Here is a 276,597-nt window from a genome sequence, read left to right as displayed (position 1 = left end):
CCCACTCGTGTTTTCTCACTGCCTCTTCTGTCCTTTTCCCGCAGAAAGTCTGTTAAGGAGAAGGAAATGGAATAGCTGCACAAGACCTTCTCATTGGTAGCAACAGGAGCCCTCTGTTTGGAAGCAGCCGCTGTCAGGATTTCAGTTAAGGTACCTAGTCAGGATCTCCCTAAACACGCGGTCGGCCCCCCTTGCTTCACACGGTGGAGTCGTTCTTTCTTGACCGGAAATCAAGAAGGCAAAATGACAAGCTTTCCTCAAGCGTTCCAGGGCGTGCTTGTCGGCACGACCAGGTTTTAAACGTGTGTTAGCAGTTGTGCCCCTATAAGCGGGGGGGCAGTCGTGACTCTTTGGGTTTCCTTAGAGCCGCCTTCCTCTACCTAGTTGCCCTCCAGATGTGCTGGACTGCAACTCTCATCATGTTGGCCAGCTGGGAATGATGGGAGCTGCAGTCTAACAAATCCGGAGGGCCCTCGGTTGGGGAAGGTTGATTTTAAGCCAGAATTCCAGCAGAATTAAGCCAGATCTTAGCCATGCAACACATAAGTAAATAAACATGAGAGAGGGTTGATGAGGATGTACGGAGTGCCTTATGCTAACTGCTAAATAACCACAATTAGCCCACACATATCTGGGTTTGTGGGGAGGGAGCTTTTACCTCTGGCAACTTGAATTTAAGAGCTTCCAGAGGGGCACCCACCATGTGCACCATGGCAGCAAAAACAACAGTGTCTTGTGGCACCTTATAACGAGTAACACATTTATTATGCCTTAACCTGTCGCGGACGCCGTCCGTGTCATCAGGTGCATGAAGCATTAACCTGAAGTGGAACTTGAGAATTAAACATTGGTGTTTGTGGGAAGGCTCCAGCGATAAATAAAAAGGGTCATAATAAAATAAAATACATGCGACGGCTCCTCTCCTCTGTAGAATAGCAATAAGTAAATGTAATGCAGTGGGAGGATATGCCATTTTTTATTTGGCATGGGGCACCTGAGCAGGTGCGGATGAACTTTTCACCGATTCATTGGAGGTGAATATTTCAAAGAGCAGCTGGAGCCCTGCGTCAGCCTTCGAACCTCCCCCCTCCTTTCCCAATCAGTCTCTCTCTCACACACACACGCGTTACGTAGAGCATCGTTAATCATATGCAAGGTTCAGTGGAAACGTTCGCTGCCACCGTGCGCAATGTAACTGCAGCAGCTGGCTGCTTTTGCATCTCCTCCTGATGCTCTCTCACGACGTGCGGAACCTGAGCAGCCGCCCAGGCAGGGCCCTGCCCTACGACATGTCGGTGCCCAGTGTGAAAGAGCTGCACGGCCAAAGGCAACCCGCTAATTAATGCAGTTGCTCACAGTCTGACAGAAGTTCTCCAGCACAAGCTCAGTTGAAATGCACGTGTGTTTGCAGTGCCATTCATTTCAACGAGGATGGGATAGATGTCTGGGTGGGAGGAAGTCTGGGTGGGCCATGCCCCAATGGTTGAGTTTTGACCTTCTCTCACTTAGCTGCCTTTAGTGACGTCCAAAATCTGCTGCTCGAGCCACTCGCATCTCTCGTGGCACGATCGCCTCTGGCCTCAAGAGATGCCAGGATTTGACTCAGGGTTACGGTGAGGGTTCAATAGGAATCAGGGCTGGCCTCCACCACCTGTTTCCAACACCAGGGCTCAAACAGCCTTGGGCGATGTGCAGACGAGCATGTGCAAAGTGTTTTCTGAACAACCTGTCAGGTTCCACAAATCTAGAATTTAACAGGGTTTTAGAGAGGCTCTTTTGAGAAGTTACGGAGCAGTTGTAGTGGAGGGCCAATTCAGTTTGAGCTAAAGACACGAAAGCCTAAGAGGACAGAGACAGAAAAAATTGGGCCAGGGAAACTAGTCCCCTCCCCCACAATATTTCCAACAGAAAAATTCACTAATTAAACACACATTCGTATCAAATATTTCCTCTTTTGGATAGAGCGCAATTCTCAAGACAAGGTTTTATTCACTCCAAATGTGTAGTATGAAGGTTTTTATATAAGACACGATCCCTCACTGTTGGCTTCCCATTGAAGCATCTGGTAGACCAATGTGGGAACAGAGTGCTGGATTACTCAGGCCGTGGATCTGATTCCGCAGAGTTCCTCTTACTTTGTTATGCCACTGTGACAAGCACAGGAGCTGAAGCCAGTTCAGAAGTTGGCAGCTCTGGTGCTGAACTGGGCGCTTTACTGATCCCGCTGAAAAGCGAGGCTCAAGACGCTTCTGGGGGCATGGACTCCCTCACCCCCCCCCCAAGTCCTGATCTCCTCCTGTCTGTGATGTGGAGGGAGCTAGAGTGAAATGAAACGGAAGGACATATATCATCCTTGCTGGCCTGTGCAGAGAGTGTTAATGATTGTCCTGGTGTTGTTAGGGGTGGGGCGGAGAGGGAGGCCTGAACAAAAGGAAGAACGTGGTTACTGTGTAACCAGACAGCATGTGTGAATGTGGGCCAAAGACACCCAGCACAAGAAAAGTCTTGGTTACAGGTGCCACGTTCTGCTATCTTTTCAGCCATAAAGGCTAGAAACTTTATTCAAACACAAAAAACTCTCAAAGAGCTAAATTTTGCATCCCAATACACAACTGCATAGTGACGGAATACACAAAGCCCCACATCTATACGTTGCTGAAATGGAAAGTAGACGCAGAGAGGTTCCTCAGAGCCAGCTCTTCTCCCGTTTGCCAAACTCTCTTTGTAGACTAGCCACAGCCTGACACCGTGATGGTCTTAGATGCCAGGGCAAAAGAGTTGTAGCACAGGGATTGTGCGAATGCTTTGGCACAGCACGCAAAAGTGGCGAGATCTTCTCTGCGTCGTGCCAAAGCGGCCACACATGGTTGCTAAATTTGGCCCAGTGTGGCTTCCACCGCTTAGCCAAATCTCAGCTGGTCATCTCAGCCCTTCTCTGGGAAAGAAGGTCTTAACTCTGAAGTTTGAGCAGGGACCAGCTGGGATTTTAGGATTATTCTGTTTCTGTTGCTTTTATTATTATTATTATTGGAATGGGGAAAGGTCCTAAGCCAAAACAGTTTCCTGGCTATGAATTAATTAACTTCACCAAGACAAGCTCAGCAGAAGGGTTTGTGCCAAGTGCTCTGGTAGACGGCACACATGAAGAGAAGATTGAGGGGAGACACGATAGCACTCTTCAAATCCTTAAAAGGTTGTCACACAGAGGAGGGCCAGGATCTCTTCTCGATCCTCCCAGAGTGCAGGACACGGAATAACGGGCTCCAGTGACAGGAAGCCAGATTCCCGCTGGACATCAGGAAAAACTTCCTGACTGTTAGAGCAGTTGTTGTTGTTTATTCGTTCAGTCGTTTCCGACTCTTCGTGACTTCATGGACCAGCCCACGCCAGAGCTTTCTGTCGGCTGTCGCAACCCCCAGCTTCCCCAAGGTCAAGTCTGTCACCTCCAGAATATCATCCATCCATCTTGCCCTTGGTCAGCCCCTCTTCCTTTTGCCTTCCACTTTCCCTAGCATCAGCCTCTTCTCCAGGGTATCAGTGACCTAGGGAGGTTGTGGGCTCTCCCACACTAGAGGCATTCAAGAGGCAGCTGGACAACCATCTGTCAGGGATGCTTTAGGGTGGATTCCTGCATTGAGCAGGGGGTTGGACTTGATGGTCTTGTGGGCCCCTTCCAACTCTGCTATTCTATGATTTTATGATTCTATGCCAGAAGCTGGTTCATGAGAAGTGCTGGGCTTTTGCAGAAAGGCTCCTGAGACGGGGGCCGGGAGAGAGCTGGAATGGGGCAGAGGAGCTCTGCCCCTCCCTGACGTGCTCTTCCCCTCCCGAAGCACATTGGCTTCTCCTTTCCCTATTACCGGCCCAAATGAGATTAAGTCAGTCTGGACTACGCTGCCCACCTGCTTTCCAACAGACTGGCCCATGAGCCAGCGGCTGGCACATGTTCCCTGGAAGGAGAGCTTCCAGCCCCACAGATGTTCATCCCCTGCCCCTCCCGGCAGCCCGGCCCTTCGGAAGCTCTCTCCCCAATCACTCGATTCTCCCCACTCGCACAGGCAGGGTGCAATTCCAGTCCTGGAAAGGAGTTTGAATGTCAGGGCTCGGTCCTGGAAGAGAAAGGGAGCTCTTCACATGCTCACAGGATGCCTTCCACCGAGGAAGCGCAGCCAGTCAGAAAGAGGAGGATCGAGACGCGGCGCTACAATGCAAGAGTTGAATTCTGGCATCGCTTTTCGAGTGTTAAAGCAGGAGAAGCCGAAATTCTCCCCTCTGTGGAAGAGACTCAGTCTAGTGCTTGAATGGCATTAAAAACCCTGACTTTTTGCCCTGGTATTTCCATTTCAGCTGCTTCCCTCTCCTCTTCCTCTTCCTCTTCCTCCTCCTCCTCTTCTTCCTCTTCCTCCTCCTCCTCCCTTGCCCTTCTCATCTGTCTTTTATTGTGTTTGAACAGTTCTTATTACCACTTTTACTACTGTCTGGGTTCAAATCCCTGTTCAGCCGTGCTATTCAGTGGGTGGGCCTTCGGCAGCTCACGGCCTCTCTCTCTCTCTCTTTCTCTCGTGGCCCTTTTTTGGGATTGTACAATACAACCGTCCCCCCGCTCCCTCTGCTCCTTGCAGGAAGGGGGAAGTACAAAGAAAGGGGATCAATTTGTACTATCCGAAGAACATAAGTAAACATTAAAATCACAAAAACACGCTTCCTTTCATGGAATCTCCAGGCGCTGATCTTTGGACATACCAAGATGCAGCTTAGCCGCTCCGGTAGCTCCAGCAGAAAGCCCTCCTCCGTTCCCAGCCGCGTCCCAACTGGGACGATGGTCCCTGTGGACTTCGATCAGCAGCCCGGCACCGGCCTCATCTCTCCTCCCGTATCCAGCTGCGGACAGCAAACAAAGAGTCTTGCGACTCCTCGGGACTAATAGATTTATTACGGCCGACACTTTGGTTGGCTAGAGGCCACTTCATCAGATGCGTTGGAGTTGTCCTTCGTTAGCAAATATATATACATAACATGTGAGGGCAATGGGGGTGGAGAGTGAAATGCAAAAACTCTGTGACAGTTCTAGCTGTAGCTAAATTGAATGCAAGATAAGCACGGCCCTAAGTGAGCACTAGGCTGATCTTGTGTACACAATGTAGCTTTACATAGAATGGTCACAAACTCCTTTTGCCTTTCGCTTCACTGTGTATACTTCTTTCCCCGTATTTCTGTGTGTGTAAATGCATTTTACACACACACCTGCCATAATAATTGTGTCAGGCTGCTTCCATATGGTGGGCTCCTAGCACTACTGGTCAAAATCCATTGTGCAACTATTCCGCCTTTTTTCCCTGAACAGATTCTTTTGTGGAAAGAAAAAAGATGGGGAAAAGATGGGAGTGTTGGAAATGAAAGAGAGTTTTGTCTGGACCCCTGACAATATTCCATAAATGGATCAGGGCAATTGCACGATGAAAGCCTCATCTGGAAGTACCCCTAACCTTCAAGGTGCCATAAAAGAATCATAGAATCATAGAATAGCAGAGTTGGAAAGGGCCTACAAGGCCATCAAGTCCAACCCCCTGCTCAGTGCAGGAATCCACCCTAAAGCATCTCCGACAGATGGTTGTCCAGCTGCCTCTTGAAGGCCTCTAGTGTGGGAGAGCCCACGACCTCCCTAGGTAACTGGTTCCATTGTCGTACTGCTCTAACACTCTTTGGGAGGTTTTTGCTGCAACCGATGAGCGTGGCCACCCCCTTTCGTAGAGAGCACAGAGGTAGTAGCGGGTCACTGAGTATATGGCTGGTGTGTCACAAAGACTGAGTACCTGATGGGTTCTCTCCTTTCCTCCTTCCTATTCCCTCGGGTGCTCTGGCTCCCAGTAACAGCCTGTGCTCAGATCCCAATTTGATTATCCCGCCACACACCTATTTATATCCCAGAAACGCACATGCTGGCTTGGACATGGGCTGCACAAACCAGCTGTTGTATGGACAGAGAGATTGGGTTACAGGAACCCAAAACTTTCCATTGGACTCCGGGCAGCACAGACCCCCTTTGCTTTTAATAGTAGCACAATAGGCAGCAATTCAATAGGTAAAAACGTGTTGAAGCTCTTCTGGTTGGTTTTCTGCCTGTGTAGTAGCTCTTAAGGGTCCTGCCAGTGGGGAAAAAATGATGGCCTCAATTTCAAAATTAGGTGCAAAGATGGTAAGGACATAAATTCTCTCAAATTAGGGCAGCAATTGCCAACCCTAGTTGGTCTCATAGGTAGATTATTAAACTAAAAGGTTTTAGTTGGTCTATTAGTGCCGATAAACTTTTGAGAGGCGGAACTGTGAGTTAAGGGCGCGCTTTGAGTTGCTGCATTAAACAGAAAATATCTCAAACAGCAGAGAACAGTGAGGTTTTGGAAATAGGCAGATGGATTTAAAGAGTATCGATTGATCCCGATCTCCCTCCCAAGGCAGGGTATGTCTGCTTGGGCCGTTGCTGGAAGCCTCACAAATCCCCAGCTCACCCGCCAGCTCCGTGTGTCAGGGGTTTTCGTCTCCTGGGCGTGTTTGGGTGCGTCTGGCAATTCTAAGGTCTGAGTAAATAACCACGTCTAGGCTTTGATGCAAGCCTGGACTTGAGAAGTGACCGAGCTGCCGGGGCCTCTCTGTGGAGTGCAAGAGGGAAAACCCAACACGGCCTTCCTGTAACCCGGGCCAGCTGCTTTTCAACGTGTAACCACCGTGAAATAATTAGAAAGGAAGGGGTGGCTCTGAGCATGTGCAGAGTGCCAGCCAACCTCAAACCCCCAACAAAAGCGCACTGGTGGGATTTGCAGGATGAGCTTTTAGGATAGAAGGAACTAATTCCAGAGGGGCAGCCATGGAAGTCCGCGGCGGTTAAAATGAAAAGGAGTCTCACGGCATCTGTGCCGTGTTTCAGGCGCTGCGGCTGAAACATCAGCATCTCTTTGGGCAGAAAGGAACCACTGAATGTGCTTTCTGACTCCCCAAAGGCAGAGCTGGAAAGTGACCTCTCTTTCAGAAGAGCCGTCCGGTATATCACACGCCTGGAGTGCCTTTTATTTACTACATTCTGACCTTTAGCTCCCCCCTCATCCAACCGCCAAGGCCGTAGACAACCTGACTGCTTTTATGGATTGCAGAGAGGCTTGCAAGCTTCAGTTGGCTTAAATGTGTTGATTAATTGGTTGGCTAATCTTAATGGTTTGCTTGGCAGATTAATCAACAAATCTGTTTAACATGGCGAGGCGGCCAGTCAGTGGTTTAGGCTGCAGTGTAGCGGGCAGCCTTGCTCATTTTTCTGGGAGCAATTTTGGTTCTCATCAGAATGAAGAAGACGATAACAAAGACCGCCCTCCCTTCTCCTCGGTGGCAACGTTAGAGTGTAACTTGCCCCATGCTTTACTTCCTCAATTATATAACAAGCAGATATGAGCGTTTAAGACGAATCAATTGAAACACTATTAAAGGGATTTTTGTTTTGTTGAACATGTGTCAGCTAATTAATTGATCACTTAAATAAATTAAGGCATAGGGATTCCGACATCCTGCCTGCATAAACTTACTCAAAATCTTTTCGAGGTTCCGGCTAATGCAAAAAGGGGAACTGAGGCTGGACTGGCATATTTCCCAGACCCTGACTAAATCCAAACTCAAGGGCAGGTTCTGGGAAAGCACACAGACGTATGCAGTGATGGTTTATGCTGAATCAGGCCCTGTAGCCCAGGGTTGCCCTGCTTAGGCTGGAAGCAGCTCTCCAGGGACTCAGGCAGAGACAGGCTTTTCCCAGCCCTGCAGCCAAGATCCTCTTGCAGGAGATGCTAAAGACTGAACCGGGGGATTCCTCTGCGCAAAGCAGGTCCTCCACTGACTGAGCTACGCCCCCCCCCCCCCCGTTATGGTCCTGGGTCTCCTAGTTTGGGGACAGCCACGGTGTTCCTGGAACTCTCCATCCTGGGGACTTGTTGCAGCAGCACGTGTGCCTCTGGAAAGGTCGCCCACGTGCCCATGCAGCTGTGGATTGGACACTTTGTTCTTTTCATAGGGAAAGCTGTGGTGCAACTTCCTGTGTCCCCACCAAAAACGCGTTTCTTGACTGTGCGAAGCATTCGTCCGGCCCAAACCTGCCGCATGCAAACATTTGCTTTAAATGCTCCCTTGTCTTCATTGAAGTCCAGTTCCTGGTCCAGGGCCCCACTTGACCTTTGGCATGCGGTATCCTTTCCTTCTCCGCTTTTCAAGCTAGTATGGGCCCCACTTCATAATCTCTGCCCCTGCTCTGCCCCCACATCCTTTCTCCTCCTCTGGATCACAAACCTGAACAGATTCTGGTCAGTGCTTACTCGCTGCACCTATTTCTCATCTCTGTGCTCTTCCTGCTTCAACGTCTCTACCAAGGCTGACTTGTATGGCTATTTCAGCCTTGATAGACAGATGGGAATTTTGTGGCAAGCATCATTGACTCCGCAGCTCTCAGGAATACAGAAGCTGCCTTCTTACCACATCACAGTCTGTGTCCATCTGTCCTAGCACTGCCTGTTCTGACTGGCAGCAGATCCAGAGTCTCAGGCAGAGAGAGAGTCTGTCTCTCCCATCACTTGCTACCCAAGATCCATTCATCTGGAAGTGCCGGGGGTAAAACCTGGGACCTTCTGCATGCAAACGATGTACTCTACTCCTTTGGCCTCTCCCCAGGTCTCCGCTTTGCTGCTGCCACTGCCACCTCTGGCCATATTTCTGCAGCTCCTGAACCCAAGACGGGCCACCGTTTTGGATCCTAGTTGTGGTTACTCAGTAGCCCCACAAGATACCTAATTTGCCTCTTCCAAGGCCTCGTGTGGGGGGCTGGGGATGTGTGCCAGCCTGAGGTGGCCCACTGCCATCAGATCTCCTCCCCAAGTGTCAAGCCTGCATGGAAGCCAGAACCAGCCTCAGGGGATTAATCTGAACCAGGACTCCAGCTGCAGAGTTTTTTTCCCGAGTGCTAGAGGTCAGACCGGAAAATACGTGGGGAGAGAGACCCCAACGTCAGGAAGCGCTGGGCTTCCAAGTCGGAGGATGCGGCTTTCCAGACAGATTCGTGGGGCGGCACCTCTCTTTGTAGAAATGAACTTCACGAGGCTGAAAAAGTTGCTGCTTCTGAAACGCGGAGCCACAGCCGGCGTCTGCTCCAGTAGCATCCCAGGCAGAGACGTCAGCCGCAGCATCTTGTCTGGGAACTGCCACCCAGACGCCAAAAGCCAGCTGGGCAGCCACATGCAGGCCAGCACCCACACAGACCTGGAGGCACCCGGGTATCACCGCACATCTTCCAGGACTGGGAGTTGATTCCCGCTTCACATTCAGGGCCACCCATTCCTGCCAAGGGGAAATTTAAAAACGGAAACGCATTTTCCCGTCAAAGCTCTCTTGCCTTTGCACAAGGCTGGTGTGATGAGCCTGGCCGCTGCTGCTCCACCATAAGCTCCTAAGTCTGCCGAGCTACTTACCTAAAAGGTCAGATCGTAGTGGTGAAGGGGAGAGGGGCTGGACTAGAACAGCCTTCCCTGGCCTGGTGCCTTCCAGATGTGTTGTAGCATAGTTGTAGCCCAACACATCTGGAGGGCAGCAGGCTGGGGAAGGCCAGCGTGTAGCACTTTTAAGAGCTCTTTCCTCTTCTAGAAGTATCATAGAATCATAGAATCATAGAATAGCAGAGTTGGAAGGGGCCTACAAGGCCATCGAGCCCAACACCCTGCTCAATGCAGGAATCCACCCTAAAGCATCCCTGACAGATGGTTGTCCAGCTGCCTCTTGAAGGCCTCTAGTGTGGGAGAGCCCACAACCTCCCTAGGGAACTGGTTCCATTGTCGTACTGCTCTAACAGTCAGGAAGTTTTTCCTGATGTCCAGCTGGAATCTGGCTTCCTTTAACTTGAGCCCGTTACTCCATGTCCTACACTCTGGGAGGATCGAGAAGAGATCCTGGCCCTCCTCTGTGCGACAACCTTTTAAGTATTTGAAGAGTGCTATTGGAGGGGAGACATGATAGCACCACAGCGTCTTTTAAAGCGGGAACAACTCCCATCCCCATCTTACAGAGGCATTTGCTATTTCTGATACCCACACAGTCAATCCAGCCCTAGTAGATTTCACAAGCTGCAACACCACAGGATCTCAGCCCTCTGAGCAGCTTCTCCACATGCTCAGGTTATAACCGGATCAGGACCAGATGGAGCCTTGGCTGCATCCATCTTTGATTCTGTCTAAACTGTGGCATCAATTTCGGAACAGCTACGAGCGATTTTGCCCACAAAATGTAGTGCCAATTAATCGCAGTGGGCCTTCGGAAGTTCAAGAAGTTGACTGATTGAACCTGCATTAAGCAGGTCTCTTAACCGCCGAATGAAGCGGGTTTGGCTGACATACAGACACAAAGGTGGCAGAGAAATACACTTCTTTCACTGCCAGCAGCACCACAGAACAGGGTCTCTGACCTGCGTCCAGTCATGTTCTGTTTGAGTCTTCTGCCGTCTGCACTCTAAATGTTGCTCTTGCCAATTCATCATTCTCAGCCCCTTGGAATACCAAGGAGCTGAGATAACTCGACAGCTTGGTCGAGGATGTGGGAGCAATCACATCCACAGCCCAAGTAATTTCCCGATTCCTGGCGTTGACTAGGGCCTTGGCAGAACTGCCGGTCAAAACTTTGGGGAGATCCCCCCGACATCTGGAAAGCATCTGGATCCATAAATCTCTGGGGACAAACCATCAAAACTGGCCCTCCATTCCCGCAAGAGTTTGAAGCAGACTGCAGTCTAAACCTGATTAAACGGAGCAGTTGGTGTATGACAGCTCCCCCACTCACACATCACCTTCCCCTACTCCAGTATGGAAAACTAGGTCCAGCGTATGTCCCACCACATGTGTTGGGCCAGATATAATTTCAGACTTGCCCACAGTGTTCATGAAATCCTGAGCTGCTCCAGTCAAGGCAGCCTCAGTGTGAACGCTGAAGCCCCCAAGACCCCAAAACCTTGCGTCCTCAGCACCACCTCCAAAACCTCCTCTACCAGCTCAGACAGGGAAACGGTTAGGCTGCAGGGTGAACAATACACAAACAGAAACCCAACCCATCACCAAGTGCAGCCAGTGGTCAGGTAGGGCATCTGACCTGAGAGATGGAGTCCTTTTGGATTGCAGTGCTAAAGCTTTCATCAGTGCTGCATTGATCCAGCGTATAATTGGGAGAGGCTGGCACACTAGCCATGTGGACTTCTACGAAGTTCCATCTTACCTCCTGTTTGGTTGAGTGTTCACATGAAAGCCACTGGGAGATTGTCAAGAGATCTGAGATGAAGGAACATTACTATACTGATGACACCCAGCCCCATTTCTCTTTTTCAACACATCCCATTAAGGCAGGAGCCTGGGAGCAGTGATGGGGTTGATGAACTGAAGAAATAAGATGGAGGTGCAAGTGGTGGGAAGTCCAATCAGCTTGAGGATTGGTGGCTTGCCATTCTGGATGGGGTCATACTCCCTTTTGTAGGTCCAAGTGCACAGTTTGGGGATAATCTTGGACCCGGCATTGCTCTGGGATTGCGGGTGGCTATTGTGGCCAAGATTGCTTTTTGTCAGCTTGAGTTGGAAAGTCAGCTTTGTCTGTTTTTGAATGATAACCAGTGGATGATAACTCAATAGCCAATGACCTGGCTATTGAGATATCTTCTTTAGTAACCTCCAGCCTAGACTATTGTAGCATGCTGCATGTGGGGACTGCCTTTGAAGGCTTCCGTTAGCACAAAATGCAGCTGCCCACTAGGCGTCTATTACACCTGTGCTAAAACAACTAGAGTGGCTCCCATCTCATTCCAAAGAGCATCGAAGTGCTGTTCTCCACCTTCAAGGGTGGACAGCTGAGCAGTCTGAGAAAGGTTATCTAAAGGAACACCTTCTCCCTTCTCAGCTTCCCTTTACACCAGGATCTCATGTTCTGCGCCAAGCTAAGAACATCAGAAGAGCCCTGAGGCTGGATCAGACCAAGGGTCCATCTAGTCCAGCACTCTGTTCACACAGGGGCCAACTAGCTGTCAGGGATGCTTTAGGGTGGATTCCTGCATTGAGTGGGGGGTTGGACTCGATGGCCTTGTAGGCCCCTTCCAACTCTACTGTTCTATGAACCAGGGAATCACAAGTAGGATAAGATGCAACAGCCCCCTCTCACCCATGTTCCCCAGCATACTGCCTTTGATACTGGAGGTAGCACATAGCCATGAGGACTAGTAGCCATTGATAGCCACCTCCTCCAGGAATTTATCCAATCCCCTTTTAAAACCTTCCAAATTGGTGGCCATCACTGCAACTTGTGGTAGTGAATCCCATAGTTTAACTATGCACTGGTCTAGCAAGTTACATCATGTTAGACCAGTCGGGATGAGCCGCAGGGCCTTCTTGGGGGTCGTCACCCTTCCTGTGAAGCTCTCCCTTGTGGAGCCAGCCAGGCTAAAACCCTCCACCTCTTCCAGAAATTAGTGGAAGTGTTTCTGTTCCCGCAAGGGGTGGGAAAGGGGCTGGATGGTTGTTTTAACCAAGGCTGGTAATTCATCTTGTGGTCGTTGTTGCCAGGTGCTCCCTGGTTCTAAAATTTTATTTCTACTGATTTCATTATAGTTTTAAACTCTGTTATTTGTTTTTTATCGTTACAATTTTATTAGCCATGCAAGGGCTGATAAAAATTGTAATCATAAATACATTTGGGAGGGTTTTGGAGAAGCTGATGGGGGCATACATCATTATTTGCATGCTAGAAATGTGGTCCTCCAAAAGAGCTGGAAAGGAACTCCCCTTTAAAGCTGGGCTATGTTGGGGTTTTGTGGAATACTGCAGTGGAAGAATTTTCCATTCCCCCCAGTAGATGCAGATGCTTCTATTTGGGAAATTGCCTGTAATGTGCCTGAACTCTTTGGCCCCAAACACCCACAGTTGTCTGTCTGTTCTTTTCCACAAGTGTCAGGGGCCGTGGTTCAGGAAGGAATGGTAACCCCTCCTGAACAGTCACGGCCCTGTCGGCACAGTAAGGAGGTTTTGGGTGCCATTAAGGGTGGCAGAGGTGGGTGCATCTGCCCCCTCCTGGGCACAACCCACCAGGAAGTTCTTGTGCATGAGTCCAATGAAATGGAGCGTGGAGGTAGCGCGCACCCCCAAGAGCCAAGGATGCTGGACCCATTGGCTGGCTGTCGGCTAAACCCATTGACCAGACTGCCTTTGTGGTCCAGATCTGACCTCAGTGGGTGAGAGAGCAGAAGGTCAAGGACATCAGACCAGAAGGGTGGACAATGCAACTTCTGCCATATATCTAAACCATCCTTCTGCAACTACAACTCCCATAATCCCCATGCTGGTTGCAGGTGGTGGGCGTTGCAGTCGAATATATCTGGAGGGCGCTGCGTTGGGGGAGGCATATCTGAACTTACTGCTCCTATACAAGTTCTTAGCCAGAGGGACGGATGTTCATTCTGCAGGGTGGGGTAGTCCAGGGCCGTTTTTTAGTCCCCTGCTTGGGAGCAGAAACACGTGAATCATTGCTGACTTTTATGCTTTCGAAAGGGAAGCTGCCGCCGTTGCTTCTTTCGGCTAGTAGCTCCTGGTGCAACCTGAGATTTCTTTTGTACCTGCCACGGTCTTAACCTAATTTAAGACTCTCCACTCCATCTTACAAACTGCAAGCTGAGGGGATTTTTTAAAACTCTGTCTTCAAACAGCTTCCCCCACCTCCCAACGCCAGCTTCTCTTTTGGCTTAATGTGCTGCCTGAAGAAGAGTTCTACCGAACTCAAAAGCTTGCTCACTACTTTGTGAGGTTTATGTTGGTCCTAATTAAAAAGTATTAACGTTACGGTTACTTTTGGATTTTCTTTTCTACTGGGCCAGCAGGGCTAAACCTGAATCCCCCCCCCCCCCGGGTGGTTTCTCAGTGGTGCAGGGGGCTTAATCTGAGCCAGTTCTCAATTCCAGAATCTCTTCTCATGCTCCAACCTGAAACACTGGGTCACCTCTGAACAGCCTTCCCCAAACCCAGTCCCTGCCAGATGTTTTGGAGTTCCGATCCCATCAGCCCAAGTCAGCATGGCCAGTGGTCAGGAATGCCAGCAGTTGTTGCCTGGAGCATCTGAAGGGCCCCATGTGGGGGAAGGCGCCCCATTAGGCAAGCAGCCAGCCCAGCCCCACACATCCTACTAGGGCCAAGGGCCAAAATATACAAGCACCCCAACGGCTGGGTCGGGCTGTACTATCAATTTATCGGCGTCAACCCTGACACAGATGGGAAAAGATTAAAGTTGCCAAGTTAAAAGACTTTTTTTAAAAAAAGGCGATGCTGCGTGGGTCTAGATCCTGTGTCTGTTGACCATTAAGAGAGGCGCAACAGATTGAAAGGAAACACCCATCGTGTTCTGCCTTGAGAACAGCAGAGACCCGGGTTCAAGTCCTCACTCAGCCAGGAAACCATCTGGATACCTTGGGCCAATTGCCACCTTTCGGCCCCACCTACCTCACAGGGCTGTTGTGAGGATAAACATGTAAGCCACGCAGAGCCATGTAAGCCACGCAGAGCCAGCTCAGCATGCAGAAGGGATCGGCTGTGGTGAGTTTTTAAGAGGGTTCCCGAGGCTTAGGGCCAATCTCAGGCCATGGCGACCCAGTGGTGCAGGAAAGGCACTCTGCACATGTTCAGAGGATCCACTTTACTAAGCCAGCAGACAAGCCGCCTAGCATGATGGGCCGGCGCTGGCCAAAGAGGGGCGCCGCCCCCTCCCCCCCCAACCCGGTCACCAGTTCCTGCCCCCGAGACGCGCACCTTGCCCGGCTTAGAAGACCCCCCCCCCCTGCCGCCCCGCCATTCCGTGACCCCCCGCAGGCGCTGCTCACTGTTGGGGCTGGCCGGGAGGGTCGCCGTCGCCGCCGCGGCTGCTGCTGAGGTCGGGGGGCTTCCCGCTGCCGGCGTCTGCGCTGCTGCTGTTGCCGCCGCCGCTGGCGCCGAGGGGTCGCGCTGGTGCCGCTCACGCCGACCCTGCCGGGGCATCCTGCCCGGCTCCCATCGGGGTCGCGCAGTCCGGGCTCCTCCGTGGCGGCAGGTGGCTTCTGGGCGGCGGCGGCGGCGGCGGCGGCGGAGGAGGAGGAGGAGGAGGAGGAAGGCAGCTTGCCTTGGGCGAGCGGGGAGGGGGCAGGAGGGGCAGCGCGCTCCGTCCGTCCGTCCGTCCGTCCGTCGGTCGGTCCCTGGCCCGGCACCGCTTTCACCGAGCTGCCCAAGGACTTTCTCGCGGGCGGGCGGGCGGTGCGGCGCCTTCCCTGGAGCCAGCCTCCCTGGGCGGGGGAGTGGCCTTAACCCAGTCGGTGCCAGTTGCCAGGAGGGCTCGCGGGGGGGCTGAAGCCCGCCCTCAGTGTCCGGGGGGGGGCGTAGCAAGGCCGCTCCCTCTCCTGTGGAGAGCCGGTAACCTGTGGGGCGGGAGAGAGGGGTGTGGACCCCCAAAAGGAACTCCAGTCGCGCGCGCTCCAGTTGGGATGAGGCGCCCTGGTTGCCAGCAGGCGAAGGAAACGAAAACTCCTTGAGGACTAGCCACATGCTTGGGCGCTGGGTTGAGCCCCAGTTCCGCTGGTGAGCAAGCTACTGCACTTCGCCCCCATCAGGATAAACTTAAATGCAGTATTGGCGGGGTGGGGGTGGGGGTGGGGGTGGGGCTCAGAGCGTTGGTCCATCTAGGGACTGGAGCATCTCCCCTATGACTGTTAGAGCAGTACGGCAATGGAACCAGTGACCAGGGGAGGTGGTGGGCTCTCCCACACTGGAGGCCTTCAAGAGGCAGCTGGATGGCCATCTGTCAGGAATGTTTTAAGGGGGATTCCTGCACTGAGCAGGGGGTTGGATTCGATGGCCTCGTAGGCCCCTTCCAACGCTACTATTCTGATTCTATGGTTACAACAGCTGGGATTGTTTGGCTTGTGGGGAAAAGAAGCTAAGGGGGAGTCATGATAGAGGTGTACAGAATTATGACTGATATGGAGGAAGTGGATAGGGAAACATTTTTCTCCCTCCCTCCATCATACTAGAACTCACTGGGGTCATTATCCCATGAAGCTCACTGGCGGGAGATCCAGGGCAGATCAAAGGAAGGACTTCTTCACACAGTGCAGCGTTAAACTCTGGAACTCACTACCCCAGGTGCAGTGATGGGCAACAATTTGGAAGGCTTCAAAAGGGGCTTGGATGAATCTCTGGAGGCAAAGGCTATCAGTGGCTACTAGCCCTGATGGCTAAGTGCTGCCTCCAGTATCAGACGCAGTAAGCCTATGTACACCAGTTGCTGGGGAGCATGGGTGGGAGGGTGCTGTTGCACCGTGTCCTGCTTTGCTGTTCCCTGGCCAACGGCCGCTTGGCCCCTGTGTGAACAGAGTGCTGGACTAGATGGGCCCTTGGTCTGATCCCACAGGGCTCTTCCGACGTTCTTATGATGGGCAGCAACGGGTCCCACTCCAGGGTTTCAGGCACGATTCTCTCCTAGCCCTACCTGGAGATGCCAGGGATTGAACTGGAGACCTTCAAAAGCAGGGACTCTACTGCTGCGTTATGATCCCTCTCCAAGACGGTTGCAGCGCCGCTGCCTTAGACCCTTGGTCCACCTGCATTGTCTGCACTGACCCTCCAAGGTTTCAGGCTGGAGTCTTTCTTTCCCATCCCTAGCAGGAGATGCTGCCAGGCACTGAACTGGGGCCTTCTAGCAGGCAAAGTGGGGACTTCGCCACTGGACTCCGCCACATGAATTTGGCCGCAGGGCGTGTGGGTAACCCTTTCAGAGCCGCCTGACCCCTTCTTCCCCCTCCTTTACTTCTGCTAGCACCAACCTCATGAATTTGGAAATGGGGTCACTTAAACACATATATACATACACCCCAAACAGCATTAACATCCTCAGTGTGGGTCCCTGGCCTCAGTATCATTCAATTCCCCCACCCCACCCCATGCATTATTAACCCAATGAGTTATTATTATTATTATTTATTTATTTATTTATATTGCACCATCAATGTACATGGTGCTGTTCCAACCAACCTGCTTAGGGCAGGGAGGGGGGACATCAGGAAAATGAACCTACCTCTTCATTTTGCTATGGTGTGGTGCTATATAACCCCTCAACCCCATAATCCTAAGCATGGGGCACGATCCCCCAGGAAGTTCTCCTGCACAGGCCCGCTTAAACTGAGCACAGGAGCCGTTCAAGAGCATTGCAAAGGGGTATAACCTGTTGGATTTCTGGCTGCTGTGCAGGCTGTGAAACACACACAGAGAAAGGTGGTCACTCCTTCCTCCCGTTTCCTTAATAGCCTGAACAGGAATACATTTGCTGATTTCAGTGCAGGTGGTCCTGGGCCAGAAGCCACTGGAATGGTCACAGGACGTGCCTTTCCTTGGGCTCGTGAAATCTATAAATGAAACTTCTGCAACAATAAAGAATTGTTCTCAGCTGGAAATGATGAGGAGACCAGCAAAAGGATGCCCTTTCTTGGGAACAAGGAGCCCCTTCCAGCGGTCCCATCCAGTCCATGTCTGAGTCTCCAGTCCAGAGTGGGGAAGGAAGGCTGCCTTAGACAGACATTCCCATCACTTGAAGGCAGCTGCTTCTCAGTGGCACCAGACACCACTTGGTCACTCAACACATGACAGCTCTCAGCCACACATGGGAACACGCTCCCGCCAAAGAGCATGGCGGCTCAACTGGTAGCAGAAGACTGGGAAATGCAGCCTGCCACGACTCATTTCACACCTGCAAAAGCCATCGCCTGATGCTGCAACCACCAAGGGATGGGCGTGCCGTGAAATCAAGGGGCGGCAGGCTCAGCAGTCTTCACATTGGTGTAGATTCAGCCTTGGCCTGCCCGGTCACCCCGTCCGACTCCCAGCAGTGGGCAGGAAGAGGCCGGCTTCCTTCACAATGGTGTTCCTGCCCCGCCAAGCTGTCTCTCCCTGGGGAACGGCGGGGGCTGGGCGGCGAGAGGCCGGAGCCTCGCTGCTTGCCAGAAGTCTTCCCCGTTGTCATCCTCACCCATTTCCCCAAATGAGGCCGCGTCCATTTCCAACTCCCTCCCCCCATTCCTGCTTTGCTCAGCTTCCCGTCCGTTGGTCATCCTTCTCCATCCTGAGGCCGCCCTTTTCCCACCGTCAGCCAGCTGAATCATTGTGGCTGCTGGGGCATTTGAGCCCGCCCTCTCACCCTTTTGTGGAGTCTCCCACGAGGGAGGCCGGCAGAGCTGCTCAGAGAGCTACAAGCAAACCCTCTCGCCCTGGTGGGCAACCCTCGTGTGGAAAAGGCCACAGCTAGGCCCACCTGCTTGGTTGCCACAGTCATGGCAGAAGGAGCCCGGGAGGGCCAGAGTGGCCAAAGCCTTCTCGCTGTGGCCCTTCCTTTTGCATGTTGGGCTCGACCAGCAGTGTGGGACGGCTGAGGGAGTTGAGATTCTAATCCTGTTTGGGTGCTGTGGCTTCTGCACCTTAATGTTTTAATAGCATGGTGGCATAGAACCCTTACCTGTGCTATTTAAAGATGCTGTAATGATTCACCCCTAAGCCCTTGCGAGTTAGTGGAATAAAAAGTCAAATAAATAGACCGACATGAGAAAACAAGCACGCAACGTCTCCCCTTGCTTGTCTCCATGGCTTGAAACATGGTTATACGTTTGTATTCCACTCTTTCTTCAAGGAGCTGAAGGTGGCGCACGTAGTTCTCCCCCGCGCCCTGCGTTTTTTCTTCACAACAACCCTATGAAGTAGATTAGGCTGAGAGGTAAAGACTGCCCCAAACACATAACATGAGTTTCATAGCTGAGTGGGAATTTGAACCCAACTCTTCCTAGTCCTAGTCTGATAGTGTGATGAGCCCCTTTACACCGATGTAGCTCGACAGCGCCACCTAGAGTATCTGGGACTTCACACTCCTGCAGTGAAGCCTGAAAAAGGCCATGTTTCTACATAAACTTTCCCATAATGCTGCAGCTAGTTAGAACCAGCCAGCCCTTTTGACATGTAAGTTCAGAGTCATTAGAGAGGTCAACCTAGCCTCTAAATAATTTTACAATCGGCTTCATAAACTACTGGCATCAGAAATGGGGCTTATAGCACCATTGGACGTAACAACCGCCAGTCTCAGCTAAGTCGGCCGCTTTTACTGGTCTCTGATTCCCATAAATACGAGATTTCCTCCGCGGTCTTTCCCCCCACCCAGGTAACACTTAATCAAGAGCCCCCACATGATGTTTATTTATTATTTATTTATTGCATTTTTTACCACCCAATAGCTGAAGCTCTCTGGGCGGTTCACAAAAATTAAAACCATTCAAAGTATAAAAAAAACCAGTATAAAAACTTGATATAAAATACAATATAAAAGCACAACCAGGATAAAAATCTCATTTTCTGTTCTCTGCAAGGAACACCAGGGGAAGGGCATGAGTTTAGCCTGCACCCCGACAGTGTCTCTGAATGTGCCTCTTCACTTTGGTTCTCATTCATGTCTATGGGGGAAAGCAAAGTGCTGCCCTTGGAGATGCAAGACATTTTGATGCTTAAGGCAGAAGAGCAAATGGTACCTTTCCCGCGCCGCCCCCCAACCCCCACCCTAAGTTAATGAATATAGTACCCAAGGCTGGCCACGTTATTTTGGCACGTAAGGTGGAAAATCCCACAAATGCCCCTCCCTGCTTTTTGGCAGCAAATAACAATTTGCCACCCTTTCATGACATCAGTTGTCCGATGCAGACGCCGCACTCTGTCTAATGGTCGGGCCAGCTGTAAACGTCCGTGTGCTTCTGTGTGCGTGTTCAGTTATACTGGGTTGTTGTCCTTGTGCCCTCACTTAGGGCGTTTATGTTGGCCCCGTGCCTCAACTGCCACAATAAAGGGGGTTTGGCTCGTTGGAGCCTAGAAGAAAACACACCAAGGACCATCGCAAGCTTGTCTTGCTTACTTCTGAGTAGACATGTGGAGGCTTTTAGACTCTAAAAGCATGCCAGGCATCAACGTTGTTAAAGCTAACCAGATCTGGGTTTGGTCAGAGCCTGAATGGGAGACCATACAAGAGCCCTGGCCAAGCACACCTCCTTGAGCTGCATTGAACAAGGCAGGATGTGAATGTAATCAGTAATAAATACAAAACCAATGTGAAAGAATAGTAAAGAACCCTGCCTTTGGGCATGTGCAGAGTGCCTTCCTCCAGCCCTTGAGCAATTGCAGCTTGCATCCCACCCTAACTAGGGCCAGAGACTGGGCTTCCAGTCAGGGGACGGGCATTGCTGTGGCGGGTGCTGGCAGCTCAGGGCAGGGAGGCCTGGTTGCTCACAAGGAGCCTCGATGAGCTCAGCCTGGACTTAGGGACTTGTGCCCGTCTCATTCTGCAGCTTCTTCAGGAGAGAAATAACATGCCAACACAGCCACAAGGGCATGAGCCAACTGGGCTTAAGGAAGCTGCACTCAGCAATTACTTATTAATAAGTAAGTGGGGAACAGGAAAAAAAAGAGGAGCAGGCAGGGAGGGCGGGCAGAGTCGAAAGCTTCTTAAGATCAAATTTGGCATCTGGCACAAAACCTTCAATTGGTCCAGAAGAAGAAAACTGGAGACTCCAGGGAAGGGAGAGGCAGGGGCGATGATGTCTCCTAGCAGAACAAGGCCCCAGGGTCAGCCCAAGGCACTCTAACTTCTGGGGGTGGGGGGTGGGTAAGGGTTAGTCGTGGAGTGCTGAAAACCAGTAGCTTAGAAGGAGGAAAACCTCACATACGGCTGAGATAATGAGAAGAGCTGAGGGAGATGAGAACTGAAGTGGTCTAAGAAATACCTTGTGGGATCAGACCAAAGACCCAGCTAGCCCTCTATTCTGTTTCCAACAGAGGTCAAACAGGGAAGTTCCCAAGAAGGGATGGAAGTGATTGTCTTCTGCTTTTGTTCCCGATGTCTGGTCCTCAAAAGATCTACTCTGAACACCAGACGGTCCAATTTTAGCGATTACGCCTTGTACTTAGCCTGACCATTGGTCCATCTCGCTTGGTGTTGCCTACGAGCTCTCCAAGATCTTAGACAGAGGGAAATCCTTCCCATTCCTGCTCCTGCAAATCCTCTTAACTGGAAATGCCAGCAGAGATGGGCCCTGGGGCGTTACGTACGGAAAGTAGGTGCTCTTTCGCTGAGCTTCGGCCCCAGTAAAATCATCTAGTATAACTCTTTTTAAAAGCCGTATAAAGTAGAGGCTTGTGGGGATGAATTTTCTAGATGGCACTTCCTTTTTCTGGGCCTCATTCTGCTGCCAACCAAGTCAAAGGGGTGGGAAGGTACGGAGGCAGCAGGAGTGGCTGGATCCTGCCCTAACAGGGAGAGGTGCGAAGACCGTTGAGTTTCAGATACAGGGTCACAATGAGCCGCCAACTCTTCGGCTTCAGGTTTCTAGGAATAAAGCCGCCGCCATCCCCAACGTTGTTTGGGATGGTTCTCGAACCCCTGATTCACGCAGAGAGCCCAGGCTGCCTTCTCTGTGCTTTGGGGTTTCTGCAGGAGCTTCAGAAGGTTTCGTTTATTTCTCGCAGTGCACTGTTGTTTGTGGAGGGGGGGGGGGGGTTTGCTGCAAGACCAAAAAGCAGCAGCAACAACCTTGATCGATGTTTCAACGCCTCACAAAGGGGAACAAAGCCCCAGAGACATGCCTGTGTGCCAGTCCTGAGGCCAGGCCGTAGTTACATAAGGGTGCTGAGCCCAGGAAACCAAAATGCAAAAGGGAGGTGGAGGGAGGGGTGGGAGAATCCCAGACAGACAGATACGCTATTGTCCCAATACAAGCGAGTTCATGCCAAGCCAGGGATTTTTGGCAAGAGAACAGGTCTTGCCGACAGACGGCAAGGTGCCCCCTTCTCCCCCCTGCCCCCCCCCAGTGTGGGTGCCACAAAGATGTCTCCAGCTGAATCTGAAGGAGCCCCCAGTCAAAGCAAGCCAGTTGGAAGAGCACATTTAAAGCAAGACTCAAGGCCTGGCAGGTCCATCTCGAACCCCTGCAGCCTTTGCCCAGAGAAATTCATGTAATGATACTTGGGTTGGTTTGCCCTTCTAGCCCATCCTGTTTCAAAGGGCTGTAAGAGATGAGATTATCTAAAGTCCAAGAGACTAAAATCCACATGAACATGAATAAAGGCACCCATCACAATGCTGAAATCATCATTCCTGGCCTGGCTTAACTGCAGTCACGGAAAGCCAACCCCACGTATGCAAAGACCTTGTAGAACTTCTGTGCAACGCTCAGGTTCAGACTCTGTTCCCTCTCTGTTGGAAGGGGGCGGCAGGAATGCAGCGGTGCAGTCCCTGCGATGTCTCTCTGGCTATCTGGATGCAATATATTTAGGAGGCTCTCTCTGTGAAGCTTACAGAGCATGGCAGGACCTCAAGTGAATACTACAAACGAGAAGGATCTTGGAATTGTTGTAGATCGCAAGCTGAATATGAGCCAACAATGCGATATGGCTGCAAGAAAGGCAAATGCTATTTTGGGCTGCATTAATAGAAGTATAGCTTCCAAATCGCGTGAGGTCCTGGTTCCTCTCTATTCGGCCCTGGTTAGGCCTCATCTAGAGTATTGCGTCCAGTTCTGGGCTCCACAATTCAAGAAGGACGCAGACAAGCTGGAGCGTGTTCAGAGGAGGGCAACCAGGATGATCAGGGGTCTGGAAACAAAGCCCTATGAAGAGAGACTGAAAGAACTGGGCATGTTGAGCCTGGAGAAGAGAAGATGGAGGGGAGACATGATAGCACTCTTCAAATACTTAAAAGGTTGTCACACAGAGGAAGGCCAGGATCTCTTCTCGATCCTCCCAGAGTGCAGGACACGGAATAATGGGCTCAAGTTACAGGAAGCCAGATTCCAGCTGGACATCAGGAAAAACTTCCTGACTGTTAGAGCAGTACGACAATGGAACCAGTTGCCTAGGGAGGTTGTGGGCTCTCCCACCCTAGAGGCCTTCAAAGAGGCAGCTGGACAAGCATCTGTCAGGGATGCTTTAGGGTGGATTCCTGCATTGAACAGGGGGTTGGACTTGATGGCCTTGTAGGCCCCTTCCGACTGCTGTTCTATGATTCTATGAAGGCAGCGATCCGTCCTGCAGCTGGGGCCCAAGTACTTCAGGGACTGATGGGTCAAGACCAGGACCGCGGGTGTCATGTGCTCAGCCATGCTCCATCCTCGTTTGCACTCAAATATTTATGGAAGGCTTTTCCCCAGATGTTTTCATGCTTTACATTTTTCTTTGCTGATGCTGACTGAAGGGCTGCTATACTGGGGCCATTTAGAACTTTATTCCCATCCCTTGAAATATTCTTGCCAGTTGTGTGTCATCTCCATCCACACACAAGGATTATCCTGCCTTTCTTTCCACAAACACAGAGCAGCATGCCTCGTTCCTCCCCCTCCCCCCACCCCACATTTTATGCCCCCAAGGATACGACTGTGGGGAAAGCGATTGACTAAAGGCTGCCCAAGAAGCTTGATGGCCAACTTGGCCACTATTGCTCCCAAACACATTTGAACAACCTGCGTCTCCTCTCACCCCGTGTCTTCATCATGAGAAGGAGCCAGCCTAGAATCATAGAGTTGCAAGGGGCCTATAAGGCCATCGAGTCCAACCCCCTGCTCAATGCAGGAATCCACCCTAGGCTGACCTCCTTTCCAAGCAGTCTATGAAAAGGCTGGCAAGAGCATCTATGAGCATACACAGAGATCAACCTAGACTAGCAAATGGTTGAAGCAGGCAGAAGGACCTGGCTTTCCATGCACACGTGCCTGCAAGCATCTCCTTTGCCAACCCAGAAGCCTCCAGTCAAGCTGGTGCAGACTGTGGAGCATTCTGTATGAAAGCAGCATGAGACCCAGGCTGAGGCTACACTGAGCCAGGCCTGCCTCACGCCATGTGGCTCCCAAGCCTCCAGATTAGGTTTGATGGAATAGAAAGCCGAGTCCACAGCCGCTGCTCCCCTTCTCACTGCTAAGACAGGAGAGGGATGAAATGAAATGCCTCTCCTTTCCTCTTGGGAATGTAGGCTCTTGCACAAACGTTCACACGGAGGATTAAAAGCGCCAGTCAGTTTGGTGTCAGGGAGCGGGCTGAAGCCTGGGACCAGGGTGTAATTGCCCTAGTGATGTGAAGAGTGGGAGGAGAACGTGTGTGTGTGTGTGTGTGTGTGTGTGTGTGAGAGAGAGAGAGAGAGAGAGAGAGAGAGAGAGAGAGAGAGAAGGGGCTGTACTAATAGGAGAAAGCATCCAGGAAAATCTCTCAGGTGCATACCTGTATTCTACAGGCAGCCAGGTTTCTGGAACTGGATGTTCTGTATCCAACAGGGAGCAAAGCCTCACCTGATGTTCTCAGTGTCCAGAGGGAGGTCAACAGAGGTGGAGGTTCTCCCTAAGCGAGGCCCATTCTGGCTAAACCCAGCCCAACCCATTGAGGGCTTCAAAAGTCTGCTAGTCCTTTTTGCTTCACTCTTTTCTCTGCTCAGAACTGCAAGGAAACATAGAGACCTCTGGGTGAAAAAGGGATCTTGCTGAAGGCTTTTGAGCAGGCAAAAGACCAGGGCCAAAGAGTTACACACCCTCTCTCCACCCGTTCTTCCTTCCTCTGCTGGGACTTGGAAGGCTGCTTTGGGGGCAAGACTGCAGACAGGAAAGAACCACAAGCACCTCATAATGGCCCACTTGGGTCTCTGGAGCCAGTCCTCCCAGGCGGCGGCCACAACTAGACATTCGGCATTTAACTCGAGCTTCCACCCTGTCCGTTTCACGGGAGCCCCAGGTAAGCAGGCACTGCAGTTCTCTAAACAAGAGTCTGTCATCAAAAACAAAATGATGCCTAAATTAAAAATTCTGTTGAGATTCAGGCTTGTGAAATGCTTAAAAAGCCTCACTGATCATTTTTAAGGCTGAAATGTCAACGTGCCTGTTTCAAAACCCCTCCACGCTCTCCAGTATCTGTAATTGGGAATGTTGCTTATTTTGAACCGAGACGATTCGTGCAAAGTTGGGCAAACGAGTTCAAGGGCAACTTGCTTGAGAAAATAGCCGTCTTTAAACTTGCTTCAGCACCTGTAATAACCCTGAGAGCAAGATCCTCTCCACAATTCTGCTGCTGATGGAAAATAACCATATAAAAGAAAATAACCATATAAAAAGAAAGAAAATCTCGAGGTCTTGTGTCTTTAGTCTGAAAGTCAAGAGGTGTGTGTGTGTACATCAGAGGCAGTGGTGTGTGTGCGGGGAGGTCTTCTACAGAAAGTTTATCTTTCCTCGTCCCTCCCATTGCAATTCTTGCGCACTGTTTATCTCTGGTTCCACTCCTGCCATGACAGTAAGAACCATTCTTTTATCTAGATACAAGGTCCCACAACACTCTTGGTCATTTTCTCTAGGCAGTGAGCTTCACACCTTCCCAACAGAGTTTCTCCTTTTAAAGAACACTCATACAGTGGACACAGTTGAGTGAACCGGTGGCAGCACCAGCTTTAATTGCCTGACCTTTGCCAGCAAGCCTCCCCCCCTCCCATTTTAAAGGTCCAACACTCAAGAGAGCAAAACCAAATATCCAGGCAGCTACTATGTGATTTCTGCCATGCTAATGCTTGAAGGGTTGAATCTCAGCTTGAAGGGAGAAGGGAAGATAAAGTGGAGGCTAGGAGTTAGGAAACCAGCTCTATTTCTCTGTAACATCTGAATTGGGAGAGTCTGTGCACGTTCTGAACCCGTGCCTGGGTACAGTTATGGCTTGGATGAGGGCCAATAAACTGAGGCTGAATCCTGATAAGACAGAGACCTTATGGGTTGGTGGATCCCAGGTCCAGGAATTAGGGTGTTTGCCTGTTCTGGATGAGGTTGTACTCCCTCTAAAGGAGCAGGTCCATAGTTTGGGGGTGCTCCTGGACCCATCTTTCTCACTGGAGACCCAGGTGGCCTTGGTGGCCCGGAGTGCCCATTATCAATTTTGATTGGTACGCCAGCTATGCCCATTCCTGGATAGGGAGAGCCTAGCCACGGTCATTCATGCACTGCTAACCTCATAATTAGACTACTGTAATGCGCTTTATGCGGGGCTGCCCATGTGTGTGGTTCGAAGCTGCAGCTAGTGCAGAACGCAGCAGCAAAGGTGCTCACAGGAACACCTCGCTCTGCCCAAGGACCTCCACTTCCCTTACTCGGCTTCGTCCTTTTTCTTCTGCTGCCCCTTACGCCTGGAACGCTCTTCCAGAACACTTGAGAACTACCAACTCAATCACAGCTTTTAAAACTCAGCTAAAAACTTTTCTTTTCCCTATAGCTTTTAAACATTGAGTTTGTTCTGACTCTATACTGTTAGCCTCACCCTACCCGGTGCCTGTTTACCCTTCCCTGTGCCTGTTTGCATTCTCTTTCCCTCCTTATTGTTTACTACAACTTTATTAGATTGTAAGCCTATGCGGCAGGGTCTTGCTATTGACTGTGTAATCTGTACAGCACCATGTACATTGATGGTGCTATATAAATAAATAATAATAATAACATAAAACCAGTGTTAGAAGAACTGCACTGGCTGCCTGTTAGCTACCGAGCCACATACAAAGTTATGCTATTATCTTACAAAGCCCCAAACACCTTGGGACCAGGATGCCTAGCAGACCGCCTCCCCTTATATACACCCAGGCGATATTTATGATCCTCAGAGGAGGCCCTGCTCATCATCCCGACACAGAAAGAGTGGCGCCATGAAGAACCTTGATGGCGGGGCCTTCTCTGTAGCAGCACCCCCCTCCGGAAAACCCTCCCTTGTGTGGTTTGGGAGGCGGAAAATGTAATAACTTTTAAACGCCTCCTAAAAACTTATCTTTTTAAACAAGCCTTCCCTGGGCTGTAATTTATTCTGGTTTTATGTGATTTTAAAGTTTTAATCTGGATTTTATGGTTTTAGTTGTAAACTGCCCAGAGAGCTTATGTAATAAATAAATAAATAAATAAATAAATAAATAAATAAATACCGTGTGACTCAAGTAACTGGCTGTGGTTGCTTCCACACTAGAGCCCATTAGTGCTGCAAAATCATTGCTTTTTTGCAAATAAAAATGGAATGAAAATGGTGGCTCCACGCAGACCCTTAACACAGCACGATATGATGCAGTATTGCTCATCCGCATTTACTCAGAACAACTCGCGTTCAACACATGTCCCTTCCAACTTTAAATTAGTAGTGTTCACATTATAGCTTCTGCTCCTTTTATTGCTTCCTATTCAGCACGGCAGCAGCATAAAGTAATTTCCTATTACGTAGACAGTTCGTGTTGATTTTTTAAAATTCATTTTTAAAATTGCAGAATAGCTTTGTTTCTCCTTCTAGTATTTATTTAAGGAGGCCTGGGAACAGCTGTCCATATCATCTGAGAATTGGATGAGAGAATGGCAAATTTTCTAATTGTAAATATGCCATTTCAGATCTGAAAGCAATGTTTGAATCTTGAGCATAAAACTTTACATCAAAATTTAAGAACTTTAGACTTATGTGAATCTCTGGATTGTCTTGTTTCTGGCAAACCTCAACTCTGAAAGCTGTCAATTGCCAAACACTAAATTAATTTGCGTTAATTATCAAACACAGTAAGGGCACAATCCTATGCATGATTACATAGAATGAAGTCCTACAACTTCAAACATTCCCTAGTCAGCATGGGAGTTACAGGACTTTCTTCTGTCTAAATATGCATAGGATGAGACCCTAAATGCCTACATGCCACCGTTATTATCTATCAAACTGTAAAGTAGCAAATACCAAAGCTAAAAATATTAGAAGTAACAACCCACATATTAAAATATCTGGCAAATACTCAGTGTATTACATAGAATGTTTGGGAGCAAATTAATGTCTAGATTACACATTTGGAAGAACTTTCCAACTAGAACCGTGGCAGAATTTTCTTTGCGAAAGCAGTGGAATTCTCATCCCAGGAGCCTTTTAAGACCAGGCAGCAGAAAAATTCTGGTTGGGTTGATTTAGGTCTACTTGGAAGGCAGAACCAAATGAAGGGACAGTTCCCAAGGGCAGGCGGCATTTTGCATCCCCACATTCTTTAGCTAGAATTCCTGTGTCTGGTTGGTCTCCTCTTCTACGCTCCTGTGAAAAAGTGCTACATATCAGGAAATGTCACCTGACTGTTTTGTTACATAAACCCAGAGCTCCTCCTTCTGCCTTCGGTTGCTTAAATCTTCTGTCTTGTGAGGAAGCATCAGAAGTGGAGAAAATAATCTAGCAACGGCTGCAGACAAAGGAAGAACTGGCAAGGCTCCATTTTCCCTCCTGGGACTCATTAGCCGGCTGCACAGGGCGTATGTATATTTGTGTTTCTATTAAGGGCTTGAAATTTGTAGAAATCCAAAATATTCTGGCCCCGTCCCAGTCACTCAAGGGCTCCGCACTGGGACTTCTGTTGCCCTTAGCGAGAGGTCACACGCCAGAAGTCTCATCAGCTGGGAGAGTTGTTCAGTGTTTAGCCAGGTGGGGCTGTACTGGACAGGGGGTTTTGGAGCACACAAATGCTCTCAAACATGCCCCAGGAGTCAAGGAATCCACACTCAGCAAGAAAGGAAGCAGCATCCTACGACTCAAAATCATGCCGTCCGACCATTTTCGCCTCATTTATCGTGCCCCTGCTAGCCAGTGGGAGCTGCAGACCATGGCCAGAGTCCTGCATGGGTGTTAGCATCTCTCTTCACCCACAACTAGTGTGTTAAAACCCAAGTAAACTTTGACTGTAAGCTCCTTGGGGCAGGGGCCTGTCGCTTCTGGGTCTGTTTCTTTGCTTCCATCGCTCTGCGAAGTACAACGTTCAGTCAGCAGGGCTTATAAATGAACGGTGGCGTGCTCCTTCTCACCTGGCCTCATAAAAGGCAGCTGCTTGTTTGAACTCACCCTGCGAGATTTGTTTAAGGTTCAGGAGTTGCCCCTGACAATGGCATTTAAACACAAGAGGAGGTGCACATATCGTTAGGGCCTCTTTTATTGGGTCGTATTCTCTTATTAAACAACTTTCTATGCTCCATCCTGTTTTCTTTGGGAAATACAGCAGTCGTGCTTTGGCCCCCTCCCATTCCACCGCCCCTGCCCCCCACCCCCGGGACCTGAAGTTGCCAACTGCCAGAAAACACCAGTTCCAGAATGCCCCCTCTGCTCCCCAAACCATCAGTATGTCCAGTGCAAAATACCGCCAACCTGGGCTGGAATGTGACTTTGTTGAGACTCAAAGGCAGAAGACATACACCCCCGGCTTCCCCCACCCGACCCCAAGAAGTCCTCTAGTTTTCTCCTTCCATGCAAACAAGATTTCTCTGACCCTCAGCCGTGAAGTGGCAGCCATGTTGACTCGTGCCCGCCCCCTGCATACACCCCGGCGGTGCGGGCTCATCGTTACGTCAAAAGGAGCACATGGCAGCGTGGAACTGAACTCTGCCCTCTCCCCCAGTTTACCTCCATCTCTCCTAGCCTGGCTTATCTGTCTCATTATCTCTGCTCCCGCTCTCATGTCATACTAGAACTTGGCATCATCCAATTAAGTTGAATGGCAGGAGAGTCAGGACAGGCAAGAATCTCCAGCGATTCATGGGATTCTCTGCCACAAGATCAGGCAGCCTTGTCCAGCTTGGTGCCCTCCAGCGTGTTGGGTGGCCACTCCCAGCCCTCCCAGCCAGCATGTCCCCCAGGCTGGGGAAGGCAGGGCTCTGCCAGTGGCTGCTGGTTCAGGCGGCTTTCGACAAACGGAGGCTCCCATGTCAGTGGGGCCGGTGAATCTGCTCTGGCTTCCAGTCCAAACTCAAAAGGAGCTCTCCAAGGTGCTGAACCCTCTTCCCCGCAAAACAGCACCCTCACAAAACCCCTCTTTGCAAGGGCTTTGCTAGGGGTTGGGGGGAAACGAAACGAAACCGAGCATCACAATAGTCAAATCAGGTCTGAAACCAGTTTACATTCGTAGTGCAAACATGCTTGAAGGCATCTTGGGAGAAGAGAGAAAATTTTGGGAGAGAAGGGTCTCCGGTTATGATTGCTTAGTGTAAGGGGAGAAATGGGTCCTTTCCTCTTCTCCTCCATGCCCCCCCGCCTCCTCCCCCCTCCCTGGCCATCTGCCTCTTCTCACCCACTCCTCAACGCCATCACATTCTCAGCCTGTGCAACCTTCAGCCTTTAAATATAGATATATAGAGATAGATCTGGATATATATTATCATTATTCATATAGAGATTTCTGTAAAATATAGCTCCCCCTTATCCTTGTAACCTTCCGCCTTCCGTGTCCACCTCTCAGCAACCAGCCCCCTTCTCCCTTCGCCCAAACTGGGAGGGACGCGCCGCCGCCGCCGCCGCCGCTCCCCTCTCAAAAAGTGTTTAATAGGATCCAATCCCGCCCCGCCCCGCCCCCTCGCCCCCCTTTGCACCACTCGCTCCCTCCCTCCCCCTTGGGGGGGTCACTGCCCCTTTGCTATCCCCCGCCCCACTCCTAGACGAGGCGCCACTGGAGGATGCTGGTGTCAGTCCCACCAGTGGAGAGCAGCAAGCTGTCGTCATGGAGGAAGGCAATGTTGGTGACGTGGCTGCTGTGGCCGTTGTAGGTGTGGCTGGGGGCCTGCAGCGGGGTCGGGGGGGGGGAGGAAAGAAAGAGAAATGAGGAGGAAGCTCAAGTGCTGGTCTCCATGAGAGCAAGAGAGGCACATGGAGGAAGAAAACACGCGCATAAAGGCCGAACGCTCCGAGTTGCGGATGGGACGAGGTGTTTCCAAGTCCCAGCAAGACCAAAGGCCCCCGTGACAAAAGACTACGCAGATGATCGTAGCATCAGCTTTTGTGGACTACTGTCCACTTCAGTGCTCTAGTCCACGAAAGCTTCAGCTACAAAATGAACTTTAAGGCGCCACAGGAGGCTTTGCTGGTTTTGCCGCAACAGACCGTCCCCTGGAAGCCGTTTCCTAGTTCCCGGACACTCGCAGAAAGATTTTTAGGCGCCTGGGTGATGCAGCGCAGGGAGCTCCTCCAGGCCTCCCTCCTCACCCACGTTCAGCATCAGGCAGGTCAGAGGGACAAGCGAGACCCTCTGTACGGAAACCTGGATGACCCAACGGAGCAGGCAGCCGCTGCGAGCTGCAGGAAGAGACGCAGCGGCCACAGGACGAGGGGCTGGAGAAGAGAGGCTGGGAGAGCCGGTGGGCAAATCTCAGAGGGTCTCACTGGCCCGCAGGTGACTTAGAAAGGGACGTGGGGAGGAGGTAACTGGGACGGACAGGAGGGGAAAGCCCACTGGGACGGGACAGCTCCTGCTTCCAGGGGCAGGTGAACCCCTCTGGGGAGGGAGGCAGCACGAGGCCGTAGGGGACGGAGGTGGTCAAGGCTCACCCGTGGCTGGCAGCAAGGGTAGGAGAACAAGTGCACTTTGCCAAAGTCGTCGGCAGACGCCAGGAGTTTCCCATCGTGGGAGCGGCAGACGGCGTTGATGTCAGTGCCATCCGCACCTTCCGGCCAGATCCCTACAGGGAAGGGAAAAGAGGTGCAGGAGGCTCAGCGGCGGAACGAAGCTGAAATCCCCACCCTTTGCGAACCCGCAACGCTGAACAAAACCTCTCTGCTATGTGGGGTCCCTGCTCCAGCAGGCGTTTTTTTTAAACAGAGTGTCTCAGAATAACAGCAGATGCAGGGTTTTGATCACCCTTTCAAGCCATGCTTCTGGGTGAGGTGGGCCCGTTTTTAAAAGCCACCGGGGACGTTTGCCAGTCTGTAATAACCCTTTGCTGCTCTCCTACCAAAGCTGGGGTTCCCGACTCCGTCAGCCTTTCAAGAAGCCGTTCCTGCCTGCCCTGTGCTGCCCTCTTCTGGCCCAGGGCTGTACAGCCTTCGCGGTTCTCTGGCTGGGAAAAGCCTCACAGCCAATCTTCCACACTCACCAAAGACCCCGAAGCCCAGCACGCAGGTGGCAGTGGCCCAGTCCATGTTGCGCACAGCCTCAGCGCTGGTGATTTGCCGGCAGGTGGATGGGTCCCCTGTGGGAAGAGGAAGAGAAACAGAAAGGAGCGTGTTAGGGCACAACCTGCCCCCAGAGCCTGGGCTTTAGGCTGAGCCAATGTTGGCGAGAAGGATCATGTCCCACGTAGGGGGGAACCAGAGCTTGGGGCTGGCCTGGATCCATGCGGTCTTACCCCAGGTGTGGGGCCTAAAGAGACAATCCAACAGTGCCTTTGCAGGGGGCAAGATGTGGTGTGCAGGGTAAATGCAGCGTCTGCAGCCGTGCCGTTGCTGGGCTACCGCTGAGCACCTCTCAAGTGTGGGCTGAGTAGCAGTAAGGTGACGCGCAGCCTGGGTCGAGTAGATCCATTGGGCAACTGCTTGCCAGGGCTATTTGCCCAGAAACGTTGACCTTGCCACACTAAGGGTGCAATCCTATGCATGTTCTGACAGGGGGGGGGGAACGCTACCACTCCCATGGGGGAATGCTGTGAGGTGTAGGACTTGGTCCCTGTTTAAACATGCATAGGGCCGTACCCTAAGAAGCTCTGAGATTCTGTAGGGCAGCCCCTCACTTGGTTTGGAGACTTGAGGCAGGAAGGGCAGGTAACAAAGTACCTCTTTACATAATCAAGGGTGTCAGACGTTCTCGCCTGAAGGTTGTCATCGTAGGATGACTTTTCCTTCGTTCTGCAAACAGTAAAAAAAGAAGAAGTATAATCCAGCCACGGCTTAAAATGACAGTCTGTACGCCAGGAAGAAAGAAGACCGAGTCAAAGCCTCCACTACCACCAGCTGCTGGATCTCTCTCTTTCAACCAAGTTCAGTCTTTGATTCATTTTTGGAGTACATGTGAACAGAAAACTCGAAATGACCTTGGAGGTCCTTATCCATTGATAGTCTGTGGGGACAGACTCTAAGAAGGGAGGGGTGCTTTCTCCACACACCCCTTCCTAGAACCATCACTGGACAAGGCAGTGCTAACTCATCAGGTGAGGCTGTGGATGTGCTGAACCGGGGCCTGGCTGCGACTATGGACTGGATGAGGGCTAATAAACTGAAACTCAATCCAGACAAGGCTGACATGCTGCTGGTGGGTGGTTCTTCTGACTGGATTGGGAATGGGGGTTCAACCGGTTCTGGATGGGGTTGCACTCCCTCTGAAGGAGCAGATCAGTAGCTTGGGGGTTCTCCTACAACCATCTTTGTCCCTTGAGGCTCAAGTGGCCTCGGTGGCATGGAGTGCTTTCTACCAACTCTGGTTGGTGGCCCAGCTATGCCCCTATCTGGACAGGGATAACCTAGCTTCAGTTGTCCATACTCTGGTAACCTCCAAATTAGATTACTACAATGCCCTCTATGTGGGGCAGCCTTTGAAGACGGTTTGGAAGCTGCAGCTTGTGCAAAATGCAGCGGCCAGATTGATAACTGGAACAAGGAGGTTTGAGCATATAACACCGATTCTGGCCCGCTTGCATTGGCTGCCTATACGTTTCCGAGCCCAATTCAAGGTGCTGGTTTTAACCTATAAAGCCCTACATGGCTTGGGACCGCAATACCTGATGGAACGCCTCTCCCGACGTGAACCTACCCGTACACTGCGCTCAACATCTAAGGTCCTCCTCCAAGTGCCTACTCCGAGGGAAGCTCAGAGGATGGCAACAAGGGAGAGGGCCTTCTCGGTGGTGGCCCCCCGACTGTGGAATGATCTCCCCGATGAGGCTCGCCTGGCACCAACACTGCTATCTTTCAGGCGCCAGGTCAAGACTTTTCTCTTCTCCCAGGCATTTAACAGCATTTAACAACGCTAAGTTTGTTTTCTAATGGACTCCAGAACTGTTGTTTCAAATGGATACTGTTGTTTTTATATTGTTGTGTTTATGTTTCTGATGATTCTTAAATTTTGTATACTTTTTAAATGTTTACTGTTTTGTAAACTGCCCAAAGAGCTTCGGCTATGGGGCAGTATATAAATGTAATAAATAAATATAAATAAATAAATAAATAAACAAACCCCATTTCCCTTGAATTCAGAGTCTTCTACTCACAGTAGAGGATTTCATAATCACCAGAATTGGTGACCAAACAACTGCTGTCAAAGGCCCAGTCCAGGTGGGTGATGAAACTGGAGTGACCCTGGAACAAAGAGGGAATCGAACTGTTATTTTGGAAAACCTTTGCAAAGGGAATCTCACCCATTCCATGCACATTTTTCCTTCAAGGAGAAAGACACTGGAACTCCCAAACACTGTAAATGACATCATCTGCCATGGAAATCCACCCCCCACTAAGCCCAGATGAGGCAGCAGTTACTCAGTACTGACGAAAACGCCCTATGCACTGTCAGAGACACACAGTTTTTCTCAGTTTCCAAGGCCATCAAATGAAACCCTGGAAATTAATGTATTTATGAATAGATGGGAGTTAGAGCTGACAAGGGATGGAGTGAAGGCACCACATGTTCCTGAAAAGAACGATATAAACGCCTTCTTCAGGCCATCCCTATCGGGGCAGGGGGGGTGGAGGTATGGTGGACGTAGCAGCTCCCGCTTGCTGACCACCTGGGGTCTTCTGCAAGGACACCCACCACTTCACTGCCTTTTGGGGAAATGAGGGAGGGGGAATTTGCCTGAAACAGAAGATGCCCCATTGTATGGGACAGTCATGAATGTTGATGTAGCTGAACAACAGACACAACTACTCCAACGGTTGTCCTCTTCTCCGGGACCCCTCCTCAAGGTTCCACCCAGAAAGACCCTCTGGAAAGAACACACGCCCCGCTCCGGCTGCACCTCCACTCACTGAGCACTTCCCGACACGCCCGTACTTTCTGCCGCCTTCGGAAACCAGGTAGACGTAGACAAAGTTATCATGGGAGCCCAAGGCCAGGTATTTGCCATCTGCAAAGCAAAATAAGCTGAGTCAGGAGGCCGTGATGGGAGACGAAACAGGGATCATGGAAGGAAATGCTCAGGTGCAGCAGCTGCTGCTCAGAATTTCACAAGAGGCTTTTGCTCTTCGGTATTCTCTTGCCCCAAGGAAGTGGAGCTGGTGGGCTGGTTAAGAATGGAAGGGACACATAAACAGTGGAAGCCGTTTAAAGGGAGCCTGCTTTCCTTTTCCAAACCAAAAGTAATTTTAACAAAGCAAAATCCAACAATACATTACAACAACTACATACAAGGAGCCTATTAACAGGGACTGGCCGGCGAGACCATATCACGGCAGTCCTTCTACAACTTCATTGGCTGCTAGTCCAGGGCCAGGCCTGATTCAAAGTGCTGGTACTAACATTCAAAGCCCTAAACGGCATGGGGCCAGGTTAATTGAAGGAACGTCTCCTCCCTTATGTGCCTGCCCAGACCTTAAGATCATCCACAGGGGGCCTTCTCCACGAGCCCCTGCCAAAGGAAGTGAGGCAGGTAGGCTACCAGGAGGAGGGCCTTCTCCGCTGTGGCACCCCAGCTGTGGAACGAACTCCCCAGAGACGTCCGCCTGGCGCCTACACTGTACTCCTTTCGTCGCCAGCTGAAGTCCTTTTTATTTTCTCAGCATTTTAACACTTAATTTAACTTAAATTTAAACTTTGCTGTTTTAATTCCATATTTTAACCTATATCAATTTTTGCTGTGTGGTTTTAATCCTGGTTGTGCTTTTTATATTGTATTTTGTATTCATGTTTTTAAATTGTTGGTTGTTTTTATGCTTTTCACGGTTTTAATTTTTGTGAACCGCCCAGAGAGCTTTGGCTATTGGGCGGTATAAAAATGTAATTAATAAATAAATAAAAATAAATAAATACAAAAAACAAAAAGGTCACAGCAGGGATCCTACCAAGAATTTTCAGCCCCACCCCATAGCCATCCATTCTCCCCATTCTGAACTCTGTGCCCCACACTTTCCTACCTGGGGAAAAGCTGACGACAGAAATGGGCTCCCCTCCATCCGTGTGGATGGTCACCAGATCCCGGGTCTCAGTGTCCAGCACCAGCCACCTGGTTGGAAACAGAGCAGGGAGGAAACACTTTACAGAAAGCCAGAGCAACCCAGGGGAGCAGAGAAACCTGGAGTGGGACACAGACAGGGAAGGGCAAGGCAGGGAACAAGACGGCCACTCAGCCCAATCAGTCTTTCCCAATTCCAATATCTGGCTCGTGGGATGGGAGGCTGTCCTGAAAAAGAGGAAGCTTGTGCCATGTGTGTGGGGTGGGTGGGTGATAGATAACATGCAGCAGAGGATTTTTGAGGTGGGGAAATTCCCCTGAAGAAAAATCTGCCGATCTTTTGGATGGATGGTGAGAAAAGGAAATTTATGAATATATTTCATGGAAATGCGAAGGTCAGATCTGGGGTCGGGGTGGGGGCTGACGGGGAACTGGGCCAAAATAAAGGTCTTCCCCCTTCCAAGGTTCCTTAGCCAGGTGGATTATTCATTGCCCACCCCCAGGAGATTGGCTTTGGGGAGCCGGGGGGGGGGGATTCTGCTCTGCCACAGCATCTCCACCAGGGGGCTCCAGAGACCGTTCTCCTCCCTCCGCTGTGGATGGACCATCACTTCTGTAGTGCTCAGGATGCGCCATTACCTGCCGGTTACGGTGCCCACCACCAGCACCGAGCCGCTGGGGTGGAAGCCGGCTGAGCGAGCAGCATCCTGCAGGAGAGAGGGAAACCCATGCAGGAAATGTAGTGCAACCATAAGGAGATCAGAAGAGCCCTGATGCTGGATCAGACCAAGGGTCCACCTAGTCCAGCTCCCTGTTCACACAGGGGCCAACCAGCTGTCGGCCAGGGACCCACAAGCAGGGCCGGAGTGTAACAGCACCCTCTCACCCGTGCTCCCCAGCAACTGGTGTGCATAGGAAATCTGCCTCCGATACTGGACCTAGCATACAGCCACCATACAAAGCTTGCTACCCCGTGGAACAGCTAGCCCAGCCCCCAGATCTATCCAGAAGCCCCCTTGCTCACCTCAATTCCCTTGCTCCACAGGGGCTGGTGAGTGGCCACACTCCAGAGGTGAACTTGCTTGTCTTGCCCACAGGTCAAGAACTGCTCCAAGGTAGGGTGGGTGGCCAGGCCCCAGAGTTCTTCTGTGTGTCCCTAGCCGAAGGGAGGGAGAGAGGTGTCTTGTGGAGCCGCTCAGGTTTCTCGCTGGGCACAGTGGCATGAATGGCGTGCCATTCGATTTCCATCTTCCCATCATAGAATACAGACTTAAATAAAAACCACTGTTTCTTCAAGTAGCTCCTTAGAATTCCCATTACCTGCACCAGCAGGGAAAAGCCAGTAGCCAAGGATCCGTGAAGCACCGAGTTACGGGTCGTGCCCACAAAGAGGGAGTCACCCTTCCCTTCAGCAACGGTACGCACCGGCCCAAAGCCCTCAGGCACCTACAGGGAGAGACAGGGAGAGAAGCAGCACTCTCAGGCTTTCTCCTATCCTTCATCCTTTACCTGGAGGTTAACAGACGATGCCATCAGACACCCCTTGTGAATCTCCCAAAGTATCTGGCCGGCTACTGGCAGAATGCTGAAATAGTAGAGGAACACTCTAGTCTGATACAGCAAAGCGCTTATTCTTTCTATATTGTCCTTCAGGAGCTGTGATTAGAACCCAGATGAACCGCCTTGCAGGTTTAGCGCATCTTTTGCTCTGCACAATTTACAGCCAGGCCAAAAAAGAACAGGAAACGCTGTCACTTTAGGACTCCTCCTTCAGTACCTCGTTCTCCTGCAACTTCTGGTAATCCCGTCCCCAGAGAACGACTCTCCGGTCTCTGCCACCTCCCGTGACGATGGTCCCGTTCCGCAACACGCACAAACCAAAAATGCCACCTTCGTGGGCTCCCGGCACAGCATGGCAAATCCGGTTCCCCCCTGCCAGGCAAAATATCCCGCTGTTAAACAGAATGGACAGCCCTGGTGTCTAGGATGCTTTGCCCGTCGCTAAACCATGGCTCAATGATAGAGCACCTGTTTTGGATGCAGAAGGTCCCAGGTTCCATCCCAGCATCCCCAGGTAGGGATGGAAAAAAACCCTGCCAGAAATCCTCGAGAAACAGAGATGCTTTCAATCAGTGTAGGGAACATTGGGCTAGATATACCAATGGTCTGACTTAACATACGGCAACTTCCAATGTTCTAAAGAATTTATCTCTCATCCATTATGGAGCTGCAGCATTCGCTTGCAATCTCTTACTTACTTGGGAGTAAGTCCTTTTGAATTCAGTAGGGCTTACTTCCAAGTAAACATGGACAGGCATGCACAAGCAGTTCTCCAATATTCATTTATTTAAAATATTTATACACACCACCCTTCATTACTAGGCCCCCAGAGTGTCATTCAGAAGTATCTCAGCTAGAGAGGCCGAGCGTATCGTAAAGTCTGTTCTGCCTGCATTTCGTGGATTGCCGGGTCGTTCCGTCATTCGCTCACAAATCCCCCCTAATCGCGTTGATTTCTCTAAAAATGTCATGCACATTTTCATGCTTTAGCCTACAGGGGAAATGCACAGTTTTGGCCATTTTTATGTATTTTTATTTTACATATTTTTCCATGACTAAATTTGCATAAAATTTCGGAACGTCTGTTCACAAGTCTTGCAACTTGGGAAAAGCTGGTCTGCGTGGAATCCGTCGGTCAGAGTCATAGAAATCTGGACACGTTTGGTTCCATTGTGGATTTTTCCAACCTCGCTAATCTCAGCCCAATGACATCCCTCGTTACCCACCCTCAGAACTGACCTTTCCCCCAGATGTAGAGGTTCCCCCCAGAGTCACCAGTCACCGTGTCTCCGTTCTCTGTGAAAGCGATGCACAGGACATACTTCGGCTTCTCGTGTTTCTGCGGAGAGATGGGAGTGGAAGGGAACAGAGCAGCCTCAAAGCAGAGAGTAAACAAAAGACACCCCATCTCAAGGACAATTTAGAGCGCTCCCTTCCGCCCACTTGCAAAGAGAGCTGGAGAACAAGAAACTGGCATCTTAGTCCAGGTATAAAATCTCACCGCACAAGAAAGGATTGAGAGTCATCCCTTTTAGCAAACAGAGCAGAACTGGTTCTCCTGGCCTGTGGATGCACACAATAGTTGGTACAACAGGTTTGGCAGGGAGAGGGCTGTCCCCATTCACCCCACTGAGCACATGACCTGAGACCCCTGTTTTCACCATAATGGCTGTGTCCAAGTGGACCAGAAAACAGTTCTATTTAGCTACACATAATAGTCACATATTACTGAAGTAGCGTATGTGAAACGGATTTTTGAAGCTCTAAAATCCTCTGTAAATGCTAAGTATCAGTAGGTGTATTTGGGCTGGTGCACATGGCACAACAGCCTATTGTGGGTTAATTTATCCTCGCATAACCCTAAAACAGACCATGGATTATACAAGAGTTGTTTAACCCTCAAATAACCCCTGCTGGCTGGGTTCGCATGACACGACCCCAGTCAGGGTTGCATATTCATAATGGCAGCTGGCATGCACTGCAGCTCCTCAAGAGTAAATTAACCCATGATGGGGTGTCGTGTTGTGCAAGCCAGGTCATTTAGTCCAGCTGCAAGATGCTTTTTGATCTTTATCTTTCTGGTTCTTGTGCCAGTTCTACTACCACCATTTTAATTCATCTGGGGACAGGGACTGAGTGAGAGAGCAAAAGACCACTAGAGTCCACATGGATAGTGTGTGTGTGTGTGGCTAGTCCCTGCACTTCCCAGGGCCCTTCACTGCTCTTGGATCTATAACTCACATGTTACTAGTACATAAAAGGGTCTACATAAGATTTCTGGGCACAAACCCACCAGGAAGTTCTCCTGTGCACCATCTGTTGAAACGAATGGAAGGTGCACAAGGGCAATTGCTGTTTCCAACATCTCCAGGGGAGGGAAATGAGCCCGCTAGCCAACCAATCCATGGCCCACCCATAATCCTCGGCTGCTTGTCTCTCAGTTTCACCCTCTTCTGTAGATCCCGCTCTCACCTCAAAAATGCCCTGTCTCTTGCTGAGGCTGCCTCCCTCCAGCGTCCAGAAATGGATGTGGGATTTTCCGCAGGTAATGAGTAGCGTCGGCTCTGTGGGGTGGAAGGTGGCAGCCAGCACAGACTCGTTGGAGCACTTGAAGAGGAAAGAGAGTGTCAGGCTGTGGGTGCAGCAGCAACACTTGCAAGCCAGAGGTGGAGATACGTCACAGATGGTGGGAAGGAACAAGGCGGCCACACAGTTACCTTCACATCAGCAAGCTTCTGCTCCTTTTGCCAATCCCACACGGACAGGACGTGGTCATTGGAGTCATCCACAGCACACAGGAGTCCGCCCCCATTCTAGGGAGAGAAAAGCAGTTTGGATATAGGCAGGGGAGCAGGTGTTTATTTATTTATTTATTTAAGGATTTTTATGCCGCCATTCAGCCAAAAAAGGCTCTCACGGCGGCTTACAAAAGTATTTCTTGACAGTCCCTGCCCACAGGCTTACAATCTAAAAGACATGACACAAAAGGAAAGGGGATTGGGAGGGAGGAGGAGGAGGGGGAAAAGGAAAGCAAATTCAGGCACTACAATCTTAGTTGGAAAGTTCAGGTGTTTGGGAGGGCAGGGCGAGCAGGACGCATCAAGTTTGCCACGAAAGGTCCGGCAAATGATTCACGGAAATCTCATGCCAGCCCCCTCTTCTACTTACTCACAGACTAGTAGGGTTGGAAGGGGCCTATAAGGCCAGCGAGTCCACTCCCCTGCTCAATGCAGGAATCCACCCTTCTTAAAATCAAAGTGTTGAGAAAGATTTAACTATGTAAAAGTCTAAGCATGTTTATGAATTACTTGACTGCAAAATTCACATCTCTTGACTAGAGGATTTGGATCTTCGTGGGAGGAGAAGGAGAATGTGTCTTGGCAGAACATGAAGGGATCCGGATGTAGCGCTCTGCTACTCTTTGAATTTGCAGCCTGCCTTCTGTCCACCCCCTTCCCAAATTCTCTTAAAATTAATCTCCTCTTCCATACAGATGGCCCTTTCCTTTCTCTGGGATATCTAATCTAAACAAACCAACCAGTGGGGATTTCCTCACGCTGGCCTTGCGTTGCAGAGCCTGCACAGCTGAAATCTTCCTAAACAAGACCAGCCCAGATTCTGGACTCGGCCACAGTTTGTAGGGTGAGCTCCAGATGTCCCCTGATAACAACTCATATTTTGCAGCAAAAGGAAAGGGAATCAGAGATGCAAGAGGGAGAGGGTCTTGCTTACAGACTTGGAGAATCCCACACAAGTCACGGCTCGGTCAAAGGGCCCTGGTCCCAGGACGTGAAGTGTGTTCAGGCTCACAGAATCCCAGACCCGTACATGGGGAGGCAGCGGCTGTGAAAAGACACAGAAAACCCGGTTCAGGATAAACCAAAAGAAGCTCTTGCTTCTTCACATGATGCGTCATCAGCTTGTGAAATCTGCTGCCACTGGATGTGGCCCTGGCCACGAACTTAGTGTACTTAGAAAAGAAAAGAGGAATAGACAAATTTGTGAAAGAGGAAGCAAAGTCTATCGACTGAATATTTGCCATGGCAACTAAATGGAACCTCCATATCCAAGAGGTAATATAGTGACTGGGTGATAAACAATAGAAGCTCAGTTCCTTCATGCCCTGCCTGTGAGCATTTCCAAGAATTTGGCTGGCCACTGTTGGGAAAAGAATGCCTGGCTAGATGGAGCCTGATTTAGGATGGCATTTCCTATTTATTTAAACGTGCATCTTGCCTTTCTGCAACTAGGGCATCCAGGGCAATAGTGACATATAGATACCATACAAAAGGTAATGTCAACGTATGCTCATATTCTGATGCTCCAAACAATGTTTGCTTCAAGCTCCTGGAACCCCTTATTCCCCAATCCTCCCTCACTGTTCTCTCCACCTCCCCGTTTTATTTCTGGAGCTTCCGCCTCTGGCCCTGAATTTGGTGCAAGTGCCACGCCCCTCACCTTGCCATCTTTGGAAGTCCCGGCCACCTGTCCAGTTGCTATGGTTACCATGTCAGGATGCACAGCCAGGCTAAGTGAGACAGGAAAGGGCATGGGTCACATACAGAGTGCTGGGTGTCCCAAAAGACCAGCCGCCCACTCCAGCTTTATCTCGTATTTGCATCCATCACTTTTTGTTTGCAAAGTGCCATTAATACTCCATTTGCTGATAGAACAAGATACTATTGTTCCCATTTTACAGTTAAATGACTCAGGCTAAGAGCACAACTTGAACCAGGCCACAACAGAGTCAGGCCTTGGGATCAAATCTCAGCTCCCATTTCCATTCCGCCACACCACACTAAATCCTCCCAAGAGATACAACTTCTTGGGCTCAGCATAATTTTCGGTGCACCTTCACCCATATGAACCCCAGTGTCTGTAATGGTCTATAAGGGAGCCACAGCTCTGCACCCCATCTATTCAGGAAGCTGGCTCAACAGAGGAGAAGGGTTATAGGCAGCCTTCCCATGGGATACGCATATTTGCTGGAATTCCCTCCCTTACGAAGCCTACCCTTCTCCCGTTGTGTAGCTCAAAATGGCTACTTGTGGTTCACAGGAGGTCTCCCCTCCAAGCACAGACCAGAGCCAGACCTGCTTAGCTTCAGCAACATGGCTGCTTCATGTGCCTTCAGACCACGCTCTGGGACCAGTTCCAATTAAAACCCCTCTTTTAAGTCAGCATTCAAAGCTGAAGCCCTTACACTCCGCTTTTGACATCTGCACCAGTTTATTGTTTTCATGTAATGTCATGTTCAAGTCTGAGTTTGTTCCACATCTCCTTGGGCAGAGTTTTGTGGAAAGAAGTAAGACAGAAAAATATATAGTATAATCAGAAATCAACATTTCAATATAGTTCAACAGCTGCTGCAGCACAAAGTCCCTTGGAGAGGGGGGCTGTCCTTTCAAGGCCAAATAGTCCAATCCAACGTTAAGTTAGAGAGAGAAATCTCTTCACATATCAGAGAACGGGGCACAAGTCCATCCACTCCCCCAGATGTGGATGGCGCTGTCCAGTGGTGACTCCGATGTCAATAGGGCCACCTGATTGGTTCTGGTTGAAACACTCCGGGTTCCGATCAGAACCAGTCAGAACTCCAGAGGAGCTCTCCTAGGTGCTCTGCGTTGGTTCTGACTGAAACCCGGAGCGGATTCACTGCCTTACTGACATCGGAGCCACCAGCCCCCACTGGCTCCGTCTGCAAATTGGCCTTGAACCTTTCCCCTCCCCCTCCCCCTCCTCTGCCCTTTGCTGTTGGAGAGGCAGCAATTCACACACACACCATTACTCACCACTTGATGTCATCGTTGTGGCCGAGGTAATGGCGCTGCCGCTGTTCCTCCACGTTGTAGAGGACAGCCACCGCAGCCACGAAATACACAATTTCCCCCGTGGGCAGCAGGAAAAGGTTCGCCCGGCAGTCACGTCCCCGATACCCATAGCTGGAGCAGATGCCAGTAAGTCAAGGAGAAAAAGTGAATTCGGAGGTCGGGGCTGCCAGCTCTCAGAACCCAGGGGCCCACCCTCACCCGCATCCTCCCCATTCACACAGGGGAGGGGGCTTTGGGCAGGATACACCCAGTCCAACTTCAGCTTCTTATGGGGCAGATCCAGCTTCGCATCCAGGCTGTAGGTGGCAACGACGGCATCAGGGACAAACATGGGGATGGGGCGCCCCCGCAGGTACATCTTCACGTAACCATCCTCTGCCGGCGGATCGGGGAGGCGGGGAGAGAAGGGGAGACAGGCAAGTCAAAAAGGCATGATGCTCTCCCATAACCAAGCCTGCAGGACCTCCGGCTGACCAGCATCCCAGAAGAAGCCCACTGCCGCCACTCCACGGAAGCCCCGTCACGTCCCTACTGGAGCAATCCTTTTAGGAGGAAGAGCTAGCGCTCAGGCCACATAGAGGAGAAGCAGGAGGAGCCTGGGACTCGGGGGGGGGGCGGCCGTGGGTCCAGCCCCTCAAGAGGAGAGGAATGCCACTTCTGAGATAGAGGCTGGGTGATCATCTGGCTCCCAACAGAGGGAGCATCTCAAGAGGCAGGCCAGGTCCATCAGTAGAAAAAGTGCCTGGTTGCAGAGGAGGGCTCCTCATGAGTAAAGGGCCCTCCTAATGAGGCTCTGAGATGCTGCTGCTGAGTCCTGGGCGGGTCTCTGGAAGCCCTAGAGCAGAAGTCCCCGTGCTAGGGAGGGAGGACTGCTGGAACAATGTCTGTACATCAGCTCTGATCATCTTGCCTTTGACTCCCTGAGACCAGACCCTGGATTGCCTTGTGATCAAGTTTGGACTCTTCCTTGCCTGGTACAGTATTCTTGATTGAATTTTGCCCACCTTGGCTTTGGATTGGCTGTTGACTTCACGTCTGTACTCATCTTTTGCCTGGAGTTGTGCTCTTTCTGTAACCCAGCTGGTTTAGACCCTGGGTGGCCTCTGTGTTGGGACCTTCTCCAGCCTTGACTTCCCCCATAAGCAGGCCTTCTCCTGCCTTTCTTCTAAACCCAGAAGATGTGTTCTCTCCTGCTGCTCATCCCTATCTCTGTTTGCCCGTTACACAAGACTTGTGAACAACCTGGTCACCCGTGGCAAGCAAGACTCTGCTCCAGGTGAGGTGGCCAAACAGAGAAACATTGCAAAAGGGCCCTTGCACACTCTCTAGCACTGATGGAGGCATTTCTCTTTAACTGGTCTCCCCCACTGCTTCAAAAACTCTTGGCTGTATTAGAAGAACACACAGCTTTCAAGCCCCTTTGTACAAACTCTCTCACCCAATACATCTACCGCCCTTGGCTTGCTGTACTCTCGGGTTATGACCGGTGCCCATCCTTGAACTAATTTTCTGCATTTTGTTCCCGACCATAAAAAGCAAATTGCAGCAGCTTTCACTCACCAGCACTGAAGGTGGATTCCTTAGGTTTGCTGTGAGGGAAAGACAGAAAAACTGTTACGATGAAAGAAGACGAAGAAGAGAGAGATGTTCCCTCTCACATCTGTACAAATGAAGAATCTGTTGCTCTCTGGGGCTGTCTTCCTGCCATACAAAATCTCCCAGTGGGAGGGAAGAGTTCTCAGTTTAAAGATAAACAGACTTTCAGCTGAAGGCATTCCCATCGCCCATTGCAGTCAATTCTCTTTTCCTCTTGCCTTTTTGCTGCCACTCCATCATAGAATCATGGAATAGCAGAGTTGGAAGGGGCCTACAAGGCCATCGAGTCCAACCCCCTGCTCAATCATGCCTTTCCTGCCAACAAATTGCAACCCCTCCTGTCCTCGGGACCTGAACATGGTTCATCCCCTATCCCCTGCCCAATTTCTATTCCCTTCACAGCAGCTACACTGATTTTAAACAATCTATGACTGTTTGAAATGACAGACAGAATGCTGGCTGACCCTTCTGTGACGTCAAAGCAAGTCAGCCAATGGCAGGAGAGGCACCAGCCAGTTTGCAGTCCGTCATAGACGGTTCACTCAGTGTGACGACAGTGTGAGCAGCCACACAAGCATTGCCAAAGGCATGCGAGAAGAACAGGTCTCCAAGCAGTGCTACTCAGGGGACTGCAAATGCAGGGAGGGGAGACTGGGAACCTAGAGTCCCAAAAGGCGGAGCGGGTGCATTACTTGCAGTAAGGTGCATAATCAACTCCCAGACCCTATTGCTTTAAGCCTCAAACAACCCTGCGCATTTAGTACATCACAATTTTCACCGATATTAGGGTTTCAGGTACCAGAATGCTTTGATAAGGCGAGACACAACAGGAGTCCAATGAACAGACATGCAAGAGAAGGCGAGAGCGTGGAACTGCCTTGCTCGATCAGGCCCAAAGGTCCACTGAGGTCAGCACGCTCACCTGTAGGGTAGGGCTGTCCGAATGCCCCTGGGAAGGGCTGAGCATAGCAGGATGAGCCCAGTCCAGTGGCAGGATGCAGCCCTTGCACCAACTTTCCCTATCCCGGCGCCCTCCAAATGTGCTGAATCACAACTCCCACCGTTCTCTGGGGACGATGGGAGTTGGAGTCCAACACATCTGGAAGGCACCAGGTTGGGGAAGGCGGGCTTCCATGTGTGAGATCCCCAGCTCTCATTCCCCAGCATTTTCACCCGAGAGATTCCCAGGTGGATGAACATTTTGGTATTTGTTTTTCAGGTAAAGCTCAATTTAAACATTGTTTAAAAGTATTTAACAACAAGCAATCCTCCCCCTCTACATGGCCTTGCTCAGCAGCCCAAGAGTTAACTCTCCCAGAGAAGGGCGGGGCACCTCCCTGCCCATCTGCTGTGGCTTTTTATCTCCCTCCATCAAAAGGCACAGTTGGCAGCGCCCTCCCTCCCTGCCTCCCTCCCTCCCTGCACGCCCAGGGGACTCCCGCCTCGCCCGCCCTGTTTGTGCAAAGCCTTCCTCTGTCTTCTTCTCTCCGGGGATCCTGTTCAGGGCCGGTGCCAGACTATTTTGCACCCTAGGCAGGTGAGCTGCTTTCACCCACCCACCCCACCCCCACCCCAGTGTACCTGGGCATGGGGTGCCATCTCGCCCGCCCAGCTGAACCGAAGCCAGGACGCTGGGGTGGGCGGGTGGGCGTGGCTTCGCTTCTGCTGGGTGGGCGCCCAGCTGAACCGAAGCCAGGACGCTGGGGCAGGCGGGCGGCTTCGGAACAGCATGCCCAGAAGCTGCCCTCTCAGAGCCACTGTGGGAGAGCGGCTTCCTGGTGCGGCGTTCGGCGCCCCCCTTACCTTGGCGCTCTAGGCGGCCGCCTGAGTGGCCTCTATGGTAGCACCGGCCCTGATCCTGTTGTGGCTTTGGGGATCCTGTTGTGGCTTTGCATCAGCCAAGGCAACAGGGCCTCCTCTTACCCACCACCCACCACCCACCGTCCTTAGCCCTTGCCCCCACTCCCCCGTGCACCAACTCACCAGGAAACAGGCCTTGGGGCACCCAGGCCAGACGGCCTCACACGAGGCCGTCTTGAACTCCTGCCCTAAACCATCGATGCCACTGTGCCAGCGCCTTCCCGGGAGTGTGGCGCAGTGGGCAGAGCACTGAGCTTGGGAGAGAAGAAGCCCGAGGTTCAAACCCACCCACCCCAGTTCCGCCATGAAACAGAACCGGTGCCCTTGGGCCAGCACTCCGTCTCGCTCGCTGCCCTAGGAAGTTGCTCTCAAGAATGGCATGTGTGGGAAGGGGTGGGACGATAAGTCTCCTGCCTGTAGCGCCCGGGGCGAAGCCCCTGGAGGTGGGAAGCCCCAGCTACTCCCCTCCCGATCGCAAGAGGGCTGGCAAGTCGCTACTTTTCAGCGGCCCAGAGTCTGTCTCCTGAAGCTCCCCCCCCTCCCCGTCGCTCTGCCTCTGGCCAGGTGGGCCCTGGCTCCCCATCTTCGGCTTGCAGCCACCGACTTGCAGGCAACACGCAGCGCTTCTCCTCGAGGTCATTGTTTTTTAGCTTTCCTCTGGCGTTCTGCCTGGCGCCCCTCCTGCAGCTCTGCTACACACACACCCCCCCGCCCTGTTCATATCCAAATACAGCAGCCAGATCTGAGGCCAAGCCTGGATAGAGGGACAGCGCCAGCTGAGGAGAGAGGGGGGGTACCAAAGGCGTTGCTTCCCCCCCCCCCCGCCCGCCCCTCCAAATGACAGGCTCTGGGGCTGAATGCAGTGCCTGTTGTAGACGCTCAGTGCTAAAAGGGCACTCTGCACATGCTCTGAGCAGCTCTTCTCCAGCATGCCTCAGCTGAACCCTGGCATTGCAGACAGGTGCCGGGCTAGATCATGCCAGGGAGGGGAGGGGAGAGGAGGGGGCAGCGATCCACCCACCACGTTACCTGGGGCTGCTGCTCCCCGCAGCCTTCTTCATGGTGGACGCTCTGATCTGCGTCTGCCTTCGCTCTCGGGAGGCGGATCTCTTTATTCAGGGAAGGCGCGCGCCGGGCTCGGTTCCCAGCAGCGATGGGGCGGATTCCTGCGTGGGGGGTGGGGGTGGGGGCGATTTCTGCCTCGCCCTCCGCTAACTGGAAATGCCGCACTTTTGCAAAGAGCGCCCCGTGGGGCGGCCCGCTGGAGCGATGGGGCCGGAGCGGGAAACTTCCCAACTCTTGCCAGCCAGGCCCTTCCTGGCTCTCGGCTACCCGCCCCCCCCGGACTGGGCCCGGCTCTTAACCCTCTCCTTGCTGGAGAGCGGCGCCCGCTTCTTCGGGGAGGGCGGCAGCGCCTGGGAAAAAAGCGGGCGGTTTTCCCACGCAGGGCTCACGCGAAACCGCCGCTCTTGACCGCGGGGCCAGCGAGCCTAGGGCTGCTCTGCTCCACGGGATGGGCTTCCGCGGAGAAAACTTGAGAGTTCCCTGCGAGGGACACCCAAGATGCGTGATGGCCGTGTACGTCGGAATCTCGCCGCTTGTGCGCGCGTGGATAGGTGGCGCGGTCCCGGCTCTGCGGTGGCACCTGCGCCTTTAAGAGCGGCAAAAAAGGGAAAACGCCACCCGGTGCGGCGGGAACGGAAAAAAGTTGCGCGCCTCGAGCAGGAGATATCCGGTTAGGAGAGTGCGCCGTCGCTTCCTCCCTCTCTCCTCTCGCTTTGAAATTCGATCTCCCAGCTCGCTGCCTTTCTCCTGGCTAGTTTCGCTTCCGGTTTGTGCTAGTTTTGGTGATTTAAAGTAGGTTTTCCTTGAGCTTAAACAAGACACGCTTTGCAACACCTCAGTTGCTCTGCAAAGTAGATTAAATGGGCCTTGCAAAACCTGAGCTGCTAGAGCAAAGAAGCATTCATAGCAAACTTTTCAGCTGCTTTACTATTTACAATGAGCTTTGCTAAACCTGAGTTGCAAGACCCTCGCTCGTTTTTCCAGCATTCTGTTATTTAAAGTGTAAAAAAAATTGTTCAGCCTTCATGGATGATAGCATGGAGTTTACAGCGGAGAGGTGGGCGGGGGGAGGGGAGAGCTGAATCTGCAAGCCTGGCTGGAGCCTCTGGAACAGCGTTTCCACACGTACCCTTCGCGTTTCCCACTGCAGGAGCTGCTTGAGGAAGTGGTGCGGCTCCTCTGGTCCTTGAAACTCTCGCGCTTGAGCGAGGCTGGGCGTTCCGGAGAGGGACAGCTACGCCCGCTGTGGGAGAGAGATCCTCAGCAATATGGCCAAAAAAGGGCAAAGGGGCAAGAGGAGGAGGAGGAGGAGAAGCCAGCCGGGAAAGTGGGCAATGCGGAAAAAAGCATGTGTGCAGGAAGCAAAAGCATAAGCGAGCAAGAAGTGAGTTTGCTGCATGAAAAGCTAAGCACATTTGTAAGACAGCTTCTCTGCAAGATGGCTTTTTGAAAGTCCTGTGCAACTTGAGGCGTTCCATCAAAGAAGATCTCCTTGCAAGACCTGGGGTGCTAGATCCAAAGAAAGAGCTCCCAGCAACCCCTATTCAGAGGCAGTGGGCAAAAGCAGAAAAAGAATTTCTAAGTGGCAGTGAAGGAGGCTGTATTGACCACAAAGGCACATTGCAGGCATTTCTGCTCTTCCTTCACTTTGTGAATTGGCACAGGAGAGAGTTAATCTTCCGCTCTTCTGATTTTGTAGGAAAACAATGTTTCTGGTTTCCTGCCAAATTGCCTGCTTGGCTTGCCATCTCCTGCACATACCCTGCCCCAGTACTAGGCGTTAAGATCCTCCCTGCCTCCCCTCTGAAATCTTGGCCCTGGAGTGGACCAGAAGGCCGTGCAACCGAAGACCTACTCTTAAGGCTAGATTCTTCACACGTCACTTACTCCCAGGTTCAGCGGCGTAATCCCCAGTGGAGTGCAACACACCCAGGTCCCTGCTGAGCAGTCAGTCCAACTGACTCAAGCAAGTAAGCCAAAGCACATGCTCCATGGAAAGGCAATGCACTTCCCACACACTTTGCCCATTGAACTGGAAGCCAATTCCTCCCTTTACAACTCAAGTAGCACCTTCAATCAGATGTCAGCGTGGGCAGCCCTAGTTTGCCAAGTGTCTCGAAGGGGTATTTGACTGAGCTGCACACCCCACAATATCCTATCTCTAGTTGCGACTGTCCTGCGGCGAGGGAGGAAATTCCCCACCTATGTCAAGAACTTCCTTCTTTTCCCATTATTTAACAGACAGTATGTTCCAAGACTAGATCCCAGACCACCCCTGTTCTGTCGCCAGCCGAGAGAGTTTAGCATCACAGCAAGAAGCGGCGTGTGTGTGTGTTCAGCATGGAAAGCAGAGGGTGGGGGTACAGGGTGCCACAGTTCTTGGGGAGGCACAGAACCTCCGTCTGTAAAACGGGCGGTAACCATAGGATGTAAAGAATAAAAAGCTTTTTTAAAAAAGCATTAGATAAATTCATTAAAATAACTCATTGTTATAATAGCTTGGAATAGAACTTCCATGTTCAGAGGTAATTTACCCCTTAGTAGCAGATGCCAATGAGAAACAAGAGGAGTGGGCTTTTAAGGCCTTCCTGCCCTACTTGGGAGCTGGACCACCATTGGGAACAGGATGCTCAACCAGAAGCGTCTTCAGTCTGATTCAGTTCATGCTGGTAGTCATTCATGGGATGGTTGTCATGCAAACAGATTGTACTTTAATTTTTGCTATTGTTTTACTATTGTTTACACAAATACCTTTTTTTTGGGGGGGGGGGTCTTTATCTTAATAAATTCAGATACTTAGAACTGAATGATTTCCCCCCTACCGCAAACATCTTTCAAGGAAAAATGAAAATACAAGAGTTTAGAAATCAATATCGAATAAAAGGATTCAGGCAGCAATGTTCGTTTGCAAATGACTGTGTTTATCGCAAAGTCCCCCCTGAGAACCAGTCTGCAGAGAGAGAAAGAGGGACAGGGAAATGTATCAAGCTGTTTCTAAGTTACAGCTGGTTTTGACAAGAAGCCAAACTTGAATTATGGAAAAGTTTCTAGTTTTACGATCTGTGTCTTTTGTGGCTTTGGAATTCCTCAGATTTCTTCTAATCTCTCCTGGACTGGTAAATCTCTGCAAACTGGAAAAAAGCTGGAATTTTCTCTATTCCTGCTCATCTCTATGGGAAAGCAAATTCTCCCTAATTTGAATTCACTTGCAAAAATACCGGTTTATCATTTTTTCTTTTCTTTTAGCAATATTCCCAATGGCAGATGCTATAGGATTAAGAAAGTTTAAGACTATCAGGGGTAAAATATTGACTTTGGGAAATTGAAGTTTAACCATATTGCCTTAAAATTATCAAAAAGACATAAGGCCTGATCCTATGCATATTAACTCGAGGGGGAAAAGGTCTTAATGTGGTTAATGGAGCTTATTTTTAGGTAAGCGTGCATAGGAATTTTTACCTACCTTCCCACCACAATTTATCTCCTATTTTTTTTACCCAATCCAACCCTTAAGGTGACCTATCATGCATCATACATCAAACTAAAGTGAATTTAAAACACAGCAGCCAATATAAAATCTTTTAGAATTATTTCCTCTTTTCTCACCCCAGTTCTCTCAGTCCAAATTAAATAATGGTGTTGACAGAGATTTGATTATAAAAGCAGCAGCACTGGGAGAGCGAAATATATGAGACTCTCGTGCAAACCTCTCTTATGAGCAGACACATCACCTTTTCCCAGGAAGCAGTTCTCTCTTGGGGGACGACGGGGAAGTGGAGTAGCCTCTCCGCTGTGGGATGATCCCGTTACTCAAGGTGGGTCTGGAGGGCAGCCCCCGCAGCAGCTGGTAAACTGCAATAGAGATAGGACATTCGTTTCTTGTAAAAAGGAGAGAAGAAGAAAAAAGGGAAAGTATGACCTGGCCACAGTTATCGATGCTCTGGAAATACTTCGGTTAAATTACTCTAATGTGCTGTACATGCTTTAGGGTGGATCCCTGCATTGAGCAGGGGGTTGGACTCGATGGCCTTAGAGGCCCCTTCCAACTCTACTATTCTATGATTCTATGCGGCTGCCCTCGAAGCGTATTTGGGAGCTTCTAGAACAGCCTTCCTCAACCTGGGGCGCTCCAGATGTGTTGGACTGCATCTCCCAGAATGCCCCAGCCAGCTGGCTGGGGCATTCTGGGAGTTGTAGTCCAACACATCTGGAGCGCCCCAGGTTGAGGAAGGCTGTTCTAGAATATCATTGCAAGGCTATTAAATGGAATAAAACTGACCGCTAATGAACATCTTTCAGTACTTGTGAGAAATATTCAGTTCTTCACTGCCTACCAGTTCATAGTTCAAAGTTAAAGCCCTAAATAGTTTTGAACGTGGGTACAAAGATCAACGTCACAGGTCAACATCACCTACTGAGATGAGGTGGATGGCTAACTGGGAAAGGGCCTTGGTGGTGGTGGTGGTCAGTTGTGGTGACCAGTTGTGGAATCCTCTTCTCTTACCAGTTAGCCTGTTGCCAACTTTGATCTCTTAGGTGCCAGGATATTGTAGGGCTGGAAAAGGTACAAGTTGTAGTGATGGCCAAAATGACCAAGTAGCTGGACCAACTCCCTATGAGGAAAGGTTACAAGATCTGGAACAGTTTAGCTACCACAAGTTGTAGTGATGGAACCAATTCAGATGGTTTTAATGGGGGATTAGAGAAATGCATGGAGGATACTGGTCCTGATGGCTCTATGCTACCTTCCAGTATCAATAAGCAATATACTGGGAAGTTTGCACTGCTTGTGGGTTGCCTGTGGTTGGCCATGGTGTGAACAGAATGCTGGACTAGATGGACCCTCAGTCTGATCCAGCAGGGCTCTTCTTAAAACGTTGATGTTTTAGTTGGTCTTAAAAGTATTACCCTGGCCTGACTTGTGGATTATTTTACCTAAGGTGCACATCTTTAAAAACAAACAAACAAACAGCGGAGTTGGGGTGGGTGGGAGACAACCCAGTCACGCTCCCCGTTATCTCGGCAACTGGCTCCAAAGCGTAAAACAATTCAGTCCAGCCACCACCGGCCCCATCTTGATGGGTTGGCAACCCTCAGCTCTTCTGAGGTTGTCGAGCTGTTGAAAGCGGAGTTCTGCCTGGCCTTCCGAGAAAGAGGCAGGCCTGGCAGAGAGCCAGTCCGCAGGCAGAGCCACTCAGGCTGGGCCCGGCAGCCTCTGAGGTAATCTGAGGAGAATTTTGAGGGCAGGACTTGGCAGGCAGAGTGCTGAGGCAAAGTCTGCAGCATGAGGTGATAGCTGAGAGATGGAGGGAAGTGCCTCAGGTGGCACCCCTCAGTTTGCAAGTTTCTGCATTTTCCTTTCCCTCCCTCCTCCTCACGTCCGTCCATCCATCCATCCATCCATCCGAGCTGGGGCATTCTGGGAGTTGTAGTCCAACACATCTGGAGCGCCCCAGGTTGAGAAAGGCTGCCCTAACCCATCTCCACGGTGAGCCTGGCCTGTTGTGTAAATGAGTTCTCTACAGGCTTCTTATCAGCCGATGGCAGCTGGAAGGCCAAGAGGGAAAGAATGACTCCAGCACCATTTCAGTCCAGGCAGATTCGACACTCTTAACCCAGCAGCCTCCCATCGACTTACTGCCCTCGAAGGACAAAACACGGACAGCATCTCTGGGCTGATTGTGTCCCAGTACAGCTGCAAGCGTCTAGCAGCATCACCGAACTCTTAAATCAGGAGCTGGTCAGCAGGCCACTGATCTCTAAAGATCATTACAGCCACTTATTATTTGACTACAGAAATGTTAATTTTAGCAAAGGGAAGCAATAACTGAAATTTATTCACGTACAAGGACCCAACCCAGCTGTCATAAATGCCCTACTTCTTGAGGACAGGGCTTCTGAAAGAGACGGCTGGGTGGGTTGCAACCCTAACTTGATTGAAATGTCTGGCTGGAGAGATCACATTACGCCAGTCCTTTTACAACTTCATTGGCTGCCAGTCCAGGTCCGGCCCGATTCAAAGTGCTGGTATTGACATTTAAAGCCCTAAATGGTTTGGGGCCAGGTTATTTGAAGGAACGCCTCCTCCCATATGTGCCTGCCCGGACCTTAAGATCATCTCCAGGGGCCCTTGTCCATGAGCCCCTGCCAAAGGAAGTGAGGCAGGTGGTTACTAGGAGTAGGGCCTTCTCAGCTGTGGCACCCCAGCTGTGGAATGAGCTCCCCAGAAAGGTTTGCCTGGCGCCTACACTGTACTCTTTTCATCGCCAGCTGAAGACCTTTTTATTCTCTCAGTATTTTAACACTTAATTTTAACTTAAATTTAATTTTTACTGTTCTAACTCTGTATTTTAATCTTATGTCAATTTTGCTGCGTGGTTTTATCCTGGTTGTGCTTTTTATACTGTATTTTGTATTTGTGTTTTTAACCTGTTGGTTGTTTTATTATGGTTTTAATTCTTGTGAACTGCCCAGAGAGCTTTGGCTATTGGGCGGTATAAAAATGCACTAAATAAATAAATAAATAAATAAAGGTTAAAAGGAGTGTAATACCGGAAGACACCAACATCTGTTCTGAAGTTGGCGGCTGGTAGTCAGGACAGGGCCTTCATGGTTGTGGTACCCGGACCCTGGAACTCTCTCCCCCAGGAGAACCTTCAAGCTCCTCCCCTGTCAACGTTGGGAAATGGCCGGAGGGGGGGCTCTTTGTCATTATTTGCTGTAATGCCCACTGTAAGGGCACCCAGGGATTGGTGGTGGTGGGAGAAAATGTGTACGCTTTTAGCTGACAAGAACAAATATCTTATGTACTTCGTTTCATTATTTGCAATAGCTACTTTTAAAAAATAGCCAGAACGGTCTATAATTGTTTATATGTAAGTAATGCATACTGTTTGATTCCCTGTTGTGGATTTGTTTATTTCCTTTTTTCTCTTCTGTTTTGCAGTGACCTTTGGTTTTAAGCAAAGATTGAACTGAGATGAACTTTGAGAAAGAAAGGGAAGACGCAAAGAGATTGCGTCTTTCTTTTTTTGCTGATGCTGGACGATTTCTCTTTCTCTTACTCCTGTGGCTGCTCGCTTTTTATTTTGTTTTATTTGTACGTGTGGGTGTTTAATTTTGTATTTCATCATTGTCATATGCCCCTTCCTGGGCCAAAAAGCAGCGAAAAACATTTTATAGAAACAAATACACAAACCACATGGGGAGGTTTTTTTCTCGGATGTGGTGAGGCAGTGGGAGGGGGACCCGCAGGTTGGGAGTCCGGATACAGGGCCCTCCAATGTGCCTTCTCCACCGCCCTGATACCTTTGCTGGGTCCCCTCTTCTGCAGGCTGAGTCCATTCTCCTCACAGGTGCTCAGGCGTCGAAGGACATCCGCCAGGGCGGCCTTCAGCACCTGGATCTCATCTTCTTGCAGCTGCAGACGCTGCTCCAGGTAGGAGATACGATCGTCTACCTCCATCCCGCTGATGCCTGACAAGTTATCATCTGGGGAGGGAAGGTTAAATGGATGGGGGTTGGGGGAGAAGAACAGGTGAGCCAGTTTCCAGGATGAGAGCTATCCAAAGCCAGGATACTATACACATTTATACCTCATTATTTACCATAGCAACCCAGCAAGGTAAGTCAGGTTATAAAACAGAGATTCTTATTCATTCAAAGCTACCAAATAGGTTTCATAAATATTTTAACTCAGATTTCTCACACCGAAACCTGGTACTTGGTCCATTGTGCCACACTGGGTCTCCAATAGCTGGTATCTCACCTTTTTTTTTTTTTTTGTAAATGTAAATTAGTTTCTAGCCTTCACAGTATTTGAAAAATGAATATGGAAAAACTGAATATTGGAAAGAGTCCAATATTAAGGCAGAAATTAAGATTATTTCCCAGCAGGCTTCTTAAAAGAGAAAGCACCAATTAACTCATATTAGTAGGTCATGTGAGTATGTGTTGCATATACAACTAGTACAGACCTATCTGTGCTGGGCTTAAACTGTCATTCACCTAGGGCTGAACTCATCCCAAATTCTGGAGACAGTACGAAGAGTTGCTGTTTACCCATAATAATTTGTTTGCAACTTTGAGTGCCATATGGCACAGAGGCTGTCTAGAAATGTTCATTATTTATCCATTTTATCCTTCGTTTAAGATATTTATATTCTATTTTTATAAAATATTTTCAAGGCACCTTACAAGTAGAGTAAAACAACATTTTTTTTGTTTACTTGCTTGTTTATTAAGCACCATCAGGAAAAACTTCCTAGCTGTTAGAACAGTACGACAATGGAACCAGTTACCTATGGAGGCTGTGGGCTCTCCCACACTAGAGGCCTTCAAGAGGCAGCTGGACAACCATCTGTCAGAGATGCTTTAGGGTGGATTCCTGCATTGAGCAAGGGGTTGGACTCAATGGCCTTAGAGGCCCCTTCCAACTCTATGATTCTATGATTCTATGATTCTAAGGATGCAGGCAAGCTGGAGTGTGTTCACAGGAGGGCAACCAGGATGATCAGGGGTCTGGAAACAAAGCCCTATGAAGAGAGACTGAAAGAACTGGGCATGTTTAGCCTGGAGAAGAGAAGAACCCATGATCTGGGGAGGTTGTGGGTTCTCCCACACTAGAGGCCTTCAAGAGGCATCTGGACAGCCATCTGTCAGGGATGCTTTAGGGTGGATTCCTGCCCTGAGCAGGGGGTTGGACTCAATGGCCTTGTAGGCCCCTTCGAACTCTACTATTCTATGATTCTGTGATCAGTGTGCATGGTGCTTTATAGAGTATAACAGGATACTTCCTTCCCCCAAAAGCTTACAATTTGAAATTCAGCAGGGGAAACAATAGGGGAAGCCAAGGGAAGCCAAGTCAGGGCTCAGCAAGAAAGGAGTATGCAATTGTTTCCGTTATACACGCTGGGGCTTAGATACAGCAGGGGATGGAGACCAGGTGGCTAGGCCAAAGGCTTTATGGCCTCGATATCAACTTCAATATCCGTATCAAAATCAATATACTGATGATATTAATATCAGCGCATTTGAACTATATCACCACCAACATGTGTATCTGTAATAATAATAAAAAGAATATCTGTCTGCCTGTCCATCAATTCCATAGCACCAAAGTGTGCAAGCTAGACACCTAAAAAGTGACAGGCACACTAAAGGGAATCTAGGGAGTAAGGACCTCAGGTATATTTTGTTTTTAAAATGCATTAATTAGTGTTAATTCATTCAAATGTATCCATGAGGTTGAAGCCTGCAGTAACTCCTCCAGCAAGCAGGTCTTCATCCAGACAAACTGGGCACCCTGGTGTAACTTTGTGTAAATGCTTCACTCTATCAAACTAAGGGCTATTCCCACCCAGGCAAAGCCGGGTCCATTTGCTAGCAAGTAAAACTAAATAAATAAATCTGACTATGTCAAATCTGAACCTCTACTCACTTTAATTCGGTGTTTTGTAGTGTTAATACTCCACTGGTGATGGAAGGGAAAGGACCATATTAATCTTGATACTCAAGTAAGCTACTGGCAATGGTGGATTTCTTTTCCTAGAATCCTAGAATCATAGAATAGCAGAGTTAAAAGGGGCCTACAAGGCCATTGAGTCCAACCCCTTGCTCAATGCAGGAATCCACCCTAAAGCATCCCTGACAGATGCTTGTCCAGCTGCCTCTTGAAGGCCTCTAGTGTGGGAGAGCCCACAACCTCCCTAGGTCACTGGTTCCATTGTCGTACTGCTCTAACCGTCAGGAAGTTTTTCCTGATGTCCAGCCGGAATCTGGCTTCCTGTCACTTGAGCCCGTTATTCTGTGTCCTGCACTTTGGGAGGATCGAGAAGAGATCCTGGCCCTCCTCTGTGTGACCACCTTCTAAGTATTTGAAGTATTTTGTTTGTTTGTTTTTAAATCGAGGGTGAAGACCTGCCTGTTTTGCATATGTGTAGGCAGCAAGGACTGTACTAGTTTCAGACCCTTGTTGCACATCCCTTCCTTATTTGCAGCTTGCATTTATATAAAATGAGCCCTGTCCTGTCAATTGATGTTCATAGCTTCCATAATTTCTTGTGGGCCTTTCAGACCGGACATCTATTATTATCATTATCATCATCATCATCATCATCATCATCATTATTATTATTATTATTATTATTATTATTATTATTATTATTATTATTATTTCCTTTTGGGGAGCTCCTGAATACTATTTATCGTAGAAGTAGCCCTCGATAAAGCTCAGTCTTTTGCAGACACTGCCCCCTGGTGGCAAACAGATGCTTCCAGCTGCTTTTAGTGCAGTTGATTCTGCACAGGTGGCCTTCTGTCCCTGCCACACCTGTCTCTCAAATTAGGCCATCAGATGATGCCAACCACGTTTCTGGAAAGGGAGCAGGATGCTATAGGATGTCTTTGGGGTAGGAGCATATACCAAAAGTAAAACCCTTGCGGTTAGTGACAATTAATGTGGAATGTGTGTTCTATAATCAAAATCATTAATACAGGTTAGAAAGTTCACTTGAACTATGCATTGAAAAGACATGGGGAATCCCACACGTTTTCATTACACTTTAGCCTCCTTGATGCCACATGCAAGATACTGAACCTGAAATAACTGAAATCCTGTTCTTGTGATGATTTACGTGTATTAACCCTGTTCACTCATAAACATGTTGGAATAGCTGAGAAAATAACACGGCCCTTTCTCCACTCGTTATTCATCCTGACTGTGGATCCTGCAAGACGGTTAGAGGGTGCAATCCTTATCCTAGCCTCACATAGCGAGCATAGTGGGGCTTACTCCCAAGTAAACACACGTGGAGTAACCTAAGCAGCCTCAAGAATGCTACCGTAATACCAAAGGAGGGCCAAATGATATTATGGGTTCACTAATGCGCCGTATTATGAGATTGCATGTTAATCTGGGATCACGAAAGCTAAACTATGCTCCATTATAGAGGGCCCCTTTATTCTACATGCACTATGCTCCCTAAGAAGACCGGCTCTGAATTGTACAGTTGGAAGGGATCTTAGAGGTCATCTAGTCCAACCCTATTCTCAATGTAGGATCCACAAATGCAATGCAGGGTGCAACCATAGTGTCCCTGAGAGATGAGTGTTAAATGCTTCCACCACTGCTCGAAACAGACTGTTCCTTGAATAGCCTTTTGCACCTTCTCAGGAGAAGCATAGGCATCCTGTCCTGTGACAACTTCCTTTCTGACAGAATGAGAAGGAGGATCTGGGGCCTGCTGGTCATAGCGTTTGGGTAGTTCTGTGCAGATAAGCATTTTCCCCAGGTTAACTTTTAGATACTGAGATATTGGAATAGGTGGGAGCTGCATTCTCTGACCTGAAAGCTTGGCAAATCCATCATTATAGGTGTGTAAGGACTCTGGGAAGGCACTCTGCACATACTCAGGGGCATGTTTGCTCCTTTATCACAATTCCAAGTAGCAGAGCTGGTACTGAAAATAAATTCCTTTGCTGAGAACTGGTCTCCAATTAAGCACTTCTCTCTCTCTCCCTCCTGTGCTAAGTAAGCAGGGGGTTGGACTCAATGGCCTTGTAGGCCCCTTCCAACTCTATTATTCTATGATTCTATAAGCAGGGTACAGAGATGTTTGCCTCAAGGGTTGAGATTTTAATGACCAGGCTAACATCCCCCCCTACCTCACTCCCACCCTGCACAGGACATGGGGCAAAAGCCTGGAGGTTAGTGGTTGCTGGCTATCCACAGTATGTTTGGGAGAGGGCTCTGTGCAAATATATTTGGTTTTTCCCTACCTAGCAGTGGGCACGCATCGTTCTAGCCCTTGGCGCGCTTCCTAGTAGCACTGAAACAGCTCCACCCCGCCACCCCACCGGGCTTTCCTTAGCAATAACCACATCCTCTTTCATACCTTGCAGGATGGAGGCATCTCTGAGGCATCGCAGCGCCTGGCATGCGCGTTTGCACGCACACACATGCACGGCTGCAGATTTCCCCCGTATTCCTAGAATCCCCAAAGCTCCCTCTGGAGGGGGCTGCAGCTGCATGCAGAACCGGGCTGGATGCAGGCAAAGCGGGGCGCGGCCGAGCGAGCCAGGGGACCGGCAGCCACCCACCTGTCATGCTGGGGTTTGCCCTGCGCCAGGTGCCGCGCCGCCGCCGCCGCCCCTGCCTGCCCCTTTCCCGACCTTCGCCGCAGTATCTCGGGCCTCTCGCTGCCTTCTGCAATCGTGTTGCTTCGCTCGTCCCTCCCTCCTCCCTCTTTGCAGCATCCCTGAGCCACGGTCCAATCACAAGCAACGGGCGCTGCAGCCAGGCAGAGTACCAGGTCGGAGAGGGTAGACGGATGAGCGGACAGCCTGCCCATCTTTACCCGGCTGACGTCGTCCCTGTGACCTTGGGTGGAAGGGTGCTGGTCACTGAGGAGTGGCCTGAGGGGGGCTGAGCCTAAACCCCCTTGGCTTCTGGAACACGGGAGCACAAGAGACAGGATGGGGAGGGGAGGGGAGGGGAGGGGCGCTGCCATTGGGAAGGTGTGCAAAACCAGGCTGGCATCAAGGAGAGAACACGCCCGGGAAATGCAGAGTATTGGACCGTGGACCTGGATCCAAATGCCTGCCCAGCCAGGAAGCTCTCTGGATAACCTTGAGCCAGTGACAGTCTCCCAGCCTGACCTACCCTACAGGGTTGTGAGGATAATATTATATTGCAATAACCCTCACACTTACGGAGGAAGAATGGATTACAAATGTGATGATAAAACCCGAGCCTGGGCTCAGCCCCACAACCTGCTTGGGAATGCTACAGCTCAGCTCGTCAAGATCAAGTGACAGGCTTCATTTTAAACACAGCAACCAGTGCATCTGCACATACACAGAATGCAAGCTGTAATGTAAGCCGGGGCTCAGCCTCATAACCTGTTGAATGCCAGGGCAAAGTGTTAGTCACAAAGAGCGTCCCGAGCATGTGTGGTCTCTGCTCGACCCCTGAAAATCTTGCTATCCTTCTTCAGTAGATGTGGAGCCTTTAGCCATGGCAGCTGTGGACTCGCGATCTTTCAGGTCCCTTCATGCAGGAGGACCCATGCAGGACCGGTTGACATGGGTTAGTTATTCCTTAACTCACACTTTAATCACCTTTCTTTACCCACCATCAAAATGGATAAATAAATAGTAGCAAGAGGTTGCATTCTGCCTTTCCCCAATCTTTCAGTGCAGATGTATGACAGATGGATTCCGTTCGAAATGAGTGATGGTGGGAACGGAACTGAAGATGGTCCGTTGTTCCAGGTTCATTAATCTAAGCTTCAACGGCACAATCCTCGGGGCGAACCCCCACTCCGTTATGAATTTCCCAAATTGCCTCTAGCTGGCAAGCATCAGTGGGCGGACGGTGCCAGGTGCAGCACGATCCGTTGGTCTGACGAAAATCTGGGTGTGGGCTCTGGCATAGCAGTAGGGCGGGTGGGAGGGCAGTAGGGCTGGCTCCGATCCATACTGGGGGGGCTTTGCCACCGCAGCCCTCTGCCCACGTGCCCTCTCTGGCACATCCCCTCCCCCTTTATGTGCCCTCTGGTTTGGCCGGTCGCGCCTGTGAATCCTGCCCAAATGCCATTTTCGTGCCACACACCTTTGCCACGGGAAGTACCACGACACTCCCTGCCCACCCGACCACCCGAGTTCTTGCAGAACTGCCCAGGAGCGCCTCCCTTGCTCTGGGCGCGCAAGCCCTGAACACGGAATTGCAGCATCTTGCGAAGTCGGGAACGGCTTGCCACCATATTGCACATGGGTGGAATCCTGCCAGCTGGACGGGGGCTGGGGCGGGGGCTGGTGTCGGTGTCCCTCCCGAGGGAACCCCGGTGGCGGCCCCCCGGGGTCCAGCGGAGAGCAGGCGAACGGGGGACAGCTGCTGCTGCTGCTGCAGGGACGTGCTAACTCACCATTGCAGAACTGCAGGAGCAAGGAGGTGTCGTACACGATCCCACAGCTGGGCATCCTTTCGGCCATGCCCACCCCCCAAACCCCTGCACCCCCGCCCCACGCAATTGCCAGCTTCCCACCCACCCCGTCCCCCCACCTCCCTCCCTCCTGCCTTCCCTTCTTCGCTCACACCTCCGCTACCTCTGCCTCTTTACTCATCTCTCCCTCCCACTTGGTCCCCTGCCTGCCTGCCTCCTGTTACCATAGTAACCTACCTCTTTCCTGCATCTTCTTAACTGGGAACCCCCGTGGTTCTGCCAAATGCCCCCTCACTGGGCTCGCCTGTCTTCAGCCCCCCCCCGTTGAGCCAACCAATTGACCCCCCCAATACACACATTCAGCCCTACCTTCAGCTCTTAGACCCCACCCACAACCCCCGCCCCACCCATACAGCCCCTCCTTGCTACACCTCCCTTTTCTCCCTGACTCTCGCCCCTCGGTACCCCCATACTAAGCTCCCCATGCTGAAAGCTGTGAAATGCCCCCCCCATGCAATTTCATTTTGCAGTTCCAGTGAGCTGTTCCGTTTCTTCCAATCCACATTTACCTCTCTTAGCCACAGCATGGTTCAGTGTGGATCTGACCCCTGCGCTCCACCTGCTGACTACCTTTTGCATTCCCACAGAATCATAGAATCACAGAATAGCAGAGTTGGAAGGGTCCTACAAGGCCATCTAGTCCAACCCCCTGCTCAATGCAGGAATCCACCCTAAAGCATCCCTGACAGATGCTTGTCCAGCTGCCTCTTGAAGGCCTGTAGTGTGGGAGAGCCCACAACCTCCCTAGGTAACTGAACTCTTCTAAACCCATCCTAAACCCTTCTTTCCCATCTCTACATTATATCACTCAACCCACCTCAATCATAAACAGTTGTTGAGGATTTTTGAACCCCCCCGCTGAGAATTATTTGCACAGATTCAAAGCTGCAAAGTCCAGTTCCTCCCCCCCTCCAACCTTTGGCTTTGCCACTGTATACCCCCACCCTGTCCCCCGCAAGATTTCTTTCACTGCTACTTCCAAAACATAACTTTTCTGAATGCTACCGTACCCCAGACTTACATCCTTGCAACATGCAAATTTATCCCAATCCCAAAACAACCACTTTCCTGCATGTGATGACTTTGCTTAGCTTGGAATCTGCATCCTGAGACAGGCCTAAAGCTAAGGCCAGGAATGTGAGAGGTAATCTTAGGCCGTAGCTAGACCTAAGGTTTATCCCAGGATTGTCCTGGGGTCAAACCTGTTCATCTAAGTGCCACACGGGGCATCCAGCGCTCGGGCAGGGACGAACCCGGGATGATCCTGGGATAAACCTTAGGTCTAGCTACGGCCTTAGAGTTTTTTGGAGCATGTGCAAAGTACTTTCCACTGAGTGATCACCAGCGTGAGGTATTGTGGAAGGATTCTTTGCTCTGTGTGCTTGGCCTCGAGGTGCGCTAGAGTCATTACACCGGTCTGTTCTGCTTAATTAACCTCAAGATTTATACATTTCCCCACAATATCAGACTCATCAGCTGCTACCGAAGCCCTTCCTGCTTCCTGAAGTTTAAAACTAAACTAAAAGAATTCTCCCTTCAGTTCATAACTTTTGAACTCACTTTTTTTCTTAAATAGCCTTTTCTTTCCCATTAGTGTGAATAGATATATATCCACCATTGTATGTTTGTTTATTATAATATGAATTATTACTCCACCTTTCTAATGCATATGTATTACTCAAATCAACTTAGAATAATTAAAATCAAAATAGTAAAATACAGTAATAATAATAATAAAAAATATAGCTGCAGGCATAGCAGATAAAATGGTGTCTTCTATAAAAACACTTCAACGTGGCAAATTAAAAGCCTGTCAATGCAAAAGAATCTTAGCCGTTGATGGAAAGCAGTCAGGGAGGAGGCAACCTCATGGCAAAGGATTGTTCCCCAATACTGGTGCAGCCACTGACAAAAACCTGCCCCTTGTCCCAGCCATCTGTACAATCAATGGGATATACGGCAATCAGGAGGGCAACCCGGATGATCAGGGGTCTGGAAACAAAGCCCTGTGAGGGGAGACTGAGAGAACTGGGCATGTTTAGCCTGGAGAAGAGAAGATTGAGGGGAGACATGATAGCACTCTTCAAATACTTAAAAGGTTCACACACACAGAGGAGGGCCAGGATCTCTTCTCAATCCTGTGCAGGACACGGAGTCATGTGTTCAAGTGACAGGAAGCCAGATTTCGGCTGGACATCAGGAAAAACTTCCTGACTGTTAGAGCAGTGCGACAATGGAATCAGTTACCTAGGGAGGTTGTGGCCTCTCCCACACAAGAGGCCTTCAAGAGGCAGCTGGACAACCATCTGTCGGGGATGCTTTAAGGTGGATTCCTGCATTGAGCAGGGGGTTGGACTAGATGGCCTTGTAGGCCCCTTCCAACTCTGCTATTCTATGATTCTATGGCTTTCCACTGTTTGATCTTAATGAGCAGGAGCACATATAGCTTCTCTCTCTAGTCATCACATATATGCATACAGATACATCCAGGGAGTCACTCCATGCACCTGACGAAGTGGGCTCTAGCTTACAAAGCATATATACCCCAATAAATGTGTTAGTCTTTCAGGTGCCACAGGCTTCTTTGTTGTTTCTGAACATGGAGGCGCTATTCCTAGCTGCTGTGGCTCATTTGTGGACTGCTCCTCCATGAATCTGTCTAATCCCCTTAAAAGCCACTTAAGCAAATTGCCATCACAACCTCCCTGCGGCAATGAATTCCGTAACTTTACTATGCTTTGGGTGTGGAAAGACTTCATTTGGGAGTTCAGCTTTCATGTCCATCGGTCTCTTGTGACATCTAGTGGCAAAAGAAGGGAGCATAACTCCACTCCACTTTGTCTAGTTTAAATAAGCCCTTCCTGTTTGCTTTATCTATAAAAGATAACCCTTTTGTTCATTTTGTGAACCGCCCAGAGAGCTTCGGCTATTGGGCGGTATAAAAATGTAATAAATAAATAAATAAATAAATAAATAAATTCTCATTCTCTCTCTCTCTCTCTCTCTCTCTCTCTCTCTCTCTCTCTCTCTCTCTCTCACACACACACACACACACACACACACACACTTAAATTGCGTTCTCACCACTATCTCTTTTCTTCACCTATCTGTGTTCAAGTGCTTTCTTCGTTTCTGTTAAAAAGGAGAAAAATCTGCACTGCAAGAAGAACTCGCCTGCTAAAACAAACCAGGCTGTCCAGCAAGACCCCCAGCTTCTTGGTGAGGTCGTCATGACCAGCAACTCAGCCTTTGCTAGGGTTCAGCTAAAATGCACAAGTCAATCAAAGCTGGAATCAGCTAATGCTGTGACCGAGGCATGGGGATACATTTTTGTAAACTGCCCAGAGAGCTTTGGCTATTGGGTGGTATAAAAATGCAATGGATAAATAAATAAATAAATAAATAAATAAATAAATAAATAAATAAATAAATAAAAGAGGCAAGAGGCAATGAAAAGCAGGCAGCTGGCTCCTGCAGCATCAAGACATAGCACGAGTGGTGTGAAATGGAGGGCCCACACTTTCCTCACACCTTTCCCAGGCAGGATCTACACTACTGCTTATAATGGTTTATAATGGTTATGACAACTGTTCAGGCCCAGGACACATTGCATATACTGTTTTCATAACGTTTTAAAAGTGTTATATCCTGCTTGGTGTAGCTCGGGCCCCAGACCTTCGGGGCAAGTGTGATCCCTGTGCTTTTCAACAAATACATCTGGGGTGGGTGAGCAACAAATGATGGCCCTGCAACGGTAACCTCCTGTTTGCATTTTTGCAATGCATTATATGTGGGGCTGCTTTTGAAAACAATCCGGAAACTTCAGTTATATGGGATCATATAATGCCAGAACCTCCCCAAATGTATTGCACGTTTCCAGCAGTCTCTCCTCCACAGGGAACGTGCTTTCTGTACAGGCTGTCCAAAACCCCTCACATCTTAGGGGATGGTTTATTAGACGTGTGCCTTGAACTTAGGGTTCACGCGTTGTCCAGGAATCATGTTTATGGGCCATCCTACTTCAGGAAGTGAGAATGGAGCTGACTGAGAGGGAGAGACATCATAAGCTTTTAATGGGCTGAATACTAGAGGAGTACAGATGAAAATATCTCTTCCCTATGAGGCATTTCTTCCGCTCTTATAGCGTTCCAGCACCCAGCGATGGCAAGGGAGCCAGAGCTGAGGGACTGGTGTGGCAATCCTTCCTGCTCGCTTTGAATGGGACCTCGGCGTTCAGTAGTCCAACAGCCACGCGGCTTGTGGAAGCCTCCTGAACCAGGGCCCTCAGTTTCTGCCTGGCCACCTTCAGGGTCACGCACTTGAGCACCCTCCGCACAATGGTCCCCTGACCCGTGAGGTTCTCTGGGTACTGAGTCCAGGCAGCTTCCCCAGGCTCCCAGTGGTAAATCGAGTCATGCGTCCTGGAGGTACAGACACCTCCCATCACGTAAACTTTCCCCTGAAAGCAAGTGGCGCCGGCAAAGGCGAGAGGCAGGGGCAGCGGCGGGATCGTGACCTCCTTGCTCACAATGCCGGCCTCATGCATGAAAAAACATTTAGCGGTGCAAGGCAGAAGCTGGCTAAACCGCCTGTTTGGGTATGGGTGGGTGATCTTTTTGGAAAAGAATCCCCCGATGACACAGATCCCAGTCTCCATGGCGACAGCAGCTGCACCGTGAAGACTGAACTCCAGAGGCACCTGTGTCCAGGTATCCAAGTGGATGTCATAGACAAGGATGCCCTGGTAGACCACCTCCTCGGAGTCAGCGTCCCCTCCTATTAGATAGAGCTTGTTCTTGTATGGGGCAGAGGCGGAGAACCGCAGAATCATGGGCAGGCTGGCGATGGGTGCCCACGCCTGCTGGGCCACGTCAAAGCTCTCTGCGGAGGCCAGGGGGCCGGCATCATTCCAGCCACTCAGGGCAAACAGCTTCCGCTTACAGGTTAAGAACATGTGCACAGACCGGGGTGTTGACATGGCGGGGAGCTGGATCCAGCAGTCGGCGAGAGAGTTGTACTCGTGCAGCGCGCAGGAGTAGGAGCCATCCGGGTGTTTTCCTCCCGAGATGTACAGCCTGTGTTCTAGGACCGAACAGCCAGGGAGCGCCACCAGTTCTAAAGGCGGCAGCTTTGTCCTCGATCCCGAAGCTGGGTTCAGGCACTCCATATAGCAATCCATGTCTTCGCTGACGGAGAGGATGTCCCTCAAGCGGGGCACTTTGATGCATATGATCCTTTCCTGATACATGCCCTGCCGCAGTCCCCCACTCGCTTGCAGCCTCCCAGCCCCATCGAGGTCTTCCCATTGCAACTCGACTTGCTGGTCAAGTGTCACTACATCAGCCTGGACTTTGGCAATTTCCTTATGGGTCAGGAGCGGGAAGCGGATGTGTTGTAGCAGCGCCTTGAGCACTGCAAGGCGTTCGGCGGGGGCGGCTGTCACCCAACGCTGCACGGCCAGGAAGACATCCAGTTCGGAGGTCACGGCTAGATGGTCAGAGGAGATGATGCCGACAAAAGCACTGAGGTCGAGGTGTGGGAAATCTTTGTGTTCCAGGAGGGGTTCGAAGTGGAGGCCCAGGTAACGTAATGTGCCGCGCATCAGGGTGGAGTTGTTGTGATCACGAGCCAGCATGTAGAGGCGAAGGCAATTTTCCATGGAGATCTTCTCTGTGAGATATCTGCCAGGGGCAATGGAAAGAAAGAACGTCACTGGAAGGATTGTGGGTGGAACTTGACGGCGAAGCCATGATTGTCCTGGCCCTTTTTGCGGAAGCTGGGGAGAACCTCAGAGGAGCCAGAGGAGCCTTGAACTACCTGCTGATGAGTGCCAGTGCCGGCATGAGCTGGAGCCGGCTGGCTGCTGTGAAGAGATCTTCAGCCGTCTCTGAACTGAGGGACAGCTCCCCCGAGTAGAGGTAGGTCAGCAGGTTCTGGAGAATGGAGGGATCCATGTCTTTCAGGAGGACTTCCCCATCTATGGACTCCTTGAAGCCACTCGTGAACACGGCCTGGAAGTAAGGGCTGATGGAGGCTAGCAGTGCCCTGTGAGAAGAATGGGGGACATCAGAGCGGGGCAACCAATCTTCTCCAGCCTCCGTTCCCACACCTGCAAAACGGGAGGAACCATCGGCCCAGGCATGGCCTACACTGTCATGGAGGCACTGCCCTTTCTAACAAGGAAGGATTTATTTGGCTCCCTTTGCTAAAAGTGGAAGCTAGTGTGGTGTAGTGATTAGAGTGTTGGACTGGGGAGACCTGGGTTCAAGTCTCCACTCAGCCATGATGCTCACTGGGTGACTTTGGGCTGATCGCTGACATCTCTGCCTAACCTACTTCACTGTGTTGTCATGAGGATAAACGAGAGGAGAATTTCATCCACCTTGGATGAAGTAACCTTGGAGGAAAAGGTGGCATTTAAAAATAACAAGTAAATTAATACCCTGCCTGGCTTGGGAGACTTGATAGCACTCTTCAAATACTTAAAAGGTTGTCACACAGAGGAGGGCCAGGATCTCTTCTCGATCCTCCCAGAGTGCAGGACACGGAATAACGGGCTCAAGTTAAAGGAATCCAGATTCCGGCTGGACATCAGGAAAAACTTCCTGACTGTTAGAGCAGTGCGACGGTGGAATCAGTTGCCTAGGGAGATTGTGGGCTCTCCCACACTAGAGGCCTTCAAGAGGCAGCTGGACAACCATCTGTCAGGGATGCTTTAGGGTGGATTCCTGCATTGAGCAGGGGGTTGGACTCGATGGCCTTGTGGGCCCCTTCCAACTCTGCTATTCTATGATTTTATGATTCTATGAACAGGGACCCACCTGTTGCATGGAAACCTCTTTCCACCGGCTATCAAGGTAGCATTGCAAAGTTCCTCGGAGCAATGCAGCTGTTTCAAACCTGAAAAAAAATGGATGCCTTCTAGGTCATTCTAAGTGGTCATATCAGGGCAAGGGCTGTTCTGTATAGAGGTAGGTTTATATACATTTCCAGAAGACCAATTGCTAGAAAGCCCTTATTCCAAGAGAATTCAGGCTTCGTCCAGCATCAAGTATGGCTCCAAGGTGCCCTCTGCTAAATCACCACTAAGAGAGAGGAGGTGGTCACTCAGCATAATTCGGGGCAGATCAGGAAAAAACAGAAGTGCCAGACATCTTGGTCTCATCCCAAGCCTGGAGGGTGTGAAGCTGCAGGAGCCCCAAACGCAGCAGGGCAGAGGATCAACCGCAAGGCGAAGGCAGAAGGCCAGGTTCTCAGGATTTCTACCTGGCCTGGTCAATCTGGAGGGTTCAATACTGCCTGCCAATCTCAAGGGCCAATCTGCAGAGCTTTATGCCCTTCTGCACCAGAAGAGGACAAGGAATAAAGTTACAGGAAGCCAGATTCCAGCTGGACATCAGGAAAAACTTCCTGACTGTTAGAGCACTACGACAATGGAATCAGTGACCTAGGGAGGTGGTGGGCTCTCCCACACTGGAGGCCTTCAAGAGGCAGCTGGACAACCATCTGTCAGGGATGCTTTAGGGTGGATTCCTGCATTGAGCAGGGGGTTGGACTCGATGGCCTTGTAGGCCCCTTCCAACTCTGCTGTTCTATGATTCTATGATTCTAAGATTCTATTCTGGGCACAGACCATCAAGGTGCTGGTTCAAGCTCCATATTTCCTGACAGCAGCAGTATCACAGTGGGGGAAACCCAGGGTGTCCCCGAAGAGAGCCCGTGGACATTGTTGCTTTAATGGGCCATTTCCTAAAGCCAAGATCAGCGGCAAACTCACCCTGACTGAAACAAGATTTCAGGGACACGGACATCTCTGGCTCGTCGTCCTTCCCACTGAGCTCTGCAATGCCTGGTGGATCCATGGCACCACTGCCTGGAGCATCAAGTCCCAAGGGCTATCACTCTCTCTAGGCCACCTGGCTTGCTTTCAGCCAACCCAAAGGGCACTACGAGCCACCCACCTGTCCCCTCAAGGTACCTCTAAAAGTCAGTTGCAGCAAAGGCACCAGTGTCTCCAGAGCAGCCGCCACCACCACAATGGTTGCCATGACACTTTGGGCTTCCTCCCATTCACAGAGTATTTGGAATTCAGTGGATTGGTTTGGCTTCAGTTGTCTTCTGGTCTCCAAGCCTGAGAAGGCCAAAGTTGTTAGGGAGCTGTGTTCACCTCGCTCCACCCTAAAAAGTGGGGGTAATTCATAGAATCATAGAATAGCAGAGTTGGGAGGGGCCTACAAGGCCATCGAGTCCAACCCCCTGTTCAGTGCAGGAATCCACCCTAAAGCATCCCTGACAGATGGTTGTCCAGCTGCCTCTTGAAGGCCTCTAGGGTGGGAGAGCCCACAAGCTCCCTAGGTCACTGGTTCCATTGTTGTACTGCTCTAACAGTCAGGAAGTTTTTCCTGATGTCCAGCTGGAATCTGGCATCCTTTAACTTGAGCCCGTTATTCCGTGTCCTGCACTCTGGGAGGATCGAGAAGAGATCCTGGCCCTCCTCTGGGTGACAACCTTTTAAGTATTTGAAGAGTGTTATCAAGTCTCCCCTCCATCTTCTCTTCTCCAGGCTAAACATGCCCAGTTCTTTCAGTCTCTCTTCATAGGGCTTTGTTTCCAGACCCCTGATCATCCTGGTTACCTTCCTCTGAACACGCTCAACTTGTCTGCGTCCTTCTTCTTCTTATTTTTTTATTTATATAGCACCATCATTGTACATGGTTCTTGAATTGTGGAGCCCAGAACTGGATGCCCAGAACTAGATGAGGCCTAACCAGGGCCGAATAGAGAGGAACCAGTACCACACGTGATTTGGAAGCTATACTTCTATTGATGCAGCCCTAAATAGCATTTGCCTTTCTTGCAGCCCTATCGCACTGTCGGCTCATATTCAGCTTGTGATCTACAACCATTCCAAGATCCTTCTCGTTTGTAGTATTGCTGAGCCAAGTATCCCCCATCTTGTAACTGTGCATTTGGTTTCTATTTCCTAAATGTAGAACTTGGCATTTATCCCTATTAAATTTCATTCTGTCGTTTTCAGCCCAGCACTCCAGCCTATCAAGATCACTTTGAAGTTTGTTTGTTTCATTCCCTGACTTTTGAAATGCGGAGCTTCGGTGGAAAAGCCCCGTGATGGCTTTGAGGTGGCTGCTGTTTCGTGTAATTGACGCAGCACCACAGCAGCACCGTCTCGGGGCTTCCAGGACATATAGGCAGCCCCCTGGTCTTGCATTGAAAGTAGTATTGCCAGCCTGAGATCAATTGATGGAAGGTTTTAGTAACATAATTGGCATATGTCTCATGAAAGATGAGTTGTTTGCATAGTTTAAGGTTGGCTTTGGGGGAGAGCAGAGACTTGTGCCTTTATCAGCTATGTGACAGACAGAAATTCAACAGGTTAATTTTTTTGGTATCAAAACAAATATGTGAAAAGCTTTATCTGTTGATATTCTGTCAGACATCTTATTTACCTTCTTAATAAAACTCAGTTTCTGGAAGAGCTTGTTTCTGCTGCTCTCTCCTGAGTACCTTGCATGTTTAGCCTGGAGAAGAGAAGACTGAGGGGAGACATGAAAGAACTCTTCAAGTACTTGAACCGAGGGCTGGATCACTTCTCTATCATCCCAGAGTGCAGGACATGGAATAACGGGCTCAAGTTAAAGGAAGCCAGATTCCAGCTGGACATCAGGAAAAACTTCCTGACTGTTAGAGCGGTACGACAATGGAACCCATGACCTAGGGAGGTGGTGGGCTCTCCCACACTAGAGGCATTTAAGATGTAGCTGGACAGCCATCTGACGGGGATGCTTTAAGGTGGATCCCTGCATTGAGCAGGGGGTTGGACGATGGCCTTATAGGCTGCTTCCAACTCTACTGTTCTATGATTTTCAACTACACAGACTACCTTTCTCCTGGAGTGGTAATAGGTCATCCTCTGGCATGATAGGTTAGAATGGGGAAAAGGTTCCTGCGATGTTCCAGAAGGTTTTATTCCCTAAGCACCAAGAAGTAGTTTGCAAACGTGAATAGAGATGCACGTGCTAAGCAAATCTGAGTTTTTGTTTTGTTATCCAGGCTTTCATTTCAGAATCTACTGTAACCCACAGTGCTATTCTACATAAAACACAAAACTGGATGCGTTGTTTAGTGACACAATTGAGCGGTTTGGCTATAGGGCCTGCAAGGCAAAGGGTGCTTTCTCTGTGCCTTGTATTACGCAGAACCCTTGTTTGTATTTCCCACTCTGTCATGGTGCCCTGCTGCTCCGCAGTAGCCCTTTTCAGCATTTGCTGACTCGTTGAAAGATGTTCCTGATGCCAAAATCCCATGATAAATCAGTCCCCTTTCACAAATGTACTTAACCTTGTCCCATGTGTCCAATTCTAAACCATTTTCTGGGTTTTCTGCATTGTTTCCTCCAACATCATGTTAGGAGCAGCTCCATAGAACAGTTCTCAGCTATGCTTTACAACAAAAATGGCCTAAGTGAAACATTTTGTAAGTATTATAGAATCATAGAATTGTGGAGTTGGAAGGGCGCACAAGGGTCATCTAGTCCAACCCTCTGCAGTGTGCAGGAAAACCAATTCAACTATCCATGAGAGGTGGCTGACCAGCCCCTTCCTAAAAACCTCCAGAGATGGAGAACCCACAACCTCCATAGGTAGACTGTTCTACAGAACTTACCAACAGGAACTTTGTCCTTATATTTAACTGAAATCTAGGTAGCTGTATCTTACGATCAGTTTTAAGTTGCTGCATTTTTCTCAGTGTATACATACCATAGATAATTAATGTTCTCATGTTCTGTGTGTGTGTGTGTGTGGGGGGGGAAACTTCTGTGTTTTAACTGTTAGTGTTTGCCAAGCTCAGGTCTGTGTTTTGTCAGAGTACAGTGCATAATCAACCATATACGTCCCACAGCAAAGATTTTGGTATTAACCAGATTCATTGCAGATACATCTTTATACATGTGAGTTTGCATGCATGTCTGAGCAAGGATATTTGGGAACAACTTTGTTCCATGACTTCTATGACCCTAGTTTTCCCACTTTAAGTAATGGAATTGATGGTAAAGAAATTTGACGTTTCTTTATTTTTTAGCAAAGCAGGAGTGTTTAGAAAGTTGCCAGTATTTCCCCCCTCACACCTCAGAGTCACAAATGGCATCTTCTTCTCACTTTGTCAATATTAGGTCCAAGACAGCATCGACGTTCCTCATCTGGAGCAGCTTATCCCTGGGAGCTGGCAGTGCTGAGAACTGCGGAGATTGCAGAGGGGCCTATTAGAGTTTTACCAGGACTGTGGAGTTCGTGATCCGAGCTCCGTAATGCCCTATCCAGTACGGCTCGTCTCGTCCTTCATGCCTGAAACGTACATAGCGAACTCCAGGGCCATAACGTTTGAAACTGTGAGTGATCTGCAGAGGCAAAGAGAAATATTGAGGACAGACTGAACCACAGTTTGGACTTGCCGAAGGGTGCAATCCTATGCATGTTTAGATAGAGAAAAAAAAGTTTTGCAACTCCCAGCATTCCCCAGCCAGCAACGCTGGGAATGCTGGGAGTTGCAGGAGTTTTCTCCTGTCTGAACATGCATAGGATTGCACCCTAATTCTTCTAAAACAATCACAAGATGGAGAGAGCAGTGAGATTGGGAAAGAACAGAGAAAGCATTCAGAATGAGTCAGTTTTAAGGGGCGTTTGCTCCTTCCCCAAATTATAACTATAATAATTTAGTAAAGTAACTTTAAAATAATCTTGCCTGGCTTAGTTGTTTACTGTTCCACAAAACCAGGGTACTTAATCTACTCTCCCAGTCCAGGTCCGGGCCCGATTCAAAGTGCTGGTATTAACATTTAAAGCCCTAAATGGCTTGGGGCCAGGCTATCTGAAGGAACGCCTCCTCCCATATGTACCTGCCTGGACCCTAAGGTCATCCTCAGGGGTCCTTCTCCGGGAGCCCCTGCCAAAGGAAGTGAGGCAGGTGGCTACCAGGAGGAGGGCCTTCTCTGCTGTGGCACCCTGGCTGTGGAATGAGCTCCCTAAGGAGGTTCGCTTGGCACTTACATTATATGCTTTTAGATGCCAGGTGAAGACCTTTTTATTCTTCCAGCATTTTAACAGTCTATAAATAAATTTTAACTTGGTGTTTTAAATTTGTAATTTTGCATCGCTGCTGATTTTATCTGGCTGAGCTTTTATATTGTATTTTGTACTATGGTTTTATACTGTTGTTTTATACTTTGAATGTTTTTAATTTTTGTGAACCACCCAGAGAGCTCCGGCTATTGGGCAGTATAGAAATGTAATAAATAAATAAATAAATAAATAAATAAAATGCACACACACACCAAGCCTAGTTTTGGATTATTACAATTTATATGTATTTTATTTCATTCTATTTAATTTTATAGTTGCACAAACATTGCTTCGAATTATTTGCATAAATCATGGATGTATGTTATATGTGTGCATGCATGCGCACACACGTGCACACGCACACACGTACTTCTTCCCACTCCCATCTTTTGAAGGCTATACCAGTATAACTGTACTTCTCTCTGTCTATTGACCGTAATTTTTATTATTATTTATTGTTATTATTATTAATTGAGATAAAAGAATTAAAAACCTACCAAGCACATTGAATCTCAACAGTCAACAAGAGTAAAATAGGCTTTGGGAGCTGCTGTGGAAAGTAGTACCTTTTGATACTTGCCGTCATTCCACTGTGGGATGGGAGCCGGGCTGGCCTTGAACTCAGCAAGCACTGTACGTTGGTCCTGTGCCAAGAGGGAGACATGGATTTTGTAGGCACAGCCACTGTCTTTCCGGGAGCCCCACCTGCGGAGGAAGGAGGGGATGTTGGGGTGCAGCTGAGGCAGCAAACTCAAGGATTTTAGTGTGTGTAAATAAACCTGCTTTTGTCCTTAAAGTGTGTGAGTGTGGTTTTACTCTTCAAAGGGCTGGCTCTTCCTGGTCATGGACAGGGCTCAGGAGGCGGCTGCCTGGGAATCTAGACCAGTGGTTCCCAAACTTTTTAAGGTCACCGCCCCCTTGGTTCCACAAACTCATGTCCAGTGCCCCCTACCCTACTCTATAAAAATCATTATTCAGAATAGCGGTTTTCAACGACCCACGAAGGAAGATAATAACAATAAAATTCAAAACAGTAACAATTAATTGAATATTTATTCAAAATCCGAAGCACCCGCCGCAGGCTTGCTGAGGGAGGGAGGGAAAAGAGAGCGAATGCTTCTATTTTGCAGCCGGCATGACGGGGCACACCAAGCAGGGTATGTCACTTCATTAGCATTCTGGTGCTTTTGAAACATTTCAATTCACCGTTAAAAGGACTCTTCTTAAACGGTATTAATACATGAGTGGATTCTTCCCTTATATAGCTTGGGACCAAACTACCTTCTCCCATAAAAATGTCCCTGGATTTTAAGACCTTCTGGAGAGGCGCTTCTTGGAAAAGACCACCTGGAGCGCCCCCCTGCCTCCCCTTTGCCTCTTAGCGCCCCCCTATGCAATCCCACCGACCTCCAAGAGGGCAGTACCACCCACTTTGGGAACGACTGATCTAGACGTTTGGTCCAGGAGCCCACCTTGCAGGACAGTTGGGTGGACCCCAGCTTCCTCCACAGCTAGCACTGTCCCGAAGGCACTGGAGCACCTAATGCTACTGAACCTGGAACACCTGCAGGGTGCTAAGAGCTGTAGAGGGCCTGGCAGCAGCATACTGGCTACTCTTTGAAGGCAAGGGCGAACGCACCTTGGTGTGAGATTTCTCCACCTTGCTGTTAAATCCACAAAGGTCCTAGCCCCAAATATTTCATAGAATCATAGAATAGCAGAGTTGGAAGGGGCCTACAAGGCCATCGAGTCCAACCCCTTGCTCAATGCAGGAATCCACCCTAAAGCATCCCTGACAGGTGGTTGTCCAGCTGCCTCTTGAAGGCCTCTAGTGTGGGAGAGCCCACAACCTCCCTAGGGAACTGGTTCCATTGTTGTACTGCTCTAACCGTCAGGAAGTTTTTCCTGATGACCAGCCGGAATCTGGCTTCCTGTAACTTGAGCCCATTATTTCATGTCCTGCACTCTGGGAGGATCGAGAAGAGATCCTGGCTGTCCTCTGTGTGACAACCTTTCAAGGACTTGAAGAGTGCTATCATGTCTCCCCATAGCAGCATCCTTGTTTCACAATGCAGGAATCCACCTTAAAGCATCCCTGACAGATGGTTGTCCAGCTGCCTCTTGAAGGCCTCTAGTGTGGGAGAGCCATTATGTAGATTGACACTAGTCCTCACCAGTCGGAGATCAAAATTTCGGGTTGGCAGGTGTCCAGGAGCTTCTCCCACAAGCCTTCCTTCAGCAAATCTACCAGCTGAGATTTTACACACCACCTTGTGGAGGGAGGGGAAAAAACACGTTAGAGCTACTGTACTATGCTATAGCGTGCTGGCTGCAGTGGACCGAAAGTGTCTTCATGCCAACTAAAGAATTATGCAGTTATAATATTCAAGGTACTGTACACAGCAACAAACTTCCCGCCCTGGGGAATGATGCCAAAGTCAAAACAACATGATGGAACGAAGAATTTAAACAGCAAGCAATAATGGCATTACGGAGAAGAGAAACTACGGTTAGACCTCCGGTGTTCAGCTGCAATTCAAAAAGATGCTGTAAGCCAGAATTTCCCATGGCTTCCCAAGCATCAGGGAAATGGAGGTGGCAAAGAGCCATCTAGGAAAATCTTCCAAACTGACTCACTCATACGAAGAGACGAAGCAAGTCTGGGCCTCTGCACCTTCCACGTGGTCCTTGTTCTCTTCCACGCACCACCCGCTCCCTCCATGTCGGACGTCCCAGTGTTGGTACTGCTCTGCGGACCCAACACAGAAAGTCAGGCCATCGAGTAGGTAGCAGTTTGAGCTTCAAGGTGCTAGTTGACTTAAATCCAAGTATTTCAGCTTAGTAAATAGGATACTCACAGCAACACGCGTTTTAGTTTTTGTTTGTTCAAAGAGAGGCCAGTCGCAAAGACTTTCTTTACAGCAGGGGTGGGCCACTTGTAGCCCTCCAGGGGTAGATCTACACTACTGCTTTAAAGTGCTTTAAAGCGCTTTATAACAGTTTTGACAACTGTTGGGGCCCAGGACACACTGCATATACAGGTTTCAAAACATTTTCAAAGTGCTTTAAAGCTCTTTAAAAGCAATAATGTAGATCCCCCCCAGATGTTTTGGCCGATAACTTCTATCCGCCCTAGACAGAATAGCCAGCAGAGTGGGGAGTTGTAGACCAAAACGCCTGGAGAGCCACAACTTATGGATGTCAGCTATACAGGCTTCGTCCCCTTTTCCTTTCAAACCCAGGATGAACTTTTAACCAAAGGGATTTTTTTCAGGGCAGAATTTGGCTCTGGAAAGTGTTGTGGAATAATACAATGCCTCTGAGAATATGCAGAGTACCATTCCTCATTCCCACTGCTGCACATCTGGGATCAGAGACCAAGCATTTCCAGATCATGGTTTTGTACTTTTGCTTTTTGAGTGCTGCTACCTCTTGGTGTAGAAATATGCTCCCCACCATCTCCCCTCGTCGGTTCGGTCCTTCCCTGCTGCCTCACCTTTCCCACAGGGGTTCTTGATGAGGTTCCTTCCAAAGGGCTGTGGCAGGCTCACCCACCTCATTTCTGGTCTCACCACAATCAAGTGCCTAAAAAAGTGAAATACATTTTTAGCTAAAATATTCTAGGTGTTGTTGTTTTCAACCACTGAACCCCATCCTCACCCTCTGGAAATTAAACTCCTCAATCCACTTTCCAGCTCTGGTCCTTGGAGTAAATGGGAGTCTGGATTACCTCAGCCCTGTAAATTCAAACCCTGGTCCTCTCATGGCTGAGAAGCCAAAGGGATGCAGTAGCAGCGATTGCGTGGCAGGATTTAGTCTCCTCAACCCCGTGGTTGTGCGACTCAGAACACACACACACACACACACACACACACCCTCTTAATCTTTAAAGGAAGGGGGGGGGGTTGTGTAAGTTCTATAAGAGGAACCATAGTGCCACCCAGCTGCAGCAAGAATAACCAAGCGTCTGGTGGCACCTGGGAGACTAGCCCAGTGATAGCAACGCATGAGCCTCTGCCATCAGATGTGGGAAGGTGTGGAAGAAACCTTGCAAACAAAGTTGCAGGAACATACTAAACCATAGGACTCCAAATGGCCATTGAAACGCATTGGTTCATTCCGAATGGCCATAGGAAATCATTGGAGGTGTTTGGGGATCATCTACAAGGGACATACTAAACCGAAGGACACCAAATGGCCATTGCTCGTTACTGGGCACTCACGGGTTTTTGTGGGTCCCTCTCACGATGACATCTGCCTCCTCCTGCACGCCTCCCGCACTTTCTAGCCTTCTTCATGCCACCAAAAAAACCCCCAGTAAGTCTGACTTATTTTTAAAGATGGAAGTTGCCGCTATCTCCTGCTGTGTGCAGGAGAAGCAGCGGGCTCAAAACAGCCCACGGAATGGGCCATGTGTTTGTTATTTACTTCCTCTTTTGAAAGAGGAAGTAAGGAGGGACAAACATGCGTGTGATGACGCTCTAAAACAACAGCTCCCACCTCCAGCAGCTAGTATTCAGAGGTACTTGCTTGTGAACATGGAGGTTCCATTTAGTTCTCATGGCCAAGCAATAAGCACCCAGCAACAGTGCTCGCTTGCAAAGATGGTCTCCTCAGGAGAAAGCAAAGTCCTCGAGTAGGGCTCTGGCAAGAGAGCTCTGTTAGGGAAAAACTCCCCCAACTAGAAGGAAGGGAACAGGAAAGCAGACAGGTCCAGATGCAGTGACTATCTTTTTATTAACTACACGTGTAGGAGGAACCTCACCCTCAACGGATCAAAAGCAAGATTCTCTACCCATCATCCACAACCAACATCTTTTATAACATTCCAGGCCCCTCCGGAATGAGCTCATGCTCCTCCCTCCTCCCATCCCTTATTGATTGCAGAGTTATACATTTTCCATAAACAAAACTATTTCCAACAGCTAGCAACACATAATATTTTGACAACTATGACTTATTCGTGTGACTTACTGTAACAGATAAGCCCCCCATGCAAGGGCAGGCAAAGCTAACAAGCACAAGTGAGCCAGGGTGTCTGAGTAAAAGACAGCTTGGACCCAGGATCCAAGCCTCAGAAGCGGGGGTGTCGTAAGTTGCCACATCTGACCAGGCAGATTAGGCCTTTGCTTGTGTTCTTGAGAAGTACAGGGCAACCTTGGGCAACTTGCTGACTGCGTTTCTGATGACTCTTGGAAAGGGGAAGAGGGAGGAATGAGCATGGAGTGCTTGGTGTACATTTCCCCCCAGAAAGGGGGTCTTTGGTGGGAGTCTTTTGGCCCACCCTAACAGCTCTAATAGGCAGCAGCTGAGTCTGGGTGTGGCTCAGCAGCCTTTATTAGGAAAAGCCCAGCAGTCAGCATGTGCGAGCTGCTGGAAAGGACCTCTCCCCAACTTCTCCTGGTTTCTTCGCCCATCTTGAACCCCTGTGCTATGAACTTGGACTCCTGCTTGACCCTGCTATTGGATTGTGTATGTATTGGGCTGCCTAACTTTGTTTGACCACTTCTGCTTTGCTTGACTCTATGGTGCTGTTCAGACGATACCTTAAACCACAGGTTTAAGCACTGTGGTTAAAGCCATGGTTTAACAAGTCTTCTGAACAGGGCCATTATCTTGGCTTGCTTGCCTGTGTCTTGACCCTGTGCCTGTTATCTGGATCCCTCCTGCATTTGCCAGAGCTTCTGAAACTTGTCTTCTGGAACATTGGCCTGGGTTATTACTCGTCCCTTCCATTAGCCCTATAACTAAGACTGCTACCAACACAGGACTGCTAAAATCAAATGTTAAAGAGAGACATACTGTGTGTCTTTGGCCTGGTTCAGACAAAACGCTAAACCATGCCGCTTAACCACAGAATGGTTAACCATTTTGTGGTTGAGCGGCATGGTTTAGTGTGTTGTCTGAACCAGGCCTCTGCGTGTTCTCTCTGCAACCCCCCACCCCAAATAAAATCTGGGCTCCAGCAGGATCAGGAGAAAATTGCAATGCCCCAGGACCTTCCTGGCTAAAAAGGATTCAGTAGCACCTTTTCAAGAGTGCTTCCTAAAACAATTCCCATCTGCCCCTGCTTATTTTAGGGTGTCTAAACCCCCATTTTTTTCAAGCAAAAATAATGCAGCAACCAGCAAACTGTTCTTTTGGTAAACATGGGGGTGTATCTTGTGTTACCTTAAAAACAGAGCTGCAGCACAATCCCAAGTATGTCTACTTAGAAGTAAGCCCCACTATGATCAGTAGGACTTACACCTTTCTAGTCTTGGGCCTGTCTACAAGGCTTTCTAAACAAAAGAAGGTTATTAATGCACAAACATATAACCCTCTCACTGCCTCCTTAGCAGAGGCAGGGCGTTGCATGGGTGAGCATTCTGTCTGCAAACTGGGTGCATTTTCACCTGTGCTGCTGAGAAGCCAAAGTATTAATGTTGGTCATGGGTGCACTTTGGTTTAGCACCTTGCTGTTTGGTGCTGGCATTTAAAAAGAAAATTTTCATAGGTAACAATATTTGGCTTTACACAGGCAGCCTTCCCAGGATTCTGGGCTTCCAATTCTTTGTCTGCTCTCTTGTGACTGTAATCTGATATCACTTGCTGGTTTAGAGAGAGAACAGTGTTAATGTTAAAACTTACTTCAGGTCTCAGGTAGACACCTCCTGGAGTTGGAGGCTCTACTTTTGAAATCCATTTAATTCCATTTAGTTCTCATGACCAAACAATAAGTACCCGACAACAGTGCTCGCTTGCAAAGATGGTCTCCTCAGGAGAAAGCAAGTCCTCTTTGCCAGAGAGTTCTAAAAGGCAGCACCTGAGTCTGGGTGGGGCTCAGCAGCCTTTGTGAGGAAAAGCCAGCAGTCAGTGTTTGCTAGCTGCTGGAAACGACCTCTCCCCAACTTCTCCTGGTGTCTTCACCCTGCCTTGGCCATCTTGAACCCCTGAGCTATGAACTTGGGCTCCTGCTTGACCTTGCTACTGGATTGTGTATGTATTGGGCTGCATAACTCTGTTTGACCACTTCTCCTTTGCCTGACTTTAGGGCCCTGTTCAGAAGATACCTTAAACCACAGGTTTAAGGTGTCTTCTGGACAGGGCCATTAGACTGCTACCAACGCAGGACACCTAAAATCAAATGTTAGAGAGAGAGCTGCTGGGTGTCTCTGGCATGGTTCAGACAACACGCTAAACCATGCTGCTTAACCACAAACAGCATGGTTTAACGTGTTGTGTGAACCAGGCCTCTGCGTGTTCTCTGCTCACCCACCCACTCTGCCCAAATCTGTGCTCCAGCAGGATCAGGGGGAAATTGCAATGCCCCAGGTCCGCCCTGGCAAAAAGGATGCAGTAGCACCTTTTCCAGAGTGCTTCCTAAAACAATTATTTTAGGGTGTCTAAACCCCCATTTTTTTCAAGAAAAAATGATGCAGCAACCAGCAAACTGTTCTTTTGGTAAACATGGGGGGTGTATCTTGTGTCACCTTAAAAACAGAGCTGCAGCACAATCCTAAGGTTCATTTTGTATGTATTGGGCTGCCTCTGTTTGACCACTTCTGCTTTGCCTGGCTCTAGGGCCCTGTTCAGAAGACACCTTAAACCACAGGTTTAAGGTGTCTTCTGGACAGGGCCATTATCTTGACCTGGTTGCCTGTGCCTTGACCCTGTGGCTGTTACCTCGACCCCTCCTGCATTTGCTGGAACTTCTGAAACTTGTCTGCTGGAACATTGGCCTGGCTTATTATTTCCCATCTGCCCCTGCTTATTTTAGGGTGTCTAAACCCTAAAATAAGCTGCTGGAAACGACCTCTCCCCAACTTCTCCTGGTTTCTTCACCCTGCCTTGGCCATCTTGAACCCCTGAGCTATGAACTTGGGCTCCTGCTTGACCTTGCTACTGGATTGTGTATGTATTGGGCTGCATAACTCTGTTTGACCACTTCTCCTTTGCCTGACTCTAGGGCCCTGTTCAGAAGACACCTTAAACCACAGGTTTAAGGTGTCTTCTGGACAGGGCCATTAGACTGCTACCAACGCAGGACACCTAAAATCAAATGTTAGAGAGAGAGCTGCTGGGTGTCTCTGGCATGGTTCAGACAACACGCTAAACCATGCTGCTTAACCACAAACAGCATGGTTTAGCGTGTTGTCTGAACCAGGCCTCTGCGTGTTCTCTGCTCACCCACCCACTCTGCCCAAATCTGTGCTCCAGCAGGATCAGGGGGAAATTGCAATGCCCCAGGTCCGCCCTGGTAAAAAGGATGCAGTAGCACCTTTTCCAGAGTGCTTCCTAAAACAATTATTTTAGGGTGTCTAAACCCCCATTTTTTTCAAGAAAAAATGATGCAGCAGCCAGCAAACTGTTCTTTTGGTAAACATGGGGGGTGTATCTTGTGTCACCTTAAAAAGAGAGCTGCAGCACAATCCTAAGGTTCATTTTGTATGTATTGGGGTGCCTCTGTTTGACCACTTCTGCTTTGCCTGGCTCTAGGGCCCTGTTTAAACCACAGGTTTAAGGTGTCTTCTGGACAGGGCCATTATCTTGACCTGGTTGCCTGTGCCTTGACCCTGTGGCTGTTATCTCGACCCCTCCTGCATTTGCTGGAACTTCTGAAACTTGTCTGCTGGAACATTGGCCTGGCTTATTATTTCTCCTTGCCATCAGCCCTATAACTAAAACTGCTACCAACGCAGGACACTGAAAATCAAATGTTAGAGAGGTGCTGTGTGTCTCTCTGGCTTGGGTCAGACAACACACTAAACCATGCTGCTTAACCACAAAATGGTTAAGGGAATTCCCTTACCCATTTTGTGGTTAAGCAGCATGGTTTAGCGTGTTGTCTGAACCAGGCCTCTCTGTGTTCTCTCCTCAAACCCCCCCCCCCCCAAATCTGGGCTCCAGCAGGATCAGGAGAAAATTGCAATGCCCCAGGCCCTTCCTGGCTAAAAAGGATTCAGTAGCACCTTTTCCAGAGTGCTTCCTAAAACAATTCCCATCTGCCCCTGCTTATTTTAGGGTGTCTAAACCCCCATTTTTTTCAAGCAAAAATAATGCAGTAACCAGCAAACTGTTCTTTTGGTAAACATGGGGGTGTATCTTGTGTTACCTTAAAAACAGAGCTGCAGCACAATCCCAAGTATGTCTACTCAGAAGTAAGCCCCACTATGATCAGTAGGACTTACACCTTTCTAGTCTTGGGCCTGTCTACAAGGCTTTCTAAACAAAAGAAGGTTATTAATGCACAAACATATAACCCTCTCACTGCCTCCTTAGCAGAGGCAGGGCGTTGCATGGGTGAGCATTCTGTCTGCAAACTGGGTGCATTTTCACCTGTGCTGCTGAGAAGCCAAAGCATTAATGTTGGTCATGGGTGCACTTTGGTTTAGCACCTTGCTGTTTGGTGCTGGCATTTAAAAAGAAAAGTTCATAGGTAACAATATTTGGCTTCACACAGGCAGCCTTCCCAGGATTCTGGGCTTCCAATTCTTTGTCTGCTCTCTTGTGACTGTAATCTGATATCACTTGCTGGTTTAGAGAGAACAGTATTAATATTGAAACTTAACTCAGGTAGACACCTCCTGGAGTTGGAGGCTCTACTTTTGAAATCCATTTAATTCCATTTAGTTCTCATGACCAAACAATAAGTACCCAGCAACAGTGCTCGCTTGCAAAGATGGTCTCCTCAGGAGAAAGCAAGTCCTCTTTGCCAGAGAGTTCTAAGAGGCAGCACCTGAGTCTGGGTGGGGCTCAGCAGCCTTTGTGAGGAAAAGCCAGCAGTCAGTGTCTGCTAGCTGCTGGAAACGACCTCTCCCCAACTTCTCCTGGTGTCTTCACCCTGCCTTGGCCATCTTGAACCCCTGAGCTATGAACTTGGGCTCCTGCTTGACCTTGCTACTGGATTGTGTATGTATTGGGCTGCATAACTCTGTTTGACCACTTCTCCTTTGCCTGACTCTAGGGCCCTGTTCAGAAGACACCTTAAACCACAGGTTTAAGGTGTCTTCTGGACAGGGCAATTATCTTGACTTGGTTGCCTGTGCCTTCACCCTGTGGCTGTTATCTCGACCCCCTTCTGCATTTGCCTGAACTTCTGAAACTTGTCTGCTGGAACATTGGCCTGGCTTATTATTTCTCCTTGCCATCAGCCCTATAACTAAAACTGCTACCAACGCAGGACACTGAAAATCAAACGTTAGAGCGGTGCTGTGTGTCTCTCTGGCTTGGGTCAGACAACACACTAAACCATGCTGCTTAACCACAAAATGGTTAAGGGAATTCCCTTACCCATTTTGTGGTTAAGCAGCGTGGTTTAGCGTGTTGTCTGAACCAGGCCTCTCTGTGTTCTCTCCTCAACACCCCCCCCCCCCCCCAAATCTGGGCTCCAGCAGGATCAGGAGAAAATTGCAATGCCCCAGGTCCTTCCTGGCTAAAAAGGATTCAGTAGCACCTTTTCCAGAGTGCTTCCTTAAACAATTCCCATCTGCCCCTGCTTATTTTAGGGTGTCTAAACCCCCATTTTTTCATGCAAAAATGATGCAGTAACCAGCAAACTGTTCTTTTGGTAAACGTGTGATGTGTCTGTATCTTGTGTCACCTTAAAAACAGAGCTGCAGCACAATCCCAAGTATGTCTACTCAGAAGTAGGCCCCACTAAGATCACTAGGACATATACCTTTCTAGTCTTGGGTCTGTCTACAAGGCTTTCTAAACAAAGGAAGGTTATTCATGCACAAACACATAATCCTCTCGTTGCCTCCTTAGCAGAGGCAGGGCATTGCATGGGTGAGCATTCTGTCTGCAAACTGGGTTCATTTTCACCTGCGCTGTTGAGAAGCCAAAGCATTAATGTTGGTCATGGGTGCACTTTGGTTTAGCACCTTGCTGTTTGGTGCTGGCATTTAAAAATAAAAGTTCAGTTGTAGCAATATTTGGCTTCACACAGGCGCCAGCCCAGGATTCTGGGCTTCCAATTCTTTGTCTGCTCTCCTGTGACTGTAATCTGATATCACTTGCTGGTTTAGAGAGAGAACAGTGTTAATGTTGAAACTTAATTCAGGTCTCAGGTAAACACTTCTTGCAGTTGGAGGCTCTACTTTTGTAGTCCTTCCTCTATCAAAAGGCAGTTGGTTAGGAAGCAAGAGCTGGTTAACAAACAGAAACTGGTGTGATGGAGCTTTTAGAGCAAGCACACATGTAGGGCAAAGAGGGGAGGGAGCCTCAAAAAGCAAACACTTTCCCCTTTGCTGCTGAAGCCCTTTCTTGTAGACTGCAACTAGTGTGTGTTTCAGGTGTGAAACACACTAAGACCAACTAGTGTGTGGTCTTAGTGGCCTGGTTCAGACAACACTCTAAACCATGCTACTTAACCCCAAAACGGTTAATGGAATGCATTAAGGTCAATGCATTCCCTTAACCATTTTGGGGTTAAGCAGCATGGTTTAGCGTGTTGTCTGAACCAGGCCAGTGAAGGGGAAGGAAAGTGTGTGTGTGTGGCCCAACTAGAAGAGGCAGGACACCCATCAATGGCACTTTGCTCTGGCAAGCAAGAAGCCTAGTGGTTTCAGCAGGAGCCTTTCCTCTGGGAAAGGAGACTCCATGGTTTCAGCAGCAGTGATGCACCTGGCCCTGGGGGCAGGGGGGCGGGTAAGGCACACTGTCTTGTTTTAATTGGATTTTACTGTTTTAAAATTTTGTATAGGTTTTAACATAATGTTTTAATTTGTTTTAAGATTGTATATTTATTCTATTTTATGTGTATGGTTTTATCTGTACACCACCCTGAGCTCCTTGTGTTATGTGGTGGGATGTAAATACTTTAATAAAGAAAATGCGTCTGGGAAGAAGGGGAGTCTGGACTCTCCAAAACCTGGGGGTACTTGTACATTTCATAGAAGTGCAGTGCCATGGGTCCTAAGCCCTGGAAAAGATGCTACTTGATATGGGAGAAAGACTGGGCCACCTTTCCATCCCATCTAACCAAAGGGAAAAATAGCTGTAGGTGCCAGAAACCTCATTTTAACAAAAGATGACCTTGCATGCTCATGGCTGCCTTAAAAGACAGGTGTGCAGACTGACCAGGTGTGTTACTAATGATCACTCTGGCTCTGCAGCATTCATATTCTGCTCAAATTTAAAATAAAACACACTTTTGCCTTTGGGGAATACATTTGTAAGAGGTCTGTTAGGGACTGAATTGCTTGGTCCAGTCTTCACTGATTCCTCTCAGCCCTGTTCCCTGGGCTTTTCTCCCAAGGGGGGACGGAGAGGCCTTGGCTTTTGGGCTGCCTCCAAATGGAGCCGCTACTTCTCACTGGCAAAAGAGCTGCTTTGGAACAAGAGAGTTCCTTAAGCCCTGAAATAAGAGTAGGGTGACCCTATGAAAAGGAGGACTGGGCTCCTGTATCTTTAACAGTTGTATTAAAAAGGGAGTTTCAGCAGGTGTCATTTGTATATATGGAGAACCTGGTGAGATTTCCTCTTCATCACACCAGTTAAAGCTGCAGGAGCCCTAACCACTTTTAAATCTGGTCACTCTAGTATAGCTCCTGCAGATTTAACTGTGGTGATGAAGAGGGAATTTCACCAGGTTCTCCATATATACAAAGGACACCTGCTGAAACTCCCTTTTCTATGCAACTGTTAAAGATGCAGGAGCCCTGCCCTCCTTTTCATATGGGCACCCTAAATAAGAGGCGTTTGCCATGAATAAGAAACCCCAGTGCTGAGAAGAGCGGAAAAAAACCCCTCAGAAGGAACAACTCCTCTCAGAGCAGTTTGTAAATAAATCAGAATGCAATTAATAACAGCTGGCTTCAGTCTCACAATTGCTGGGAGCCAGAGGAAGGCAAGGTGGACCTGGGTGAGGGTTTAGGGAATATGGCCTGAGGTAAAAAAAGAAAGGAAAAAATATTTATTAAGCGGCTTGTAGGGTGGATTTGATTTAAATCATGATTTAAATCACTAAGAAAGACTTTGAGGTGACCCCCCCCCAAAAAAGTGCACTCTTCCTTGCTAAATTTTACACAACTCAGAGTTACCAAAGACTCATTCTTGCTGGTATAAGCTTAATATTTACAACCAGATGAAGGTTTCATTTTTAGAATAGCAACTTTTCAGATTAGTTTTACAGTTATATATAAAAATAGTATCTAATAGTTTCTAATAGTATCATATTTGGTGATACTATTAGAAACTCATCATAGATAGATAATTATGAAATTATTGTGAGGTAAACTCTCTCCAGTTTAATAGGTTAATCATTCATATTTGGACCACTTTTCTGCTGTACTTTATTGGAAGGAGAAAAATAATCTTACAGAAACCTCTGGAAGAGCATGACATTGTGAATGGATTCATGGAATTCATTTACCAAAAAATTAAAAATGCCTCATGCTACGTAGTTAAAAACTAATCCTTATTTCATGATGAATAACCTTTGGACTATAATGTATCTTAAATAGAAAACTATCTTTAGATAGATTTTTCCTCAAAAAACATATCAGAAGCATCAAATTTAAATTTAAAAAATCCATTTTTTTGAGATTTGTTTTTTAAATCATGGGTTTTTAATCAGTGATTTAATCAGTGATTTTAAAAAAATCACTGTTGCTGCTTGTAGTCCTTCAGAGTTGCCCCCAAGCAATCTTGAAAATCCTAAAGTAAATATTAGGGTCCCCTCAGGTCTGGAGTTCTTGCTGTCTCCTGCACCCCACACTTTCAGTCCTTAATCTCTCTCAGGGACACCCCCCCACACACCCCAAAAACTTCCATGTCCCCTTTTAAGACAAATCACCCAGTCAAAATCACGCACTCCAGAGTAAAGTTTTTTTTTAAAAAAAACTTTTGGTGGTTTTAAATTTTGTATATTTGTTTTTAATGTTCATTGTTTATAACTTTTGTAAACCGCCCAGAGAGCTTTGGCTATGGGGCAGTATATAAATGTAATAAAATAATAAATAAAGTTAACAGAAAAGGAGCACAAGTCCTGGTTTCCCCCAATCTAGAGCTTTCAGCTACAGAAGGGGCCCAATCCTCCCCCTTTCCCAAACACAGAGGTAAAGGGGTTTAAGGACTGGGGCATTGCTTCAGTAGGAAAAGCACCTAGTTTGTGTGAGAAAAATCAACTTTGGAAGAACCAGTTCCACACTATATATATTATATATTAATGGCACTTTGTAGCATTACAGACTACACAAAGGCTCAAGGCTGAAAATTTCTACTCAGGAACAAAAGCCTGCTCATGAGGAGAAGGAACCAGTCCTTTTAAAGTTTCTTTTCCCCTTCTTTTTTTAATAGCTGCTTTCAGTGCTGCAAAGCATCGAATGGGCGGAGACTGAAGGGGTCTACTCAAGAGAAGGAAGGACCAGCTGTGAATGCCAACAAGCCAGACTCCGTTCAGCTGCAGCAACAGAGCCAGCTTGCGCATAATCTCTCCGTCTCCTCCAGGACCTCAGTTAGGTGGAGAGTTTGCGCAGGGGAGAGACTCAAACGAAGAACCAGCCCTGCTGTGCCAACAGCACAAAGGCCTAACTGGCCATGTGGGGCCAGAGCCACACCTGGAAGTGGCTCATTTAAAAAAACCATCCCTGCATAGTGAGCAGAGCTGCCTCGTGGGGGCACAACCAGGCATAGCCGCCTCGTGGGGGCATAGCCACCTCGTGGGGGCATAGCTGGGCATAGCTGCCTCGTGGGGGCATAGCTGGGCATAGCTGCCTCGTAGGGGCATAGCTGGGCATAGCCGCCTCGTAGGGGCATAGCCGCCTCGTGGGGGCATAGCCGCCTTGTAGGGGCATAGCCAGGCATAGCCGCCTCGTAGGAGCATAGCCGCCTCATAGGGGCATAGCTGGGCATAGCCGCCTCGTAGGGGCATAGCCGCTTCGTGGGGCATAGCCGGGCATAGCTGCCTCTTGGGGGCATAGCCGGGCATAGCCGCCTCGTAGGGGCATAGCCGCCTCGTGGGGGCATAGCCGGGCATAGCCGCCTTGTGGGGGGGCACAGCTGCCACGTTGCCACAAGGGAGCACAGCCGAGCACAGCCGCCACGAGGGGCACAGCTGAGCACAGCCACCATGAGGGGGCACAGTCGCCGCGAGGGGGCATAGCCGGGCACAGCCACCACATGGCATAGCGCCTTCTTGCTTGGCCTGCCTGCTTACCGGGACTGTTTCAACCTGCAGCTGGCCACTAAGGGTTTGCTGTTGGGCACTCTGTGGTGGCTGGATTGGCCCAGAGCCTCACCTAGAAGTGGCTCATAAAAGAGCTAGCCCTGCCGTGTCCTTCCTTCCTGGGAGCAGCACAAAGGCCCAACTGGCAGCGTGAGACACCCAGCCCTCTGCCTCAGCTGCATTTTACCTGCTAGCAAGAGTGCCTTCTCGCTTGGCCTGCCTGCTGACCTGGACGGCTTCAATCTGCAGCTTGGCTGGTAAGGGTTTGCCTCTGGGGACTGTGTGGTGGGGGGATTGGGCCGGAGCCTCACCTGGAAGAGGCTCATTTAAAAAAACACCACCAGCTCTGCCACTTGGGGGCAAGCCTCAACACACGAGCGACATTTACGATCATCAGAGGGGGGCCCTGCTTCTTGTTCCAAGAAGAACAAACTGTCATCATGAAGATCTTCGACGGCAGGGCCTTCTCTGTAGCAGCACCCACCCTCTGGAAAAACCCTCCCTCATGCAGTTTGGGAGGCGGAAAACGTAACTTCCTTCAAACGCCTCCTGAAGACATACCTGTTTAGACAAGCTTTCTCTGGACTATAACTTGCATTGGTTTTATATGACATTTTTAAATCGTTATTCTTGATTTTGTGTGTTATGATTTGAGCTGCCCAGAGAGCCTTGGCTGTCGCGCATTATACATATATAATAAAGGAATAAAATAGGGTTCTGCTCTCTTGGCTAGTCTGCTGTGGTTATGGCCGGGGTGGTGAGAGAGTTACTTGGCCAGTGGCTTTGCTCTCCTTCTCCTCCTGGTTGTGCTGAACAGCAAATGAGCCAACAGACCCTATTGAAATGCAGCTTCTGTTTGAGGGACATCTGAAAACTAAAGGTGTCTCTTTGGATATTGCAATTAGTAAGTTTTAGTTTGCATTAGTCTTAAGTGTTTTATTTGTTCTTGTGTATAATTGTACGTTTTCACTTCTCTTCTCAGCTTGTCTGTCTGCTTGATCTACTTGCATCAAAGAAAGCTAAGTGCCTGGGATTTCATTTTATAATGTTTCTTGTGTTTTGCATTGTTGTGGGTTGCATTTTATTTTCTGATGCATTTGGGGTTGGAATTGTGGGTTGCATTTTATTTTCTGATGCATTTGGGGTTGGAATTGTTGTGGGTTGCATTTTACTTTCTGATGCATTTGGGGTTGGAATTGTGGGTTGCATTTTATTTTCTGATACATTTGGGATTGGAATTGTTGTGGGTTGCATTTTATTTTCTGATGCATTTGGGGTTGGAATTGTGGGTTGCATTTTATTTTCTGATACATTTGGGGTTGGAATTGTGGGTTGCATTTCATTTTCTGATGCATTTGGGGTTGGAATTGTTGTGGGTTGCATTTTATTTTGTAATGAATTTTGTGGTTTGAATGGTTATTATTGTGAGAGTTGGGTTGTGTAACTTTTTTTTAGCGTTTATCACACAATCCTATGTGTGTTTAATCAGAAGTAAACCTCAATGACCCTGTTCAGGAGGTGCCTTAAACTACGGTGGTTCAGGCTTTTTTGTTAACAAAAAAGTCTGAACCACTGTGGTTTAAGGAGCCTTCTGAACAGGGCCAATAGGGTCTTCAACTGTGAAATGGGAGGGCACCAGGTTGGGAAAGGGTGGTTTAGAGGAAGAATGATTGGTACTGATAGGGTTAAACTTGAACCCCTTACCAAGATTCCTTCCTGGCTTCTTAAATGTGCTTTCACATTTTATATTGTATTTTATTTGATGATGCGTTCTGCGGTTTGAATTGTTGTGTATTTCATTTTATTTAATGATGCATTTTGTGGTTTGAATTGTTGTGTTTTGCCCACAAAGCTCAATTGTAAGATTTGGTTAGTGCCATTTTTAGGATTTATCACACAATCCTACGTGTGTTTAATTGGAAGTAAATCCCAATGTGTTTAACTGTGAAATGGAAGGGCACCAGGGCAAGGGTGGTTTAGAGCAGCGATGGTGTGGTTGGGATTGCTTCCTAGCTTCCTCACTTGCAGACTTCGAGGACCAGGCCCGCTCCCATCACGTCTGACAAGGTAAGACATTGTGGGTTCTTTTACTTCTTTACTAGCAATTGTTTCATTACTTAGTCATGTTTTACTAGGTTGTGTGGGGTGGCACAGTTTTTGGGATTGCTTCAGGCAGCAAAACACCTTGGGCCAGACCTGGACTTAGGACTGTGTTAGACACATCCCTTTATGGGATGTCTCAGGTTAGCCATGGTGCCCTTCCAAGGACCCTCCTTCACGGAGAACGTTATGGTCTAAGTGCTGGAACTTAGCGGACTTCTTTGCCTCTTCACGAGGACCGCTGACTTGGGACTGTGTTACACACAGGCAGTGTTCCCTTCATGGGAATGTCTCAGGTTAAGTGACGATGCCCTAGCAGGCATGGCCAGCATTCATGCATTTTGTGGTTTTAATTGTTGTGAATTGCCCAAAGTGCTTCACTGCAAAGAGTTGGTTTGTGCCCTTTTTTAGGGTTTATCACACAATCCTATGTGTGTTTAATTAGAAGTAAATCCCAATGTGTTTAACTGTGAAATGGGAGGGCACCAGGTTGGGGAAGGGTGGTTTAGAGGAGCAATGGCTGCCAGTGATACGGTTAAACTCCCCTTACCAAGATTCCTTCCTGGCTTCCTAATTACAATACAAAATGTAAAAGCACATTTTATTTCATAAAGCATTTTGTGGTTTTTATTGCATTTTTTGTTATGGATTTTGTGGTTTTAACTGTGTATTGCGTGTTATTTGAACATGCATTTTGGAGGTTCAATTGTTGTGTGATTTTGTTGTGAGTTCCTCAAAGGGCGTCATTGGCAGAGACAGGGCTGGACACCGCAAGATTGGTTCCTAATTGCAATATAAAATGTAAACTCAAGATTCCTTCCTTGCTTCCTAATTGCAATATAATATGTAAAAGCGCATTTTATTACACATTTTGTGGTTTTAATTGTTGTGTGTTGTGTTTTATTATGCATTTTGGTGGTTTAATTGTTTATTGTTTTGATTTTACTATGCAATTTGAGGGGTTAATTGTTGTGTATTGTGTTTGATTTTACTATGCAATTTGGGGATTTAATTGTTATGTATTGTGTTTGATTTTACTATGCAAATTGGGGGTTAATTGTTGTGTGTTGCAATTTATTGTGTTTTATTTCATTTCTTAAATTTTTATACTGTCCCATAGCCAGGGCTCTCTGGGAAGTTCACAAAAAAATAATTCCAGGCTCATAGAATCATAGAATAGTAGAGTTGGAAGGGGCCTATAAGGCCATCGAGTCCAACCCCCTGCTCAATGCAGGAAACCATATAGTAGTAGTAGTAGTAATAATAATAATAATAATAATAATAATTTTATTTCTTAACCGCCTCTCCCTCTGGATCGAGGCGGGGAACAACATAGAACAATACAGATAGTGGGATAATTGTAAACAGTGAGGTCAAAATAAAATTAACTGCAAAAAGCTGCAACTGCATTATCAGTAAACAAGGTAAATGATAACACCATGGCCCTGACACCAGGATACAATCAGACAGCTGTTGTTAATTGGCTTAATTGGCAGAGGTGTCGATGTATTCGACATAATTATGCATGGGGGGTTAATTGTTGTGAATTTCCCAAAGAGCCTGGTTGTAAGAGTTTGTGCCCACAGGCTTTTTGCAAGGTAAGTGTTCATAGGAATGACGCATCTCATCAGGATCATTAACATCAGTTGAAGACTTCTGACAAGGTGAGTGCAAGACTGTACATGTGTTAGAGTAGAATTATAAAAACTCAGCTTAGCTTAGTCCTATGTACATCGTTTCTCAGACACTGTTAGTTCTGTTGCTTCTTTACTAGCAATTGTTTAAATATCTAGTCATGTTTTATTGGGTTGTGTGGGGTGGCACAGTTTTTGGGATTGCTTCAGGCAGCAAAATACCTTGGGCCAGACCTGGACTTAGGACTGTGTTATACACAGGTAGTGTCCCCTTTATGGGGATGTGTCAGGTTAGCAATGGTCACTTGCAAGCAAGGCTGGCCCTCCATGGAGAACGTTATGTGCTAAGTGCAAGGATTAGCAGACTGTTTGCCTCCCCTTCATGGGTTGGCTGACTAGGTGCTGTGTTACACACAGGCAGTGTCCCCTTTATGTGGACGTCACAGGTTAGCAATGGTCACTTGCAAGCAAGGCTGGCCCTCCATGGAGAACATTATGCGCTAAGTGCAAGGATTAGCAGACTGTTTGCCTCCTCTTCATGGGTTGGCTGACTAGGTGCTGTGTTACACACAGGCAGTGTCCCTTTTATGGGGACGTCACAGGTTAGCAATGGTCTTCGTGGATTATGGAGGTTTTAATTGTTGTGTATTGCATTTACTGTACACATTTAACGTTAGTCATTAGGCAGATTTAAAATATAAATTAATGAGAGGATATTAAATCAAAAGAAATGTTTTTATTATAAATTTTATTTTATTTTTCTAATGAGATATTAATGTAACAATCTAATAAAGGCATCTGAAACCTGAGTTGGTGTATTTATTTTGTCCGTGTGCATTTATTTTGCTTGTGTGTATGTAATAAAAGCATTCTGTTGCAAAAGTGTAATTTTTCTTTTGTCACATTACTCTAAAAAGTTTATTAAGTTTCTCTGAAAGTGCCATTTTTCATGCTATAATGTATCGTCTTATGTTGAAATGTTTTGCATCCTTCCAAAATTTGTTTATGTGCATTTGGCTATCTGCATTTTATTTTACAAAGTATTTTGTGGTTTTAATTGTTGTGAACTGCCCAAAGAAATTAGTTGTAAGAGTTGGTTTGTGTCATTTTTTTTAGGGTTTATCGCAAGGTCCTATTTGTGTTTATTCAGAGGTAAATCCCAATGCATTTAACTGTGGAATGAGAGGACTCCAGATTGGTGAAGTTTGGTTTAGAGTTTGAGTGGTTGTCAGTGATAGGGTTACACACCCCTTACCAGGACTGCGCTTTTACATTTTATATTGCAAAACATTTTGTGGTTTTAATTCTTGTGTATTGCATTTTATTTTGCAATGTGTTTTGAGGGTTTTAATTGTTGTGAATTGCCCGAAGAGCATTGTTGTAAGAGTTAGTTTGTGTCATTTTTAAGGGTTTATTGCAAAGTCGACAGAAGTAAATCGCAATGTGTTTAACTGTGAAATGGTGGGTGAGGGGCCAGCTTGGTTAAAGGTGTTTTAGAGGAACTGTTGGCAGTGATTGGGTTAAATACACCTTACCAAGTTTCCTACTTGCACGTTTTCATTGTTGTGTATTGAATTTTATTATTTTATTATAAAACTTAAATATCACCATAATACAGAAATCTTAAAAGCAAGGAATAAGTAATAAATTGCTATATATATTTAAAAGTAAGAGTCCGACACTATAAATACCCAGTAGGAATTTAACATTAATTATTAGGCAGGTTTAAAATAAGATAAATAAATGGGAGGATAGGTATCAAATAGAAAGGTAGACTGTTTTTTATTATTATGTACTTTAATTTTTCTCTCCTTAGAAACTATTGAAACCATAACCTAATAAAAGCATCTGAAACCTGTGTTGGTACTTTTATTTTGTTTGTGTGAATATAATAAAACATAATAAAACACCGGCATTCTGTTGCAAAAGCGTCTCCTTCCTTTGCTTTCTTAATAGTCTAAAATGTTGAGTATGTTTCTCTGTAAGTGCTATTTCCCATACTGTATTGTACCGTCGTCTTAGGTTTAAACCCTTTTGCATCCTTCCAACAGTTGGGAAATGCTATTTCCCATACTGTATTGTACCGTCGTCCTTAGTTTAAACCTTTGCACCCTTCCAACAATTGGCTATCTGCATTTTATTTCAAAATGCATTTTGTGCCTTTAATTGTTGTCAGTAGACCAAAGAGCTTGATTGTAAAGAGTTTGTGCCCAATTTGTGATAAATCCTAACAGTGTTCAGTTCCCAATCAGGCTTTCTGCAGGTTAAGTATGAAATGGAATGACACATCCCATTACTTCTGTCAAGGTAAGTGTATAATTTGTACATGTGTGAGAGCAGAATTATTAAAAAAACCTCAGTCCTATGTATATCTTTGCTCAGAGACATTGTTAGTTCTCTTGCTGCTTTACTGGTAATTGTTTCATGACCTAGTCATGTTTTATTGGGTTGTGTGGGGTGGCACAGTTTTTGGGATTGCTTCAGGCAGCAAAACACCTTGGGCCAGACCTGGATTTAGAACTGGGTTAGACACAGCCTGCTTCCCCTACATGGGATATCTCAGGTTAGCAATCCTGACTTGCAAGCATGGCTGACCCTCATCCATGGAGGAAGTTATGGTTGAAGTTCTGAGACATAGAGGCCTCAGAACTTGGTTGTAAGAGTTTGTTTGTGCCAACTTTGTGATAAATTTTAACAGTGTTCAGTTCCCAATCAGGCTTTCTGCAAGGTAATTGTGCATAGGAATGACACATCCCAACAGTATCGTTAGCGTCAGTTGAAGACTTTGAGGACCAGGCCCACTCCCATGTCTTCTGACAAGGTAAGTATATAATGTGGAGATGTGTGAGAGCAGAATCATAAAAACTCAACTTTCCAGAGTCATTGTTTTGTTGCTTCTTTACTCACAATAGTTATATTGCCTAGTCATGTTTTATTGGGTTGTGCAATTTTTTGTATTGCTTCAGGCAGCAAAATACCTTGGGCCAGACCTGGACTTAGAACTGTGTTACACACAGCCTGTATCCCCTACACGGGGATATCCCAGGTCAGTGAAGGTGCCCTAGAAAGCAGAGCAAGCCCATGTGTTTTGAGGGTTTTAGTTGAATATTGCGTTTTATTTCATGGCTCACTGTGAGGAATACTAAGAGTGGTATTTTTGCGTGAAACTACATGTGAGCACAGTTGTGATCTTGATCACGCTTGATTCCTGTACTGAGGATGTGCTCAGGGACACCCTATTCCTAAATTCTTAGTGTATCTCCAGGATTCCTATTGGAAATCCCACGAGCCCTTAAAGGACTGGATTTCCTGATAATGCACAACCCTAGGCAAGAAGCGTACATCTAACGAGAGGATGTATGGCTGGTTCCAGGTGTTCAGAAATTCCTGTTTGAGAGAAGGGTGGGTCACTCTTGGGTCGACCTGTGCCAGGAGAAGGACAGAGGACTTGCAACCCTGTGGACTCCCTTGGACCTCTCATGCTATCCTTCTGGGAAGGCTGTCTTGAGTTGGGATGTGAAGTCATTATTGTGATGGTCCCGCTCCTGCCAAGAATTTTGAAGGTGCTGGTAGGAGATGATGGATCTGTCCTATGGCAGTCTTACTACGGAGTGTCTCAGGGCTTTATTTGACCCCCAAGCTTTTCAACATCTACAGGAAACCACCGGGAGACGTTTACCAGGGGTGCGGGCTGAGGCATCACGAATGGCACCTAGCTTCGCCTCTCCTTCTCAGCTAACAGAGGTGGGGCAGTTGGAGCCCTGAACCAGCGCACGGGCAGGAGAATGGACTGGATGAGGGCCAATAAACTGAGATTCAATCTAGTCAAAACAGACATACTGTTTGCGGGTGGTTTATCATTCCGGCTTAGTGACATTGACCCTGTTCTGTTGGGGGGTTTCAGACTTCCTAATCGGTGACGTGTGTAGTTTGGGGATGGTCATGGATCCATCGTTGCCCTTAGAGGCACAGGCTCCCTCAGTGGCTCAGAGTAGCTTTCCATTAGTTTAGGCCAGGGAGGAGCAGCTCCAGTTGTTTTGGCCTAAAACTCCCATGAACCCCTGCCATTGGCTATGCTGGCTGGAGCTGATGGGGATTGTAGTCCAAAACAACTGAGGTCACCTTTTTTTAATTTCCATTTGTATTTTGGTTGTGTTTTACTTTATTTTAGTTCATTTTTTTCTTTTTATTTACTGCACCCAATCCCAAAGTTCTTCAAGCATTTAAAATAATAAGAAATTAAAACAGAATAAAACTAGCCAAGATTCAAACAACAGAAATAAATATACTAAACTAAAACCAGCAGGAGTGAAAATCACTAAAATCACTATGTGTCTAATAATATTTAAAATAACTAAAAAGAAGTAAAAACATCCCTTTAACAGGAGGTGCTCTGAGCCCCCGAGGGAGCCTGTGCCTCTGTGGACGATGACGGATCCATCATCGTCCCCAACCTGCAGACCTCACCCTTTAGGAAGTCTGAAACCCCCTTCCAGAACAGGGTGACTGTCACTTAACCGGATAGATGAACCACCCACAAACAGTATTTCTGTCTTGTCTCGATTGAATCTCAGTTTATTGGGCCCTCATCCAGCCCACTCCTCTGCCCATGCGCTGGTTCAGAGCTTCAACTGCCTCACCTCTGTTTAGCTGAGAAGGAGAGGTGGAGCTACGTGTCATTGGTGATGCCCCCGCCTGCACCCCTGGTTAATGTCTCCCAGCGGATTTCATGTAGATGTTGGGGAGCATGGGGGTCAACTACAGCCCTGAGGCACCCTGTAGCAAGGCCACCATAGGACAGACCCATTATCCCCTTGCCAACATCTTCTCTAAGGGGCATTCTAGGCAGGAGCGGAACGGTTGCAATATGTGACTTCACATCCCAACCCAGGACAGCCTTCCCAGAAGGATAGCCTAAGAGGTCCAAGGGACTCCACAGGGTTGCAGGTCCTTCTCCTGGCAAAGGATACAAGCAGGCTTGCACGTCCCTCACCTGGCTCAGGTCGACCTAATCATTTCATGACCTAGTCATGTTTTATTGGGTTGTGTGGGGTGGCACAGTTTTTGGGATTGCTTCAGGCAGCAAAACACCTTGGGCCAGACCTGGATTTAGAACTGGGTTAGACACAGCCTGCTTCCCCTACATGGGATATCTCAGGTTAGCAATCCTGACTTGCAAGCATGGCTGACCCTCATCCATGGAGGAAGTTATGGTTGAAGTTCTGAGACATAGAGGCCTCAGAACTTGGTTGTAAGAGTTTGTTTGTGCCAACTTTGTGATAAATTTTAACAGTGTTCAGTTCCCAATCAGGCTTTCTGCAAGGTAATTGTGCATAGGAATGACACATCCCAACAGTATCGTTAGCGTCAGTTGAAGACTTTGAGGACCAGGCCCACTCCCATGTCTTCTGACAAGGCAAGTATATAATGTGGAGATGTGTGAGAGCAGAATCATAAAAACTCAACTTTCCAGAGACATTGTTTTGTTGCTTCTTTACTCACAATAGTTATATTGCCTAGTCACGTTTTATTGGGTTGTGCAATTTTTTGTATTGCTTCAGGCAGCAAAATACCTTGGGCCAGACCTGGACTTAGAACTGTGTTACACACAGCCTGTATCCCCTACACGGGGATATCCCAGGTCAGTGAAGGTGCCCTAGAAAGCAGAGCAAGCCCATGTGTTTTGAGGGTTTTAGTTGAGTATTGCGTTTTATTTCATGGCTCACTGTGAGGAATACTAAGAGTGGTATTCTTGCGTGAAACTACATGTGAGCACAGTTGTGATCTTGATCACGCTTGATTCCTGTACTGAGGATGTGCTCAGGGACACCCTATTCCTAAATTCTTAGTGTATCTCCAGGATTCCTATTGGAAATCCCACGAGCCCTTAAAGGACTGGATTTCCTGATAATGCACAACCCTAGGCAAGAAGCGTACATCTAACGAGAGGATGTATGGCTGGTTCCAGGTGTTCAGAAATTCCTGTTTGAGAGAAGGGTGGGTCACTCTTGGGTCGACCTGTGCCAGGAGAAGGACAGAGGACTTGCAACCCTGTGGACTCCCTTGGACCTCTCATGCTATCCTTCTGGGAAGGCTGTCTTGAGTTGGGATGTGAAGTCATTATTGTGATGGTCCCGCTCCTGCCAAGAATTTTGAAGGTGCTGGTAGGAGATGATGGATCTGTCCTATGGCAGTCTTACTACGGAGTGTCTCAGGGCTTTATTTGACCCCCAAGCTTTTCAACATCTACAGGAAACCACCGGGAGACGTTTACCAGGGGTGCGGGCTGAGGCATCACGAATGGCACCTAGCTTCGCCTCTCCTTCTCAGCTAACAGAGGTGGGGCAGTTGGAGCCCTGAACCAGCGCACGGGCAGGAGAATGGACTGGATGAGGGCCAATAAACTGAGATTCAATCTAGTCAAGACAGACATACTGTTTGCGGGTGGTTTATCATTCTGGCTTAGTGACATTGACCCTGTTCTGTTGGGGGGTTTCAGACTTCCTAATCGGTGACGTGTGTAGTTTGGGGATGGTCATGGATCCATCGTTGCCCTTAGAGGCACAGGCTCCCTCAGTGGCTCAGAGTAGCTTTCCATTAGTTTAGGCCAGGGAGGAGCAGCTCCAGTTGTTTTGGCCTAAAACTCCCATGAACCCCTGCCATTGGCTATGCTGGCTGGAGCTGATGGGGATTGTAGTCCAAAACAACTGAGGTCACCTTTTTTTAATTTCCATTTGTATTTTGGTTGTGTTTTACTTTATTTTAGTTCATTTTTTTCTTTTTATTTACTGCACCCAATCCCAAAGTTCTTCAAGCATTTAAAATAATAAGAAATTAAAACAGAATAAAACTAGCCAAGATTCAAACAACAGAAATAAATATACTAAACTAAAACCAGCAGGAGTGAAAATCACTAAAATCACTATGTGTCTAATAATATTTAAAATAACTAAAAAGAAGTAAAAACATCCCTTTAACAGGAGGTGCTCTGAGCCCCCGAGGGAGCCTGTGCCTCTGTGGACGATGACGGATCCATCATCGTCCCCAACCTGCAGACCTCACCCTTTAGGAAGTCTGAAACCCCCTTCCAGAACAGGGTGACTGTCACTTAACCGGATAGATGAACCACCCACAAACAGTATTTCTGTCTTGTCTCGATTGAATCTCAGTTTATTGGGCCCTCATCCAGCCCACTCCTCTGCCCATGCGCTGGTTCAGAGCTTCAACTGCCTCACCTCTGTTTAGCTGAGAAGGAGAGGTGGAGCTACGTGTCATTGGTGATGCCCCCGCCTGCACCCCTGGTTAATGTCTCCCAGCGGATTTCATGTAGATGTTGGGGAGCATGGGGGTCAACTACAGCCCTGAGGCACCCTGTAGCAAGGCCACCATAGGACAGACCCATTATCCCCTTGCCAACATCTTCTCTAAGGGGCATTCTAGGCAGGAGCGGAACGGTTGCAATATGTGACTTCACATCCCAACCCAGGACAGCCTTCCCAGAAGGATAGCCTAAGAGGTCCAAGGGACTCCACAGGGTTGCAGGTCCTTCTCCTGGCAAAGGACACAAGCAGGCTTGCACGTCCCTCACCTGGCTCAGGTCGACCTAATCATTTCATGACCTAGTCATGTTTTATTGGGTTGTGTGGGGTGGCACAGTTTTTGGGATTGCTTCAGGCAGCAAAACACCTTGGGCCAGACCTGGATTTAGAACTGGGTTAGACACAGCCTGCTTCCCCTACATGGGATATCTCAGGTTAGCAATCCTGACTTGCAAGCATGGCTGACCCTCATCCATGGAGGAAGTTATGGTTGAAGTTCTGAGACATAGAGGCCTCAGAACTTGGTTGTAAGAGTTTGTTTGTGCCAACTTTGTGATAAATTTTAACAGTGTTCAGTTCCCAATCAGGCTTTCTGCAAGGTAATTGTGCATAGGAATGACACATCCCAACAGTATCGTTAGCGTCAGTTGAAGACTTTGAGGACCAGGCCCACTCCCATGTCTTCTGACAAGGCAAGTATATAATGTGGAGATGTGTGAGAGCAGAATCATAAAAACTCAACTTTCCAGAGTCATTGTTTTGTTGCTTCTTTACTCACAATAGTTATATTGCCTAGTCACGTTTTATTGGGTTGTGCAATTTTTTGTATTGCTTCAGGCAGCAAAATACCTTGGGCCAGACCTGGACTTAGAACTGTGTTACACACAGCCTGTATCCCCTACACGGGGATATCCCAGGTCAGTGAAGGTGCCCTAGAAAGCAGAGCAAGCCCATGTGTTTTGAGGGTTTTAGTTGAGTATTGCGTTTTATTTCATGGCTCACTGTGAGGAATACTAAGAGTGGTATTCTTGCGTGAAACTACATGTGAGCACAGTTGTGATCTTGATCACGCTTGATTCCTGTACTGAGGATGTGCTCAGGGACACCCTATTCCTAAATTCTTAGTGTATCTCCAGGATTCCTATTGGAAATCCCACGAGCCCTTAAAGGACTGGATTTCCTGATAATGCACAACCCTAGGCAAGAAGCGTACATCTAACGAGAGGATGTATGGCTGGTTCCAGGTGTTCAGAAATTCCTGTTTGAGAGAAGGGTGGGTCACTCTTGGGTCGACCTGTGCCAGGAGAAGGACAGAGGACTTGCAACCCTGTGGACTCCCTTGGACCTCTCATGCTATCCTTCTGGGAAGGCTGTCTTGAGTTGGGATGTGAAGTCATTATTGTGATGGTCCCGCTCCTGCCAAGAATTTTGAAGGTGCTGGTAGGAGATGATGGATCTGTCCTATGGCAGTCTTACTACGGAGTGTCTCAGGGCTTTATTTGACCCCCAAGCTTTTCAACATCTACAGGAAACCACCGGGAGACGTTTACCAGGGGTGCGGGCTGAGGCATCACGAATGGCACCTAGCTTCGCCTCTCCTTCTCAGCTAACAGAGGTGGGGCAGTTGGAGCCCTGAACCAGCACACGGGCAGAAGAATGGACTGGATGAGGGCCAATAAACTGAGATTCAATCTAGTCAAGACAGACATACTGTTTGCGGGTGGTTTATCATTCCGGCTTAGTGACATTGACCCTGTTCTGTTGGGGGGTTTCAGACTTCCTAATCGGTGACGTGTGTAGTTTGGGGATGGTCATGGATCCATCGTTGCCCTTAGAGGCACAGGCTCCCTCAGTGGCTCAGAGTAGCTTTCCATTAGCTTAGGCCAGGGAGGAGCAGCTCCAGTTGTTTTGGCCTAAAACTCCCATGAACCCCTGCCATTGGCTATGCTGGCTGGAGCTGATGGGGATTGTAGTCCAAAACAACTGAGGTCACCATTTTTTTAATTTCCATTTGTATTTTGGTTGTGTTTTACTTTATTTTAGTTCATTTTTTTCTTTTTATTTACTGCACCCAATCCCAAAGTTCTTCAAGCATTTAAAATAATAAGAAATTAAAACAGAATAAAACTAGCCAAGATTCAAACAACAGAAATAAATATACTAAACTAAAACCAGCAGGAGTGAAAATCACTAAAATCACTATGTGTCTAATAATATTTAAAATAACTAAAAAGAAGTAAAAACATCCCTTTAACAGGAGGTGCTCTGAGCCCCCGAGGGAGCCTGTGCCTCTGTGGACGATGACGGATCCATCATCGTCCCCAACCTGCAGACCTCACCCTTTAGGAAGTCTGAAACCCCCTTCCAGAACAGGGTGACTGTCACTTAACCGGATAGATGAACCACCCACAAACAGTATTTCTGTCTTGTCTCGATTGAATCTCAGTTTATTGGGCCCTCATCCAGCCCACTCCTCTGCCCATGCGCTGGTTCAGAGCTTCAACTGCCTCACCTCTGTTTAGCTGAGAAGGAGAGGTGGAGCTACGTGTCATTGGTGATGCCCCCGCCTGCACCCCTGGTTAATGTCTCCCAGCGGATTTCATGTAGATGTTGGGGAGCATGGGGGTCAACTACAGCCCTGAGGCACCCTGTAGCAAGGCCACCATAGGACAGACCCATTATCCCCTTGCCAACATCTTCTCTAAGGGGCATTCTAGGCAGGAGCGGAACGGTTGCAATATGTGACTTCACATCCCAACCCAGGACAGCCTTCCCAGAAGGATAGCCTAAGAGGTCCAAGGGACTCCACAGGGTTGCAGGTCCTTCTCCTGGCAAAGGACACAAGCAGGCTTGCACGTCCCTCACCTGGCTCAGGTCGACCTAATCATTTCATGACCTAGTCATGTTTTATTGGGTTGTGTGGGGTGGCACAGTTTTTGGGATTGCTTCAGGCAGCAAAACACCTTGGGCCAGACCTGGATTTAGAACTGGGTTAGACACAGCCTGCATCCCCTTTATGGGATGTCTCAGATTAGCCATGGTGCCCTTCCAAGCATGGGCATTCCCTCCTTTATGGAGAACATTATGGTCTAAATGCTGTAACTTAGTGGACTTCTTTGCCTCCTCTTCACGAGGACCACTGACTTGGGACTGTGTTACACACAGCCAGGATTCCCTTCATGGGAATGTCTCAGGTTAGTGAAGATGCCCTAGGAAGCATGGCAGCTCCTTCATGGAGAATGCTACGCTTGAAGTTCAGGGATTTAGCAGTCTGGCCTACCTCTTCACGGGGATGACCGACTTAACTGACAGGCACATTCCAAATAACATGTATTTCAATAGTTCTCTCAGAAAAGAGACATTTACACTGAGATTGTTTACTTGGCGGTATAAAAAGGCTGCTCTGGGAATTCCCTCTCCTGTTGGGGTTCAGCCCACCGCTGTGCTAACTCTCTTTTGCTGTGGGAAATAATTCTGTTACTAGTGTCTCACTGGTCTCTTTGTGTTTTGGATATCCACAATACCTGGGGGGCCTTGTCTGGGATTTGACAGCGCTCATCAGAACCACACCGGCAGAAGCTCTCTGGGGACTGCCATTCCAGCGCTCATCCAAGGTAAGAGACCTTTTGAAATACCTATTGGTTTAGCCTCCTGTTTCAGGTGACACCATGGGTCTGGATCACACTGGACTCCCAACCCAAGACTTCTGTGAGACCCAGCAAAACAGACTTAGAAAAGTGGGCCTGGTCCATTGGAGGTGAGGTTTGACATGGCTGGGCCCAGCACAAAAGACAGGTCAGTAAAACAGGTGCCTGAGGAAGCAAGTGAGCAGAGCTGCTGTTGACACCCATAGTGTCATAACAAAAGGTTTGGGCCAGGACCTGCAAATTTGAGAATGATTAAAATGTTCAGATTCTGTTTAAGATAGCTAGGAAGAAGTTGAATGATTTGTGGCTTAGTTTGCAAAGAGACAGGTAGAAGAAGCGCTTAAATCTAGCACATAGCAAAAGGTGTTGTGGAGCCTAGAGACAAGAACTGAGAAAGAAAGGGGAGGGAGTTTTCTCCTGCCAAAGAAAGAAAGGTTTTTTTTAGGCTGTTGTATATTTAAGCTTCCTGCATTATTATTTTTAAGGCATCACTAGCATTGAATTGTAGAAGGAGTAGAAATGTCAGACTCTGAAGAGTTAAACTGCATTTAGAGTTCAAGCGATTAAGAAAGAATCTCATTTTTTAAAAAGCCCACAAAGCAATAACAATGCAGAATCCATGTTAGATTCAAGGGCAGAGGCAATGGATGAGAACATGGTGTGAGCAAAAAGCAAAATCACCCTAGAATATGCCACTATTGTGGTCAAATTGGTCACTAGAAAATGAGTGTCTTAATAAGCCTGGCCAGCTTATGCAGACACCTCATAAAGCTAGCTGATCTACACTAAAGTTTCAAGATTTTCTTACAGCTACACTGTCTGCTAAAAAAATTACAACTGTTGTAGGCATGTTTCTTAACTAACTGCCTCACTATCCAGACCAACATGCTTTGGTTTAAGTCCTTCCTCTTTAAGCAGAAAGCTATTCTGTAAATAAAGATTTACTCACCACATGAAGCATTTCTTGATGCCCTAAATACGTTGTGACCTTGCTGCAAAGCATGGTGTGTGTGTTCTCCGGATTCCTCTTCATGAAATCCAAACTTCCAGCCTGATCACCTGGGGGTCTTGGAATTTGATGAAATCCCTTTTTTGCAATTAAGAAAAGGGAGTATCAAGGATATCAGGGCACACCATGTTTCCAGGGAAGGGCAAGCTCATACCTTCTGTGTGGTCTGATCTATATGCAGTTGATAATGCAGAATTACTCTAGTTGGCAATCTTTATGATGTGTGGCCGGCCTCTGGCACTTATGAACAAGAGATTAGTCCTTATGGAACCCTCATGGGTAAACAAGTGACTCTCCCTCTACTAAAATTCAGGCCACCAAACTCCAGCTAACAGATGATCAAGTATTAAGACTATGGCCGTGCATAAATGAGTTAGTTTAAGGTTCTCATTCACAGATTAAAGACACCCAGACGAGCCCTGCCACGACCACCGGCCAAAGTCTGCGTCTGCATCAAGGTTCTTCAGTGGACAAGAGGACCCTGGTGCCCAAGTGGAAAGGTCCCTACCAGATCTTCCCAGATCCACACATAACGCTGCAAGAGGGCCGTTGACCCAGACTTCGCCAGCTAAGTGTAGACAGCAACCAAGGCGGCGCTCTCAAGGACAACGCAGGCGATTTCTCCCCATAGTGGCCAACAACAGGTGTTGACTGCTTCTCCCAAGACCCAGCGGATTATGCCCCTCTACAAATATTTAAGGGCCATAATAATGCCCAGCCACTCACCAGAAACCAAAATAGACTTTGCAACTGAGAATCTAGTGCCTGAATTTGCTTCCCTCCCCCTTTCCCCCCTCCAACCTCCCCTCCTCCACCCCCTTTCCTTTTGTGTCATGTGTTTTAGATTGTAAGCCTGTGGGCAGGGATGTTTTTTAGATTGTAAGCCTGTGGGCAGGGACTGTCTTAAGATATATTTTTGTAAGCTGCCTCGAGAGCCTTTTTGGCTAAATAGCAGGATAAAAGTGCTTAAATAAATAAATAAATAAATAAAGGATGGACTATAATCCATCCCAGTATGAAACCCCTCTATGCTACCAGTTCAATGGCTCATATCAAAATGCCACACATATTCAATGACAAGAACCCACAGGAGATTACCCAAACAGCAAAAGTTATTGTGGATTACTTGTTTGGCACTAATTAGGGGAAAGTTTTAAGAGGTAGAACACAGCACAAGATTCTGGGCTTCCAGAACTTTGTCTACTCTCCTTTGACCTTAATGTGATCTCATTTGCTGGTTTAAAGATAAAGCAATGTAAATTTTTAAACTTCATTCAAGTTTCAGGTAGACACTTCCAAAAGATTATTAGCAAACACAAAGACCTCTTTATTAGTAGCACTGTTGGTTCTTTCTCCTTTACTGTCGTGTTTCAAAAGCAGTTACACACTGATAATGGTATAATAAGTAAACCCAATGTAGCAAAATGCCATAAAGATTACAACCAAATAATAGAGAGATCTCTCTTTTCTGTTATATGGTATTCCAGATGGTGCAGAGCATATTCCTCTACCAGTATGTTTTTCCAAAGGTGAGAAATGGTTAATCTATCCAGCATTAAATGTCCACAGACTCCATTGGCTATGTGGACCATGGGCATATAAGATCCTGCCACAGAACTATTGCCTAGTCTCAGTTCACATACCAGTTTAACAGCAGACATAGAATCATAGAATAGCAGAGTTGGAAGGGGCCTACAAGGCCATCGAGTCCAACCCCCTGCTCAATGCAGGAATCCACCCTAAAGTATTTGCAACCAAAAGGTCAAAAGGGCTGTTAATAATTCTTTGGAAACGGGATACACTAGATCCCATCAATTCATGAGGATCTTGCTTCCAGTAAACCTCTGACACAGCAGAGGCCAATCAAAACTGCCACAATTGATGCCATTTCTGCCCTTTAAGCCGAAACATAAGAGATTTCGCAAGTCACACTACAAAACTGCATGACCCTTGATGTCTTATTATTATTTATTTATATAGCGCCATCGATGTACATGGTGCAGTACAAAGAAGAATCTGTGCCGTGATTAATACTTCTTGCTGCACAAACATAAGCTAGAACTATGGAATAGAAACTGATTAGATAATGTATTTTAGCTAGTTTCCATGGAAAAAAAGACACACACACTGAGGTTGTTTACTCAGCAATGCAAAAAGCCTGCCATAGCTATTCCCTGGGCCTCTCCTCTCGGGGTTCAGCACACATAGGTGCTCATTTTGCAGCCGAAAATAAAGCTGTTGCTAGTGACTCACTGGTCTCTTTGTCAGTTTCTTGGAAAGCCACAACAATATGTATTATTGTGAAGCTGGTAACAAGTGTGAAGTGGAAAGAGGGACATACTAAACTGAAGGACACTGAATGGCCATTGAAATGCATTGGTTTATTCCGAATGGCCATAGGATATCATTGGAGGAGTTCAGGGATCATCTACAAATCAAAATACCTAAAGGAGTTAAACGTTTAGTTTTCATAGAAAACCATGCAAAATCAAAATATAAACTAACAGTGGTTTTACGGAACAACTACTATGAGCCCCCAACACTGTGATTATAGGGATCATCCCCAAATTCAAGAAGAAATCAGAATGCAATAAAAAGAGAGTAATAAGAGTTTTATACACTGCTTTATAAGCACAGTTCTAAAACACCCAAATATGAGAAAGGAATTTTGTCGCAACATGCCAAAAGTTATTTAAATGTTTCTATATGCCCCGCCACAGCGCCCACAACTTACAACAGGCCGGTTTCAAAATGGCCATAGGAAAACATTGGGCTGTCAGGCAGCCCCAGAAAAAGGGGAGCCCCAAAATTCTTGTGGAGGTTTGTAATAAGGCCTTAAGCATCCTAAGAGTTTTTGCTGGAGGCATGCTCCATTGGAATTGTCCGCACTTTGCGCATGGCCACATTAGGTTCCTTCAGAATGGCCATAGGAAGCACTGGGCTGTGGAAATAGTTTAAGACCCTCTAATAGACATAGAGATAAATACATCCAGTTTGCTGGCTGGGAAAAGAAGGGAATCTTACCAGTTGAGAGGCTTTGTGGACGAGGGTCGAGTTATTGATGATAGCAAGCTCAAGGATAAGTTAAATGGAATTAAACTCTCTTGGTTTCAAATGTAGCAAGTAAAAACTTTCTTAAAACACATGGCCAGGGAGTAGACCTCCGCCCCCTCACTCCCTTTGAATAACTATGCCTAAATCCTAAGGGAAAAGATAAGGGACTGACTTCAGAAATATTTGATCTGTTAGAAAAGGTTGGCAATTCCTCCCTGGCATTGAAGAACATGTGAGAATCCGGCCTACATATCCAGATAGAGGATGAAAAGTGGAGAAAAATCTGTACAAATCCCCCACTTAGAACCATATTGTTCACACACCGTGAATTCTTTGTCTGGGTTGCCCTGCAGCCTCTTTGGTCCATATTTTAAAGTTTCTAGTTCCTGAAGACAGAACTTTCATAGAATCATAGAACAGCAGAGTTGGAAGGGGCCTACAAAGCCATTGAGTCCAAACCCCTGCTCAATGCAGGAATACCCTAAAGCATCCCTGATAGGTGGTTGTCCAGCTGCCTTTTGAATGCCTCTAGTGTGGGAGAGCCCACAACCTCCCTAGGTCACTGATTCCATTGTCGTACTGCTCTAACAGTCAGGATGTTTTTCCTGATGTCCAGCTGGAATCTGGCTTCCTTTAACTTGAGTCTGTTATTCCGTGTCCTGCACTCTGAGAGGATTGAGAAGAGATCATGGCCCTCCTCTGTGTGACAACCTTTTAAGTATTTGAAGAGTGCTCTCGTGTCTCTCCTCAATCTTCTCTTCTCCAGGCTAAACCTGCCCAGTTCTTTCAGTCTCTCTTCATAGGGCTTTGTTTCCAGACCCCTGATCATCCTGGTTGCTCTCCTCTGAACACGCTCCAGCTTGTCTACATCCTTCTTGAATTGTGGAGCCCAGAACTGGACGCAATACTCTAGATGAGGCCTAACCAGGGCCGAATAGAGAGGAACCAGTACCTCACATGATTTGGAAGCTATACTTCTATTAATGCAGCCCAAAATAGCATTGGCCTTTCTTGCAGCCATATCACACTGTCGGCTCCTATTCAGCTTGTGATCTACAACAATTCCAAGATCCTTCTCGTTTGTAGTATTGCTGAGCCAAGTATCCCCCATCTTGTAACTCTGCATTTGGTTTCTATTTCCTAGATGTAGAACTTGGCATTTATCCCTATTAAATTTCATTCTGTTGTTTTCAGCCCAGCGCTCCAGCCTATCAAGATCACTTTGAAGTTTGTTTCTGTCTTCCAGGGTATTAGCTATCCCACCCAATTTGGTGTCATCTGCAAATTTGAGCAGCGTTCCCTGCACCTCCTCGTCCAAATCATTAATAAAAATGTTGAAGAGCCCTGGGCCCAGGACTGAGCCCTGCGGTAGCCCACTCGTTGCTTCGGTACCCCCCACTCAGTACTCCGCACTCGGTAACGTCAACACGACTTTTTGCACTGTTTAAGGGCGCACTCCTAAGAATGTTTAGAGGGGGGGAAGGCCTACAACTCCCAGCATGCCCTAGATACCAAGGCTGGCTGGAGCATGCTGGGAGTTGTAGGCCGTTGTTTCTCTTTGTAAACCGTCGTAGGATTTCGCCCTTCGAGCTGCCGAACGGGGCCCTTCGTGGCTGTCTTGGCACCGTTAAGGCTGCCGTCCTGGACGCCCTGGCTTGCGAGTAAGTGCCATCCTCGGACCCAAAGAGACTTCTGGGCGGCCGTGTCTCGAGATCGCGCTGTCAAGACGCCTTTTTTTCCGTCCACACCCGAGAGCGCGCTAAAACAAGGCAACAGCATCAATCCCCAAACGGGCGAGAGTTCGAAGAAGCCAACCAACAGCTCGCCCTTTTTCCTTTGCCGATTTCTCGAGGAACGGGGAAGGTTCCGACGCCCGGCGAGGCCGGGGATGGAGGCGAGAGGCCGGGAGGAAGGGCGGCCGGCGGGCGGGCGAGGGGGCTTCTCCTCCTGGAACCACCGCCGCCGCCCCCCACCCGGCTCCCCCCGCCACTCTTCTGCCAGGGACCCTCGGGCTCCGCCGCGTCCCTGCTTTGCGGTGCCGCCCACGCTCTCCATCTCCCTCCGGGGACCGGCAGCCCGCGCAGGGGGAAAGGCGTTCCCGCAGTCGGCTCTCCCTTCACTTTCAGTTCCTAAGTGGCGCACAGAAAGGGGCTGTTGGCGCACAGAAAGCGGCGCCGGCGGCGCCCCGAAACCTCTCCGGGAGGCGCGAGAAGGCGCAATGAAGGGGGACCCTCAGCAGGCGGGCCAAAGTCCCGGGCCCCCCATGACCCACACTTAGCCGCGCCCTGAAAAGGGGCGGGGGGTTAGAGACCACCCCTTCCCTTAATTACAGGAGAGGCCTGGAGCAGGTAAAATCGATTCTGATTGGCTGGGGGCGGGTATAGGTAGGTGGAAAGGAGCGCCGGAGTGACAGTCCCCGTGAGGGCTGGGGGAGGGTCTGCGTTGGGGTGGGTGGCGTTTGGGTAGGGCCAGGCGAAAGTGCGCAGCTAAAGCCTGATCTGCCCGCCCCCCCCCCGCCCCCCGTGGCCATCAAGCTGGGTGCCTCAGTGGCCAATGAGTTCGGCGACTAGACCTGGCCACTGGAATGCTTACTGCCAGAGTCTGAAACCCTGTTCCTCGTCCACCACCATTCAGTCCTTAATTCTCTCTCCCCAATCTTAGGCACCCCCAACCCCCACCCACCATTCAAGACAGAGGAGAATGGGTTCCACCCCCCACACACACTGAAGCCTTCATCTGAAGCAAGTCTGGATAAAATCAAGGTGGAAAAGTCAGTTACAGTTTAGGTAGGTAGCAAACATTCCATTTCAACCTAAGGAGACATCTGGGCCAGATCTACACATCGTTGTGAAGGCGCTTCAGTGCGCTTTTTTAAAGTACGTACCTAAATGAGGTGCCTCTTTCTTTACTGCCTCATGCGCCTTTTCTTTCGTTTTGTTCCGTCGGAGCGGTTCACACTTCTGTCCCTTCCGTCCCAAGTGGGCGTTTCTTAGAGGCTGGCTTTGGTGGATGCTTGTGACGTTCTCCCTTGCTCCCCCCCCTTTTTTAAAAAAAAATTCCTCAAATTCCAGAATTTCCTGTTTGGGTCGTTGTGGAGAAGATGGAGTCCATGGATAGCCAAACGGAATTAGTCAGCACCAAGGAAAGTGAATTGCAAGGTGGACCGTGTGGGCTCTGCTCACTGTCCTGACTAAGCCATTTAGACAACTTGTTCAAGCCAAGTTTAGAGATGTTGACCTCAGCAACAAATGTTGACTCTCTGTTGCAAGTCAGAGGTCTGTTACCGAATGACCTTTTAATAGATCTGTTGTAATATGTTTGACTCAAGCTATGTCTGGGTAGAGGAACACCACTCCTTGCTTTACAAGGAAAAGAAAATCTGGAGAATTTCAGTTCTTTTTATAGAGCCCAAGCATGTAAATAGAGGAACAAAAACTGATTCAGCAATAAAAACACCCACAGTATTCTTGAGAAGTACGCTACATTCATCAGAACACCATATGGAATGAAAAGCTTTTCCCTTTCGCTTTCCTTTTCACACTTTCTCCCTTTCTACTTCCAAATTTGGGGATAATCTGTTTCAAAGCAACTATTTTCAGGGTCTGTGTCTGACTTTGCAAAGTGGTGAGTAATGATAGAATGCTACCATAGAGCATAGGCAGAGTGCATCTCCTACTACTACTGAGTGAGCACAATTAGCCCCTACATATCTGTGATTAGGGGATATGTTTCCCCCCCCCCCAGGATAAAGGGTATGAATCCCAGTTGGATGTGTTGAGTGCTGGCACTTCTCAATTTAGATATTTGGGGACGCTACCCTACTAGGACTCTCACCTTGCCCAGAAGGATTCTTGATTAGGGTCCTCCCAAAGTGCTGAAGGGTGCTCAGCTAGCAATTTCAAGCCCCCCCCCCCTGCTTGGATGGGCCCTTCTCCCACTGAAAGCTTCCAGACAGTGGGGTTGTCAAATAGGTCTATCCACTCGCAACACACCAAGTGGCAATGAGTCATGAGGGTATGGGCTGGCACCCAGCTCAGGATCAGCACCAGCAGCTCATCTGGCAACAGGTGTAATAAATCCACCAGCACTGGAGTGCCTCTCTGCCTGGGAGATCTGCTCTTGTTCTCCTGCTCTTCATTTCTTCCATTTCTCCCTGTGATTGAGAGTCTAATTGCTTGTTTGAAAATATTACGTAATGGAGCTCTGATATTGCTCAATACCTCTCACAGAAAGGTGTTTTTAAGTTGACCCCTTAAGACAGCCTTCCTCAACCTGGGGCGCTCCAGATGTATTGGACTGCATCTCCCAGAATGCCCCAGCCAGCTGGCTGGGGCATTCTGGGAGTTGCAGTCCAACACATCTGGAGTGCCCCAGGTTGAGGAAGGCTGCCTTAAGAGGACACCCCTCCATGTGAAACTCAGACAGTACAGCAAAAGACACACCCGCACATGCCCAATGTACATCAGGTTGCAGGAAGGGCCTGTTCCCCTGCGTTTGCAGCTCTTCGCCTCCCTCACCTGCATTTATTTATTTATTACATTTATATACCGTCCCATAGCCGGAGCTCTCTGGGCGGTTTACAAAAGTTTAAACAGTGAACATTAAAAAGTATACAAATTTAAAACCATCAAAAATATAAAAAACAACAGTGAAAAACAGTATCCATTTTAAACAACGACAGTTCTGGGGTCCATTAAAAAAAAACTTAGCATATGCTGTTAAATGCCTGGGGGAAAAGTTTTGACCTGTGGCACCAGGCAAGCCTCGTCGGGGAGATCATTCCATAATTGGGGGGCCACCACTGAAAAGGCCCTCTCCCTTGTTGCCATCCTCCAAGCTTCCCTTGGAGTAGGCACTCGGAGTAGGCACTTAGATGTTGATCGCAGTGTACGGGTAGGTTCATGTCGGGAGAGGTGTTGGTCCATGTAGGTTAACCTTTATAGGTTAAAACCAGCACCTTGAATTGAGCTCAGAAATGTATAGGCAGCCAATGCAAGCGGGCCAGAATTGGTGTTTATTTATTTATTTATTTATTACATTTCTGTACCGCCAATAGTTGGAGCTCTCTGGGCGGTTCACAAAAATTAAAAACATTCAAAGTATAAAACAACAGTATAAAACCATAATGTAAAATACAATATAAAAGCTCAACTAGATAAAAACAGTAGCAATGCAAAATTACAAATTTAAAACACCAAGTTAAATTTTTTTACAGACTGTTAAAATGCTGGGAGAATAAAAAGGTCTTCACCTGGTGTCTAAAGGCATATAATGTAGGTTCCAAGTTATATGTTCGAACCTTCCAGTTCCAGTTATCAATCTGGCCACTGCATTTTGCACAAGCTGCAGCTTCCGAACCGTCTTCAAAGGCTGCCCCACATAGAGGGCATTGCAGTAATCTAATTGGTGCAGTAATCAGCACCATGTACATTGATGGTGCTATATAAATAATAATAATAATAATAATAATAATAATAATAATAATAATAATAATAATAATAATTTGGAGACTGCCAGAGCATGGACGACTGAAGCTAGGTTATCCCTGTCCAGATAGGGGCATAGCTGGGCCACCAAACGGAGTTGGTAGAAGGCGCTCTGTGCCACCAAGGCCACCTGGGCCTCAAGTGACAGAGATGGTTCTAGGAGAACCCCCAAACTATGAACCTGCTCCTTCAGGGGGTGTGCAACCCCATCCAGAACAGGTTGAACACCCACCATCTGGCCAGAAGATGGGAATCGCAACACTGGACTACACTGGAGAGTGGGGCTAAAAATACCAAACAGCTGATTTTACCCCATCTGGTGCAGGAAACATTTTGCAAGGCAAATAAAACAGAAAAGGTTTTTTGGTGGGTGGCGGCGGCCAAGTGTCCTCTTTCGCAGAGGCCTGTCCTCTGTTTGAAGGCTTGCCCTGCCTATATCTGGCGGAGACCCTGAAGTTGCCCATCCTCATTTGGCAACAGCGCCGCCAACAGAACAGGTCGGCGGTGTTCCGCCTGCCGTCGAGACCGCCTGCCTTCACGGTGAGATGAAGCGGTCTTTCCTTTTCCAGGTAGGACCACTGTCTCTAAAAGTGCACCTAGGCATTTAAACCTGCCGGTGCAAATGTGATGTAAATAGCTGTCCGTTTTTGAGAGGCGCAAGGGGCCGCCCTCGCCGGCTCCCCTTTTATTGCGGGGCTGGATGGGGGGTGGGGGGAGACGCGCTGCAACGAGGCCGTCCGGGGTGGGGGCGCCCCTTCTTCTGCGCCCCGCAAAGGCGAGAGGAGGGATGGCCAGGAAATCCGGCCTCCCGCTGTCTTTGCTACAGCTGGCGAGGGCGTTTCTCCCGGCTAGGTCCTCCTCCTCCCCGGCTGCTTATTGATCTCGCAAGTCCTGGCGCCTCCTGCCTGCGCGGTGCTGCTGCTCGCGCGGCTTCCCTCTCGCATCTGGGTCCGCAGCCCTCCCTGCTGCCTCCTGGGCCGCGGCAGAGGCCACAGGTGGGCAGGAAGAGCCCCCGAGCAAGGTCAGTGCGTGGTCGCTGGGGGCTCGCGGCCAGCCGGGCGCCCCCTAACCCCGGGAGCCTCCAGTCTGACTGCGGGTGGACACTGGGGCGCACCCTGCACATGTTTGGGGGCGTCTCGTCTTGATCATTCTGACTCCCACCGTGGAACTCGGGCAATCCAAAGAGACGGGGTGGGGAAAAGGAGGGAGAGATGAGCCGGCGCGTCTGCACAGGGGCATTCCCCAACCTGGTGCCCTCCAGGTGTGTGGGAATACAGCCCACCTGAGCCTCCGGGGCAGCTACGCTCCAGACCGTCTCCCTAATCCCGGCCGTGTGAGAAGCTGTGCTGTTTTGCCGTGCAAACCCAGGAGCAAACAAGAGGATATTGAAATGGAGGTTGTTTATTATTTGTTTGGTGCCAACAGTGACTTTTCTCCAGTGGAGGCTGGTGGCTCTAACGTCAGTGGGGCAGTGAATCCTCTCAGTCAGCATTCTTTAGGGGCTTCACGCCTTGGATAGCTTCTTTAGAGTTCTGACTGAACCCTGGAGAGGATTCACTGCCCCACTGACGTTAGAACCACCAGCCTCCACTGGATTTTACGGCATCTCATAGGGACAGTGTCCTAGTTGTGCCGGTGGATGATCCACAGTGGACAAAGCTTATTTTGGGACGGATGCCCCCAGTTCCATGTTCATCTCTTTGCATATTGGCAGCTATTGGCAGGGGACAGCACATTCGAGAGTGACTTGCACCAAAAGGCAACATTGGTCTAGATTTAAGGCTAGAGTATCTCATAAGGGAAGTTCTCCTGGTAGTCTGGGTATAATGTTTAGGGCGGCCAAATTTTGGGGTGTGTGTAACCCTGCCCACCAGTTCCTAATTGCTTAGCATTGCGTGGGAGCATCCCACATTAATGTGCATTTCACCTTGCACTTTTGACCAGAATGCTGGTACGTATGGAAGAGGGCACTCTCTTCAGGAGAACATAGGCGTGCGCACAGGGTGTGCCAGATGTGCCCAGGCACACCCTAATTTTCTGGGGCCACCTCCGTTTTCCCACACACCCCACTGCTTGAATTGAGGCTTTTAAGGAGGACGGGAAACTGCGGCCACCATTAGCATCCCCAGGGGAACTTTGCACTTTCCAGAGGCCCCGGAAAGCATGCTTTCCTGCCCCCCACTGCTCCAATTGGGGCCTGGGAGGGGGGGGGTGAGAGAAAATGTGTTTTCCCCTCCTCAGCTCCAATTGCAGCCTCTAAGATGACACTCCAGTGAAATGAGCTGTTCACGCCTATGCAGGAGAAGTACAGTGTGGGGTACCCCAACACTGCGATGCAACCACAGGATTCTTACAGAGGGGGTCTCCATCCCAAGGAGTTCATGATAAAACATTCAGCAACAGAGGGAGAAGAGAGAGGGGGGAGGGGGGTAACAAAGCAGGAAGTCATTCTGTGATCATGAAAAACAGGAAGCAGGTCACCTCTCAGGGATCATCTGGCTGATAAGCATTTTACAGCAGCCTCCACCTAGACCAGTGTTTACCAAGTGGTTGATAGCTGAGGAGGCACATTTCTCACCCCCTGAACTAGGGTGACCCTATGGAAAGGAGGACAGCGCTCCTGTATCTTTAACAGTTGCATAGAAAAGGGAATTTCAGCAGGCGTCTTTTGTATATATGGAGAACCTGGTGAAATTCCCTCTTCATCACCACAGTTAAAGGTGCAGGAGCTATACTAGAATGACAAGTTTTAAAAGAGGGCAAGGCTCCTGCAGCTCTAACTGTTGTGATGAAGAGGGAATTTCACCAGGTTCCCCATATATACAAATGACACCTGCTGAAATTTCCTTTTCAATACAACTGTTAAAAATGCAGGAGCCCTGTCCTCCTTTTCATGTGGTGACCCTACCTGAACTGCATTTGGAAGCACCCTTAATTCCCCCACCCCCACCAGAGCTTTCACAATCATGGCAGAGGAAATAACCCACTATGGCTTATTTTCCCCGCCATCCGGATTTGCATAATTACAGGCGCCAGTGTGGCTTGTGTCATGTGGTTCTCAAGTCCAGGAATTGGATAAGCGACCTGTTCTGGATGGGGTTGCACTCCCTCTGAAGGAGCAGGTGCGTGGCTTGGGAATATTCCTAGATCCATCCTTGTCACTGGAGGTCCAGGTGGACTCCGTGGCACAGAGTACTTGGGGTCAGCTTTGGCTGATCCGCCAGCTACGGCCTTTCCTGGACAGGGACAACCTAGCCACAGTAGTGCACACGCTGGTAACTTTCAGATTAGACTACTGCAATGCACTCTACCTGGGGCTGCCCTTGAAGACGACTCGGAAGCTGCAGCTAGTGCAAAATGCAGCAGCTAGACTGCTGACCGGTCATACCAGCACTTCAAATCAACATATTGTTGTTCCCTGCCTTTATTGTTGTTCCCCGCCTCAATCCAAACGGAGAGGCGGGTAAGAACTATTTTTTTTCTTTATTATTAGTAGTATTATTAGTATTATTAGTATTAGGGCTAGTAGCTATTGATAGCATTCTCCTCCAGGAATTTATCAACCCCCTTTTAAAACTATCCAAATTGCTGGCCATCATTGCATCTTGTGGTAGGGAATTCCATAATTTAACTATGCACTGTGGTTCTGGCAAGTACAAGTTTGAGCCGGCTACCAAGGGATCCCTGCAGAGGCAGCTTGGTAAGATTAATACCAGTACTGAAGTGCCAACTTTAGCACTGAAAGAGCAATTTGGGGATGGAGCACTAATTTGAACAGGAGCTGGGGTTAGGTGCAGGCAGCATCAGGGGTATTTGCTAAGCGAACTCCTGCAGAAAACCGATTGGTGTGGATGTGCGCCTGAGAAAGCTGCACTTTGTCCTCTGGTTCTCGCTGTGGAGCAGGGCTGGGCAGTCACAACCCAAAACTCCCTGTTCTCCTGCCTTCCGCAGCCCCAGATTCTGGAGTCCAAAGCATTACGACACCAGCACCCGAGACTTAGCAAACGGAGTTGTGGCGTGACCTTACCTGGGATTCCAGCTTGTCCTCTGCACCAGGTCTGAGTTCGTTCCTGAAGGCTTTCGGCAGTGTTGCTGAAGAGGTGGAGACCTCGGAAGGACCCAGAGTAGGATGTGGAAGTTGGTTTGCTTCTTCTGTCTGTGGCTCCCTCAGCTGCGATGTGAAGGATCCAGCTCCACCCAACCGGAGCAGGTGCACCTCTCTTATCCAGGTGAGTTTTATTACCCATGGGTCCCCTTGGGTTTCAGTCTCTGTACAAGTGTGGTCATACTTTATGCCAACTTTGAAATCAGTGCACTGGCTGCTAATTAGTTTCCGGGAGAAGCATAAAGTGTTGGTTATTACCTTTAAAGCCCTACATGGTTTGGGTCCAGGTTACCTGCAGGATCGCTTTCTCCCATACAGTCTGCCTCACTCACTCAGGTCCTCTGGGAAGGGTTTACTCCAGTCATCCACAACTAGGCTGGCAACTGTTACCCAGAGGACCTTTTCTTCTGCCGCCCCCCGACTCTGGAACGGCCTGCCGGAGGAGATTCGTCAGCTTAAAGCTCCCTCTGAGTTTAAGACAGCCGTAAAGACTCGTCTCTTCCGGCAGGCCTACCCAGATGAATTTTAAACCTAAGAATTTTAAGATGCTGTGATTGTTATTTTAATATCGTATTGGTTTTATACGCTCCTCTTTCAACTAATTTTATGTATTACATTGTATTTAGTGTTGTTCCCCGCCTCAATCCAGAGGGAGAGGCGGGAGATCAAACAATCAATCAATCAATCAATCAATCATTATGATGATGATGCCCTAAATTGGGTGCAGAACCTCAGACACATGGGCCCAATCCAGCTCACATGGGGGCCCAATCTGTCCTCCCACGCCCACGCCCAGGGATTTGTGGATTTCTGGCTTTTGTGCCTATTCTCCCCCCATTCTAAAAGGCTGAAATGCTTCTCTTAAGGCTGCATTGCTGACAGAAAGAGCGTTAAGCTAAAGCAGCCTTCCTCAACCTGTGGTGCTCCAGATGTGTTGGACTACAACTCCCAGAATGCCCCAGCCAGCAGAGGCATGGCTCTGGCTGGGGCATGAGCAGTTTCAGAGCTGGCTGGGGCATTCTGGGAGATGCAGTCCAGCACATCTGGAGCGCCCCAGGTTGAGGAAGGCTGAGCTAAAGCAAGCTCTGGTATTTTTGGTATTTTGGCCCCTCCTGCCTTTAGCCCCGCCCAGCACCACCTCAATGCAGCCCTTGAGAGCTTTTCAAAGCCTGAATTCAGCCCTTTGGGCTGAAAGAGGTTCAACAACCTGCATTAGACCATCATCCTTTATTAAAGAGAGATTGCATCGTCCAACAGGTGCAAAGCAAACACTTTCCCTGAATAAGGCGCAGCCTAAGATCCGTGGGTGGGCCAGGGAGGTGCCACGGTAGCGATCCCCTGAGTGGGTGTTTTGTGGTGGTGCCCACATGAGTCTCTCAAATTCCCAGATGTGTCCGTGGGTTCAAATGGGATGGGGACCCTGGTATCGCTTTGCCCTGGCGGGACCAGGGGGAGCACACCTCTGCCGGATGACGTGCTTTGCTTGCAGAAGGTCCTGGGCTCAATCTTAGACCAGAGCTGGGAATGATCCCTGCAGACCAGCCTTGCCCATCTTCCCCATACTAGCTGGGGGATGCTGGGAGTTGTCATCCAACACATCTGGTTGTTGCTAAGTTGAGCAAGGCTGCTGTAGTCGGTCCCTAGAGGGCCTACATGCTATGGGGCTGAGTGGGCTGCTGGCTGGGCTCTGCATAAGTGCACACATCCTGTGATCGAACTCAGCTGCTGGTGCTTCCACAGGAGAACCCACCTCCATGATGGTCACCTGGACGACCTTTGAGCCAGCCGAGTCCATTGTAATCTTTGGCCTGGATCCGGGAGAGGCCTTCACGCACTTGGCCAGAGGAAATGCCTCACGGTTTGTGGATGGTGGGAAGTCACACCGCACCATGTTCATCCACCGCGTCGCCCTGCAGGGCCTTGTGCCAGGACAGCGCTACGGTAAGCGGCAGCCCTTTCTAGCGCGTCTTCAGGGAACGCTGCAGAAGCCACCTGAGGTGTCCATGCACTATGTCCACATTGGCTGAGCTACCTAATTCCTTCGCAAAGGACTGCAGGGTCTGCTCCTAGACAGAGACACACCGGAGGCGGGGATTCTGTCTGCCCGGTGTGTTTCTGTTAGAGATGGCCTTACTGTAAGCCAGTGTGGGGCAGTGGAGAGAGTGTCGGGCTTAGATCAGGGAGACCTGCGTTCCAGCCTTGGCCCACTCATGAAACCCCCTGGATGACCTAGGGCCGGTCACTATTTCTCAGCCTGCCCCACCTCACAGGGTGGTTGTGAGGATACCATTGTGGAGGTAGGAGAAAAAGGACTCCTTTGGCAGAAGGTGAGTCAAAAGCCACATTCACGGACTCCCACGGAAGCCTTCTGAGCAGATCTCCCCTCTTTCTCGGCAGCCTATCGCTGTGGGAGCAACCAAGGCTGGAGCACCTCCTACAGCTTCTGGGCTGTGCTGAACGGCGCCGACTGGAGCCCACGCTTGGCCGTGTTTGGGGACATGGGCCTGCAGAACCCCCAGGCCTTGCCTCGACTGCAGCGCGAGACCGAGATGGGCTTGTATGACGTGGTGCTGCACGTAGGTATGGTCAGAGGGCGTCTTCTCCTACCTGGGCTTTTATCCCAAGGGGATGTGTGCAAGACAGCCCTCTCTCAGACACCCCTTCTGCGTTGGAAGGAGAGGGCGAACGTTGGCACTTCTTCAAAACCCAGCCCTCCCAGCCCCTGCAAATGGCCCCTGCTCTGTCTGATTCTGATCTTGTTTCTCTCCACAGGGGATTTTGCTTACGACTTGGACACGGTAAGAGGTTTGTGGGCTGCCCACGTTTGGGATCTCAAACTACTGCATTTAAGCAGCTCTCTTTCCAGAGGTGTCGGACTGCAAGCGCCAGATCCTCACTTCACTTGATTACCCTTTAAGTCAGCCCTCCCCAGCATGGTGCCCTCCAGATGTGTTGGGCTACAACTCCTGGAATCCCCCATCCATATGCCAAGATTTCATTGTTAGAAGTTCTGCAGTTTTCCGACTTCTAGCCATGTCTCTTCGGGCTGCCAGGGTGCCCATTTTAGAACAGCTGCACTGGTTACCACTATGTTTCTGGGCACGATTCTGGTCTCTGGCGCCACCCACGCTCTGCTCTGGCTCTGCCCACCCTCACTGGTAGCCCCAGATTGGCTTCCCCCCCTGGTGAGTCAACCACCGCCTGTCACGGGGTGAAGGTTCCCCGTCCCTCCTATGCACGGAAGCTGCTCTTCTCTTCCCAAGCCTTCTGTTCTGTGTCTTGCAGTCTGATGCCCTTGTTGGAGATGCTTTCATGAGGAAAATTGAGCCGATGGCTGCCTCGGTGCCATACATGACTTGCCCTGGGAATCACGAAGAGAAATAGTGAGTAGCGATGGGCTGGCTGGCAATAAAGACCAGCAAGAGTTCCAACGGCCCCTATGCTCTGGTTCTGTGTCAATCATCGTGCTTTCAGGCCGCATGGATGGCGGCGGAGCCAGGTAAGCCAAACTCCCCCCCGCCCCCTTACCTGTGTCCGTTGCGGTCCATCACGGGCTTCAATTGAGGCCCCGGCTTCAAGCCAGGATGCTGGGGGGGGGGGGGCGCCCAGCTGAAGTGAAGCCAGGGCGCTGGAGGGGGGGGCTTCGGAACGGCACACCCGGAAGCCACCCTCTCAGAGCCGCTGTGGGACAGCGGCTTCCAGGTGCGGCATTCAGTGCTCCCCTTACCTTGGCGCTCTAGGCAGCCGCCTGAGTGGCCTCTATGGTAGCACCGGCCCTGTCTGAGCGTGGGGAAAGGGCCTTTCTCTTGCCGTTGAGCAGCCTCTGTCAAATCCACAGACAGAGGTAGTGAGGGACGTTGCCCTGAGCCTGAACTCCATCCTGCCTTACCTATTTATCCAAATTAAGACTGAGACGTTCCTTTGTCCACTCCACCCCCCCTCCCTAGTCCCTCCTTAACCTTCTCTCTTGTTCTCTCTTTTAGCAACTTCTCCAACTACCGCTCTCGCTTCAGCATGCCTGGCAACACGGAGAGCCTCTGGTACAGGTGAGCCATAAGGAGGAGGGGATGGCAGAGGAAACAGGAGGAAGGAACCTTCCTTTTTCAGCTGCCTTCTTAGTCGCTCATTCGTGGTTGATCAGCAAAAGGCTTTACAGTTGGCATGCAAAAACAGTCCTAATAATGCCTCCATCTATGCCAGCCTTCCTCAACTTGGGGCTCTCCAAATGTTTTGGACTTCAACTCCCATTAGCCCCAGCCAGCATGGCCAGTGGTCAGGAATGCTGGGAGTTGTAGTCCAACATACCTAGAGGTCACCAGGTTGGGAAGGCTGATATATGCTGATTTGTTTTAAGAACATCAGAAGAGCCCTGATGCTGGATCAGACCAAGGGTCCATCTAGTCCAGCCCTCTGTTCACACAGTGGCCAGTCAGATGTTGACCAGGGACCCATAAGCAGGACACGGTGCAACAGCACCCCCCCACCCATGTTCCCCAGCCATTAGTGTATATAGGTATACTGCCTCTGATGCTAGAGGTAGCATGTAGCCATCGGTAGCTGTTGGTAGTCTTATTACTGATATATTTGATAGGGCTGTGCGCCGCTCTGTTTCGGGTCATAGAAGTGACATCGGAGGGGCCTGATTCACGAGTCGGGGGGGGGTTAGCGAAGCATAATGAAGCGGAGCACCCACAAGAGGAGTGCTCCGCTTGTAGTAGAGCGATCCGCCCGCCATTTTGGAACTTTCCCCCCATAGGTTTGCATTGCGCAAAATAAGCACGTATAACTTTTTTGTTTTTCAAGCTACATCCTTGAAACTTACCGTGCTTAAAGAGTGATCATTTGTGGTCATTTGTGTCGATTTTCAGAATTCTTCATCGTGCAGTTTGCTTGCTATTAATTTTTATAGAATGGTTAAAAGCGGGAGGGGTAATGGTTTTTTTGAAGTGATGAGAGGCATATTCAACTCCCAATCGTGATGAGAAGTGATCACCTCATGTGAAGCATCCTCCAATCCCAATGTTGGAGGGAGTTCTAAGGCAGACCCACCAAGAGACACTTCTCCGTTCTCTCTCTTTGTGGGTTTGGACTTCATGGAATTGCTGGTCATTTCCAGGCTATGCTGGGCTTCTGGTTGGTGTAAATTGGGTGGTATAAATTGGACTTCAAGGTCTCTCCCCAAGATGATTGACTGTTGTTTGTTTTTACCATAGCTGGGGGACAAATCCTGCAGGCTGCACTGAGGGAGATGAGCCATGGAAACAGGGTCATTCTTGCTGAAAGGCTTAATGCCCTGCTCCTCTTCCCTCCCCATCCCCTTTTCCTTGTGTGTCGTGACTTTTCACGTCATAAGGCCATGAGCAGGGGCTGCCTTGTTCTACTGCTTGCATGTAAGCTGCTCTGGGGTCCTTTGTGGCTGAGGAGCAGGATAGAAATACTTTAAAGGGATTTTTAAAAGTCTTGCATGGAGGGAGCCTGGACTGCTGCTTCCATCCAAGATGGAAACGCCCAGAAGAGCGTCCTTGGCTTCTTACACAGAGGCCTCAGTTTTGCAGCTCGCAGCTCTTCCCTGGGGCCGCTGACCTCCCCCTTTCCCTTCCAGCTGGGACATTGGCCCTGCTCACATCATCTCCTTCTCCACTGAGGTGTATTTCTACCTGGAATACGGCTGGCGGCTGGTGGCAGAGCAGTTCCAGTGGTTGGAGAAGGACCTGCAGGTGAGCAGCGGGGCGGGCATATTGGGTGGGCAGCAGGACAGCCGGTGGATGGAAGGGGAGGCTGGTGACTCCGATGCCAGTGGGGCGGTGAATCCACTCCGGGTTTCAGTCAGAACCAGTGATCCGCACCCAAGGTGCGGATCACTGGTTCTGACTGAAACCCGGAGTGGATTCACCGCCCCACTGGCATCAGAGCCACCAGCCTTCACTGGGCTCGCCCACTCACTGCTCACTTCCCCTTTGTGGCAGGAGGCGAGCCGGCCTGAAAGGCGCAAGGAGCGCCCCTGGATCATAACCATGGGGCACCGGCCCATGTACTGCTCCAACAATGACCAAGATGACTGCACCACCCACGAGAGCATTGTGAGTGAGAGGGAGGAGCCAAGAACAGCCAGATCCTGACCGCCTGGACCAAGAGGCAGAGCAAATCGTGTCCATGAGCGTTCTACGCAGCTAATACGCTTTTACTCAGACGTCGGAAAGGGGCAAGCAGCTGTACAAGCAATCCCTTCTGGCTGCTGAGATTGCACTGGGCATTGGCCCACATACTTGGGAGCCTATCATCGCAGCCATGAGGGCTAGAAACCTTTTCTTGGGAAACTATAGTAAGGGAGGCAGTGGTGGTGAAAACGTGAACAAAAGGAACCCAAAAGGCACCAACGTAGAAACAAAATAAACCCAATGAATTAAATCTTCATTCCAAAAATTATACACACTTGTTTTCACTAGAATAACTATTTACAATCCAAGTCTACAACAATCAACTATCACATCAGTGTAGCATTTCATTACATATTAATAGCATTCAATAGTACTTAACAATCATTTCAAACCAAATTTAAACAATCATTGCAGAAAATCCGACCCATAGACATCAAACACTTTAATCTAATCACAACAGTATATTAAGACCAAATTTAGTCAACAAGGTTCATGTTATTCCTTCTTCAAAAACGTCAGTCTGAGTACTCTGTAAAAAATAACAATTCCAAAGTAAACACATTTGATTAGAGTTACTCCACAGTAACAACTCTCATTTACTTCTTATTCTTTTGGCTGGTTCACAAGATAAGAACACCACGAATTGCGTTATTCAGACAACTTACCGCCAACAGGCAGTGGAAAGCTCACGCAATCTCTCTTTATTAAGTTTTTCAAGGAGACACCATCTTCCGGTATTATATCTACACAGTATACAAAAAGCTAAAATGGAATGTTAAAGAAGTATAATGTTGTGCAATGGCACAGACCTTTGCCTGTTTAGGAAAAATATAGCTAATTAGCTTTTTGTATACTGTGTTGGGTTCCTGAAATTCTTGGGAACCGGAGTTCTGTGCCCAATCCCATGTCCTGTGCCGCTGCAGAACTGAGGCAGACCGGCAGCCTTGAGCGAGTCATAGGGGAAAGGGAGTGTCCAGGAATTGGCACGCATTGATTTGTTGTCTCTCCCCCACCCCTCCGTCTCCTCCCCCAACCCAGGTACGCCGAGGGCTTGAACCGCACCAGTATGGCTTGGAGGACTTGTTCTACAAGTATGGTAGGTTTTAAGCCTCTGCTTTTCCAACGGGCTTCCTGCCAGCACCCCCATTCTGCCTTGTCAGATTAGGTGAGGGAACACAGCCAAGCAAATAAATATCCACCCGCTAGAACAGCCTTCCTCAACCTGGGGCGCTCCAGATGTGTTGGACTGCATCTCCCAGAATGCCCCAGTCCAACACATCTGGAGCGCCCCAGGTTGAGGAAGGCTGCGCTAGAACCTCAACAGTGAACCTCTGTGGCTGAGATCGCACACACAATGTCCCGGGTTTGGTCCCGGGGATTTCCATTGAAGAGTAACAGAGGTGGGAAAGATGGACAAGAAAGTCCTTTTGACAAAGCTAGCCTGTGAGACTCACTGCTACAAGGTAAGCCTCTCCAAAGGCTTGGTTACTAGCGGTAAGAGCTTTGGGGCGCAATCCTATGCGTGTTTAGACAGAAGAAAAGCCCTGCAATTCCCGGTATGGTGGGCTGGGAATTTTTGTATATTTTTGTATAAATTTTGAATATTTTTTAATGTTTACTGTTTTTAACTTTTGTAAACCGCCCAGAGAGCTTTGGCTATGGGGTGGTATATAAATATAATAAATAAATAAATAAATAAATATTCATAGCATTGCGCCCTTAAGCTACGATATGTTGGTATGTTTCAGTATCTTGGCCCCACCCACTTTTGACTTTGGCCCCGCCCACCACTGGGATCCCACCCCCCGCAAGCTTCTCTGAGTTCGGCCCTCGGGCTGAAAAAGCGTTTGCACCTGCTGCCCTAAGAGAGTGCCTGCTAGCCTCATAGAATCATAGAATAGTAGAGTTGGAAGGGGCCTAAAAGGCCATCGAGTCCAACCCTCAGCAGCTGTTCCCTGCCCAGGCAGGTCCTCTCTCCTTGGGGAAAGGGGGCTTTGGCAGCCACCAGCCTCATTGCACCTCCTTCTCTTCTGTTCTGCCAGGAGTTGATCTGGAGCTATGGGCCCACGAGCACTCCTACGAGAGGCTCTGGCCGATCTACGACTACCAGGTGATTCCAGACCCAGGAACGGGCCAGAGCCCTGGTCAGGAGGGCGCCTGGAACCTTCATGCTGCTCACCCGTGGTGCTGTTTACCTTCTGGTCTGGAAAATGGGGAGGGGGTGTTTGGGGGAGTCCTGTCTCCATCCAGCAAGATCTCCCTGGTAGGGGAGAGATCTGGAGCCTTCACCGTGTTGGAATCCCAAAGCAAATGAGAGTGAGGAAGTGGCCGTGATCCATGTGATAACTTTTTATTTGTTTGTTATATTTCTATACCGACCAATATCTAAAGTTCTCCGGGCGACGTACGAAAATAAAAACCCCACCGAAAAGGCCCTGCCCTTTTTAGCTTAAGGCTAGAGGCTCTTCCACTCTGAGAAATTATCTGTCCCCACGCAACTAGTCAGAAATGGGTGGGTGTTTTCTGGGGGTGAGCTAGCCGCCATTTGACCATTGCTGGATTCCTGCAGTTCATGATCTCAGGTGACATTCTTTCTCTCTCTCTTTCTCTCTCTCCTTCTCTCCCTCCCTCTTGCAGGTTTACAATGGCAGCACCGAGGCCCCGTATACCAACCCTGGCGCCCCTGTGCATATTATCACCGGATCTGCCGTATGTGACAGGTTTGGGAAGGGGGGAGGCTTAATTTTTGAGTTAAGGCACATTTTCTGAAACCTGTGAATTAATAATACTAAGTCTCGGATCTTATACAGAGTCCCTTCCATCGGAAACTGCCTTAGCTCAGTATTACCTTCGCTGGCTGGTAGCAGCCCCCCAGGATCACCGGTTTCACAGCACCGATTCCTTTGGGACTGAGCCTGGACCTTCCGCATGGAAAACGTGCGCTGAGCCTCTGATCAGTGATCCCCCCACCCCAATTTGGCCTTCCCCAATCTTGTGTCCTCGAGATGTGCTAGACTATAGCTCAGCTCCTGTTATCCCTGCTGGCTGGGGCTGATGGGAGTTGTAGTCCAACATACCTGGAGGCTACCACGTTATTATCACAGCCAGATTCCACACACTTGGGATTAGCCAATTGTCTCTCTAGGCCCGAGAGTACTGCTGGGGTCTCTCCTTCCCTATGTATTGTTTTCAGAAACAAAAGAGTGGAGAGACACAAGGATGGGAGAAGAGTTGGCAGCTTGAAGGCAGCTTGTGCAGCAGGGCCACCCTTGCATTTGAACCTCTTCCTTCCCCCACCCCTTTCCAGGGTTGTCAAGAACGGCTGGACCCCTTTGTCCCAGAGCCGCGTGAATGGAGTGCTGTGAGGATTGAGGATTATGGTTTCACCCGTATGCAGATCTTCAACAGGACCCACATCTGGCTGGAACAAGTCTCGGATGACCAGGTAGGTGCTGCTGGCTCTGCAAATGGGAACCTGAGCGCAGGGATCTCCAGTGCAAGCCAGTCCGCCTTCTGTCGCCTTCAGGGCTGCAGCAGGCCCACCACTGCCAGCCTGGGGCCCAAGTTCATGCAGCGTTCACACCTCTTTTCTTAACCCAGGCTGAGAAGAAGCTTCTGGGTTTCTGACTGCAGTTCCTGTCCAGGCGATGTTTAAAATGCATGAACTGCAGACGTGTCCCCTCCTTGCGTTGTCTGCAACACCCTGCGTCTGATACGGCTGGCCAAACCTAGCTTGCTGGCTTTTCTGGGAGTGTCCCTTCATCCGAAACCTCTGTGTTTGCCTTTCAGGATGGGAAAGTGGTGGATGGGATTTGGCTGATCAAAGAACGGCATGGCCCTGAAGCATGGCACTAATCCTGCCGTGCTGGAAGATCCTTGGTGGTGACATCTCAGTCCCCTCCCTGGTCCGGATGGCTGCTGAAGTTTTCTGATATCCAGCAGCCGCTGACGGAGGAAGAAGCGGAAGTCACAACACCGGCCCCGCTTGCTGCTCATTGCAGGAGGACACTGCCATCTCCGCTTCCTGCCCTGGGACAGGATAGCGGATGCACCAAGAATCCTCATCAGTCTCTTATCCAACCTTTTCCTTGGAAATTTCCAGGTTAGGAGGCCACCCATCCGAGAGATATTTCTTCCCTGGCCTGGCAAAGGGGTTGGCCAGGAGCGAAATCGCAGCCAGTCCGATTGCTCTTTGATAAATGTGCACCGTGCAAAGTACAGCAAACGTCCCTCTTGTCCAGGGGTTGGACCGGCCTTGCCTATGCCGGGAACTGAATGTGAATTCTGCCCTTCAGTGCAGGCTTATAAACAGCCACTCTCCTGGTTTCATGGGGAAGTGTGAAATTCATCCAGGCTTACTAGGAAAGGAAGCCTTGCAGAAACGGAAGGCTCTTCACTTTGCTTTCATGGTGTGAAAGAATAACGTAGGTATACGTGGGCAAATGGGCCAGCTAGGAAGAAAAACATTGTGATCAGTAACTTTTGTGGATGTATTTTGCAAGGCTGCTTCGAAGTGGGTCATAAGAGCCCTTCTGGATTAGACCACACGTCCATCTAGTGCTGGGGAAGGCAACGGCAAACCACCCCGCTATAAGGCCTGCCAAGAAAACGTCAGCGAAAGCTGGCGTCCCTCCAAGAGTTGGTAATGACTCAGTGCTTGCACGAGAGGTTCCTTTCCTTTCCTTCCACCTAGTCCAACATCCGGCCTCCCACAACGGCCCAATAAATGGCTCTAGGAAGCCCACCAACAGCCCTCTCTCACTGTTGCCCCTGAGCAGCTGCTATTTAGAGGCACGTTGCCTCTCAATCTGGCCACTCCAAATGGCTGTCATAACTAGTAACCATTGACAGCATTATCTTCCATGACTTTGTCTATTCTTTTAAAGCCATCGTGTAACAAGAAAATTCCATAATTTCTGCAATGCAGAATATGATTTGGGCTGTGTGGTTTTTTAAAAAAAGTTTCTACATTGCTTTAGAGGATTAAATTGTAAGTTGCCTTGGGGATCCCTCTGGGCTGAAAGGCGACTAAGAAATATTTTAATATATCAGTCCATAAATCTGTTTGATTCCACAATGTAGTCTCTTGCCTCCTAACTGCTCACAGTACTACTTAAATTGAGGCAAATATTTGATCCAGATCTCTAATATGACCACTACTGAATGCAAACTGAAACGCAGAGCCTTCTCAGTGTGCAAATTTCAGGTGAAATTAAAACTATTCAATGGTAAACTGTGAACGTTATGCAGTTCCTGGCTTTTGAAAGACTAAGAGCAGTGAGAATTACTGGCCTAGGCAAGATTGTGTGCTCCTGTGTTTTGCTGTAGCATTGAATGGAGTGTTTTGCTGTGGCATTAAACAGAGACAACTGAAACATGTCAAAGGCAAGCCGTTACTTGAAGAAAAGTTTTAAATATTGCAGGGACGACGACGACGACTGGAACGGAGTATATTTTTTAATTCAAAATCCTTCATCAGTTGTTTGTATGAATGTCTGTTCAAGTCGTCAGATACTGAACTTTGAACAGGTGTGTGTATAAAGGGAAATGTTTAAATGCCATCAATGCGCTGATGACACGCAGCTCTATCTCCCTGTGACAACTGAATCAGGTGAGGCTGTGCAGGTCCTGGACCAGTGCCTAGACTCAGTAATGGGCTGGATGAGGGCCAATAAACTGAGACTGAATCCTGGCAAGATGGAAGCCCTGTGGGGGAGTGGTTCCCGAGTCCGGGAGACAGGCTCATTGCCTGTTCTGGATGGGGTTGCTCTGCCTCTGAAAGAACAGGTTTGTAGTTTGGGGGTACTCTTAGACCCATTTCTGTCGTTGGAGGCTCAAGTAGCCTGCCACTGCTTGGAGTGCCTTTTACCAGCTTCGGTTGGTTCGCCAACTACGGCCTCTCCTGGACAGGGACAGCTTGGTCACGGTGGTACAGGCATTGGTAACCTCAAGATTAGATTACTGCAAGGCACTCTATGTGGGGCTGCCCTTGAAGCTGCTCCGGAAGCTGGAGCTAGTGCAAAACGCTGCAGCTCGGCTGTTGTCTGGAGCTGCCCCTTTCCAGCATGTAACTCCTCTACTGAGGGAACTGCACTGGCTGCCTATTCGCTACCGGGCCAGGTTTAAGGTTCTTGTACTTGTGTACAAAGCCCTAAACAACTTGGGACCAGGATACCTGAGAGAGCGCCTTCTCCCCTACCAACCTGCCCGGTCACTGAGGTCATCCGAGGGTCTGCTCCTGGTGGTTCCACATAGATCCATCCTCCAATTGGAATCCACAAGGGGAAGAGCCTTCAGCATGGTGGGCCCCCTCCTGCGGAACTCCCTGCCTCTGGAAGTCAGGCAGGCTCCAGCCTTGTACTCTTTTCGGCGCCTCCTGAAAACATCTTTATTCCAAGAAGCCTTTCTTTAACATGCAGCCTTGGATTACTGTTTTTGCTTCTTTTAAATTTTGTTTTAACTGTTTTATTCTGTTTTTATTTTCATTTTATCTTGTGCACTGCTCCAAAAATTTTCAATGGGGAGCGGTATATAAATATTCTAAATAAATAAATAATAAATAAATAAACATTACCCTTGGAGAGTGAAAGACACACCCTGCGCCATCTCCACGAGGAGGCGCCCTTGCTCTCTACAATGGCTCGCCTCTATCCGTCACAAACTTCTGGTATCTGAACCAGATTCCCCCCCCCCCTTTTCTTTTCTGAATTATTCCGGGAGACTCACGGGTTTCTTTCAAGTGAAAAGTTGCTTTGTATTTATTGCATGATGAAAGCGTTGGATAACTGGCAGCGTTCACTTACCGCCTCTTACTTTGAAGCCTCTGCCCTGCTAGCCGACTTCACCTGTGCCCCAGCCCAGGAAGTGTCAAATGATGGTGTGTGTGTGTTTTTTTTAACCAGGGATAATTACTAAAATGAATGCACGTAATTGCAGTGATGTTCAGAAACAATTAGAATTATTAATTATGCCATCATTAATCTCAACGAGGAGTGCTGTGTGGCACCTTAACCCTGCCTCTACCCAGGGCTGGTGCTACCACAGAGGCCACTCAGGCGGCCGCCTAGAGCGCCAAGCTAAGAGGGGCACCTGGCACAGCGCAGCACTCACGCACGTTGGCTGTGAGCCAGCCCAGCCTGAGGATTCAGCTGGGCCTGGGCGGGTGAGATGGCACCCCGTGCCTGCCCAGCTGAAGCGAAGCCAGGGACGCTGGGGTGGGGGTGGGGTGGCTCCATGTTTGGACTTCCGGAACACGCCCGGAAGAGAGAGAGAGAGAGAATGTATGGGTGAATGGGGTGCAGGGGGTCTTTGAGTGAATGCATGTGTTCATGCGTGTGTTTGTTTGGAGTGAGTGATGCTGAGTGTGTGTGTGCGCAGGTGCGCGAGTTGGGGGGGATGATTTGGAGGTGATATTCCTATTAAATAATGCATTTTACACCCATAGGCATTCCTTTCCAATTTGTTTGCTATAATTGGCATGACGTATTTCTTGCACTTTAAAATAAATTTAGCAGTTTCAAGTTTTGTGCTTCTTGTTTTTTCCTGGAAGCATCTGTTCTTAAAAATCAAAGTTGGCATTTTGGGGGGAGTGCGGTGGGTGGGGTTTGAAAGTAGCTCACCTTGCCTAGGGTGCAAAATAGTCTGGCACCTCCACCCCACCCCGAAACACCCGGAAAATGGCACGAAGGCGTATGGAGCACTTCGGTTGGTCCCAAGAAGGTTTTGCCCCATGGTCGGTTTCTGCCTTCTGGCACGTCCGCAACACCTCTGTGTTTTGCTTTTGCAACAGGCTGAGACTGGCCAAGTCACTGAACAGCATTTATTGCTAATAGTTCTTGCAATATAATACCAGCTGCGCCTTATAACTAAACCACTTAAGCATGCAAAATAACCAAAATAATGTAAATAAATTATTAATTGCCTTCCAGTAATTTATTACTAAAATAATTATGCGCCGTTGAGCAAAAGCTTCATTAGGACTCACCCAAAATTCCGCCCAAATGTGCAACCCTGATTTTTAACCCTTCCTTTCCCCCCTAATTAGTTTTGCTGCAGCAGCAGCAGCAGCAGAGTCGGCACGAGGGCGCGTCCCCTTTAAAAGAACGACCTCTCCCCACCCCTCCCCATCAATCATCCTCATTAGCCAATAGCCGCACGTGCTCCAGCTCCTCGGCTCGCTCGACGAATGGGCGATGGCTCCTCAGGCGTATCGTCCGGATTTCTCCAATCAGGAGCGAGGCGTCCTTCTTCCGGTCCCCTGAGCTACCCTCTGGGCGGGGGTGGAGGACTCTGTTGCTAGGGCGACCGGGAGCGGGGCTGTCCCCGGATGTTGCTTGGCTTCGCCTTGGCTGGCTCCCAAGATGGCGGCGGCGTGAGCGGGATCCTGCGAGGGAGCCGGAAGGTGGCTGTGAGGGAAGGCGAGGAAGAGCGCGAGCGGGAAGGCAGGTGGGTGACGGGGTGGGGTGGGGGCGTCACTCTGGGGGCTATGGCTGGGCGGGGGGGGGCTCTCGGGGGGAAACTCACGTGGGGGGGTCTTATGGGGTTCAGAAGCAGTTAAATGGGGTGCGGTTGGGGGCAGCCTGGGGGTGTATATGGGGAGGGGTCCCGTGGTTCCTGGCGGCAAGGAGAGGGGGGCGTCGTCTGCCAGGACTCTGTGTGCTGAGAGGAAGGAATAAAAAGCAGGGGGCTGCGGTTGGGAGGGGGGTATCCTGAGGGGTGCACCAGTGTGAATGTTTTTTTGGGGGTGAAGGTTATTGGGGAGGGAGCTGCTGGGGGGGCCATGGGGGCAGAGGAGAGGAGATGGGGTCACTATGGTGGGCTGGGGGGGAGGGTCTGTGGTGGGGACTCAGCATTTCATTTGCATGAGTACTTGTAGACTGCTTTCCCACCCCATAGGCCCTTAAAGCGGCTTATTTATTTATTACATTTCTGTACCGCCCAATAGCCGGAGCTCTCTGGGCAGTTCACAAAAATTAAAACCAAAGTGTAAAACAACAGTATCAAACCGTAATATAAAATACAATGTAAAAGCTCAAAGTTGAGAGTGTTTTTTAAGCATGCCTTTATGAAATGGTAAAATAAAATGGACATATCAGCAAAACCAGTCTGTCACACACATGTAGTGGTGGAAATACCAGAGAGAGCCAGGATGCAAACAGGTCAGAAAATAAAATCGGCTTAATCTCTCGACGAAAGGGGATAACGTCGGCACCGCTACCATTGCCAAGTGCCCCCCTGATGGGCTGTGCCATAGACCTTAAGAGGAGAGGTTTATATGGGACAAGGTGGCTCTTCATTTTCTTTCATTTCAAATCCAAAGAAGTACTCTAAACATGATTTTCAACTACTGCTTCCCATAGGATGTTGCCTTTCAAGGTGGGTGATGTTGGTTACCAGAGGACATATGCAGGTAACTGTGTGGAGGACTGCTTGGGGTGACACGAGGAGATCTGGGGGAGGACAATTCACAATTGCTCTCTTCCGTTGTTTTCTAAACACTCCAGAACTTGGGGTGGTCTTTGGGGCTCAGGTATGTTGGTGGGTTTGAAGCCTGCTTGCTTCGGTTACTTGATCTTGTTGCCTGCTTGCTCAAAACATGGGTCTAAGCATGCTACCTCTCTTAGTTTTGGAGACAACTTTTCTGGAACACACATGCTTGGGGTAATCCAGCCCCAGTTGGTGTGGTAGAAAACTCTTCCTAATTTGACTTAGGCTGTATTCCACTGGCGAACAGTCTGATGGAGACTGTTTCTGCTAGCATGTTAACCAAAATGCAAAGGAATTAAGCATGGGTAACATTCAGATCATTTAGTCTGAGGAGAGGACTGCTCTCATGAGGTATTCAGGGAGCAAGAGAGAGAAGTCAAAGCTTTCCCAGAAAATAAAAGCTTTTATTGAAAACAGTAACTCACTGGTTAATTATGAGGGAAGGACAAGCAGGTCTTGTAGGGTCAGTTGGTGCATAGAGCTTCAACTTGGAGGAAAAAGGTGTGGAGAAGAAGGATAGTTGCAGTGGGACTGAGAAAAAGGCAGGAAAATGGAGTAAGAGAGGGGGAGAAAAGAGATTATTATCTATCCTTCAATTTAGGGATAGTCTGGACGCAGAGAGCATGTGATGATCCCAGGGTGCAAAGTGGATATCAGCCAAGAATTCACAAGGGAGTGGAGGGGAGACGAAGCATAACATGATCATTAAGGGTGCTGCTGCTGCTGGTATATCCAGGCAGTTACAGGCTTGGGTGTTGAAGACCTTTAAATCAAGGGGGTGGTTCTAAGGGTGCTTTCCAGGAACAAACAAAAGATTAAGAAGCATGTGACAGGTGAGTGGTTTCTCCTTGGATTTTTCTTTTACAATGCCTTTTTTCCTTTTGGGCTCTAAGTAGCTAATCCAATAGGTGTGCTCTGAGATTTGATTAGATTGGAACCGGGTATGATGTTTACACATTTAGGGTGGGGAGTCCTATGCCTGCTGAACAGAGGGTGGGAATGGAAAACTAAGGTTTTGCCCTTTGTGAATAGTCCTGTCCTACCTCAATTCTCCAGCCAAAATGGAAGCTTTTGGAGTAAAGGTGCTGGGGAAACACTAAAAATGGTACAGGAATGTGTTTCCTTAGCACCCCCCCCCCAAAAAAAAGCCTTTGAGGTGTGAGCAGGTGTGGAGAGCCAGTTATGGAGCAGTGCAGCCTTGAAGCATCAGAGATTAGGAGTTTAGAGGGTGATGGAATAGGCAGAGTGTTGTGTGTGGTAGCTTAATATGTTCCAGATTCTTGCTCTAACCTATAAACAACATATGCTACATGCCTACAGAAATCCACATTTATTGAACCAAAAATAATGTACAACAATGTTTTTCCACTGCAAATTGTAAAATATTCTTCTCTTGCCTGGCAGGATGGTCTTCCACCTGGTTTTGCCTTTGACTTCACTTGAAGGCAAACATACATTAGCACAAGACTCCCCCCCCCCCCCCCACACACACCCTGGAGCGTTCCCTTGTTGTCGTCTTGTAGTGAAAATAAGGAAGAACTATCCACCTCTGCCTGGTGGAGAAATTAGTAGCTTGCTTATTTATTTATTACATTTTTATACCGCCCAATAGCCGAAGCTCTCTGGGCGGTTCACAAAAATTAAAACCACAATAAAACACCCAACAGGTTAAAAAACAATTACGAAATACAGTATAAAAAGCGCAACCAGGATAAAACCACACAGCAAAGTTGATATAAAATTAAAATACAGAGTTAAAACAGTAAAATTTAAATTTAAGTTAAAATTAAGTGTTAAAATACTGAGTGAATAAAAAGGTCTTCAGCTGGCGACGAAAGCAGTACAGTGTAGGCGCCAGGCGGACCTCTCTGGGGAGCTCGTTCCACTACCAGGGTGCCACAGCGGAGAAAGCTTAGACGACAAGCTGCTGTTTGCTTTAACTGTTACAATAAACTGCCTTGAGCATTTTAATAGAAAGACAGGGTATACATGCTTAAAACAAATAAGGGTATAATCTATGCATATTTAAACAGAAAAATGTCCTACGGCCCTCAGCATGCCCCAGCCATGCTGTAGGGCATGCCCCAGCCATTGCCTTTTACTGTAAGCGCATAGGATTGTGCCCTAAAAAGCATCTGGGTTGAGCTCAAGGGTGAATCCTTAAATCATACAATATGAAACGGTGAGCAACGGAGCTTTGCCTTCAGTTAGGAAGCAGAGAGGTTTCCACATGGCAGCATTTTTTGGTTGGTACAGTCAGGTGAAATTTAATTTTCTACACTTTGACTCTTGAGGGTGAGGCCACAAGCCCCTGTGTAGAAGCAGATGTGGACTGGTTTTGAGAGGCAGAGAAGTGACCACATGCTATTTAGAAAACTGTCCAGCACTGGAAATCTTGAATCCTGAATGCAAATATCTGCAACTGTCTAAAAATCTTATTAGCTACTTTCCCAAGTTCAGTCAAGTCACAACTAGCCGGAGTGGGGTTTGGAGAGCAAATAACTTTGAGGCTGAAGGAAATGAGATTGCATGTGGGCGACTTTACAATCGTGGCTTTGATTGTGGTATTAGAATGCAGTTTATCGCAAGATGAAATGGATCCATATTCAAAATACTACTCTGCGCTCTTTTCATTTGATGGGGCAGACTCAGATGGCATTTCTGCAACAGCCTAGGCTGTGAACTCTTGGGATGGAGAATAGGAGTGTACAAACTGGTCTCCTGCACGCACACACACACACACACACGGTGTTTGGTAACTGCATCCCATTGAACAGATGTCTCCGATAGGAGATTTCTAAATTTCCTTCAATTAACTAAAGTGGAAATGCCTCTAATTGCTGAGAAGTGAAATGCAAGTGTAAATTAAAAGTGAGAAGAGGCTAGGCCTCTATCCACCCAGAGATATTTCTGCTTATAAAAGAGAGAGAAACCCACCAGTCGCCTCCAGAGATGTGCTTGAGAAGTATCGCCTTTCTCTAAAAGCCTATTGATTAGTAGGCATGCTTTGGGGCTTTTCTCTCGACAGAGTCACTTCTGCTGATTGATGCATCTCATTCAAGTGGACAGAACCCTGGCTTGTAATTCACTTCGGAAGGGTGATTAATACCTCTGATGTGACAATCAAGACCTTCCTGCAACATACAAAGTTGGTGTGTGGTGTTGTGGTAGTTATAGTTGCTAGCTACCAGACTTAGAGATGGATTACTGGCTGAACAGCAAGGCAGATACTTTTCAAAATGTTCAGTCTGAATGTTCCATAATTGTGGGGCAGCCACTGAGAAATACTGCCTATGTGCCCCTGTTTGTCCAGGATTCAAACACAGATGGCTAATTCAGGAGGGCCCTCTTCTAAGAACTTAAGAGCCGTGTGTGATCAGACCAAGGGTTCATCTAGTTCAGCACTCTGTTCACACAGTGGCCAACCACCTGTCAACCAGGACATCCATTAGCAGGCCATGAGTGCAACAGCACCCTCCTGACCATGTTCCTGGCCTGACTGAGCTAGATGGACTGGAGGTATTTTCTTACCATGTCTCATCCTGAGCTGAATATGTACCATCATTTTCTAAGGAGGGCCCTGATAATATCCTCAGAGAAGCAATACTTGTTCACAACTTGCATTTGGCACCAGACATGTTTAAGCATTCCTTAGCCAGCCCTCAGTGGAAATTTGCTTTTGGATTTTCCTCATCCTTGCTCAACACTAGCTGTTGCATTAGCTGCAGCCATGTATGGTTGCATGTGTCATTTAGTTGGTGATGGAGACACTCTATTTCTGCTAAATGCACCCAGTAAAGATACGTCTTGTGTTCAGGTACCTATTGGATGCATTTCTATTGGCTACTTTACCACTCGTGAGTCAAATTATCCCAGGAGTTAACTTGAGGGAGCAACTCCTGTGATGCAGATAAGGAATTCCAGGATGTCTCAATCATACACTCTTGCTGACTAGTGACAGATGACCATAAAGTCACAGTTCCTTCATGAAACTGAATTCTGTCCACCATAGAAACTGATCCTGATTATTTTATGGTATATATGAGAGAGATGACTCAAACATCTAGTTTATATAGGTCTGTAATAGAAACAAGTCTGGTCTTGCCAGGAGTTTATTGTCTTTCAACTCTTTTCAACCTCTGTTTTAACCCTTGAACGTGTCAACAAACGCAGAGGTTGAATGCAGAGTTTTGTATCCCAGGATAACTAATCATATAAGCAGGTTCAAAAGCCCTCTGAAAATGTTTGACAAAAATGACAATCATCCAGTGGCTAAAAGCAAATCTCTAGCTCTTAGCTGCTTCTGACAAGACAATGCCTTTGTGTATCATTACCAGCTTGGAATCACTTCAAAGGAGGAGAGGATCCCCTTGCAAGAAAGCAACCAAAAGGAAAAGCCAAGGAAGCAGAAGATTAAACAGCAGCTAAACTTGGCAAGACTCAGAAGAGATGTGGCACAGTTACAAATTTGTACTTGTTGCGTTCATTATAGAGGGATCAACTTATTCAGCACTGAAATATCTGCTATTGGAGTTGGTTCTCTGCAAACAACGAGGGCTAGAAACTTGGTCCCTTTTTAAAAAGGGGCGGGGGGAAACTAGAATTCTTGGACTCTAATGAGATGTGGGCAAAAAGCACTGGGAGTGAGCTGCAGTGCAAGTTAGCCAAACCACAGGCTAAAAGGGTAGCTGCAAATTGCCGCTTGCTGCAAACCTCCAGGTGGGGCCAGTGGGGAAGGAGAAATGTGAATGACCCTGGCAATGGGAAATAATGCTTTCAATATGAAGAAGCAAACAAGGTCTGAAAGCTAGCCAAGAAGTAGCTTTCTCTTGCCAGTGAAAACATTAACTAATCCCAGCAACGTTTTAAGGAAAATGCTCAACTTCTGGTAACGGAACAAGCCTGCAGGATGAATAAATATATTGTTCTTTGCATCTTGCAACTCTGGCTGAGGATAAAAAGGCTTGTAAAAATATGAACGAGTCCGGAAGTGTCATGTTTTAGTCAAGGAAGTGGTCTGTTTGTAGGCCATGAGAGAAGTGGAGCCTGGCTGTGTACGAGATGGTCTGTCTAGTATTGCCCAAAGTTCTGGCTCTCGGCTAAAAGAAATAATTTTCTCCTCTAGGTACACACACTCTCACGCATTTAGCCATAAAGATTAGAACCCCTCCTTAAAACTGCTAGTTGGGCTTCACTGCTTATTCTTTTTCATGAATAGAAACAAAAGAAGTGCCTATTCTAGATCAAAACCAGGTTCCATGCTATCCAGCAATCCATCTCCAGTAGTTGCCTCCTAGAAACTTACAAGCAGGATAGGAAGATGAAGAAGATGGTCTTTTCTCTGCTTATGTGTTCCTCAAACAGGGTATACTTAAGGTTTATTGCTTCTGCATGTGGGGGTTCCATTTAACTCATGGAGAATGGAGCACTTCTACTAGGGAAAATTGTAAAATCAGAAGCCAGGCCACCCAATGAAGCTGAACGGTTGGAGATTCAGGGCAGCTAAAAAGAAGCACCTCACACATCCACTGAGAATTTTCTACCACAAGATGTGGTGATATCCATCAATTTGAAACAACTTTAAAAGGGGATTAGACATGGTCACTTTATATTAATTCCAGTATGTAGAAGCTGTGTGCTGGGGAACAAAAGCAGGAGGGATCATTGTATTCATGCCTTGCTTGTGGGCTTCCCACTGGGGCATCAGGTTTGCTGTTGTGGGAACAGAAAGCTGGACTAGAAAGGCCTTGGTGCAGTTCTTATGTTCTTATTGCTGTTGAAAGACCTCTGCTTCATGAATTCGCCTAATTTTCTTGGTAAAAGCTATCTACACGTGAGGTAATTTCCACCCGTTTTGTTACTGAATTTTACGTGTGAAATATGCACTGTAAAATTGTATTTGTTACTCTGTTTATTTATATAGTACTATCCGTATGCGTGGTGCTTCAGAAAGTTCCAGAGAACAGGTCCCGGCCACGAGATGCGTATAAAATTCCTATGGGGAACAGTAGAAAGGGAGAGGAGTAAACGCGGAGTAAACAGGGAAGTAGTAAGGGCTTGTTTCAGTTGCATTCTGCGCTCAGGCTTAGTTACAAAACTGTGTTACAGCAAGACATGGGGACCAGTTGTTTTTTACCAACCGCTTCATCGAAAACTTGGGTTTTGAGGAGGGATTTGCAAGGGAGGTGGCATGTTGAAGGAGGTGTCCCCTGAGTTTCAGTATTACGAGAGGAAAATGCATCTCCACACTGTTCATGACCTTGCATTTTCCTATATTGACATTTATATTTATATATATACATACTTAAAAGCCCCCTTCGTAGGTCTTGCGCCCTCCCTGCGGTAAGTCACCTGTCATATGATCTGTACTTTTCACTTTTCTGTGGCATGAACATGTCTTAACTTTGTGCCCTGCAATGTGATGTTGCTTGAAAAGGGCCGTTGAGTAGCATCTTTTAACTGCCTGTGATCCTAAACTTTTTCCTGACTTTTCTGCTCATGGTATTTGTTTTTAAAGGTAACTTTTCCACTCATTTTATTCTGCCACCCAGCTGTGATTTGAGATACGCTGGGCTTTGTTTCCACTGTATGAAAGATGATGTTTTTGCTCACATTCATCAGCACTCCCAGGAGGAAGCTGAACTTTTTACAGAAATAGGCCAAATTTGTTGGCATTCTGGATGAACAAATATTGCTTCAGGGATTTTAAAGAGGGAATAATATATGCTTTATCTGGCGAGGAATTGCATGGAGCTGAGTATGGAGCCTTTGGGGCCTGTAACCCAGGACTGCCTCTTCTGATGGGTAGTGGCTCTCTGGGGTCTTGGGCTGGGGTCTGCCTTGTCACCTGCTGTCTGATCCTTTAACTACAAATGCTGCAGATTCAGTGTTCATGCAAAGCGTGAGCTATAGTCTTGTCTAAATCGATGGAAGTAATGGAGGTATAAGTAGAGAAGGGAGTTCAGTTCATTGACATCAAAACAGCTGTGTTTCAAATGATGAAAGTTGAGGAGGAAGCAGGATGCAAAATAGATGTAAAGAGAATCTTTTTATTTTTCAAGGCTTCCTGTAGATACCTGGCTCCTTGATTTTGCTCTTTTAAATTATGATTTGAGTGGGAAGAAGAGAGACAGGAGTAGGAGGAGGTATTTTTACATCTGTGTTGGATGCCTTATTTTTCTGTGGAGCCTTATGTTCGAATTTTGAGTGCCTGAAGAACATATGGAATTGTCTCTCTTTGAATGTCTATGCTTGAGAAAAAGAAAATGTTCCATCTGTTCAGCATACAGTTTTACGTATTTCCATGTAGTATAAATTCTGGTTAGGCAGGGAGGAAGCCTTTTGCCTGCATCCTTCACTGTATCCAAAATCCCATGGAAGTATGTTTTGCTGTGAAGTGCTTGAATTAGACACTATCATCATCTTTTTTTTTAAAGGATATCTGGGATGCAGAAGGTCTCCGGTTCCGTCCCTAGCCTCTCCAGGTAGGGTTGGAGAGCCATTGCCAGTCAGGCTAGGTGGACAAATGGTCTGACTCTGTATAAAGCAGCTTTGTATGTTCCTAGAAACAAGGGATACATTTTTAGCTCTGGTTCTTTTGCATTGTGTTGATCTTGAATGCCACTTCTTTGGTGCCCCCTACCCCAGCAACTTGCTGAAGCAAATATCCTGATATTTGGAAACACAATTTGAGGGGAGAAACCACAAGGCAGATGGGGGGGATCCGTTGCCTTACACTGCAGGAGAAAAATGGAGCATTGTCGCAATTATAAGATGGCAAAGTGAAAACTGATTAAAAATGGAGGTAGTCCAAGAATCCATGGTTATGCATTTTAAAACTGCATTTTAGTATACAGTAAGGCAATAAAATAGCATAAAATAACACTAAAAATTAATAAAACATTAAAACCTGAAACAATTCTAAAAGCCAAAGCCAAATAAGTAGAGCAGCAGCACTTAAGAACATTGCAGAGTCAATCAGAAGGACTGTCTTTAAAAACAGAGAAGTTCTTATCAGTTGTTGAAATGACAAGAAGGCCCGTTCTCCTGAGGAAGCAGGTACCGCTCTCGCCTGCCCCCCTCATCTGTCCAAAGGACAGAATGCAGAGTCTCTACCCAAAGAGGGGATGCAGAGCTTCTTATTACAGTCTCTGAGAATGGGGAGGGGCATTTGGCACCCAGATGGTATCCGTCCTAGAGTTCTTAACTCAGGCATGAAAAATTGCTGATCTTTTAACACAACTGTGCAACATCTCCCTAAGTTCAGCGTCTGTGCCACAGGACTGGAGAATGGCCAATGTAACATCAAATCTCCTTGCCAGTGCATTCTCTCCTCCCCTCCCCACCTCACCCTCACCCCCTGGCATGAAATGGGCACCTCTGGAATGTTAATGGCCAGTCCATTTCTACCGTGAATGCCTTCTTGTTGCTGCTGTGCTAGACATATCCTGGATACCCTGCCTCTCGCCCTTGAGTTCAACTGCACCTGCATCTCTTAATAAAAGCTGACTTCTCCTGTAAGGCTTGGGGAGACATGGAGGAATTTGTAAAGTAGAGACAGGCAGCTGGCTTTTTTTTTTAAAATCATTCTGTACAGCCCAAGTGCAGCTGATAATTCAAAGCAGTTTTCTCAGCCAGTGTGAGGGTTCCCTAAGGATTTGCGACTTGCTTTTTCCAAGGTTTAAGCAATTGTTAAGATGGAAGTGTGCTGTGTTAACTGTGCTCCCCCCGCCGTTTCTCCTGCCCCCTTTCTCTCCAAGCTTAATGGAAGCACATTCATTCAAGAGAGCGAGATGCTTTCTGAGCGCTTTGCTGATTTGGCTAATCCCAGATAGCTAATTCTCTTGTATGGGCCCAGTGAGGCAGGTTGCTGTGTAAACCCCAAACACAGCTCAGCAGCAGTGTCATACACTGATACTGGGGGAAGAAAAATCTTGGTGTTTCTTTGCTTTCCTCAAAGGAAGAAAATTGCTGTAGCTTTCTGTCAGCTCCTGCTGCCTTTGGGCAGTTTTAATGGTGCACTTCACAACTAGGCTTGCCGCATAAGTCAGAGGTGGGGGGTGGGGGAATCTCCAGTTCTCAGGGCCCCAAATGTATGATGCTGATGCATGGAATTTTTTTCTTTGAAAGCTGTGGGCTGCTCCTTGAAATGGCGGTTCTAGAAGCTAATCACTTGTGCAAGTGGCACTTGAAAAGAATCTGCTGCAGTAAGAACTCTTGGCTCCTAGCAAATTGGATCCAAGCGCATGCTACTGAATGATGTAAAGCTCAGTCCTATCTCTCTGCTTGTGTGACAGGTCTGTTGAAAGCCCTTCCTTGATCTGGGCTGTGTTTCCAGCATACTTTACCACACTTCTTGCCTTGCGGCCCTGTGACACTCGTGGCCTTTTCAGGCCAGCTCAGAAGGACCAAACGGTTTGGGAAAGTCACTCTTCTGCGTGGTGTTGCATACCTACAGGCACATGATGGAATGTGCGCTTTGCTTCATCATACTGATGGAGACAGACAGGGCGATGGGTGTAATCTGTCAGCCTGCTAAATGGATTATTTGAGTCAGGCAGAGAATGAGAAAAGCAGGGGCCCAGTTGCTGGAGCAAGATGCTTCTCACAGATGTGAGCCTTACTGATTCGGCCCAGAGCAAGCACCATCTACGCCAGTAAGCTGACTGCCAGTGTATTTTGTAGCTTTTCCAAACCAGGAGGACTGTGAATGATCCTAATAGTCTGTCCTATTTGTACTGCCTCTGCTTAATCCAGATAACTAGGGAGCCTGCAGAAATTCCAGAAAGTGCTTTGCTCTCAGCTTCATTTAATCTTTTGTTGGGGTGCATTCCTGGGCATTTTCTGTGCTTTGGATGGGTCAGTCATCACCTATCCTCCACGGCTCCTTTTTTCTTTGTTTATATTGTGGTCTTGAAAATCAATTAGGGGTTGGAATGCTGGGGATGCCTTTGGACTCCATGAGCTGCACTCTGGGGAGTTCTTGGCTAACATGGCAAGCGAGCAGTGAATGGCTTTAAGGTTGAGAGAAGGCAGCAGGGAACTTAAAAGAGTATTTAGAGTGAAAATGACAAGGCAGTTGGCAGGAATGATTTTAATGGGCAAGAATTAGGTTTAAATGATTCCCATTATAAATGGCTAGCATCATAGTTCGTATTTCTAGAGCAGGGAGATGGAGTGATGTGCCATGGAAAGAAAACACAGTAATTTATAAAACAAATCTTGGATAAGCCAGCACACAGCAAAAAAAAAAAAGAATCTGCACATCAACAACATCCAGGCGTTTCAGGCATGAGAGCGCATCTCTGTGTCTAATTAATGCCTTCTGGGTGTTGGTTAAGGCTGGAAGACCTGCTGTTGGCTGGGGAAGGGTGAGAAGGTACTCCGAGCATTAGGCTGGATCTTGTAATTGCATCTTTGCACCTGTGCGTTATAGAAGAAATTGGGGGAGAGCAGACACTTCCCAGGTTCTCTAGCGGGGAAGTGTCATCTGTACTCAGCCCGGTGCCAAAGCACCTGAGATGAGCAGCAGACACGAATGAGGGAAGCCAAGGGCCGTTTAACAGCAAGAGCTTCCCCTTCTGTGAGAGACTAAAACTTGCTTGAGTATTTTTAAGTAATGGGCATGTTTCTTGCTAATGAAAATTAGCAGCAGTGTGATGGGTTCTGCCCAACTTTCGTTCTCCCCGTCACACATGTGTGTTTAGAAGAGAAAATATCCTGTAATTTTGGTAACGATGTGAAAGGACTAATTAAGGGTCTTGCTCAGTCAGCTTGCGGTTTAATTGCCACCAAATAGTAATCACTTGGCGGAGTGCTGCTGCCGTCACAGGCCTGTTCTGTGCCTGAGAGGTTTGTGCAGAGCATGGAGTAAAAGGACATTCCTTTTAAGGGACCACGTCATGACTGGGCTTCTGCAGAGGTGGGGGTGGAGCAATGAAGGATCTGCTGAGGGCCCTTGAGTAATTTTAAGCAGACATAGATTTATGATTATTCCTTTAATGCTTACATCTTGCCTTTCCTTTGGGGACTTCAAGGTGGTAGCAGTGGGATTCTCAGGTAGTCTCCTGTCTAGGCATTGACCAGATCTGCTTAGCCTCAACAAGGTTGCTCTGCTTGGTCCGTTCAGGCCACCATTCATAGGAAAAGAAGCGAAACTGTGTGTGTGTGGAAGGGGGGGAATTGGTGTTGATGACAATAAATGGGCCAGTGGTCTGACTCCGTATTAGGTAGCTTCCTACGTTCCCCTTTTCCCATCTGGCTTATCTAACCTGACACTGAGCACTGCTACAATGTGTGAGGATGCTCACAAGAGCTCCACAGTTGAACCTTGTCTCCCGACTGTTGTGTGGCCTCAGGAAGGTTTCTTTGACATTCCTACCATAAGGCAATGTGAGATGAGTGGTGAATTTTAGGCAGTGTTAAGGGCATCAGAGTAGGGAAAATGGGCTTGACCCTATTCAGCGTAATCTATCGTGCAGTCTCTGTTGAAAAGAACACTGGATTGTATCCCATATTTTAGATAATAAAATGGAGTTGCCACTTGAATATTTTGCTCCAGTGCAGAAAATGCCTTAGGCTGGCCCTGATGGCTGTGCAACTGTTTTAAGAGCTGATCCCCAACGTACATGTCGGCTGTTTTCATGCTCCTTAGGTGGGATAGCTGGAGATGCCTGTGTTGGATCTCTCTGCATTCCTTGCATGCCTGCCTTCCTCATTCTCCCTCCTGCGTCCCTCTTCCCTTTGAAGATCTTTCAGGCGCTGACCGCAGCTAAATTGGCCAGGCCTGCTTGCATCTCCCAGGATGTCTCAGTGCAGAGGCTAGTTGCTCTGTGTGCGTGTGCACATGTGTTTTGAAAGATCACTTGTCTTCCCTCATTTGGTGATGCCTGTATGTACATTTCTGCCTCCTAGGTATGTTAATTGTTAGGGAGAAATGAAATCACAAGGTACTTGCCCTGTAAGTGGTAAGTGTGTGTGTGTTCATAACCAGACAAACAACGGCCAAAAGTCCTCTTTGGAAAAGAGATACTCTGTGCTCTAACTTCGCTGAGTTCTTTGGTGTCCACACAGCAAAAAATTGTGTGGCAGAATATTTTAGCAGCCCTTGTATCAGTGTCTGGTAGTGGCTGACTTTCCCAAATGTGACTAATGAGGAGTAACTCCCTTGGCATTACATGTGAGGGATTCCAGAGGCCCCTCTGCATATCTGTCTGGTTAAAGAGGAAAGTGCTTCAACCAGCAGCTGATAAGGGAGGAGACCTATTAGGAATGCTGCTGAGGCCAGTGTGTTTTAATGGCCAGAGAGGAGCTGGGTTTGGACAAAGGAGACCCAAGTGCAGTCCTGAAACTCTTAAATCCGGCTTGTAAACACCTATCAGTCTCAGCCAGCATGGCTAGTGTTCAGGAAGAATGGGAATCGTAATCCAAAATGTCCAGAAAATACCACATTGCAGAAGTGAACAGTTGAGTGGCTGGAAGTGTGAGCCAGGACAACCTATGTTTGAATCGCAGGTTCAGCCGTAAACTCATAAGGCGGCTTTAGGCTAGCTACTCTCTCAGCTGTTATGTGTCCCATACCTCCACTCTGAAATACAGTGCTGCTACTACTGGCCTGTCTCAGTAGGGAAGTCTGAGAATAAACATAAAGTGCTAGAGAATGCTCGAAGTGATGCATAAAAATATAAATAAGAATGCCATTTGAACAGTAAAAAGTCATATAGAAATTATGGCTAACTGCTCCAAGAAATTGTATGGGGAAGCGAAATGTTAGGTCTCTTATGGGGAATCGGTTTACTCTTTATGTATTCTAAATCCTAAGCATGAACTCAGATGAGACATAAAGCTGAAATTTACAGTTGCTGTGTTTGATACCTTATTTAGTCCTCTACCAAAGTGGCTTGGCTTTACTCTTCGTGCAGTTGCTTATTTTTTCTGAGAGACAAGAGCTTCTTCTGACCTTTGGGATCCTGCAGCAGCCTTTCCAGAGCTGGTTTTGTGCATCAAATTAGATTGAAGATGGATTGGTTCATACATGAAATGGGGAGCTTTGTAGAAAGCTTAAGCCTGTGAATTCTGCCTGCCATACATATTCACTGAAGTTTGTATCTAGGATAAGAATGGAGATGCAGAAATTGCAACTCTACCCAGGGTATACTTCTGATCCATTCTTTCCCTCCCGAATGTGAAATGACGTTTGCCAACAGTTGTGTGGGTGAGGGGAGCCAAGATAACCTGTTTAAACTTTTTTCATGGGGCTGGGGGCCTGTCAAGAGGTGATTCTTCATTAAATGAGCAATTTTGGATCCTTTGGTGTCAAGTATATCTTTGTGGTATCGAATAGGAAGTTGCTTGAGGAATGTGAGCAAGGGCCAGGTCTGTGAAGCCTCACCATCTGCTTATGAATGTCACAGGGAAGTCTTTATCTCTTTATTTTCACTCTGCATGTGGCTGCTTTCCCATTGCAAATTTTTCAGTTTGTCTGATTAAAAACAGAGATGCACAATGTGTGGGCTGTATAACACAGTGGACACGTGGGGAAAATAGGGAAAGTGTAATGAAATCATTCTCTAAAATGAACAACGAAAGAACTTTTGTCAAGGCTTTTAGGGAATGACGAAGTATTTAGAAGGTTGTGGAGTAATGCTCACTTCAGCCCCCTTGTTGCCTTCAGAAGCGGAGTTGGAATTCCTTATGGCTCTTTCAGACAGGAGAGCAGCCGTCCTGAACCTGGTGCCCTCCAGCTGTCATGTTGCTTGGGGTGATGGGACTTGTAGTCCCATACATCTGGAGGGCACCTGGTTGAGGAAGGCTGCTCTGGATGCAGTCAACCGAACCCTTTCACATGATTGTCAGTTATGCAGAAAGCAGCCATATGTCTGTGTGGTGGAGTGGAAGTGGAGCCATTAGAATTACGCTCCAGTGTGCATCATTCGTATCCATCATAGTTCACTTCTGGGTTTGCTAGCCATGGTCGACTGTAACTCATTTGGTTAAAAGTATCAAATAATAGGTTATGGGGGTAACATAAATGGCCAGAATGATATTTTGGAGCATCACCTGAACTCTCCTGACAGGCCTAGGATGTATCTGGTGGGTCACTGTTCCCTTTTTTGTATTTGGCTCTTTAGGAGGATTGGGAATTAATTATGTAGTGTTGCTATAACAAATGCTGTCGATCTGTTTCACAGGGAATTCTGAGATCCTTCAAGGAAAAGACTTGCAGACGGCTGGTGTTTTAAATGGTTAATGTCAAATCTCCTGTATTCTTATCTGAGATACAGTGCGGTGCCAGACACATCTTTGCTGAAAGCGATGGGGAACAGCTGACTCAATGGGAGTTGATGGATATGAATTGTGATTGCCCAGTATGCTCGGTGTGGTTTGTGAAAACCACACTTGGTTTGGATGTATTTTCTGTACTCCACAATATTTTCATGTTTGGGGTCGAACGTGCTCGATGGGAGTCCACCTTGACAAACCACTGTGTCTGTTGGAATTGCTTTAAGTGGGTTTATCTGCTCCAGCAGTGAGAGAGCAGGCTAGCTTAACTCCAAGAGCCATTGTATGGCAAAGCAAGTAAGGAAACAGCTGGAGAGAGTAAATTAAGCTTAGGAGGCTTGCAAACAACCTGCAGGGTAAAAGTGCATTTTCTGAACTCTTTCTCTTCCGCTGCGCAGTGATCTCCTTCTGTGTCCTGAAATGCTTTCATTGCATGATCAACTCTACAGGGCTACGTTTCTTTGTTGATCTACTGTTTCTAAATATCTCATTCTGAGTAATGCATCTGGAGACTGCAGCTGAAAATGCAAAGGTCACCATTTTACCTTAATTGTTCAAGGAGGTAGGCTTCTATTACGATTTCTAATAGCAGAAACCCAGGCTTGGTATCTCCCAGAGAGCAGAATCTTCTCCTGGAGGCTGAGAGGGGGAAGAAATAACCCACAATCTACTATGTGTTGTCCAGTAAAAGGATAGATTTTTTTTAAAGGACACAATTAGTGCTAGCAGTACTGTCTGCTGCCAGACTGCATTAAAATCATCATTACAGCAAATTCCTCTTGGAGGCCAGTGGGAGATGAAGATTGATTATACATAAATGAAAAGGGATTTTGGTTTCATTTGTGATTGCTTTATTACTTAAACCTTTTGTTGCCTTTAGGGTTTTTGTTCAGGTTGGCACAATGTTGTAGAGGTGAGTAGTCTCCATATTTATCTTGGAGGCTGACCTTGGCTTGTTCTTGAACGGAGCCTGTTTTAAATAAAAAGGCTGGCTTCTTGACAGTGGTAGTGCTTTGGGTCTGAAGTACTTTCCTTGTGCTGTTTCAAGGGCTGTCTGGAAGAAATGGCTAGTGCTGTCCTTTCAGTGACAGATAAACCTATCGATTGGCGTCCACAGTGTAGCCCACTGCTACATCTTTTTGTTAGTTTCCTGTATGGGTGCTTCCATTTTAATTAGATTGGTTTTAGTTAGCATGGGTGTTAACATTACACATACCTTTGTGTACATCACCTTGAGCACTTCTATAAGTCAGAAAAGCAACTCAAGTGCTATAAATAGATGATGGAATGCACAAGGACAAAAACCTATGTAAAATGCAATAATTACCTTCCTCAGTCTGGTGTGGGACACACCAGAACTGTGAAAAGTTTGTGCCGTGTACTCAGATGAGCCTAAAGGTCATGGTTCTTAGTCCCCTCTGCTGTTGCTAAAGGTACCTGAACCTTGTTCTGCGATTCTTATGTGGTAGGGAATTGCACACTTTGAGAAGAGAGCTGGCAAGGTCCGTGGATGCTTTCCACATATTAGAATTAAATTAGGGCTGTGCAGGAACCCCCCGATTCACCTTTCAGGCTGGTTCTGAGCCCCCAAAGCAGCCCTGATTCTCCTCGGGGGTGCTTTGGGAGTTGCCCACCTCACCCCGGTGCCGAAGCGAGATTTGGGCCCTCTGAGGCGACTCAGAGTTTTCTAGGTGCTGGCTACGCAGTTGGTACCCAGAGACTGTCCCTGGGTGCTAGCTGCATAGCTGGCACCCAGAAAAGCCTCCCTTTCCCCACTCTCCCCGCTTACCTGCTGCCGCATGTGAGAATAACCAGGCCGCGCATGATTTTAAGATATCGCGGGGGCTCTGAGTGATTAGTACCTCTATGGCCACTGTAGTTTGTGGCCATAGAGGTACTAATCACTCAGAGCCCCCGCAATATCTTAAAATCATGCGCGGCCTGGTAATTCTCACATGCAGCGGCGGCAACAATGACAGCAGGTAAGGCCTGCCCAGTGCTGCTCCGAAGCGGCCCGAGGTGCGGTTGAGCTTCGGAGCCGATTGGCTTCGGGGCACCTCAGGCTGAGTCAGAACCGCCTCGGAACTGAGGCGAGGCAGGAGGAATGAGTGCGCCTCAGCTCAGATTTGGGACCTCAGCTAGAGGCAGTGTACAGCCTTAAATTAAATGGCTGCCGATTGATCTGTGGCAAGAATATAAACCCCATGTTAAGAATACACATTCAGTTTTCTCTTCCCTGTTCCATCCTAATTGTGTGTGGCACAAATGGCATGAAGGAAAATTAAAGGCACTTCTTCATGTCTCTTATGAGAGCAGGCTGTGCAACACAGTTCTTTGTCCCCATGACTGCCTATTTGGGGAAGTGCTGGAAGTGACTCTCTGAGTTTGCGAAGTGAATTGGATCTTGCTCTAAAGAGGCGAGGATTCAAATTCCAGGAGAAAGAACCAGAAAATGTGTGTGCAGAACCTAAGTGATTCAGTCCTGGTAAGTGAGCTGAGAGTCACCTTGGCCAGGAAGAGGGCTGAGAAATATGCCAGTTTCATCCCCCTGCTGTGATGATGATTGAAAGTTGAGTCATTGTGTGGTAATTCAGAAGCCTGAATCTGAAGGATCTGATTTCCTGCCGAACTCCCTAGAAAATTTCAGCTGACAAAGTCTGTTTTTAGTGTGACTGGAGAACAACGGTTTAGCGGACCTGTTTGTGGCTGGATATTTCATCCTCCTTGAAATGCTGTCTCTTGCTGGCTGCTCAGTGAAAAAGGGCAAGGCTAGTGGATAAGAAAAGAGCCTTTGTCAGACTCTGCAGGTGAGTTGGTCAGTATTGGTTCTTTAATGACAGTTGTCCTGCAGAAATCTAAGGGTAAAACTAGGCTCGATGCTTGGATACCTGTGGCTGGATGTCTTCATCTCTATGTGTGCATGTGCAAAGCAGCTGTGGGTGGAGCCTGAAGTGGGTTGGGAGAGCAGTACTGGGGGGAAGGGTATTCCTGATGTAACTTGATTTATTTAATAAATGTGTACCCCACCCTTCAATGTAAAAACATTTCCAGGGCGGCTTACGTAAATCATAGAAAACAGCAAGATAAAAGTAGCAATTGAAAGAGCCCTACCATAGGTTATTATTAGAAGCCCGGGGTGGGGGTGGGGGGGAGTATTTGCCTGGCACCAGAAAGTCACATTTGGTGCCAAGCAAGCTTTGCTGGGGAGAGATCATTCCGTAAATGTGCCACTACAATTGGGAAATTGCATCCCTTCCCACGCACTGCTACTTGCCCTACAGTGAAGCATCATGCAGACATTTCCTGTAGACATTATGAACCTTGTCTGCTTTGGCTCTTAGCTGTATAGAGTCTGTAGGAACATATAAGTTTAAATCCACACATACACCTCTTTCTCAGCTCACATCGTGCAATTTGTGAGGTTGGTTGTTGCTTTTGAAAGCTCTGGGGACCTCAGCATGTTTGAGTTTCTTCCTTTTGTAACAACAGTAAGCCACAAATGAGATATGTTCTCGTGCACACAGCTGGTTTGCTCCCACTTGCTCCTCTTGCTAGTGTGAATGGCTAAACTATTCAGAGAATGAAAGTTTATTTTGATGTCTAAATCCAGGATCCTGATTTGCTGCTCTCAAACAAGCCAAGAACAAATCGTGAAAGCCAAGAACAAATCGTGTTTTTATGATCCTGGCTTTTTAGAAATGCTATAAGCTTCTTGGGGAAGACGTAGGTCTTGAAAGGTTGTTAAGAAGCAAAGGGTGCAACAAACCAGGAGCTTGTAAGTGTTATTTTATGGTTAGTTGAGCCGCTTGTGCTATTGGGAAGGGCCAAGGGGGAGCAATTAGGCTGTGTGCGGCAGCCTGCAGCTTCTTCCAGTCTTGCCCCTTGTGAGAGGTTAGAGCTGCGTAAGTAAGAAGCAGAGCTTTTGCCCCGATGGCAGCATTCTTTGGAAGTGCCTTTTAGAGGAGAGGAGCAGTTCACCTCCGGCTGCTTTCCATAACAGCTGCAACACTTTATTCCACCACCATCTGGATAACGTGGTAGTTCTCTGAGCTGTGTTTGTATTATTGATTTGGGATTTTATTTTACTGTGGTGTCTGTTATATATTGTCTCATGCTTGAGATGTTACATTAAATACAGCAAATAACATTGAGTCATACTGAGGCACACTCACATGCAGACCTAACCCTGACTCAGTAATATAATGAGAAAATGCTCCTGCTTCACTAACCTGCTCACTTCCTTGCAAAGCAAGATTATCGACCTGAAGTTTCTTTTCCCATGGTGATTCAGAACCCAGGTATGGAAGTGGATCATGTATTTGATTTTATTTTTTGCCAGAGCTCCATTTTTGCCCAATTTTCTTCCTGAGTGTTGGATAGCTATGCTTCCCTTACCTGAAGACATTGTGCTCAGCTATTGAAGCTCTCTGGAGAGGATTGAACCAATGTGACGTAGTTGTAGGTAGCATGTCGGACCTGGACAAAGGAGACTGTGGTTATGAAAATGGGTGGTTTGCTTAAGTCCCTCTTGCCTGTGTGTTTTCCTTGGGGCAATTAAAAATTAGCTGCGGAACTCCGTGCCCACACTTAAACAGCTATGAAATCCTGTTAGCTGTTAATTGGCTGTTTCCCTGAACGGCTTGTCCTTGCAGATGCTTTTGAGGTGGTGCATTTCCTCTCGGTGCAATAGGCAGCCAGGAACTGGGATCTCTTGGACGTTCCTTGGCTCAGACTCTTGTCTTCCAGCTGGAGAATTGTTCTGCCCAACCTCTCTGGTTCAGGTGAGAATTGGAACGAATAAAATTCCCAGAGTTCCTCTGAGAAGCCACAGTAGTTAAACTCTTTTAAAACTCATCCAGTGTTGTAGGTATTCGCTTGGACTGTAAGTCTCTGGTTCAAATTGCCTCGGCGAGGGCTCAATAGATTGACGTAGCAGTCCCCAACCCACAGTATGGGAATACTGGCCTACAGGGTTGTAATTGTAAGGATTGCTGAGTGAATGGATGTGGAACACTCCAAAAGCACTATAAAAATGCAAAGTACTGTAGCACTGCAAATTTTTAACATAGCTGTCAACATCATCATTCCTATGTGGAACCAGTGACCTAGGGAGGTTGTGGGCTCTCCCACACTAGAGGCCTTCAAGAGGCAGCTGGACAACCATCTGTCAGGGATGCTTTAGGGTGGATTCCTGCATTGAGCAGAGGGTTGGATTTGATGGCCTTGTAGGCCCCTTCCAACTCTGTGATTCTATGATTCTATGTTGGCACTGGCTTCTTGCAGTATTCTGGACATAAATCAAGGTGATGATATTAACCTTAAACACCCTAAGAGCCTTCTGGCATGCTTGATTTGTGGATGAGCAAGAGTGTTTCTTCAGGTAATGCTTCTTAAGAAAGGTGTGTGTGTGTGTGTGTGTGTAGATACATTTTGGTTTGATGTTTCCGAGTAATCTATTCTGACCCCATTGTGGGGAGTTTGGGTAAAGCAAGCTGGATATCCAAAGAAACGTGCTAACGGGCATTGCTATCTAAGCAGCTTGTGGGCTTTGCCATCTGGATCGCATGAGGTCTTGTGTTTGGCAATTAATAGATGGCATGCTTTCCTTACAGCATTTTGCGGTGTGTGTAGAGTGCGAAACGTTTGAGTACTCTGCTTTGTGGATCTGGGAAGTCCCAAGATCAGCGTCGCCCGCATCTTCAGTGTTTCAGGACCCTCCGCTACCCCTCTACACGCTCCCACTTTTTTCCCTTTTGATGTGTGCAGCCACCAGATGCAGCCCTTGATTGGCTGGTTTGGTTTCAAATGTTGCTGCCTCATTGGCTGCAGGCTGAAATCTTCCTGGGCTATCCTGGCTCTGGTTTCCTCTTGCTTCAGGTCTTCTTTCCATTAACCCCTTTCTCTCCTGCATGATCACGTATTTGACACGCCTACAGGCTAGAACACAACCAAAATCCAGTAGACACAAGAGCTGCCAGTGGAAACAATAGCAGGGAAATCTCATGAGCCTCAAGTCATTAAAGTGTGTTGTGGGATGGGGGTGTGCTTGTGGAAACCCTTAACATTTAATCCCAACACATTTCAAAGCACAGGCAAGGGCTTAGAGCAGTGGTTCTCAACCTGGGGCACTCCAGATGTGTTGGACTGCATCTCCCAGAATGCCCCAGCCAGCACTGGCTGGGGCATTCTGGGAGTTGTAGTCCAACACATCTGGAGCGCCCCAGGTTGAGAAAGGCTGGCTTAGAGGAATTTATGCCTCTTATAACTCTGGATAAATAGTTTGTACCATTAAACCTCATTTGTTTCGTGTAGTTAATAAGTGTCTGTAAAATTATAATATTCTGATGCTAGGTCCCAGTAGGCTGAGATTCTTGGCTCCTGTCCTTCATAACCTGGTGCAGAGACTCCAGCATGATCATGAACAGATTGCAGCAAACTTCCTTATATTCCTTTAAAGCAAGAGACAGTTTTACCCTTGTATGTGTGATATATCTCTTCAGACCCAAAGGCATGGGCAAGGTAGTACTACAAATGTGACTCTTTCCTAAAGATAACATCTCTACATACAGGTAGAACCCATTGCCTTGAACATTATGCATGCCCCAAGTGTTGAGTAATTTAAAAAGTTACTCTAGCAATCAAATTTCTGGTTTTATATTTCATAATAAAAATGTCTAAGTTCTTGTACAGCAGATGCATTCTTCAGTCTCGATTGTCGTATTATTACACATACTGAATGGCCTAAAGCTATAAAGATGTGATAGGTTCCTAATATCTGTTAGAAGAAGTGACAGGTTTAAAATTGGAAACTTTTGCTTGAAGGATAGGATTTCCCCTTTCTTAAAAATATTTATTGGTGTCCTTGCTTTCTTGGATATCTAACAACTTCACGCCAACTCCCTTCCTTGCCTTTGACATATTTAAATCCTGTTTCTAGTGTTGGAAACTGCCAAGTGAAACAGTGAAGTGAGCTGACATAAGAGTTCAAAGTCCCAGTTCTGTTGGATTTGTATTGCTGTCTGTTTGAACTAACATAAGCAATGGAGCTGATATGGGTGGTGGGGGTGGTGGGGTGGGTGGGAGAATATTGGCAATGCCCATGCTGGCTGGGAATAATGAGGACTGCAGTGAACACAATTGGAGGGCACCAGGTTGGGGAAGGACCGGCTAGACAGAGGGACCCTTTGTGCCCTGGGAAGAGGTTCCAATTTCTCACTGCAGATAATGGCTGGAGGAAAAAGGAAATGACTCTAGACAGAAACTCTGGGTCTTGGGCAATATGGAAAAGGTGTACAAAGATCAAATGACTCTGTGTGTGTGTGTGTGTGTGAGAGAGAGAGAGAGAGAGAGAGAGAGAGAGAGAGAGTGATCGGCCAGGTCATGGATATTCTGCCCCTGTAATATAGGGATGAGCATAGTGAGGAAAGCAGGTGATAAGAAAATGTGATTTCATTGTTTGCTGGGTCTCCTACCTTGTTTGGTGCTGGGCATTGTGTGTGAATGTGTGTGTCTAGTGGATGCCATTTGGCATTTCAACCCTTAGTGCAGGTTAGAACCTCTCATCCCTGTCTCTCCCACTCAGAGTGTGTGGGTCAGCCCCCTCCAGCCCCCTTTCCCCGCTCTTTCACAGGGCTCTAGCTGAGCCAAACCTCACCAGGATCCAGCAATGGCGGGTGTATGAGCATGTGTAGAGTGCTTTTTCCCTATCCTCCCTTCCCCAGTAACCAGCCCGCACACACCTAAGGTTAGAAGGCTTCCGGAGCAAAGGATGCATATTGTATAAATATTGAGGGGAATGGAAATGGGCCCATAATTCATCTTGGGAACTTGCTTTTGAATGTGTGTCACTTAGTTCAAAGTTACAAAATGTGAAGGACTGGACAAAGAATGTAGCCTGCCTCCTCCTCCTCCTCCTCTTTGTGTGTGTGTGTGTGTGTGTGTGTGCTTCACTTTGCCACTGGTGGCACTGTTGCTGCCTTCGCTCCTGCTGCCCAGTGCAGAGACCGCTAGTGGGAGAGGGCGGTGCTTCTGGGTTTGCAACGTCAGGAAACTTGTGTAGTAGCTGAGGGAATGCGAGCGAAGGAGTGTGTGTGTCTGTGCGTGTCCCTGCTAGGATCAAGTGTCTCTTACTGGGGCAAGGCAGCAACTGACACCCTCGCTTCTCCTGAGCGGAGAAGAAAATCCAGTCTCCTCTTCCGGAGTGTGTGCGTGTGGGGAGACTCTCCCATACGTTCGCCTCTCCACCCCACCCTCCTTTGCCCTGTGATCTGTTCCTCTCCAGCACCCTGTAACTGACTTTGCAGGAAGTACAGCCATGCTAGAGGTAAGTCAATTTGCTCGCCAGTTGCTCCTTTGCCTGCTTCCCTCTCCGCCGTGGAGTTTCATGGGTATGGCGCTTTCAGGAAGGGTGGATTCTCTGTCCTTGCCGTGGAAGGAGGAGGAGGAGGCCAAGCTCTCTTCGTTTCTTTCCCACCACCCATTGCATTGAAGCAGGTCACTCAATCTTAATACTTCTCAAGTTGAAAAGACACAGCGTGGCTTGATTTGTGAATAAAAAGAACAGGTTTGTTGCCGGATGGTTGCGGGGTTGGTTAGCTTTCTGGGTACGTTTAATTTCAACCTAATTTTATTTTGTGTAGAAATCTTTTTACCTAAACTTTCTGGAGAAACGCTTTCTAGAACAGAAATCTGTGTTATGTTTCCTTTCATTATTTTAAATGGCTTAGCACTAACTATAAGCAGAGTTGCCCATTTACTTCTAAAAATGGGAGGGGGCACAACAGCAGCTGACTGCTGAAATGTAATTATGGCTTTCTTGGTCAAGTTGTCTTCGGTGGATGTCTGCACCGCCCAGTTGATTAAGGCCTGTGAGGATTTGGGGCGGGTGGGTGGAAGTTTATGGGTTTGGAAATAGGTGAGAGCTGCAAAAACTTGGAAAGGTGTTCCTGTACTTCTAAGTCTACGTTTGTGTGACAGGGCTTGAAGATCAAAGGCCCATAGTTAATATAAACCTCTAGGTGCCTCCTTGTATGTGACACAGGCACACCCATTTACCCAAACTTCCATACGTTGTTCAGTGTTATATTACTAAGTTGTGAGAAGTTTTTTGGAAGGGCCTGTAGAGGGGGAAATAAAGGAGCAGGAGAGGAAATGGTTTTGGTGCAAGACGTATTGTGGGGAGGGGACATGAATCACTGGAATGTGGGAATGGACCGGAAATCATACCCCTGATGCTGAGTGCAGGACGCAGCGTTTACCAAGACAGACATGCATGCAGGTGTCGTAGTTCCCCCAAGCCATCATTTTGTGATTAGTTTCAGAGTTTTCTGCTTCCTTGAGGACTAGCATCATAATGACATGTATTATTTATTTTATTTATTTATTGCAGTTTATACCGCCCAACAGCCGAAGCTCCCTGGGCAGTTCACAAAAATTAAAACCATTCAAAGTATAAATCAAATGGTATAAAAACATGATATAAAATACAATATAAAAGCACAACCAGGATAAAATCAGCAGCAGTGCAGAAATACAAATTTAAAATAAAATCTAAAACAGCAAAGTTAAAATTAAATTTATAAACTGTTAAAATGCTGAAAAAATAAAAAGGTCACCTGGCAACTGAAAGAAAATAGTGTAGGTACCAGGCAAACCTCTTTAGGGAGCTCAGACCTTGTAAAGGAGGTCTGTTAATTTATAGCAGAAAGAAGACTAGAAGTTTTATGGTGGAGCTTCAGAAACTTACTGATTGAATGTGGCACAACTTCTGCAGGTTTCTGTTTATAGTTACATTTAAAACATTTATGCCCCTTCTATAGTTTGAAGCAGCTTACCAAAAAAATTGCAGATAAATCTCTCAGCAGCATAAAATATCCTGCCAAATTAATTATCTCTAAAGACGATGTTTTGGGTAATCTTATTGAAAGCTGAGATCTTTCAGATCTTTAGGTTTGGCCTACGTGTCTGAGGAGAAGAGGGGTGAGAAGGTGGCCAGGAGTAGGGGTGGGGAAAAAAGCTGAAACGTGCACAAGTAGTTTTTTAGGTTATTTGAAAATAAGAGCCTAGAAACCTTTATTTGAAAATAATGTTGAAAACATACTGAAAATAATTGATCAGAGTCTTTAAGCCCATTTTCTCATTTGCTTTACTTTACCATGGCCAGTCTAGGAATGTACTGCAACTTCTTTTGTTCTATACTGATACCTGAAATAAGAATTCTGTGCAACTTTGAAGTTCACACTCTGCACTTTGAATATAAGTTGTTGTTTTTAAAAGCAATCTCATAGTTTGCTCTGTTTCTTAACAGAAATGAAAGGCAGAGCACCTAATTAGGTGGGTAGAGAGCAGTGCACAGCCTGCAGTAGCCCTGGTTGTTTATATAAACTGTCATCCGTATGCATATTGCTTTGCAGAGTGTAAGAGGACAGGTCCCTGCCCCAAGGAGCTTGCAATCTTGGGGAGATAAATGTAAGCAGGGGCAAAAGGGGAAAGTGTATGCATTTATTTCCGCTACATGTACGCAGGCTTAATTACAGTTGGGGTATTGAGTGCTCCATGAAAAAGATTAGTTTTGAGGAGGATTAGGAGGTACAGGTATTCTGTGAGGAAGTTCCAGGCATATGGGGGACCAACAGAGTAGTAAACGTTTCAGCGCCTGCAGGTGGTGGAGCTGGAAGAGTAGAGGTCAGAGGCAGAAATGTATTAGGATATAAGAGTGGAGAGATAAAAGTGAGGGGCAGGATCAAGATCACAGAAGGCTTTGTTGGTAAAGATGGAGGAGTTCGTAGCAGTGGGTCCATCCATCGGTGTTAGCAGACTTCTGGGCTGAAGAGAGAGCGTGAACGGGATGGGATATGAAATGCCAACCAACGTTTTGCAAAAACAAACATAGGGAACCCTGTTTCCAGGTAATTGCGTTCCACGCTAGGAGAGGCTTCCACGGCTCACAGCACAATAATGGCTTTGCAGATTTCTAGAGCCCAGAATAATTGTTGTGTGCAGCTATTTATATTTAATTTGCAATTTTTGTTCCCTGCCTACCAAGAGCTAAAGCCTCCTGTTGCCTCCCCACCCCGCACGCACTTTGCCTGCAGCACAATGGCGTGTAAATGCCACTGCACTCGAATAGGTCCAAAGAGGCAACTGAGTGGCCTTAATGGCTAAGTGGTGCCATGGCCAGAAAGCCCTTTGGGGTAATATTGAAGGCAAAACTGGGCACCGATTGGCTTACTGGGGAATGATTTTTCCTAGGTGCTAGCTGAGGTGCAGTTCACACATATGGTCAAGGTGTCGGGCTTCTCTACATGTGGGGACGTAAGGTGGGGGAAGGAAGGTGCAGTACTGAGGAGGATTAATCAAGTTAATGAGGCCAGAACCTCTGTAAGCTTATCCTACAACAGAACAAGCCATTCTTGCAACAGAGTAATGTCAGTCATTGCTATTCTGAAAGAAGAGGGGCAAGCAGCGAGGCAGACAAATTAAAACAAAAAGGGTCACCGAAGAACTCCAAAAGGAACTCTTCCCCAAACTGGGGGAGTGGGCATTAAAATGTCAAATTCAATTCAGTGTAAACAAGTGTAAAATGATGCATGTTGGGCCAAAAAGTCCTGACTTCACCTGTATACTCTGATGGGGGTCTGAATTCTGTGGCTGATCATGAAAGAGCTCTGGGGATTATGGGGGGTAGCTTGATGAAAAAACATTTATCCAGGGTGTGGCTCCTGTGAAGAAGTCAGATTCCATATTGGGGATCGTTCGGAAAGGGATCTAAAATAAAACTGCCAATATCACAATGCCTTTATACAAATCTGTGTTGCGTCGGCACTCGGAATACTATGTACAGTTCTTGTCACTGAACCTCCAAAAGGATGTTGCGGAGCTGGAGAACGTGCAGAAAAGGGCAACCTGGAAGTGCTGGAGCAACTCCCTTATGAGGAGAGGAGTGTTTGTCGCTTCATTTCTTAGAAAAAGGGTGAGTTAAAGGGGGACATGATAGAGGTGTATAACATTTTGCATGGTGTAGAGAAAGTGGACAGGGAGTCATTTTTCTCCCTCCCACCCTCGTATTTATTCGTTTTATTTATTTACATTTATATACCGTCCCATAGCTGAAGCGCTCTGGGCGGTTTACAAAAGTTAAAAACAATGAACGTTAAAAACAGATATACAAAAGTTTAAAACCATCAAAAGCATAAAAAACAATATCGATTTAAAAACAGTATCATAGAACTAGAACCCAGTAGGGTCATTCAGTGAAGATCATAGAATCATAGAAACTTAGAATAGCAGAGTTGGAAGGGGCCTACAAGGCCATCGAGTCCAACCCCCTGCTCAATGCAGGAATCCACCCTAAAGCATCCCTGACAAATGGTTGTCCAGCTGCCTCTTGAAGGCCTCTAGGGTGGGAGAGGCCACAACCTCCCTAGGTCACTGATTCCATTTTCTACTGCTCTAACAGTCAGGATGTTTTTCCTGATGTTCAGCTGGAATCTGGCTTCCTTTAACTTGAGCCCGTTATTCCGTGTCCTGCACTCTGGGAGGATCGAGAAGAGATCCTGGCCCTCCTCTGTGTGACAACCTTTTAAGTCTTTGAAGAATGCTCTCATGTCTCCCCTCAGTCTTCTCTTCTCCAGGCTAAACATGCCCAGTTCTTTCAGTCTCTCTTCATAGGGCTTTGTTTCCAGATCCCTGATCATCCTGGTTGCCCTCCTCTGAACACGCTCCAGCTTGTCTGCGTCCTTCTTGAATTGTGGAGCCCAGAACTGGACGCAATACTCTAGATGAGGCCTTACCAGGGCCGAATAGAGAGGAACCAGTATCTCACGTGATTTGGAAGCTATACTTCTATTAATGCAGCCCAAAATAGCATTTGCCTTTCTTGCCGTCATATCGCACTGTTGGCTCATATTCAGCTTGCGATCGACAACAATTCCAAGATCCTTCTCGTTTGTAGTATTGCTGAGCCAAGTATCCCCCATCTTGTAACTGTGCATTTGGTTTCTATTTCCTAGATGTAGAACTTGGCATTTATCCCTGTTCAATTTCATCCTGTTGTTTTCAGCCCAGCACTCCAGCCTATCAAGATCACTTTGAAGTTTGTTTCTGTCTTCCAGGGTATTAGCTCTCCCACCCAATTTTGTGTCATCTGCAAAGATGAGTGTTGGGGAGATTCAGGACAGACAAAGGGAATAACGAGGGGTCCCAACTTAGATGGCTTTAAAAGGGGATAAGACACATTTATGGAGGAGAAAGCTATCAATGACGACTGGGGAACGTTACGGGGAGGGTGGCTTGTGCTTGTGGGCTTCCCATTGGGGCGACTGTTTGGCCCCTGCAGCATCGGAATACTGGACTGGGAAGGCCTTTGATCCTATCCAGCATGGCTTTTCTTAAGTTACGTTCCTATGAAAGGTTGAACGAAGTAGATTGTGCTCTTCGGGTTGCTATACTTCAGCCAGCGCTCCTAACATTGTACTTGGGTATCAATTGAAAAAGAGTTGTGTGCGAACAGGAAAGGTGCGGGCATCAAGTAGTGGGACTGTGTACATAAGCCAAAGCTGAGCAACGCTTAGTTTGTGGTCTTATACTGCTTCATCCAGGGTATTGGATTGCCCTGTATTTGTCATGGCATGGCTGCTGTGGGGTTGCATGTTCTGCCTACGTGCATAGAATTATCATGATTAGTAGCCATTGATGGCCTTCTCCTGTTGCCTTTGATTTTACAGTGGAAAGAACAGTCCAACAGCTGACTCCTGTCCTACCACCCTTGCGTGTGGTGGTATTTGCACCTGTTCAATGGTTACTAGCCCCAAGTTTGCATTTTAGCATCCACAGCATGCTTGTGCAGCTGGCCTTGTGTCCAGATGGGTCTTCATGCATATCAAACCTGTGAACGGTACTTATCCAGGCACGTGGTCTTGGATTGCAGAGTCATTCACAACCACATGTCATGAATACAATTTTGCTTAAGATGCTGTGGGCCGGGGAGCTAGACTGGTGGAGCCATGCAGTCCTCCTGCAGTGCCCAGGTTGAGTGAGCTGTAGTGGACCCGTTGTTGATGGTCTGCAGAACGCCAGTCGCCTCCAAAATGCTTCCCATAGCTGGCCAGCAAGGCCATTAGCAGAAATGCCTAAGGTCCCAGGCTCAGTCTCCAGATAAGACTGGGGAGGACCCCTGTCTGATCCCTGGAAAGCCACTTCCAGCCAATGTAGACGGTACTGAGCTGACTTGGTAAAAGGCAACTTTCTATTCCATTTTTAAATGGATACTGTTGTTTTTATACTGTTTTTATGTTTTTTTAATTTTTGTATACTTTTAATGTTTACTATTTTTAATTGTTGTAAACCGCCCAGAGAGCTTCGGCTGTGGGGCGGTATATAAATGTAATTAAATAAATAAATAAAATAAGATCTTGTGATAGGGTCATTTTCAGGGGGCTGCATGTTTCCACAACATTATGCTTTTTCTGAAAAAATTACTCTTAAACAAATGGCAGAGATACTTTCATGTAACAACTGGGTTAAGTTTATTTAATTTACCCGTACTAATAGTCAGTGTTCCAACTTTTTTTTTAAAGCTGCACAACCAAACCAGTTTATATCTGATCCTGAAGAAACAGGTTTTGTTAGTCTGCTGTTTCTCTCTCTCTCTCTTTCTCTCTCTCTCTCTCTTTTATTTTAAGGTGGTGGCTATACTTCCAGCCAGTGGCAAGATCTTAACTGCTGGGTGTATGCTGGTGGAAGTGGGCGTGCTCTGCTCCTCTGTTTATCCACGGCTGTGGAAAAAGTGTTGGTTTATGGCTGACTAATTAAACAAGGCAGGGAGATAAATGGCATTTGACCTAGGTTAAGGCTGTTGGTTATGCTAGTGAGCCTTGTGGGTTGGCCCTTGAGCAGTTTAACCTTCTCCCCTCCTTCAGCTAACACGTGGGGGCCCCTTTGCTGAGATGGCAGTGAAAATGTATTGGCTCTAGCTTAAAACAAGCATCTTGAAATCTGATGACAGTTCTTAGATGCTTAAAATCTCTTGGGGCTGGACTGTGCGTATCCCGTTAAAGCTGCTGATCCATGAAGTAACAGTAGTGGATTACTGCTGAAGTTATTCAGGGAGTAAACATACTTCCGTGCAGTTTGCAGGGCCTCTTTGGTTGGTGGGGATTAAACTGCTGCAATTGATTTGAGGCTGCAGAACGGCCTCCCCAGTGATGTCTGCCCTTTCTGGGGTGTGTGCGTGTGTGTAAAATCCAACTTTTCTGAAGGGGAGATTTTTGTTTGACCATTTAATGAAGTCTCGTCATCCTGATTGTGTTGGGCTGTATTTTGGAGTCTTTGTTATTTTGGCAATATTTCTTTATTACACACAGAGAACACTGCTTTACAACATGTCAAAAATAACTGCTTTCCAGCATAAAGTAACAAATTTATTTATTACATTTCTATATTTATTTATATCACCCAATAGCCGGAGCTCTCTTGGCGGTTCACAAATGTAATGTAAACTGCCCCAAGCCTGGGTGAGGTAAAGTAAAAATATTTTAAATAAACATACCACTGTTGAGAAGAATAGTATGACCACCCTATCCCATATTCGCTAGGCATTGATTGAGTAACGGAGGATGCTATGTTTTCAGTCAGTGGTCTTCTAAGCAGCTTTTTCCAGAAAAGTAGAGTGTGCCAGCAAGGCCTTTCTCCACACACAGTTTGGCAATTTGGGACGGGGGAGCAGCTGATGTTACTGAATGGGGTGGATTTGGTTCTGGAACCTAAATTTCTACAAGCCAGCATTAATTGTCTAGCATTGAGCCCTGTTCAGAGCTATGACAAGCAAACCACATTGGGTTTCCTCACACACCTCATGGATCCCCGGTCATTCCTTCGCTGCGGGTGCAGCGGGAGAGTGCATGGCACTCAGCTTCTAGGAGCATGTTGGCTTTATGCTATAGGGTCGGTCAAAAGCGATGTGTAGATGCATCCCAAGGATCATAGTGGTGAAACTTTCTTGCCCGATTCTGGTGGGGGGAAGAAATACATAATAGACTTGTCTTTGTCTTTTTCCTCATTTTACGTATTTATCCTGGAGCAGGAGTTTTCTTCTCAATACAATTCTCCCTTTGTTTAGCTAGTGTGTGTGATGGATTCCATACAAATAGTGTGAAATTGCTGATGGACTCTAAAGGGGCAGCAGTTCTTCCTGGTTTTTTAATGACCTAAGGGGCTCCAAGCAAGCTTTGTCCATGGCCATTAAGGCAGGTCAACAAGGGGCCATTACAGCTAGTATCGGTGAGCCAAGTAGGTGGTGGTAACATTATCTTTACTGGGTGTGTATTTGTGGTGGGTCAGGCTGGGCAAGGTATGTGTGAACAGGTTTAAGAGCAGCTCTTCTGGCAGGGCAGGGCTGGCTAGGTCTCTTTGAAGACCGCTGTCTCTCTTCCCCAGCCATACATGAGCAGATAACACTGCTCTAATTGGACATTGCTTATATTTTAGTGTGTGCAAATACACCCTCCAAGTACTTGTTGCTGTCCATTTGCCAGCAGCAATAAGTTGACTAGCAAGAGTAATGAACGGTGCCACTAATACGTTCCTGTTAATTCTTCTTTGATCATGGACATCTGTGACTTGGCTAAGTCATGGCTCATGTAATAGATTTTAATTGTGAGGTGCTAAGAGAAACCTGTTCTCTAGGTGTGAGGAATAGAAACGTTAGAAATAAGCCACAGTGAAGATTTGGCTATTTGCTGAGCTATGTCCAGCTTGTATGGTTATTGTTCCCATACAAGACGGACTGGGTGGAGGGAGTCTTCTCCCTCCACCCAGTCCCAAATCTATGGTGCTTGGACCTTTGGGAAATGTACTTTTCTGAGTATGTCCTTGGCTTGGATTGTGTATATAGTCCCACATCCAACTCAGTGCAGAAGGTCCCGGGTTCAGCAATCTCCAACTGAAAGGCATCCAGATACCATGGCTGGGGAAGGTTCCCCTCTTCTTGAGATCTTGGAGACCTGCAGCCATTCAGCAGCATAGGTAGTTCTGGGCTAGATGGAGCAATGGTATGTTTCCATAGAAAGCAGCTTCGTATGAGGTCCGAATTATAAAGTGGGAGTATATTTGCACTTACCTTTCTTTCCTCTTCAGTTATTAGCATATTATCCCACTCTATACTGTGGTAACTGCTACAAGGGAAGCTGCTTCCACTTAATCCGCAGCTGTAATTATTCCCTGTCTACATCTGTCTTCCTTCTTGCACTTCATACTGGGTGTAGCTGCACACAGGGAATAAGGGAAACCCAGAATTTAAGAAAAATGTAAGAAAGAAAGGACAAGAGCTCTCGCTCCCTCCTGAGTCCTAAAATATGGGTGCTGTTGAGGATTGCCAGTAGGAAACCTCGAAGAGAAGGAGACCTGGTGTGTGGTTTTTGTGGGTAAAAGATTAAGCCATGAATTGGGAAGTCCCTGCTTTGGGTCTTTCCTCGTTGTGAGCTCACTACCTGGCCTTAGGCAACTCATCACTTCTTAGTCTCCAATCTGTAATATGGGGTAATTCCCACATACTTTATGGATTATATTGTAAGAATTAGAAGACAACCTCTATTGAAAGGCTTTGAACAATGGAAAGCAATATCATAGTGACTATACAAACAAGGGGCAATTTCTTGGCAGTGATGTCTGCGGGGGAAAAGGTCTGTTGTGTTCGTCAGAGTAAAGATCGTATGGAATTGTGAAGTGGGGAGGGACAAGAACTGACATGTGGTAGCCCAAGCACGTTCTCAGCGTCTCCTGAAGAAGTAACTAAATTGGTCACACCATGCTCTGGAGGGGTGCAGAGGTGTGTAGGGGAAGCTAATGAACATACAGTTTTCTTTTTTAATGATGCAAAATTGAAATTGGCTCTTGGGTTGAAGCTTAGTCCTGGGTCTGGAAAAATGAAGGCCATTAAGGTAAATGCGTTCTTCCAAGTGTGAGCTGCAGGATTTTGAGCGTCCTGTGGTCTGGGTGCAATTGCTGGGAGGGCCTGCCAGGATTTGTGCTCCACTGCAGACACTATGAAGAAACTTCCAACCAGCCAATGGGCTGACATGAAGGGAGGGATCAGTAGTCATTTAATTGAACAGAGGCTGGGCCAAAAAGTCATAAACGGAGCTTAAGCTCCCAGACACTCTCTTTTGGATGCTGCAGCCTTTGGAAGTCGGCAAGACCAGGCCAAGATGAAGTCTCACGAAGAGGAATGGGCTTGTAAGTCTGAGTATAGCTTTCCTTAGCACCAGTATTGCCTTTCTGCTGAGTTTGTCCAGATCTATGTGTGTCTGTTGAAACTTCACTCTAACTCACTTTGCAGTTTCTTGTTTAGCTATGCTCCCTTAATCGTTTCCATCAGGGGAACAGGTGGGGAACTTTCATTCTTCTCTGCTGAATTTTGCTGTGTGTGCCCTTAGCTCAGAAATGATGTCTCAGAGTTATAATAACCAGTGTGGTCTGGAGGCTGTCAGCCCTTTCCTGTCTAGTGAAGATCTGTTGTGTCAAATGCTTGTGTGTTCTTCTTTGTGATCTCCGTGTGATCGCATGAAGATCACGCATGGAACACTTGAGTTCCAAGTCTGCACAGTTCAGCACTGGCACGTTCTAGAGCCTCAGTTGAGGTGGTGCTCCTGCATGCCAGTTCTGAACTAGCATGTCTCCTGTTTTATGTGTGTGTGATCTGGATGGAGAGACATGGCTTTTGAGCTCTGTCTAGCAAGCTCTTCATGATTCTGGTGGGTTAAAGGTGTGGAAAAAGCTGGATACCACAGAGGAGGAGGAGGAGAAGAGCTCTGAGAAATGCAAGCTCATCCCTTGGGGATCAAGTTGGGGCTGTCTTCAAAGCGGCTTTTGCAAGCCTTGTTCTCCTTCTGTTTCATGGCAGTTCCTGCTCTAATGTGTCTGCAAATGGCAGAGACACATTAGACGGCGGCAGGCCACAAGTGGGAGGAGGATGTGGTTACTTACTCCACTGGAAGGCTTTTCTCCCATATGCTCGCCTTAATTTAGAAATCCAGGAAACAAAATGACCATAGCGCACAAAAAAGGCATCTTTAATTACGCTTTGCCTGCTCTATTTTTCCCCCCAGGACGTCTGTGAGAGAAGAAATGGTTGTTCTGTGCGCCTTCTTGAGAATTTGGCGGGGAGGGGGCGGAAGTGAATTATAGAGGTGGCTGCCTTAGGTAGCAAATTTGGGCTGGGGCTGGGGATTAATTTGCTTTATGCTTTTTCAAAAGCCAGAGAGATGTCCTGAGCAGGACTCCTAGTTAGGAAAGAGAGGCTTAAGTGTAGCTCCTCCCCCCCCACCCCAGTGGCTAGTGGAAACAGATGAAACTATGCAAAGTAATCTTAAATTGCCAATTGGCTTAATTTGTATAATGTCTTCCGGGCGCAGAACCTGGCTTTGCTATTGGTGGAGATCTGTGAATTTTCAAGAGTGCATTTGCTCTTGATTGGCAGCTGGTTTTGCCAGCCACCCACCCTCCTGAAAAGTAGAGTGTGCCGGCAAGGCCATTGCCATCACTTTCACCACACACACCGTCCGGCAATTGGGGACGGGGGAGCAGCTGATGATACTGAACAGGGCGGATTTTTGGAACCTCCCGTGGTCACTCTGGCAGGAAATTTCTGCAAGCCAGCATTAATTGTCTAACATTGGGCCCTGTTCAGAGAGCCCTTCTGTGCCAGCATCAACACGCTAGGTGAACCAGACACCTGGGTCTTTCGCACTCTCCTCCTAAAATTGGCCTGTGGAAGCAGAAAGGGTGTGCCTGTCTAGCAGCCCATTTGTCTCATGGCCAAAACCCAAACAAACGGTCCGCCTCCTGGAATTTGTCACTGTGTGTTAATGGGGATTGTGCACTGTGACTGGCTGTTTCCTTAATATTGCCAATGACAGGATATTGGCAATTGAGCATACTTGTGTCCTGCGTTGTGGGTAGCAAGATGAGGGCGTTGGTTCTATAGAACAAGAGGCACAGAGTACATGAAATTATCTCCTATAGAGCTAGCTTATAAAACGTTGCAAGCTTTTAATTCCAAGAGGAGGTGGTTCAGCTGTGAAGGAAGCAGGAGGCACCACCTCTTGGCTTTGAAAATTTGCCGATGGACATGAACATAGATGGTACAGTGAAAACTTCACCTATTCTGCATCTCAGTTGAGGAGGTGCTCTGGGACAGCAAATCAGTGTTGCACGCAGTGTGTTTGTGTTTAAGTTTAACCTATTGGTTTTACTGCAGTGCTTAATTTGTGGCTAATTCCCTGAACATTCTCAGTAGTTCCTTCTCTCTAACCAGATTCCAAGAGGGCACATCTAACCCAGGGATAGGCAGCCTTTGTTGGCACATCTAGATTTTTGAGGAAGTATCGAGGCACCAACACAAAATTGTCTGCCTTTGATGTGCTTGACAATGTGATACAGAAAAAAACAAAGGACACCAAAGTCGTTACAGAGAAGAATCATAGAATCATAGACTAGTAGAGTTGGAAGGGGGCTATAAGGCCATCGAGTCCAACCCCCCGCTTGATGCAAGAATCCACCCTAAAGCATCCCTGACAGAGGGTTGTCCAGCTGCCTCTTGAAGGCCTCTAGTGTGGGAGAGGCCACAACCTCCCTAGGTAACTGATTCCATTGTCATACTGCTCTAACAGTCAGGAAGTTTTTCCTGATGTCCAGCCGGAATCTGGCTTCCTGTAACTTGAGCCCGTTATTCCGTGTCCTGCACTCTGGGAGGATCGAGAAGAGATCCTGGCCCCCTTCTATGTGACAACTTTTCAAGTCTTTGAAGAGTGCTATCACGTCTCCCCTCAATCTTCTCTTCTCTAGGCTAAACGTGCCCAGTTCTTTCAGTCTCCCCTCATAGGGGTTTGTTTCCAGACCCCTGATCATCCTGGTTGCCTTCCTCTGAACACGCTCCAGCTTGTCTGCATTCTTCTTGAAATGTGGTGCCCAGAACTGGAGGCAATACTCAAGATGAGACCTAACCAGGGCCGAATAGAGGGGAACCAGTACCTCACACCATTTGAAAGCTATACTTCTATTAATGCAGCCCAAAATAGCCTTTGCTTTTTTTGCAGCCACATCACACTGTTGGCTCATATTCAGCTTGTGATCTACAACAATTCCAAGATCCTTCTCATTTGTAGTATTGCTGAGCCAAGTATCCCCCATCTTGTAACTGTGCATTTGGTTTCTTTTAGAGTTGGAAGGGGCCTACAAGGCCATCGAGTCCAACCCCCTGCTCAATGCAGGAATCCACCCTAAAGCATCCCTGACAGATGGTTGTCCAGCTGCCTCTTGAAGGCCTCTAGTGTGGGAGAGGCCACAACCTCCCTAGGTAACTGATCCCATTGTCGTACTACTCTAACAGTCAGGAAGTTTTTCCTGATGTCCAGCCGGAATCTGGCTTCCTTTAACTTGAGCCCATTATTCCTAGATGTAGAACTTGGCATTTATCCCTATTAAATTTTATTCTGTTGTTTTAATAATATTAAAATAAACTCAGGTAAAAGTTAACATATAGAATATATGGGGAATGGGAGTCATTGAAACGTTTGATCTTCTGCATGCAAAACGTGCTCTGTTCTATGAATGAATTCACATATAAACACGCAATAGTTCACCTACTCTCTCGTGGGACAGAGGAAGCAAGTGTTTTTTAGGTTTGCAGGTGCTCAGTACTTTCACTTCTTCGTACTTTTAACTCACAGAGGTAGGCACTGGATTTTTCTGGTTGTGGGGAGCTCCAGTCATCCCTCTACTCATATACACTCACACAAGCAGGGAGAGACATATTTTTCTTGTGGGGGTGTGTGGGGCAACTCACAAATGCTGCTTAAAGGACTCATTTGTGTTTCTTCACATCTCCACTTTCCAGCGTGCGTTCCCATCAGGGGTTAGTGGAAGGCTGCATGGGTGAGGAAGATGTGGCAGGGTAGGAAAGGCTGCAGCCTTGGAAATAGTGGTGGGGGAGAAGGAAAGGAAAGGTCATGGTTAGGAGGGGAGGAGGAGCCTGGGGTTGAGCGGGGTCAGCCAGGCAAACTTAGGGGTCTGGGCTGGCACCAGTGTGCCTGGGGGTGCTGTGTTGCCGACCTCTGATTTATCCCTATGTCTCCTCACAACGTGTCCTCAGTAACAGTGGAGTTGAAGAGAGGGCTTACATGCTGCTCCGCCTCCCCTTTTAGGGGAGAACCCAAAGCTCAGTCGCAGAGTGTATACATTGCGTGCAGAAGGACCCAGGTACTGTCTTCTAGTTAGAAAGAAGAGGTAGCAGGTGATGAGAAAGACCTTTCTGTGCCTGAGACCCTTGTAGAGTTGGTGCCGTCCACAAGAGACCATGCTAGGCTAGATGGCCTGGCCTGATCCAAGGTGGAATCCCCCTTTGAGAGCAGGGACTATCAGGCTTTGCTCCTAAGCTTGCAGCAAAACAAACTTTCCTATGTTGTCCAAATGCAGCACATTTGGGCAAAACCACAAGTGTTTTACCACAAGCGTGGAAGCGCAACCTTCTAATCGCCTACCCTCATTTGTGATTGATTGCTGGAAGGCGAGGAGGGGAGTGTGCACGCGGGGGCTTTCCAAAGCTCATGCTCATAACAACAAACCGTGGCTCGTCCTTGCATCTTAACTGAGGGAGGATGTGCCTTCTTGCCCTGTGCAACAGAAACATCCGATTGTTCCCAGCTTTAAATCACAGATATTTCCCCCAAAGCTTTAAAGCACTGCTAGCAAGGATGTAAGGGAGGTGGAGTGAGGGCAAGCATTGAATGCAAAGAGGACAACTTTTTATGCGGCTGCAGCGTGGACATCTGGGAACAAAGTCACAGATATGACAAGGGTATGTTACGTAGCACCTCAGATCCAACTTAATTGGCTTTAAGGTGTGACTTCACAAGAGCTAGTTGCATCCAGCAGTGCATTCAGGGTCATTGTGGCAGCCTCCAGCCCTCCTGAGAAAACCTGAGGTCTCTCTGGAGGATTTGCTAAGGGGATCAGAGGCTCCTGCAAACTTTTGTAGGTCACCAGTTCAGTTCCAGACCATGTCTATAGCGAGCAATTCTGCCAGATGGTTCCAGCATGAGTCACAAAGTGGGCAGGCTCAGAACTGTTTCTGATGGATGGGTGCCAGTGTTGCCACCGGCAGCCTGGGTATCGAGGTCAAGGAGTTAGCGATGCCATGTCACTGCTGATCCGTCCTGGCTTTGGGGTGAGGTGTTTTGCCAGAATAGCTGCGTTGACAATATTTCCATGTCAGCCCTATTAAAGATTCCATCTTTACTGGTTTGGTGTAGCATAAACTGATTCATACCCTTAAGAGGCGTTTCTGTCTCATCATGAAAAAGTCTAGTTTCCTTTTCTGCCTGCTCTCTTTTTGTATTCAGAAATTTCCTGTTCTTAAAAATGAGAACCGTGCATTTATCACTTTGAATTAGCACAAGGCATTGTAGAACGAATTGTATTTTTTTTAAAAAAAAAGAAAGAAAATGTTACATTTTCAGACTACTCAATGGAGAAGAAATTATTTGGAGTTGGTATTTTACTTATTTATAACACTTTTTTTTCCATTTTTTATCCCACCTTTTGACTTCCATAGAGAGGTGCCAGGAATCAAATGTGCCTGATGCTCCTTCCCCCAACACCCCAAACCTGTCTCTGATCTTTAAAACCCTGGCCCCTGTTCACCAGCTGGGGTGAGAGGAGGGATCTTTTTGTGCATGCAAGAGGTGCGATCCTGACTGCGTTTCAGGGATTTAAGCCATTTTCTGCCTTGTACCCTTTGAGGTCGAGTCCATCTCTGACAGATCGTTGAAGTCTGTTAAAACAGTTTAAGCTGACTTAGGTTCACTTTTGTCCAAGGAGCAAACTTTCGCTTGCTTCTTCACCCTCCTTTGTGATATATAGAAACATGACCTACATCTGTGCATTTCACTTTGTGCTTAAAAGTGAAAATGTCGGCCAAGGTGGGCCTTTCAAGTGCTGGCTTCTTTTTTCTTTTGTGGGGGTCAAGTTGTACTGTTAACGATCATCTCCTTGGAAGGTCAGGAATTGACGCTTTCTGCACTACAGAGTTCCTCTGCTTGGTCACGTCTGAGAAATTTGCTCTCATAGACCAGAAATCAAACTACTACGAAAATGTGTGTGTGTGTTGAGTGGAGGGAGAAGTAGCAGGAAAACTATCTATGCCATCCATTTACCGTCACTGTAAAATGCTTGCCGAGTTCACACGACACAGTGAGAGGAATTGGCTAGGAAGGAAGGAAGGAAGGAAGGAAGGAAGGAGCGTTGTTTCCATTATGTTTGAGTGACGCCATTGCTCTATATATAAGAATTTAGTGTTTGTGTTTATTTCTTAAATTAATACCCTGCCTTTTCTGGTAACATACAAGGCAGCTTCGTTTAGTGTTAAAGAAGTGCAGCTTCGAAAATGAAGGCAAATAATAGTTCCCAGCCTCTTCTGCTTAGTTGTAGAAGTCTAGTTCTCTCCTGTGGTTGATTTTCCTTCTCCCAGACATGGGAAGTCCAGTTAAAAGGAAAGGAACCTGATGATCAGCAGGTGAGATCATACTGGGCATAAGCAACCATTTTGACAGCATCAGCTATCTTCTTGATTCTTAGTAGTGGTTTTCAGCCTGTCTGGAGCAAAACGTTTCCCTGTTTTCTTCGCTTCTCTCTTGTCCTCTGTCTTTAAAGGCTGCACCATCCTACCGGTGTAAACATGCCTGGCCCTTGTTTACACCACCAAGGGGAATCTGTTTGGACCCACCTTGGCGTCAGGCTTCCTTCCAGCACAGAAAAGTCCAATTTCCTAAGCTCTGTGCCTTTAGGTCTATTATAGAAGAAAATGTGAAAAGGTTCACTCCTCAGTGCTGATCAGAGTCTTTTTGAATAGTTTCATAATGTGGTTGGAGGCTCCTCCCCTGCCCTGATGAAAAGGTGTCTGCTGCCCTCATTGAGTAAAAACAACGGGGATGTTTCTGTGATCAGGCTTGAATAGGGCCCAGTCCTGCAAAATGCTGAGAACATCCAATTGCAGTCCATTTTAGGAACACCTTTTAGGATCACCATGGCTTGATCACCATGGGACTGACTCAACCATCTTTTCCCTTGAGTGGAGACCAGAAGGCTTCCTTCAATGTGAAGCCTTCCTTGTCCTGATTTGAGTACAGATGATTCAAATCTAAACTATTTCTCAGAGTGGGAGGTGGCTCTCCCAAAGGACCCATGAGGCAGGGATGTGCAATATAAGCAGAACATAAAGGCCAAAGAGGAACTGGGAATGGACTGAGCTGGGATGGGGAGAAAAATGCTCACACCTTAAGAAGTTATGTCTTGTTTTGCTGACTTTGGCTCCAGCCTCGGAAAGGGAGGCCCTGCAGTTCATCAAGACAGTGAGCCATGTCCCCTCCTCATTCTCAGCATCTTGTGGCCAAGAGGTATTTTTAGAAGCAAGGGAATGCCATTGAGAATCTCTGCATTTCGAGCACTACCTGTACACCTTGTCTGTTGTAGCTTGTGTAAAGAGGAGCGGGTGAGCTTCACCTGTATCCATCTGATCCTTCTGCATTTGGGTGAAATCTCACTCCAAAACACACCTGATTTTATGTGTATCTCTAGTGAGTGCCTTTCATACCTTCTAGTTGCCTTTTGGAAGCTTTGAACCACTGTTGCGTCGATTTTACGTGGCTTGCTGTGAACCTGATTTGAAGCATTGATCCCACAAAGCCTTCTGCATTGCTTTTCTCTTAATATCTGAAGAAGCACCTTAATCATGCAGGAACTGGACCAATGTCAGAGTGCAAGGCAGGGGACCGCTTCTGCTCTCTCAGCCTGAACCCACAAAGAACCTTTGCTGCCTGTGGCTCCTGGGCCTCTACAGGGCATCACAGCACAGCTACCTATACGATGTGGCAGTTTAGACAAGGGTTAGGCTAGAACTGGAGTGACACAGATTCAAATCCCCACTCAGGGTTGGAGCTTATTGGGTAACTGTGGGCCACTCACTGTCTTTCAGCCTAACCAACCTCACAGGGTTGTTGTGTAGCTAAAATGGTGCTGTCTTGATCTCGTTGGAGGAAAGGCACAATACAAATGTTGTTGTTCTAGTAGTAATCGCAGCAGTAGTAATAATAATAAAATAAATACTTCTGAAATGTGATCTCCAGCAGTGCCAACAAGCACATGTGCCATCTTCTAAGCAATATGCTGCCACACGTTTTGAGGGAGTGTTGTATCTGTGAATGTGTGAGTTCCGGGGAAGTTTCTGCACAGCTGGGTTTGCTTGAATCTTGAGTTGTTGTATTGCAGGCTGTTTGGCCTTGAGAGAAGCTTTATATAGGCTCCATTTGTCTGTTCCTTTTTTATGATTTCACATATTAAAAGCCCTCTCGTGTTTTCTTTTAGGTCTGCTAGCCAATATCACCATGTTCAGCAAGAAGAAGAAACGCATTGAGATATCTGCTCCCTCCAACTTTGAGCACCGGGTCCACACAGGATACGACCAGCAGGAGCAGAAGTTCACAGGGCTGCCGAGGCAATGGCAGGGTATCATCGAGGAATCGGCCAAGCGGCCGAAGCCACTGGTAGATCCGGTGTGCATTACAGCTGTCCAGTCCGGCTCTCAGAAGGTAGATGGCTCTAGCTTTGTTCTCTCGTGGGGCCTGAGTTTCATGCATTTCTCTTGAATGGAAGTGCATTTCTAAGCAGGGACCGTTGCAGCACATCCCTGTTCTGATGTCGGCAGATGCGTGCCGCACACTCTTAGATGTCTGTCTAAGAAGAGGTCATTTGTCATGCAGGGGTGGGGTGGGAGCAGCTTCCTGAATCTCCCACTACAAATGGCTGGAGAAGAAGCCCTCTAAAGTCGCTCTTGGCTAATTTCACATAATCACTTGGTCACCATATGGTTGGTTTGGTATGGTGACTAGTCTTGAGAACTTTTGAGCTCATCCTCAAGACTGCAGCACGCCATCTCCTGTAGAAATGTTTACAAGTGTAACCAGATGATGAGTCTCTGTTGCAGTGTGACATGGAAGCCTAGGAGAGCTTTTGCAAGACTGTTGACCATATCAAAACAGCTATTTGAATTCCATTCTGATGACCCAATGGAGGAATTCTGTGGGTCTTGAACGGGAATTCTATCCAAGTCAGGAGTTTACTACCCTTACTCACATAGTGTCCAAACTGTCCTCTATGTTTTTGAGCTTGGATATAGGAGTGACTGGAGTTATGGACCTTGGGATATAATGCAAGCAGCTGCCCTTCTTTAACACAAAAAAGAGTTCTCCTTACCGAACTACCACTATGGTTCAGGCATAGATACTGGAAATGTTCTTGTCCAGTTCTTGGAAATGGAGTTAATTTGAGTCTGCTATGTAATGAGTTTGCAGTCCACCATGCCTACAGTTTGGAGTGGGGTGTGGGGTGGACGTTTGGGAGTATGAGCTGTGAATCTGACATTATGTCATAAATGTGTGACATGTTCAGTCACTAGGGCCAGAATATTAACACAGTGGTTGGATAGCAGCCAAGGGGTAAAATGTACCATGTGTGCCAGCTCTGACTTGGCCTCTGGGGACAGAAGCAGCTGGGTTTCAGAAGTGTCACGAGGCCCAGCTCAGAGCGGAGGAGCTGGAATTTCTCCTGCTCAGGGGGGTCAGTGTGGGACTGGGTGCTAGCAAGGCAGAAACTAGATTCTGGAAATAACTCGGTCTGTGTCCACACAGTCAACCGGTATTCAGCCGGAACTGGAAACCGCCAAGCCTAAAGGTTTGTATCTGATGGGTTGCTTCCTGCACTTGCTGATTTTTCTTGGAAGGAGTTGAAGGTAGTCAGTTGAGTAGGGAGAGAAACAGACTCATCCTTGACAGGCTCAGAATTGCTAAGTTTAGCAAGATGGACATTCATGGTGGTAAGAAGACTTGCTGCATTTGCCATTCTACTTTGCGATGAAGACAGCTCTGCTTCAGCTCGTAGCAGGTGAGACGGGAGTTATCAGTAGGGGTGTTTCAAGGAGAAGGTGTCTGTATAGGCAATAGGTCAGCAGTGGTTACGTTTCCAAAGTCTAACAGGATTCGGGGCCCTGTCAGCAGCAAAAATGTGTACTGGGTCAGTTCAACGATGCATTGTATTGCAGGACATGTGAAAATGACGCTTTGTTAGATCAGAATCTTTGCATTTTTTTTAACTAAGCCAAGTGGTTTATGCCCAAGTGTTCAAATAAAACAACAGCAGCAGCAGATGGAATGTATGCTTGCATGTCCAGGTGTGTGGTGTGGTTGATCTCTTGGCTGGTTGACAAGCAAAATAGTATCCCTGCTCTGTGGTGTGTTTTTAAACTGAGCAACTGGGGATGGCAAAGCCAGAAGTGGCTGTTGGTCTTTTCAAGCTGGAGCTGCCGGTTGCTGTTCCCAAGAACTTGGCGGGCTAGTAAATACTGCCCCATTCCCAGAAGATTGGCTTTTGAATTTCAGGTCACAGCAGAGTCTGCACCTTGTAATTTTAGCAGAGGGTGACTCAGGAGTGATCTCTTCCTGGGGAGAAGTGAAGGAAAGCCTTGTGCCTGAATGAAAGCTGAGACCTGTTGTTCCAGTCCTGCAACAGCCCAGTGAAGAGCATGGTGAGAGCTGGTCTTTCATCCAGGAGGCTGTGATGTCAGGAGACTTCTCTCTTAACCAGACATTTTCTGGAGAGAAATACCGCCGCCTCGCTTTCCGCCGTATGCTCTAGTCTCTACCCCAGCGTGTTCTAGATGCGGGATGCCAGTAGAACCATCTTCCTCGATAGCTGCTCCTAAAACCTCTCAAGCCTTCCCAGCCATTTCCCCTCTTTTCCAATTGCCCCACACTTCTCCGCACTGCTCCTGATGGCTGACAGTGCTCCAGTTCCCTGAACAGGCTAGTTTGCACAGAATTTGCGTGATGGTTGGTTGTGGGCAGCACACCGCCCTGAACCTTCCTGCCTTCCCGATAAATAACGTGGCCGTGTTGTAGGGTTTTTTCATTTTCCTTTGGAAGCGTGATGCAGGATACATTGCTGGGGAAGGTGAGGCACTGTATTTCCTTCTCCTGGGTTGGAAGCTGCAGTGGGGAGAGGCCCATGTTGCCCTCCCTGATGGGCAAGGCTCCTGTTCCATTTGCCACAGCTGCAGGGTGGAACCTTACCTTTCCGCAGCCTCTGCAGAATGCCTCTTGTTTACCAAGGGGGATACTTCAGAGACTCATTCAAAGAAACGGGCTATTTGTTGCTGCTTCCAGACTGTTTCCTGATGATCCTACACAAAAGAAAGAAATTGTGTTTACAGCTGTGGCTGTGTGAAGTGTCTCTTTCTCTCTCTCTCTCTCTCTCTCTCTAGCTCTTCGTTTATCATGATGAGGCACATAACTCGGTATCTGCTATAAAAAGTGCATCCCTGAGGATCTCCTTTTGCATTTTTTTTTTTACAAAAATCTGCTATGGCTGCTGTACAGAGTGATTTGCATACATGTGGGCAGTGAGGACAGCTCTTATTTAGGTACTGCACTGGCTCTTGTGCCGCTGCTCCTCCTCCTGATTTCAGTGGGGGTTTGGTAAGCCAAACACGTGAGCAGGTCCAATGCGTTGTCCATAGAATCATAGAATAGCAGAGCTGGAAGGGGCCTACAAGGCCATCGAGTCCAACCCCCTGCTCAATGCAGGAATCCACCCTAAAGCATCCCTGGCAGATGGTCTCCGAGGGTAGAGGGAACAAAGCGTCCATTGCTGGCTCTGTAGCCTGTGCCTCCTCCCACGTGACCCTTAATGCCCCTGACCTCACATTGCTGCTCCTGTGGCTCCTATGCCAAAGAAGCTTTCTGTTTCTGCCCACCACTAGTATTGGGTACAGTTAGTGTGAGATTAGACAAGCTTTGTGCCCAAGTGGACTGACTTGACAACTGTGTCTTATTGACACGCATCATGTATTTTCAGTCCTAGTTAAGAGTGTTTTTAGCCCAGACTTTGGACTTTGTTGGCTCAGAAGCTGGAGTGCTTTTTGCACTGAATTTGAACAGCCATTTTCTCTGGCCTCCGCGATCCCTTCTCCTCCTCTTATTTCCACTTCCAGATCCATTCTCTCTTCACAGCGTGCCTCTCAGGATCCTTTGGCTCTTGACGTTTCCAGCTGCTTAGATGAAGTCTGAGCTTGTCTGATAAGGAAATCTTTATGCGCTCGCATGGCTCATATGAAAGAAGTTTCACAGTGCGGAGTTATGCATTGTGTGGGTCGGGGCTAGAGATCAGCGCATGCATATTAAACATTCACTGAGGGTAACCTACATCGAGTGAAGAGGGGTTGGGGGCTGGGTACTGAAGTGGAGCCACCACGGAGGCGTACCATAGGTTGCGTGCTAATTTACCCATAGATAGGCGGCCGGGTGGGGGAGCGGCATTCTCTCTCTGTTAGCAGTCTTCTCCTCCCGCCCCCCCTCAGAGATGCCATCGGGGGGCCCTATTTATACAATCAGCAGAGTGATGTAATAAGGCTTTTCCTGGACTTGTACCATTTCAAGCTGTGGAAGATTTGCATTGTATGTTTGAATTTCCTATTGCCAGAGGAGAGAGAGGCAACATATTTCCACAAAGAAAAGTAACGTGTCTCCCTGACTAGCTAGTTTTCTGCATGTAGGTAATTATTTTTGTGGGGATCCATTCATATTCTGCCCCCCCCCCCACCTACAGCCTGAAGTAGCATAATCTAGGAAAAAGCCTGCTGATTGTACAACTAAGTCACCTTTTGCAGCAAGATCAGGGGTTCTTGGGGCTGCTGCAGGTGTTCAGGTCTGCTTTTCATCATACAGGAGAGTGCAGATGAACAAGCGTGTGTCTTTATACATTTATCACACACACACTGTCAACCCTGGGCTCAAAACACACATTTCTAGTAGGCAGTAAGGAGCTCAAAGAAGACTATTTTGCAACTCAACAATAACTCGGTCGTTTAATTGAAATCTACACTTGATGCGCATGTGCTTGTTCCCTTTATTGGCTTGGTCCACGTGTGAGGCTGTTGGAGACTGTTTGCATCCTGCTGGTTGCAGGAGTTGGTGTGCGTTATTCCAAGGGTGGACTGGAGGTGACGGCATCTTGTTTGCTTTGGATGGGGGTTGGAAGAGCAGGTGCTCTCTGGAAGTGTTGGACTGCAGCTCCCAGAATTCCCAGCCAGTATGACCAATATCCATGCTGGCAGGGAATTATGGGAGTTGCAATCCAACACCTCTGGAGGGCTCCAGGTTTTGGGAAGGCTAGTATATAAGTCAGCACTGATCAGCTAATGGATTTTCAGTTGTGTGTGGCCCAGGTTGTTTTTTCTTTTAAAAGGCCTCTGGTGCAAAATCAGCATGAACGTGGCAGAAGGCGCACACAGAGTGAAAGGAGCGATCCGAGGAAGTTGCCTTGCTACATTCATTGTCACCACTCTAGACTCTATTCCACAGGCAACGTTCAGCTGACTCTGCCCCCCACAACCCTGCTGCACTCTGCAACCTTCAAGCACTCTTGGGGCAGATTCTGTGGTGCTTGAGGATTACTAGGGTTGGATGTCTTGGTCACATGCTCCCACCTTGTAGCCAAAGTTCACTTTGTTCACAGCCCGGAAGGGTAGGCTCAAGAGTGCTTTGGATGGCATGCCTGTCTCGTTTTGCCAGAGGTTCTTCTACATGTGTGGCCAGGCCTGGCTGTAGTGTTCCCGAACCTGCAGCATATGACTGACCTGTGGTAGAATGTCCGGCCCGGTGCAGTTGTAGGCATGGGCACTGGAGAGGCAAAGCAACAGAAATTGGAAAATGCTGTGGTTGAAAGGCCAGTATGACATGGGGACGTGGAAGGTGCTTTAAATGTGAAAAACGTGGATGAGACAAGGTTTTGAATTGACCCCAGAGAATGGGTTGCACAAAACAGAGGGCGTGGGGGTTGGGGGAGCCCTTTCTGGGTCCAGTTTCCCTTGGGGGAAGACCGCATACGCGTCGCATTTTGCAAACCCTACCTTCCGGCAAGAGTAGGCAATGCTGTGAACTGGAACAATCTGAAATCGAAGCTTTGCAGACTGATCTGTTTTAAATAATGGAACACATTTTACCTCGATAACATCTTAATGTTGACGGTGGTTTAGACAGCGGGGAATTTTGCACGCTCAGATAATAAATGGAGCAGCCTTACGACTTCCCTTCAGCTATTGCTGTCCAAATCCAGCACTGCTGCCGCCCCTTGTAGTTATCCGTGTTTGCGGCTTTTAAAGAACGTTCAATGTGTGGACAGAATGAGCTTACCGGAGAAAATGGTTTGGGGGCAAGAACAGCTCCTTAAAGGCCTCCCTTCGCCTGTGTATGAGCACCTTCTCTTCCTCCGCCCCTGCATGTCCTGCTTCTGGATGCTTCATTGTGTGTGCAAAAGCTGAGCCCCCCTCAGGCCACTGTCAAGCTTCCATCAGCCTCCTAAATTTTTTGTTTTGTTTTTTATGTTGCTTACCTTATTTTCTTTTGTGTTTGTATGTCTTTTCCCCCCTCTTCCATTTTCTGTACCCCGTGCACAAAGACCATCGTGCGGGGGAACAAAGCTGCCAAGGATGGTTCCCTGGCCTGGCTGCTAGATGAGTTTGAGAACATGTCGGTGTCGCGCTCCAACTCCCTGCGCAGGGACAGTCCTCCTTTCCCACCCCGACATGACCAGCTGTACCAGGAGAACGGCTTGAGCGAGGCCCTGGCTAGGCCCCGCCACCACCACCACCACCACCACCACCACCACCCCGCTGAGGAGGACACTGGGAGCAGCAGGAGCAAAGACCACAAGGAGAGGAACCGCCACGGATCCAAGAATGAACTGGATCAGAGCAGGGAGAAGAGCCGGGACAACAGGACTGCCATGCAACACCCTCGGGGCCAGGAAGCCAGCAGCAAATCTCAGCCGCCTTCCACCCACCATCGGCCGCCGCCTCCCGAGTACCACAAGCCCTTCTCGGACCACAGGCACAGAGCACAGGAGCGGGATGGGAGGAGGGAGCCTCCTGCTGAGAGGGAGCCCTCTGACCGTGTGGTCAGGAGGGAGCGTGCCGATGGCCCTGACAAAAGACCCAAATCTACTTACACCGGGGAGACCAGCCCACAGTCACCCCGGGAAAAGCGGCCCCTCTCTGGGCCAAATATACGGACCCCCAATATCCCCGTCTCTGAGGGGGTCATGAAAACAGCACAGCAGACTGGACGCCCTTTTAACACATATCCACGAGCGGACACGGATCCTGTCCGGGGTGCTCAGGTAACGATTCCCACCTCACCTTCTAGCTTGGGTTGCCCTAGGCCTGGACAGCCAGGATCCCATCCCCTGGAGGTGCCGTTCTCTGGGCACGTGAGCTCACCAGCCATCGAAGAAGCTGTTTTTGTTACCCGCTTAAGTAAGGACTTCCCTATCCTTCTCTGCGTATTCTGGGTGGTTAATTGTGTGCTGGGCCATGAGCTCTTTTGGAACCACAAAGCCAGTGTCTTCTGTGCGGTGATGACTGCAGACTGCAGCATCCACCATGGCTGCTTCTGTGCTCTTCTCCTCTCCCCTGAACCATGGCTGCGTTGCCTCTGTCCCACGCTGGCCCTGCCACATTTCTCCTTGGAGCAGCACGCTGTCGCTTTGCCACCCACCATACTCCTGCAGCGTGTGTGTTGGGGCACCCTGCCTTGCCTCTCCTCTCCTGTGCTCTCGCAGTCCTTGCTTCCACTAACCTGAGCCACTCCTGTGTGGACCAACTTCTGAAGGAGATCTGCTCTCTGCTTGTCTCTCCCTGTGTGCGCGCTTAACAATCCTGCCCAGCACTCTGTCCTGTCTTCTCCTGTACAGCGACTCTTCTTTCTGTCTCTCTGTAGAAACCCTACAGCAGTGCAACACCTTATTATGTTGTGGATGCTCCAGGCCTCCATCACATGGGGAATCTACTGAACAACTGCTGGATATCTGATGTCTCTTTCTGGGTTCATTTCTTGCACCTTTGCTCCTCTGCCACCTTTCTTCTTCTTCTTCTTCTTCTTCCTCCTCCTCCTCCTCGTCCTCCTCCTCCAAGAACAGAACCGCCAAATTATCTTTGCGTCCAACTAACCACTAACATCTCCACCTTGGTCGTTGTCCTTTGTGCTAATCCTACAGGAACATAGGCTGCTTCCCTTTTTCTCTTTCTGTCAGAAGCGTGGAGTTGGGTGTGTTTGTTCTAGGCAAAACTCTCCTACAGGCAGCTGGAGAGAGGATGAGCTGCTAAGGCCGGATTCAGCCCCTGTTGCTGCTGCTTTTGTTTCTTCTAAGTATGGCAGATGGGAGGGGTCAAAACTCAGTAGCAGAGCACATGCTTTATACATGGGAGGGACCAGGTTCAATCCCTGGCATCTCCAGTGAAAAGGAAACCATCCATATATGTGGACTCTCCAGAGGTATGTGCTTGAATGCTGTAGAAAAATGGGTGGTGCACTTGATGGCCTTTGGTCTGATCCCGCAGGCTGCTCTTACCTTTTTATAGGTTAGAAAGACTGTTGACCAAAGCAGAACAGTGGGCCAGTTCAGACAACACAACAGCCCATCGTGGGTTAATTAACCTTCGAGGGGCCATGGCATGTGCTGTCCACCATTATGACTATGAAACCCCCATTTCAGGGTCGCTGTGACTTGTCGTATCGGGTGAACCCAGCCAGGGAAGTTATTCGAGGGTTAAACAACTCTCACATATAACCCTAGAACAGGCAGTGGTCATGCGAGGGTTGTTTGACCTTCAAATAACCCTTTCTGGCTGGGTTTGCATGACACAAATCTCTGTATATCCACAAAAAGGTAACATGCAGATTGATAACACAGATATTACTTCTGGTGAGATCTGTGAATTCTTGGAGGTGGGGTGAGATGGAAGGAATTAGCGTACAAATCTTGACCACAGGTGAAATTCATGTTTCACACATTACCAGGACTTTAAAAAAACACCAACTCAAATCCCAAGCTGTCTGAATCACTGATATCACGAGTATCTGGTATCCAGGATTCAGGGCTGGGAAAAGCTCACAGGTGCCCTGGTGCCTGGGGTGTTTCTGTTCTGCATGTTCCCTTTTTAAGTATGCAAGATGCTGAGGGATCCGCACTGCTGCCGTGCCTACCTTCCCCTTTCATTCCTTAACATGAAGTTTTCCCCCCTCCTGTTTCTAGGCAGAGCATAGACCTGGGAAACCCCAAGAAACAGCATCCAATGGCCCTATAAGTGGAAACAGCAGTTCCTCCAGGGGGCCCCATCCAGGCCCAGCAAGACCCAGGAACCCCGAGCCGCCCCATCCAGGACTCTCCCAACATGCTTCAGACCCCCACTTGACGCACGCCCCACAGGCTGCCCCTCAGCCTCTGTTCTCCCAGCAGCCCCCTCCACCACAGCCACCGCCACAACCTCCCGTCCCACCTCCACCAGCCCCGCAGCAGCCTCGCTCCCCACAGCGCGAGCCGCAGCGGGTCTCCCACGAACAATTCCGAGCCGCTTTGCAGATGGTGGTTGACCCGGGCGACCCCAGGACCTACCTGGACAACTTCATCAAGATTGGCGAAGGCTCCACGGGCATCGTCTGCATCGCCACTGTCAAGAGCACCGGGAAGCTGGTGGCCGTCAAGAAGATGGACCTGCGCAAGCAGCAGAGGCGGGAGCTGCTCTTCAATGAGGTGGGAGGGGATAGTGGGCCCGCTCCGGGACTTCCGCCCACCTGCATGCGCACACCTATGTCTCGGTGGTGGAGTTTCCCTTCCTCTTCCCGAAAGGGTGGTGGCGGTGGCGGTGGGATTCCAGGCAGCTTTGGCAGGATCAGTGTCCTTTGATGCAGCGCGCCTGGGAGGCTTATGGTGAATGGGTTTCTTTGCCAGTGTCCAGGGTGCAAAAGAGGAAAGGGGTCAGCAGCCTAAGCACCGGTGAGCCCAGGCAGAATCTGTGCCCTGGGACTAGGCTCGGATATAATACGTGTGGCATATTTAGTGAGCCAACTTAAACAAGTACACCATGTTAATTTTTATGTGCTGTATAAATATATCAAAAGTTTTTCCCGAATAGCTACAAGTATTTCGGTTGAAATATTTGATAAGGTGGGAAATTAGCTAATGTGCACTTAATGCTTAAATGTTCAAACACGTTTAAAGCCTTCCTTAGATTTTTTTTTATTTTTTATGGAATACTTCGAAATATTTTAGGACGTGAAAATTCAACATGTAGACATTGGGGCTATTCGCACACAACGCGACAAGCCACCGTGTGTTATTACTTAACCCGCAGTGAGACTGCGGCATGTGCAACTGCCATTTTGAATAGGCAACTCTCGCTCACAGGTTGTTGTGTTGTGCGAACCAGGCAAGTGTGGATTATGGGAGGGTTAAACAGCCCTTGGTCTGTTTTATGCAAGGGTTGTTTAACCCTCGCATAACCCATGCTAACTGGGTTTGCCTGACAGAATAACCCCTGGGTGTTGGATGTGCACTAGAAGAAAATCCCCCATGATCATTTCAGAGGGAGCTGTCACAAAGGTCTTTGGCGAGAAAGCTAAACAAGTAATACGCGCAACAATTACATGCAAGTTCCATTGTGGCTCTGACTTGAAAGTTTCCAGCTGACTTGTGTGTGCTTCAAGTCCCATCTAATAATGGGGCTTGAAGCAAAATGACACCCCGCCTCCGCTGCACTCATCGTCTTGGGAAAAATGGGGAATGGAGGGGAACAGTAGCGCTCCTGAGCTGTTTGTGTTCCAGCTTACATCAAGGACTTCCGCGTCTAGGGCAGCCTTCCTCAACCTGGGGCGCTCCAGATGTGTTGGACTACAACTCCCATAATGCCCCAGCCAGCTCGGCTGGCTGGGGCATTCTGGGAGATGCAGTCCAACACATCTGGAGCGCCCCAGGTTGAGGAAGGCTGATCTAGGGTGAACTGACCCTTTCCAGATTGCTTTTAGGGTTAGAAATTCTGGTGTGTTCGGAGCTTCTGCTTTTTGGCCCTGGGTCCCTCTTCCTTCTGGAACAGGATATCCAGCAACTTTCTCCCTCTCCACTGCCACTGTCCTGTTTTTCCCTTTCTAGGTCGTGATCATGAGGGACTATCAACATGAGAACGTGGTGGAGATGTACAACAGCTACCTGGTGGGAGATGAACTCTGGGTTGTCATGGAGTTCCTTGAGGGAGGCGCTTTGACCGACATTGTCACGCACACGAGGTACGAAGGGGTGGAGGAACTTTTGAGTTTTCCCCGCTGTGGCTCAGCTGTGGCACTAGTTAAGAATTGCGCCAGGCCTTTCCATGCTGATTTCCTTGAGTCCTCTTAACTGCTGGGTTAGACGACACACCAGCCAACCATTGCTTAATTAACCTTCAGGACTCCATGGCGTGTGCTGTCCTCCATTATAAATATGCAAGCCCCGGCCAGGCTTGTCTCATCCAAACCCGGGTGACAGTTAACTCCCAACCAGGGCTTGCATGTATAATGGCAGCTGGCACGTGTGTGTGTGAACTTTCCCATTGTGTACACTGCACTCTGTGGCCAGCTAAAAGGAGTCAAGGGCGTGTTTGTGTTGAAATTAAGGCCTTCAGGGAAAAGGAGCATTTTGGAAACGGTGGGGGAGGTTTTTATTTTGAAGTGCCCCACTGTGGCTTGCCCTTGCAGCAGGAGGCTTCTTCTTCACTTCAAAGTCAGTCCAGCATGGCCAACTTGGGACACAACTGGACGTTTCTCCATTGTTTAGCTTGGAGCAGAGCTTCAAAAGATGGTCCTCCTGGGACTGGCTTCTCCTAGAATGACTAAGTCCGTAGGCCTAACTGCTCAGCCGGGGCTCCCTAGTTACGTTACTGGAAAGGTTTGTGGATGCAGGATTTCCTGAGGGTGGGGAGCCCAGAAAACCAGTAGTACAAAATAATTTGGGTGGGGAAGATTACTTAGCTTTTCTACCTTGTGATCCAGTCAAGGGTTTGGTAAGCAGTTGGGATGTCTTGTGGGGTGGGGAGGATCCCAAGTTTTTATTTCCACTCCGTTGCCTCCTGCTTAAAAGCAAAAGTGGTAGAAGTTTTTCTGCCCTTATCATAATAAATAGAACTCAGGGTCACCCAGCAAAACTGATGGGGCAGTAGACTCAGGACAGACCAAAGACTGTCCTTCACCCAACACATAACTCCGTTTGTGGAGTTCTCTTCCACAGATGTGGCGATGACCAGTGCCTGTGATGGCTTTAAAAAGGGAGTTAAGCAAATTCTTGGAGAGGGTGGGAAGGGGGGTCCCATTAGCCGTGGTTGCTAAATGGAACCCTTGTGTTCAGAAGCCACTGAATGCCTCATGCTGGGGGGAACAACGGAAGAGAGCCCAGCTCGTTGGCTTCCAGAGGCTTATGGCTAGGGGACTGTTGGAAACAGGGTGTTGGGCCACCTGGATCCACTTGGGGCTACTCCTAGATTCTTATGAAGAGAGGTGAGTGTGTGACAGGTGCTGTGTTCCTTACTCTAATTCCAGGATGAACGAAGAGCAGATTGCGGCTGTCTGCCTGTCCGTCCTCAAGGCGCTCTCCGTCCTCCATGCCCAGGGCGTCATCCACCGAGATATCAAGAGCGACTCCATTTTGCTCACACACGACGGCCGGGTGAGTGGCAGGTGACCCTGATTCTGAGCTTGCAAAGTCCTTGGTTTCCTAACAGGCCCACTGATATGTCGGCTGGGGGAAGAGCCATGCACTCCCTTAACATAATGCTCTCTATCTGGGGCTGCCTTTAAAGACAGGCTGGAAGTATCAGCCGGTGCAAAAGTGAAATGCTGGAATGCTTGTAGAGGCTAGGTGGCTTGGATTATACCTCACCAGTTTTGCATTTAAACCTGAGTTTAAAGTGAGCCTGTACTAGTTTTGGAACAGGGCATTTAAAAGGCTGCCTACACCCACATGACCTTCCTGAGCCCTGCTCTCTGGCCTACCATGAAGGTCAATCAGATTGGTAATTATGATGGAAAGGGATGCTCTGCTTATCATATGTCCAGTTGTTTCTGTGTTAACACATTTCATAGAATCATAGAATCGTAGAGTTGGAAGGGGCCTCTAAGGCCATTGAGTCCAACCCCCTGCTCGGTGCAGGAATCCACCTTAAAGCATCCCTGACAGATGGCTGTCCAGCTGCCTCTTGAAGGCCTCTAGTGTGGGACAGCCCTCGGTCATGGGTTCCATTGTCGTACTGCTCTAACCGTCAGGAAGTTTTTCCTGATGTCCAGCCGGAATCTGGCTTCCTGTCACTGGAGCCCGTTATTCCGTGTCCTGCACTCTGGGATGATCGAGAAGAGATCCTGGCCCTCCTCTGTGGGACAACCTTTCAAGCATTTGAAGAGTGCTTGGAATTTATTGTAAGCTGTCTTGTGAGGAGTAGAAATAAGTAAATAAAAGAATAGAATGCACCGCCTGTGGCCTCCTTCCCCATCCTGGTGCCCTCCAGATGCAGTTATAGTCCCAACACATCTAGAGGGCACCTGGTTGGGGAAGGCTGGTGTGTATGGTCCCCTTTGGCTGAAGCTGCCAGGGCCTGCAGCACCACCTGGAGGTGTCTTGCCAGTGGTGGCCCAGTCCCATCTCTTCCCAGGAGGACTTCACAAGCCATCTCCAGGCTCCTGAGAGGGCAGTTGTTTCTGGATCCTTCGGTGCCTCCCCTCCTTGGAAGGCCCAGCTCTATCAGCATCAGCATCTCTTTCTCGCTCATGGCGTTTTTTCTAGACGAACATGACGGGCGGGCTTTGCCAAGTCATGCTGTCTTTTACAAATTCAGGAATTTCCTGACAATTGAGCATGTTTTAATTATGACTGCTTTCTGGACGTTGGTGTGGATGTATTTTGGTAGGCCCAGTTTCTGAAGGTTTTCTGTGTAGTTCTTTGATGTGATGCCGGTGACTGATGTGACTAACGGATTATGATGATGATGAAGATTTACGTTTCATGGAATCATAGAATAGTAGAGTTGGAAGGGGCCTAAAAGGCCATCGAGTCCAACCCCCTGCTCAATGCAGGGATCATTTATATACCACCCCATAGCCGAAGCTCTCTGGGCGGTTTACAGAGATTAAAAGACTGAACATCTTGGAATGGCTTACATTGTCTGCCTATATATTTAGCCCAAGTCCTGGGCTTCTACACACAGGCACGGGACATAGATACATTTTTGTCGGCTCTCACCCTGTTGTGAAAACATTCACGAACCTTTAACCCGTTTGCGTTTCATAGGTTTGGTTCAATGTATCTCTGGACTGGAGGTGTCTGGCATGCGAAACAAAAAGAGTAGCTTGGGTTGGACTAATTGCAGGATTAAGCAAGGATGCAGCCTTCTGCTCATTCTAAAAGGTTGGAACGCCGCTCTAGAGGCTTCGTTACTGGCAATAAGAGCTTTGACTCTCTTGGCCCCCGCCCGTTTGCCTTTGGTCCAGCCCACCGCTGGAACGTGGCTCCCAAAAGATGGCATTTGGCCCTCAGGCTGAAAGAAGCTCTGTGCCTCGGTGTCGGTGCGTGGGGTGGAATCGCTCAGTGGCAGAGCATGAATGTTGCAGGCCAAAAATCCCAGGCTGTGTCCTTGGCGCCTCCAGTTCATGTGGATTTCAGGTAGCGGGGACGGGGGAGACCCTCATGTGCCTGAATCTGTGGAGAACTGCCCACCTACGACACCAGAGCAGGCTGAAGTGGTCTAGATGGACCTGTGGCATGGCTGTGGTTCATTTATTAAATCAACCTCATACATTCGTGCCTTTTCGTCTCCCTCTCGTAGCTTTTTTACAAAACATATTTGCGGTGGAGCTGTTTCGTGGAGGCAGGGCTGGGAGGATGCTTTCCAAAGCAACCCCCCACCCCCGGAACAATCTCCTGCAGAATCTGCAACGCCATCAATGTCCCCTTCGCTTGGGTTTCCTTGCAGGTCAAGCTCTCTGACTTCGGATTCTGTGCGCAAGTGAACAAGGAGGTGCCACGGCGCAAGTCCCTGGTGGGGACCCCTTATTGGATGGCACCAGAGCTCATCTCCCGATTGCCCTATGGGCCAGAGGTAAGAGGCCAACCGGGAGGAAGGGCGGAAAGAAATGCAGGGCTTTGATACGAGGAAGAGAGCATTCCTTCTGGATGGGGAAGAGTTTTGACCATAGGGCAGCGTTGGGCTCCTTACAGGGCCCAGAGAAGGACCGCTCAGCCTGCTTACTTCGCATTTAAGGGAGATTCTGGGCTCTGATGCGGAGAAGAAAACAGAGCTTGAGTGGCTGAGCATGGTTTTGTGGTGTACGTGTTTCTGTGTGTTTTCAAGGAAGTGATCCTAGACCCTTGTCCCTGACTTCTCCCAAATGATTTTGGGTACCAGGACTGGGGAAAGCCTCGGCCGAAATCTTGAAGAACTGTTTGAACTCTGGTGCAAGGAGCGGCCTTCTCGGTGGCTGCCCCCTTTCCACCGCCACCCAGTTTGGAAACAAAAAACTTCCACGAGAGATTTGCCAAAATGCAGACCTCGTCATTGTTCGGCAGCGTTGCAAGACCTCCCCGTCTGGGCTGGCCTTGGGGACCGGGCAAGTTTATTTATTTATTGCATTTACATACTGCCCCATAGCCGAAGCTCTCTGGGCGGTTTGCAAAAGGTTTGATGAGACTCTCATTTGCTCTAGCTGGCAACTTTGCTTCTGCCAGGCAGAATTGTTAACACGGTCTTGCCTCCGGCTTTACAGAGCAGTTCCACCCAAGGGGACATGGCCAGGCCAGGGGGTCCTTCTGCTGCTCTTGCTGTCATTTGGCAGCGTTTTTCCTTAATTTCCCCGTCCTTTTGTTTCAGGTGGACATCTGGTCCCTTGGTGTGATGGTGATAGAAATGGTTGATGGGGAACCCCCGTATTTCAATGAGCCTCCTCTAAAGGCAATGAAGATGATCCGGGACAACTTGCCCCCCAAACTCAAAAATGTGCACAAGGTATTCAATGCTTTTCCCTGCTTGACTTTTCCACTTTGGGAAGATCAGATTTGTGATGGGCATTGGATGTTGGGCCCCCAAGTAATGATGTAAACAAGAACCCAGGTTGATTCTCCTCTTCAGCGTCAAGCAGGGTAAGAGGGGTGTGTGTGTCTTATAAGAACACTCAGTGGCTTGAACTTTGAAACAAACGTGGTATCGCCACTGACCTAGGATGAAATCTTAAGGTGCAATCCTATCCTGATGTTCATAATCCTCTGAACTCAGAGGCTTTACTGGCACCCAGTGCAGAGGCAGAGGTGATATTCAGCTCTGTGCTCCTTCTGCTCTGCATTTTCACTTGAGGGAATGGTATTAAAGGCAAAACTGAAGTACTTTGCCCACATAATGAGAAGACAGGACACCCTGGAGAAGAGGCTGATGCTAGGGAAAGCGGAAGGCAAAAGGAAGAGGAGCCGACCAAGGGCAAGATGGAGGGATGATATTCTGGAGGTGACGGACTCGACCTTGGGGGAGCTGGGGGTGGCGACGGTCGACCGAAAGCTCTGGCGTGGGCTGGTCCATGAAGTCACGAAGAGTCGGAAGCGACTGAATGAATAAATGACAACAACTGGGGCACTGCAGAGAGGGCAGGAAGGAGCCTGGGGATGCAGGGGCACAGAAATGTCAGAATAAACTAGCGAATTCTAACCGTTGTGCTCTGGGTTAAATGTTTTGGTGTGCATGGTTATGATGCTCAAAGATGGTATGGCTATTTTTAACATGCTTTTTTTTAAGGTGTAATGATAAGCTTAAGAAAGATCAAGTCAGGGCACATTACTTTAAAACGCTGACCTTCCAGCAGTTATGCAGGAACTTCATGGAAGTTAGATTTCAAGTAATGCCATCTGTATATCTTTTTTTTATTTATTTATTTTATTTTATTTTATTTTATTTTATTTTATTTTATTTTATTTTATTTTAAGAGTATTTTTATCCCGCACCTCAGCCAAAAGGCTCTTGGAGCGGCTTACAATTTATCAATAAAGAAGACAGTCCCTACCCTCAGGCTTACATTCTAAAAAAAGACATGACACACAAGGAAAAGGGGTTGGGGAGGGAAGAGGGAGAAAATAAAAAGAAATTAAGGAGACTGTTTAGGCTGGTGGGAAGGCCCTGCTCCGTCCTCTCATCTCCCAATGGAGGGGCAAACCAACAGCTCCTTCTTCTTCCCCACCGGATGAAGATGTTAGCCCTGGGGGGGGGGGGGCAGGGTGTCCAACTGAAGCAGGCTCCAGTGGTCCCTGCCTGCTCCAGTCTCCCTCGCATCTTCTTCCCCACAGAGTATATCTTGAAGAGAGATACACAGTCATTCCTCTACAGGAGCATAAATGTGTTTTTGGATGCAACCAAATTTATGTATTTAACATGGGTGACTGATTTTATGAATATTATGTATACTCTAATGCTTGATAGATTATGTAACGCATGGATTGAGAGGTTGGAAAAGCCTGTGGCTATATGCAGTAATGGCACCAGATGATAATAGACATTGACCCGGTTAGCTCATAATGGCAGGAGCGAGCGACTGCGCTTTGGAACATTCCTCAATTCCTCTTTCGTTTCATAACCTACGATTGCCCTGATTAGAGGCTGCTTTCGTGATGTTTGAATGTGGGCACTCTGGGTAGCTTAGGGGTTGAACAATCCAGAGTTCACCCAAGAACTCTGGGTTGATTTGTCTGGCAAATCATGGGTTAATCATTTAACCCACGATTTGTCGTTACATGAGAACCAGGTCATCATCTTGCTTTTTGTCGTAAAGCAGCAGTTTCTGCAGCTGAAACTCTCCCCACGGCCTGAGTTCGATCCCAGCGGAAGCTGGTTTCAGGCAGCCGGCTCGGGTCGACTCAGCCTTCCATCCTCCCGAGGTTGGTAAAATGAGTACCCAGTTAGCTGGGGGAAAGGTAATCACGGCCGGGGAAGGCAACGGCAAACCACCCCGCTATAAGGCCTGCCAAGAAAACGTCAGCGAAAGCTGGCGTCCCTCCAAGAGTCAGCAATGACTCAGTGCTTGCACGAGAGGTTCCTTTCCTTTCCTTTCCTTCAAGTGGAACCACTCCATAATTCAGTCCAGTCCAGCCTTATTAAGTGTAGGGCTAATACATTTGATTCCAAGAACTCGTTGCGTGGGTTCTGGTTTTTATGATTCAAAGTCCAAGTTAGAGCCCTACAACCCTTCCCAATGAGAACAGAGATGGGATTTAAGATCTATTCTTTTAACTGAAAGAGTACAGTTAGGAAAAAGAAGATGAGCTTTTACTGAAAGTAGAAAATAGAATTATAATGTGAGCTCCCTCAGTATTAAAGAAAATATCGTGGCTGATACTCACCCCACAGATGGTAGAAAAGTGTGTGTGTGTGTGAGAGATGTATTTATACCGCCCAGAGAGCTTCGGCTGTTGGGCGGTATAAAAATGTAATAAATAAATAAATAAAAGAGAGAGAGAGATCCTTCATTGAGCTCTGGAGTGGGTTTCTCCACTGGCACCTAGTTACCTGTCGGCGGGCTTGACGGTTGCTCTTGGCCTCCTCAGTGAGAGTGTAGAGGACCTGGGCTGTTACCTGGGGCAGCCTCTTCAGCCAGAGCCGCTTCAGGTTGTAAATCATTGGTGGTAATGAGGCAGCAGGGAGGAGCATCCCTGCGGGCTTCAGCCAACCCTCCCTGGCATCTCCACAGTGCTGGAGTTGGGCTGTGCTAGTGAGATTAGGCCCATGTCCCTGCCTCCATCAGAGAGATTCCACTTTGGCTGGCCAGGGGGTACTTGAAGCAGCAGCTGGTATCTCGCTCCCAGGATAGGGAGTTCAAGCCTGTGTAGGCTTTGCATGGGAGGGGAACCACCCTGAGTAAGGGAGTAGATAGGATGGATGGAGATGCCGGGAAAGACATCCCCAGAACAAAGGGATTCTCCGGACTGGTTTTGCCTTTTGGATCAGCACTGTATGGGGGGTCCTGTGTCGCCCGCACATGCGCGCCCGCCCGCACACACACAGGAATAGCACACTTTGTCATCCCTTTCCTCCTTCCCCCTGAGGTGCTTTGCAGCTGCAAGAAATTGTGCTTCTCAGAGGGAATTCCAGGATGGAAGGTTCTTCTCGGACTGTTTGCACCAGTGTCTTCTCTCCTTCAGCCGTGACTCATCCTGCTTTGCTCTCTCGCTCTCTCCTTCTCCCCAGGTTTCTCCTTCCTTGAAGGGATTTCTTGACCGCTTGCTGGTCAGAGATCCAACACAGAGAGCCACCGCTAACGAACTCTTGAAGCACCCCTTCTTAGGGAAAGCTGGCCCCCCTTCCTGCATCGTTCCCCTGATGCGACAGAACCGGATGAGATGAAAAGGGGCAAAAGCAACCGGACATCTTACCAAAGAGAGAGAGCGAGAGCGAGGGGAAGCCTCCATCGTCCCTGGCCAGTCCACCCCCCACCCCCTCAAAAGGCAGATGGAAGCCTGCCAGCGATGATGAGGGCTCTGTGATGCCTCGCAGACCAGGTCCCTGAGACGGTTCTCTCATTGCCTCCAGACGACGTGGGCACAAAGCGCTCAGCGAGGGAGACCCGTCGTCATACCTGGCCCCGGCTGAGGGGCTGCCTTTCCTCTCAGGCTCCGCTCTGCCTACTGATGACACTGGACCCTCAGGACCCATAACTGGCATTGGGCCGGCTGGCCTGTCGCCGTTTCCCCATCTCTGGCAGGGACGTGCTCCGTACCGCCGTTCTGTACTACTGAGTTGCAGTGGAGTTTAGGCTGTGGGTTTATTTTTAAAGACTGCAACATTTCTGATTGCTTTTTAGTCGTTTATCTCATGGACCTAGGACAGTGGTGTTTGATGGTTGAGGGCCAGGAAAAACCCAGTTCATCCCCAGTCTGGGGCTTCGGAGGCGGTTTTGTTCTTCTCTCCCAGCAGGATATCTTCCTCCCTGCTAGTAAGGACAGAGGAGGTGGGGCTCATTGGCCAAGGATACCTGGGAGGAGAGAGCGGAAGCCCCCTGCACAAACACGCACACTGGGGTTAAGACGTTTCTGAGCACGTCGGTTGCTGCAGATGGGGGGGGGGCAGCACAGCCCTGATCTTAGGTGCCCCTTTCCTGGGGAATCCTCTCCCCAGGACTGAACAGGTTTCAGGCCGTAAACTCGGGAGAGCACCCTCCCCACTGCTTCTCCTGGTACTGGAGGGGAACGAAAGAAACGAGATGATTTCTTGAGGGTGGGGGGCCGGGAGGGGAATCTCAAGCAGGAAAGGTCCTCAGCTGTGTCGAACCTTCCTTCTTTGTGTAAATTCCTCTTTGTCCTTAACTGCCACTTGTAGTTCTGGGTTCTCTGTCCAAATGGAGAGGGCGGCTTCCTGGCCAGCCAGGCTTCCGTCTCTTTTTTAAGCTGCCCTTTTCCACAGGGACCGAAAAGCTGGACAGTTCTGTGAAGCTGCAGGTTGGTGCGTTCAACCAGCATCCCGTGTTGCAAAAGGGTGTTCCCTACTGCCTCAAAGGAACTGATTTTTTTTTTAATGTTTTGGGGGTGAAGAGGGGGGGGCTGCCTGGCAGCGAGCCCCCCCCCGAACTCCCCACACAGTGTGCCTGGGGATGCCATGAGAAGGGGCCCATTTCCAGGCCATGCAAACTCCTGCCCCACTAGATCTTCTCCTGCTTTGGTAGGAACTGCAACCATTGGTGATTCTGACTGAAAAGGATGATTTTGACCACGAGCCCTTGAGTTCTTGCTTGATTTCTGCCTAGCCCCAGATAGAGCCAGGTTGCTCTTTATCAGCCCACTGCATCCCTTAAGGATATGTCTGACCAGAACACAGCTGTGCTTGTCCCCTGTGACACCTTTTGCCTGCTCCCCCCCCCCCCCCCGGCCACCTCTCCCCCCTACCCCGCTTGGCACTGTGGCGGTTAGACTCCTTGCTGCTCTAAATAGTGGCCGTTGTGCCTCTGCTTGCTCTTGCGCTTTGTGCTTGCTCCCCACCCATATTGCAGGGCCGTGGCTTGTGGCTCTCTTCACCCTGAACAGTGGCTGGATTTGTGGACTACCCTTTTTTTGAGGCGGGGGGAGTTCTCTTTCCAAGAACAGGCATTGCTATGGGTTTTGTGCTGTCTCAGAAGAGGACTCTCGCCTTGTGCTTGGGGGAGAAGGCAAAAGGGAGGGGAGTGCATGGATGAGTCCTCCTAGGCATTAATTACTGTGGTCTTCAGAATGTGTCCGGCGGGGAGACGCTGTCGCTTTGCGAAGAGGAAGCACAGGAGGAGGAGGCTGCCAGTTTGGTGGGAGAGGAGAGGAGGAGGGGGGGTATTACCATTTCTTCACTCCTAATCTTTAGAATGGCAGCCAGTCTGAGCTGGTGAAGCGGCCAGCCCCCAGGCAGGGAGGATTTTAGCCTTAGGGGTAGCAAAATGGAACGGAGTGGTGGTGGTGGTGGCATTCTTGGCCTCCTCTCAGCACTTCGGAGGGAGGGTTTGCTGGGAGCCAAGGAGGCATTGGGGGATTGCCTGACAGTGGGAGGGATGGGGGGGGGGTGTCCCCGCCTTTTGAGTGGCCTCAGCTGCCTTTGTCGGGAGAGAGCAGAGCGCCGTCCCCGGAGGTCCCTGCTGTTCCTCTTGCCAGAACTCCCCCCCTTGCATGCTGTACAGCCTGGGCTTTCCCTGCATGCAAAGTTTGGTGGGGGGGGGGTTGCTTTTCTACAAGGGTTTGGGAAACCTTCCTTCCTACCTGGTTTTAGATTCTTACAAGTGTAGATTACACATCCCCTTCACCATGTTACTATTGTTAGGCAGGGTGGGGAGAGGAAGCATCTCTCTCAAGCTCCTTCTAGCGCTCAAATAGTCTGCATTTAACACTGCAGGTGCACCTCGCACTCCCCAAATCCCCCCCCCCCTCCATAAAACTAGGATTTCCTACCTGCCGCTTCTGTCAGCATTTAGGGGACTTCTCACAGCGTTTCTGTCAGTTGCTTCTCTGAGAGCCAGTTTTTTTAAAAATATATACCCTGTGGTTTTCACTTCTCGTCTCTCCCTCGCATAAATTGGGTGCAGACGGGTGCATTTTGGAAGGCTTGTTTGGGCAGATGGGAAAAGACCTGCAGGGGCAAAGATTTGCAAAAGGGCCCAGGACGCGCCCCTCCCTCCCCAGCGCTGTTGGCCGGCAAATACACGACACTTTCCTGTTCTGGCTTTCCGTTGCGGCTGCTTCTCCTCTCAAGCTGAACGGTATTTCACTTCTTCCAAACACATCAGGTACCTTTGCTTCCAGCTAGCCTCAACTACTCTGAGTGCTGTTTCCTCCTGCTTTGCCTGCAGAAGGTGTGTGCTTCAGCATCAGTGCCGCTCTGCTCCGCGCCACAGTGAATTCGCCCTGACGCCAGCGGCTTCCTCAACGTTTTCCTTTTTGAACCTCCGAAAACACCAGTCTTCAGGGCCTAACAAAGAAATGCCCGTGCCTCTTCCTAATGGCCCCAGGGCCCAGTCTTTTGCCAGCACTCCTGACTTAGCACCGTTGTAACCAACAGCAATCCCACTCGTTCTTTCTTTTTTATGTTGGATTTTCTTAAACATTGGGAACAACTTTTAACTCTACCAGTTTTAAATCTGAGCCACTCTGCTGACATTTTCATCTTCTGGTAATTCTCACGTGAAACGGTGACCCATGGAAGGGGGGGTCGGCAGCCCAGGCTTGCTAGCTGACTCGCCTTCCACCCATCCACACACTTTTCTGACAGCCGCTGCTGTCTTTACTTCAGGAAGCTTTTTTTTAAAATGGCACTAACACTTCATGGATGCAAACAAACTCCACAAAACACTACATTTTTTCCTGCAGGGAAAAAGGCTTTAAAATAATCTCACATGCTTTGAGATGCTGTCAAGGCAGGTTCGTACAATGAGAATTCCTCAACTCCACCAGGTTCCACACAACCTCACTACCACAACATGACTTTTTCCCAGTTCCCTGAGATGTAGGACTGGAATTTTAACTACAGGCCTGGCAGAACTGGCCTCAATGCCCCTCCCTCTCCTCTGCCTCCTTGTAGCTTGAAGATTTTTTATATATCTGGAGGCTTTGGGAATGAGGGTCTTCCCCCACCCCCTATGAGAATGACTACTGATTCATTTTGTGGGTTTTTGTTACCTTTTTTTTAAAAAACAAGTTATTTATATTGGTTTTTTTTTTTTTTGTAAGACAACAGTATTTTGCGTTGGGATGATTTTTAAAAATCTGTTTCAGACAGACTGCTGTGACTAATTCTAGTAAAGGTTCAGCCATGAATTATATTGTATAAAAGAACCTGAATTTCATGTCATGATATTTGGCTGTGGGTTTCTTTGTTGTTTCCTTTTCACATGTGGTGTTGAACTTGGTTTAAGTAGTCAACATTCTAGTTTTACAATTACAGAGGTTTACTATTTCCTTTATGTTAAACTCTTGGGTCTCTTTTTTTTGTGGGGGTGGTAGGAAGGTTCTTCATCCTGCAGTTGTGCATGGTAAGAGCTGAGATATACAGAAGTGTACCACTGGAGTGTACCACTTCACATTGCAAATAGGAAATCCTATTTTATTTATTTCTATACCGGCCAATAGGCAAAGCTGAAAGGTCACACATTGGTACTAAGCCGCTTGCACACATGTTTCCTGTGTGAGGGAGAGAGCTGGGGCTAAAGAAGCATTTACATGGTGTAGCATTCAAACACGTCTCTCGTATCTTTACTCTGAATTGATAACAGTCCAGCAAAAGACGTGGCACGTCATCTTTCCGCTTGTGTGAACATAAAGCGTTCCTAATATTGGTGAGACATTTGCTATCTAGGATGAATTCAGACAATCATTTTGTCCCACCCCAGGTGTGAGATTACTGGAAATCCAGGCAAGCCAAAAACTTCATTAATGAGAACTCCATTGCTTTCAGTATGACAAAATAGGAACTCCCCCACCACCCCCACTTCCCATATTTCTCTGGGGTACAAAATATGACATCTAAAGCAGCCTTCCTCAACCTGGGGCGCTCCAGATGTGTTGGACTACAACTCCCAGAATGCCCCAGCCAGCTTGGCTGGGGCATTCTGGAAGGCTGATCTAAAGGGTGAGGGGATGACTTTTCACTACAGCTTGCTCCCTGCTACTTGTAAATGGATTTTGGATTTTGCGTTTGAAACTTTAGAGGGGAAAAACTATGTTAAACTGGACAAAATGAGAAGAAACACCTGTTTTTTTTTCTCTCTCTTTCTGCCAGCCTTGGAATTTTCCCTCCCTACTCTTAGCTGCTTTTAATAGCCCACAGCCGTTGCAACAAGAAGTCCCGGGCTTTTTCTGCTCAGTAACAGATTTCTAAATTAGCTCAGTTAAGCAATTCTAAATTATTTTCTGCTCAATAACAAATTCTAGAAAAGTGTCTGGCCAGAGAGAAGGGTGGTGGGGGGAGAGAAAAGTGCTGTGATGCGAGAAACACAGCGGTGATTTTTCAGAAGAAAGGCCACCGCTTGGATGGGGATCCCGGACGTGGTTTTGGCAAAACCCTTGTAGCTGCTGCCAGTACATGTTGCTAGTAAGCCAAAGCTACCCAAGAAACTTAAGTGGGGATGTGATGGGGGGAAGGGAGGAGGCTTGCTTTGCATCTGACTTACCCAACTGGATGTCTTCCAGATTTGCTGGACCGTGATACGGTCATCCATATTGGCTGAGAATTGTAGTTTGACACATCTGGAGGGTACCAGGTTGGGGAAGGGTACTTTATATGGGCTGGGGGAGGAGGCATAGTTACTTCAGGTTAAATGAAGATTGAGGGGAGACATGATAGCACTCTTCAAATACTTGAAAGGTTGTCACAGAGGAGGGCCAGGATCTCTTCTCAATCATCCCAGAGTGCAGGACACGGAATAACAGGCTCAAGTTAAAGGAAGCCAGATTCCGGCTGGACATCAGGAAAAACGTCCTGACTGTTAGAGCAGTACGACAATGGGACCAGTTCCCTAGGGAGGTGGTGGGCTCTCCCACACTAGAGGCCTTCAAGAGGCAGCTGGACAACCATCTGTCAGGGATGCTTTGGGGTGGATTCCTGCATTGAGCAGGACTCAATGGCCTTGTAGGCCCCTTCCAAGTCTGCTATTCTATGATTCTATGAAAGTTTGTTAGTCGGCTACTTTGACCTTTTGAATGACCTTACAATATTTGAGTAATTGTCATCCCTGTGTATTGGGCCTATATACATCACTTTTTACCTCCCTTTCTCTCCTCATCTCTGCCGTTTTCTGATTTCACTGCCTATTATCCAAGTGTTAATGTTCAGCTTGCAAAGAATTCCTTCTCCTTCACTCACAGGGGCCAGGCCCAGCCTTGGATTAGTTCCTGGCTTGATGCAGCCCTAGGCCATCATTGCTCAGAGTAAGAGAGTACTGCCAAAGCCTCTGGGTTTGTTCAGAAGCAGCACAAGCCCAGCAGCAGAAAGCAGAGGTAAACTCTGGGGAAGGGACCTGCAGAGAGAACGTCTGGGGTGCTGAGACCCATGAATGGGGGCTTTGAGCCCAGCCCTTTTGGTGTGAGGAAATTGAGGCTCAGATCCCAACTCAGCCATGAAGTTGACCAGGAGTCCTTGGCGGGCAGCTCTCTCCGCCTTGACCTCCGTCTCAGGGGAACTATGGGTATAAAAGGGGAGGGGAGCGGCTCCCCAAAAGAAGAGTGGAATACTGATGCCCCAAACAGACACTTGGATGCCCTGCCCCTTCTGCTCAGGGGTGCAGGGACCCGTTGCTGCTGTGGATTGGGGCAGGAAATGTCTTCTGCCTATGCTCCAAAGGGCCTGCAGGAACAGGGCACGGATCAGTTTTAGAGGCTGGACTTGCCCAAGGACCTCAGCTGATTAAGAGTCACATCTAGTTGTAGTTCTGATTGTGAAAGCAACTTGCCCACAGTGTGTGGCATGCAGGAAGCATTGCTCCAGACTGGCTTGGAGAGCCAGAATTGTAGAAATAGTGTGCATGTCATCATAGATGGGTGTCAGGTTGGGGTCGTCTGCCTTGATGCCATTGCCCCTTCTCCCAAACAGGAGGGGGTGATCTGTTGCCTGTCCTGCCAGTACTGTTAGACCAACCCAAGAGTTTCTGAAAAACCCGGGCAATTTCAGCCATTATCTCTACCATCTTTTGTTAACATTTGATGGGAAGTTTTTGGATTTCACGCATGAACAAACAGGGCCTATTCCTACCCCCCCCCAAGCCCATTTAAATACCTCCCGCTCCATGTTCAGATGTTTCTGTAATATAAAATAAATAAAAACCTCTTCTGTTTTGGATCAGCTTTTCAGCCACCCGAAAGGGAGGCCCCTTTGATTACAAACGGAGGACCGCCTACTCTACTGGGGACCGCCTAAGAGCTAAGGTCGCCCCTCCCCAAAAGTGCCCCCCTTGCAGGGGAGGGGGATCTAGGCCTGTGTCCCATAGATTGCTCTGTGACCCTCCCTGGGTTTGTAGCAAAAATAGCTCGTTCCCTGGTGTACCAAGTCCAATTCAGCACACGAGGAGAGGAGAAGAGAAGAAGTATGGGTCAAACAGCGTTTATTCTGCAAAATAAAGAGGCACTGGAGCTAATTGCTGCAAAGCATGTGCCTACCTCGCAAGGGAGGTAGCTAGGTATTTATACACTGTCTTCTCAGGCAGCCGCATATGCAGGCACCTTCTAACAGGAAATTTCTAGCTGAAAAGAAAGTACATGGAAATACATTTTCTTGGCAAGCATCTACAGTACTCACTGTTCCCTGGAGAACATTCACTTGATTTTGGTTATCTTAGAATGTTCTGGCCTTCCCTTGGACATCTCGACTTTGCAACGTTTAGTTAGCAACTTACCATAGCAAGTACAGTAGGTTACTCTGGTTCAGAGCTGGGGTCTTTTTCTTCAACAGGTTCACACCTGTTTGTTCTTCTTCATGGTCCTCCAGTGGTCCTTAATCATCCCGCGACTCCGTCCTTCAAAGGGATATGCCCGTGAAATGGCTGTCCGTTTGCCTTCCCCAAATCTCTTCACGCCTTCCTTGATCCACTCAGATTCCTCTAACATCCACTTCTATTAAAAAAAAAATATTTTTTAAAAAAGCTCAGAGACTCTCATGAGCAACTACGAAGCATCACCTGGGGATCCCCTCCCAACTCATGCCGTAAACAGCGAGTCCTTCCCCAGTTCACCCAGAGCACTGCGCACAGCGAGTTCCCACAGACAGGTGATGCCGGGAATGAGAGCATGGATTTCGTGCCAGGAAATGCCTGGAGACTAAACCCACCGGGTGGCATTTTCTGAGTCATCCATCTGTAATCAAAGGGGCCTCCCTTTCGGGTGGCTGAAAAGCTGATCCAAGACACAAGAGGTTTTTATTTTATATTACAGAAACGTCTGAACACGGAGCGGGAGGTATTTAAATGGGGGGGGGAGGGGAAATAGGCACTGTTTGTTCATGCATGAAATCCAAAAACTTCCCATCAAATGTTAACAAAAGATGGTAGAGACAATGGCTGAAATTGCCCGGGTTTCTCAGAAACTCCTGGGCTGGTCTAACATCCTTAGTTCATAATTCGAGGAGGGCCCATGGCTCAGTGGTGAAGCACATGGTTCGCAAGCAGAAGGTCCCAGGCTCGACCCCAGGGCCTCTCCAAACTGTCTCAAATGGCAGCGCTGCTGCCAGACCGTGTGGGAGACAATACCCAGCTAGATGGAACTTGGCACCAGGCGGCTTCTTGTCCGTGGGAATGACGGTCTGGGCTGCACGGGGCGTGGGGCAGCCGGCCTCCCTTCTCACAAAGAGGCCTCTCAAGTCATCCGTTTTGCGCTAAGTTCTTTCCCACCTAGCCTAGGAGCATGTAACATTGCCTTCTTTTGTGTCTTGGTTTTGTCTTTCCCCTTCGATTTTGAAAGACATTTCAATGAGCAAATTTACCCTCCGCAGAGTCTAGAAGGCACAACTACAGTTATGGGACTTTTCCTTTCAGAAGACAAATACAGGGTACAATTTACCAAGCGGCAGCGTGCAATGGGTTACGTGCAACCACTTGGCTCAGCCCGGCTCAGTGGTTGGGAGGTTTAGCCACCACTGCATCCCCACCAGAAATCTAGTGCAAGATGACAGGGATGAAATCCGCACACACACCCAGTCCCTCGTAGCGCAATGCAGCGCATTTGGCAAAGAGCCCCCTGAATTCACACCTAGTTGCCAGCTAATTCTAGCACAGTTCAGAAAGGCATTTGTCAGGTTTCGAAGGTTCCCCCATATCGGTTTCCCTTGAATTCACCCCGTGGGGCAGCAGCCTCACCTGGGCCAGAGCGATGTCATCGTGTTGCGGAGCAGCGGGAACCCCTTTCAGACTGAGGGCCACAAATTCAATTTCAGGGACGCTCTCAGGCCCTCCATCCCAGTGGTGGGCGGGGCTGAAGGCAAAAAGGGGAGGAGCCAGAATACCCCAAACACCGGACTATTTTAGCTCGAAGCTCTTCTTAGGAGAGGCATTTCAGAAAAAAGGGGACGCTGCACCAACTTTGGGAAGCCACCAAACCATCAGGAAAAAGGGGGGGGGCTGTCCAGGGGAAGGGGAGAGCCATCTGGGAAACCCCGAGGGCTGAATTTGGCCCCCAGGCCTGAGGTCCTGCACGATGGGGTCAGGGCTTGTGGGCAGCATGGCCTTGTCCAAGCTGCAACCTGGCCTGAAGAGGAGGTGCAGCCACAACCACGCTCCCCGCAGCCTCCTGGTCCAGACGTGGCGCAGCAACACGCTTGAACTTCCACCTGCAATTCTAGGGGGCCGAGGCTGAGTTTTCCGAGTGCTGGAAGGGGACGCTGCTCTAGGTGCTCCGAGGGGCGGCCCCTTAGATGCCCTCGTGATGGTGGAGAGGCTGCAACTCTGAGGCGGCAGCAGCGGCTTCATTGGGGCCCCATACAACGGCTATTGATGGTGCTATATAAATAAATAATAATATCTGTACAGCACCATGTACATTGATGGTGCTATATAAATAAATAATAATAATAATAATAATTGGGCTGCTTGTGAGGCCGGGCTGGCCCTGCTCTCCTTGCTACGGCTGCCATACGAGGCACGGCCAGCAGCTGGAGCTCAACGCTCCTGCTCGGTGAGATTTGGACACCCAACAAGTAGGAGCCTCAGCAACCTGGCAGGTTTGCTGCTGGGGTCGATCCAGAGGAGATGCGGTGTTGCTGGAAGGGCAGCCTAAGTGGGGCCCAGAGACCTCAAGCGTGCCCAGCACCACAGCCCAGAGCGATCGGAGCCCACCGGCAGCCACACCCACTGCCAGCCCCTGCTTACCTGGCCCTCCTTTTCCATGTCACTCCAACCCAACTCCTCCTGGGGAGCGTCTCTCAGATTCCCTTGGGCCACTTCTGAGGTCAAAGGCAGCTATAGTTATCAAAACCTTTCCTCTATTTATACAAAAGAGACTAAATATAATGGATTCCTGCCTATATTTTTGTTTGTAAAGGGGGAAATTTTAAATGTACTACCCACTGTCAATAACAAGATTTTAAATTAGATGTTTGTTATTGCATGTTATTAAAAAAAAAAAAGCATTAAAAGAAAGGAGGAAAAAAATCCCTCCTGCACAGTGACAGGCCAGAGTGAGTCATGTGAGTTGTTTTTCAAAGGAAACTGTTATCATAGAATCACAGAATAGTCGAGCTGGAAGGAGCCTCTAAGGCCATTGAGTCCAACCCCCTGCTTATGGTCAATGTTGTAGCACAGGCCTACAGAATTGCGCAAGGCGAGCAGAGATGGGAGCTCAGGAACTGCTCCGTGTAGTTAGAATAAGGGGTGTTCCACCCACCCACGGACATACCCATGAGCGTCCCTTCTTTTCATGTGTCAAATGTTGCAGAGGTTGCCACAGGAAATTAATTCGGCCAGTGGAACCGTTTGCAGCAGCAACGAAACCCAAAAGGGGAAAAATAAATATTTGCCTCTGGAGTGTGTGTGTGTGTGTGTGTGTGTGTGTGTGTGTGTGTGTGTGTGTGTAGCTCCTGGCTTCTCCTCCCACCATACACTGTGGTGGGGCAGGTCTGCTTCCTTTGCCCTCCCCGATTCTCTCTCTCTCTGAATGGCCCCGATTCTCTCCCACCCCACCTCCTACTCCACCTGGACAGCCCTGGCCCACATCACAGGGCTGTTTTCAAGGCTGGACAAGAGATAGGGTGACCCTATGAAAAGGAGGACAGGGCTCCTGTATCTTTAACAGTTGCATAGAAAAGGAAATTTCAGCAGGTGTCATTTGTATATATGGAGAACCTGGTGAAATTTCCTCTTCATCACAATAGTTAAAGCTGCAGGTGCCTTGCCCTCTTTTAAATCTGGTCACTCTGGTATAGCTCCTGCAGCTTTAACTGTTGTGAAGAAGAGGAAATTTCACCAGGTTCTCCATATATACAAATGACATCTGCTGAAATTCTCTTTTCTATACAACTGTTAAAGATCCAGGAGCCCTGTCCTCCTTTTCATATGGTCACCCTACCTTAGAGGCCTTCAAGAGGCAGCTGGGCAGCCATCTGTCCGGAGTGCTTTGAGGCAGATTCCTCAGGGGGTTGGACTTGATGGCCTTAAAGGCCCCTTCCAACTCTTCTAGGATGCTATGACACACACACTCGCCCACCCAGTGATTCTGAACAGGATTTGTGGTGGGGGTGGTGGCTTGGTTAAAGCCTGACCCTAGCCAGAGTTCTAAGGTACCCCCCGCCCCCGCCCCCAGTCTACATTTTAATAAAAGGAAGCCCCAGGTAGAGCATAAGCCAGTAATCTAAAACAGGAGCTTAGTTGTGCATGAATGGCTGTTGACCAACTCTTGTACTAGGAGAGAGCATTGTGAAGCAGCTGCTTTTTGACAGCTGAAATCTGAAGTAGCATTTAGGTGTTAATAGGTTGATATATGAAAAGGAAAACAGGGCTCCTGTATCTTTAACAGTTGCATAGAAAAGGGAATTTCTACAGGTGTCATTTGTATATATGGAGAACCTGGTGAAATTCTTTCATCACAACAGTTAAAGCTGCAGGAACTATACTACAGTGACCAGATTTAAAAGAGGGCAGGGCACCTGCAGCTTTAACTGTTGTGATGAAGAGGGAATTTCACCAGCTTCTCCATATATACAAATGACACCTGCTGAAATTCCCTTTTCTATGCAATTGTTAAAGATACAGGAGCCCGGTCCTCCTTTTCATAGGGTCACCCTAACAAATGACACCTGCAGAAATTCCCTTTTCTATGCAACTGTTAAAGATACAGGAGCCCGGTCCTCCTTTTCATAGGGTCACCCTAGGTGCTAACCCCCTCCCCCCCCCCCCGCCCCTGTTTAAGCATAAGTTCTGCATTAGGTTGTTAATTTCAACCGTGGAAGGGGATGAATGGAGCAGCTGCATTTCATGTGCTGAAAGGGGGTTAAAGGTGGGCTTAGGCCCCTTAAGTGCAATGGAATTCCCGAGTAAATGTGCATAGGGTTGCCTGTGACAACCCAGTCCTTCATGTGTTTACTCGGAAGTAAGTCCAACTGGAGTCACTGGGGCTTACTCCGCAGGTAAGTGTGTCTCAGATTGCAACCTGACAGAGCAAGGCTGGAGGATTCAGGCATCCTCTATTGAATCCATCCGCTCACTCCGGAGTCAGTCCCACTATTTCTCCTCCTCCCCGTTCTATCCGGATTAACGACTCTAGCAGAGGTAAATTCTGCTGGCGTATTCGACTCGCCCAACCTTAGGGGGTGGATTCACGAGCCCCCACCCCCCGACACTTTTCCCACGCTCCCATCACCGCCCTGGTGAGTCCACGAAGCTGCAGTCCGTTGCAGGCTTACGGTGGAGTAAGCCCCTCAGACACAGTGGGATTGCCTTCCAAGTAAACTTGCCCATTGGGTCTATTGGGTCACTTGGTTTAGAGGCGCGAAGTTGGCGTAGCGCGAGGCAACTAAACCAAATTACGGGCGCAGATTGGGAGTGTGATCTTGGGGGTGGGGGTGTAATAAGCCCGGAAGGAGGTGGGGCATTGTCGTGGCCACTCCCACAAAGGGAGGGGCCATTCCTAATTGAAATTCGCCTCCGGGAGGCACGCTTACTTTTTGGCTACAGCCCGGTTGGAGAGCTGTGCGCCCCTCTCCGGAACTGGTCAGTCTTTGGGAGCCACGACTCGGCAGGCGGAGGGGGGGGGGTCTTTTGGGGGGGGGCGGAGGAGAGAAACTGAGGCGTGTCATTTGTCTTGGGCTGGGGGAAGAGGCGGCTCTTTTGCTGTGGGGGTGGGACGGACATCGAGGGCTCCTGGCCAGGTTGCGCTCACGAACGCCGCGACCCTCCGCTCTTGTTTGAAAGCTCTTTTCCGGGCACTTTTCGAAATTTTGGGTTTTTCTTTCCTCCCCACGTTCTTTTCTCTTGGTCTGCTTTTGACCTGGGGGCGCGGGGAGGGGGAGAAGTATACCAGCCTTCCTCAACTAGGTGCCATCCAGATGTGTTGGACTGCAACACCCATCGTTCCCAGCCAGCATGATGGGTGTTGCAGTCCAACACATCTGGAGGGTGCCCGGTTGGGGAAGGCTGCTCTGTAGCTTCTGTTGCTCTCTGATCCCTCTTGTTCAGGGAAGGCTCCAGCATTTGAACTTGTGAAGTCATTGTAAAAAGCTGCTTCTGAGCATATGCAGAATACTTCGTCTTACATCAGTGAGAAGCCCGGACCAGGTTGGTTTGTGGGTCTTCCAGATCTGCAGTGGTGAAGACAAGCAATGATCCCAAGAGGCCTCACACACCTTCTTTCGTGCACGTCCTTCTCTCTGATCAGACACACACACACACACACCCGAAAACGGACTTGTCTTCTTCCGTGCTGGTGGTTTTCAGGCACTTGTGATGCAACACATCTGGAGGGCACCAGGTTGGGGAAGGCTGTTGGACCTTTGGCTTATTTGCACTAGATCAGCAAGGATGTCCAGCTCCCCGGGGCTGAACACTATGCGCTTTCCCTCCTTCAAAGTGAGTCTGCTGGTAACAAGAGAGATCAGGGGAAGCAGGAGTAGCTGTGTGTGTGCCAAAGTATCTGTGGGTCTAGTACTGAAAGAGAACTGGGCTGAGCATGTGCTCAAAGGCCCCTTGTTCCTCTTTATGAGCGTTGTTTGCAGCCAACACCAGCTGGCAGACCTCAGGATTCCCATGAAAAAACAAGTAGTTCCTGCAAACTTACAGCCTGCCTGGCCTTGACCGAAGCCATGTTTCCAGCGCTGGTGACATCATCTGGGCCTGGCCTTTCGGAGAAGAGGTTGCCACATCTCCACTTCACTGTAGTCTGGTCAGGGAAAGAGGAAGTGGCACAAATGCTTGCAGCCAAGAGCCTGGTGCAAGAGGGTTGCTTTCTACATGCTCAGAGGCAGGCTTGATTACATTGCAAGCTCTTTGGCCAAAGCCATCTGGAACCAAAATGACTCTTCAAAAGCAGCCTTGATCCATTCTGGCAGGGATGCTGATGGACCACCGGAACGCAGCTCCCTGAGCGGCTCAGAAATTGGCCTTTAGGCTGAAAGAGGGTTGAGAGAGACCCCTGCGTTCACCTTTTACTCAACTGCTTCAGAAACTAACCTCAAGTAAAAGCTACTGAACTTGCACAGGATTTTCTCCTGCCTCTCTGTCCTCTCCACCTCTGTCAAACTATAGATTAACTCCTGGACAGGAACCCAGTCCCTTTGCTTATGTTATGCTATATAGAGTACATGCGTGAGGGTGAGGGGCTATGATTTCACCATCAGCTTGAGCCACAAACCTGGGAATTCAAGTGTCTTTCAAAGAGATTGGTTGGTTCTTCCATGACTGCAGCGTTCTGGCCTGGACTGCTCCCAGCTGGCCCTAATATCTTTCAGCTGAATGGAGGGTCCAGCAGCCCCACCCTGGTCTGGGTAGCCACACACCTCCCTGCAGCCATTGGCAACCTGCAGCCTTCACCAACCTGGTGCCCTCCAGATGTCTTGGACTGCCTTACCGGCTGGGCATGACAGCAGTTGCAGTCTGACACATCTGGAGGACACCAGATTGACGAAGGCTGATGGATGTGCCTAACAAAACATCATTCTACTGGAGATTGTGCTTATCATACAGAGCACTCTCCTGGGCAAGCTGGACGCCTCTCCAAGCCCTCCACCCCCCCTTCCCCTGGAGGTATCTGAGCATTGTGTGATGATTTTATTCCTGAGGATAGAGTAGGGCTCCTTTTCAGATGATTTGACGGCATTTTTATCCCATTTTCCTCTACTTTGTGCTGGATAATGGTATACTGGTTCTCTCCTCCACACCCATTTTTATCCTCATTGTAACCCCAGGAGGGGGCATTCAAGGTCACTCTAGGAGCTCTGGGGCTTAGTAAGGTAGGTGGGGGGGGGATGAATCTGGGACTCCTCGGTCATAGTCCAACACCTTTTAACCGCTGCGGTGTGCGGGCCATCTCCAAGCCATTGATTGACTTAATCAGAGCATTGTAATTTCTCACGTAGTGAAGTGTTTACAATTCAGTGATAAGCTGGAGGACGGGTTAAAAAGTTACCTTTTATGGAACTGCCAGGCTTGGTTGATGAGAATCACCCTTTAAAGACAACAAAACCAACAAACCCTAAGTACTTAAATTCATTACATTGTAATGAATTTAACAGTGAAGATGGCTGTACTTTTTCTCTGATGCATTCTGTTGAAAGGACCATACTTGGTTATCAAAAGGATAGTGGTGATTGTCCCAATTCTGAAAATTCTGATTAGGTTTCCAGTCCTCATACTTATGCAATGGGTTGACTTCTAAAACTAGGTGTGGGGGACGAGGGCAGAAGGCAAAACCTGCCCTTCTGCCTCCAGTGGTGGACTGATTTCTGAAAAATAAATCTGTAGTTATAGGAGCATTAATAGATTAAATCTGCATACATTGGCATATTAATTTGACCGTCATTCTGAAGGTGGGGGAAGCATTATTGATTTGCTTAGTTGATGTTTGAAAATATTACAGCAGGTAGCACCTTGGAAATTGGAGTGAAAGGGGACAGGCTCCCATAAGACGGTGGTTGTACGTTCTTGCATTTTAAAATAAAAACCTGCCAAATTATTCAGGGCCACCTTCTGAAACAATTAATCTAATGAAACATTGCCTCAACAGCCCTGCCTGGAAGCCTTTCTCTCTGCTCCTTATAAGTTAAGTTTGAGCCAGGTACGCTAGGCCTGGACAGTTCGGTTCCTTATGATCATTGCTTTGTAGGTGCTTGCACAATATAGGGAGACTGAAGGGCTGAGCTCAGCCCACAATGTAATGCTGCGCTCAGGTGTTCATGCAGGTGTGCAGATATTGACGTGAGTTTGCCTCCTCTGCTACAGGCTTCTCTGTGTCACCTGGCTCCTCGACCCTAAAGGCTTTTGTTTTCCTTTGCCAGAGCTGATAGCCCAAATGACGCCTTCTTGCGGGCCGGACCAATTCATCCACAGCCTCTTCGTGGGCCTGGTTCTCGTGGCTCTGTGTGACGCCAGTCTTTTTCCTGAAGAAGGTAGGCCTATGCCAGTGACTTGATGAGCTTGCTTGGTGGCTACTACTTTGTCTCTTTTACATTCTCTGGATGCTCATCACAGGGGCCTCCGTCTAGAGGAGAGGAAAGTGCAAGCTTTAGGATTACTCAGGGCTCTTTCTCGTTTGCCCTGGGACAAGGGACATGAGTCACTGCGGTGTTGAAACCGATGTGTCAATCAGCGGCCTCCTTCTGGCTACCAGAGCCTGAGCCCAAAAGTGTGGGGGTGAGGTGGGATAGGGGAGCTGCTTTTGTGCCCTGTTGGTGGCCGTCCACCCTTGGAAACTTAGCTGGGTCTCATCCAGCCAGCTGCTCCTGTGGATAAAATGAGTCGTGTGGCTACTTAGAGAGGCACATGGCTGCTGTGCCCAGCCCTTCCCTCTGTGCCATCTCCCCAGGCTTGCCCCACGGTCAGCAGATCAAGAGGCGCAAGCATCTAACTAGGTCTTTGGCAAGCAGCAGGGCGTGGTGCTTCCTGGTGGCTGGATGTGAGCTTCCCACGAACTGGGGGATTGCAGCCAGTGTGGCGGAAGGGGGCTGCGTTGCCCTCGCCTCTTTGCTTAGTTCGTCTTTGGCTTTTCCCTCTTGCTGGTGGATTCCTGCTTCTGCAATAGAGCGTCTGTGGGGAGAGCAGGCGGGGTGGCCACACCGAGGTCAGCAATGACAAGACGGTTTTGTAGAGTGACTCATCGTGACGAGGAGAAGAACCCGGAGTCCTGGGTCCCAGCGCAGCCTCCCTCTGGGCCTTTCCTAGCAGGCGGCACCAAGGTCTCCAACCGCCATTAGGGCAGCATTAAGTGATGGGGGGTCTTCAGGGTCCTTGGAAATGTTGCAAAGGATGAGGCGGGGGGCAGGAGGGCAGCACCGGGCCTTCACGCAGGGTGGTGCTGAGCACGGCCCAGTACAGAGAGGGATTTGTGCTGCCAGGGCCAACTCCCAGGGTCAGGCATGTGTGTCATTGCAGAGGGGCAGCCAGTGACCCCCTCCCCCTCCTGGCCTTTCTCTGGCTTACGTGGAAGTCTTGATAGGCCAAGAGTGCTGAAGGCCCCCCACCACTGCATTATTTTAGCCAGCCCCCTCCCCCTTGTCCTTCCTTGCCTGCTTCCCCTCCACACCTCCCAGGGTGGACCAAACTCCATCCCGAAGTTCTAGAACCCAGTGGTGTCATTATCCCATGAAGCTGATCAGTGGGAGATTCAGGACAGGTCAAAGGAAGGATTTCGTCACACAGCACAGAGTTAAACTCTGGAATTCACCACCACAAGATGCAGTGATGGCCGCCAATTTGGATGGCTTTCGAAGGGGGGTTAGACAAATTCCTGGAGGAGAAGGCTATCCATGGCTACTAGGCCTGATGGCGAAGTACAACCTCTAGTATCAGGCAGTAAGCCTGTGTGCACCAGTTGCTGGGGAACATGGGTGGGAGGGTGCTGTGGCACTATGTCCTGCTTGTGTGTCCTGGTCAACAGCTGGTTGACCACTGTGGGAACAGAGTGCTGGACTAGCTGGACCCTTGGTCTGATCTGGCAGGGCTCTTCTGATGTTCTTAACTTCTGTCGCCCATAGCCACCACCAGAGCCTTTGGCCATCAGCCTTCCCTAGCCTGGTGCCATCCAGATGGCTTTGACTGGCAGAAGCTCTCTGACCTTTCTGGTCCTGTCACTTAAGAAACCGGAACTGGGAGACGTTGGGAATTTAACCTGCGACTCTCTGCATGCAAAGCGTGTGTGCTGCAACCAAACTGTGGCTTTAATGGTGTCCAGATACTCATAGCAGATATTCTCACCACCCCCACCTCCACACACCTGCTATGGAGTAGCTCTCTAGGGACCCTCTTGATTCTTTTTTTAAAGGAATATTAAAATTCTGCTCGAAGAGAAGCAGAATTCTGTGGCCTGTATAAATTATGCCAATGAGAAAAATTGCAGAATTGCCCTTGCACTGTATAGCTTCCGCCATTTTGACTGTGCTATGTCAGTTCATTTTGACTCAGGAGCCATATAGGGGGTGAAAGAGAGATCTCTGACTTCTGGCTCGTGAGATGCATGCTGAAAGCATTTCTTTGCAAACGTAAGAGCCAGGAAGTTAGTTTTTGAGATTCTCAAGAAACAGAGTTCTACACCACCTGCTGTTGCATCCGGGCCCTGCCTGGAGAGGTGGTGCTTTCCTTTTGAGTGTGTGCCCTACCTCCAAGGCAGGGGCCGTAGATCAGTGGTCAAGCCCCGGCTTTTCATGGGGAAAGTCCTGGTTGCATCTCCAGGTAGAGCCGGAAAGGCTCCTGCCTGAAACCCTGGCAAGCTGCTGCTGCCAGTCCGTGTCGACAGTACTGGGCTAGATGGACCCAGGGTCTGACTTGGTCCAAGGCAGCTTTGAATGTTCCTATGGTCTTTGTCCCTCTTCTTAGATGCCTTAATCAAGCTGTTTTGTCTCGTCTTATGGCTTGTTCATTTAAATCAGCCTTCCTCAACCTGGGGCGCTCCAGATGTGTTGGACTGCATCTCCCAGAATGCCCCAGCCAGCACAGCTGTAGTCCAACACATCTGGAGCACCCCAGGTTGAGGAAGGCTGATTTAAAGGGTTCTCAGTCTTCAGACAGGACAGGAGACAGATCACCACAGCATGCTCTGATTTGGTTGGAACGAACCGCAAAGGCATCCCGCTCGTAACACGCTTGTCGTCCCAGCCTCCTGGGCCTGCCTCAGATCCGCCCCCTCCTTTTCAGCCCCTCTTTCTGTGCCTTTGCTCCGCAGGGTGTGGAATACCGGACCTTCCAGCTCACAACACCTACCACTGCCAGCCCCCGCTGTGCGAGGGCCCCCTGGGCTCCGGCTTGTTTAGATCGGGGACCGTAGTGGAGCTTTACTGCCAGCCAGACTACGTCCTCGCCGGCCTGCCCGGCCTCTGCATCTGCCAAGGCAGGTGGTGGCACACGCTGAGACATGGGGTGTGCAAGCCCCAGGGACGTAAGTAGCACAACCTCCCGTATGTTTGGTGCCCGCCTCTTTGCACGCCTTCCTGCTGGCTGAAAGCAGAACGGACCAATCGAAATAAGCACAACTTGCACGCTTGACTTTCCCCAAGGGAACCGGCCCAACAGCAGGGTTCGGAGTTCAGGACATGCCGGGGCGGGGTGGGGGTGGGCTTGTGCTCCTGCGCCATCTTGTGGACAGCGCTGCCACTGCAGTGCAGTCGCTCACTGAGACTTGTTGCTCTTGAGGAGGTCCTGCCCTGTCCATGTCTCTCTGGAGGGGGAAAGAGCCCACAGAAGGACCCTGCGGAGGCAGCTGCCCATGAAGCTGCAGTTCTCTTGGCCTCGCTGCTGCTTCTCAGCATGCCCATGCGCTTCTGTGACATTTGGGAGCTAGGGCTGCTGTCGCTTCTCCCGCTGTGACTGGCCTGCAGTCACCCAGTGCCATTATGGCTGGGTGAGGACTAGAACCCGGGTCTCCCAAGTCTCAGCCCAAGACTACAACCACTACACCACGCTGGCTCTGTATTAACTTGCTTCGTAGTGATGATGATGATGATGATGATGATGATAATAATAATAATATTTATTTATTTGTTACCCGCCTCTCCCTCTGGATTGAGGCGGGGTACAACACAAATAAAAACACCATAAAATACATACAACTAATTCAAACATTCAAAACCAGGGCATCATTAAAAGCAGCACACCATTAAAAAGGGCATCTTAAAATTCAGCCGGGTAGGCCTGCCGGAAGAGATCAGTCTTTATGGCTTTCTTAAATTCTGGAAGACTGTTAAGTTGACGAATCTCTCCTGGCAGGCCATTCCACAAACTGGGAGTGGCAGAAGGAAAGGCCCTCTGGGTAATAGTTGTCAGCCTTGTTTTTGATGGCTGGAGTAAATTCTTCCTGGAGGACCTGAGTGTGCGGGGCGGATTGCATGGGAGAAGGCGATCCCGCAGGTACCTTACCTGGTGCCCAGGTAGCAACAATAATAGCCTTCCTTAAATCTCTCTCCCCCTTCTCCCCCCCCCCCCCGCCCGCCAACGGCTGTAGCTCTGCATCCCCACAGGATTTTCACTCTCGCCTCCATCCCTTTGGTCATAACTGCTGCGGTGACCCTCTCAGCCTTGCTGGGGATGTTCATGGTGTGCGCGCTGCTGAAGCTGAGGTGCTCCATCTGCAGCTGCACCAGGTGAGTTTGAGAACCTGACCTGCTAACAGCAAACTCATTCTCCGAGTGACAGTTCTTATGTACCCAGAATGGCACCACCCATGTAGGCTTCAGGAACTCCAAGCTTTGCAGAACTATTAAAAAAGATTAAGGGAACTCAAAACAACCCAGTGAGAAATGCTCACACTCAGTGTCCGTGACTGTTGGCTGGGTGTGTGTGTGGGGGGGAGGGGGGATGCAAGACCAGAAGGGAGGAAAAATGGAGTGGAGTATCCTGGAAGAGAGGCTGGGTGTAATCCTGAACGGAGATGCCCCACGCCACAGCTTTTTGTTGCAGACTCTGGCAAGGTAGACCAGTGCTATTTCTAAACTCCAGGCAGGAGGCTAAGAGTAAGGTTATATCCAATGTCTATCCTGCTTAGAGTAAATCCATCGAAAAGACTGGGACTTAAGTTGGTTATTTCAGAGGGTTTACTCTAAATAAAGAGCCTCGTGTGGCACAGTTTCTGCAGCTGAAACTCTCCCCACGGCCTGAGTTCGATCCCAGCGGAAGCTGGTTTCAGGCAGCCGGCTCGGGTCGACTCAGCCTTCCATTCTCCCGAGGTCGGTAAAATGAGTACCCAGTTAGCTGGGGGAAAGGTAATAATGGCCGAGGAAGGCAACGGCAAACCACCCCACTATAAGGCCTGCCAAGAAACCGTCAGCGAAAGCTGGCGTCCCTCCCTGAGTCAGTAATGACTCAGTGCTTGCACAAGAGGTTCCTTTCCTTCCTTACTCTAAATAGGTCTAACATTGGGTGCAACCCAAAGTGGCTTCATGGTTGAGATGGGTTGGGGGGTGGGGGGTCGGTGGCAGGGGAACACTTAAGAACACCAGAAGAGCCCTGATGCTGGATCAGACTGAGGGTCCATCTAGTCCAGCCCTCTGTTCACACAGTGGCTAACCAGCTGCCGAGCAGGGACCCACGAAGCAGGATATGGTGCCAAAGCACCCTCCCGCCCATGTTCCCCAGCAACTGGTGCACCCAGGCTTACTGCCTCGGATACTGCAGGTACTTCTTGGGTCTCGTCTAACTTCTTCCAATATTCCAGCAGACTAGCTGCTCCTGCTTACTCCCTAGAGCCTGAAGGTCTGGCTCCCCCAAATTCTTTGCTGCAATGTCTCCCTCCCTTCTTCAAGGTGGGGATTTCTGGCTTTCCCAAACTCTGTGCCTACAGTGACACCGTCAGACCCTTCTCCAAGGCCGGGATCCAGCCTGGCTCAGAGACAACCTTGGGCATAACCCTCATGGTGCAATGTCTTCTCTCTCCGTCAGCAGTACGTATGAAGCCTTGGACGACTCAGACACAGTGGAACATGTGGACGAGCTGTTTGTGAGCCAGCCGGGTGGTGCCCTGGCACCCCTGCCCTCCTACGAAGAGGCGGTCTATGGCCACACAGGGGAGCCCTTGACACTTGGGGGCCACGGCCCAACCCCGCTGGTCCTTTCCCAAGACATGCTGGCCTGCCCGGGACTCTATGGCCCAAGCCACGTTCCTGGAGGAACCTCGTTCATGAACAGACCTCCTTCATACCAAGAGGCCTTGGCTGCAGCCACGGCAGAAGCCGAAAACATCCCAGGAGGAGAACTGCCCCCAGCCAGGCTGCCAGGCCTTCGGAAGGAGGACCACCCTTAGCTCTGGGTGCAGGACTCGAACTCAGACTGACTTGGAGGCAGAAGGTTCTCCCCTCCAAAGGACTTCTGCCCCTGCAGGGATTAACTGCTGGGAATGTCACCAGGAAGCCCCCAAGGCTACTGTAAGGGTGCCTTCCAGATGTGTTGAGCTGCGACGGGCCGGGAGTGATGGGCGTTGCAGTCCAGCACCTCTGGAGGGCACCAGGTTGGGGAAGGCTGGCATGCACAGTTTTCGGCAGGAGCTCCATCCCCTTCTGATCAAATGCTGTCATGGGAGCAGAGGAGGGACTGTGTGCCATTCAGGCCCGTGCCCCACCTCGATGCCATTTGGGGACGACGACGACAACGACTATGGAGTGAGTCAGATTTCTGTGTCAAGAGACAGCTTGGAATTCCCTCCTAAGAATTTGGTTTTGTTTTGTTTTTTTAATTGACATTTTGATTCTTTTTTCTCTTTTAAAAAAGTGTTTTGATTGCCCTATTGAAACCACTGTAAGGTGGTGGTTGGTTTTTCTTTTCAGAGTAAAATGTGAATGTTAGAATCTCACCTGGAGGTGCTGGTTCACTGGTGGGATTCCTCTCAAATGTTTTGTTCAGTAAGTGCCCCCCCCCCCCCCGATTCTGCTCTGTGCTTTCTGTGGTTCGTGTAAGCTGAGGGGCGGGTTTGTACATATGACGACAGGGAGGCGGGTGATGGAGGTGTGTGGCTGGCTGGCCCCGCCACAGATAAATCTCCTGCACCGACCAAGCAGGGGGACCCTTATTAGTGGGTGGGTGGGTGGGGGCTGGTCCTGAGCTCTGTTCCCTTTGTTAACAGCCATCAATTTGCAGGAGCAGGGAAGTAAAGACCTGAGTTGGGGTTTTGCTGGAGAGCCAAGCGTAAAAGCAAGGGGAGCACTTGCAACAACTCCAGGGTAATGACCTCGCCCCCACCCCAACCAGCAGCAGTCTTGCTTGTGAGGATTCTCACTAACATACCTGAATGCCGTTTGTGTTCAATGTCTTTTTTTAACGCTACAATAAAAACTCCTTATTCTGTACATAAGGACTGTTTTTTACTTCCACTAGAGTGGCGAGAAAGTGAACTTTCAGGCGTTAAAGGTAGAACAGGGGAGTTGTTGGATTCTGGTGGAATGAGTTTTTTTGGATGGATGTATTTGTTAAGTTGGCATTCTCATCCCCCCCCCCGCACACACCCCCCCGCCGGCATCCCTCCAAGTGAAACGCAACCTCTGGCAGAGTCCTGCCTCTCAAGGTTAGTTCTGAAGGTGTGTGAATCCAAGGAAGCACCCCCCCCCATCTGCCCCTCCCTGAGCCATATGGGGCAGGTTGTCATTCTAAGGTGGTTGAGGAAGAAATAGACTTTGCGTAGGGTGGGGCCAGTCCATGGGCGGGTGAGCGGGGTGTACACATGCCTCGATCTGCTTCCTTTTGTCTTGTCCGTGTGGCCACGCCAGGTGTCAACTGCCTGCTGGACCTGTTTGCTAAGTAAACTGCCTCCCTGCTGCTTCCCCTGGAATGTAAAAGGGCTTTATTTGGGGTGGGGGAGAGAAAACCTGTACTCATGGCTGTTATTTATTACGTTTATATATCCCGCTCCGTTTCCTATCCACAGGAGATGGGTGGGACAGCTCTTGCAGCCTTAAGAGTTACGGCTGCAGGTGCTTCTGTCAGGTGCAGCTTCCCTCATCCCCAAGCTGCTCCTGCCACCATCCCCCCCCCACTTTTTAATTCCACTATGAAAGTTATCCTAATCAAGAACTAGATCTCTGCTGGAGCAGATCAAGGAGAGAGCCGTATAGTTCAAGATGTTGTCTCCAGGAGGACAACACCCTCCGCCTCCCACCAGGCCCCTGCTGCTGTCCTTCTACCAGCAGCTGCTACTCGCAGGTAGATTGCCTCCAAAGCTGGAGGTTCTACTTGGCTATTATGTCTCGGCCCCTTTTGAAGCCATCTAAGGGCGCAATCCCTGTACCTGTTTAGACAGAAATAAGTCCGGTGCGAGGAGGAAGTTTGCGCATCTCGGTGAGCCTCCTCCTGGCGGGGTGGGGTGTTCCGGAGTCAGCCCGGCCTGCTGCCCCTCCCCGGCTTTGCAAAGGCGGGGCCGCCTGCCCAGGCCTCCTGGAGGCCCTCGGCACCGGCGCCCGCGGGCTCTGTCGCTGCTGCCCCGGCTGGGATCATGGCATGGCAGCAGCAGCAGCAGCTGAAGCAGCAGCCCCGGCCGCCGCCGCCGGCGAAGGCGCAGCCCGACTGGCAGCAGCGCTTCGACGCGCAGTGGGGGCTGAGCCGCCGGGGGGTGCCGCTCCCCCCCGACGCGGACTGGCGAACCCGCGGCGCCCTCAAGCCCTTCGAGAGGAACCTGCTGCGGAACCCCAACCCCGAAGGTACTGGGCGCGGGGGGCCCCCTCGGCTTTTCCCTCCTCCTCCTGCCTCGCTGGCGTCCTCGCGCGAAGCAGGCCGGCCCAGCCGTGCGACGCGCCCTAGACGGCAGCCTTGGGCTGCGTCGGACCGACCTCCTCCCGGTGTGCGGGTCCTCGGCCCCTCGGCAGCCTTTGGAGAGAGGCCGCCGCCCGGCAGCTTCCTTCCCGCGGGGCTGGACAGAGCTGTTCAGCGTGAGGTCCGGCAGCTCAGGTTGAGCAAAACCTTTTGGCTCCTAAGTTGAGCCGGCGCCAGACACGACCATGCTGCAGCGTCACATTTAGAAGCAAGACCTATGAAAGCATCCTATCAGAACTAGTTTTCCTCTGCATTTTCGCTGGGAGAGGTTGATTAGTCAAAGAGATCACTGTTCTTCTCACCTATATTTCTTGGAAACGAAGCGGCTTTCAAGGAACAAGCCATGTTTGCAGTATGCAGGCGTTCAAGTTCCACTGATGTCTTAACATTTTTGGCTTTTGCAAAACCGCCATGTAAACCCTGGGTGGGCACCCTGCAGCCCTTGGTCCAATTCCAAACAGGTGGATGGAGCCCAGAGAGAGAGAAGGAGGGGGCATTGGTGGAAAAGCCAAAATGGCGCAATGAAAGCCCGGTGGGGTGGCGTGAGGAACCCTCTGCGAGTGAATCAGTTCACACGTCTTGCAAAGACCATTTTGTCCTTCCCCAGCCAGGAAGGAAGAGCAAGAGAGAGAGAATTGGCAGCACTGCTGTGATGTCACAGAATGTTGAAAAATATTCAAGCAGCTCAAATGAACACCATTGAACACCACATCCAGCTAGGAAGCTGCAAATAAATGGATTGGGATAATAGGCACCATTGCACACTTGTAATCCAAAGGCAGGTAAGGCTTCTTGGCACTTTACATTTGAGCAATTAGAATGTTTATGGACATTCCATGGTGACACAGCTGCACAGCAAATGACTATCCAGGCTAGTGGGCCATTTCATGACAGGGCTAAAGGAGATTATATATATATGAATGAGCTGGCGCAGAGCAGTAAAACAGCAGTTTCTGCAGCTGAAACTCTCCCCACGGCCTGAGTTCGATCCCAGCGGAAGCTGGTTTCAGGCAGCCGGCTTGGGTTGACTCAGCCTTCCATCCTCCCGAGGTCGGTAAAATGAGTACCCAGTTAGCTGGGGGAAAGGTAATAACGGCTGGGGAAGGCAACAGCAAACCACCCTGCTATAAGGCCTGCCAAGAAAACGTCAGCGAAAGCTGGCGTCCCTCCAAGAGTCAGTAATGACTCAGTGCTTGCACGAGAGGTTCCTTTCCTTTCCTTTTCTTTTGGAGCTTCCTCCAGAATCCTTCCAGCCAATTAACTGGAAGTATTCAAAGGAACCTGGAAGAAGGGGGATTGATAAGTCTGGCTGTTATTAACCCAGTTTCCAGTTGCTGGTGTTCATCAAGCTGCTGGAATGCATTCTGCTACATTGGATTGATTTGATTGAAACACGTTTATATCCTGTCTTTCTGTCCACGAGGACCTTTTCTAATGCAGCTTAACAGTAAAATAAAACATCCCCTAAAGCAATCTTGACAAAACTAAAAACCACAGGCTAAGAAGTCACAGCACAATAAAGGATATCACGGCAGTGTAATCAGTAGCTAGCAGCAATTCCAGGCATGGTTCACTTCTTATTTATCTCCAAAGTTGCTGAATAATCTTTTTGCCAATTTGTGAAAAACAATTATGGATGGAGCTGAGCAGGACTGCTTCCCAAGGCCTTCAAAAACTACTTATTTTATTTTAAATCATCCTCTGAGGCCTTCCTCCAGGTGCACCTGCCAAATGAGCCAAGGCAGGTAAGGCTACTGGAGGAAGGTGGCTCTATTCTGCTGCTGGTTTTAATTCGGTTTTATGATGTTGTAATTGTTTTATTCTCTGCTGCTGGTTTTATCTTGTTTTTATTTTGAGCTATTTTTATTTCTTGTTTTAATGTCTGTACTATATGTTTTTAATGTACTGTACACTGCCCAGAGATCTTCGCTTATTGGGTGGCTTAAAAGTACTGTAAACAAAAATAAATAAATAATGACATCAAAAATTTAAGATGCCCTTGCCACACCTTCCCTCCTCAGAGTTTGTGGCAGCTCACAATAAAAATAAATAATGTAACAGTTAAAACACCTTTAAGTGTGCAAATAAACATTAAATGCTAAAACGCGAGTGCAGAAATAACCGCACCGCAGCAATCAGGATATTTAAAATATTCAAAGAGCTGCCATAAATTAAAAGTACCAAATTAAAGTTGCACACTAAAAGCCTTGCTAAAAAGAGGGATTCCTGAGCCTTGGTGCAGCCTAGTCAATGTTATCACAAGGACTCAAATGCTGCTGCACATCCTGTGGTGGTGCTGGGGGGGTGGGGGTGGCGAGAGACAAAGAGCAAAGACTCCGTTCCTCACCCACCTGAGTGGTGATCAGGCAGGTGTGTATATGGAGGGAGGAGAGGCTAAGATATCCAGTTAGGTCAGTCTTCCCCAACCTGGTGCCCTCCAGCAGGTCACTGGGAATTGTAATCCAACATTATTATTATTATTATTATTTATTTATATAGCACCATCAATGTACATGGTGCTGTACAGATAACACAGTAAATAGCAAGACCCTGCCGCATAGGCTTACAATCTAATAAAGTTGTAGTAAACAATGAGGAGGGAAAGAGAATGCAAACAGGCACAGGGAAGTGTAAATAGGCACCGGGTGGGGTGAAGCTAACAGTATAGAGTCAGAACAAACTCAATATTTGAAGGCTATAGGGAAAAGAAAAGTTTTTAGCTGAGTTTTAAAAGCAGTGATTGAGTTTGTAGTTCTCAAGTGTTCTGGAAGAGCATTCCAGGCGTAAGGGACAGCAGAAGAAAAAGGACGAAGCCGAGTAAGGGAAGTGGAGGTCCTTGGGCTGGCGAGAAGCATGGCATCAGAGGAGCGTAAGGCACAAGCGGGGTAATAGTGTGAGATGAGAGAGGAGAGATAGGCAGGAGCTAGACCGTGAAAAGCTTTGAAGGTCAACAGGAGAAGTTTATATTGGATTCTGGAGTGAATTGGAAGCCAATGAAGAGATTTCAGAAGTGGAGTGACATGGTCAGAGCGGCGGGCCAAGAAGATGATCTTAGCGGCCGAGTGGTGGACAGAGACCAGCGGACTGATGTGAGACGAAGGAAGGCCAGAGAGAAGAAGGTTACAGTAGTCCAACCGAGAGATAACCAGTGCGTGAACGAGAGTCTTGGCAGAAGAGACAGACAAAAATGGTCGAATCCTGGCAATATTATACAGGAAGAAACGACAGGATTTAGCTACTGCCTCGATATGAGGAATAAAGGAGAGTGAGGAATCAAATATAAAGCCAAGACTACGAGCTTCCTTGACCGGAGTAAGCGTGACATCGTTGACAGTAAGAGAGAATGAGAGGTGAGGAGCAGGTTTAGGAGGAAAAACAAGCAGTTCAGTTTTTGCCATATTAAGTTTCAAATGACGATGAAGCAGCCAGGCTGAGATATCTGAAAGACAAGCCGAGATACGATCGTGAACATCGGGGGAGAGTTCCAGAGATGAGAGATATAATTGTGTATCGTTGGTGCTATTTCCGCTTTCTGGAGTCCTAGAGCCCCATCACTCTTTTCTCTCCTCCAGAACCTGCCTCCTCCGTTCTTTGTAATGCTAGAAGTGCCCAGGATCAGGGCTGGTAGCCAACATGGTTACCTTTCAGGCGCCAGGTCAAGACTTTTCTCTTCTCCCAGGCATTTAACAGCATTTAACAATCGCTAAGTTTGTTTGTTTTTTAACAGCCCTCAGAACTGTTGTTTTTAAATGGATACCGTTGTTTTTATACTGTTTATGTTTTTGATGGTTTTAAATTTTGTATACTTTTTTTGTTTTTAATATTCACTGTTTTGACTTTTGTAAACTGCCCAGAGAGCTCCGGCTATGGGGTGGTAGATAAATGTAATAAATCGAATCAAATCAACCCTAAGCCACAGCCCTTCAGCACTATATAAAACACAGGGGGAAGATTTCGAGCAGAGAGGAAAGCAAGCAAGCATTTTCTTTCCTCTTTTCTCAGTTCCTAAAACTTCCATTTAGCAGCTAACGGCTTCTCTCCGTCTCTCCCTCCACCCTGCCAAGTCGAAGTGCCCTAGTACCCAGGGCCGGTGCCAGACTATTTTGCGCCCTAGGCAAGGCGAGCTCTGGACGTGGGTGCAGAGCTACCTCACGGTGGTGTGTGTGAGAGGGTGTCGCTTGCACTGTCCCAAAGCTTATTGGGGGTGCAGCCGCGCCCCTTATTCTGAGGAGCAGCCCGTGGGCGTCACTTGTTCCCCGCAGCCCGTCCGAACTCCTTTGGGGCGCAGCAGCAAGGCCGGGCACGCCGCTTCTGTCTCTGACCATGCGGCTGCTCCTGTGCCTCTGCGCGCCCTGTGAGGAGGGGCTGCGAACGAGCCCTGGCTGGCTGGGGTGGTGGTCTCTGTCCCACAGTCTCTGCTCGGTCTCCAGCGGCTGCAGCGCCCAATGGGGAAGGCGGCTCACCAGGGCTGCTGCTGCTCCACACTATGGGCCGTCTCCCCGGCCCACAGAGCCTTCGGCTGTCCCCCGGCCTGCTCCTCTTCCGTCTCCTCTGTGTCGTCTCCAAGGGTTTTGCAACAAGCAACACATCCCACCCACACCCGCGGGCAGCAGAAATGAGCGTCGCCTCCCCGGGGCCTCGGATTGCAGCTGCAGGAAAAGGCTGGCCATGCGGGGGCGCACGCAAGCCAAGCCCCCACCCCCCAAAACCTCCAACCCCAGGAGTGGGGAGAGGGGGCAGTCTGTGCCCCTCTGACATCTGCGCCCTAGGTGGCTGCCTAGTTGGCCTTAATGGTAGCACCGGCCCTGAGGTCAGGGTTGTTATTTTAGCACCCGAGCTAAAAATAAATAAATCCCACAAGCACCTCTCTCCCTCCCAGCAGTGAAAACACAATCCTAAGTAGCTAACAGTTTGGTGTAATTAGAGTGACCCTACGGAAAGGAGGACCGGGCTTCTGTATCTTTAACCATTGTATTGAAAAGGGAATTTCAGCAGGGGTCATCTCAGCAGGGTGAAATTCCCTCTTCATCACAACTGTTAAAGCTACAGGAGCCTTGCCCTCTTTTGTAGAATGACCAGATACAAAAGGCAGCAGGGCTCCTGCACCTTGAAATGTTGTGATGAAGAGGGAATTTCACCAGGTGCTGCAGGCATACCCATGACACCTGCTGAAATCCCCTTTTCAATACAACTGTTAAAGATACAGGAGCCCTGTCCTCCTTTTCATAGGGTCACCCTAGGTGTAATGTGACAACACCCAAAATCTGCTGCCTGAAGCCGTTGCCTCATTTTGCCTTATAATAGGGCCAGCCTGACTAGAAGACTCCTGTTTCTGGTTGGCTGGGCGCCACATCTTAGGATGTGGAGGGATACATGCTACAACTTCTTGTTGCAGCGCCTCACATTCATGTGTGTGCATTTGTACTTTATATTTAAAGGTCGTTTGGAGCTTTACCTTCTTGAAAAAAACGAGGCCATAGCAGGCAGCTCTTTGCTATGCTGAGCTCGGGGGTGTTTTAATCATGCTTCATGGAGGCCTTTGGGTGGGGTGGGGCAGGGTGGACTCAGCCAATTCAAACCTATCGGTGCGGTAACTTGAGAATTGCCCGGACCTGCGGTTGGTTTCCCAGCCCAGAGCTCCAAACAGTTTGTCACAGGCCTTGTTGGTGCTGTCAGCCTGGGGGTGGGGGTGGGGGAGGCGAGCCGTAATTATAATAATTAATTGGCAATCAGAACCCTTGCATGTTTGCAAAGCAATTCCGGACCTCCTAGGCCTCACCCGTCACTGCTAATTAACACGTCGCTTTCTTGTGGCGACGGCTTGTTAGATTTCATTGTTGCAGGGAGAGAATGAAGGCCCCCCCAGCCCCAAAACAGAGTAATTTGGCCTTCTGTGGAAGCTCATGCCATTAATAGTGTAACCTTGTAGGTGTCTACTCAAAAGCAAGTCCCCGGGAGTTCAGTGGGGCTTACTCTGAGATAAGTGGGTGTCGGATTGCAACCTAAGGTCCCTTTTCTTTTCAGTTGCTACACAATCCAAACCACAATTCCCCAACCTGCTGCCCTCCAGATGATTTGGACCACAACTCCCAGCATTCCCAAACATTGGCCCTGCTGACTGGGGCTGATGGGACTTGAAGTCCAAAACATCTGGAGGGCACCAAGCTGGGGAAGGGTGGTCCAGAATGTCCTAATTTCTCGGGTAAATTAGAGCAGTCCTTTTCCTCCTAATCGCAGTCCCAGACCTGATGCCACCGGCAAAAGAAATACACTCCACATATGCCCAGAGGTACTCTCTCCTTTGTGATAGTTTCACATGTCCCAAGGCTCAGCCGATGGAAATAGGTGCAGGAGCTGAACCTGGCTGAAAAATTAAGCCTTTTTGCCACAAAAATCTAAACAGCCCCTCAAATCCAAGCACAAATTAAAATGGGCAAAAATCACAGGTAAGTTGTTCTCTTAACTCCTTTCCGTGAGCTTTGGGTGGAACAACTTCCTGGCCGCCATGGTTTGCCTCGTAGGAGGGGCAGCTTCTGCTGATGGGTAATAAATATACACCATCCCATTTTTAATCCAGTCAATTTACTGGAAGCTGGACCGAAGTGTGGCTTAGGTCAGAGAAGTGGCATTAGTGTGAACGGGAACCCAGCTTTCTTGCATTGGTCTTCCTCCTCTGCTTCCCTTTTTGCAGGGGTGAATGTTTCTGAGCCAGCTCCTCCGTGCTCACCTGAGGCACCCTGCAAGCCTCAAGACTATGAAGGTAAATGGCGCAAGGGCGGGTGAAAGGGTTTGTAACCGCAGGAAGTCTGGGCTCCTTCTTACAAGCTTGGACTTAGTTGGGATTTGCCACTTGGGGTCTCTTGAATATTCCGGCCCCCGGGAGTGGGTGGTCTGTCCCTGAGCACCTTCCTTGATGGGATGCAACACTTTAAAAAAAAATGACCTGAGGGTATAGTGTGCTTTCTGCATATGCAGAGGAGTTGAGAACGTAAAACAGGTTTGTTCTTTCTTCCTTTAAAACCCCAACAACAAAACTTGCTCTAAGCTTATGTTTACTTTTTCCTGAAGTTGCATTCTGTCAGAGGTGAAAGGCATTCAAAGTTGTGTGTGTGTGTGTGTGTGTGTGTGTGTGTGTGTTTTAAAAAGAGAAATGGGGTAAACACTCTGTACATGCTCAGGGTCACTCAGCATCTTAGGACACAGAAATTAGCCACTACACTTATTAACCCCTTTCTCTTCCCTTTGGCTCACTTTACCTCTCCTCACAGGCCTTTTCAAAGGCTGGCAAATTAGCACTGAGCCCGTAACTGCAGCCCACAAGGAAGTCCACCCAAGGTTCGATTCGCTACGCTACAGGTGAGTGCCTTCCTGGAGGAGGGCTGATGGGCAGGTTGAGCCTCTTTGGGCCTGGTCGGCACACCTCCTGCTGTCCTTTTGTCTTTTCTAGCTGGTGCGTCAAGCAACAATGCATAGACTTGCTGGCTGAAGGCCTGTGGGTGGAGCTGCTGGATTTGTACCAACCAAACATCACCGTCCTGGACTGGTAAATGTGGAGTTGGAGGGAGGGAGGGAAGGCAGGCTGGGGGTTCATTTTCCTGGCATTGGATCCATGCTCCTTATAGGCCTGGTTTGCACATTATCTGTCTGGCAGATAACTGAACAAACCATGGTTTGTTTTCTCAGTCCCTGGATAGTTTATTTCCCTGCATCACAACTGTCTCTGCAATACTGGCATGTAAAGAGGGTGGGGGTTTGCCCACTTTTGCCTACTGTCTCTGTAGCCTGGCAAAACAACACATCAGCAACCCACGATTCTGGGTTTTCATGAAACAGCAAGCCATTGCTTAAGCAACCTGCAGTTCACAACGCAACAGCAAGCCATAAATTCTCTTCGTGGCTGGTTCATTGTTAACAACCTATACTTAACCCATAGTTTTGGGTTCAGATGTAATAACAACCCACTATTCAACAAACCGTAGTTAATTAATTAACCCACTAATTCAATGATGGTTTGTCATTATGTGTGAACCAAGTCACTGACCAGGTTTGGACGACACACCATGGCTCATCGTGGGTTATGTAACCAGTGTTGAGTTGCATCACCTGCAGGCACCATATTGCATATTCAACCCCTGCCTAGGGAATGGTCCTGTAGTGTGAACCCAGCGAGCATGGGTTATGCGAGGGTTAAACAACCCTCACATAACCCTAAAACAGACCATGTATTACGTGAGGGTTATTGAATTCTTGTATGACCCACACTTGCTGGGTTCACATGACACGACAATCCCCAAACAGGGCTAGCATATTCAAAATGGCAGCCGCACATGTCCCTATGTACCACAACCTCACTGTGGCTGTCATGTCATGCAAACAGCCCCAATGATTGGAAACGAAATGGCGTTCTCCAGGTGCCACTGAATTTCTAAGAAGAGGTGTTGGGGCTTAATGTGACCTGGAGGTAAACGTTCTGATTTTGGAAGCTTGACCTGACCTGCCAGTCCTAAGGATGCAATGATTATTTGGCCTCCGCTCTGTGCAATAAGAGATTCACTCAAGGGCCATGTGCAGAGTCCGTGGCAGAATTCTGTTCATGAATCCCACGCCCCTGGCCCTGTGCTGCCTCCAGCCCCATTCAAACGAAGTTGCATCAAGATGTGTTGGGTGGGGTGGCCACAATACTGGCTGGGACTTGAAAGTCTAATTGCTTTATTAAATGCTCTCTCTCTTCCTCCAAAACAAGGTGTCAAGGGGCTGAACCGGAGAAACTCCCAAGTGTGCTTTCCGTGTAGGATATTGTGGAAATGCTTTAATAGATAGATAGATGCCCCTAAATACTCAACTATTAAGGTGAACGCCTCCTATGTGCACCACTGGAGGGCAGCAGTTGTCCAATGATAAAATCGAGCGTGTCTCAGTCTCTACTGCACGGAGAAAAGCCCGTGGCGGCCAGCCGTGCAGGCACTGGTGTAGCTAGAAGCATTTTGCCACCAAGGTCTCCGGTGCCCGTGGGACACTGGTGGTCAGCTGGCCAGCAGTAACGGAGCTCCTTCCTTCCTTCAGGTATGAGAACAGCAAACTGGCCAACTCTGTTTACGAGCTTCACGTCCAACTCCTGGGCACTGATGAGGCCACGGTGATTGGTGAATTTCGCCATGTGGCAGAGGAAAGACCACAAGATGGAGAGAACAAGAACTGGCAGGATGTAAGGACTGGGCTGGGAAGTGTGTTTGGTCCCCATCCCGCCTCCTCTGACCCTGCAATCTCCACCACCACTGCTCATTCCCTGATCTCTAACGCCAGGTCCGTTTGGAGCTGCCTGTGGTTGCTCAGTGATGAACCAAAACACTTGGTGCATGGTCAGAGGAACTCTTTCCATGAAAATATTATTTTTTCCGTATTGCATTGATTGATGAACACACTGTGATTGGTAGGGGGTTCTAAGTCTGAACCAATTTATGGTGTTGGATTTTGTTGGAGCACTCGTGTTATGAATTATAATTACCTGGGTTTTTTTAGCATTTAGGATGAGCAAAGTCAAGACAACCCTCTGGGGGTGGATTATTGCTGTCCCCACATTACAGGCGGGGAAGTTCAGGCTGAGAGAGCATGGCCCATGGCTGTGCAATGAGTCTGTGGCAGAGGTCTGGTTGCGTGGGATTTGAACTCAGACCTCCCAGGTCCAGTCTGACTTTGTTGATTGAACCACCCTGACTGCTGTACCCACCCCACCCCCAATTTTTCCTGCATCAGAGGTGTGTGTAAGATGGAGAGTGAGTGTGAACAAGTGGAGGGTACCTGGGCAGCATTTCTGTGGTTTTACCTAGAGGACTGAGACCCTTCCCCCATCCCAACTTCTTTTCAAGGTTTCTCACGTCTTCCAGCGCTATGGCCCCGGTGTGCGCTACGTCCACTTTCTGCACAAGACCAAGCAGGTTGAGACGCTGGCAGGGCTGCGCCGCACGAGAGCAACGGACAGCAGCGTCTCTGTACAGCTGCGGGACTGATGGTGCTCAGGGCCGGGGTGGGCCGGATCCAGCTAGAGTTGTGGGCCAGTAGGGCTCCAGGGTGTAGGGGCCACCGGAACTAGAAGTTCTTGGCACTAACTAAACATAGACATGAAAGTGGCATCTCCGTAGCATTTTTGTGGCGTGTGTGCATATCGAGGGAAAGGCATCCTGCTCGTGTTCAAAGGCAGGCGTTCTCGTCTTTAGTATTATACCTCATCTTCCTCGTGGGCAGAAAAGTGGTACCGGAAACAGGTTCAAGGGCTAATTCTTGGTCTCCCTTTCCTCAAATTAATCCCTACCTACATCTCTGACACCAGTTAGCAACCTCTTAACAAGTGTGGGCTCTCCTTTACATGCCACACAACGGAATCCAGTGCATGTTTACTCAGAAGTAAGACACCTTGTGTATGCTGGGGCTTATCCCTGGTAAGTGTGGCTGTGATTGCAGCCTCTATCACTGCATCTGTCCGGTGGCAATGATAACAGGCCTACCTTGAAGGGGTGTTTATGTTAAGGCAGTTCCTGGGAAATACTTGCTTTTTGGGTGGTGCGAGGTGGACGTGTGGGGGGCGGGCAGCGGGGCGGGGGGAGAACTGAGTGCTCCATCTCCTCCAGGGGAGTTGCAGGTGCCACAGCCACTGAGATGGAAACGTGGCACATATAACTCCAAGTATATTGGAAGTAGATGGAAACATGGCACATATAACTCCAAGTATATTGGAGCTGGCTTTGAAGGAAAGACACGCCGAGGTGCCCATCCCTGTTGGTTCTTCCCCCAAGTTCAAAGGCTGATCTCTGGCATTCAAAACCAAGAAGTGATGAATCTTGGCCCAAGCGGCATCCTGCAGTATCACGCCTCCCCTTTTCCCCCCTGTAGGGTCCTGCCAAGTTTGGAGATGCCTCTAAGGAAAGGAGTAAATTGAAAACAATTTGCTTGGTGGGGATTATTGTATTCTGCTCTCGGGTTGCTGAAAGCCCTTTCCAATTAAATGTTTACAAGAGGCAAAAATAAAAGCAACCCATCATTCGCTGACCTTGAGCTACAACCCCTCCCCCCAACAACACATTTCGAAAGTCGTGTTCCTTTGCTTTTAATTACGTTTATCATGGCAAGGCACGACAATAACAGCCGAGATGAGACGGAGGGAACATTTTGCCGCAAAGTGGATCTCAGGGAAGCAACGAGGAGAGGGAACGGCTTTGAAGATGGAATGCCTGTCTTAAAAACGCTGAGAACAAAGCGGGACGTGGAAGATCTTAAAACATCAGAGGGAACAAATCTTTCAAGCAAGGTGACAAACCTGCAGGCCTTCAGGATTGGGGGAGAGGCTGCCTTCAGATGGAGCATATTCATTTCCCATTGTCATTGCAAGTGGGGAGAATAAAGTCACTTGTTGATGTCTGGCTTTTGCGTGGCACCGCCGTGCTCGGGTTCGCAGGCGGCCCGGATGGATTCTTTGCCATAGCAGGGATGGCTGCTGGTGTACTGCATTCTGCTTGGACAATGAGATCTTCCAGGATGCCGGAGTTTGCTGTGGCGCATGAGAGGAAGTTGGGATTCTGGGAAGCAGGTAGCCCAGGATCTGCTGTGGCAAAGCGGTGACTTCATGGAGGAGGCAATGGGGGATGATGCCTCCTTAGCTGGAACAGGCGATCAGGTGGTGCGGTGGTGACGAGGTCATGTTGCCATGGACGGATGCAGCAGGCGTCCCTCGTGCCTCACTCATCTCTGGATTGGCCTTCTCAGGTGCACTTGCAGTAGTAGGCAGAGATGGAGTTATCCCAGTTCCCAAACAGCCCCTTCCTGTATTCTTGGAGCCGAGGGAACGCCGCGGCTTTAAACTTGCGGGTCTTTCCTCCTTTGGCCTTTGAGGACCACACCGTGAGTTCGCAGCGTTGGCCCACCACCAGCGAAGAGACCTTGTTGTTCAAAGTCGATGGCATGTAGGGCTGATCTTCATTGGGCTGAACCACAGCAACGACCCCACCACAGCACTGGTCGTAGTAGGGGCTGTCGTCCGTGTAGAGCTGGGCGCAGATCTTGGTGCCGTCCGGGTTCTTGAGGTCAGCGGGGACTGGGCACTGGGCCCATGCCCCAGCAAGGAGCAGGAGGAGGAGACACGGTGAGGCTCTCATCTTAACAGCAGTGGTGCAGGAAGGACACGTTTCAGACCTTAAGAAAGGAGAGCGGTTTTATATAGAGCTTGGGAGGGCCTAGAGCCAAGGCCAAGGGCTGGGGTCCAAGGTCGCAGAGGGAGATAACGGTGGGAAAGAGACAAGCTGGGTGTACCCAAAGAAGGCCTGCATGGTTGATAAAGCCTGATGCGTGTTTAAGGGGCGGGGCAGGTGACCCTTTTTCCACTGGGCCTGCGGATTTCTAGCTGCACTATGAATCCTAAAGGTCACGGTTTTCTTTCCCACACGTCTCCACCTTGCACTTCTTCTTCTAACTGGTCTATTTCTCCTCCCTGACTGCTGCTGGAACAAGGGGCCCAGGAGTCCTGTTGCTTCCTATGCCCAGATTTGCATCAGCATGGTGCTGGCTGAGGATTGTGGGAGTTGTAGTGCAGCACATCTGGAGGCTACTGGGGTTGGGGAAGACTGCTCTACATCAAAGCCTTTCGCTTTCCAACTGTTGGGCTCTACCACTCTTTTGAACCACAGGCTATAGAGACAGTGGCAGGCCTTCACTCTGCTCCCTGGACTCTGGTACAGCAGATAATCTGGATTCTTGGAACTGGACACCTGCGTTCTCTTTCCAACTCAAAGTGATGGATAGGGCCAGCCCTACTATGAGGCAGAGGGAAGTGCTTACCCCAGGTGGCAGATGCCGGGAGGCAGCAGTGAAAAGGAGAGAGCTGTGTGCCAGGTGGGGTGCACTGATAACCCTGAAGCTATCCTGCTGCCCTCAGGTACAGCGGGAGATGCTGAACGAATGAATGAATGAATGAAATCTTTATAGCTAAAAGCGATAAGCCCCCACAATTCAATGTAATAAAAACAAGTAAAAAGATAAGCTAAAATAAACAAGTTAAATAGGTTAAAATGGATAATATAAAGTAAAATTAAAATAATGAACACAGTTGGAATATAAAGATAAAAATCACATTAACATACATTAAGAACTCGTGAGCGGGGAACTAGAGCAGTACATATATCAGAACAAAATCTCCAGTTCTCCATTATGAAACTTCTTGGGAGTTTCCTGAGAAATAGGAAAGAGTTACAAATCTGGTGTTTCCCCTTCCTTCAGTTTCTAGGTGTGATCTGGCCATGTTGGGCAGAAGCCCTGGGCCTCCCTGATGTGGCTGCCTGGTTACCCCTCTTGTAATCCTGATCCAAGTGGAGGTCTAACTTGGGGAGCACTTTCACAACATTAGAAATGTTTATCTCTCTTTCCCTCCACCCCGTTTTCAATAAGTACAAGGCAGAGAACTGTGCCCCCACCTTCACCCAGCTATTGCGTATCTAATCTTTCCAATTTGGAACATTTCTATTCTGGCTCCACTTCCCCCACCCCCACCTGCCAGTTCTCCCACAGCCCAGGTGTGTATTTCCCTTGGGAGTTGAGGAGGCAGCCCCCCTCCTAATCCTGGCGAAACGCGCATGCTTCAAGGTCATCCTTATTGGAAGCTGAAGCTGTGGTTTCCAGGTCTCAAGGACTTACTACTCTGGAGCAGAGTTGTGAGATGCTGGGGATTCTGTTCCATTTAAGCCTGATGGGATTCCAGTGTTTCTGTTCCGGTAAGATGTGATGGGACAGTAGCAGGTCCTATGATTTTCACAAAATGCAAATTGGATCTTTTTGGCGGAGAGGGAGGGATCTTTTAACTTGTGGTTTGATTTTTTTAAATATTGGAAATATTGCTCTAGTCCACATGATCGCAAGTCTGCTTTGTAGCCCCCCTCCCCCCAGGCATATTCCCCTCTTGTAACTATCCTTGTCATTTTCATCAAGGGCACACACTACTTGGTTTAGACCACCAGCAGAGCCATATTCAGTACTTGTCAAAGAACTAGTCAATTTCATCCTCCGTTCAGTGAAAAGAGGTGGAGAAGCTGAAGAGGAGAATGAAATTGACACGGGTGGGGTTTTTTTGTGTAAAAAAAAAAAGACTCTGTTTGTGAAAATTACAATGCTTCCACCCCACATATCTTATTTGTGTAAATTGAGGTCATTAAAAATAACGGAATCCACATATTGGATTGAGTCGCTACAGATTGAGTTGATGCCAGTAGGGAGAAACAGAACGAAATCCAGGGCTGAAGCAGAAAAAATTGTGGAGATTTCAGCCCAAAATGGAATTCTTATACATCCCTACTCTGGAGTAAGAGAGGCTTATTGGTTGTTCCTTGCTTTGCTGAGGAATTGGGTTCAGCCATCACCCCCACCCCAAAAAACTTGGCGTTCTAGGCGGCCACCTTTGTGGCCTCTATGGTAGCACCAGCCCTGAGGCCGCCGCCTTAGTAGCCGCGTTGCTTTCTTTGGCAGCCCGGGCAAGAGGCCCTGCGCCGCTGCTGCCCTGCCTTGTACAGAGCCGTGCACATCTTCATGTTGCAACTTCTTGTTGCAGCAATGATCAGTTGGGGCAACGAGGAACCAACGATTGCAAAACAAAGAGGATGCAAAACAAGAAACAAGCAAATCGGGGGGGGGATTTGTGTTAGAAACTCCTCTTCTTTTTCACCCTCCCCTTGCAAAAAAAGAAGAAAGAAAGTGCAATATTAAAAGGGGAGGGGCTCTAATCTCCGCCCCATTCCAATTCCATTATCGTGATTGGCTCGTTTACCTCGTAACCCTCCCCTCCGCCTTCTCGCCTTACTCTGCCGCCTTCGCTCCACCCCTTTCTCTACTGCGTCATTCATTCATCACCACAGCCCTGACTCCGCCCACCCCGCCGGGGCGATTGGACGCAGGCAGAACGAATGACGCGCCTCTCTAAATCTGCATAGGGCTCCCAGAGTGCCTTGCGGTGAGCTGGTCGCGCCAAACCGGAAAAAAAGCGGAGAAATCTCCGTCAGGACCGGGAGCGGAAGACACGCGTCCCCGCGGGGCTTGGGTGCCTCTTCTGCCTGCGTTCGGACCCGCGGCCCGCGTTGGCTCGCCCTAACGTGGGAAAGGCTCCGGCGGGAGGGCCCCGGCGCCGGCCGAAGCCTTCGGTAGCTTTGCGCAGTGGCAGTATCGTAGCCAATGAGGTTAATCCGAGGCGCGATTATTGCTAATTGAAAACTTTTCCCAATACCCCGCCATGACGACTTGAAATATAGTCGGCAATGGCAATTTTTGACAGTCTCTACGGAGACTGAATCTCTTCGTTTCCAAAAATAGATGCAGAACTTTCTCCTCCATTTTAGCTTCGTTTCTGTATTTACCTGCCAGGTAGGCGGGGCTTCCATTCCCTGGAGGACCGTTGTCGCCAGGAGATACGTGTTCACCTATTCTCCGCGTCACGTGAGAACTGCAACTTTGTGAACAGCTTCGCAACAGTCGAGAGTTCCTTCAATACTCCCCCTCCCCACCCCCAGTTTTCGGAGTGGGGAGATTAAAGGGATTCTTTTCTGCAGTCTCCCCCAACCTGGTGGCTTCCAGGTGTTTTAGACTACAACTCCCACAAACATGGTTTATGCTGGCTAGGACTGATGGGGGTTGTAGTCCAGAACATCTGGAGGGCATCAGGTTGGAGAACTTTCTCTATATAAGACCTAGAGCAGAGAGAGAGAGAGAGAGAGGAATGTAAGCCCCACAACTTCTTCCCTCCTGCCACTGCTGCTGTTTTCTATCTCTGCTAAAAGTTCTGGCGTGGAGAGCGAGGGGCACGCTGTACCCCCAAGGGTGAGCTCTGCCACCTGCTTCCCCTCCCCGCTCAAGTTGAGACTTTAAAAGCAAGCGTGGATTGAGAGACTAGCTCTGGTGCCGAGAAAAATGATTAAAATCTTTAGTAATTCTTGTCTGTGTCTAGAATGCTTGATGTTTCGGATTAGAAATAATCTTTCTTCAGGAGCTGACGCTGAAAACCTTATTCTTATATTTTGAATATTTTCTGGAGCCTTTTTCCTTTCTGAGCGTTCTGCTGAACTGCCTCTAATCAAAGAGTTTTGGCTCGTAGCTGCAAGTCTGGATGATATTGATGAATATTGTTGTGATATTTCTGCTGCAAACTTGCACTTCGTATAGTTGGATATTGTTTGTGTAGAATTGTTTGTGTGTGTGTGTGTGTGTGTGTGTGAGAGAGAGAGAGAGAGAGAGAGAGAGAGAGAGAGAGAGAGAGAGAGAGAGAGAGAGAGAGAGCTGTTTTGGGGGCCTTTTGGCCAAAATATGTTACAGAAATAAAGTATAACATACTAGAGCCTAACATTGTGGAGGGCGTGGGAGCAGGTGCTGCTGGTTTACAAACTCTGGAATGTGGGGGAAGAAATGAGTTGGGACTCTGGTCTCCAGAGTACACAGAAGGTCTCCGACCCCAAGGCCAGGGAAGGTGTCAGAGGGGATTTGTCTCCTATTTTATAATAAAGGGATGCAGACCTTCCCTCCCACCCTGTCTGGTTGTAAATACAAGTTGGGCAGCAAGGAACACAAGGTTCTTAGAGAAAGAGGCTCAAGGAGAAGAGACCAGGGCAGGGTGGGGCATATTACACATTTGTGCTGACTGCTTCCGATGGCCTGAGTTCTTCTCCTTTCACCCCTATCTGCAATCCACAGCATTGACATTTAATCATAGAATCATAGAATAGCAGAGTTGGAAGGGGCCTACAAGGCCATCAAGTCCAACCCCCTGCTCAATGCAGGAATCCACCCTAAAGCATCCCTGACAGATGGTTGTCCAGCTGCCTCTTGAATGTTAGTACCAAAGTGTTGGTACTAACATTCAAAGCCCTAAACAGCTTGGGGCCAGGTTATTTGAAGGAATGCCTCCTCCCTTATGTGCCTGCCCGAACCTTAAGATCATCCACAGGGGCCCTTCTCCATGAGCCCCTGCCAAAGGAAGTGAGGCAGGTGGCTACCAGGAGCAGGGCCTTCTCAATTGTGGCACCCCGGCTGTGGAACGAGCTCCCCAGAGAGGTTCGCTTGGCACCTACATTGTTTTCTTTCCATCGCCAGCTGAAGACCTTTTTATTTTCTCAGTATTTTAATACCTAATTTAACTTAAATTTAAATTTTGCTGTTTTAATTCTGTATTTTAATCCTATATCAATTTCTGCTGTGTGGTTTTATCCTGGTTGTGCTTTTTATATTGTATTTGTGTTTTTAGATTATTGGTTGTTTTATCATGTTCCTCATGGTTTTAATTTTTGTGAACCGCCCAGAGAGCTTCAGCTATTGGGCAGTATAAAAATGTAATAAATAAATAAATTTCTTTATGACATGTATATACTGCTAAATATAAAATTCCTCAGCGATTTGCAATAAATATTAAAAATATATTTAAAATACAATATCCAAGCACAACACAAAAAACTTCCAAATACCAAAAAGAAGAAGAAGAAGAAGACAAGGACCAGTAAATTTTGGAATCATCAGCAAGGCTTTTCCCGATAATCCCAAGGATTGCCTGGGTATGTCTACGCGAGGGCTTTGAATGACAATAACTTCACTTTGTCCATGGCCCAGTAGTTAAAAGCCCTCCACCCAGACTAGCTTGCATAAGCCGTGATGGGCAGGGGTGGAGGGAGCATGGTTGTTATTTTAATATTGTATTGGTTTTATATGCTCTTTTAACAAATTTTATGTATTATATTGTTTTTGGTGTTATTCCCTGCCTCGATCCAGAGGGAGAGGCGGGTAATAAATAAATAAATAAATAATAATAATAATAATAATAATTGGAACGTGCAGATGTAAGTGTCTTGTCCACATCCTCAGGCTCCGAAAACAGATCCCAGAAAATAAGGAAAGACGATGCACTGGACACAACAACAGGCATTGCCTCAATTTACACCGCTCTTTCCTATGTGGTGTTCAGAGTGGACCCTCCTGTCCAGGCGCTGAGCGGCCTTAGTCCTGCTGCTGAGCCTTGAGCATGTCGAAGTACGTAACGACTTGACCCTCAACCCGCTCCCAGAATCTCTCTGCAGGCTCTTTTTTGTAGCAGAGTGCCTCTGATTTGCTTGTGGGCCTTGTGTGTGTTGTTTATATCACATAAGGTGGACAGTTGGGGGCTTTGTGGTTAGCGGACCATTGTTCTCCTGTCCTGTTAGGTCTAGCACCCAATGAGATAAATCTTTCTCAATGAATCTAATGCATTTTAATTTATGAATACATTTGACTAAATCAACCTAATAATAGTGGGGAGAGACTGAAACAACTGGGCATGTTTAGCCTGGAGGAGAGAAGATTGAGGGGAGACATGATGAAAGCAATCTGGACAGTGATAGCCTAGCTACAGTGATCCATGCTCTGATCACCTCTCGCTTGGATTACTGCAATGCGTTATACGTGGGGCTGCCTTTGAAAACGGTCCGGAAGCTTCAGCTGGTACAAAACAGGGCAGCCCGTTTACTAAGAGGGACTGGCCAGTGAGATCACATCACGCCAGTCCTTTTACAACTTCATTGGCTGCCAGTCCAGGTCCGGGCCCGATTCAAAGTGCTAGTATTGACATTTAAAGCCCTAAACGGTTTGGGGCCAGGTTATTTGAAGGAACGCCTCCTCCCATATGTACCTGTCTGGACCTTAAGATCATCTACAGGGGCCCTTCTCCGTGAGCCCCTGCCAAAGGAAGTGAGGCAGGTGGCTACTAGGAGGAAGGCTTTCTCCGCTGTGGCACCCCGGTTGTGGAATGAGCTCCCCAGAGAGGTCCGCCTGGCGTCTACACTGTACTCCTTTCGTCGCCAGCTGAAGACCTTTTTATTCACTCAGTATTTTAACACTTAATTTTAACTTAAATTATACTGTTTTAACTCTGTATTTTAACCTTATATCAATTTTGCTGCGTGGTTTTATCCTGGTTGTGCTTTTTATATTGTATTTTGTATTTGTGTTTTTTAACTTGTTGGTTGTTTTATGATGGTTTTAATTTTTGTGAACCGCCCAGAGAGCTTCGGCTATTGGGCTGTATAAAAATGTAATAAATAAATAAATAAATAAATTCCAATACTTGAAAGGTTGTCACACAGAGGAGGGCCAGGATCTCTTCTCGATCCTCCCAGAGTGCAGGACATGGAATAACGGGCTCAAGTGACAGGAAGCCAGATTCCAGCTGGACATCAGGAAAAACTTCCTGACTGTAAGAGCAGTACAACAATGGGACCAGTTACCTAGGGAGGTTGTGGGCTCTCCCACACTAGAGGCCTTCAAGAGGCAGCTGGACAACCATCTTTCAGGGATGCTTTAAGGTGGATTCCTGCATGGAGCAAGGGGTTGGACTCGATGGTCTTAGAGGCCCCTTCCAACTCTACTATTCTATGATTCTAACACAAGTTGACTTATGACAAAAAGAATCACTTTGGAAAAAAAGCTTTCTTTCCTTGCTTAGAGGAAGGGCCTTCCCTTTCAGTGTGAGATGTGGTGGTGGGAGAATGCCTCTTCTGGGGCGCTGCTTGGCTTCTGCTGTTTTGATTCATACTTATATTAAAAAATAATTGATTTTTTAAAAAATGTGTTGCTTGATTAATTGGGTAACATCATTTTAGTTGACTAAAGCAGTGTTTTAACACCGCCTCAACAAATCTAACAAATTAATCACATAAAGGTTTCAGCGCTACCATTTATCAGTAGCCATTTCCCTTCGCCAAACCCCAGTATGAAAATACCTGCAAGTTCACAAGCATCAGATCTGCATTTTTTCCGAGTCTAAGATGAGCCTTTTAATGGAGGCCACTGCTGAACGGTCCACGTTATCACATGTAACACGAACCATTAATGCATCCTCCTTTCTCTCTCTCTCTCTCTCTCTTTCCTGGTGCGAGTCCCTGTGTCTCAATTAATTCCCATCCCTTTTATCCTCCATAGCTGCTGATGGCGGAGCACCACTGAGCCAATTACGCTTGCTTAAACATTGTCCCTTTAGCCCCTTCTAATTCTCACCTCTAATCAGCAAACAGGTTTTGCCGCCATTGTGGGACCCAGTGAATAGGAAGTAACAGCTGATGCGCTTTGCAAATTGGTCCAATTTTGTGGGGGACAGTGAACAAGGAGCTGATGGGCTTCCTCGTCGGGCCATTGGTTGCCACACGTGACCAGCCGCACCATGGCAAAACCACGGGCAGCCTGTCTCCTGCATTCGAATGTGAAGGGAGGTAATTTATACACCCATTTCATATTTCCCACCTAATAGTTTTATGTCTCTGGACAAGCTTCAGTTGATTTTTTGAGAGCCACTGCTAAGTAGTTTTCTGCCGTCTGTGAATAAGGTTGAGTCACAAATTATCTTCAGTGCAGGGAAGAGGAGAAGCAGCCAGCTTGATTATATCCCACAGGCCACAGAAATTGAAACATCTTGAAGGAACATCAAAGGAAGCTTCAGGTTTTTGGTGTGTTTTTTTAAAGAAAAATGCAGTATGGACAGAAAATTCTCATAATTTCCCAACCAAAAGGGAACCGTCCATAAAACGGGATCCCAGACTACCCATCAGGGATGTTGGAGAAATCCACAATGGATTCAAAAGAGTACAGATTACTAATCCAACCTACAGATTGCACTGTGGACCAGGTTTTTCTTAGTCATGCAGATTCTGCATATTTGCAGACTTTTTTTAAAAAAAAAACTTTTATGGGGGTGTTTGCACATGCACATTAATGCTAATGCACATTTATGCTGATGTACGTTAATACGAAGGCACTCTGGCATTGATTTTGCCAATGAATAGATGGCAGAACAAAAGGCATGTGACAATCTGTGAAACACAGGAAAAGAGGTTTAACAAAATCCGTCCATCCCTAGTACCCATTTGATACTGTTTTAATTCCAGTGTGGCTGTCATTCAGCTGTGATCCTGGCCTCCCACCCACCCTGGCAACCTTTCTGTGGTAAGGAGAAATACTTGGAAAACAGTGAGCAGGCTTTTGAGCTCTGCAGGACTCTTCATCAGGATGGATGTTAAGCAAAGCGGTGGAGGGCGGCAGGAGAGGGAGAGAAAAAGCCTGGCTTGGCGTTGGAGCCATAAAGCCTGCCTCGGCCACAGTCTGACAAGAATTGGGGATGGGGAGCAACCCTATGGAGCTGTGGGGGGAATGCAGTGGGTGGGTGGGGTGAATCCAGGTCAGAGCCTTGCAAGACTGATCCCGCCGGGGCAGGAGGAAGCAGGTAGAGTTTTCTGAATTGTTCCCTGTACAATGTCCACCCCCACCCCCAGCCTGGTTTCTCCTATTGACACCAATTGACACGCCCTGGTTAGGCCTCATCTAGAGCATTGCGTCCAGTTCTGGGCTCCACAATTCAAGAAGGACGCAGACAAGCTGGAGCGTGTTCAGAGGAGGGCAACCAGGATGATCAGGGGTCTGGAAACAAAGCCCTATGAAGAGAGACTGAGAGAACTGGGCATGTTTAGCCTGGAGAAGAGAGGATTGAGGGGAGGCACGAGAGCACTCTTCAAACACTTGAAGGGTTGTCACACAGATGAGGGCCAGGATCTCTTCTCGATCCTCCCAGAGCGCAGGACACGGAATAACGGGCTCAAGTTAAAGGAAGCCAGATTCTGGATGGACATCAGGAAAAACTTCCTGACTGTTAGAGCAGTACGACAATGGAACCAGTGACCTAGGGAGGTGGTGGGCTCTCCCACACTAGAGGCCTTCAAGAGGCAGCTGGACTACCACCTGTCAGGGATGCTTTAGGGTGGGCTGTTCCTGCATTGAACAGGGGGTTCGACTCGATGGCCTTGTAGGCCCCTTCCAACTCTGCGATTCTATGAAAGAATTAACTATGCCAACTCTGGCATGGTTCTTGACCCTTTCAGGAGGGAACAAGGGGACTTTGGATCCTGTGGATCCAAGACTGTCCTGAGACACCCTCGCATGTTCCTTCCCCCGACACCATGGGCAAAACCCCGCCAGCAGCACAGCTGTGCCCAGGGAGTTTCCCACAGATGCATTGGGGCACCTTCAGGTACATAGGTGTCATCCCTCCAATGGAGCAGCAGTGATGCCTGTGCCCAGGTGTTTGCAGCCCCGATGAGATCCAGCCAGACTTTCCCAACCTGACGCCCGCCAAATCATCCTCAGCCAGCAGCACAACCCTGAACCCCCTGCCCAGTCTAACCTCTGTCCTGTTCCTCCCTCCCTCCTCCTCTTCCTCCTCTCTTTCGCCTTACCTCTACCTCGGTATTTTGTCATCAGATGGGAAAGATTTAATTTATTTAAATGAAAAAAAGAAAGAAACAAGTGGAGGTGTTTAATTGAATTACATGTCGGGGGGAAAATTACTAATCCCATCAATGCGTCGTTAGCTCCTGGGTGATTAATGCTGACATTAAGTTGAATAATTCTCAGCAGCCTTTGTGTGTGCGGGCGGTTCTGCGCCTGTTTGGACTGAAAAGAGACTGGTTAATAATACTTCTCTGGCAGGAATTCCTGGCATGTCGGACAGGTAGAAGAGGGCCCTGGCACCAGGAGGGCCGGTGTGCTAAGAGGTGGCATTTCGGATTGTCCATGCGCCGCCTGAGAGCAAACAGCCCAGTGTGCTGCGGAAGAAATCTAGGGGATTTGGGGGGGGGATCTCTCCACTCTTGTGGCGCATGGCCAGAGCACACAGAAGCAGAGGGATGGCTATGCAAGAATGAGGGAGTGTTTATCTGGTTGGGATGATGTTTGCATGGCTTTTGAACTGTCCCCAAGCACTTGTAGGGGCGGCAACAATTAAAGACCGGATCTTGGGGTTAACACCGCCCCACTGCCATCAGGGTCACCAGTCTCCCCTGGAGATTGATGCAAAATCCTCTGCTCCCTGGCAGGATGTCCCAGAGGCTGATGGAGTTTTGGGATCTCAGCTAAGAAAACATTCCAACTTTGGGGGTGGGGACCAGATATCATGTGCCCTCTCCTGGCCTGCACAACAACTCCACAGCCCCTCCCTCTCCGATCCACAGTTCTGCTGACCCCCAGAAGCCCCCTCCAAAGCAGCTCCTGGTCTATGCCAGCCGTGGCTAAACTACACTCCCTGGGTTTCCTGGAAATGACTGTGAAGCGGTTCCAGTCTGTTCTGTAGAAATGGGTGATGCTGGGTGCCCGCTTGATTATCGTATGAGTAACTGGGAAAAAATCCCACTGTAAGTCCTGGGCAGAGTGCTTAGAGCCCTTGAGATGTTGTTGTTGCTGTTTTTGCTTTCTGCAGCAATGTGTAACTTGTCTTGCTTACTTGAGCCATCTGGGACTATTTATTTACTAGTTTATTCATTACTTTTATATGCCTTCAAGGAGCTCAGCTCAGAGTGGCATACGTGGAACTCCTCCACTCCATTTTATCATCACAACAGCCCAGTAAGGTAGGTCACACTGCGAGAGACTGACAGGCTAAAGGTATCCCAGTGAGTATCATGGCTAAGTGTGGATTTGAACTCGGGCCTTCCTGGTTCTTTCAGAGGTAAAGCTCTTGTAGGGATATTGGAAGCTGCCTTATGCTGAGTCAGACCCTTTGTCCATCTAGGCTCAGTATTGTTGACACAGGTTGGCAGCAGCGGCTCTCTATGGCTTCAGTCAGGAGTTTTCCCTGCCTTTCCTGGAGATGGTGCCAGTGTTGAACCTGGGTCCTTCTGCATGCAGAACAGAAGCCCTGTCAATGGCCCCGGCCAAGCGGTCCTGCATGTGCGTGTTTGGAGGATCCTTCTCTGAGCCGGACTTTGGGGCTAGAAGCCTCTTTGGCCCACTTCAGCCCTATAGAAATCTGAACCATCTATCTCAGCAGGCGGACACCCCGCCCCCCACCAGAAAGGCAAGAGACGAGAGGCAGGGGCCTTCACTTCCAATAATAATAATAATAATAATAATAATAATAATAATAATAATCATAATCATAATAATTTTATTTCTTACCCACCTCTCCGTTTGGATAGAGGCGGGGAACAACAGCAAGTATAAAATACATAAAATTAAGACATTTAGGACATTTTATAAAATAACAGGGCATAGACAATAACTTTGGAGGCATTGCATAACAATTAATAAATAGTAAAAAAACAATTCTTGAAATAAATTAGTCACAAAGTGTCCTTAGTCATTGAGAACATCTAGTAATAACAATATAACAAATAAATTATTTTCGTAGTTGATAACTAGTACATTCATCGTCTTCAGGCCAATAGGTTATTTTGCTCTGAATACTGAATTTACTGGGCAAACGCCACCATGGGTGCTTTTTCGTTTCGGTGGTGCATGCTCAGGAAATTTGTGCCTTCTGGAAATAAATTAGAAATAACAATATAATCTTTCTTTTTCTTTTCTGTCTATAAGCCACCGTTCGTTTTCTCTAGGGTAATCCTTTTTTAAGTGGACTTCCCGATAGTAAGATTATGGGTTGCTGCCAAAACCATTTAGAATATCTCAGTTTCCCCCCTGTTTTGCTCCACAGCTGTATGATCCACAAAGGAGCTGTATCAGAAATCCTTGGATTTTAAATAATGAAAAAACAACCCAATGTAAATTCTGATTTCTCTGTTTGCTGGCATTGCTGCAGTGTCTGCAAGAGCAAGCCTTTCCAGCAGGGGGCAGGCTCGCTCGCCTGTTCCGAGAGATTAAGTTCCCCATACTTAACAATTCCCTCTTTTAAAAATAATAGCCATTCCGGCAAACAGACGCTGATGCATGAATAAATAACAGTTTTATGAATACAATCCACTTTAAATAATGTTGCTCCCCCTCCCTCCCTCCCTCTTGAGCTTGTTAATTCCAGACCCAAGGAAATTAAAATAAATTACATAAATAAAACAGCCCTTTTTGTAATAGCGTTCCATCATAATATTGCAAGCACTCACTTTTTCTTGAGGCACTTGGGGAAATGCGTCTCCTGCCAGAGGAGAATTGCGTCTTGATGGCAAATACTGTGCAACACGCTTCAGGGACTCGTGAAAAGCTGCTGGCAAAGATATTGCACGAGACCGTGAATCTCGGCGCTTGCTGTGTGGAGCCATTTGGGGGCTACGGCGCGGAAGACATAAATAAGACCAGAGACCCAGAAAACTGTCGGCCTTTCGCCAGGCCCAGGTGGACCCATTTTGAAGGCCAAAGCGCAGCTCTGAATTGGGGTTTTCCAACCTGGCGCCCTCCAGATGTGTTGACTACAAATCCCATCATCCACTTGCCAGCATGGGAGTTGTACCTGAACATACATGGAGGGCACCAGGTCAGAGAAGCCTGTATGAAATATGTGCAGGGGGATTGCTTCGAAGAGGATTCGGAGGCGCAAAAGTCTTCGCTTGATGAATGATTGGTTTCTCTTCGTCAAATGCGCTGCTCTTTCCATCAATGGGAAAACAGGAGGCTGGGTCTTTGTTTGGTGCTGCTGATGGGCCTCAGTTGGAATGGTGGCGGCGGCGGTGGTGGTGGTGGTGATGGTGATGAAGGTAGTTGTGGTGGCTGATTTGTCTGATGTCTTCCTGCAGCAGACGGACCATGTTCAGGCCTACTGCTGCCTCTAGGCACTTTGGAGATTGCTGGAATGGAGAAAGAGTGTGAATGTAAGTATTTGCATATCAGACCAACAGGTCATAGAATCATAGAATAGCAGAGTTGGAAGGGGCCTACAAGGCCATCTAGTCCAACCCCCTGCTCAATGCAGGAATCCACCCTAAAGCATCCCTGACAGATGGTTGTCCAGCTGCCTCTTGAAGGCCTCTAGTGTGGGAGAGCCCACAACCTCCCTAGGTAACTGATTCCTAGGGTGATTTAGGGTGATTCCTAGGGTGATTTAGCCCAGCATACTGTCTCCAATGGAGGACAGCTAGGGGCCTCTAGAAAACTAAAAAGGCAAGAGGTGTTGGATATAGGAGACACTCTGTGGAGTTTGGTCCCAGAGTCTAGTAGTTGCAGGTTGACTGACGCGGAATACAGAGGCTCCATAACTTAAGAATCAGGACCTACAGCCCATCTATGAGTGTATCCAATTCCCCCCTTGATGGCTACCATTGGGCATCCTGTGGCAATTATTTCCCATGATTAATGAATTAACCAGACAGGCTCTGTAAGCATGCATCCCATTTCATAGCAAGGGGGTTCCAGAAATCCATGCAGCAAGTAACTGGTGGTGTGTGTGTCTTATTAATTATTATTTATTTATTGCATTTTTATACTGCCCAATAGACAAAGCTGCAAGGTTGATCAAGGATGAAGCCTCCCTGAAATGGAACTGGATTGGCTCTTGGCCACCTGTGGACCACTCACCTCTGCATTGCTGGTGTTAAATTTCTGAAACTGTTCCTTAAACTCCTGGAGGTGTCCAGACTCCTTGTGGTCTGAAGGCTTGCGCTGTATCTGAATGAGAGAGGAGGGACCGTATTACAACCCCCTCTTCCCTTTAGATCCCAGGGAGGCGTTTTCCTGCAAGGAGGTTCTTACTCACACAGGCCATGAGGTTGTCCTTGAAGGGCATCAAGAACCCCAGCACCTCGAGGACATCTTTGGACATGTTGGGCTTCTGGTTCTGCAGAACAGAGATGGCCAGGTTCACCTCCATCTCCACGGCTTCCAGCTTCTCCCATTTCTGCCAAAAAAGATGTCAGGATAAGATCATTCAAAAGGGTGGCGGTGGTGGGGACATTCCTGTTTCAATTTGAGGGATGATGCCAGACATCTCTGGACCCGTCTCTACGAGGGCATCACAGCACTGTGGACATCCATTGAATTGTTTGTGGCGGCCGCTAATGTTTTAGATGTTTTTTGGCCAAGGTGCCGGTCCCAATCTGAGCCCTTTGGGGTTCCCCAGAAGACAATCCCCCCCCTTCATTCCCCATTCATCTTGCTTTTTGAAAGTGTTCTCCATGTCGTTTAGCCTCCAGATAGAAATCACTGGTTGCTTTTGTGCAGTTTCCCCCAGCACCCACCCCAGGCAGCTATGCTGGGAATTGCAGTCCAACCCATCTGGAGGGTGCCAGGTTAGGGAAGGCTGCCAAGGGCGATCCCGGCCACCTCCCCTCCAATGCAGGGGTTCCTGCCTCCCCACGCAGCTTCCCGACACACCCAAGGAAAATGGGGGTCCTTCCTCCCCCCACCTGCCACTCACCGTCAGTTTGCTCAGATGCTTTTTGGGTCCTCGGAGGTCCACTTCTGAGCAATTGCTCCATGGCTCCACCTCGTCGAGCCTCAGATCCTCCTTGAATGAAATGGGCAAAATACCAGAAGGATGAGTTGGTGGCCTGCTTGCACCCTACTGGAAAGCAGCACCGCCAAGCTTTTATGAGCCTCCATGGATGGCAGCCATCTCTGGGAGCCCAGCCTGGGAAGACCCTGTCCCAGGCGCAGGCGCATCCCTGCCAACCTGAGTAGACACGCCTGGGCTGGTGCTCTGGACCCAGAGTCCAACTTGCAATAAGGTGGCCGCTTCCTACGTTGCCCTTGGTCTTCAGACCAAGGGCAAAAACACCTCTACTTGGAAGGTCTTTAGTTTCGCTCCCAGGAGATGTCGATGGCGCTGCTGAGACGCGCTGGGTTCTTTTTTAGTTCTCAGGCTACTGTTTTAGCGTTGTTTACAATGGAAGCATTTGTATTATTTTGTTGTTAGCGGCTAAAAGACATCCTACTGGCTTGCTGATGGCACACGAATCTTAACGTAGATTAAAAAACCAATCTGCCCCAACTTGCTCTTCCTTGCTCATCAACCCCAATGTAGCTCTCGCCAAGCCTTCCCCAACCTGGTGTCCAGGTGTGTTGGACTACAATCCCCATGTGCCAAGCAGAGTGGCAAGAGCAGCCGCCCCCAGTTGGCGCTTCGAGATGTGTTGGACTGCAACTCCCATCATTCCCAGCCGAAGGGACTGATGGGGTAATGCAGTCCAACATATCTGAAGTTCACCTACATGGAGAAGGCTGCTGTTGCCGTTCTGCTTGGTACAAAGGGCGCTTAGACACCCGAGAGGGCTTGGATTCCACTTGGTTCCTGGTTGAAATCAGACTTCCCCAATCTGCTGCCCTCCAGATATTTTGGACTTACACGCCCCAGGAGAAGAGAAGATTGAGGGGAGACATGATAGCACTCTTCAAATACTTAAAAGGTTGTCACACAGAGGAGGGCCAGGATCTCTTCTCGATCCTCCCAGAGTGCAGGACACGGAATAACGGGCTCAAGTTAAAGGAAGCCAGGTTCCAGCTGGACATCAGGAAAAACTTCCTGACGGTTAGAGCAGTATGACAATGGAACCAGTTACCTAGGGAGGTTGTGGGCTCTCCCACACTAGAGGCCTTCAAGAGGCAACTGGACAGCCATCTGTCCGGGATGCTTTAGGGTGGATTCCTGCATTGAGCAAGGGGTTGGACTCGATGGCCTTGTAGGCCCCTTCCAACTCTGCTATTCTATGATTCTATGATTCCTGAGCATTGGCCATGCTGGCAGGGGCTGATGGGAGTGGAATCCCTGCTGATCCAGAAGGGACTGGGCTGGGGGAGGTTGTTTACAATGTTTGGTATGGTGGGTCCTTCCCCCCCCCCCCCCGGATGAGCGGAGAAACAGCCGCGGGGGTGGGGTGGGGTGGACTTTTGAGTGAGGAAAAAGTTGAGCTGCCCAGTCCTCAAACTGCTCCTTGGCTCAGAATTACAGCTTCCTCGGGTTGCTTTTCATTAAAAAGGAAATGTAATGGATCGTTTCTAGCCAGCTAGACAATTTACCTTTGTTTTCCTTGTTAATAAGGGTGCCTGCTTAGGCAGAAAACTGTCCCCCAACGGCCAGAATTCCTCAGGCAGCAGGGCGTAGGAGTCTAATCACCTGTGCAAAGACTTCCCACCCAAGGTGGCTTCCGGATTGGAAATGCCTCCCCCAACCTGTTGTATTGGACTTCAACATCCATCACCCCCAGCCAACCTGGACGGCCAGGTCGGCTGTGTGTGTGTTGCTCAAGACCACGGGTCTTGGAAGGTTTTTTTTAGACCAGTTCATCTCACTTACGTATTTGTTCCTGACAGCTTTGAAGGCGTTGACATAGTGATCTTGTGGATTTTTGTAAATGCTGAGGTAGCAGAGCGTTACTGGAGCTGCGTTGGCCCAGTGGATTTCCAGGGTCATCATCACAGCAACCAAAGGCAGCAGGAACTGCTCTACAGCGGCTAAATCAGAGAGGATTGGGGGAAAATAAGACTACTTATAACGTTCTCCGTCTCAGGACACCCGTCGCCCTGCAGAATTCCGGATCGCACGGACGCGGTCCCAACCTCTGCCTTGTCCCAGCGTTCTGGCGAGGACGGGCGTGCCCCTTGTCACGGCATTATGGTGTTTGTGCCGCCTTGCTAAACACAAGCCCCTCAGCACAGCTCTGCTGCATCCGGCCATCTCGTCTCGCCTTCTTTCCCCAACGGCGGGGCCGGCCCACGGCTTCGGGGATGCCCGCTAGCCAGGGCTCGGTGCCATGACACCCCGTCCCGTCCCGTCCCCCCTGTGAGAAGCGACCTGCATTCAGCAGGAGAGGGCCTCAGGCGGCTGTTTTGGATTCATGGGATCCTTGGGAAGGTTTTAGTATTTTTCATTGCTGTAAGCTGCCTGCCCCAAAGTGCTGGGCGATAAGAGGATGAAATAAAGGAACGAGAGGGGCGCTCATTGCTACCGCCTGGGTGTGAGCTGTAAAACCTAAATCAGGGGTGCAGAGCGTCAGGCCCAGGGGCAAATCCGGCCCACTTGGGGTCCCCAGATGGCCCCAGCCCCCTTCCCCAGGCCCCCCCCTTCCCCCAATTCCCAATCGTTTGGTGGATTTTTGGCATTTGTGCTGGTCCTCCTCCTACCCACCATTCTGGGATGCCTTCCCTGAAGTTTAGTTACTGGCGGTAAGAGCTTTAAGCTAAAATGAGCTGGGGGGTTGGGTTGTGACATTTTTGGCACCACCCCCATTTGCCTTCATCCCTGCCCATCAGTGGAATGTGGTCCCCAAGACCATCCCTGGGATGGAATTCATCTCTTGGGCGGCTGACAGCCGTCCTGTGCCCCAAACCTAAATGGAACCTCCCTGTTCAGAGCGGTCTACCTGTCAGTCCCGGATGTTGGGGGCAGATGCCAAGAAAAGGCCGTTGCCTTGCTTGTCAGGCTGGCTACTGATGGGAACAGAGTGCTGGATTGGGCCGACTTCACCTGATGCAGGCCGGCCTGCTGACCCTTCTCCTCTTAGGAGAAATCACGTGGCCTCCCTGCCTACAGCCTCGCGTGTCCCCTGCCCTGTGATGGTGGCATTTAAAAAGAGATTTCTGCCCAGGGCTTTGGGCTTTGGTTGCCTGGTGGTGGTGGGTGCAGCCCGGGTATCTCACCAGCCACCCGCCCCTTGCCAAAGCAATTCTGTGCAGAGTCTGGAGCCAAGATGCAGATAGCATATGCTTCCTAATCACATTCATACCCGATTTCCCTCCACTTTGCATCTCTAGGTTTATAGTTCCTGAAAGGGCATTCATTGGTGTCATTATAGACCCACAGACCATTTCACTGCTGCGCCCCTGAGACAGGCAATTTGGCTTTGCTCAGTATTCTAAAGCAGCCATCCCCAACAACTCTCATCACCCCCCAGTGTTGGCTGGGCATGATGGGAGCTGTAGTCCAACACATCCGGAGCCTGCCAGGTTGGGGAAGGGGGTTCTAAAGCAACACTGGGACCTCTCTAGGTAACCTCCCTTCCCACGACAGGTAGGGCTAGAGAGGACCCCACCCACCCCCAATCTCTCCGTCGTGGCTTGCTGGTTACACATTCAGCCCGGTGTTGCTTGCATCTTAAGCGGCGTAATCTTGAAGGAAAGAAGGTGGGTGGGTGGGGGGACGTTTGGGTCAAGCCTCTGCATAATCCAGTTTGCACGAATGCAGCAAAGGGACAAAATCCTCGTCGCTGCTAATTAATACCGAGCGAGCGGGATGGCTTTGCTCACCTTCGGCGTGCTAATGAAATTGGCAGCGTGGCTTGCATTGTTGCTGCGTTTAATGGAGCTTGGCGGACATTTCGATAATGGAAGGAAAAGAAAGAGAGAGGGAGAGAGAGAGGAGGTGGGGAGGAATGTGGGTGTTTTGGTGACTGCCTTGCAGATGAATTGGTTGGAGCCCAGGGCCGGCCATCTGCTGTACAGTGTGGCTCTGCAGCCATGAAAAGTGGCCAGGTGGGAGGGCAGAAGAGGTTGGGGGGCGCCCCTCAGTCAGGGTCACCTTGGCTGGGGGGGGCGGATTTTTCAAGCCCTCACTTGGTTACTGCTGAAAAGGAAGTGCAGTTCCATCAGCTTCAGTTCTTAGCCCTTCTAATTCTTCTGTAGTTCCTAGTATTCGTGGAGGTGAAGCAGAACCACGTCCCTTTCGTGGACGTCTTTTGAAGGTGCGTTTGGAAAGGCTGACAAATTTGTTCCTGCCAGGCGCGGATGGAGTCATCGCAAAAGCGATTTCACCACGCCCAGTTTGCAAGGCTGCTGTGGGAACAGAGTGCTGGACTAGATGGACCCTTGGTCTGATCCAGCCTCAGGGCTCTTCTGAGGTTCTTAAGATATAGAATACCCTTCCCCAACTAGGGCCCTGGGGGATTCTGGAAGTTGTAGTCCGACACATCTGGAGGGCTGCAGGTTGGGGAAGGCTGCTCTTTATTAAGCTCTTTGAATGTGCCCTCCGTGTACTTCAGCCTTCTCCAACTTGGTGCCCTCCAGATGTGTCCTCTAGCCCGGAGGAATGCTAGGCATTGCAGCCCAATCCACCTGGAGGCCTCCAGGTTGAGGAAGGCTGGCGTGGCCAGAGCTGGTGGGGCAGAGCGGCCCTTGGTAAAGGAGGCCTGTCTCTGGGCAGCAAATGCCAGCTCTGGCCACAAGAGGGCGCCTCACGGTTACTCCGCCATCTCTAAAAGCAACGCCGACCGAAACGAGACCTCAGAACAGAAACCGGGCAGCCGTGACTCCGCAGGTGTTGGTGGACTCCCACATTTCCCCTCAGCCCCGGCCAACATGACCAGTGATCAGGGGTGATGGGAAGTGTAGTCCATCAACATTGGGGCAGAAAGGGACAGGTTCTTCACCTGTACAAGGGGCAGCCACAGAACAGTGCCAGGCAAATGCTATTTTGGGCTGCATTAATAGAAGTATAGCCTCCAAATCACGTGAGGACCTGGTTCCTCTCTATTCGGCCCTGGTTAGGCCTCATCTAGAGTATTGCGTCCAGTTCTGGGCTCCACAATTCAAGAAGGACGCAGACAAGCTGGAGCGTGTTCAGAGGAGGGCAACCAGGATGACTGGGGGTCTGGAAACAAAGCCCTATGAAGAGAGACTGAGAGAACTGGGCCTGTTTAGCCTGGAGAAGAGAAGATTGAGGGGAGACATGATAGCACTCTTCAAAGACTTAAAAGGTTGTCTTACAGAGGAGGGCCAGGATCTCTTCTCGATCCTCCCAGAGTGCAGGACACGGAATAACGGGCTCAAGTTAAAGGAAGCCAGATTCCAGCTGGACATCAGGAAAAACTTCCTGACTGTTAGAGCAGTACGACAACGGAATCAGTTACCTAGGGAGGTCGTGGGCTCTCCCACACTAGAGGCCTTCAAGAGGCAGCTGGACAAGCATCTGTCAGGGATGCTTTAGGGTGGATTCCTGCATTGAGCAGGGAGTTGGACTCGATGGCCTTATAGGCCCCTTCCAGCTCTGCTATTCTATGATTCTATGAGATGTGTGATTTCCCCTGTTTAAAAACAACATGTTTGTAAATCTGTGGAAGAGGACATCCGGGGGCAAGGGGTGTGTGATGCAAGGGGAGCTTCTGCAGACTCTGCCTGGACTGGGGTGAAAGGGTGGGGCTTGTACATCCACCAGTAGGTGGGTGGGGGTGTTCTTTGGGGCAGGGAAAGGGGGCAGGTAGGGTTGGGAGTAGACCTCCATTTCCCCATTACCATGAACTACACAAGAGCCTCCCCTAACTGGGTACCCTTCAAATGTGTTGGACTGCAACTCCCATAACCCCCATCCGCACTGCCGTTGGAGGATGGGATTTGTAGCCCACCACATCTGTAGGCTGCCCCATTGGAGAGAGCTGAGCTACGAAGTCCACTAAACAATCCCATTATCTCCCGCAATCCTTTTAACAGCAGGACATTTTCTCCTCTGATTTTCAGCCTGAAATCCACTTTCTTACAAGAGAAAGCCCATGGCACCTTGTCTGGGTTTTTTTTTTTAAATGACAAGGAAGAATAATAGCTCTCTGCTCCCTTTATGGCAGCCTTTTAAAATCTGAAGAGTATCATTTAACAGCCTCAGCGCATAATCTTCTTTCCCCTATGCTGAACAGAGCCGGTGAGTTCACTCTGCCTTTCTTCCGAACAGCTTGTATGCTAAACTCCAGATCCTCTTGGACACTCTCCTTGGACCCGTCTCAGACTTATCTCCAACGTTTTAAAAACACAGCGCATAAAAATGAACGCAGACGCCAGCTGTGAACTGCCAGAGGCTGGGCGACAATCTCCGTCTGGGCATCGTAGGCAGAATGTGAATTGCGGCTAAGCCAAATCCCAGCGGCAGTGGCCACCTTTTGAAGGGGCATCTGGCCGTGTTGGTGGCTTTATGTTCTGCTTAGTTTTTGCAGTGGTATTCCAGAGGGGGTGATGAAATGGGATAAAAGGGAGTTGGCAACCCCTAGTCACACTAGGAGCGCTTCTCTTGTTTCTTTTCTTTTTTAATCCTGAGATAAACAAAATCTGTATTCCCCACGTATAAAGTGGCTTCTAAGCGACCAGAGATAGTCAGCCAAGGTGTGTGGGCTGAAATAGTCTAGGATTTATTGTTCCTGCAGATGTGGGCTAGTTTATTAGTCTGCAGGGACTCTTTCTTATCTCCGTACAGCCCTTTGCTATTTAAGGCCCTTGCAGAAATATTACGTATTATTATACGATTAATATTTCAAGAACTGTTATCTTGTGATCAGCCACTCTGAGAGATAAACGCCTCCAAATTCTGATGGTGAAAGCCAGCTCAAGTCAAGGAAGGGAGAAGTAAGAGAATGTACTCCACTTTTGGAAGTATTCCCCCCCCCCCCGGTCTCCCACTCCGGACTTGGTCAGATGCTTGTTATTAAAGCAAGGCTCTCTCCGGATTAGAGGATGGTGAGTCAAGAGCCCTGGATGGCGGCCTGCCCACTCACTTCCAACTCATTTCAGGTGCACCCCTGGAATGAGGAGACAAATTTAACTTGAAAGTGAGCTCAGGCTGAATTTATGTTGATAATAACCTGTTTTTCAAAGGTGTACCTTGCATTAAAACCCAGCCAAGGTGACCAAGCCTGGATGCCACAGTATTCAGAATGCCTGGAACCCCTTTCAGCTCAAAGACCACGTTAAATTCCCGAGAAGTTCTTGGGGGGGTGGGTATTCAAGTGGTGGGCAGGGATGAAGGCCAAAAGGGGCATATTCAAAAATACCCAAAATATCAGCATACTTTAGCTTAAAGCTCTTATTGCCAGTAATTGAGTCTTAGGAGAGGCATCTGGGACCTTTTCTAATGGGGGTGGGGTGGGGGTGGAAACCAGGCAAAAGTCAGGAAACCCGCAAATGTTTGGTGTCTGTGTGCAGCCATCAAGGAAACCCTGGTGGGCTGGATTGCAACCCCAGGCAGTCTGGATTTGGCCCATAGGCCTGATGTCTGCCGTGTTTTCCACTGGATGCATGATTCAAAGTTCTCTGGGTGGCCCTGTGTCCTCTTTTACAGAGGACAGTCCTCTGTTTCACTCCCAGCATAAAGATAAAGAACCATCAGTTGGAATGATGGTTCTTTCCCAGAGTGCAAGACACAGAATAACGGGCTCAAGTTAAAGGAAGCCAGATTCCAGCTGGACATCAGGAAAAACTTCCTGACGGTTAGAGCAGTACAACAATGGAACTAGTTACCTAGGGAGGTTGTGGGCTCTCCCACACTAGAGGCCTTCAAGAGGCAGCTGGACAGCCATCTGTCAGGTGTGCTTTAAGGAGGATTCCTGCATTGAGCAGGGGGTTGGACTCGATGGCCTTGTAGGCCCCTTCCAACTCTGCTATTCTGTGATTCTATGATTCTAAGAGCTAAAAGGTCCCTGGAGCATCTGGAGAGCAGGCTGATCACAGGTGTTCACACAATGGTGAGATGGACTACATGTCTACTTCAATTATAGTAACGATTTCCAAAATTGCATCTCTATGTATAAATTAGCATATTCAAATCCGGGTCTCCTTTGTCTGCTTTTTTGGTGATGCATTTCCCCTTTTGGGGGCGGTACAGAAGCTGCCACACTCCTGGGTTGTGCTCAGGCCACCCTGTCGTTACTGCCTTGACCGGCCCGATCCGAGCCCTCTTTCCCTGGAAGTGAAGCCCAACCTTTCAGAGGAATTCACTTCCTGGCAAGGGCATCATGGCTTGCAGGTGTGTTGATGTTTGCAGCCTTAGATAGGAGCAACACTGCAGGGCCATGTGAACATTCGTTTCCTAGAGCTGCCCTCTAGGTAATCTCAGAGCTGGCTAATTGCACCATTTCTGCAGTGAGGGAAAACTCTGACAAATAAAATATTGGGAGGAATGGCAGGTTTTGAGCAGCGCCGGAAGATAATTACCTTGACTCCGCAGTCCTTCCTAGCCAAAATCATTTGTCACTGTTTAGGGCTTCAATTATTTTTCTGTAACTACATTTGCATTGGGAAGTTGAGTAACTGGCCAATTAGCATGAGGTTGGAAGGGGTTTGGTACGTGAGCTTGGGGGTACAGGGGCAAGACATGGGGCTTGGGGATGCAGCAGGGTTTGGCGAGCTGACCCGAAAGGTCGCCCACTGGCTTTTAAGGAGCAGAGAAACGGACAGGTGCAAAAACACGCCGGCTGTTGCCTTATCTCACTGTACAGTATATGCTACCATTTCCTCCCAGTGCACAGGTGGGGAGCGCCTCTCAGCCAGGGAGCCGGATCCCATTCTGGAGATGTGCTCGGAGCTTGGGAGGGTGTCAGGGGCGGAACATCCCAATGGTGGGTGGGGCCAGATGCAAAAAGGGGTGGAGCAAAAAGGGAATAATAATAATAATACCGGCATAATTTTGCTTAAGGCTTTTACTGCCAGTAACTGAGCCTCAGTGGAGGCATTTCAGCCTTTAAAAATGGGGAAGGAACCAGGCAAAAGCTGAAAATCAGTCAAATGATGGGTGGTCAGGGCAAGGGGCGTGGCTAAGAAGAGGGCGTGGCCATCCGGGTTACAGCTACAGCTTTCCCACCAGTGTGTGTGAATGATAGGAAAAGCTGCACCAGTCAAACTCCCACCTTTCTCCAGCTGCTTAAAACGCAGGATAGAGCCTTCCCTGTTATTTACCCTTTTGCAACTGCTCTGGCCTAGTCAATTAATAAAATCAATTAAAATCCAGATACATCTGCTTATGAGAAACATCCCCCCATATAATTCTAAAGGAAACTGCATATTTCGCTTTGTTTTTACGTAAATGGTGAACACCTCTGCCCCAACACACCCCATCTTCAAAGAGGGACCTTTTGTTCTCTTCCTTTTAGGAGAATGCTTGACAAGTCCTATGTATCCAGGGTGGGTGGGGGACTTGTGGACTTCCAAATGTGGTTGGACTACAGCTCCCATCAGCCCTTGCCAGCATAGCAAGGGCTGATAGGAGCTGTAGTCCAACCATGTCTGGGCAGCCACACCGTCCCCATCCCTGATTTAAAATAATTTTAGTTTTGGGCTCTGACCAATTAGTCGAGGGCACTTTATTTTAGTCGATGGAAACTTGTTTTAATTGTTTTATCCAGCCAATAAATCCACCCAGCACTGAAGCCCCGTGCAGCCGTTTTCTGTCTCTGTGCCCAGGACAGACGGCAGCTTCTTTCCATCGCTCCTGGGGGGAAGGAAGCAGTCAGTGCTCCGTCTGCCCGGGGTTGGAGAAGTGAAGCCTTCCTTCCCCAAGGATTAAGGAAGCCTTCCCCATCCAACTGGGAAGCCCTCCAGATGTGTTGGACTACAACTCCCAGCATCCCAGCTGGCTGGGGGATTCCTTAGTCCTGGGGGAAGGGATGGAAGCTCCCCCAGCCTCTGGCCACCATTTCTCCATTTCTGTAAGGGGGCAGCAGGGCTCCTATTGGCTTCCAAGGGCCAGGAGATGTTCTTGGGGTGGGACCAGGGAGGTCCTTTTGAGGACTGAGAGGCTGCCCTTCTGCGCTGAGTGCTGAGGATGGCCACTTATGCCTTGCCGAAAAAGAGGACAAAGAAGGCGCAGAGCGGCATAAAGTCTGCATCTGCTCATTTAGATCTTTAGATGCCAATTTAGAAACCGTGACTAGCAATGTGGTGTATTTCCTGGCTCTAAGTGGGGAAGCTGGCTGTGCAGGCAGGTGGTTCAGCCTGCGACTTCGAGGCCCGGCTCTGCTCTCTCCCTTTTCAGGGTTCCGAATCTTGAAACCAGACTTCGACTGGCCACCCTTGAAAGGGAGGATGTCTTCCAGTACGGTCCTCTGACAGCCCTTCAGACAGAGGACCGTTTTCATCACCATTCATCGTCATCATCATCATCATCTACATTTCTATACTGCTCCATAGCTGAAGCTCTCTGGGTGGTGTACAGCAGGACACATTTATTTATTTATTCGTTTTTATTCAACCCCACCCCCCTTCTACGAAGAAAATGGCACCCATGGCCATCTTACGAGAACTCTGGCCCCATAACTTCCTCACATAACCAGCAAAGTACTTAGAAAAAGAATCCAAATCTCAAACTTCCAGACGATCGGTCGCCTGGTGTGAACGCTGGCCACAAGAGGCGTAGAGACAGTCAGTTCCATGGAGCCGGACTTGAGGGGCCCTCCTGTCCACCCAGGGTTGACTCCCTGTCCCAGACCATCAAAGGCCTAGTTCTCTCACTAAGATGGTAAACCTCTGTCTGGTCTGTATCACCTCAGACTGCTGACATGAATTTGCACAAACAAATTCCCTGCATGGCAAGGGAAAAGAGTCGGAGGGAAGAATTCTCCTCCCTGACATGCTAGCTTTCTGTGTGCAGGGAATTGTCTTATATGGAGGAACATGCAGCTGTGCCAGCTGCCATCTGAAACAGGTACAGCCCAGGTACTGGCTTGCCAGCCTGATGGGAACTAGCCCTTTGTGCCACGGAATCCCTGCATGTTCTCATGAAGGGTGGGATGGGAAGTCTTTGGCCGCTCCGCAGGGAAGTTGGCCCTCTGTGCTCCCTTTTGGTTCCACATCTTCCTTTTGCTCCTTCAGTCTTTGTGGAGAAAGGAAGATGTTGCTCCAAAGGACCCAGTGCCCTGTTCCGTGGCTGGAAGGGGGCAGCCCAAGCTCCGTCGCAGGAATGCCCGTCTCCATGCTGGAGCCCCTCGTAGCAAAGGAAAAAGCCTTTCCAGCTCTTACCTGGGTTGACCATCGTGTCTCCTGCAAGGTCTCTCTGGATCCTTTCTGATCAGATGAGGCTTCTCTGTCTCCAGGAGGTGCTTTGTCTCCTGCATCCTCCATGGCCCCGATATTTATACTACTTTTCGCACTTTCCATTTGTAACATAAAAAGAAAATGGATCCTGAATTGGGACTCTACCAGCGGCGTGGGGAACTCTCCCGCCATGAGATGTGGAAAACGAGCCAGGAAAATGAAAACTGACAGGTGTAGTGGCACTCAGTCAAGAGTCTGGGAGGAATTCCCAGGTGCTGATAAGTGCCTGGGTGGTGATGTCATGCTGGCAGCATGAAAGGGCTGTGCCCTGGGTCAGAGGAGGCGGAGGTGCGCCCGGTTGTTCAGTGCACTCAGCTTCCGCATCTTTTCGGCACAAGGCAGCCCTGACCGGCCAGAGGTGGACGGGGCTGCGAGCCTCTACCTTTTCAGAGATTGGGAAAGGTTTGGGCAGGGGGCTTTGTAGGTTGCTGTGGTGTTCTTGCTCTGGGAGGCCGGGGGGGGGGGGGGGAAGGTGCCACGAGGCAGAGGTGTGTGGGCGTAAGAGGCATGTGGCCATTTTGTCACAGTCTCGTTTTCACTTTTGGAGAAGATGAGATTGTGGAACTTGTTCGCCTGTGGTGGAGGCCAGTGGAGGTGGAGAAAGAAGCCACGAGCACCAGCTGATGAAGCGATGAAGAACAGAACAGAACTGGGTTAGATTCTCCCACTTCTTCTATTTTCTTTCCCACTGGTCCCTCCCTCCTTTCATGGGGATTTTAGATTAGTCTGTGTCTGTGTGTCTGTCTGTCTGTCTGTCCTTCCTTCCTTCCTTCCAATTTTGGATTCTTTAAAACGCCTTGCTTCCTTCTGAAATGGAGTGTTCTGCTTCTCTTCTCTTAATCAGAAAGGCAGAGCAACAAATGGCAGCCCCCCCCCCCACCTCCCCCTGACACCAAGCACCCTCAAGGCCAGTCAAGTTATTTTGGCACCGGAGGCAGGCAGAAAATCCCGCAAGCCCCTTTCCTCGCTCCCCCGCCCCCAACTGGGCAGTAAACATGCAATAAGAATTGAACACTTTGTTGCCCTTTCATGTCAGCCGCCTTGCGGTGCCAGACCTGCCTCAGCCGGCCTGGTTAGGGCTCACAGTGGCTGCCATGCATGTGCCAGGGATGGTGGTGGCCTGGCACAGTGTCCCGCGTGGGCCCCCTTCTCTGCTGCAACGCCTTCTACCATCCGGGCAGTGGGGGAGAAGTAGGCTGGCATTTGGAAACTATTTATTTATTTATTTATTTCATTTATTACATTTATATACCGCCCCATAGCCGAAGCTCTCTGGGCGGTTTACAAAAGTTAAAAACAGTGAATGTTAAAAAGTATACAAAATTTAAAACCATCAAAAATATAAAAACAACAGTATAAAACAACAGTATCTACTGTATGAGGAGATTTGTAAAATTAACTCTCTCTGTGATTTTAAGGCAGCTTTAAAGACTAGCCTTTTCCAGCAGGCCTATCCAGGTCAATGTTTAATCAAGAATTTTTAAGATGTATTGATTCCTGTTATAATGTTGTTCCCCGCCTTGATCCAAAGGGAGAGGCAGGTAAGAAATAAATAAAATTATTATTATTATTATTATTATTATTATTATTATTATTATTATTATCATCATCATTATTATTATTATTATTATTATTATTATTATTTAAACAACAACAATTCTGGGGTCCATTAAGAAACAAACAAACTCCGTTCATGTTGTTAAAAGCTGTTAAATGCCTGGAAGAAGAGAAAAGTCTTGACCTGGCGCCGAAAAGATAACAATGTTGGCGCCAGGTGAGCCTCATTGGGGAGATCATTCCATAATTGGGGGGCCACCACTGAGAAGGCCCTCTCCTTTGTTGCCATCCCCCCACCTCCCAGTGCAGATAGCAACTTGCTGGCTGGTCTGCAAGCCACGGCGTGGATAAAAGAAAATGCCTGGGATATCAGTAAAATATTTCTAGAAAGATTAAGTTGCTTATATCCTGAGACATAAATAGCTTAACAGTTTCTTGAAGGTGTCTGAAGGGTTTTTTGTTTTTGTTTTGCATGAGTGAATTGCCAGATCTTGTGCTCTTTTCGCAGTGCAGAAACGACACCCTTGTGGTATGTGTGTGTGAGTGTGCGTGTGTGCGCACGCCTCTCTTTCTTCCACCCTGTCACATCTGGTTCCATTGGGTGAGCTGAGCATTCCAGTTTACCCATCAGGCAATTCCCACCCCACCCACCCCGGCTCTTGGGGGTGAGGCGGAGATTCAAATCCATGTTACCTGTTGTGACTACAGAATCAGCTGTGGTAATTGTTCTGGATTAATTAAGAGGGGGAAGAAGGGTGAGATCTGTGTGCTTCGTTCATTTTTGTGCCCCCCTTCGCTCCCTCCAAAGGGCTCAGAAGAACCTTGTGAGGTTGGACGGGCTGATCAGCAAAGAAAGAGTGATCAGCAAAGCGAAGTAGAGGAACAGATGAAGGCAAGGGAATAAATGTCTCAATGGGGCCTCAATTTTTAAAAAAGTCTTGGCTTTAGTGGTGTGTGTGTGTGTGTGTGTGTGTGTGTGTGTGTGTGTCTGTGCGTGAGAACCATTTGGGGGAATCTAACCCAGCAAAATGCCTTGAGCCAGTGCTGAGAGTGATGTCATGGCAATGATGTCATTTTGCAACCTGCAATTTCCACAAACATTCTAACTGCTCGGGCTGAAGGAATGGGATCAAAGTATTCAGCGGACTGAGAAGCAGGGACCTGAGGGGGAAGATGGGCGGAGGAGGAGACATGGAGGGGGCACTGAGAAAGACCAGCTAGGTAGAAAACTCCAGAGTGGGGGTGAGGGGGAGGGCCGTGACAGGAGGGGTTCTGGGCTGTGGACAAAGGGGGAGGGCAGGATCCCAAAGTAGCTGGCGCCACTTAGAGGCAGCGGCGGAGCACTGCAGGCCAAGTTTCTGTTTCTGTTTGAACTATCCGGTTAACTAACTGGCTGCACCGTGTCTAAAGGTGCGGGCTGGGAAAGTCCCCTGTGAGCTAACCGGTAAATCAAATCTCCTTTCAGCCCAGGCTTTAGTAAGCCAAGTCTTGCCTCTGCTACAGATTTGTTCAGTGTCCCTGTGCAAGCCCCCCCACCCACCCATATGGGGAGCGTGTGCCACGTTTCCATCACCCCTTTTTGGTCTCACACTCACGCAATGGCAGCCCTCCGTCTGGAAGCCCTCTGCATCTCTGGGCGGGTCCATCTTCCAGGGCCGGCCCTGCCATTAGCCAGAGTGGAGCAGTGGCCTCAGGTGGCACATGGTGGGAGGCAGTATCATAGTGTCGGAAGAGAGAGCGGTGGGCCGTGGGGCCAGCTTTGCGCCCCCTAAGTTAGCCTGCTGCCTTCAGGGGCGCGGGAGGATACTGTCCCATTATCAGTCCTATCCATCTGCTTGCCCAGGTGGCTTTCGCACGTGGAGCGACAGGAGGTGCCATCATGCCCTTGACTTCAGGCAGCAAAAGTTCTTGGGCTACCACTGCCAACTGGTTTGTCCTGCAGCCAGTTGCAAAAGCTAGAGAGCTCGTCTTTGGCCTTGTAACCAGCCCCCCCTTTCTGTACTCGTCAGACCAAAGAGACAAGGGTGTCGTTGCCGTGCCCCCCTTAGCTGAGTGATGGTGGCCCAGGTGGTGCAGGCCTCCGCTTTGCCTTCTCGCCCGTCTTCTGCTCCCCCCTCTCCCTGCTGTGCTGTTTTTTCTCATCAGGCTGGAGTGCTCAGGATCAAACCGCTGATTCCCGGGGCAGCTCATGCCGCCGCTCCTTCATTACCATCTCCTTGTCGGCATCATTTGGCATCATTTCCCATCCCGGCTGGCTTTTTGTCTTGGAACTGTTGAATGGAGATCTTCAGGGGAGCTGTCAGGAGGCTCATTTTCCTCCAGCCATGAAGGTTTATTTAGGCCTCATCAAGGCCAATGAGTGCTACAAATTGCCCTTTTCGAGGGGACGTAGCTGGCTGCCGTGAGCGCCTTGAATTCCATCTCCCCTGTAAGGCCGCTCAGCCTTTGTGGTACAGATGTAGGCCCTAGGGAAGAGGTTCGGGGCCGGGGAGCGGGACGAGCACTTCTCGTATCCGGGCCTGGCGCTCTGGAGGGTGGGGGGAGGGCTGGGGGATGCATCCGCCTTGAAAGGCACGGCGTCCTTGTGGAAATGGGAGCAGCTGTTTACGGGCAGCGGTGGGTGCTGGGAACATGGAGGCGTGGAAGAGGCGGCCTCATGCGTTTTCAGCCTCTGTGAGTTGGCGGGCCGTGGACCCTCCAGCGTTCCCCGATGAAAAAAAGTCCTGCTTTGTCAGTCCCACCCCCCTCATGTTACACATCACGGGAAGAGCTTCTTTGTCTACCTGATTCTGCAAGAGCCCTGTTCCCCAATACTTTAGAGGCCAAGGGTGTGTATGTGGCATCCCGGTTGTGGAATGAGCTCCCCAGAGAGGTCCGCCTGGCACCTACACTGTACTGCTTTCGTCGCCAGCTGAAGACCTTTTTATTCGCTCAATATTTTAACACTTAATTTTAACTTAAATTTAAATCTTACTGTTCTAACTCTGTATTTTAATCTTATATCAATTTTGCTGTGTGGTTTTATCCTGGTTGTGCTTTTTATACTGTATTTTGTAATTGTGCTTTTAACCTGTTGGTTGTTTTATTGTGGTTTTAATTTTTGTGAACCGCCCAGAGAGCTTCGCCTATTGGGCGGTATAAAAATGTAATAAATAAATAAATAAATAAATAGAATCTGGCTTCCTTTAACTTGAGCCCGTTATTCCGTGTCCTGCACTCTGGGAGGATCGAGAAGAGATCCTGGCCCTCCTCTGTGTGACAACCTGTCAAGTATTTGAAGAGTGCTCTCATGTCTCCCCTCAATCTTCTCTTGATAATGGCCCCTATTAAATAGGGGCGGTGGGACTGTCCGGAACATCCTGGGCTGGCTATTTCCCCCTTTCCCTCCAACATGTCAAGGAAAGAGATTTGAAACAAGGACACCCAAAGTCTCCAGCATTCTGTCTTTCCGAGGGAAGGAGCTGTGTGCACAAGGCTGTCTTGCCTCCTGCTGCCCCAGGATGCAAGTTTCGGAGAGGCACAGGGGCCGCACCGCTTGTGACGTGGAATCCACCTGCAGTGGCTAGTGCGCGCTTCCCCTCCAGATACATCTGCTTCCTGGCGGGGTGAGAAAACGGAAGCAGGCTTCTCCGTAAGAGTTCCTGAGCTGGGTCAGGCCGAGGGTGGCTCAAGATTAGCATAGTCTGGGCTTTCTGACAGCAACCAGACAGATGCCTCAGCAGGGAAGGCGGCAAGCAGGAGGAAGCAGTGAGAAGGCAGCCCCCCTCCCCCACGCCATGGCTAATCTCCAGCATCTGGAAACCCAACTTGTATGGTGAGAGCGTGTGTTTGCGGAAGGTAGATCTCTGGGTGGTCTGCCGTAGGACGGCTGCACCAATCAATCAGGGTTACCTCTGCCATCCAGCATCCTTGGGCAGTTGCCAGGGCACCGGTATATTCATAACAAAGTGGGACCTGCCTCACCTCAAACACATGCTGCTATGTCTAGAATACTTTTCAGCATTTTGCCCTACTAGAATTATTGCCAAAACTACCCTTACGGCATTATATGGGCTCATACACAGTCAGATGGATCTCCGTATTGAATAGTAACAATGTTTTGTAATCACGTTAGTAAGGACAGCATTTTGGGGTGTGGGGTGAATGAACTTCACATCCTCAGCAATCCTTTCAACAAGGCAAGTCTAGGTGAGAGAGAGCACAATTGCTTCTGAGATTATAGGCAGCGCCGAAATTAGACCAGCTGTTGTACAGTCATTCAATCTGTGCAAAATGTCATTGATGCTCTTTGCATCTGATTAATAATGAATATTGTGCCATAACGATTATTGTGCATGAATATGTTTTATGGGATTTCTTCTTCTTCTTTCCTCCTACTTTTGTACGTTTCTCCCTTATGTGTCTTTTGTTTGTTTGTTGTTGTTGTCATATTTGCAAATAAATAAATAGATAAATAATTCTAGGCATCTGTTCTTTGCAATTTCCCTTGACTGTTTTGCTGGAAGGCAACTTTGAACAACAGGTGAAGGCAGCAGATCAGAACGGCTGGAGTTATGCTGCCCTCGGTGCGTTGCTAAGTAACTTAGAGGGTTTATACATTTACCTGGCTGGCTTCAGATTCCCTGCCCACCAAGTTACAGATGAAAGTATTCCCCCCTTATTGAACTGAATTAGTTAACTTATGGCTAGTGCATAAACAGTAGAGCAGCCTTCCTCAACCTGGGGCGCTCCAGATGTGTTGGACTGCATCTCCCAGAATGCCCCAGGCTGGGGCATTCTGGGAGTTGCAGTCCAGCACATCTGGAGCGCCCCAGGTTGAGGAAGGCTGCAGTAGAGGAATAGCTGGGCTTGTGTTAGAAAAGCCTTTCATATCAAGACAATGGGGCAGCAGCAAATTCTAAAACTGAAATGTGTGGGGCAGTTTCTGACCTAGAAGCCCTGACCTCAGTCCCCAAAGTGTGGGAGGGAACTGGCTGTGGGTATTCAGTCATCAGGCAAAAAGCCACTCTGCTTATGCTCAAGGGTACTCTCTTGCTTGGGTATATCTACATGGCAGATTTGTGTGTGTGTGTGTGTGTCATATCTTTGCTCCAGGAAACCTGGGAAATGTAGTTCTGTGATAGATCAGCAGTGGAACAGATGATCTTGGGAGATAGTGGGCTCTCCTTCTCTGGACAGATTTAACCAGAGTCTGGACAGCCTTCTGTCAGGGATGCTGTAGCTTCACCCTGCACTGCAGAACCTGCATTGAACAGGGGGTTGACTAGTTGACCTCCGAGGACCCTTCCAAATGTGTGATTCTACAATTTGACAGTTGCACGAAGCATCCAGAGAAGCTGATACGGCTGTGTTGAACCATAATAACAAGGCAAAAACTTTAGAAGACAAATGTTCTCTAGGGTGCTAATCAGGAAATGAATCAAAACTTCCATGATATGAGAGACTGTTCCCTTTTGTAGCATGAGAGGAAGGATGGGTGACACTTGTGCAACCACTGAGAACGAAACAGAATCAGTAATGCTTAATAATAAGCCTTTAATTCTTAACCAACATTCATATAGTAACAAACTGAAATGTTCAAAGTGATCCATATTCATCGTCTTCGTTATCTTTATAACTGCCAGCAGTATTTTTATACCCCTCTTGCAGAGGAGAATGTTGAGGCGGAATCATGGCTGCCCTTAATGCATTTATCGCTGGAGATTTGGACCAGGGAATCCTCACTTAAGAGCATTTTCCCACTATTTAGGTTTCACATATATATATATATATATATATAGAGAGAGAGAGAGAGAGAGAGAGAGAGAGAGAGAGAGAGAGAGAGAGAATTCATATTCAATAAAATAAAACAAATGTAAAATCGAAGAACCCAAAATTTGGAATTTGCATTTTGAAAATATGTTTATTAATTAATTAATTAATTACATTTCTATACCGCCCAATAGCCGGAGCTCTCTGGGCAGTTCACAAAAATTAAAAACATTGAAAATATAAAACAACAGTATAAAACCATAATATAAAATACAATATAAAAGCTCAACCAGATAAAAACAGCAGCAATGCAAAATTACAAATTTAAAACACCAAGTTAAAATTTATTCATAGACTGTTAAAATGCTGGGAGAATAAAAAGGCCTTCACCTGGCGTCTAAAAGCATATAATGTAGGTGCCAAGCGAACCTCCTTAGGGAGCTCATTCCACTACCAGAAGGCCCTCCTCCTGGTAGCCACCTGCCTCACTTCCTTTGGCAGGGGCTCGCGGAGATGGACCCCTGAGGATGACCTCAGGGTCTGGGCAGGTACATATGAGAGGAGGCGTTCCTTCAGATAGCCTGGCCCCAAGCCGTTTCGGGCTTTAAATGTTAATACCAGCACTTTGAATCGGGCCCGGACCTGGACTGGCAGCCAATGAAGCTGGAAAAGGACTGGCGTGATGTGGTCTCGTTAAATTTTATACCTATGGAGAATTTAATATTGGGTGTCATTTAAGAGGAACTGCAGGAGGAGGAAATGCAGAGAGGCTGAAAGAAGGAGGCTGAGTGAGTGAGTGGGTGAGAAGCGGGGATCAGGACCCCTCCTGCGGTGTTGAATTTCAGGTGGTGAAATGTCCAGCAGGTGGCCCCAGAGAAGGCTGTTACCAAGGCTGTGAGGAGGAATCGCTCCAAATGTTCCAGCCTGCCCCAAAGGGCTCACAAGGATGTAATATTAGGAAGGGACTGCAGAGAAGCAAGGGAGCGCAAACTGAAATAATGGTAGTGGTGAGGATAATAATCAAGTGGCATCTTCTAATTGACAGAAATTACTATATGAGGTTCAGGGAAGCCTTTTCCCATTCGGTGTCTTCAGCGCTAAGCTTGTCTGCATCACTTCCCATTCCGTAAGCGATCAACAGGGTTGAAGAACAGCAACATACACCCCCAAGTGTGTAGTACTTTACTTCAGGAGCTTAGTCTTAAGAGATGATGACTGCTGAGGCAGTTAGTAAGGGTTGGTATTTACAGCTTTACACGCATGTGAAGGCCAGAGTGACATTTTGGTCCTATTAAAAACAAAACACAGGAAGTGTTTGTGGGAACCTGCAGAGTCCCAAAGAGAGAGAGAGAGAGAGTTAAAATGATCTAATAATATCCCACACTTATTTCTTGCCTGGGTGAAGCAGGAATCTCCATTCCAACTCCCTTTGAAATGGTAAATGGGTCAAGGCGATAAGCGGAATGCAGGCTCATAAAGGGTGTTCCACAGAACTTCATGGGAACCAGAGCTAGCCCCCCCCCAACTCAATGGGATAAGGGACTGCTTATTTCTAGAGACCCTTTGAAAGACACACAAGTTCATAGAATCATAGAATCATAGAATAGTAGAGTTGGAAGGGGCCTCTAAGGCCATCAAGTCCAACCCCTTGCTCAGTGCAGGAATCCACCCTAAAGCATCCCTGACAGAGGGTTGTCCAGCTGCCTCTTGAAGGCCTCCAGGGTGGGAGAGCCCACAACCTCCCTAGGTAATTGGTTCCATTGTCATACTGCTCTAACATAAGTAAACTATAAAGCCTTACACGGCTTGGGACCACAATACCTGATGGAACGCCTCTCCCGACGTGAATATACCCGGTCACTACGTTCAACATCTAAGGTCCTCCTCCGCGTGTCTACTCCAAGAGAGGCTCGGAGTGTGGCAATGAGGGACAGGGCCTTTTCGGTGGTGGCCCCCAGACTGTGGAATGATCTCTCTGACGAGGCTCGCTTGGCGCCAACGCTGCTATCTTTCTGGCGCCAGGTTAAGACTTTCCTCTTTGCCCAGGCATATGGCGGCACATTTTAATCACCCACGTGTTTAGTTTTTTAATGGTTTTTAATGCTTTATGTGTGCATGTTCTGTGTTTTAGAATTTTAAATTTTGTATACTTGTTTTAATCTTAATTTAAAAATTTCTGTAAACCGCCCAGAGAGCCCTGGCTATGGGAGCGGAATATAAGTGTAATAAATAAATAAATAAATAAATAAATAAATAACAGTCAAGGAGTTTTTCCTGATGTCCAGCTGGAATCTGGCTTCCTTTAACTTGAGCCTGTTATTCCGTGTCCTGCACTCTGGGAGGATCGAGAAGAGATCCCGGCCCTCCTCTGTGTGACAACCTTTCAAGTCCTTGAAGAGTGCTCTCATGTCTCCCCTCCATCTTCTCTTCTCCAGGCTAAGCTTGTGGGCTTTCAAAGGTATACACTGCTATGGGAAACTCTCAGATTTGCATTGGTTAGGTAGACTGCTCCTGCACAGAAGACACTGTGCATGATGATGAAGACGTTTGTTTTTGTCATTGTCCAGTGCTGCACATCTCTGATTTGCTCTTCTTCCACCACCAGCAGTCAAAGGCTGAAAGTGCTTGTCTTTATTAGGTTGCAGACACAGGGCCGTTAAGGAGCTGTAACGCTGCCTTCCGTTGCCAGGCCTGCTGCCCACACTAAGCCTCTGAGCAAGCTGTTTACATGGATTTTTAATCTCCCATCTTGAAAATATACTTAGGTGTTTCTATCCTGAAAAGAAAACACTGCATAGTTGAATTCGGCACTTCTGTCTCCCCATTGTTGTCATAGTAGTACAGCCTGAATGTGTTCCTAGCCTCATGCTGTGGCAGTGGGGCAAGTGGGACTTTGACCCCTTTCCTCATCCAGGACGCCTGCAGAGCTGCCAGCTCAGCATTCCTGCTCGCTCCCCTTCTCCGCGCCACCTTGCTTGCACTCGGCTACCCTCCCCTCTTCGCCCAGCGTTTGTGCTAATGCAGACGTGATCACAACTGATTTATGGCATTAACTGGAGGGGATTAAAATTTTGCACATCAGCTTATACAGCCAGAACCGAGACGGCGGGGAGGGAGGGGTGGAGAAGGGGTGGGGGGTGGGGGGTGGGGAAGCAACAGTGATGGCTCCTGACAGCTGCCCTTGGAAGTCATCTCCTCCGGAGTCCAGACTGCGCCACTGTTACGCTCCTCAAGCGCAGCCCTTTACGGGAGGAGAGGCGCTGGGGAGCAAGGGAGAGGAGCAAAATATGCTGACCAAGGCCTCCCCCCAGGAGCGCAAATCCCTTTTAACACCATGCAACCCCTTCTCTGAGTACCAGAGACCCTGTTATACATTGATTTCCAATCTGTGTCCTCTTCTACCGAGGACAGTTGTCTATTTCGTAGGCATCCTTTATGTGAAAGGCTGCCCAGCCCAGCCCCAGTTTAAAACCATCCGGTGGGTTCTAAAGGGCCTTGAAGCTGCCTGTCCACAGCCTCTGGGCTGACCTGGTCGCGGCCTCCCACACAATGGTGAGACGGACTAGTTTTCCATTTCGCTTAGCACAATAACTTCTGAATTTGTATCTACATGTATAAATTAGCAACCATCTTTTTTTGCTGATGCACTTTGCAGTTGCTGAGGCAGTACACAGCTGTGGCGCGGCTGTCGTGCCATTTCAGCAGTGCTGCCTCCTCAATGGAGAGAGATCCACAGGACACCCTCCTGCATTTCATGGAGGGAAATGGGGGGGGGGCTGCAGTCAGTGGCCCAGTTCTCATGCCCAGGGTCGGCACTGCCTGTGCCCCTTCTCGGGCACTCCCACAATGTTATTGCCTCCCACAATGTTATTGCTGGGCTACGAGCCATTATTCTGCAGTTGCCGGTCTTCTGCCAGTTTCAAAGCCAGGCAGGGTTTGTTGGTTTAATGAGATCCTCAAAAAACACAATCGTCACACCACCAATAGTTCAGAAGAGACCTTCATGGCTGCTGACGCGAGGGACCATGCCTCCCTTCTCCCTGCTGTGGGATTTAACTTCTAGAGCAGAGGGTCCCAAACTTTTTCAGGTCACCACCCCCTTGGTTCCACAAACTCATGCCCAGCGCCCCCTACCCTACACTGTAAAAATCATTATTCAGAATAGCGGTTTTCAACGACCCACTAAGGAAGATAATAACAATAAAATTCAAAACAATAACAATTAATTGAGTATTTATTCAAAATCCAATTACATTTTTTTAGTTTATGCAATTAAACATAATTGATGAACTTGATCCAGTGATATCATCTTTTCAAAGTCTGATAGTTATTTAGCAAGTATATTAGATATTACATTTAATAACTAGGGTAGATTTGATTTGATTTGATTTATTGCATTTATATACCGGCCCATAGCCAAAGCTCTCTGAGTGGTAGAGTACCCCACTATTCTGTAAATTCTTAATTTGATGGATGGGCTTGATGAAGTGATACCAGTTTTCCAATGTCTGGTTTAAAGTCACTTAACATGAGTCTTAAATCACCATGTTTAGTAATCTGTTTTGCATCCGGCGTGGCGGGGCACACCAAGCAGGGTATGTCTCTTCATTAGCGTTTTGGTGCTTTTGAAACATTTCAATTCACCGTTAAAAGGACTCTTCTTAAACGGTATTAATACATGTGTGGATTCTTCCCCTGTATGGCTTGGGACTAAACTACCTTCTCCCACTGCCCCACTTAGGGCCCCACTGCCGCCCCCTTGCCTCTTAACGCTCCCCTATGCAATCCCACTGCCCCAAGGGGGCAGTACCGCCCACTTTGGGAACCACTGTTCTAGAGACCCCAGGAAGGAAGATGATCCCTGAAGCAGGTCATGCCCAGCCACTTGCGCTAGCCCTTTTAAGGAGAGATCTTCAAAGGCGAGCCTAGAGAAGTGCAGGACAACCTGCCACAAAGGCCAACGTTTCTGCCGTAGAAGTCCTTCCCTCCAAACCCTGATGCGTGTGACACTTGGTTGGGTTTGTGCAGTGGCACGTGAAAGGCACTCTGTGCATGCTTAGGAGAATGCTCATCGCTGTCATTTGTTGTATCATTTTAGTATTCTAGATCACCTGACAGGCTCCAAGGAGGAGACCTGGCGCTGTACACAGGTGGCGAGGCTGGCCGTGCCAGCCTGGTTATGAAGGGCGCTGCAGTTAGACCTGCAATCCTGAGCCTCCATCGCCAACAGCTGCTGGCAGCTCACCGGGGGCTTTGTAGTGACATCTAGTTCAGGCTTCACTGAGCGGGGGCTCTCCTGCAGTATTGGGACTGCAACTCCCATTGGCCATGCTAGGTGGGGATGATGGGAGTTGCAGCCCGAGTTCTGCAGGGCATGTGCTCAGGGAAGGGTGCTCTGGATGGTTTGCGTTCAGGTGAGAGGTTCTCAGCCGAGATCTTCCAGCTTGAATTTGGTGGAAGGAGCGGAATGGAATCTCTGTTCTTTCCTTATCACAATTTTGCTCCCAGTGCCGTGGGGAGCTGAGCTCTTAGTGGTGGCTCTCAGCTGATGGCGCTCATTTTCTTTTCCCAGAAGTCCCTGGGGAATGATGCTGCATCATCACAAGCATTCTTTCCAGGCGGATTCGGTGTGCGTGTGTTGGCGGGGGGGGGGGAGGGGGGGAATGGCAGCCAGCAGCTGTCGGGAAGAGCTCTGTCTGCTGCTGCCAGGAAGCCCCTTCCCCCATTTCCCTCATTTTGGGTCCCTAAGGGAAACCTGCTAAAACACCCCTCTTTTTGCTGGGGGATTTCAGCTTGGCCATAGTTCTACGGGAATCCAGCGTTCCTCAAAGACAGGGTCAGGAACGGCAGGCAACTTCTCTGAAAGGCTCGCTTGCTGACCCCATTCCTAGTTGCCCTGTACAGGGCACATCTGTCAAGGGAGCATTTGGCGGGGTTTTGGGGGTACGCTGTCACTTCCCAATGGGTTTGTGTTAGATATTGAGCCTTTACAGTGGAGGCTGGTGGCTCCAATGTCAGTGGGGCGGTGAATCCACTCTGGGTTTCAGTCAGGAATCTAAAGGATCTCTCCAGAGTGCAGCACCTTGGACATCCCCCTCTAGAGTTCTGACTGAGACCTGGAGCAGATTCACCACCCAACTGATATCAGAGCCACCAGCCTCCACTGAAGCTTGACTGTGGAATTCAGGCTCGATGGAAGGTTTAGTAACTTAACCAATTTATTGAGATGCTTCCGTTTTTCAAGGTGTCCCCGAGTCAGACAAGCAAGGGGGTGTGAGAGAGAAGGCTGTCAGCTGATCAGGGAAAAGGCTGTTTTGTTTTTCTTTTCTAATTTTTGCTCTCAGGACATTTGTCAGGAACTCCAGCACTCTTCCTCCTTTGCTGTTCTGTTTTTTTGGCTGGGCATAGGCAGCTTTTGATCTGGGCTCCTTTCTTAAACCTGTCAAAGCCTCTTGAGCTCCACCCACCAAAACCAGTTGGACTCCGCCCCTAGACCTCATCTGGCCACGCCCCTGGCCTAAAGGACTCCTCCCCCAGGCCCTGCTTAGGAGCCAGACTTTTAAGTGAGGACAGGGCAACGCAGGGGTCTCCAACCCTTTTGGATTTATGGGCACATTTTGGAATTTCAGAAACAGTTGTGGGTCCCACCACAAAATGGCTCCCATGGTGGACGTGGCTATTATTATTATTATTATTATTATTATTATTATTATTATTATTATTATTATTATTATTATCCCACCTTTTGCCCAATACTGGGCCTCAAGGTGGTCTTACAAAGTTTAAAACATACATTGTAAAACCTAGGAAAAGAAATGTAAAAAATGTAAAAAAAAACCCACCTCGTTTAAAATACACAACAAAATTATAACGGAGGACCAAATTACTCTGCAAAGGCCTGCAGGAACAAGGAAGTTTTAGCCTGCTTCAGAAAGTACATCAAGGAGGGAGCCAGTCTAGCTTCCCCGGGAAGAGAGTACCAGAGCATTGGAGCAGCCACCGAGAAGGCCCTGTCTCCCATGTTCCCACCCAGCGCGCCTGTGAAGAAGGCGGGACTGAAAGAAGGGCCTCTCCAGAAGATCTCATAAGGGAGAATATGGTCTTTCAAATAACCTGGACCCGAGCCATATAGGCTAGTTCCAGGGGTCTGGCTAGTCAAAAGTGAGCTAAAGAGGTGCTGTGTTTGTATGGGTGGATGGGTAGATAAATAAAAACCAGGCTATAGACCCTGAGAGGAAGGGGGTAATAACCAGGCAGAAGGGCAGAGGGGAGAGAAAGAATAAGGCTGGGTCCAGGGAAGGTAGAGAAAGAAGAAGGAAGGGGACGTGTAGGGAGAGACAGAGCAAACAGGAAAGGTCTGTGTGAGCAGAGGGCGATCGGGAATCACAAATAAACGTTTGAAGGGGCCCGGCAGGCAGCTGAGAGTTTTGTGGGTGCTGCTGGAGGTCCCCAGAGGCACACTGGTATCCGTGGTATCCATGGGCGCCATGGATACCACGGATACCACGTTGGGTCCCCTGAGGTAGTAGACGCAGCGGCAGCCCTTGTTCCGTATTAGCAAGTCTGACTGGTGCGATGTTTCCCGGAACGCGCCGTGCTTGAAACCTCTGCTGGTCTGGGTGGTACGGCTGCATCATTCACGCACCCGGCTCCTTCCTGTACGCATTACTGGACTGGGGTGGGAAGCATCTCTGGGGCCTGGAGAGAGACCCCCCCCCCGACTCTGCTGCTGGAGTGAGTCAGTCCAAGGCAAACCTTCCTGGGGTGACTCACACCGTCTGTCCCCCCCTCCCCGGCTGCCTTCTTTGGTCAACACACGGAGTCTCAAGGAAGAGGGCTTCTTTTGGGAAAAAGCCTCTCGCTGCTTCCGCCCTCCTTCTCCCTTCACTCCTCAGAGGCGGCTCACACGTCCCATCTGCCTCCCACACGCCCCGCCTTGCGCCAACAGAATTGCAGACAGTGTCACTTAACGCCTCTCCTTCTTTCTGTTCCAGTCCCTGGAAGCATAACATTCGACTCCCCAAATTCAGGAGGGAAATCAGGTGGGCTTGTGCAGGATCAGCAGCGCCTTTGAGAATAAAGAACGCTGGTGTGTGGGTGGGTGTGCACACTCTGATGAAGTCTGCTTTGGTAGGTATTTTGTCTGCAATTTTGGCTTGCAGAATCCTAGCGCCATGGCAGCGGGTCAATGCAATTGCCTAGTCCAGAAACAAGGAGCTCCATCAGACCAGTGTTTTGTTGCACGCTCGTTACTGGGCGCTCACAGATTTTCTCAGGTCCCTCTCTCACAACGTTGTCTGCCTCCTGCCCCTTCTAGCCTTCTTAGAATCATAGAATCATAGAATAGCAGAGTTGGGAGGGGCCCACAAGGCCATCGAGTCCAACCCCCTGCTCAATGCAGGAATCCACCCTAAAGCATCCCTGACAGATGGTTGTCCAGCTGCCTCTTGAAGGCCTCTAGGGTGGGAGAGCCCACCACCTCCCTAGGGAACTGATTCCATTGTCGTACTGCTCTAACAGTCATAGGGGAGATGCTCCGGTCCCTAGATGGACCAACGCTCTGTAACAAAAAGACACCCCCAGTAAGTCTGGCTTATTTTTAAAGACAGAACTTGCTGCTACCCCCTGCTGTGTGCAGGAGAAGCAGCGGGATCAAAACGGCTCTCTGAATGGGCCACGTGCATGTTGTTTACGTCCTCTTTTGAAAGAGGAAGTAATGAGGGACAAATGTGCAAGTGGAGAAACTACGGTAAGCCAATGCGATTTCCCCCCTGTGTGATGGAGGAAAAGATCATGGCATCAGAGTGTGCTGGCCATCTCAGAGCCTGCTTGGGCTGATTTTCTTCCAGTGTGGGCCACAACGTTGACTCGCTTTGTTCATTTCCTAGGCCTTGGGGTGGCTGCCTGAGTAGCCCCAAATGATTCTAATGAGGCTTACAGCTTCCCGCAAGCCGTGGCCCTCCAGATGTCTTGGACTACAACTCCCAGAATCGCCCAGCCAGTTGTAGTCCAAGACATCTGGAGGGCCACGGCTTGGGGGAGGCTGTAATAAGAACACACACTTCCAAAGTCCCTATTCTCATTCTCATGATTGCTTTGCAAACCTTGCTCCCTGCACTATTATACATTGTCAAAGGCTTGTTTTTTTTGCTGCCTGCTGTATTCTGCAATAGCTTTGTTCTCCACTGATTTCAAAGCCGAGGGGAGATTGTTCTTTTGGTTGAGGATATACTAGAATTTTATAAAAAATTGTCTGACAATGTTATCGACGGCTCAAAACAGACCTCAGCCGCTGCAGGAGGGTGTGAAAGGGAAGGCTGGGCACCCCAGGACGCCTTAGCGTTCATACTCGGGGCCTGCATGGATGGGGTGGATGGGGGCAAGGAGAAGACCCCCTCCCTACTCTGCGATCTCCCTTCTAGAGACTGAAGGGAGGGAGCTGGACCCTGAAAAAGGGCGGTGGTGTCTCAGAGTAGTGTTTACACAAAGTATTCCCAAAAGGCATCTGTGTGCATGCCTGTGCACATACACACACACACTTATTTCATTTGATTTTGTTTCTGTCGGGGATGGGTGAGAATGGAGGGGTCAGGTCAAAGGGTTTGCGAGGGCGTCATCAGGAAGTTCAGGAAGAAAGATCTAGCTCTTCGCAGAGAGCAGAACCAGTGTGCCGTTTTATTTATTTATTCATTCAATATATATCCTGCTTTTCTGGCCCAGGTTGTACTCAGGGCAGCTCACTTCAGGCCACAGATCTCGGGAGCTCCAGGGAAAGTGCCCGTTGAATTCAGCTGATGAGTGGAAAGAAATTCAACTCCCGTGGGTGACTTTGGGCCAGCCACCACCTCTCAGCTTAGCCTGCTTTGCAGGGTGGTTGTTGTGGGGATAAAGCCGGGCTAGGTGGAGAACCGTGATGGGGGCGGGGATATAAATATAATTAAACAGTCATTTGCATCTCCTGACGCAGGTACCGCCGGTGTCAAGCAACGCTGAAGATGAGAAATACCGCATTGGAGGTTATGATTTGAAAAACCTTTGTAGAAGTCACATCTGGCCATCACGGCTGCCTCCCCCCCCCCCCCCGGTGCTCCAGCACAAATTCATTGCACATTCCATTTCTCCATCCTGTGCTATTTGCCTCTCCTGGGCTAACTACTGAGTGAAGCTATTAAACCTCTTTGATTTTCCGACACACCAAATGGCCGCTGTGTTCTTGCTCTATCCCCACCTTCCTCGGGTGCCTCTGATTTATTTCAGCAGCAAAGAGAGAACAGAGTTGGGGGAAAGAAAGGGGAGTGAACAGCGTCCGTCCACCATCTCGGCTCCTGCATCCCGGCCTAAAATCCCGCTGAGGCAAATGCCCTGATTAATTCCGTTGATGAGCTCTATAACGATTTCAGATCATGTTTTCCAGCTGACTGAAAAGGAAGGTTAAAAGCAAAGCAATCAGAGAGACACAGGGACGTGGCACCCACATTTTCCTTCCGTGTGAGCGTTTGGGGGCACCGCCCCGGTCTCTCCCCCTTTCTGCCATTTCAGGAGAAAAAGGACTGGAGATAATGATGTTTCGACAGATTAAAGGCCTGGCGTTGGGCCTGCAATCGCCGCAAGGCATCCAGGCCGCAGGGCCTATTAAACGCGACTTCTCCAGGCTCAGCCAGGTTTGATTAGATTAGACTGAGTTTAATTTATAGGCTGCCTTTTCGGAAAAGAAATTAGCAGCTCGCATTCAAATTGGTGCGCATAAACCAGGTACGCAAGCTGGCAGGCCGGAACATTCACCGAAATGAGAAAGGACTATTTTTGCATGCTGTTGCTGCCCTCCGCCTTCAGAATGTAGCGCAAGCCGTAGCCTGGCTCAGCGGCGAAACGAGAGAGCTGCATACCTGGAATTTATAAAGGAATACATTTTAAAGGGTATCTTTGAGCATGTCCAAAGTGCAATTCTCTAACCACCGGGTAAAGCACAACCTTGCCACACCAGGCAGCAACGGCCCTCCCTCCAGAGAAGAGTTTTACCAGCCCTACTGGGAGCTCTACCAGTGGGCTAGCAGGGCCCTTGTGCTGGCTATGCCGGTTCCCCCTCCCCAGGGCTAAGGCAAAATCAATTATGCAAAATAAAGAAACGATCCAAAGTTGCAGAATTTATGCAGATTTCCAAACGAGGCCTTGGGGGACACCCTACAATTGTGTGATCTTGGTGCAGGTTTGCTATTGTTTTTAAAGCATAGATAGGGTGACCCTATGGAAAGGAGGACAGGGCTCCTGTATCTTTAACAGTTGCATAGAAAAGGGAATTTCAGCAGGTGTCATTTGTATATATGGGGAACCTGGTGAAATTCCCTCTTCATCACAACAGTTAAAAGTGCAGGAGCTATACTAGAGTGACCAGATTTAAAAGAGGGCAGCTTTAACTGTTGTGATGAAGAGGGAATTTCACCAGGTTCCCCATATATACAAATGACACCTGCAGAGATTCCCTTTTCTATGCAACTGTTAAAGATACAGGAGCCCTGTCTTCCTTTTCATATATCAACCTATTAGCATCTAAATGCTACCTCAGATTTCAGCTGTCAAAAAGCAGCTGCCTCACAATGCTCTCTCCTAGTACAAGAGTTGGTCAACAGCCATTCATGAACAACTAAGCTCCTGTTTTAGATTACTGGCTTATGCTCTACCTGGGGCTTCCTTTTATTAAAATGTAGACTGGGGGCGGGGGCGGGGGGGTACCTTAGAACTCTGGCTAGGGTCAGGCTTTAACCAAGCCACCCCCCCACCACAAATCTTGTTCAGAATCACTGGGTGGGCGAGTGTGTGTGTCATAGCATCCTAGAAGAGTTGGAAGGGGCCTTTAAGGCCATCGAGTCCAACCCCCTGAGGAATCTGCCTCAAAGCACTCTGGACAGATGGCTGCCCAGCTGCCTCTTGAAGGCCTCTAAGGTAGGGTGACCATATGAAAAGGAGGACAGGGCTCCTGTATCTTTAACAGTTGCATAGAAAAGGGAATTTCAGCAGGTATCATTTATATATATGGAGAACCTGGTGAAATTCCCTCTTCATCACAACAGTTAAAGGTGCAGGAGCTATACTAGAGTGACCAGATTTAAAAGAGGGCAGCTTTAACTGTGGTGATAAAGAGGAAATTTCATCAGGTTCCCCATATATACAAATGACACCTGCTGAAATTCCCTTTTCAATGCAACTGTTAAAGATACAGGAGCCCTGTCCTCCTTTTCATATGGTCACCCTAGCATAGATTATACAGAGATCTGTGGTGGCAGGTCACCATTTCCCTCTGCCACGGGGCTGGGGCAGATGTCATTCAGACATACCCCCTTCCAGACTTCGAATGCTCCGAACCTGTGAGTCATCTCAGCTCTGTGCAGCTCTGATGGTAGCCGAGAAGGCTGCTTTTGCCCTGACATGCCGTCGCTCTCCCTGCGTGTCACTTCCAATTAGGCTCCGTCTCTCTCCCTCCCTGTCTCTCCCCCCCACCCCGCTCTGCCACTGGGCTTAATGGCTTTGCTCTGGCTCCTGGACTCCATTCTGGACTCAGCATGGGGCTGGGGGATGGTCAGAGGCGAAGTGAGGCCTTGGCATTTAGAGGCTCCGCAGGAAGGAGCAGGCAGGGTCCGGCTCCAATGAGAGTCCTAATCAAGGACTACTGGCTGAGGCCGGTTCCCCAGACAGACGCCTGTTCTTGACATCTCCCGACTTCTGCTAGGACAACCAGGAACAGCTTGGCAGGCAATGCTTATAGGCACAGCATTAAAAAGGGGGAAAGCCCTCATTAATTTTTTGGGAAGAGAAACCAAGCAAGTTTGAATGCGGTAGGCGGTTTAAAGGTGACCTAAAATATGCTTGTGAATGTGATTGGAATATTGATGCAAAGATTAACAATCCAGAAGACTTTAAAAAAAATTAAAAAGTAAATAGAGGAGGAGAGGCAGACTCCATCACAGCGAAGGTTCAGCGGCATCCCCAGGTAGCAGATTTGGGGGCCATTTAGAGCACAATCTTTTGCAAGTTTAGACAGAAAATAGTCCTACAACTCCCAGCATCCAGAGTTTTGAGACCTTATTCTGTCTAAACATGCACAGGACTGCACCCTTAGGATGGCAAAGTTGGAGATAGACAGATGGGCATTTCCCATTACTCTCAACGAAGAATATCCCAATGACGCTTTGCACTCAGTGCTGTTACATAGTGTGCCAGAATGGTGCCGTTGGTGGCGTTTTGTGTTTTTAGAATGAACGGGGAGACGTGCAAGAGCATATGATTTATCCAATATTTTCCTCGCAACAACCCTGTGAGGAAGGGTTAGGCTGAGAGGCAGTGAGTTGTGTCCGCAGCCTGCACAGGGACCTTCTTGGCTGAGTGGGGAATTCAGCCCGGTGTTCCACGTCCATTTCTATCCCTTCCTTCTTTAGGAATTAATTGCTCTTTGCAAGTCCAACCTCGCCCTT

At 48.6% G+C, this 276,597-nt stretch overlaps 9 protein-coding genes, 1 long non-coding RNA gene and 1 other non-coding gene across 20 annotated transcripts; 6 read left to right on the top strand and 5 right to left on the bottom strand.

The window, feature by feature from the left end:
• Positions 1–30,521: 30,521 nt before the first annotated feature.
• EML2 (EMAP like 2) lies at positions 30,522–61,896 on the bottom strand. 5 transcript variants are annotated; one of them, XM_063139684.1, is made up of 23 exons: positions 61,830–61,896; positions 55,213–55,395; positions 51,636–51,756; positions 49,034–49,147; positions 47,869–47,946; positions 44,944–44,972; positions 43,629–43,758; positions 43,345–43,494; positions 42,011–42,080; positions 41,285–41,395; positions 40,270–40,365; positions 40,025–40,159; positions 38,792–38,891; positions 37,770–37,924; positions 37,313–37,438; positions 37,017–37,148; positions 36,632–36,699; positions 35,955–36,043; positions 34,851–34,948; positions 34,097–34,184; positions 31,991–32,086; positions 31,446–31,576; positions 30,522–30,681 (listed from the first exon to the last, which is right to left on the bottom strand). In XM_063139684.1, exons 1-23 carry the CDS (start codon positions 61,894–61,896, stop codon positions 30,556–30,558), a joined length of 2,493 nt encoding a protein of 830 aa, XP_062995754.1. In that variant the 3' UTR covers positions 30,522–30,555. The 5 variants fall into 5 exon arrangements, with proteins under 5 accessions (XP_062995754.1, XP_062995755.1, XP_062995756.1 ...); XM_063139685.1 differs by lacking the exon at positions 47,869–47,946; XM_063139686.1 differs by lacking the exons at positions 47,869–47,946; positions 49,034–49,147; positions 61,830–61,896 and having other exon boundaries at positions 55,213–55,393.
• Positions 61,897–66,022: 4,126 nt separating this feature from the next.
• LOC134407830 (kelch-like protein 6) lies at positions 66,023–69,769 on the bottom strand. The gene is made up of 4 exons (XM_063139778.1): positions 69,685–69,769; positions 68,729–68,807; positions 67,725–67,952; positions 66,023–67,588 (listed from the first exon to the last, which is right to left on the bottom strand). The coding sequence occupies exons 1-4, from the start codon at positions 69,767–69,769 to the stop codon at positions 66,046–66,048; spliced, it is 1,935 nt and encodes a 644-aa protein (XP_062995848.1). The 3' UTR covers positions 66,023–66,045.
• A 3,211-nt stretch (positions 69,770–72,980) lies between these two features.
• FBXO27 (F-box protein 27) lies at positions 72,981–110,951 on the bottom strand. Its single transcript, XM_063139875.1, has 6 exons — positions 110,843–110,951; positions 77,541–77,629; positions 76,682–76,793; positions 76,219–76,314; positions 74,611–74,749; positions 72,981–73,323 (listed from the first exon to the last, which is right to left on the bottom strand). The coding sequence occupies exons 2-6, from the start codon at positions 77,602–77,604 to the stop codon at positions 73,189–73,191; spliced, it is 546 nt and encodes a 181-aa protein (XP_062995945.1). The 5' UTR covers positions 77,605–77,629; positions 110,843–110,951; the 3' UTR covers positions 72,981–73,188.
• Positions 110,952–114,378: 3,427 nt separating this feature from the next.
• ACP7 (acid phosphatase 7, tartrate resistant (putative)) lies at positions 114,379–128,751 on the top strand. The gene is made up of 14 exons (XM_063140128.1): positions 114,379–114,465; positions 117,396–117,673; positions 119,290–119,490; positions 119,947–120,129; positions 120,322–120,347; positions 120,835–120,932; positions 121,533–121,595; positions 123,152–123,266; positions 123,516–123,629; positions 124,746–124,803; positions 125,750–125,817; positions 126,345–126,416; positions 127,015–127,152; positions 127,497–128,751. The coding sequence occupies exons 2-14, from the start codon at positions 117,574–117,576 to the stop codon at positions 127,560–127,562; spliced, it is 1,302 nt and encodes a 433-aa protein (XP_062996198.1). The 5' UTR covers positions 114,379–114,465; positions 117,396–117,573; the 3' UTR covers positions 127,563–128,751.
• Positions 128,752–132,063: 3,312 nt separating this feature from the next.
• On the top strand, positions 132,064–193,247 carry PAK4 (p21 (RAC1) activated kinase 4). 6 transcript variants are annotated; one of them, XM_063140838.1, is made up of 9 exons: positions 132,064–132,152; positions 173,889–174,112; positions 180,033–180,752; positions 182,667–183,164; positions 184,560–184,693; positions 185,978–186,104; positions 188,401–188,526; positions 189,295–189,429; positions 192,646–193,247. In XM_063140838.1, the coding sequence occupies exons 2-9, from the start codon at positions 173,909–173,911 to the stop codon at positions 192,799–192,801; spliced, it is 2,100 nt and encodes a 699-aa protein (XP_062996908.1). In that variant the 5' UTR covers positions 132,064–132,152; positions 173,889–173,908; the 3' UTR covers positions 192,802–193,247. The 6 variants fall into 6 exon arrangements, with proteins under 6 accessions (XP_062996908.1, XP_062996909.1, XP_062996907.1 ...); XM_063140839.1 differs by having other exon boundaries at positions 132,076–132,108; XM_063140837.1 differs by lacking the exon at positions 132,064–132,152 and adding an exon at positions 155,589–155,796.
• LOC134408166 (uncharacterized) lies at positions 136,226–137,776 on the top strand. Its single transcript, XR_010026083.1, has 2 exons — positions 136,226–136,341; positions 137,531–137,776. It is a non-coding gene; the product is annotated as an uncharacterized LOC134408166 (long non-coding RNA).
• A 12,311-nt stretch (positions 193,248–205,558) lies between the features above and the next one.
• On the top strand, positions 205,559–215,772 carry LOC134408077 (sushi domain-containing protein 4-like). Its single transcript, XM_063140156.1, has 5 exons — positions 205,559–205,588; positions 208,867–208,977; positions 211,746–211,958; positions 213,021–213,159; positions 214,454–215,772. The coding sequence occupies exons 2-5, from the start codon at positions 208,881–208,883 to the stop codon at positions 214,812–214,814; spliced, it is 810 nt and encodes a 269-aa protein (XP_062996226.1). The 5' UTR covers positions 205,559–205,588; positions 208,867–208,880; the 3' UTR covers positions 214,815–215,772.
• On the top strand, positions 215,134–227,324 carry NCCRP1 (NCCRP1, F-box associated domain containing). The gene is made up of 7 exons (XM_063139777.1): positions 215,134–215,169; positions 217,053–217,197; positions 224,001–224,069; positions 224,578–224,665; positions 224,757–224,852; positions 226,373–226,514; positions 227,176–227,324. The coding sequence occupies exons 1-7, from the start codon at positions 215,134–215,136 to the stop codon at positions 227,314–227,316; spliced, it is 717 nt and encodes a 238-aa protein (XP_062995847.1). The 3' UTR covers positions 227,317–227,324.
• Positions 227,325–228,394: 1,070 nt separating this feature from the next.
• SYCN (syncollin) lies at positions 228,395–229,477 on the bottom strand. Its single transcript, XM_063140132.1, has one exon. The coding sequence runs from the start codon at positions 229,453–229,455 to the stop codon at positions 229,063–229,065; it is 393 nt and encodes a 130-aa protein (XP_062996202.1). The 5' UTR covers positions 229,456–229,477; the 3' UTR covers positions 228,395–229,062.
• Positions 229,478–232,481: 3,004 nt separating this feature from the next.
• On the top strand, positions 232,482–232,622 carry LOC134408531 (U4 spliceosomal RNA). The gene has a single exon (XR_010026105.1). It is a non-coding gene; the product is annotated as a U4 spliceosomal RNA (small nuclear RNA).
• Positions 232,623–242,760: 10,138 nt separating this feature from the next.
• Positions 242,761–255,761, bottom strand: LOC134407828 (uncharacterized). The gene is made up of 6 exons (XM_063139776.1): positions 255,749–255,761; positions 246,342–246,499; positions 244,467–244,556; positions 243,807–243,947; positions 243,629–243,718; positions 242,761–242,901 (listed from the first exon to the last, which is right to left on the bottom strand). The coding sequence occupies exons 1-6, from the start codon at positions 255,759–255,761 to the stop codon at positions 242,761–242,763; spliced, it is 633 nt and encodes a 210-aa protein (XP_062995846.1).
• Between the last annotated feature and the right edge of the window lie 20,836 nt (positions 255,762–276,597).

The sequence above is a fragment of the Elgaria multicarinata genome, chromosome 13 (assembly GCF_023053635.1).
Source record: "Elgaria multicarinata webbii isolate HBS135686 ecotype San Diego chromosome 13, rElgMul1.1.pri, whole genome shotgun sequence".
In the NCBI taxonomy this organism is placed as follows: Eukaryota; Metazoa; Chordata; class Lepidosauria; order Squamata; family Anguidae; genus Elgaria; species Elgaria multicarinata.
The sequence above is the reverse complement of the archived record's forward strand: the minus strand, read 5'-3'. Positions and strand labels throughout refer to the sequence as shown.

Bases quoted from the DNA above. Each gene is read 5' to 3' on its own strand.
- LOC134408077 (XM_063140156.1), top strand. From the start codon at position 208,881: ATGACGCCTTCTTGCGGGCCGGACCAATTCATCCACAGCCTCTTCGTG. The intron at 208,978-211,745 runs GTAGGCCTATGC...TTTGCTCCGCAG, and splicing joins CAGTCTTTTTCCTGAAGAAG to GGTGTGGAATACCGGACCTT. The intron at 213,160-214,453 runs GTGAGTTTGAGA...TCTCTCCGTCAG, and splicing joins TCCATCTGCAGCTGCACCAG to CAGTACGTATGAAGCCTTGG.
- ACP7 (XM_063140128.1), top strand. From the start codon at position 117,574: ATGTGGAAGTTGGTTTGCTTCTTCTGTCTGTGGCTCCCTCAGCTGCGA. The intron at 117,674-119,289 runs GTGAGTTTTATT...GTGCTTCCACAG, and splicing joins GGTGCACCTCTCTTATCCAG to GAGAACCCACCTCCATGATG. The intron at 120,130-120,321 runs GTATGGTCAGAG...TTCTCTCCACAG, and splicing joins TGACGTGGTGCTGCACGTAG to GGGATTTTGCTTACGACTTG.
- FBXO27 (XM_063139875.1), bottom strand. From the start codon at position 77,604: ATGAGGTGGGTGAGCCTGCCACAGCCCTTTGGAAGGAACCTCATCAAG. The intron at 76,794-77,540 runs GTGAGGCAGCAG...TTGGGTCCGCAG, and splicing joins CAAGAACCCCTGTGGGAAAG to AGCAGTACCAACACTGGGAC. The intron at 76,315-76,681 runs GTGAGTCAGTTT...TCCCTCCACAAG, and splicing joins TGCTTCGTCTCTTCGTATGA to GTGGTGTGTAAAATCTCAGC.
- EML2 (XM_063139684.1), bottom strand. From the start codon at position 61,896: ATGGCCGAAAGGATGCCCAGCTGTGGGATCGTGTACGACACCTCCTTG. The intron at 41,396-42,010 runs GTGAGGGGCGTG...GTCTTTTCACAG, and splicing joins GGACTTCCAAAGATGGCAAG to CCGCTGCCTCCCCATGTACG. The intron at 37,925-38,791 runs GTCAGTTCTGAG...TTTGCCTGGCAG, and splicing joins CCTCTACATCTGGGGGAAAG to GGGGGAACCGGATTTGCCAT.
- SYCN (XM_063140132.1), bottom strand. From the start codon at position 229,455: ATGAGAGCCTCACCGTGTCTCCTCCTCCTGCTCCTTGCTGGGGCATGG.
- NCCRP1 (XM_063139777.1), top strand. From the start codon at position 215,134: ATGCCATTTGGGGACGACGACGACAACGACTATGGA. The intron at 224,070-224,577 runs GTAAATGGCGCA...CTCTCCTCACAG, and splicing joins CAAGCCTCAAGACTATGAAG to GCCTTTTCAAAGGCTGGCAA. The intron at 224,666-224,756 runs GTGAGTGCCTTC...TGTCTTTTCTAG, and splicing joins TTCGATTCGCTACGCTACAG to CTGGTGCGTCAAGCAACAAT.
- LOC134407830 (XM_063139778.1), bottom strand. From the start codon at position 69,769: ATGGATCCACCAGGCATTGCAGAGCTCAGTGGGAAGGACGACGAGCCA. The intron at 67,953-68,728 runs GTGGGTCCCTGT...TTCTTCTCACAG, and splicing joins AAGAGGTTTCCATGCAACAG to GGCACTGCTAGCCTCCATCA. The intron at 67,589-67,724 runs GTAGTTCAAGGC...TGCCCCTGGCAG, and splicing joins GCACTGGCACTCATCAGCAG to ATATCTCACAGAGAAGATCT.
- LOC134407828 (XM_063139776.1), bottom strand. The intron at 244,557-246,341 runs GTAAGTGAGATG...ATTTCATTCAAG, and splicing joins AAGCTGTCAGGAACAAATAC to GAGGATCTGAGGCTCGACGA. The intron at 243,948-244,466 runs GTGAGTGGCAGG...CTTTTTTGGCAG, and splicing joins AGCATCTGAGCAAACTGACG to AAATGGGAGAAGCTGGAAGC.
- PAK4 (XM_063140836.1), top strand. From the start codon at position 165,677: ATGAAGTCTCACGAAGAGGAATGGGCTT. The intron at 174,113-180,032 runs GTAGATGGCTCT...CCGTGCACAAAG, and splicing joins TCCAGTCCGGCTCTCAGAAG to ACCATCGTGCGGGGGAACAA. The intron at 183,165-184,559 runs GTGGGAGGGGAT...TTCCCTTTCTAG, and splicing joins GGGAGCTGCTCTTCAATGAG to GTCGTGATCATGAGGGACTA.